This window comes from Taudactylus pleione, unplaced genomic scaffold, assembly GCF_031769625.1.
Source record: "Taudactylus pleione unplaced genomic scaffold, aTauple2 ptg000214l, whole genome shotgun sequence".
Classification (NCBI taxonomy): Eukaryota; Metazoa; Chordata; class Amphibia; order Anura; family Myobatrachidae; genus Taudactylus; species Taudactylus pleione.
This window is the reverse complement of record NW_028284616.1, coordinates 16,545,744-16,834,101: the sequence shown is the minus strand read 5'-3', so window position 1 is coordinate 16,834,101 and position 288,358 is coordinate 16,545,744. Positions and strand designations below refer to the sequence as shown.

General features: G+C 46.3%; 1 protein-coding gene, 1 long non-coding RNA gene and 1 pseudogene across 2 annotated transcripts; 2 read left to right on the top strand and 1 right to left on the bottom strand.

The window, feature by feature from the left end:
- The first annotated feature begins 59,644 nt into the window (after window positions 1-59,644).
- LOC148517642 (uncharacterized) lies at window positions 59,645-90,424 on the top strand. The gene is made up of 3 exons (XR_015879280.1): window positions 59,645-59,742; window positions 62,073-62,169; window positions 90,351-90,424. It is a non-coding gene; the product is annotated as an uncharacterized LOC148517642 (long non-coding RNA).
- Window positions 90,425-92,176: 1,752 nt separating this feature from the next.
- Window positions 92,177-173,297, bottom strand: LOC148517641 (protein kinase C delta type-like). Its single transcript, XM_088478491.1, has 11 exons — window positions 173,022-173,297; window positions 172,787-172,895; window positions 160,040-160,140; window positions 139,415-139,585; window positions 134,816-134,907; window positions 130,952-131,014; window positions 128,240-128,378; window positions 116,375-116,518; window positions 109,917-110,045; window positions 106,284-106,441; window positions 92,177-92,603 (listed from the first exon to the last, which is right to left on the bottom strand). The coding sequence occupies exons 1-11, from the start codon at window positions 173,295-173,297 to the stop codon at window positions 92,177-92,179; spliced, it is 1,809 nt and encodes a 602-aa protein (XP_088334617.1).
- Window positions 149,981-233,065, top strand: LOC148517640 (serine/threonine-protein kinase PLK2-like; annotated as a pseudogene).
- The last annotated feature ends 55,293 nt before the right edge of the window (window positions 233,066-288,358 follow it).

Below are 288,358 nucleotides of genomic sequence, written 5' to 3'. Positions count from 1 at the left end.
CTGGTGGTGACATGCCCCATCACCGCCCACAAATGCCTGAGAGATGTCAATCACACTGCGAGTAACACAACAGTGTGATCGGAGCCACAATACCATTACCGCATATGCGCACTGCGGCACTACGCATGTATACAACAGAAAACATAGGTCATTTGTGACCAAATCGTAACCGTGCCCATCTCTGAATCTTTATCATTTGGGCTACATTATATGACGTTACTGCTGTTTACTCACATTAGTTAAGTGCTATTTCTATTAGGACAGTTGCAGAATAGAAGACTTACGTTTGATTTTTAAAGTGGAAACCTTGTATGTTAGTATTTATCATTTTATTTTTGTTATATATGTGAATTTTATTCATTATTTTTATATTGAAAATGTGACTCATATATATTATTAACACTGTCATGACATTATTCTCTCTTTTGTGTATGATATATAATTGTATTAGTATATTATGTAGACAGGGTAATAGGAGTACAGCAATTACTACTGACACAGTCACACTACTGTCCTACGCTCTCTGTACAACCATGGGATGTAAGTATATACGGCTGTACCCCTAACTAATGACTGAGGCAAGTGTTACTGTGACTGTGCCGGCCACATACTGAGGTGTCCGACTGATCATTTGCACATAAATACACTTTGTTTGTGTGCATCTTGTATACGTTCCATAATACAGCATATTACAATGATATACATACTTAGAATCCGGGACCTCTTCCTCTGGTGGTCTATTATACCTACAGTAGAAAAATAAAATGTGAGAATCAATAATATATATATACATAATATCTGTATAACAGTGTTAATGATTTTCTGTTACATAACGAAGCACTTTTCTCCTTGCTAGGTACTGATTACATGAGGACTACATATAATATATGCTGGCTAACAAATGTATCTTCATTAGCTACAAAGATCGCTACTTCTGAATTATTGCTAGTAAATTATTATTAATCTATATATTAATACTGCCAACATATTACATAGCTCTTTACATACTCATGTTAGTGGAACTTACAGTATTAATTCTCTACCACACTGCATCAGGGGGGGACTACTACTGGGGGCACTGCATCAGGGGGACCACTACTGGGGGCACTGTATAGGGGGGGTTACATAGGCAAACGCAGGGGGGGTTTCCGTCTGCCTGGAAACCCCCCTCCCCAGCACACACCATGACCACAATATAAATAGTAATATAAGAGAATGTTACTAGCGCTGCATGTTCTTCTCAGTATCACAAATGAAATGATTAACACCACCTGTGGATCTTTTAAAATGTGTCAGCCAGTAATAAATAACCTGTGCACCAACTAGGAGATGTGGAAAATATGCACTGTTACGGGTGCATTGCTATAGACCATCAATAGGGTAAATTATTAATACTGTATAATAATACACTATCCAGTACATAAGGAGTCCAATATGTACATATATATGTCCAGGGCAGTGCTAGGCTCTTCTGCTGCTACCCCAGACTTCCGGACTTTCTCCAGTGCTCTGGAATGGTGCCCACATCTGAAGAAAAACATTCTGCTCAGACAGGATGGACCTACTGCCGTATCTAATGGCTTACTGTGATCGATGGTCCTGTATATGCTGGAATTATGCAACACAATATACTTTGTATGCAACATATTAAAGCTGGATGAGTACTAATTCTGCCCTCTTCATGGACTGGCCACACTCGTTCTAAAATCAGGCATTTGGAAACCCCCCCTAGAAATCCTGCGTTTGCCACTGGGTTACTACTGGGGGCACTGTATAAGGGGCACTGCATAGGGGGGACCACTACTGGGGGCACTGAATAGGGAGGATCACTACAGGGGGCAATGTATAAGGAGCACTACTGAGGGCACTGCAGAGGGGGGCAGTTATGAGGCATACTTAAAATTGTAGGAGGGGGCAGTTATGGGTCATAATTGTGTGAGGAGGGGGCAGAGTTTAAATACCGCAGTATAGCATAATGGCCCTCTGCTTTGTTGAATTTTTTTATGTAGCCCACACTGCCTTAAAAGGTTGAAGACGCCTGGTATAGATATATGCTGACAGTTAGGAAAAAAGACACAGACAGGCAGAATTTACACTGCAAATTGGCACTACAATCAACCACCCAGATTCAGGACCTCATTCTGAGTCGGTCGTTGCGTCGTAAGGTAAAAGGGGCCGGATATGCAAATGAAGCGCTCGCAAGTTGTGTCGTTAAGATGGGATCGTTAGCTGGACAAGCGAGGGGAGGATGCGGCCGTAAGACTAATAATACGCCCCCTTCTCGTTCCCATTACATGTCATCTCCGGGCATATAAGGATTAATCGAGACCATCGGGAACCATCGTAGCTGGTCGTAGAGCTTAAGGTTGACCATACCCTCTCTTAAGCACTACGATCAAGTCAGTGTAAAAACCTCCCATGTCACATGTGCCATGACACTACTTAGTTAATTATGCACTCCCATAAAAAGCCGTTTGCATAGTCAGGCACGCCTGCGTTCGGATCTCCACTCCCCCGTTCACAAGCACCTTCCCCTGTTACCACCCACAAACGCCTCTTCCTGTCACTCAAACTAATGACCTGGCCAAGTTGAAGGAGAGAGCAATTTCTGATCGTAATAGCTAGTTTGCGCACGCGCATTGCGAATTTTACGCATGCGCAGTTTAGCGAACATCGGTGGCATACGACCGTGCGGCCGCAAAGACTGACTCTGAATGAAGTCCTCAGTGTCTGGGGATGCTATAGCGCTACATACACTAACCCAAAAGAGAGGTATGCAGGAGGACTGGAACACGCGCTGTCCTGAGAGATCTGCGTCTGTACCACCAAAAAAATGGCCACCGGAGACATCAGAGGTGGCGTGGCTGCAGGAGGAAGCAGCTCAGAGAAGCCAGACTTTAGAGCAGGGATGGGGAACCTCAGGCCCGGGGGCCATATAAGGCCCCTGGAATCATTTGGTCTGGCCATCGGAGCTTTTTTCTGCTAGCCTCATCTGGATAGCAGGGTGCCTAAATGGCACCCTGCAACCAGAATCTATGCAGTAGTGCAGCCTGGAGCGCGTCCTTAGGACACTTAAGATGGTCACACCGCTGCCCTTACAGCTCCCCGGAGCATCTTCAGTATGCTCCAGGCATTGCTGTAATCACTGGCGATTGAGGCCCCGTCCCCATTTGATGTCACATGGAGGAGGCATGGCCTGCACCAGGCCCGTGAATAATGTTATATATATCAAAATGGCCCTCGGCAGAAAAAAGGTTCCCAACCCCTGCTTTAGAGTAAAGGCTCCCTGAGCTGAGGGGAGGAGCCGCTTAAACAGGAAAGCTGTCTCCCCTGGCTGATTGTTCAACCCCTGGGACGCTGGTTCCCACACCAAAATGTCCCTGGTGGTCTAGTGGAGCGTGAGGGCTGGAGCCTGCGTCAACACTCAGCACCTCCGGTCTGTCCCCAGAGACCGGAGGTATGACTGGCAATGTGCCCGTCGAGATCCCCAGATCAGTACAGGTGTCGCGGCGCCAGACAGCAGCACAGACATGCTATGGACAGTCTGCTGCTGCGTGCTCTGAATTTAGTAGAATAAACTAATAAAAATCATAAAAGAAAAGAGCTTTAGGTAGCAGCCCCCTGTGTTAATAGTTGACCCGACTCTGGCCGGGCACCAACGAACACTGAGGTGCTTCTGGCTTAGTGGCGGGGTATAGGGAGGATGGACCAGTGCTTCCGAGGAGCTGAAAGCTTTAACTGCATGGTACCCGGATCCATCACCTACACCCCAAGGTCTCCCTGTGGAGCCTATGGACCCTGAAGAAGAAATATATATTTATGGTACATGAATAAGTTACAGGATCATATATGATCATCTGAAATAAAAAAGTAAAAAATACTATAGGTACATACATGAAGGGTACAACCCGGTTTGACGACATAGCACTGTTAGAAATATAAGAAAATGATGAAAAAAAAAGTTAGTGGTTTTCTTAATCCAATTTGCTTTAACTTACTGGCATACAGCCCTGTATCTATTACTACATTGCTTTGTTTTTCTGCCTTTAGTCTCTACTTTTGAACCAAATCTGTATATCATCTGGCAGAGTTGTTTATTTTGTTGCCCTAGGATACAACACAATGCTGTGATCTGGATACAACTATCTGATCTGTATCTGTAGAAATGTACCTGATGCACAAAGCACAGCAGAGCAGCATTGTATTCTATAAGAGCAAGATGAAACAACACTGCCTGACTATACAGAATAAAAACATGGGGCTTGGGGCCTGATTTAGTTTTTTTTAAGTCAAATCAACCTGATTTTGCCAAAATTGCTACTTTGAGTTACAAAATCAGCCCTATTACACTTCCCTCCCAATGTATCTTAACCATTAAAAAGCATTTATTATTATTGTACATGTGCATATATAGTCTGATGAATTTGAATCAATTGATGGATTCTTAGGGGCATATTCAATTAGGTGCGAAAACTCGAAAACTTTTCGCATGCCGGACTTTTTTCCCATCTTCGCTGGTTTTACTTGTGGAAAAGTATCGCGCGTGTCCCCGCTCTTCGCCTTATTCAATTAGGAATCGCCGAAAACGGCAGCCGGCGAATTCAGGCCTGGCGAAAAGTCTCGTCAGAAATGGGGAAATCTGCCTGGAACCCTGAAAAGATGCACTAACATAGGGGATCACTATAGGGGTGTTTTAGTACCCCTAATAAAGCTATTCTGGGTACTTCAGGTTTTTCAAAAGCTTGCTATTAGCATCTTTGCATAAGTGAAGAATGGCATTAAGCAATAAATTTTCAACAAAATAACTAGTCCCAGCACATTTGGGGTACATGAAAATGGGTGCTAGCATATTTAAAAGTTGCTAATGTTAATCCACCTGCCGCAAGCACCTGCAATCTTAAAAACACCTGGCACATACTTGGGGACCCCCCCTGGAGTCTATTTAGCTAGTTTTTATGTTTGTCCCCGAACTTTGGTCTTTTCCGCCCCCAATTTGAAAATGCTTTATTGGGGTGTTCTTATGTATTTTTTATTTTTTTATTTGACACAGTGTAGCTTTGGGGCGCTGTCCCAAGGGTGCTGTGTGTTTTTTTTCACCTGCTTTCATAGGCAAATCTTTTCCACGAATTCCAATGCATTGACTTTTCGCACCTGCGAAAAAAGTCTCCACAATTGAACACGGGGATAAGTTTTCACCTGGCGAAATGACGTCACCAGTGAAACTTTGTCGCCAAATACGGCTTTTCGCACCTAATTGAATATGTCCCTCAGATGTAATTACTTACTAGCTAGCAGTTGCTGCAAATTTTGAATGTAGCCATCATACAACTTTATTTTTGGATTTATTCCTGCAAAGAAAAAAAACACATATGTTGGTACATACGGCAGGTACTGGTTCTGCACCAATGTCTAAGTTTTGTTTATAGAACAGCATTGTCACAGAAGAAAAGACACTTTTCTGTGTATGACTACTGTGTATGTCTCACATGTATATAGTTGTGTGTGTATGACTACTGTGTATGTGTCTCACATGTATATAGTTGTATGTGTATGACTACTGTGTATGTGTCTCACATGTATATAGTTGTGTGTGTATGACTACTGTGTATATGTCTCACATGTATATAGTTGTATGTGCATGACTACTGTGTATGTGTCTCACATGCAAATAGCTGAGTGTGTATGACTACTGTGTATGTGTCACATGTAAATAGCTGTGTGTGTATGACTACTGTGTATGTGTATCACATGTAAATAGCTGTGTGTGTATATGACTACTGTGTATGTGTCTCACATGTAAATAGCTGTGTGTGTATGACTACTGTGTATGTGTCTCACATGTAAATAGCTGTGTGTGTATGACTACTGTGTATGTGTCTCACATGTAAATAGCTGTGTGTGTATGACTACTGTGTATGTGTCTCACATGTATATAGGTGTGTGTGTATGACTACTGTGTATGTCTCACATATAAATAGTTGTGTGTGTATGGCTACTGTGTATTTGTCTCACATGTATATAGTTGTGCGTGTATGACTACTGTGTATATGTCTCACATGTATATAGTTGTGTGTATGACTACTGTGCATGTGTCACATTTAAATAGATGTGTGTGTATGACTACTGTGTATATGTATCACATATAAATAGTTGTGTGTGTATGACTACTGTGTATGTGTCTCACATGTAAATAGTTGTGTGTGTATGACTATTATGTATGTGTCTCACATGTAAATAGTTGTGTGTGTATGACTATTATGTATGTGTCTCACATGTAAATAGTTGTGTGTGTATGACTATTATGTATGTGTCTCACATGTATATAGTTGTGTGTGTATGACTACCGTGTATGTGTCTCACATATAAATAGTTGTGTGTGTATGACTATTGTGTATGTGTCTCACATGTATATAGTTGTGTGTGTATGACTACTGTGCATGTGTCACATTTAAATAGTTGTGTGTGTATGACTACTGTGTATGTGTCTCACATGTATATAGTTGTGTGTGTATGACTACTGTGTATGTGTCTCACATGTATATAGTTGTGTGTATGACTACTGTGTAAGTGTCTCACATGTATATAGTTGTGTGTGTATGACTGCTGTGTATGTGTCTCACATATAAATAGTTGTGTGTATGACTACTGTGTATGTGTCTCACATGTAAATAGGTGATGGAGTAAAAAAGTGACCCCAGAGGATCTTTGCAGAAACTACTCTTACACTTGATTTAGAATGTAAAGAATCTGAAATAGGAACTTTGTGTTGATCAGAGACAATTGAGAAGTGCAGCCTCACAAGAAACACAATACTCCCGGACATACCTGATGTAAATGCAAATATATGGATACCTGATAGGCACATTGTAATGAAGTTAACTGCTACACATAGGAATTCAGTTAAGCTGTGTACACACTGATAGATATATAGCCTGCTTGTTTTAACGAGCGACATATCTATAGTGCATTGCCGAGTGTGTACAGCAGATGTCTGTGGACGATATCGTTCACAGACATATCTGATCTGCTCACAGCATACAGCCGACATATCTGAAAGATATATCGACCATCTGCTCGTGTGTACGGGCGACCCGCCGATCGCGCATACACATGCTGTGGCACCCGGGGGTGATTGACAGCTCAACTGGGCAGGCAATTTAAATGCCTGCCCATTTGAGCTGTCAAGCCTGGCACATCGGGCAGGAGAATTGGTAAGTGTGTATACAATTAGCAATTGTCAGATAGGTCAGAGGGTTGACCCAGCTTCATGTATCACAGGCGTCAATGAATGACGTCACAACACTGTCAGTGTGCTGAGAATAGGGGAGGGAGCAGGATGAGCTGAAGAAGGCAGAGTATGTGACAGCAGGAACCATGTAATCATTAAGGTCAGTACTGTTGCTGAGCAGAGACAAATTGCAGGTTACTACTAGCTAGTAAGTGGTGATATGTGGGAAAGTCTGAGTGGCATGTGGGGAGTCCTTTGGAGAGATTTGGGTAGCATGTGGGAGACTCTAACTGGCATGTGGTAGTATGTGCAGAGGTCTAAGGCCCTGATTCAGGGCAGCTCGCAAGCGGCCCATAAGCACTGTGCATGCACCGCGTCTGGCATGCACGAGCCCCGCCGAGCGACTGAATTCCAGTCACTATGGGGCTCGCAACAAGATTGGGCGGCTGTCGATGGTAAGTGACAGCTCGCCCCGTCTTGTGTGCGGGTATGGGGGGTGGCTGGACAAAGGCAGGGATTCCCTTAGGAACGGATGGCGTTTGTAGGGAGGTCTTACTGACATCACTACTGATGTCAGTAGTGGACTTCTTGCTCTATTAGAGCAGGAAGTCCACTCGGCCTTGCGGAAGCCTAGACCCTACTGTAGGGTCTCATTGCAAGGTCGATGGTTGCGATAATTGCGATGGTCTCCTGGTCGCTCGCACAAGCTTTGGGTGGTCTCCCACAGCTTTGCGAGCGGCCGTAGAAAAAAAAAAAAAAAACGCCCACAATCCCAGCGTGCGGGCAGCGGCAGCGAGCGCCTCTGAATCAGGGCCTAAGTGTCATGTTGGGAGGACTAAGGCCCTCATTCAGACCCACTCGCGAGCGGCTGTCCGCTCACAAGTGGGTCGATGGTCTGCATTGCGCATGCGCACGACGGAGGGAGCTCCGTCGTGCGCATGCGCGAGACGCGCCGAGCGAAGGACTTTCCTCATCAAAGGGGGCGTGCTGTCGATGTTGACTGACAGCACGCCCCCTTTGGTGGGCGTGCCTGCCAGACAGAGGCATTCCCAAGGGAACGCCTACCGTCTGAAGCCGGCCCCACTGACATCAGGGCCTAAGTGTTATATGAGGGGCATGTGAGAAGATCTGAGTAGCATGTGGGGAACATGTGTTGAGGTCATAATGGCATGTGCCTAAACATGGAATGGAGGAATTAGGAGAGTAAACAATAACAAGTATTGTACACTTGCCACCATTTAGTCAGCCCAGGCACTTTCTTGTTGGGGCTCATTGGGACTATAGCAATTGCTACTGACACACATACACTACTCTTCTATGCTCTCTATGCTCTGTCTGGATGTAAGTATATATAGTTATACACCTGATTAATGCCCAGGTCAAGTGTAACAGTGATTAAGCACATAGTGAGATGCGTCTGTCTGACCATTTGTATATAAATACACTTTTTTTCTATGTTCCATCATAGAACACATTACAATGATATACATACCTCTGGCCCTGGCCATCCACTTCAGTTGTTCTATTACACATACAGGAAAAGAAAAGAAAATGTATTAGACATATTATACCTGCAATATAGCTGTACTATTGTATTCTTCATTATTTTTTATAACATAGAGCCTGATTCAGACCCGCTCGCGAGCGCTGAGCGCTCGCAAGCGGGTCGATGTTGCTGAAATGCGCATGCGCACGAGGGAGCCGGCTTCGTCGTGCGCATGCCCGAGACCCGAATAACGACGGCCAAGCCATCGTTATGGGTCTCGCACCAAAGGGGGCGTGCTGTCGATGGTGATTGACAGCATGCCCCCTTTGGTGGGCGTGCCTGGGGCATGGCTGCCCAGACGGAGGCGTACCCATGGGAATGCCTACCGTCTGGGGCCGGCCCCACTGACATCACTAGTGATGTCAGTGGGAGTGCTTTTGGCTCTGATAGAGCCAAAAGCACTCCTGGGCTTGCGGCAGCGAGACCCTACCGCAAGGGTCTCGTCGCAAGCCCGATGGTCGCGATGGTCTTGACCATCGCGACCATCACTTTGGCCGCTCGCTATAGCTGTAGGTGGTCACCCACAGCTATGCGAGCGGCCAGGAGGCCGCTCCAAAAAGGAGCAGGGACGGCCCTGATTCAGAGCGAGCGCTCTGTCAGAGCGTCCGGCTCTGAATCAGGGCCATAGTCCATTACATCCTCCTATACAGCAGCTCCTGTGCCAGTGGAACTAAGGAACACATTTGCTAAGTGGTGGCTTTTGCTAGTCACTGATTCTGTGTTTTTTTAATGCCAAATTTTAACATGATAATTATGGTCAAAACAGTGTTTTGTGTTAAACATGATGGTCATTTTACATTTTGGGGTTAAACATGATGAAAAGTTGCGGTTTGCAAGCTTAGAACATTTACCCCTAACAGTCTAAGGGATCTATTTACTTAGCAGTGTTAAGCTGGCCACACATTAGACCAACTTACATCCAACCAGCCAACTAGTTGATTGGTTGGAAAGAAAGTCTGGTAATGTATGGGAGTAACTGATGATCAGCAATTTGATCCTAAATGCCAGAAAACAGACGAAAATGGTCGTTCAGAGTTAAGTTTGTTAAATGTTTGATCTAAACTATTTGTTCATTTTCCAGCGTTTAGGAGAAAATTGCTGATTGTATTTCTTACCAGATTTTCATTCCAACCAATCAACTAGTTGGGTGGTTGATGTAAGTTGGTCTAGTGTGTGGCCAGCTTTAGGAGACAAAGTGAAAGGAGATAAGGTACCAGCCAATCAGCTCCCAACTGCCATTTGTGACATGGCAGTTAGGAACTGATTGGCTGGTACCTTATCTCATTTCACTTTGTCTCCTAACACTGCTTAGTACATAGACCCCTAAATTCTTTTCATACAAACTAGTGTTCAGGGCAGGATTAAGGCTTGTGGGGGCCCTGGGGCAACTAAGTTGTGGGGGCCCCCACCAAGCCACATGGAGCCTACCCCTTCCCCCGCCACACGTTAAACACGGACACACACATATAATACATATGTAGCAAACATGTTTTCTATAACATACATACTAACACACACATGTACAGTATATACAAACACATACACACTAACACATATACCTACACAGTGTACACACACTAGCACATACTGTATATACACATTAACACATACACACTAACACATACACACTAACACATACTGTATATACAATAACACATATACACACACTAACATATACAGTACTGTATACAATAACACATATATATACTTAAACACATACATATACACATATAGACTATAGTAAACTTACATTCTATGCAGGCTGCTGCTCACTTCATTAGGCCCCGCCCCCTTGCGCTGTACTGCCGCGAATCTCGGGTCATATGGGAGCGGGGCTTGCCATGTTGGCTCCACCCCCATTTCGGGAAAAGTAGAAGGGGGGACTGGTCGTCAGGGGGGTGGTTTCTAGCTGACCTGCAGCAGCAGGGTGCAGGGAGCTGGCTGGCTGTGCACTCTCCCTCCTCAGCGTGACACTGACACACCCCCCGGATCATGCACTGAGATGAGCAGGCTGTGGTTCAGCCTGTACTATGATCGAAGCCTGTGTAATGCGCTGCCCGCGCATTACACAGGCTCCGTTCACAGCACAGGCTCAGCGCATGATCCGGACTGCGCTAGGGGGGGGGCGATCGCTCCAATCGCCCCCCCCCCCTGGATCCGCCACTGGTGTGGGGGCCCTCTGTGTGTGGGGGCCCAGGGACGAACGCCCCTGTCGCCCCCCCTTAAGCCGGCCCTGCTAGTGTCACTTTGGCCCAAAGCTAATGCTGGGTACACATTATATACAAATATAACTGCAGATGATGGTCGTTCATACACACTGAGCGGCCATCATCTGCTTCTGGCCGCAGGTCCCGGCAGCCGGGGGGTGGGGCGAGGGCATGTCCCTTCCCCCTCCTTGTGGCTACCGCTATATGTGTACGGGCGGTCTGCAGACCACCCATACACACTTGCCGATGGACAGATTTGTCTGCAGACCACACATACACACTTGCCGATGGATAGATATGTCTGCAGACCACCCATACACACTTGCCGATGGACAGATATGTCTGCAGACCACCCGTACACACTTGCCGATGGACAGATATGTCTGCAGACCACACGTACACACTTGCCGATGGACAGATATGTCTGCAGACCACCCTTACACACTTGCCGATGGACAGATATGTCTGCAGACCACCCATACACACTTGCCGATGGACAGATATGTCTGCAGACCACCCATACACACTTGCCGATGGACAGATATGTCTGCAGACCACCCGTACACACTTGCCGATGGACAGATATGTCTGCAGACCACCCGTACACACTTGCCGATGGACAGATGTCTGCAGACATCTGCCCGTCGGCTATGCAGCACAGCCAATGCGATATGTCTGTGAACGATGCCGTTCACAGACATATCGCAGATACACACTGGCCAACGGGCAGCAGATATATTGGCCGATCAATTGATCGGCCAATATACCTGTCAGTGTGTACCCAGCTTAAGTAACCTACCACTATATAATTTGAACTTTTGGGGAAGAAAGAACCTAGAAGAGTCTATATATACAGACTGGGAAATACCACATGTTATTGCATATGAGCCGTAAGTAAAAGCGCATTGTGCACTTCCACGTTGGCATTTTGCACTTACTTTTGCCAGAGCCTTTGCTCTTTTGTGCACATGTGCCATCTTTCTGATTATCACTGGGAAGATGGTGCAAGGGAGGAGGGACCCACTTGACAGCACAAGGTACAATGCTGGGCTAAGGGGGGCACACTGCACAACAGCCCCCTCAGGTGTTAATATGCCCCTTCCGGACCTGTACAATTTGTAAGGTGAACATTGGGACCCTATGTGCATGTCAGAACAAATTGAAGGTGATGGAGTAGAAAGTAATTGGGGTGAAGGTGCTGGGTACAAATTACTTGATTGAGATAAAAAAAACTGAGTGGGAAGGAGCTGGAGTGCAAAGTAATTACCTAGTGAGCATGAATGGATATGAATGGGCTGCATGAATTGTTCTGGGGGAGACATGAATTAGGCTCAGGTCATGCAGTGACTGGGGGTAGCCATGAATTGTTCTGGGGGAGACATGAATTAGGCTCACGGCACGCAGTGACTGGGGGTAGCCATGAATTGTTCTGGGGGAGACATGAATTAAGCTCAGGGCATGCAGGTACTGGGGGTAGCCATGAATTGATCTGGGGGAGACATGAATTAGGCTCAGGGCATGCAGTGACTGGGGGTAGCCATGAATTGATCTGGGGGAGACATGAATTAGGCTCAGGGCATGCAGTGACTGGGGGTAGCCATGAATTGTTCTGGGGGAGACATGAATTAAGCTCAGGGCATGCAGGTACTGGGGGTAGCCATGAATTGATCTGGGGGAGACATGAATTAGGCTCAGGGCATGCAGTGACTGGGGGTAGCCATGAATTGATCTGGGGGAGACATGAATTAGGCTCAGGGCATGCAGTGACCGGGGGTAGTCATGAATTGATCTGGGGGAGACATGAATTAGGCTCAGGGCATGCAGGTACTAGGGGTAGCCATGAATTGATCTGGGGGAGACATGCAGGGCCGGATTAGCAATGGGGCGGATGGAGCTACAGCTCCAGGCCACCCATCAAAATAGGCCCACAGCACCGGATTGGTGTGCTGCTGCAGACAGGAAAATTTACATTTCTGTCTCTTTAGAAGCATGACAATCGGCCTCCGAAGCTCCGCCCATTAGAACCCCCGCCAGCCTTTCACCACACAAACAAATCCCGGCACCCTTCCAGGCTGGGTGTCACACAGATGGCGGCGCAGCGGGAGATTTCAAAAGCCCTCCCTAATGTTTCAGCCTCTCCCCTGCGGCTTGCGCTCAGTGCCCCGGTGACAGACAAGAGTGGGGTGCCGGCCGGTGAGTAACTGCAGGTGGGTCACTCTGCTTATTTAAATTGAAGGGTGATGATTGATGATCAATCATCATCACCCTTCATCGGCGCCGCGGGACACGAACCTCGGCTCTTGTCTTCTGCCTCGGCTCACTGTAACAGCACAGCCGCAGGCTCAGTCAGTCTGTGTGTCTGTGTTGACACACTAACCGCGGTGTGCGCCCTCCTCTGCTGTCTTTATAAAGGCATTAAAGGAAGCCAGGAGGAGGTAGGCAGGAGACGCAGGTGTCCTGTTTAATCAGGCATTCTTTTGGTTAACAGTCTGACTGGAACGAAGGCTCCCTAAATACCAATGGAGTGTGAGGTATGTGAATGGATTTGATTGAATGCTAACAAACTACCTGTTAAATCTGTAAATGTTATTTAATAATGACCTCTATAAATTGAGCACTGATTATCTATCTATCTATCTATCTATCTATCTATCTATCTATCTATCTATCTCATATCTATCTATCTATCTATCTCATATCTATCTATCTATCTATCTATCTATCTATCTATCTATCTATCTATCTATCCAGGGGCGTCTTAAGAGAGGAGGTGGCCTGTGTGTAGCTTCCGTTTGGGCCCCCTCCTCTCTGTCAGCGGCTCAGTACGGCACAGCGCTGTAGATTCTGGCTTCATGCCAGATTCTACAGCGCATGTGCAGGTCTCCGGGAAAATGTCGCCCGCGCCTACTTTCCCGTGGACATCTTTTTTGCGCATGCGCAGATCACTGGGAAAATGGCTGCCGCCAGTTTCCCAGTGAGCGTTTGCTGCTCAGCAACGCCGGTCCGGTAAGTATGATTACCAGTGGGTGCAAGGTGTGCGGTGTGGGTCCACCTGGACCCAGGGGCCCGTGTGCACCGCACACCTTGCACCCATTCTAAAGACGCCCATGTATCTATCTATCTATCTCATATCTATATATCTATCTATCTATCTATCTATATGCATAGGCATGCTACTGTTCCTCCCTCCCACCAGGACATAGAGTATTGAATAATAACTTCAATTTCCATTAATTGAGCACTGATTTTATATATAAATAGAAAATGCAATAAAAAACTAATTTTGGCGTTACCCTGTAGAAGTCTATGGGCATCTACCCCATCGCGCTGGTGTGAGTGATCCGAACGGATCCCTCCCAGCATGCCCCGTGGCCGCCTCGTCACTCTGCAAATACGCAGATGGACTCCCGGGTCATAAACCCAGAAGTCCAGGGCGCAGCGCTGATCGCAAAGGATAGCTCTTATTGGAAGAGCTGTCCTCAGCGGTACTGATCGCATATGTTAGTGCATATACGATCAGTACGAATGCGATGTCTGGTGGTATGTACCGCCCTGTGTTAGTGCATCCCACCCCCTGTATAGACCACACACATACATAACTAGTCACACTCTCGCGGCATTGGACACGCCCCCTGCGGCGGTATACAATAGGCCCTTCACAAATTTCAGCTCCAGGCCCATGTGGACCTTAATCTGGCACTGGAGACATGAATTAGGCTCAGGGCATGCAGTGACCGGGGGTAGCCATGAATTGATCTGGGGGAGACATGAATTAGGCTCAGGGCATGCAGTGACCGGGGGTAGCCATGAATTGATCTGGGGGAGACATGAATTAGGCTCAAGGCATGCAGTGACCGGGGGTAGCCATGAATTGTTCTGGGGGAGACATGAATTAGGCTCAGGGCATGCAGTGACCGGGGATAGCCATGAATTGTTCTGGGGGAGACATGAAAAAGGCTCAGGGCACGCAGTGACCTGGGGTAGCCATGAATTGTTCTGGGGGAGACATGAATTAGGCTCAGGGCATGCAGTGACTGGGGGTAGCCGTGGATTGTTCTGGGGGAGACATGAATTAGGCTCAGGGCACGCAGTGACTGGGGGTAGCCATGAATTGATCTGGGGGAGACATGAATTAGGCTCAGGGCATGCAGTGACTGGGGGTAGCCATGAATTGTTCTGGGGGAGACATGAATTAGGCTCAGGGCATGCAGTGATTGGGGGTAGCCATGAATTGATCTGGCGGAGACATGAATTAGGCTCAGGGCATGCAGTGACTGGGGGTAGCCATAAATTGATCTGGGGGAGACATGAATTAGGCTCAGGGCATGCAGTGACCGGGGGAAGCCATTAATTGATCTGGGGGAGACATGAATTAGGCTCAGGGCATGCAGTGACTGGGGGTAGCCATGAATTGATCTGGGGGAGACATGAATTAGGCTCAGGGCATGCAGGTACTGGGGGTAGCCATGAATTGATCTGGCGGAGACATGAATTAGGCTCAGGGCATGCAGTGACCGGGGGTAGCCATGAATTGATCTGGGGGAGACATGAATTAGGCTCAGGGCATGCAGTGACCGGGGGTAGCCATGAATTAATCTGGGGGAGACATGAATTAGGCTCAGGGCATGCAGGTACTAGGGGTAGCCATGAATTGATCTGGGGGAGACATGAATTAGGCTCAGGGCACACAGTGACTGGGGGTAGCCATGAATTGATCTGGGGGAGACATGAAATAGGCTCAGGGCATGCAGGTACTGGGGGTAGCCATGAATTGATCTGGCGGAGACATGAATTAGGCTCAGGGCATGCAGTGACTGGGGGTAGCCATAAATTGATCTGGGGGAGACATGAATTAGGCTCAGGGCATGCAGTGACCGGGGGAAGCCATTAATTGATCTGGGGGAGACATGAATTAGGCTCAGGGCATGCAGTGACCGGGGGTAGCCATGAATTGTTCTGGGGAGACATGAATTAGGCTCAGGGCATGCAGTGACCGGGGGTAGCCATGAATTGATCTGGGGAGACATGAATTAGGCTCAGGGCATGCAGTGACCGGGGGGTGGCCATGAATTGTTCTGGGGAGACATGAATTAGGCTCAAGGCATGCAGTGACTGGGGGTAGCCATGAATTGATCTGGGGGAGACATGAATTAGGCTCAGGGCATGCAGTGACTGGGGGTAGCCATGAATTGTTCTGGGGGAGACATGAATTAGGCTCAGGGCATGCAGTGATTGGGGTAGCCATGAGTTGATATGGGGGAGACATGAATTAGGCTCAGGTCATGCAGTGACTGGGGGTAGCCATGAATTGATCTGGGGGAGACAGGAATTAGGCTCAGGTTATGCAGTGACTGGGGGTAGCCATGAATTGATCTGGGGGAGACATGAATTAGGCTCAGGGCATTCAGTGATTGGGGGTAGCCATGAATTGATCTGGACTGAGGTGTGTGAATTGTGTGTGTGATACACAAGAACAGATTGTGGCAAGGCATGTATTGTCACTGTGCAGGGGGAATCTGTACTACTGAGGGAGCATCCCACCTACATGATCACTAGGTAACTCATCACAGAGGTGGGCTGCTGTCTCCGCAAGTTATGAGGTTACGGCACTCTGAGATGAATTCGATGATCATTTTGGATTTAGGACCATATTCAATTAGCGTCGAAATTGGCAGATTTTCTCCAAAAAACAGTTGAAAAGTTTTCACCATCTCAAATCCATAAATTTTTATTCAAAAATAGGGATTTTGCATTTTTTTCCACCTGGTCTCTTTCAGAACCCTTTGCACACTCTCCTTGCGCCCATTTTAACGTAACCAGATTTTATGTGGAACAGTAATTTCCTGGGAAAAAATACCTATAATTTAAAAAAAAATAAAAAAATTCATACACGCAAATTATCGCCAATCAGCGGAATTTAAATGCCCTAAATACTTTTATTACAGTTAATAATACACATCTAAATTGATTTCCAATGTATGTCAGCCATTTTTTGGGGTACAGACGCATTTTTCTAAATTTTTTGTCTATTTTCGCACCTCCCATTTTCGCCTGTTTTTTGTGAAAATCGGACGATTTTGCCACTATTTGGATCTGGCCCTTAGTGTGCTGCTGCTGTTAGATTTTGTATGACGGTTGGGAGAAATACCCTGGTTCATGCTTTTATATAATATATATAATTTTTTTTTGTCAAGGTACATAATAGAGTTGTAGGATCATAGGTGACTGATATGTTAAAGAAATATAAAATTAAATAATGTAGATACATACGTGGATGGTAAGGCTGGGTCTGACCAGTCAGCACTGTTAGAGAAATAACAATAATAACAAAGTTAAAGGGGTTTTCTATATCCTATTTGCTGTAAGTTACTGGCATACCTTTCTGTATCTGTTACTTCACTGCTTTGTTTTTTTGTCTTTATATTTTTATATCATCTGGCAGAGTTGTTTATTTTTGTTGCCCTGCAATACCACACATGCAGGGCCGGTGCAAGGTTTCCGGGCGCCCTAGGCAACATTTCACCAATCACCCCTGCTCGCTCCAATTCATAATATGCCACGCATCAGTCTCGCCAGTTTATAATATCCCACATAGCATTGTCCCAAATTCATAATCTACTATATAGAATATTACACACAGCAGAGAGCCAAAATCATAATGTACCTCATAACACTTCCGCAAACTCATATGCCACACAGCCATGAATTATGCTATACATTTTTTTTTTGTGGACTCAGCGGCGCCCTCCAGTGGCTGGTGCCATTAGGCGGCTGCCTAATGGTAGCACAGGCCCTGCACACATGGATACAACTATCTGATCTGTATCTGTACCTGATGCACAAGCACAGCATAGCAGTATTGTATTTTAAGGCAACAAAATGATACAACACTTACTAACTATACAGAATAAAAACATGGGGCTCTATTTACTCAGCAATGTTTTTTGAAACTTGCTAATTCTCAGCAGGTTTGACTCTGAAATTTAAAGTTACACCAATATTAAATGTAAAACCTGCTATGATTTGCATTTAATATTACTGCAAATCCACCGAGAATTAGCATCTTACAAAAGCCGCTGCTTAGTAAATCTAGCCCATGGTCTGACCACTGAACTTGCTGTATAAACAGGTAAGAAGATGCCTGATTCCCATTTTCTTCAGGACTCTGAATGGAGATAGACATCGTTCCATAGGATTTTCTTTCCTATTTTCAAGCCATGAATGATCATGTGTACAAAGAGGATCCAGCTGATCAAAAGAACTTAGGTGACCAATAAATGGATAGACAAAGGTTTTACATGAAGCAGTGTTTAGAGTTTAACATCTGTCTGTTACTGTAGGTGTCTGAATTTTTTCCATTAATTTCTAAACTTTGTTCACTAAAGGTCCAAGTGGGCCCTGAGTACCAGAGCAAGCTGGCACGTGTGGTTCATCATGCTCTGGCAGTCATGGGTATTCTGAAACTTGTAGTGCTACAATTGCCAGCATGTAAAGGTAACCTGGACATGCTGTGACCTGTAGTGCTTTGTAAAATGTCAATATTAACATTTATTTAAACTAAAACAAAAATGATAAGTTATGCGCTCCATATACAGGTGCTACAGTAAGCTAAAAAGGTCACCCAAAGAACCCTTTAGGAGTATACACATAATAGGACAATGGTTTTGCATAACCTGATTCAGGACATGGAAATATTCCACAACAGTAAGTATAAATATACTTTTTCTCTTGGAAATTCACGAAACAGTACCAAAAACACCAATCACAGTTAAGCGTATCTACCGCACATGTTAAAGTTCCTTAGGTTCTTCTGAAATGATGGATCATCAGCAGCCCATTCATTTAACAAAGAACGTCACACTTTTCTCCTTGATATGGGTAGTTTTCTGGTTCTGGTATTTATACTTATTGTTGTGAAATATTTCCATGCCTAGCGTTAGGTTGCACATAACCCATAGGGGTAAATTTACTAAAGTGAGAGTTTTTAGCAGTTTTAAAAGTGATGTTACCAATAGCAACCAAACGGATTCTACTTAACATTTATCTAACACCTTCTAGAAGATAACAGCTAGAATCTGATTGGTTGCTATGGGCAACATCGCTTTTAAAACTCACTTCTAAAGACTCTCACTTTAGTAAATTGACACCCAATAGTGATCTTTAATGAGAGATGCCAGTACAATGCAGAGAGCCATCTAGCCAAAGCGGATAATGGAACAGGGAGAGGGAAAGTAGAGCTTGTTCTGCATCTCCACAGTCATACAATATCTCTATGTCATTATCCATCTCTCCTCATTCACTTGTTACTCCATAGAATGGAGGGAAGACAGATTAGGAGAGTAACCAATAGCAAATATCGCACACTTGTCACTTTTTAAAGAAAAAAAACAGGCAACTTCCTCGTTAGAGAAATAAATGTGTGAATTTTGGGGCTCATTTAGCACTATCTACCGGCTTCCGATTGGCTGATTGAGTTTTAACCTCTTCAGCTAATAACACTTAGGGGGTGATTCAGAACTAACCACAACAGGGATCAGTGCTGCATCTTCAGTAGTAGCGGATCTGAGAAGTTATGCAAATGCTGCAGGTGCCATCTATTGGAATGAGACGCCCACCACCAGCTTCTCAGATCTGCTGCATGCGTACAAAGATGCAGCATCAGATCCACATCAATTATGTTAGTATATTATATAGAAACAGGGTAATGCGACTACAGCAATTACTACTGATCAAATCAACTTAGCCGAATTTGCATACTCTACGAAAGAACGTTCGCATCTAGCGAACGGGTCTGAATCGGGCCCTCTGTACTATCATGGGGTGTAAGTATAATACGGCTGTACCGCTGTCTAATGACTGGGGCAAATGTTACTGTGACTGTGCCGGCCGCATACTGAGGTGTCCAACTGAACATTTGCGCATATATACACATTTTCTTTGCGTGCATCTTGTATACGTTCCATAATACAGCATATTACAATGATATACATACTCATAATCAATGAGATCTTCCTCTGGGATCCTATTACACGTACAGTAAAAGAAAATGTGTAAAAATCAAAAACATACGTACAATATAGCTGTATAACAGTATTATTTTCTGTTTCATTATGAAGTACTTTTTTGTTTGCTAGGAATCTATTACATATAATATATGCTAGCTGAATAATGTATCTCAATTGGCTACAAAGATCACTACTGTATGAATTATTGCTAGTAAATTATTATTAATCTATAAATTAATACTGCCAACATATTGCATAGCTCTTTACATAGTCATGTACAGCACACACTGTGTTAGTGGAACTTACAGTATTAATTCTCTACCACACAAATTAGGGTCACTGTGGCCCAAATCTATTACCCTACCACTATATCTTTCTATGTTTGGGAGGAAACAGGAGAACCAAGAGAGTCCCACAGGAAGACTGTGAGATGGTGCAAACTACACACAGATATTGTCCTGGTTACAATCACACCCATGGCCAAGCACTGTGAGGCAATAACATCAATCACTGTCCCATCCCCTCTTCTATTGGATGCAGATATAAGACTGCAGATACTGCAGCACTTCTTCAGGTTTCTAGTAATGCATCATGACTTAGAGAAAGATATCCGAGGCCTAACACTATAGGCAATTTTGTACTGGGTACAGAGTTTGCGTTGCACACAGTGCCTGGGTTAAGAGGAGCCCTGCATTGCACTCCCTACACCAGGGATGGGGAACCTCCAGTCCGGGGTTCATCTGGCTAGCAGGGTGCCCAATATGGCACCCTGCAGCCAGAATCTATGCAGCAGTGCCACCTATAGCATCCTTAGGATGCTTCTGATGGTCACACCGCTGCACTTACAGCTCCCTGGAGCATCCTGAGGATGCTACGGGCATTGCTGTAGTCACCAGTGATTGTGGCCCCGTCCCTTATGACATCACCGGAGAGGAGGCGTGGTCTGCACCAGGCCCGCAAATAATGTTATATATATCAACATGGCCCTTGGTAAAAAAAAAGGTTCCCACCCCTGCCCCAGAGCAACTTGTGCTGGCAAGCGGGTCCCTCCTCCTTCATAGCAGTGCCTTATAAGTACCACAAGCTGACTGATTGCACCACTGGAGCACATTAGCAGTGCCATCTTCCTAGTGACATCTTTGGGAAGTTGGCACCACACAGTGAAAGCAAAGACTCTGGCACTGTGCCAGCACCTTTGCTCTCTTCTGCACAAGTGCCATCTTTTCAAATATCTCTGGGAAGATGGCACCACAGAGGAGAGACCCACTTTAAGATGCTGGGCTGAGGGTGGCACACTGCACATAGGTCCACTGAGGTATAATATGACCATTCATGACTTGTACAATTTGTAAGGTCAACATTGGGACCCTATCTGTGTGTCAGAACAAATTGAAGGTTATAGAGTAGAAAGTAATTGGGGTGAAGGTGCTGGGTACAAATACATTTAGTGATATAAAAGTATTGAGCAGGAAGGTGCAAAGTAATTACTTAGTGCTCAGGTCATGCAGTGACTGGGGGTAGCCATGAATTGATCTGGGGGAGACATGAATTAGGCTCAAGGGATTCAGTGACTGGGGGTAGCCATGAATTGTTCTGGGGGAGACATGAATTAGGCTCAGGGCATGCAGTGACCGGGGTAGCCATGAATTGTTCTGGGGGAGACAGGAATTAGGCTCAGGTCATGCAGTGACCGGGGGTAGCCATGAATTAATATGGGGGAGACATGAATTAGGCTCAGGGCATGCAGTGATTGGGGGTAGCCATGAATTGATCTGGGGGAGACATGAATTAGGCTCAAGAGATTCAGTGACTGGGGGTAGCCATGAATTGTTCTAGGGGAGACATGAATTAGGCTCAGGGCATGCAGTGACCGGGGTAGCCATGAATTGTTCTGGGGGAGACAGAAATTAGGCTCAGGTCATGCAGTGACCGGGGGTAGCCATGAATTGATATGGGGGAGACATGAATTAGGCTCAGGGCATGCAGTGATTGAGGGTAGTCATGAATTGATCTGGGGGAGACATGAATTAGGCTCAGGGCATGCAGTGACTGGGGGTAGCCATGAATTGATCTGGGGGAGACATGAATTAGGCTCAGGTCATGCAGTGACTGGGGGTAGCCATGAATTGATCTGGGGGAGACATGAATTAGGCTCAGGTCATGCAGTGACTGGGGGTAGCCATGAATTAATCTGGACTGAGGTGTGTGAATTCTGTGTGTGATGCACAAGAACAGATTGTGGCAAGGCATGTATTGTCACTGTGCAGGGGGAATCTGTACTACTGAGGGAGCAGCCCATCCATGTGATCACTAGGTAACTAATCACAGAGGTGAGCTGCTATCTCTGCAAGTTATGAGGTTACTGCAGTCTCAGGGGTGTTGAAGAGGGGGGAGCGATTACTGTTTACTCTGGTCCAGGCTTGTTGAAGGGGCCAGGGTGAGTTGTTAAAGGGGGACATCTGCAGTGGGTGGTGCTGTGAAGTACAGGGAGCTGCTGCCTGCGGAGAGGCAATCACATTGTCTGCCTTTGTAGTGCAGCTCGGCCTCTCCCCAGGGACCAGATTGGCTCCCGGCGATTGGCCATCGATCAAATGACAGAATGAGAGGCACTGGTAGACCGCAGATTATCCAATGGGGACCTCAGAAATAGAGGACATGCTTGGGGCCACCACGCTACAGGTACCCAGCTCCCCCTGCAGTGCTCATGGCCCCTCCCCTCCTGGATTTTGGTCACACTTCCCCAGCACCCGGGCTGTCCTCACTCATGATGGCCCTGTGCATGCAGAGATGCATTCTCTGATCCTGTTGTCAGATATTGCATAGCAATGACAGCAATGACTTTCTCCTGACTACAGGGATAGTTGTCAGAAATACCCTGCATCATGATTTTTTTATTATATATTACATAATAATAGGAGTAACAGGATCATATGTGACTGATCTGTTAGAGAAGTAAAAATGAATGTAGAAACATACATGTTTGGTAGAACTGGTCCTGCCCATGCAACCCTGTTAGAAAAATAATAATAAAGAGAAGTTAAAGTGGTTTTCGATCTCCAATTTGCTTCAATTTACTGGCATACCTTTCTGTACCTTTCTGACAGTCTGACAAATACTACATATCACTGCACATGTATAGTATGTATGGTAGTGTGCACGCAGGCATCTCTGCAATTGTGATCCTTGCAATAATGCAAATGCAGCAGGAGGTGTATGGCGGGAGGTATATGGCAGGAGGTGTATGGCGGGAGGTGTATGGCGGGAGGTGTATGGCAGGAGGTATATGACAGGAGGTGTACGGCAGGAGGTGTTCGGCAGGAGGTGTTCGGCAGGTGCATGGCACCCCCTGCTGCATTTGCGATCCAGGCAATGCGACGGAGGACGCAGGCTGGGATTACTATTGATGGTTGTGATGGTGGACGATGACGGGTGGCCGGCCAGCTGAGTAAGCCACAGCTTACTCAGGCAGGCAAGTCCAGCAGACTGCGTACATCCAGGCCCCAATTCCGGGATCGCCGGCAGCACCCACCCCGCCTCTTAAATGCCTCTGCCTATCAATCGGGAAGAGGCATTTAAGGATTTGCTTGTGTCTTAGCAGGACCCATTCTGCACACTTGCGTGCTATACTGAATCAGGCCCACTGATCCTTATAGAGAGATGCAAGGACAGTGCACAGAGCTATCTAGCCAAAGCGGATGATGGAAGAGATGAGACAGTTATATATGTGATTTTTCCTTTAAATTGCTTTTTCAATTAAAATTCAACTATCACATTGTCATGACTATTCTCTCCTTTGTGTATGATATAATTATCTACAAATGGTGTTGCGCTAATAAATATCTAATAAACTATATAGTCACAGAGCATGGCAGATATAAAGATGAAGACGCTAATTTAATATAATGAATCAATATATCCTTTATATAAACACGTGTCACATTAAATAATGACACCATAATAAAAAGCACTATACAATACTCACTCTAGTGACTATTTTTTGTCTCTTTTGTGGACTCACACAGGCCCATAGGTGTGTGCGGCTGTATTTAGTATACAGTGTATTAGCACCTTGCTCAGTGTTTTTTTCTATGATATAATTATATTAGTATATTATGTAGAAATAGGGTAATGGGACTTTAGCAATTACTGCTGACAGAAGGGCCTATTCATCAACACTAAAATAACGTTTTTAAGGACATTTTCCTTAAATAACGTTATTTTGGTATTCATGAACAGACTAAACACAGGAGATATCACAGATATCTCCTTGCTAAGTTACCCTGCATTAATTTCCACACTCCCCATACATTAGTATGGGGATGTGAAAACTGTGGTATTCATCAAATTCCGAAAATTATGAATTTTCAGAATTTGATGCAGTTACTATTCGCCACTGTGAGGTGGCGAATAGCAGAATTGACTTACCTGTATCCGCATGTGCAGGTCCCCCGACGAGTCCCTCCGGTGCTCTGCTCCGTCCTCAACACAAACTTAACGCATCTGTAGGCAGTGCTGCGCATGCGCTGGTGTTACAGATGTAACAGCGCATGCGCAGCACTGTTTCCAGATGCGATAAGGTAGTGTAGGCAGGGAAAAGTATCTATTTCCCGAAAAGCTGTCATCGCAAAAATGACAGCTTTTCGGAATAGATACTTATGGAGAGGTGGAATGATGAATTACACCTATAATTAGGTAGTACTCCATGCGAGTTCTAAACCTAATTATCTCTAGAGAATTTTTAGGTTTAATGAATAGGCCCCACAGTCACACTACTGTTGTACATTCTCTATGCTGTCACTGTGTGTAAGTATATACAGCTGCACCCCTGACTAATGCCTGGGGCAAGTGATACTGTGACTGTGCTGGCTGTACACTGAGGACCTCATTCAGAGCCGGTCGCACAGAGCGTGCGGTCGGTCTGAATGAGGGGAGGACGTCTTGAATTTTCAAGACGTCCTCCTTTGCGGTGGTAAGGCTGTGGGTTAACACCCACAGCCTTACGACCGCCTAAGGTGATGGTCGCGATGGTCAAGACCATCGCGACCATCGGGGCTTACGACGAGACCCTAGGGTAGGGTCTTCCTTGTCGTAAGCCCCAGAGAGCTTTCGGCTCTGTCTGAGCCGGAAGTTCTCCACTGACATTACTAGTGATGTCAGTGGGGCCGCCCCCAAACGGTAGGCGTTCCCATGGGAATGCCCCCGTTTGGGCTGCCACCCCCGGCCCGCCTTCCAAACGGGGCGAGCTGTCAATCAACATCGACAGCTCGCCCCCTTTGGATGGAGACCCGCTATGACCGGCGCTGTCGGTCATAGCGGGTCTCACGCATGCGCACGACGGCGCCGTCGTGCGCATGCTCTGTGGAGGGCCATCGACCCGGTCCGAGCGCATCGGCGCTAACGACCGGGTCTGAATGACCCCCTGAGATCTTATCTACGTGCCATAATACAGCACAATACAATGATATACATACCGATGTTTGGGGATCTCCTCCTCTGGTGACATACTACACACACAGTAAAAGAAAATATGTGAATATCAAAAACATGCCTTAAGTACAGCCGTATAACAGTATTATTTCCTGTTACATTAGTACATTTCTCCTTGCAAGGTACTAATTACATATAATATGTACTGGCTGACTGTGATGTATTATAATTATTGCTAGTAAATTAGTATTAATCTATAACTAAATAGAGCCAACATATGACATGGCTCTTTACTTACTCATGTACAGCAGACACTGCGTCAGTGGAACTTACAGTATAAATTCTCTACCACACAAATTAGGGTCACTGTGGCCCAAAGCTATTACCTTACCACTATATCTTTCTATCCCTGGGAGGAAACAGGAGAACCAAGAGGAGTCCCACAGAAAGACAATGAGATGGTGCAAACTACACACAGATACTGCCCTGGTTACAACTACACCCATGGCCAAGCACTGTGAAGCATGCTCAGGGGTGCCAAGAGGGGAAGCGGGTGAAAACTTGTTGGAGGGGCACAGGTCAGCTGCTAAGGGGGGACATCTGCAGTGGGTGGTGCTGTGAAGTATAGTGATCTACTGTCTGCTAAGGGGGAATCACATGGTCTACTTTTGCAGCGCAGCTCGGCCTCTCCCCCAAAGACCAGATTGGCTCGGCCTCTCCCCCGAGGACCAGGGTGGCCAATTGCTGGGAGCCATAGATAATGTGATAAAAGAGGCATTTGCAGAGTAGTAGATCATCCATGGGGGTATCAGAAATAGAGGATGCAATTGGGGCCACCACTCCACATATACCCAGCTCCCTCTGCAGTGCGTGTGGTGACCCCTGAGGTGCTCACAACCTACCTCTCCCACATTTTGGCCACACTTCCCTAGTATCTTGGCCCATCCCCACTCATGACAGCCCAGTGCATGCTCAGTTACATTCTCTTACCATTTGGATTTAGTGTGCTGCTATCAATTTTTGTATAGTGGTACAGAAATGACTTTTCCCTTATGTACCATGAAAAAAAATAATATATATATACAGTCAGGTGCATAAATATTGGGACATTGGCAGAACTTTCATATTTTGGCCTCTATTCACCACCACAATGGCTTTGAAATGAAACAAACAAGATGTGCTTTAACTGCAGACTTTCAGATTTAATTTGAGGGTAATTACATCCAAATCAGGTGAACGGTGTAGGAATTACAACGGTTTCTATATGTGCCTCCCACTTTTTAAGGGGCCAAAAGTAATGGGACTATCAACTCAAAAGCTATTTCATGGACAGGTGTGGGCTATTCCATCGTTATTTCATTATCAATTAAGCAGGTAAAAGGTCTGGAGTTGATTCTAGGTGTGACATTTGCATTTGGAATCAGTTGCTGTTGACTCTCAATATGAGATCCAAAGAGCTGTCACTATCAGTGTAGCAAGCCATCATTAGGCTGAAAATCTAAACAAACCCATCAGAGAGATAGCAAAAACATTAGGTGTGGCCAAATCAACTGTTTGGAACATTCTTAAAAAGAAAGAACGCACCAGAGAGCTCAGCAACACCAAAAGATCCAGAAGACCACGGAAAACAACTGTGGTGGATGAGAGAAGAATTATTTCCCTGGTGAAGAAAAACCCCTTCACAACAGTTGACCAAATCAAGAACACTCTCCAGGAGGTAGGTGTATATGTGTCAAAGTCAACAATCAAGAGAAGACTTCACAAGAGTGAATAGAGGGTTCACCACAAGATGTAAACCATTGGTGAGCCTCAAAAACAGGAAGATTAGATTAGATTAGAGTTTGCCAAACAACATCTAAAAAAGCCATTACAGTTCTGGAACAACATCCTATGGACAGATGAGACAAAGATCAACTTGTACCAGAGTGATGGGAAGAAAAGAGTATGGAGAAGGAAAGGAACTGCTCATGATCCAAAACATACCACCTCATTAGTGAAGCATGGTGGTGGTAGTGTCATGGCGTGGGCATGTATGGCTGCCAATGGAACTGGTTCCCTTGTATTTGTTGATGATGTGACTGCTGACAAAAGCCGCAGAAAGAATTCTGAAGTGTTTCGGGCAATATTATATGCTCATATTCAGTCAAATGCTTCAGAACTCATTGGACGGCGCTTCACAGTGCAGATGGAAAATGACCCGAAGCATACTGCAAAAGCAACCAAAGATATTTTTAAGGCTAAAAAGTGGAATGTTATGCAATGGCCAAGTCAATCCCCTGACGTGAATCCGATTGAGCATGCATTTCACTTGATGAAATCAAAACTGAAGGGAAAATGCCCCAAGAACAAGCAGGAACTGAAGACATTTGCAGTAGAGGCCTGGCAGAGCACCACTAGGGATGAAACCCAGCGTCTGGTGATGTCTATGCGTCCCAGACTTCAGGCTGTAATTGCCTGCAAAGGATTTGCAACAAAGTATTAAAAAGTGAAAGTTAGATTTAGGATAGTTTAGTTTGTCCCATTACTTTTGGCCCCTTAAAAAGTGGGAGGCACATATAAAAACCGTTGTAATTCCTACACCGTTCACCTGATTTGGATGCAATTACCCTCAAATTAAATCTGAAAGTCTGCAATTAAAGCACATCTTGTTTGTTTCATTTCAAAGCCATTGTGGTGGTGAATAGAGGCCAAAATATGAAAATTCTGTCAATGTCCCAATATTTATGCACCTGACTGTGTATATATATATATATATATATATATATATATATACATATGTATATATATATATATATATATATATATACACACACACACTGAAAAGTTACTTGGCCCCATTGTCTGCTAAATCTAAGCGCACCTACTACCTACTAAGGTGCACAGTATGTAGAATTGCACTGGGCAGCGGCACTCAGAGGAATAAAATGAGATACAGTAGTTGTCTTAGTGGTTAACTTTTCAATGTATTCACATTTTCATCAGGACAAAGAAAGAAGTTGGCGAGTTGCACTTCTTTCTTTTTGTTCTGACAAAAATATGAATATATATGTATGGTACATAATAGAGTTATAGGATTATATAGGACTGATCTGTTAGAGATACATATGTGAATGGCTCTACCCATGCATTCCTGTTAGAAAAATAAAAAAGTTAAAGTGGTTTTCTATATCCAATTTGCTGTAAATTAAGGGGGGTACACACTAGGTCGACGGGTTGGCCAAGTGTCTGACTCATGTGCCAGGTTTGATAGCTCAAGTGGCTGGGCATTTAAATTGCCTGCCCAGTTGAGTTGTCAATCACCACACCATCAGATAATCGACATATCTTTCAGATATATCGCCCATCTGCTGTGCTGCACAGCAGATCTGATATGTCTCTGAACAATGTAATTCACAAACATATCCGCTGTACACCCCCGGCGATGCACTATAAATATATTGCCCATTAAATGGAATATATCTATCTGTGTACCCAGCTTTACTGGCATACCTTTCTGTATCTTTACTATATTGCTTTATTTTTCTGTCTTTATGATCTACTTTGAACCATATCTTTATATAATCTGGCAGATATTTGTTGGCCTGCAATACAACACAATGCTGTGATCTGGCTACAACTATCTGATCTGTATCTGTACAAATGTACCTGATGCACAAAGCACAGCAGAGCAGTATTGTATTCTAAAGCAACAAAATGATACAACACTGCCTGACTATACAGCCATCTGGCCAAAGCGTATGATGGAACAGGAATGAGACATTTATATATGTACTGTAAATATATCTGTACCCCTGACTGATGCCTGGGGCAAGTGTTACTGTGACTGTGCTGGCTGCATACTGAGATTTGTACATAAATATAGTTTTCTTTGAGTGCATCTTATCTATGTGCCATAATACAGCACATTACAATGATATACATACCGAGGTTTGGGGATTTCCTCTGATGATGAACTACACATACAGTAAAAGAAAATGTGTAAATAACAACATGCCTACAGTATAGCTGTATAACAGTATTATTTTCAGTTACATAATGATCCCACAATCAGTGACGGTAAGAATCATTTTCAGACTTTTTATCTGATTTCCATAGACCTGAAGAAACAAAAAACTGCCTGAAATAGTACAATGTGGGGAACACACTTGAATGACAAATCATTAGATTGATAACCCACTGACCGATCTAAATATTTGGCAAGGTTATGCACAAACGGCCTTGTGCATACACATTTACCAATCGGCCGCCCTATATGTCTGGCCAGAATAGCCAGCTATGATGTTATTATCGCTGGTATCTGTGTCCAGCATATGACTTGGTTGGTCAGGCGTGTGTATACATAAGCTTTCTTATAGATATATTACATCTGCCGTGCAGGATGCCTGATGCAATATGTATGTAACAAACATTGGCCCTCATTCAGACCCACTCGCAAGCGGGCGCACGTACGTTAGGCGTACGTACAAAAATATTTAAATTCAATGGCTCGCTCGTATTTTCGTTCGCATCTAAAATTCCTCCCTAAACTCTGACGACCCCTCCTCTAACTAACGAGCGTACGAAATAGCGAGCGTACATCCCCGAAATGGCTTGAAAGGAACGCACGCACACGTATAAACAGGAAGTGGCCTTGTCAGATGTCGATTACCTGCTCCTTTATTCTGCCTACCTCCATCAATCGTATCATGCCAATCAATGTATCAATTAGCTTAATTGTTTGTTTTTTTTCAACACAATGCAAGAAACTTTACTCTTGTCCGTGTTTGTGTTTACCCGCAGAATACGTACGGATGAAACATTCGCTTTTATTGTTCAAAAAACATGTGAACCACAATTAAACAATTGTACTATTGCTGTGGATCCCCGCATATTTCCCTGGGTTCATTTCTTTATTTAAATTTGCTTACGCATGTCACTGCATCAAGCCTATCCTAACTCTCCAGAGATTTCTGGCCCTGTCGAACACATGACTCATACACTAACCAATAAAATTGCTCCTGTTAATTTCCAAAATACATTAGCCAATCAGAAAATTTTTACACACTTTATCAAAAATGATTTTTAAGAAAAACACCATTGCCATCATGAGAGCCTCCGCATTCACCAGGCGTGAGCTGCTGGTGCTTACGGAGGTCATGGATCGCCGGATCACCAGCCAGCCTCAACCCATGACCAACCGGCAGAAGCGCTCCGCGTATGCGGAGGTACGGTCCCGCCTGCGGTCCTTCGGCTCACGCCGCAACATCGGGCAGCTGGAGCGCAGGTGGTCCGACCTGCAACGGCGAACGCCCCGCTTGCTGGCATGCTTTCGCATGCAGATCCTGGCAAGTAAGTGTTATGTATTGTGGTTTTAATGTTTGTGTTTGTGGGGCAAACTGCGTGTGCATGTTTTCCTGTCTGTTCTATTTATTATTTGTACTCATATCTGCGTCTGCATGTTTTCCTGTCTGTTCTATTTATTATTTGTACTCATATCTGCGTCTGCATGTTTTCCTGTCTGTTCTATTTATTATTTGTACTCATATCTGCGTCTGCATGTTTTCCTGTCTGTTCTATTTATTATTTGTACTCATATCTGCGTCTGCATGTTTTCCTGTCTGTTCTATTTATTATTTGTACTCATATCTGCGTCTGCATGTTTTCCTGTCTGTTCTATTTATTATTGGTACTCATATCTGCGTCTGCATGTTTCCCCTCTATTTCTGATTTTTTAATTCTACTGCTATTTTTTTTTGTTTTATTTTTTATTATTTTTTTTTTTTTTGTTTGGTTGCCCGGATTTGTCCATAAACTAAACGCAATTTCTTTGACATATTTTAGGGGGACAGCCAAGACTCCGCCGTCAACGTCCGTCCAGACGGCGTTCCCGCCCACTCTCCCCAACCCCCAGCCAACACTCCACCCCAAATCTTTCCCCTATTCCCCACTCCTCCCCATCCTTCCCAGACCCTCTCCCGGAAATGTCGGGCCTCCTTCCCCTCCGTCCCACTTCCCCCTCTCCTCCACCCACCCCTCTTCCAATTACCCCCTCCCCGGAGTCCAGCATAACTCCGCCCCATTCTTTGGGGAATGACGGATCCTCCGAGGAGGATCATGGAGGTTTGGCCGGAGCTCCAGATTTGTCTCCCGGTATGTTTTTTTAATTTTTTTTTTAAAGCACAAACTGTTTGTATGTAATCATGTGTCGTGCCTTTCTTCGTGTTTTTGTGGCTTGACTTTTGTTGATTGTGAAGGTTTGCCTTTACCTCTTCCTGGTGATTTAAGCATACACATATCATACCTGTGGGAATTTGTACCTAGGCCTTGTATTTTTGCCAGCCCACACTTTTTATTTATGTTTTTGGGTTTAGGAGTGATTTGGGTTTTTTTTTAAGTTTTTCTGTGGATTCCCTATTGTTGTATTAACCCACACACTTTTCTCACCCACAGAGGAACAGAGGCGTCGGCAAGAGGTGGCGGATGTTGTGGGGCAGATGCGCCAACATGTAATCGGCCTTCTGGTGGCCCTCGACCGGCTGTCTGGCCTCCTTCGGCATTAGATTTTTTTTTTTGGTTCTATTTTCCAAATAAATTTATTAAGACAAATATACGTTGTGGCTCATTTTTAAAAACCAAAACCAAGATAGTTTAGCCTGACATAAGTTCCTGCAAGGATTTCCCTTTTTTAAAAGTTAGATTGTGTTTTGTCTTTGTATGTCAAACAGACACCAGAAACACATAACAGTAACAATGTCATTTCCCTTTTTGGGTGTAGTGTCAATTACAGATTTCTACATTTTCCAGGTTCCTACTTGGTGCGCAAGCTGCTTAGGCCAATCTTACAAATCCCAAGGTTGGGCCAGGCTTCCTTTTGGTGTGGATTGGGAAGCTGAAAACATATTTCAGTTTTGCTCAACTGGCGTCAGTACTGGTTTACCCCTTAGTCAAATGTAACTTGTGTTAACCTGGTTACACTTGCTGTTAACGTCCCAAAAAAGGAAGACCATTTCACTCTTCAAACATTTATTCACAACATAACAGAGAAAACAAAGTGGTCACTCCCAAAAAAAATACACAGTGATAAATTCAAATACAACACATACCAAGAAATAATTAAATAAAAACACAAAATCAAGAACTGGTTGACGAAGGACCATGCCAACATGATTCCACAAACATGGCGTTGCGATATGGGTTCCAGAATATATGCCCAAAAGGACCAGATCCAGGTTTGGTAAGGGTAGCAGGAAGTAGTGAGCGTTGGAGTGCCAAAGATTATGTGAACAAACAGAAGATGGTGAGAAAAATAAAAATAAATTAGATGTTCGCCAAAAAACACAAACACATTAGGTATAAACACTGGAGTTTTGTTCAAACTTACCTAAAAAATCTGGCCACCACATCATCGCGTATGGCCCCCCCACATACTGACCTTCGACCAACCTCGGGGGGGCCATCCTCAGGTAAGGCATCCTCTGGCTGCATTGGGACACCACTCCTTATGGCAATGTTGTGAAATATCCCACACAGGACCACAATTTTCGACACCATATCCGGCACATACATGAGCTCGCCACCAGAGCGGTGGAGGCATCTGAATCGGCCTTTTAAAAGGCCGATACAGCGCTCCACCACTTGCCTGGTGGCTGTAAGTGCGGAATTATACGCACTTTGTGGCCCTGGTGTGGGAGCCAAATAAGGAGTGAGCAGCCAGGACATGCAAGGGTATCCACTGTCTCCTGTGAACAAAAATAGGCCACATCAGGAACACTGTGTATCAAGCTTAACATTGTTATGTACTAAAGGTCTCCACTTACCCAGAAGCCACGCATCACCAGCTTGTAGGTTGGTTAATTTCTGCCATATCCCTGATTGCCGGATGACGAAGGAGTCATGAGCACTTCCGGGTAATTTAGCATTCAGGGACAGGATCTGGAGGGAGGCATCACATACCACCATTACATTCAGGGAGTGATAGTGTTTCCTGTTTCTAAATATTGCCTCCAGCCGTGCTGGAGGCTGAAGTGGTATGTGAGTACCATCCACAACCCCTATGATGTGTGGGAAGCCAGCTATTTGGTAAAAATTGGCCTTGGCCACACTAAGGGCACCCATATCCAAAGGCATTTTAATAAAATGATGGAGGTGCTTGAAAAGTGCCTCCATCACTGCCCTCAGGATCCTGGAAAAGGAGGATTGGGAGATGCCCGCCACTTTTCCCACCGTTGTTTGAAAGATCCTGAGGCACAGAAATGTAACACCGCCATAAATTGCGTCAGTGGTGGTATTGCTGTTGGACTGTCAATTTGCCGCTCAAGATCACTTTCTATTAATGAGAGAGTGTCTATGATGATTTTGGGAGGTAGACGGTAGCGTCTTAAAACCTCATCATCGGGCATTCCAAAAAGGGTGACACGTGTTCGAAATATCTGGGGCCTTGCATGCCTACGATGCCTACGCCTGGGACGAGTTTGAGGTTGGTCGTCTTCCGGGAGCAGGGCCAGAACAATTCGCCCCAGATCTACCTGAAATTCAAAGTTTACAATGTAAGGCTTTTGACCCACCCCAAAAGTAAGAAAAAACAACTTAGCTTTCTGATACCATCCATAGCTGCTTACATGCCGGGGTATTGTCATGATACGTATAAACTGTAAAAAAGCCAACAATGAGACTTCAAAAATTTAGAGGGTGTTTTTTTTGTTTAAAAATTGTTGCAAGCCAACACAGAAAATAGCGGAAAAACACATTTGGCCATCGATGAAAACGACATTGCACACCGTACGTCAAATAGGGTTCAAATGGACCCAAAAAATGGAAAAGGGAAAAGCAAAACTGGATTATATGATGAATAAGCCGTCAAAAATGCGGTAATTAAATCGCAAATGCAAGTCGCTACACCAACAGTCAAAAATGCGGTAATTAATTCGCAAATGCAAGTCACTACACCAACAGTCAAAAATGCGGTAATTAATTCGCAAATGCAAGTCACTACACCAACAGTCAAAAATGCGGTAATTAATTCGCAAATGCAAGACAAAAAATGGACTTACCCAACTCGAATATATAAGATTTCCACAAAAAACTTCTTTGGGTCCGAAAACCAAAAAAAACTAAAAAAGATGAAATGAGTGTTAAACAAATTAACGAACCACAAAACAGAAGAATACACCAATTGGCCACAAATTTGAAGGCACAAAACTTACCAAATCAGGAAAGGATGTGGAAAAAATGAAAAAAATGCGAACGGAAAAACCAAAGAAATGTAGCAAAAACAAACAAAAAACCAACTCTGCCAAATCCTCCAAACGCAAACAACCAAATCCAAACCACTTAACCGACAACACTCCAACAACCCCACCTCGACTCCACACACACCAAGCCATAAATAGTGTTTATTTTCCCGCACAAATTAAGGATGAATCATAGGGACGCACAATCAATGATGCGGCCGCAAACTAAGGACGCATGTATAAATACGTCACGAAATCACATAGAATTTCTGGATGATTTCATGCTGGAAGCAGAGACATGGCTTCAAACCAGGGAAACAATGGTCAAAATTGCGGCGGTAAGGCCTTCATGCATTTTGTGTCAATGATTCTTTTAAAACATAATATTGTGCAAGTTGTGAAGTGGCTAAATCTGCATATTTACCCAAATAGGTGAGGAGGATGACATGGAAGAGACTGCTGGCCCCAGTCAACCCGCCAAAGCTGGCAAAAAAAAAAGGCAGCCACATTTCACAAGCAAGGAGATGGAGGTTTTGATCCAGAAGTGCGTTGACATCCTGCCCCAGGCAGCCAGGAATATGAGCCAAAGCCAGAAGTGGAGAATGTGGGAGGAGGTCGCCGTTGCTGTCAATAGGGTGGGTGATTATGTCCGTCTAGCCCGGGATGTCAAACGGCGGTAAGTAAACACTTTCCCATCCTATAAACAAACCCCATTGTAAAAAAAAGGATAATGGTTCCAAATTCATTCCACAGATGAGCAGACTTCAAATATCGTCTCAAACAAAAACTTGCCGACAGGGCTAGGCATGCAAGGGGGACAGGTGGGGGTCCCACCCCTGTGTCATTGGAGTTGACAGACTTAGAAGAGATGGCACAGGGGTGTGTGCAGGCTGTGGAGGTGTTTGGCGTGTCCAACATGGATACGGACATGCCAGACTTTGCGGCTCCTCATGTTGGCCAAGGTAAGTCTTGTGATGTCACCAACTCAGAAATGCTATTGTGCCAATATGTAGATTCTAATGTGAGTCTTTTCTCCAATTTCCTAACAGAGACAGAGGCGGATGAGTCTGCTCCAGAGGGGAGCCTTGGGCGCAGAATTTCTGCTGGCTCTGCAGGGGAGGAACCAGTACATCCGGCTGAGGACCCTGCAGAAGCCAGTCCAGGGCGTGCCCCCTCGCAGGCAGTGGGCCTCCTCACAGAACTCAATTTTAAATCGGATTGCCATACGGAGATTCTGCAGAGGATGGACGCCAGTCTGATACGGGTGGCTGAGGCCCTGGAGCAAAATGCTGCGGCCAACGTGACCATTGGTCAGGCCCTGGCGGAAAATACCAGGGCCAACATCCGCATCGCCGATGCCCTGGAGCAGCTCGTTCGCCAGCACATGGTGGAGCCGACCTCCCTTCCTGCCGGAACATCCGGATCCTCCACCTCTGGCACAACATCAGCCAATCCTCCAAATGTGCCTAGCCCTGTGCCTAGTCCAGAGGCCACAACATCTGCCTCTGGACAGGCCAGCCCGATGGCATCCCGGACCCGGTCTGGCGCCCACCCTCACCCAGCCAAACGGGCGAGAAAACGGTGACAGCAATGGCGACTTTTCCCACACTCCTTCTGTGCTTGGCTCATATTCCTTTCTGGTCAAAACTTCCCTCTCCTTTCTTGTGAAATGTTTTTAAATTTTGTATTTACGCTTATGTTAGTAGTTATGTTATATTTTTTTTGGGATCAAATATCTTGGCCACAAAAAAAGGCAATACAATATTAGGCCAATTTGTTTGTGTGTAAACAATAAATTAAAAACAAAACACTGACATTGTATTGTGACATTATTGTACAAATGGGTTACATTTAATCCTGGCCTTAAACGCAAAAACTGACCCTCTTTAAAAAAAAAAAAGGCCTCTTTAAGGAACGTTTAAAAAATCACATAGCGATGCAAATTCCACAGTAAACCAAAAAAAAGGGGAGCTAATTAAAAGATGATGACATTATTGTTACAATAGGCCATAACCACCAAATTGTGGCCAAAATAAAACCCCAAAAATGTACGCTAATTGATTGTGTAATCATGACATTAGCAGCTCTGATTTCCACCTGCGTACGCTTTTGTGCTATCCCAATAAACTGCTTTCCAAACACATACCAAGCCGGATTTTAATCCAACACTAATTACTTTACTGACCAGCCGCGATTAATCGCTGCACCATCGTGGAGTCCCGGGACGGAGGAGAAGGCCATCGCCAATGTGGTCGAGTAATCCTGACCCTAAGCTGTGCGAGCATTTTGAAGGGAAAGCGGATGTTTCAGTGACGTATGAGACGGTCCGAACACATTTGACGTTCACATCTGCTAATGTATGTACGCCCCAAAAACGCCTCGCCACGCCTGCGTTTTTTCATCTCCACCCCCGTCAACACCCAAAAACGCCCTGTTCTGTCAATCACATTTGACATGTCACTTCCTGTACGCTATTTTAGGAACGAGAGAAAAAAAGCTCGCAATCTGCCGTACGCACATGCGCAGTGTAACACCGACGCATGCGCGGTTAGTCAACATCGGAACGCAACGAGCGTACTGTTGTTAACGTGCGGCTCTGAATGAGGGCCATTGTTCACAGATATATTGTGTGTATATACTGCCAGATGGACTGAATGATATATCGTTCCTCAGCTGTACAATATCCCCTAGTGTGTACCCAGCACAAGGTGGGTGTCTGGACTTTAGAGGACAATACTTTTAAGAAAAGAGAAGTCACATAACCATTAGCGGATGGGCAATGTTGTGCCCACCATTGTCAAACAGTGATATTCTTGCATACATCCAAAAATGACATAGCAAAAAAGAATTAGGTCATGTCTAGAATCCAATCAGACAATATGCCAATCTACCTATGGCACACCCTTTGCTGTGAGACCATATCCTTTATGCCCACTGTTATGAAGGACAGTGCCATGAAAATCAGGACAGTTGGGGAATATGTTCTTGCCAATTCTTCTCATGTAAATCTGTCCATGAGAACATCATGTGGTTTATAATAACACCCAAAATGCAGTAACATTATCACGGAGGATTCAAAGTTTATTCAAGTGATATAAACACAATTTATGAAAGGTCATCCAACAATATTATCAGCTTGTATAGAATGTGCTTATATTAATGGGGTTTTAGCAGACACTAATTGTAGCAGGTTTAAAATAAAATGTTATAATTACCATTCCTCGGGTGAAACCTCTGCAAAAAAAAAAATATATATATTTTAGAATGTTTTTTTTTTTTAAACTTTTGCATAAAATAAAACTGATGTAGTAGTGTTGGCTGGTATAACTGACCGTAACAGCAGCATAACAGCTCAGGATTTACCGGGTATTGTCTCCAGAATTTCCTACAAAAGTAACAAAAATAATGGTAAGTAGACAATAAATATAAACCTTTAAATTAGAGATATGCGGGTTCAGTTTTACTCTATGTTCGGATCTTAAATACTGCATTTTATTGGCTAATTGCCATCATGTGTTTTGGATAACCAATAAAATAAGTCCGAACTAATCCAAACTTTCAATAATTTTGGCGAAAACAACTGAGTAAATCTGAGAAAAACCGAACCCGCACATCTCTACTTTAAATACGTACATTTCATATATATATTAGAGATGAGCGGGTTCGGATTTATTCGGATCTCAAAACGGCATTTTATTGGCTATCAGCTATCACATGTTTTGGATAGCCAATAAAATAAATCCGAACTTGCGGTAAAGAGGCGAAAAGAACCGATTAAATCCGAACCCACTCATCTCTAATATATATATATATATATAATTTCTTGTTATATAACTTACAAGTTTTTTCCCCTTCCTCCCTCTAATCCTCCTCTTCTTCCTCTTCCGCATTTTACTACAAGCAGAAAATACAGAATGTTCTAATACACAGAAATGTACATCACATATTACATATTATTATCATCATATATTTATATGGCGCCACAAATGTTCCGCAGCGCCTTACAAAGTAACATCACATATATGGGCGCCATAAGGGTTGTGCAGCAGCATTTTGTGTTAAAGCCAAGTTGGATTTGTTACAATTGCAGCACTGTAATCCCCAGGTAAGGAGGAGGCCATATAAAGTAATGGGCATAACAAGCCATCTAATGCTTTATTTGTCTAGGTGAACAACATTGAGCATGCTTATATATAAGATAGACCTGTAATATACAAGTCCAATAAGAATACATTCATATAAAAACAAATGTATCAATAGATGCACAATGTTATAGAACAGACAAGTCTGCAATAAACAGAAGGAAAAGTACATTTAGATTTAGGTAAAAATCTACTCTACATCACTGGAAAACAGACAGAAATGCTCGTTCAGGCAAATTGGTTACATCAAATGGATTTAAGCAATTTGAACAATAGTTTTTGTCCATAGACCATATGGTTGATTGTCATTTGTTCCAATACATTACCAGGTTGTCATTCCAACCAGCCAGATTGGACAGATATCTGGCAGCTAACTGTATAGTGTATGCCCAGCATAAGGCTAAAGATAGATTTCATTTAAGAAAGCCCAAGCAAATCACATGGGAGACCTATGTCAGAAGAAACCATTTGGGAATAAGGGGACCTGGACCTTGAAGGCTACCAGATGGAAATAAGAGGACACGAGTAATAAGAATTATGAGGGTAATAGAGGGTGAGTTAGGGTGGCTCAGGGAAAACTGACATACTACTGCTAGAAGGAATCAGGATGGACAATTATAGAGGCGATGAAGGGGCAATGTATGTAAGCTGGGAACAGGTGCAAACTACTGCTGTGTAACGTATGTGAAATATAAAATATTAAAAACAGTGAGATAAACAAGAACCCTTAGGGCCATATTCAATTAGCGTTGAAAATGGACGTTTTTGCCAAAGAAAACGGCAAACAGGTGAAAATGGAGAAAAAAAACTGGAGAAAAGTTTTCCCCATCCCAGACCAGGAGAAAAAAAAGGCAAAACCCCTTTTTTGGCTAAAATATGGGGATTTCTTTCAGAATTCCTTAGATACCCCCTCATGATAAATTACCCCAAATTTTTTTTGTAAGTTGCGTACTTTGGCAAAAAACGACCGCGCAAATCTTGCACAAAAAAAAAACGTTGAAAATGATAGAAAGCTATTTTTTTTTCCAGGAAATTACTGTTCCACGTAAATTGGGGGTACATTAAAATGGGTGCAATTATATTTTCATGTCGTAAAAACAATTTAAAAAAACGTTAAAAAATACCTGCTGTAAACACGTGCGATGTTTAAAACACTTAACGCATCCATACCGCCCCCCCGAAAAATAAGACCAAATACATAAACAATAAAAAAATTTGGGGGGGTGATATGGATGCGTCAAGTGTTTTAGAAAGCCTAATGGGGATGCCAGTGATGAGGGAATCAAACAATGTGTGATTGCTGGTAAGAGCTGGTCTATAGCTGAGGACATGATCACAGACTGGCTTTTCAGGTTACTGTTATAATAAACCCTTACTAATCTGCATACATATAACACAAGTACAAGGTAAAAACCATCACTCACCTCTTACTCGCTCTGACTTTTTCCACAAACTCCTAAAGATTGAAAGAAAAAAATTAAACTTTTGTTAACTAAAACTATACATATCCATCTGCAAGAGCTGGATCAGTGCAGTTTATTGATAGCAACAGAACAGGACCTATGGTTTCCACTCCTGTGTGCTGCACATATAAAACTGATCACTATGTCCGTGTGTACGAGCACCTATGTACAAGCAGGACAGTAACTAGGGATGTGTGAGCAGTGAAGGCAGAGAATGTGGGACCATCACTGTACCTATATTTGGCCTGTAGGGTGGATTGGCACCCTGCAGCCTGGAAAGCAACCTGAGTCCTAAGGATGCACAGAGCACCCAGATCCCTGGTCCAGACCTCCGTCTTTGTGACATCATTACACCTCTTATATATGTGTGATATATGTGTGTGTGTGTGTGTGTGTGTTTGGGGGGGACCCAAGCAGTATTTCCATGTTTGGGTTTTTTCCCTATTTTTTTTGCTTTGTAGCATCCTGTCCAGGGGCGGATTGGGCCGCCGGGACGCCGGGCTAGTTCCCGCTGGGCCAGTCCCCTTGGTGGCCGCCCTACCCACCCTTCAAGGACCCCGCTCCGGCTCTCCCCCATTGTGCTGCCGCGATCAGTTACGATCGGGCAGCTGAACTAACAGGGCTGCAGCACGGCGGTCGCCGCCCCTTCAACATTCTAGCGCCGGCTCCACCTCCCGCGCGGTCTCCTCTACCCCGGGGCCGGCCGTCTCGCTGCCACGATCGGAACTTAGTTCCGATCGGGCAGCTAAACAGCACACCAGCCGCCCGGCCCTGTCTTACCTCCACCCACCGCGCAGTCAGTTCCCAGTGAGTCCGATCGGGCAGCTGCACTGGGCGAGTGCAGAGGTCTTGAAGCCAGTATGGCTGGCTTTTAAAAAAAAAAAAAAGGCCGACGGGGGAGCTGCTGCGCATGCCCAGCCGCAGCAGCTCCTCCCATAAGCCTTTGCGGACCACGGGGACGTCAGTCGATACTGACGGCCCCGCCTCCAGACCCTCCTCCAGCCTCTTACACAGGGGAGCCAGAGACACAGGCAGCAGACGCATAAAGCATAAAGTAAGTTTGATATAATATATATATATATATCATAAATCTAAAAGATCTGTATATGTATGTATGTATGTATGTATGTGTGTGTGTGTGTGTGTATATATATATATATATATATATATATATATATATATATATATATATTAGGGATGTGCAGGCTCGGATAGGTTCGAGTTTGCACGTGGAGTTCGGATTTTTCCCTCCAAAAAAACGGAACTCAGAAAGAGGCAAAACGTCATCTTACATGGACGAACATCATCATTCCTGGACTTTTTAAAATCTGTATTATATATATCTATATGGGATATCTAAAAACATATATAGTGATATATATATATATATATATATATATATATAAGTCTGAGAGATATATATAATCTCATATACAGCTAATATATATATATATATATATATATATATATATATTACTTTGGTAATTCCGTATCTTTGTGGCCCCTGGTTACACTACTTGCCTATCTTCACTATTCATTGAAGATACGCAAGTAGCATAAACTTCAGGAAATACTATTCGGACCCTTACGTCGAAATACCGACGCCTATCATTATCCTATCCGGGAGGATTAGGTTTAGGGTGCTGGGAGTGCGGGTAGGTTTAAGCACCCCTAAGGTAGGGTTAGGGAGGGAAAGGGGTAGAGATAGCCTACTTACCTCCACTGTTGGGATCTTCACCCATCGGGCTGCCAGCGTTGGGATTTCAACCGCTGGCCTGACAGCCGGCGGTCATTCATACCGATTCCCCCCAGGAGAGAGACACGTAATAATGATACAGACTCCTCTCCCACTCAGGTCACATGGGGTCATTCCTGCTATTATTTTATACTCCTACTTATTACAGATACAGTACATCCGGAAAGTATTCACAGTGCTTCACTTTTTCCACATTTTGTTATGTTACAGCCTTATTCCAAAATGGAATAAATTCATTTTTGTCCTCAAAATTCTACACACAATACCCCATAATGATAATGTGTAAAAAGGTTTTTTGTAAATTTATTTGAAAACAAAAACAAAACAAAAAAAAACCTAAGAAATCCCATGTACATAAGTATTCACAGCCTTTGCTCAATACTTTCTTGATGCACCTTTGGCAGCAATTACAGTCTCAAGTCTTTTTGAATATGATGCCACAAGCTCGGCACACCTATCTTTGCACAGTTTCCCCATTCCTCTTTGCAGCACCTCTCAAGCTCCATCAGGTTGGATGGGAAGTATCGGTGCACAGCCATTTTCAGATATCTCCAGAGATGTTCAATCGAATTCAAGTCTGGGCTCTGGCTGGGCCACTCGAGGACATTCACAGAGAGTTGTCCTAAAGTCACTCCTTTGATAATTTGGCTGTGTGCTTAGGATCGTTGTCCTGCTGAAAGATGAACCCGTCGCCCCAGTCTGAGGTCAAGAGCGCTCTGGAGCAGGTTTTCATCCAGGATGTCTCTGTACATTGCTGCATTCATCTTTCCCTCTATCCCGACTAGTCTCTCAGTTCCTGCCGCTGAAAAACATCCCCACACCATGATGCTGCCACCACCATGCTTCATTGTAGGGATGGTATTGGCATGGTGATGAACGGTGCCTGGTTTCCTCCAAACATAACGCCTGGCATTCACACCAAAGAGTTCAATCTTTGTCTCATCAGACCAGAGTTTCTTTCTCATGGTCTGAGAGTCCTTCAGGGGCATTTTGGCAAACTCCAGGTGGGCTGGACGCTCACCTCACCTACATGCACATTTGTCATGGTTAGCAAGACTGTAAAAACATCGGTACAATCAAGTACCATCGGACCCATACACAACATTAAGGCAGGTCAGACCTCACTCAGGTATTGCTAACTTCAGCACACGCTATGAGGCCTCAGGCTGCGTATGGTATTACACTGGATAATTTATGCACGCCCATGCAACAGCGTTGAAACGCACTGGCATGCCTGTGCTCGCCCGATTACCCCCCCGTCGCCACCCACAAACGGCACTTCCTGTCACTCACTCTGCGATGGGTCTGTGTAGTCACTGTGATCACAGTCCCGGTCACAGTGGAGTGTTTGCGCATGCGCACTGCGATGCATAGGCATGCGCAGAACGCAACAATCTTCCGATTGCGGGCGTATTAGCAACTGCGTTTCCTTCCTGAACCAGGCCCTAAATCTGCACTTCCAAGATATGCTGGGTGTATTATAACAACCAATTACCAATCTTCTTCCATATTTACAAATAGGATTTTAATATAGTATAAATATGACTTAAACATGACTATATTCCCAGCCACAAATGAGAATATAGTTATATTTTTTTTCCCAAAATCTGTTTATTGAACAGCATAAAGAAAATGTACATCATACACCTCAAGAATTAAATAAAATACAACATTTCAATATATATTTAAAGACAATGTCCTGATTGACTCACGGACTCCTCATAATTGGGTGACAAAGCAACATAGGCCAGGTGCTGCGGGACTGTAAGCTCATTGTCTGGGTGGAGGGGCGGCTGCAGTGCTGGGGCTGCAGCACAGTCCAATATTCTAATAGGGGCAGCCACACCAACTGCCAGTGATGTCTGGCAGCAGCTGGGGTGGCAGTTGGTGTGACTCCCCCTATTAGAATATTGGACTGTGCTGCAGCCCCAGCTCTGGAGTCATAATACTGCTAAGGACACAGCACTGGGCTTTTTCCATTGGTGGGATACGTCACTTGCTTTGGATGAGAATGAGCGTCTGAGGGGGCAGAAGGGGAGAACAGGACAGGCGGAGGAATCAGAGAGGGAACGGTGAGGTGATGTAGGAAAAGACAGAGGGAGAGGTTCTATGCCACTGAGGTAGGAGGCATCCTGGATAAGATGCCTTTGTACTAATGTGTTTCTGTTTTTTACTCTAAATGCCAATAAAAATTGTTTGCAAAAAACATATATATCAGTGAAATGTTTAGATTTATATCAAATAATATGTAAGTGCTTAAGAATCTTTTGACAGACCCGTTTCCTATATTGTTTCCTCTAGCAAGTCATCATTTAAGGATCTTTCTATCTGGAATATGGTAAGTAATGGAAAAGCCAATTGTTTAATCAACATATAGGGGCATATTCAATTACCCGCTGTGCTTACTGTACAGGTAAAGCTCCGGCTATAACGCTCAGACCTATTGAATATATTGTCACTTTCCCCACACGGTAAACAAGCAGGAGGCGCGCGCTAACCCACAGATCGTGCACTAAGCGCTGGAAGTTATAGGTTTCCCCGCGCACTAAGCCCCAGAGGGAGCAATGTAACACACATTTCTCCTCACAGCTCTGAGGAAAGATACAAGTTATGGTCACTGGTTCTTACTGAGTCTGCCCCATAGTTTTGCTATTGTTATTCAGGAATGATAGAATGGAAAGGTGATCATGTCATTAGGAAGAGAAAGCAAACGTGTACACCTAATAAGGATGACGTTTGGAGAGAACAGAAAGTAATAATAAAGGACAGGATTAGAGCCTCAAATAAAACATACCTCCATTATGCAACTCGTACTGAGAAGTGAGGATTCCACGGGGGTGATGTCATAATGTGCAGCCTGACTGCCTGTGACATCACCAACAGCCATTATCACCTGCTGCAGAGGTTCATGGGACATTATTACAGTGAGAGGCCTATCAACAGTTAGAGCGGGGAGTAAATAGAGGTCGTGGGACAATAAGGGGTGTTTATTTTTTACTTTTTCTTTTTTTTAAGATAAGCTTTTAAAAACAAAAAGTGATAAAAATTGCTATTTTTCAATGATTTCAAGGTTAATTCCCAAATCTTTGCATCCATTTGTGAAATAGACCTATAAATGAACAGTTTTCCAAACCCATGAAAACAACTTGTCATACACTGAAAAAATGATTCATTCAGTTAATGCAATTTGGGAATTAGTAATAATGTTTTCACTGGTCTTAGACACTCAGGTGTAAATTCACTAAGAATCGAGATAGGGCGAGCTGACCATCTCGGGTGATTTATTTAATTTTTTCCTGCTTGCAAATTTACTAAAGGCAAAAGTCAGGCGAGTTAAGGTGCCCATACACGGGATGATTTTTAGCACGATTTTTTCAGTTTCTACAGGTTCGACAGACCAATCGTTTTAAAATAGTTGTATATTGAGTCTTCTGCGACCCCGATGCGCGTCCCCGCCGTCGTCTAGTTGGATCGCAGATCAGATGGTTTTGCAGAGAGATCTACGATCTTTTGAGTACAACCTGAATCACTTCTATGCATCTTATCCTATGATCGTAATGATCAATCGTACACCATTTGACCACATCTTTTTCAAGGGAAGAATTTCAAGGGATCTCGTACAACTCATCTTACCAACTTTGAATCTCACCGTGTATGGGGGCCTTTAGAGAGAGATTTCTCATATCTCACTCGTAAAACTCGGGTGAGATAGCAATCTCGAATCAAATCACCATCGGGCCAAATCGAAAGTACTTTTCACCTAAAACATACATCTCTCAAATTTACCAAGAATTGGGATGACAAGCTCGGGTGAGATAGGAGCAAACTCTCTGTCAAAATCACTTTTCAATCTCTCAACCCCCTGAGCTGCAAGATGGTCAGAAACATACACAAATCATTGTGACTTGTGTAGGTTTCTTCCTGTAAATGGTTAAAAATGGGTTAATGTTTAAAAAAAAAAATACGTAGGGTCTCTCACCTCCAAAAGACTAACCAGCCCAGGACTTGCCAGCCAGTCCTGGTTTTTAAAATTACAGGGAACAAAATGTGTAGGGTTCCACAGTAATTTAAGAACCGGCAGCAGGGTCAGACCTGGTTTTAAATATAGGGAGAAAAAAATTGGCGTGAGGTTCCCTGTATATATAAAACCAGCTCCGGACCCTTTCTAGCGGGGGACTGATGCCACAGCCAAGGGATGATGCCTTTCACCGGGTCCCCCAGCCGCAGCATCAGCCCTGACCGCTAGTCAGCCCTTAATAAAGGGGTCCCCTCTCCAGGGCACCCCTGGCCTAGGCTGATAGCCCAGGGCTATACCCGCCACCCCTGGGCGGCGGGTTAATAGTGTATGTTTAGTGTTACAAATATAATTATCAACATTGCCTTTACAGTGGAACTACAGGTCACAGCAAGCCTCCCCCGCATACTGGTACTTGGTGAACCACAAGTACCAGCATGCGGGGCATTAAGGGTCCACTGATACGTGTAGTTCACCTGTAAAGAAATGTGTAAAAAACACAAGACACACATACCGTGAAAATAAAGATTTATTACATCTATACACACTCACACATACTCACCTGCTCCCACATGTTCACGTCCCCTTCTCAACGTAAAGTATCCTATGGAAGTACCTGAAAAAAAGATCCAATACTCATCTTTTATCCCACGATGTTCGCCGCTGAAAGCCAATCAGGGCCACGGACACACTGTAACAACACGTTATAGCATTGTTACAGTACGCGAATGACAGCTCATGGAGAATGAGCTGTCATTAGTACTGGGCCGCGAGCCAATTAGCGGCGGCTTAACATTAGCGGTCGCTCAATGGCTGGGACCCACATGGACTTAGCCAATAAGCGGCTCCTCCACGCTACACCTCTGATCAGACCCCTCTACATGCTCCTTATTTGCCATCAGACTCCTCCACATTCTCCTTATATGCCAGCAGAACCCTCCACATGCTCCTTATATACCATCAGACCCCTCCACATGCTCCTTCTATGCCATCAGACCCCTCCACATGCTCCTTATATGCCAGCAGAACCATCCACATGCTCCTTATATGCCAGCAGACCCCTCCACATGCTCCTTATATGTCAGCAGACTCCTGCACATGCTCCTTATACACCAGTAGACCCCTCCACTTGCCCCTTATATGCCAGCAGACCCCTCCACATGCTTTTTATATGCAAGCAGACCCCTGCACATGCTCCTTATATGCCAGAAGAATCCTCCACATGCTTTTTATAGGCCATCAGACCCATTCACATGCTTTTTATAGGCCATCAGACCCCTCCACATGCTCCTTATAGGCCAGCAGACCCCTCCACATGCTACTTTTATGCCAGCAGACGCTTTCACATGATCTTTATATACCAGGAGCTACATGCTCCTTATATGCCAGCAGACCCTTTCACATGATCTTTATATACCAGAAGAAAGACTCCTCCACTTGCCCCTTATATGCCAGCAGACCCCTCCACATGCCACTTATATGCCAGCAGACCCCTTCACAAGCTCTTTATATGACATCAAACCCCTCCACATACTACTTATATGCCAGCAGAACCCTCCACATGCTTTTTATAGGCCATCAGACCACTCCACTTGCACTTTGTATGCCAGCAGACCCCTCCACATGCTCCTTCTATGCCATCAGACCCCTCCACATGCTCCTTCTAAGCCATCAGACCCTTCCATGTGCTCCTTATATGCCAGCAGACCCTTTCACATGGTTTTTATATACCAGAAGACCCCTCCACTTGCCCCTTATATGCCAGCAGACCCCTCCACATGCTCCTTATATGCCAGCAGACCCCTTCACATGCTCTTTATATGCCATCAGACCCCTCCACATGCTCCTTCTAAGCCATCAGACCCTTCCACGTGCTCCTTATATGCCAGCAGACCCTTTCACATGATCTTTATATACCAGCAGACCCCTCCACGTGCTCCTTATATACCAGCAGACTTCTCCACATGCCTTTAACAGCTTAACAGTGAGCATGTATAGGAAGATGCATTTCAGAGTCTTTTATAGAGGTTATTTGTCTCCATCCAGGAGATTTGCTATTGGAATGCACACTACACCTCACTGCACAAAATGTGCCTGTACTAATGCCTCCCTATATCATTGTCTATGGAATTATCCACCGATAAAAAAAGTTCTGACTCCACGGTAGACATTAATCACTGACACACTTGGTTAATTTTGTACCGATCTCACCTGAATGGGCAATATTTAGGGTCTCCTTTTAAATTTTGAAAACTATGCATAGTTGCAAGAAATTACTTTTATCTATATCTGGCGCGGCAACAAATGTGTCCTGCACCAAACCAAACTGTTTTATTCTAAAGCTGCCCTTTTTGAAATTTGGGAGAGTCTCATAGAGATATTCCCATGGGTATGAAACTCCAGCTCCAAACTTGTCATACAACTGATTGGTATGAGACCAAGATATTGCTGCATGGTCGCCCCTATTCAATAAATGCTCCTCCCTTTCATACATGCTGAAGGACCTGTGGTCTTAATTTTCTTTATGTCCCCACCCCCTCCTTCTACCCTCCCTGCTGCTCCCTTGGTTCTAGAGATTATTTGTTTGTACTTTGTACATTATCACTTGTTCAGTTTTTCATGATTAAAAGAAAAAAGGTAAAAAAAAAAAATGTACTTACTGCTTTTTCTTTGTTCTAAGGTTATCTATGTCTCGGGCTTCTATTTACTATGTCCCGGTACTTTGGTTTATGTTAGACACTTATGAATAGTCATTATATAACATGTTAAACATGCCATGTACATGTTTCTCCACATATATGCTCCTATCTCCTTCCTTTTCACTTTATGTTCCTTTTTACTCATTTTTATAGTAAACATATTTGGAATAATAATATTCAAGCACTAAATAAAGTGTATTACTTTAGGGGCTGTGCTATATACTAGGGCAAAATATGGCTCTCCAGTTATTTTGGAAGGAGAAGTCCAAGCTTGCCCTCTGTCAGGGCATATGGTGCGCTGTATAATATCACAACACTGAAGAGCCAGAGACATCAATGAAAGTAGTGTCATAGACTGAGAGCCACCTACCTTCTAGCTTGTATTCAGTCCTCTCCTCCTCATCAACGGAGCAGCGCAGGGTGCGGAGTTCATCCATTTGGGAAGCCAGCATCACTACAAAGGAAATATGCTTGGTTATAACTGACCAATTTTGAACTGGCTCACCGGATTTGGTCTTTAAGTTGTACTAAATTGGATGATAATAATAATAATAATAATAATATAGAAGTCTATAAATACATAAAATTGACTAAAGCAAAATTAAAATGTTAGGAGATCGTTATTCCTAAAAAAAAAAAAAAAAAAAGATCCGTTAATTTAACGAGTGTGAAAAAGACTGGTAGCCTCGGGCTTTAACGTCCGGGGCTATTCAATTAGAGCCCCTTTTTCTTCTGAGACCCTTTTTTAACACTGTTAAAAAGTGTTAAAGGTCACACATGTTAACGACTTTCAATAAGTAGGATCTGCGAAAAGTTCACAGACTTATGCGTTAACAGGGTCTTATCACCCGTTAACAGGCAATTTATCGGGGACTTCTTTTCGGGTCTGATAAGACATGAAAAAAAATCCCCATTAAGTGCAGCCTGTGTAATTACTGTGGCTATTTGAATTCCCCCCTAAACGATATTATTCTGAACAGATATTGTGGCAATGCCAGTAACACCATAATACGTGTGCAATTCATATGGAAAAGCCTACACTGACAAAGGCTGGAGAATATTCCTGACATAAGGCTCTTACCTGCCATCCTCAGGTTCTCCCATGTTGCTTCTGATTGGTGCCCAGCAGGACTCAGGCGACTTCAGCAGCAGAGGAGGAAGAAGGTAAGGGGTGGAAGAGGGCAGAAGGGAAAGATGACAGGGGTGGCTGGGGTGCAGGGAAAGAGGAACACTCTGGAGTGAGGGGCATAGAGGAAAGGGGGGAGGTGTGGGCAAAGAAAGAGGTAGATGGTGTACAGGTGAGAGGGAAATAGACATGGACATAAAGAGAAGACAAATTAGGAGCAGTGGATACAGACAGTAAATGGTGTTTAGGGGCCTATCCACTAGATGATTTAAATGAGCGATTGAACAATAATGATATCGGTATCGTTCAATCATTCATAAATCGTTTGCAAAAGTGTCTAAAACGACCAGTGATGCGCGTTCCCGCTGGTCGTTCAGACATCTATCATCTTGGAAACATGCTGGTCAACCTGACGATAACGTGAGCATGTCTGCAGATGATGGATGAGCCTGCACTGAACGACTGCTAACCCTGGGTGAAGGGTATGCTATAACCTAACGTTCTGGCAGCAGCACCAGAACCGTGGAGCTAGTACACCATGAGGCTATGATACTTAACAGGCTAAGATATCAGGCCAATAGATTAAGCTAGGCGCCCTTTGTTACTGAACGAAGGGGAGCCTGACGGGGTAAAACCAAGCGGCGCTGCAATTGGCAGGACTGTGTCTCGTCAGCACATTGCTTCTAGACGTGATGCATCGGTTGAACCACTGGCCTCTTTCCGAACCGCTTAAAGCGGTGTTATAGTGCAAAAGGGGGATTGGGCTAGCGTCCCTACCGCTAGCAACCAGCTATCCACTGTAGCTAGCATTAATCCCCTGTCATCAAGGACAGGCAACCCTTACCTTTTGTGCTGAAGCACTCACAGCGTGGTTGTGTCTAATAAGTTTGCTACCAAGTGCACCATTGTAAATAATAATAGGTCCCCCGAACGGGCGCCGTAGATATAGAATGACGGGAACCAATCTATAACCCCAGGAGGGTGTAAGCACATATCTTTATATACATGTGTGGTGCAGGTAGTGCACTGAGCTATACTGCCTGTGTTATGAAATACCACGCTGTGTATGCGCGAACTGTTACACACCAGTCGTCAGCACAGCGCTAGTCCCCTTAATAGTGTGGAGTAGTTGAAGGTCCGGTCAGTGGCGGGAATACAGGGAGCATTCAAGGCTCCTGACGCAAAGCCACGCATTAACCAACATCTCTCCTGCAAGACAGGAGAGGGGTTAACTCACGGGAACACTGATGTGCTGCTGTGGCAGCAGCATGACGTCATACAGGCATAGGTATAACGTAAGGCTATTTGCTTTATGCTATAGAGCAGTGATTTTCAACCTTTTTTAACTCGCGGCACACTACACAAGATTTTAAAATTGCCAAGGCACACTATCCGGCGATGCGGTGTGCGCGGACTATGAAAAAACACACTACATTAGTTCCCACAGGAACAAAACACACTACATTGGCCCCCACAAGAATAAAAAATACACTACATTGGCCCCCACAAGAATAAAACAATCCCATTGGCTGGCCTAACAGAAAAAAAAAAACACATTGCTCCCCACAAAAAAAACAACCATACCACATTGCGCCCCACAGAATTGCTCCCCACAGAAAAAGAAACCTATGGCTGACCCCACAGAAACAAAAAACAAAACACATTGTTCCCCACTAAATAGGCAAATATATGGCTGGATAACATATGGCTGGTTCTCACTAAAAAAAATTACATGACTGGTTCCCACGAAAAAATAAACTATGGCTGGTACCCACGAAGAAGAAAAAAATGTCTGGTCCCCACAAAACCCACATTTGTTCCCCCCTTGTCACTCACACTGCAGCAGGATCGCGTGCGGGCGGGCTTCCAGGAAGGCTGCAGAGCCTGCCTGGACAGAGCGCGGGCTGGCTGATTGGCGCAGGGCGTTGGCTGGCAGAGCGGGCTGGAGGGCAGTGGACAACGCGGCGTGCGTGACCTGTGATGTCAAGCCGCCGCATCTTTGCAGGTCACTAACCGGTCGAGTCTCCCAGAGGAGGTCAGCGGCCCGGGATGCTGAAGTACAGTAAAATGTGCCCGGTGGCTCTGACAGCCCCGCGGCACACTTCACAACCGGCCACGGCACACTAGTGTGCCGCGGCACACCGGTTGAAAACCGCTGCTATAGAGTATCTAACAGGGAAGCCTGCCCAGCCCAGCCAGGAGCTACGGGACACGGTGTCTCCTCCTGAGATTTAGATGAGGGGAGTAGCTAATAGCTAAGGCAGAACATACAAACTCCACACATTAAGGGCCGTGGTGGGATCCGAGCCTTGCGCTGGTACTTAAAGGCTATTAGCCTGTTATTATAGGGATGACAGTCACTCAGCACAGCTAGGAGCTACGGAACGCGGCGTCTCCTCCCGTGAGGAGAGCTGCTAACAGCCAAGGCATGTAGTGATACGATGGCAAAACCGCTGCTCTATGTCCAGCCAGTCTGCTCTGGCGGTGGGTGGTGCCTCAGCTGCATATATCTAGCCCGCATGTTATGGTGGGCATAGCCCCGTAGCGCTGATTTTTCCACCTGTCATGGAGGAAATGGCAGGCGTTCGCGCATGGACAATGCATAGCAGGAGTACAGGGTGGGTGCAGAGCAACGCTTAGCGCTGCCATCGCACCACTCCCCATAATCAGTAACCCAGACACTGACCTCTACAAGCTGTGGTGGGTCTTTCTCAACAGCTCCCGCTAATGGTGGGCGTTCAGCGTGCCTACCACAGTGATACACATCCACTTTCCTTGCTGAGTGTAGGGAGGAGGACCCGGACCCAGCCAGTTTCAGCTGCGACGGGCCCCTTAATTGGCAGAAGAGGGAGAGCCCGACTACAGAAGGCGCCGCTTGATATGCAGGACGCGCCGGTAATAAGCTCCACCCCCCGCTAGCCTTGGCGGATTTCAGCTGCGACGGGCCCCTTCGTTGGTTTCTGGCAGCAGCGCCTGAAGAGGGAGAGCCCAACTGCCGATGGTGCCGCTAAATATGCAGGACGCGCCTTTTAATTTCACCCCCGCTACTAGGGATAAGCTAAGAGACCCGGACGCTGCCTGCTGAGGGCCGCGGCGGGTCTAGTCTAATGTTCATGGAGGGAGCTATGCAACAGCCCCTGCAGCATGCCTTTTACCAGATAAGAGACTCGGGTGCGTGCGGGGGGATGGTCGGGTCTCCTAACAGTGACATTCTATGTCACTGAGCCCAGCAATGCTTCCACTGCTCCTGCTATCAGGAGCAGTGGTTATACTTACAACTGCTGCGGCCGGGATGCTGGGCTGAGGGGGCGGCGAGGAACCCGGCACATGCCGGTGTCAGCAGTGGTGGGTCCTTGCAGGGTCTGATGACTCCATGTTTGTGCCCCCTCCTCAGGGTCACCGGACACAGGCTGCAGTAGCCATGGTGGTGCCCTTCCCGGCGGCTCCCATGTAGCAGGCAGACTGCCACAGTAAGCAGCCTGCATGTCCTCAGTGCTTGTTAATAAAAAACACTAAAAATAAAATGAAAAAGGCTGGAGACAGCCTGATGTGCGACCGGCTCTCTCGGGCACATTCTAAAAACTGGGGCTGATGGGGCATAGAGGGGGAGAAGCCAGTAACACTTCTAAATTATTTAAAGTGCCAGGCTCTGTTCTACCACCGTCTATACCCCACTGTCTTGAACTCGTGTCCCCTAGTGGATGAAGGAGAAATTGTAATTAAATGTGGGGTACCTAAACTAACGAAACAGTTGATTTTGGGGGTAATTAGAGGACATTTTTTTTTTACTTCCAAAAATGACATGTAATTATTGGACTACTTAAGCAAATTAGAAACATCCAATTTCCTAATTAGTCATTAGGGGGAGTGTCCATGGGGTTCAGCACAGTGTCCCGACATTTTAACCTTAAAATAAAGATTTTCCTTTCCATCTCTCATTAGGAAGCCTATTCATCAACACTAAGATAACGTTTTTAAGGACATTTTCCTTAATTAAAGTTATTTTCGTATTCGTGTAGAGACTTAACACAGGAGATATCACTGATATCTCCTTGCTAAGTCCCCCTGCGTTAATTTCCACACTCCCCATACATTAGTATGGGGATATGGAAATTATGGTATTCATCAAATTCCGAAAATTATGTATTTTCGGAATTTGATGGTGTTACCATACGCCACTGTGAGGTGGCGTATAGTAGGTAACACTTACCTGCTTTCAGTTGGGCAGGTCCCCCGGCATCTTCCTCCATCGCTCTGGACTCTCCTCTGGCTCCGTCTGCTATGCTGTCATGTGTTCTCCCCAGCAGAGCACAATAAAGTTTAGAAAAAAAAAAAAGTATTTCTTTTTTTATTCTAAACAGTACTGAGTTCTGCTGGGAGAAAACGTGACAGCGTAGCAGACGGAGCCTGAGGCTGCTGCGCGAGCAGGTAAGTCATGGACAGGGGGGAGGTGAGCGGAGGGGGGGCAGGTGAGCGGAGGGGGTAGGGGGGACACAAAATTACCGCCGCTGTGGGCAGTGCTGCGCATGTGCTGGCTTTACGAATGTAATAGCGCATGCGCAGCACGGATTCCAGCTGCGGTAAGTTAGAGCATAGAGTGATAGCTATCTATTTCATGAAAAGCAATCATCGCAAAAATGACAGCTTTTCGAAATATATAGTTATAGGGAGGAGGAATGATGAATTCCTCCGGTAATTAGGTAGAACTCCATGCGAGTTCTAAACCTAATTACCTCCAGAGAAAGTTTAGGTATGATGAATAGGCCCCTATGAGAGTTAGGTGGTAAATATTAACAAACCGAACACACAAATGCCATCACAAATTATTAATGCTTGTAATCGCGTATTCAAATACATAGGTCAAATATGCAGAGTTAAACATGCCACATGTATTAGGTCACACATGCAGTAGGTCACTTATGCAGAGTCACACATACAGAGGATTACAGATGCGGATGATCATAGATGCAGAGTCACACATGCCACATGTATTAGGTCACACATGCAGTAGGTCACTTATGCAGAGTCACACATACAGTGGATTACAGATGCGGATGATCATAGATGCAGAGTCACACATGCAGCAGGTCACATATGCAGAATCACACATACAGCAGATCACAGGTGCAGATGATCATAGATGCAGAGTCACACGTGCTGCAGGTCACTTATGCAGAGTCACACATGCAGCAGGTCACTTATGCAGAGTCACACATACAGCGGATCACAGGTGCAGATGATCATAGATGCAGAGTCACACATGCAGCCAGGGCTGGATTAACGGGGGGGGGGGCAACAGAGGAGTTCGTCCCTGGGCCCCCACACCTGAAGGGCCCCCACACCCGTCGGGGTTAACGTGAACCGGAGAAGACGGAACTAGTTCCGCCTCCTCCGGCCAACCTAACCCCGACGCCGCAGGGAGGCACCATTTGCCAGGCGCCCGCTGATATTGTAACCAGCAGGCGCCAGGCTCCCTCCCCGCAGCGGCTGCCAGAGCCGGAGGCTGTAGCTCATTCGTGAGCTCAGGCTTCCTGTTCACGCAGCGCACTATGGGAGAAACGTCATAACATCTCTCCCATAGTGCAGAGGAGCAGCCGGGCAGAATGGACGTGGAAGGCAGCGGGAGCGGGGCATAAGGTATGTATTTTTTTTTTAGTGCAATTGGCTATTCTACTGGGGGCATTACTCGGGGGGGGGATTACTACAGGGGGCACTACTACTGGGGCCACTACCACAGGGGGAATGACTACAGGGGGCACAAATACAGGGGTATTACTACTGAGGGCATTTATACAGTGGGCATTACTACTAGGGCATTACTATTGGGCACGGGCACAAACAGGGGGCATAACTACTGTGGTGCATTACTATTGGGGACACAACCACAGGGGGCATTACTACTGGGGGCATAACTACTGGGGGCACTACTAATGGGAGTATTGCATAGGGGGCACTTCTACTGGGTTCACTGCATAAAGGGCACCACTACTGTGGGCTCTGCATACGGGGCACTAACACTACTAGGGACCCCATTGCGCATACCCCCAGTGCGTCACATTTAATAGCGGCCCCCACAGACCTTAATCCGGCCCTGCATGCAGCAGATTACTGATGCAGAGTTACACATGAAGCAAATCACACATGCAGCATGTCATATGCACAGTCACACATGCAGAAGTTCATATGCACAGTCACACATGCAGCAGATTACAGGTGCTCAGTCACACATGCAGAGTATCATACATGCACAGTGTGAGATACATATACTTAGGATTATACCTTTTCAGACTGATTTTTCAAGTTGGTACTTGGCAGTGGGACTGCAGCAACTTCTCTCTCCTAATCTCCCATGATGCCAGCAAGACAGAACTGTACAATCATGTGCCATTTAGCCACGCCCTCTTCTTGATACACACCTCCTTCCTCTCCTGCTTTAATGAAATGTACAGGCAGCCCAGGGATGCAGCTGCACGGAGCACCACAGTTCCAATTAAAATTTTGGGGGGACGGGGCCTCCTTTAATCCAGCTCTTAAATGCACTCACTGCATCCCTCCTACCACCTCAATGATGCGATTCCCACAGACCAGCCACCCGCTGCCAGTGTATTAGGCACAGGGCTGCACAGAATAACGTGACCGGCACATGAGGCCTGCCCCCCTATGACAGTGGGCGGAGTTTTAATTCCTTGGGGCCCACCGGGGATTTCTCCGGGCCCCCGTCATGCCAGTCTGAGCCTATACATAGGACATACTGACATCATACACACTGATCATCACTACATACAGGTCATACTGATATCATACACAGATTATAACTGGTGGATCCACACTATTTAACACCTTTTTTTTCTTAATACAAACATCATATCTCCAACTATGTATAAAGTCTTTCATATTCTAGACAGGCTGAGGTGTACAGACCATGTGACAGAGAGGGTGGTGGTACCTGATGGCCAGGCATCCATCCAATATCATGCTGCCTTTGTATTCTGCATCATCCCACCAACTCCACCTGTCCATCATTTCCAAACAGAGTGCATGGCGATGTAACTACTACAGAGTATGAGGGATGGGGTTCCAGTGGAAGGAGACCAAGAAGATCAGGTGGGAATATGAATAGTAACCGCTGGCACCATTCTCTCCTACATACATCTCAGCACCTCTGCACTATGGCCCTCATTCAGAGCCGCTCGCTATTTGCGGTCGTTCGTTCTAAAACAAGGGGTGGCTATTCAAATGAACCGTTCGCTAATTGCGGTCTGTTCACGCCTCTAAGTCTGAACGAGCAAGCAAAACTTGCGGTTGTAATTTTGAAAAATACGCCCCCTTGCCACTCGCACCATACGTCATGTCCGCTATTTATTAGATTAATCGAGTACATCGAACAGCGTATGAACTGCTCGCTATTCTTGTGGCTGGTTTTTTCAACCACTATTTTGCGAGCAGTTCTGAGTAAAAAAAAACAAGTGACGTGGTCAATGACGCTGCTGTATTAATTATGCACTCCCTTAAAACGCCCGTTTTGACCTTTAAGCACGCCTGCGTTCGAATTCCACACCCCCGTTTTCAAGCACCTTCCCCTGTTATCACCCACATACGCCTCCTTCTGTCACTCAAAATAGCAGGCATTCGCTATATAGCGAACAAACGATTTTCGGCCGCACTGACTGGTTCGCGCATGCGTATTAAAATCCGTACGCATGCGCAGATGTGCGAACATCGGTCAGAACGAACGAGCGGCCGCTTACGAGCGGCTCTGAATCAGGGCCTATATCCAGGATGAGGAGCTGGGTGAGAGAAATAGAGCATCGGTGCAGTCAGCAGGCCCCAGTGTGATACTAACAAAGGTCTAAGTATTAGAAGACTATTATCCCTGTGTGGCCATTCCCATTACTTATCATGGTACCAGAATAAGTAATAGGCCACATAAGAAAGTGAAGCTGTGTCCAAGGATGAAGCCACTGGCTTTGGCACATCCAGGAAATGTAGCCGACATGCTCCCGTTTTCTGGAACGCTGCCCGTTGTGCCCCCAAACAACAGCAGCATGTCAATCACTGTGGCACTGCGAGCGAAATCGCTTTCTAGATCTGCACATAAGCAATCTGGCACCTACACACATCCACAACCATCAGCAAAAATAATCAAAATAGCGTCCACCACTGAATCAGCCCTTATGTGTGGTCACCCAATGCCCATACTTGCCGACATTCAGCTCCCTCCTTCCGGGGGGGAGCTGAATGTCTGCTTACAGTGTGGGGCGTGGCCAGGCAATACTGACGTATTGGGGGCGTGGCCGCAAGATTGCATAATCGCTGCCCCTCCCCCTCTTCACAATGCGGAATAAACAGCGTTGTGAAGCAGGGGGCGGGGCCACGATTATGTGATTCAGCTCGAATCGCGTCACCTGGCCTCCCCACTGCCGGGGTTTCTATATATACACTGGGGGGGGTGTCGGGAGGCTTGCCAGCCTTTCCGGGGGGGCGGGAGTGGAACCCGATATTCGGGAGGCTTCCGGTCAAATCGGAGGGTAGGCAAGCCTGCCAATGCCCACAGTAGCAGCATGGCGTGTGACATCAGAGACATCCCTAGGAATTACAGGAGGGACTGTGGATAAATTAATTAGGTGAAGTGTAGAAGAAAGAACTAATTAATTTCCAAGGGATGGTGGTTGGAAAAGGATAACAGGAGAAGAGACTGATAGAGGAGAACTGCATTACAGTAGACGATGGAGGGAGGGGGGGGGATGAGTTACAGGATATATATGTATGTTATGGCTAATGTCAGAAGTAGTATAAAGCTGACATCAGGCTCATATGAAGAGCAGTTGTATTTCTGACATTAGCCATAATGTAACATACAACAGTATCAGGCGCTAGTTGTATATCTATGTTGTAAAAAAGAAAAAATGAATTGAAAAAAATAAAATGGAACAATTTTGGTTTGAAGTCAAAGCGCATCAGAAAAGTAAAATATGAGAAAAGGCGCATAGCTGCCGGCAAGGGGAGTAATTATTACTATACCACCAGGACACCAGTCTGCGTCACCTATAACAGGATACCATAGTCTCATCCATATGCAGTAACATAGGGCACCAGAGCCTGATTTCAATAACACAGCACCAGAGCCTGCTTCATCTGTATTATAAAATGGCACCAGATCCTGCTCCATCTGTATTATAGTAACAAGAGACCAGAACCTTCACCATCTGTATTATAAGATGGCACCAGAGCCTACTTCATCAACATTACAATGTCAGAACATCAGAGCCTGCTCCATCTGTATTATAGTAACAGGACACCAAAGCCTGCTTCATTTGTATTACAGTAACACATGACATCAGAGTCTGCTGCATGTTATAATAACATAACACCAGAGCCCTTTCCATCTGTATTATAACATTGCACCAGTCTGCTTCATCTGTGTTATAATAGCATACTTGAGCCTGTTCCAATTGTATTATAAAATTGCACCAGAGTCCGCTTCATCTGTAACAACAGGACACCCACTTACTCCACCTGCAGTATAATAATAACAGGACACCAGTTACCTCCATCTGTGTTACAATCACAGGACATAGTTACATGGCACCAGAGGTGACTCCATCTGTATTATAATAAATAACACAAAATTCTGCTCTACCTGTGCTATAACAGGGCACTGTAACTTCCACCACTGTTATTAATATACCAGCAATGTCTCCCCTCTGCGTCTTCTTGAGACACTGAAGGGACTACGGGCGGCCATTTTTTTGAAGCCTATACACAAAGTGAAAGTGAAAGTGGAGTTTCCTGCAGAAGTCAGGTGGGAGATACAGGGCAGAAGTCAGGTGATCTGCAGAGAGTCACTCAAGAAGACAGGCTGGGTATCGTCAGGGTGCATGTACTAAAGGGGATCTGTCCACTACCGCTGGGGAATCAGGTGGATGCCGGGTCTCCTATACACCGGGGCCGGGCCGTGTGTCTGTATCTATCTGTATATAGAGAGCAGGGGCTGATTGTGTGTATGGGGGGATGCTATGTATGTATCATATATTGGGAGGTGGGTCTCGTGTGTGGGTGGACTTGTGTGTGTATTGGAAGGTGGGGGGTCTCTTGTGTGTATGGGGGAGGCTATGTATGTATTGTGTGTATCGGGATGTCTCGTGTGCATGGGGAGGTGGGGGGCTATGTATGTATTGTGTGTATGGGGAGGTGGGGTCTCGTGTGTTTATGGGGATGGGGGGGTCTTGTGTGTGTGTGGGGGGAATGTGTGTGTATGGAGGGTTGGGGGACACTCGTATGAGTATGGCGAGGTGGGTTTTTTTTGTGTGTGTTTATGTATGACGAGGTGGGGGGGTCTCGTGTGTATGGGGGGTATGTATGTATCTTTTTGTGTGTTACAGGAGGGGGGGGGAGTTTGTGTATGGGAAGGTAGGGGGAGTTCTCGTGTGTATATGGGGAGGTGTGGGTGGTCTTGTGTATGGGGAGACGGGGGGTGTCTCGTGTGTGTGTGTGTGTGTGTGTATGGGGAGGTGGGGGGGGGTTGTGTGTATGTGGTGGTGAGGGGTCTAGTGTGTGGATGGGGAGGTGGGGGCTATGTATGTATCTGTCGTGTGTGTGTATGGGGAGGTGGGGTGCTAGGCTATGTATGTATCTGTCGTGGGGAGATGGGGTTATGTATGTCTTGTGTATGGGGTGGTAGGGGGGCTATACATGTGTGTGTGTGTGTATGGGGGTATGCTATGTAACTCGTGTGTATCGGGAGGTCTTGTGTGGAGGTATGTATTGTATGTGTATGGGGAGGTGAGGTCTAGTGTGTATGGGGAGGCTATGTATGTATCATGTGTGTATGGGGGGATTCTATGTATGTATCATGTGTGTATGGGGGGAGGCTATGTATGTATCATCTGTGTATTGTGAGGTATCCTTACTCCTGCCTGCTTATAGTTATTACGTGCTGTCTGTGTGGAAGATGGCTTCCTGTGCAGGAGTGAAGAGAGTGCCCTGATCCAGGAATATACAGAGAGTATTTATCTTTATGTTACAGAACTCCATCCAAACATGATTTAGCCACATTTCATTACATGAAATCAGTAAAAAAGAGAAATTTGCCTTCACAGTGTACATCTGGGCTATAATAAATCTCCTAATTTAACAGCTCATAATCCCCACAAGTGGCCAATGACCTGTCACAAAACTGAGTTTGCTTTCAGCTCTTTACCTGGTGCCCACCTGTATTTTGCTTCCAATTGCTTATGGAACAGCCTCCAGTACTGGCGCGGCACCAATATGGGATGTTTCTACAGCTTGTGCTCTTTCCCTTAGGTCATAGTTTATATTTTCCACTAGGGCAAGGCTTTTCTGCAGACTGGTTTAGATGGATGCAGCCTATAGTAGTGTCTAACGCACTGGTCGGGGAACAGGGGTAAATTACCCCAAATGGGGTAGAAATGAAATTCCTGGGGGTAATGGACGGACAGTCGGGCATGTATATTAATCATTGCATGCCCGGCTGTCCGTCCATTACCCTCAGGAATGGACGTCACTGGCGCCGGGTGTGGCGCCAGTGACCTCCAGCTTGGTGCCGTAGGGAGGCTCTAAGCCGGACACCCGCTGAGATGTTATTACCAGCGGGCGCCCGGCTCCTTCCATGCAGCGCCGCGTTAGCCAGAGGCTGGAGTTCTCTTCTGAACTCCAGCTTCCGGCTCTCCCCATGCACACTATGGGAGAGACGTCATGACGTCTCTCCTATAGTTCCGAGGAGCAGCCGGGCGGACAGGATGGCGGGGGATGCAGGAGCGGGGATTAAGGTAAGTGTTTTTTTTTTTGTACAAACGGCACTACAGGGGCACTATGTGGGTAAACTACTAAAGGGACATTATATGGGGGCACTACTACAGGGGCACTACTAAAGTGGCATTATATGGGGGCACTGCTAATTGGGCATTATATGGGGGCTCTAAATATATTTTGGGGTAAAGGGTAAAAAAGTTCCCTGACCCCTGATGTAACGCAAAGGTTTTTTTTTTGTCTGGGATTTTAACCCTCAGAACTCATTGCCCTCTCTTGTGCCACCTACTGACATCAGCAGGTTTGAATTCTACAGGTCACACATCCTAAACAACTGGGTAGGGGGCATATTTTACAAATATGATCCTTTATTGGCATGAACTAGTCTTTATTAATAGTATTTTCATGAAAGCAATGCATTGGGGACTGTAATGTTTGCTTACTCAGGGGTAAAGGATCATTGTTATCTTGTCTCCACAGCCAGAACGTCATCACCGTCTTCAATTTTCAACGATGGGTAAAAACCAAAAAGCAGAAAGAGCCGGAAGGATACATTTTGTCACCTGGTAAGAGACAGGTAAGCCAGATATTTCCTTACTTTAAAGAAACATTATACCAATATTCTGATTATTACATGTTTTTTTCCACTATCACCGATGGCATTTCAGTATCTTCCTGTGATGACTTTTTTATTTGAAATTATGTTTGAAATATATTTTATAATTCTTCACCCTTAATTTTGCCCCGTGGGGTGCAGTTGTCCTAAATATGGTATTTATCTGCACATAAATTAGTCTTTCTGCTTCAGGGTCCATAGGGGGCCCACAGGGTTGACCTTGGGGGTATAGCTGGATCTGCATCCACGGGCACCACGCAGTTAATGCTTTTGCTGCTCCCAGGATGCACTGGGTCCATCCTCCCCTATACCCTTCCCCCGAGCCACAGGCACCTCAGTTTTAGTTGGTGCCCGGCCGGAGTCGGGTCACCCTTAGCACAGGGGGGCTGCTTAGCAGCCCCTAAGCGTATTTTTAGAGTTTTTACATTTTATTTTTTTATTTTATTTTAGTTGACTCTTCAGAGCGGCAGCATCACACTGCCCATTGGACGTCCAAGCTGCCACTCCTACACCCCGCTGGCGCCGCGACGCCAGTACAGATCTGGGGATCGCGGCGGGACCACAGAGTCTGTACTAGCCGGGCTCTGGGGACTCCCACAACTGCTGCCGGAGCGCCGGGGATCAGGTAAGACGCGGGTCACTGCTTGCGGTGACCCGCGTGTATATGCAGTCGCATGCCTCCGGTCTCTGGGGACAGACCGGAGGCGCTAGCAGTGGCGGCAGACTCCCTCTCTCCGGAGGAATGCCCCGCGGGACCACTAGACCACCAGGGAGTAATGCCGGCAGCGGGAGACAGCGTCCCTGGTGTCAATTGCTAGCCAGGGGAGGCAGCCTTCCCTGTCTAGCGGCTCCTCCCCTCAGCTCAGTGCGCTTTTGCAGTCGGGTCTGGCAAGGTTGAGCTGCTTCCTCCTGCAGCCACTCCTCCTCTGAGGTCTCCGGCGACCATCTTCTCTCCAGTGGCAGCGCAGATCTCGCAGGCAGCGTGCGGTCGGTCCCCGTGTGTACCTATCCCCTGCTAAAGGACAGCGTACACAGCACTATAGCCCTCCCAGGCACTGAATCTGGGCAGGTTGATTGTAGTGACAAGGTGCAGTGAGTAGTAACTTTCTGCATTGTATGTGACTTTTGCTAGTGCTGACTATCTGTGCTTTATTTCTACTTACTGTCAGTCTATACCTATCCCTTTCCTTCTACGGCCCTGTAGGTGTGTGGAGGAAGGGCTTTTCTCGGACCTCACTTATATAAATTCACGTATTTGTGAGGTCGGTCACATATAGTTGTGTGCTACACGGTGCCATATCTGTGGGCTTGTGTGCTGCATACTTGTGGATGCGCAGGAGTCAAACACTGACCTTCCCTATCGTGTTTTATATATATATATATATATATATATATATATATATTTGTATAATATATATATTTTGTCATGTCTGATGAGGAAGTTGAGCGCTCCGCGGCTCCTTCGTTGTTCTCCTACAGACGCTGCGTCGCAGGAGTAGATAAGGAGGTTTTTCCCCTATCTGACCAGCTGATTGATCATATGGCGGAGGCCTGGCAGTCGCCTAGTAAGAGGTTCCAGCCGCAGAAACGTTTAGCGTCTAGTTATCCGTTTCCTGCTGGTCATTGCAAAAAGTGGGAAACCCTGCCCGTGGTGGATTCTCATGTTACTCGCTTAATCAAGAGCGCTACCTTGCCTTTGCCATCCATTTCATCCCTAAAGGATGCCACAGACAGGAAAGTGGAGACTTGTTTAAAATTGGTCTATTTCTGTCCATGACCATCTCTTGGATGACTAAGGCCATTGAGAGTTGGGCCAATGTACTGGAAGATACTTTTCCAGAGGATCCTCCGGAAATGCAGAGAGCTTTAGTGGGACAGATGAGGGATGCCGCTTCCTATATTGGAGAAGCGTATTTGGATGCCAGTCTCCTGACTTCCAGAGTATCGGCTGCAGCGGTGTCTGCTCGCCGGACTTTGTCGCTGCGTTTTTGGAGAGCGGATGCAGATTCCAAGAAAGGCCTGGAGGCCTTACCCTTTAACGGGGAAATATTATTTGGCCCAGACCTGGACAAAATTGTGGATACCCTGGCTAAGTCTAAATCAGCTTTTCTACCTTCGGCAGTTGCACCTTCAGAGGCTAGGACATCTGCATTTCGGTCCTTTCGTACTCAGGGAAAGTCCAAGGGACAGTCCTTCCTGAGGCAGTTGGCGACCAAGGCCGCCCCTAAGCCTAAGAAACAAGCGTGGAGTGCTAGACGTCCTTCTTTCAAGCCGGAGGATAAACCTTCTGCCTGATGGGACGGGCCTCACTCTGGGGATCCCAGAGTGGGGGGCCGACTTCTTCAATTTGCACATTGCTGGTACAACACCACCACAGATGCCTGGGTTCGAGAAGTGGTCTCTCAGGGGTACGCCCTCTCCTTTCGTCACAGACCTCCCCATCAGTTCTTCTGCACGAGTCTTTCTCAGGACAAGACCAAGGCCTTGCAGATTCAGGAAGCAATAGAGTCCTTGCTGAAAGCAGGTGTCATTGTTCCCGTTTCGCCTTCTCAACGCGGGACGGGTTACTATTCTACTCTGTTTCTGGTGCAGAAACCCAATGGGTCTCATCGACCTATCCTCAATTTGAAGTTGCTGAACAAGTTCCTCAGAGATCCCAAATTCAGGATGGAAACTTTGCGTTCCAGTATTCTGGCTATGGAACCTGGGGACTACATGGTCTCCCTGGACATCCAGGACGCCTACCTTCATGTTCCTATAGCGCCTTCACACCAACGGTATCTGAGGTTTGCTATACGTCAACACCACTACCAGTTTCGGCCTCTGCCCTTTGGCCTCTCCACGACTCCAAGGGTATTCACCAAAATTATGGCGGCCATGGCCACCCATCTATGGAGCCAGGGTATACAGCTTCTACCGTATCTGGACGACCTCCTATTGTTGGCAAGCTCTCTGGAGGCACTTCTACATCATCTACACCTGATGATCGCTTGTCTGCAAGCGCACGGGTGGCTGATAAATTGGAAGAAGTCCTCCCTGATTCCATCACAAAGGATGGTTCATTTGGGAGCCTTGCTGGATTCTCATCAGCAAAGGATCTTTCTGACTCCGGAAAAGATTTCCTCCTTACAACTGCGGGTGCGCAGTTGCCGAATGTCTGTTCACTCGGTGCTGAGGGTTCTGGGGACCATGGTGTCGGCATTCAACATGGTGGAGTATGCCCAGTTCCGTTCCAGGCCCCTGCAGGGGCTGATGCTACCCAAATGGAACGGGTTGCCACACCGGATCAGGACTCAGATGCTGGTGTTGTCTCCAGAGGTGCGCCTTTCGCTAGCTTGGTGGCTTCAGACATTTCATCTCTCCAAGGGTCGCCCCTTTTGGATCCCGGACTGGGTTCTGCTCACGACAGATGCCAGTCTCCGGGGTTGGGGTGCAGTGACAGGTCCACTTTCACTTCAGGGCCGATGGACTGCGGAAGAATCGTTTCTCACCATCAACATTCAGGAACTTCGGGCCATGTACAGGGCCTTCCAGTTGTCCGGTCACGCTCTTCAAGGAAGGGCCGTGCAAGTTCAATCCGACAACGCCACCACAGTGGCGTACATCAACCATCAAGGGGGGACTCGCAGTCAAGCAGCGATGTCATGCATCCTGGCTTGGGCGGAGTGCCACCTTACGGTCATCTCGGCAGTCTTCATTCCAGGAGTCCTCAATTGGGAGGCGGACTTCCTCAGCCTCATGACGTGCATCCTGGGGAATGGTCGCTTCACCCAGAGGTATTTCAACTATTCGTGGACAGGTGGGGACTGCCGGAGGTGGGCCTCATGGCCTCCCGTCACAATCACAAGCTACCTGTGTATGGATCCAGGACGAGAGACGCCGGTGCAAGCCTGGTGGACGCGCTGTCAGCTGGCGTATCTATTCCCTCCGATATCCCTGCTGCCTCGGGTCCTTCGGAAATTCAAACAGGACGGCGGCACACTTCTGCTGGTGGCTCCGGCTTGGCCCAGACGTCCTTGGTACTCCGATCTTCGGAGCCTTTCCATCGACGCTCCGTTCCTTCTGCCTCAACGTCGGGACCTGTTGTCTCAGGGACCCTGCCTTTACCCGGATCTGAGTCGTCTGTCCTTGACGGCGTGGCTCTTGAGACATCAGTCTTATGGTCCCGGGGTTTTTCCATCTCTGTCATCAGCACGATGCTTCAGGCGCGCAAGCCGGCTTCCGCCAGGATTTACCACAAAGTGTGGCATACATATTTTCAGTGGTGTGAGTCCAGAAACTACGATCCGCAGGTGTTTCGTGTTTGTAGGGTTTTGGCATTCTTTCAGTCTGGTTTGGATTTGGAACTAGGCTTACGCCTAGCTTCTTTGAAAGTTCATGTGTCTGCACTATCTGTGTGGTTCCAGCGTAGGATTGCTACTCTGCCAGATGTCCGCACCTTTTTCCAGGGGGTTCTCAGGATTCAGACTCCCTTTGTTCCTCCTGTGGCTCCTTGGGATTTGGCGGTGGTGCTTCGGGCCCTACAGGGTCCTCCATTTGAACCTCTTGAGTTGGTGGAACTCAAGTGGTTGACGGTTAAAACTGTTTTTCTCCTGGCAATTGCTTCGGGCAGGAGGGTGTCAGAATTGGGAGAACTTTCCTGTCGTCCTCCTTTTCTGATTTTTCACCTGGACAGGGCGGTGCTTCGCACCCATCCGGGTTTTCTACCTAAAGTGGTTTCTAAATTCCACATTAATCAGGAAATTGTTGTGCCTGCTTTTCAGTCACCTGACCTCTCGGCTGGTGAGGCTTCTTTGGATATCGTCCGTGCTCTCAAAGTTTATGTAGACCGGACTAGTTTCATTCGGAAGTCGGATTCCTTGTTCATCCTCTTTGGTTTTCACAAGAGGGGTTGGCCTGCTGGCAAACAAACTTTGGCCCATTGGCTTTGTTGGGTTATTTGTGAGGCTTATGCACTGGAGGGTTTGCCTGTTCCGGCCTCTGTTAAGGCTCATTCTAATCGGTCTGTGGGTCCTTCGTGGGCTGCTAGCTGTGGCGCCTCAGCTGTTCAGCTGTGTAAGGCGGCCACATGGTCTTCTATCCAGACTTTTCTGAAATTCTATGCGTTTGACACCTTCGCCTCTCAGGATGCATCCTTCGGGCACCGGATTCTCCTTTCAGCACAGGAGCATCCCCGCCCTCAGTTGAACTGCTTTGGGACATCCCCAAGGTCAACCCCCTATGGACCCTGAAGTAGAAAACAAGAGATATGGTAAGAACTTACCTTTGTTATCTCCTATTCCTACGAAGTCCACAGGGCGCCCGCCCTGACGCACCTGGCTTCATATGGGGTATGTGGCTGGTCACCGATTTTCCGTGTGCCTATCTGTGAGTATGGCTCTTGTGTGTTCCAGTCTTCCTTCTATCTGTTTTTCCTCCTCCGGCCTTGGCTGCTTACCAGCTGAGGTGCCTGTGGCTCGGGGGCGGGGTATAGAGGAGGATGGACCCAGTGCATCCTGGGAGCAGCAAATCTTTAGCTTCGTGGTGCCCGTGAATCCAGATCCAGCTATACCCCCAAGGTCAACCCTATGGACTTCGTAGAAACAGAGATAACAAAGGTAAGTTCTTACCATATCTCTTGTTATATACATATATACACTACTGGTGAAAAGTTTTCAAGTTTTTATGGAAATGTAAATAATTTAATGTCTCAGAGGGGGGAATTAAATTCTCTGCGCTGGGATGTAGCTCCCGAGTTAGGTGCCCGGAGATATTCAATTGATTGCATCAGGCCCTTCTCTCAAGTCGATGCAGTTTACCACGGCTAATACCCGGTGCATAGTTGCTATAAACTGCATTTTCTGACTTTGGTGCCAGGCGCGATACGGTTACAAAATTCGGCAACACCGTGATTAGCCCTGAGCCACTAGATACAGTAGCGTAGATTTCTGCTTGCACCCTAATGACAGTGTGAGCAGAAATCCGTTAGTCGCTGGTTTGCAGCGCTTGCAATTGTAGTGTTCATTCTACGTCCGACGCCGAACCTAGAAAGAAGAACACCTGTGTGCACCCGAACAGGGGGCGTGGCAATGAGAAAAGGGGCGTGTCTTTAAGACGTGCCCCCTTTTCAACACTCTTGGGGGTGTGCCCGGCACTTACGGACATGCCGAGCTGCCCCAATCGTTCCTATCTCAGTGAATAGAAGCCGAGCGCATGCGTCTGGCATCCATTCACCGGCAGCGATCGCTCCATCACTATTTTCCCCACCCATGGGACGCTGCGGCCCACGGGTGGGACGGTACCCGCAGGCTGTTTTAGCGGGGCTCAGCTATGAGGGCAGGGTGCATTCTGCCCTTTAGAAATCGGGCAGGGCGCGGCAACCCGCTAAAAACATCCTAGCAGGAACACTACAATTGAATAGCTCCGGGCACTTACCTCGGGAGCTACTTCCTTGCGCAGAGAATTAAATACCATCCCATGTGTACTCTGAAATTAAAGCATAGAACAAATAAGCAGTTGAAGATAAAATAAATGATAGAATAGTTTTGTTTGAGAAAATGTAATCTGAATTTGTGACACCTCTAAGTAGCTGCCTTTTGCAGATATAACCACTGAACACCCCTGTGGCATTCTTCCTACAATGGAAATCACATATTGTTTGGAAATTCTTCCTGACACTGTTACAGAAGTTCCTACAAATGATGTTGCACATGTATGTTGCTTTGCTTCCACCCTTCTGTTCAGTCCATCCTAACTCAATGGGGTGTAAGTGTGGAGACTCTACTGGCAATAACATGATTTGAAGCCAACTGTCTTGTTCTATTCCCACTGTAGTTTTGTAAAAAAATTGGTAGCCCTTTCGGTTGTTGGTGGCAGCCAAATATCGCCAACTCAAGATCCATCAAAAGGGCCCCATCACACTTCCTCCTCCATGTGACAGGTGGTGTCACAGGGGATTAAGGGCCTGATTCAGAGCCGCTCGCAAATAGCAAGCGCTCGCTCTGAATCAGGGCGGCCTGTTTTTCTTTCTTTTACCTGGCCTACAGGCCGCTCGCTAAGCTGTGGGTGACCACCCACAGCTTTAGCGGGTGGCCAGGTGATGGTCGCGATTATCACAACCGTCGGGCTTTTGAGGAGACACTTGTGGTAGGGTTTCAGGTCTCGCAAGCTCGAGTGGACTCCCTGCTCTAATAGCGCAGGAAGTCCACTACTGACATGACGAGTGATGTCAGTAGGGCCGCCCACAAATGGCAGGTGTTCCATCGGGAACGCCCCCGTTTGTCCAGCCACCCCACCTACCCGCCTACAAAACAGGGCGAGCTGTCGATCATCATCGACAGCCGCTCCGTCTTGTAGCGAGCCCCGGAGTTCTCACTTGCTACGTGGCTTGCGCAATGGCCCACCATCGACCCACTTGCGAGCGGGTCTGAATCAGGCCCTAAGTGTTGACTTGTAAAAGCAGCCAGTTCTCAATTTATTTAAGCCTGAAATTTTAAAGGGCAACGCTTTTAATAGCAAAACATAGGATGTTTTGCTATTCCAAGCATTGCCCTTTTAAATTTTGAACCACTTAGTAAATCCCACACACTGAGGAACCATCCTTTTGGCTACTCGTCAGCGTGCAAATACCCTGCATGATAAACCAAAGACTTCACATTTTGATGAATTGGTCCATAAGACCTTCTAGTGGTCAGTAGGCCACTGGTGGGGCTTCATGGCTCAGGGAAGCCTCTCTTTTATTGCTGCAAAACAGCTGTAAGGCCTTAGCCCATTACTTCTTCCCTGAAAAAGGCCTTCTTATGACTCTGAAGTGTACCTTATTTTTCAGTGTTTGTTACCATAGGCACCTTATTTTATCCTCTAGCACAGGCGTGGCCAACCAGTCAGAGGGAAAGAGCCAAAATATATCTGTAGTCAAGCTAAAGAGTGGATGGCATGCGCACGCCTTTGGTATGACATTTGCAGTAATTAACATTGTGTCACACCCCCGTTTTTAATCACACTGGGGGCGAGCCCAGCACATTGAAAATACACAGTTTACATAATATTCCCAATATACTTTTTCACTGTTGAAAAACAGTGTTGCCCCACAATGCCCCCAGTATGCCACATAATACCCCAAGTATGAACAGTATGCCCTTAAGTATTAACATTATGCCCCACAGTGCCCTCTAACATTAATATTATGCCCCAGTATTAAAAAGTATGCCCCATCAGAATTAATATGACAGAGTACTTACCTTTTGTGGCGAGCTCCTCTCCTGATGATAGCCCGGCGTCCCGAACATGCTGCCGCTGCTTCTGAGTGCATAGTGCATACAGAGCAGCTTCCGAGTACCTTATGTATCACGGAATGTATGCACTATGCATTCAGAAGCTGAATCCAAGCGCTGGGCTTGTGATGGTGGGGGGGAGGCAGCTCAGGCATAGGAGGCTCAAACTGAGCCTGTGTGGAGGACCATTGCCCCGCCGTTATTCCAGGCCTGCTGCTTGCTAGACCAGCCACCGCTATCCACAATCCCGCGGTGGCCGGCCTTTAAGTCATGATGTCCCCTTTGCAGACCCCGCCCTCCGTCCCATTCTGGACTCGCGGGAGTTGAAGCATACATTGCGGGGCAGCGGGAGGCTAAATTAAACTTCGGGAGCCTCCTGCTAAAATCGGGAGGGTCGGCAACTTTGGATAAATGTTAAGTAGAATCTGATTGTGACTGCGTGCAGCTTTGCTGTTCTGTCTGAAGCTGAATCACCCCCATAGGTCACATATATATTGTGTGTACAGTGCAACTGCTAAAGCATACGCAGATGGGCGATTATTGCGTACTGTGCATGCGTATGCTTCGCAGTGCGTGAAGGCACCACACAAATTGACAGGCAGTGAGAGTTTGGGAGTGATGACGGGGGGGTGGTCGGTAAAACACAGGCGTGTCTGTCCGTTTGAATCCATTGCCTGGGCGTACATACATTAGCCAGTGAGATTGCATACGCAGCTTGAGTACTTACTGCATGCAACTAGGTTAGCAATTTGTAATTGGGGTCAGGGCTGTTGTAATTCTGCGTGAGGGGCCGATGGTACTTGATGTTACCGATGTTTAAGGTTTGCAAGGTATTACAGATGTGTTATAGCGATAGTGGGAGGCAGTGGGCGTCTCTATACTGGCGGTGTGACGGCATTACGATAGCAACCATTAGCATATTAGACCTGCGTGCGATTAAGGAGCTGCAATTGCAAAAGTGATCCTTAATGAATCAGGCCCTTAATACATTATATTATAAAGGAGCAATTGACACAATTGAACAGCTTTACCAGTTCCTGGAAGCTGAAGTCGCTGTCATCAATAGCGGTCTGCTCCTCACATGAAGAGAGTAATATGCAGCGCATGACTGTTTAAATGTGTTGCATATGATGCAGTTGCCATGGATCTTGGTGGAAATAGCATTGGCATGTGAAGATTAATATGTGCTGAAGCTAATCAGTTTCTGGGCAGTAGGAATCCTCCCCCAAAGTGGGCATGTGCCTATCTTGGACTGTTGAATCAAATCTAAAAGAAACTGTAGCACTCTTGGGTCTATTTCTTATAGGGTACCATAGATAGTGCCACTTGTATTTAATCATTATGGATGACCACTAATAATAATAATTCACTCAAGTGTGCTCCTTTGGTGTTATAACATACTGGGTCCTATTCAATTAGAAGCGAAAAGTCCGTTTCCGTGATACTTTTTCGCCGATGACGTAATTTTCGCCGGTTTCTACTTATCCCCGTATTCAATTATTCTGACTTTTCGCCGGTGCGAAATGTCAATGCATCAGACCTGGTGAAATAGCATCACCTATGAATAGGTGGCGAGAAAAAGTGCAGAATTGGGGTTTTGGGGTGCAGACTTCCCAAAACCACCCTGCGCCCTTTGGACAGTTCACTAAAGGTAATCTGTGTAAAAAAAAAATTAAATTACTTTAGGACACCCCAAAAAAGTACTTTCTACTTCAGGGTCCATAGGGTATCCACAGGATACCTTGGGGTATAGGTGTGACGTCAGTCGCAGGGCACCAAAGAGTTAAGCTTTCAGCCTCCCAGGATGCACTAGGTCCCCCTCCTATACCCCGCCCCCGGGCCAAGGCACCTCAGTTTAGTTTGGTGCCCGGCCGGAGTCGGGTGCACCTGTTGGAGTGGGGGCTAGAAGAGCCCCTGAAGCTTTTTCTTCATGCAGCTGTGGCTGCACATCTGGATGAACAGCATGGAAAGTCAGTCCTGACGTCCATGCTGTCTTCCCTACACCCCGCCGGTACCAGAACGCCGGTACTGATCCGGGGATGCTGGTGGGCGTCTGGGGTCACAGCTAGCGGTGACCCCAGATGCTCCGGACCATGGCCGGATTCAAGGGGGACAGAGGTAAGCAGCGGGGTCCCGCGGTGGGTCCCCGCTGATCACATGGTCCTAAGTCCCCAGGCAGGGGGCTCCCTGGGGACTGGCTGCAGCGTGGAGCCAGGCGACCAACCTGCGCTTCCACTACCCCCTGGGACAGCGGACCGCAGCAGAGCGGTAGCGCTGCGGCGTCCCAGGGGTTAAATGCATGCCAGGGGAGCGCGCCTTCCCTGTCTCACAGCCGGCGCCTCCCCCGCTGCACACAGCCCTCTCTGTATGCTGCCGACTGGTCCTGTGGCAGCGCTCCTCCCCCAGGCCAGCCTCCTCTCTGCTCCTCGGCGGCCATCTTCTCCAGAACGCATGGTGAACGCTGCTGGAAGCGCTGGACGGAAGCATCGTGGTCTGGGTCCCCCCGCATACCTCTCCTCCGCTGTGGCTCAGGTCTGTGTATGCAGCGCTGTGTCCTACCAGGCCCTGTGTCTGTGTAGTTGAGTAATCAGCGCTGTTAGTGCAGGAATTGTTATTTCTCTGCATTGTATGTGACTGTGCTAGCGCTGCTGCCTGTAACTTTTCTTCTCTAAACTGTCAGCTTTATTACTGTCCCTGTTCTTCTGCTAAAGCCCTTGCGGTGCGGTGCTGCAGGGTGGTCTCTCGCCTATTTAATACTTAATTGGTGAGAGAGGTCACATACGTGGTGCCATCATGTCTGAAAGTGATTTTCCCCTCCGGCTACAGTGTACCACGTGTAAAGTACCGTTAGCGGAGGGGGAGGGTAGCGCGGAGGGCCTTTGCCGGCAGTGTTTGTCCATGGCGCGGCCTATTACGGTTACAGCACCGGTACAGGAGCCGCCCTGGGCTTGTTTCGCTCAGGCGTTAACAGCTTTAGTGGGCCAGTTAGCTCCGCAGCCCGCGTTTACTCCGAGGGGTTTGTCCCAGCAGTCTGTGGTGTCGTCACCCATGCAGGGGTTCCCACGACAATTGGTGGTACCCCACAGTCTCCCTATTTCCCCGCTCCCGGGTTCTCAGGAGCCAGCGTGGGTTAACTCCCTGACGAGTTCTGTACAGCACTTGTCGGATGTGTTGCAAGGGGAGTCTGTGATGTGGCCTCATAAAAGGCCGGTGGCGTCTCTGTCCGCTCCTTATGAGGATGACGAAGGGACGTCTGATGATGGGGAGATTCTGGATCCTTACGATCAGGAACCTCTCCATACTAAGGACGCTGATGCTAAGTCCAAAGTATATATTCCTGGACTTATTCGGGCGGTCCGCACAGCCTTGGTGATTGAGGACAAAGTTCCCCCAGCGGCTAAATCTAAGTATGCCTTTTTCAAAGATGTGAAGGGCGATGCCACAGTCTTTCCTCTTTCGGGTCAGTTGGTGGACCATTTAGAGGAGGCGTGGAAACAACCTGGCAAAAGATACCAGCCGCAGAGACGCCTGGCGGTGGCTTATCCGTTCGCGGATAATTATTTTGCTAAGTGGGAATCCCCTCCACAGGTGGATTCTCACGTGACCCGTCTTGTCCGTAGTGCCACATTGCCGATGCCATCCATGTCCTCCCTTAAGGATGCTACGGACCGCAAGGTAGAAATCTGCCTGAAGTCCGCTTATTCCCTTGCAGGGGGGGCAGCACGGCCGGCTATGGCCATTTGCTGGGTTGCCAGAGCGATGGAGCGCTGGGCGGATTCATTAGAGGCTTCTTTTGAATCCGACTGTCCGGCCGAACAGGCGGAGTTGATTGGCAATCTCCGTGATTCGGCCACCTACATCAACGAGGCGGCTCTAGACATTAGTACTCTGGTGTCTAGAATTTCTACAGCAGCGGTAGCTGCTCGTCGCACCTTGTGGCTGCGATCCTGGAAGGCGGACGCAGATTCCAAGAAAGGTCTGGAAGCGTTGCCGTTTACCGGAGAAGTTCTCTTCGGTCCGGATCTTGATAAGATTGTGGCCACGCTGGCGGCAGCCAAATCTGCTTGTCTCCCGTCGGCCGCTGCTCCTTCTGGTTCGGGACCATCGTCCTTTCGGTCATCTAGGGCCCAGGGCAGGCCCAAACCACAGTCGTTTCCTCGACAGGCTGGCCCTAAGAAATCGGTCAAGCCCCGGAAGCAGGCATGGAGTACCAGACGTCCGGCCCCCAAGCCAGATGACAAGCCTGCGGCCTGACGGTCCGGGCCTCCCTTTGGGGGATCCCAGGGTGGGAGGCCGCCTGCTACAGTTCGCCCAGTGTTGGTCGACCACTACGACAGACACTTGGGTTCTGGAGGTGGTTTCCCACGGATACGCCCTCTCCTTCCGGCACAGACCCCCGGCTCGCTTCTTCACCACGGGTCTCCCATCAGACCGGAACAAGGCTACGGAGCTGTGGAAGGTATTGCACACTATGCTCCAGGCTGGAGTTATAGTGGCTGTTCCATTCTCCCAGAGGGGCCAGGGTTTCTATTCAAATCTATTTTTGGTACAGAAACCCAATGGGTCATATCGTCCGATTCTCAACCTCAAAGCACTCAACAAGTCTTTGCGGGTCCCGAAGTTTCGGATGGAGACCCTACGGTCCATCATTCTGGCGCTGGAACCTGGGGACTACTTGGTGTCATTGGACATACAGGACGCTTACCTGCATGTCCCTATTCTTTGGCGCCATCAACAGTTCCTCAGGTTTGCAATCCGCAGCGACCACTTCCAGTTTCGGGCGTTACCTTTTGGCCTGGCAACAGCACCACGTGTTTTCACCAAGGTGATGGCGGTCATGGCGGCTTCTCTGCGGCTGCAGGGAGTCCGCATGTTGCCGTATTTGGACGACCTGTTATTGGTGGCAGGATCTCCAGAGCTCCTGTTACGCCACTTGGACCTGACCATTGCACTGCTGCAACGGCACGGCTGGCTAATCAACTGGCAGAAGTCCACTCTAATCCCGTCTCGGAGGATTCTGCATCTTGGAGCCTTATTGGACTCGGGACAGCAAAGGATCTTCGTGACGGAGGACAAGATCTCTGCTTTACAGTCAAGGGTGCGCAGTTGTCTGCACAGCCGCCGGGTGTCCTTACACTCGGCGATGAGGTTACTGGGCTCCATGGTGTCGGTGTTCGACATGGTGGAATACGCCCAGTTTCACTCCAGACCTCTGCAGCACCTGATCCTGTCCAAGTGGAACGGGCTGACTCAGTCTTTGAAGTCCCAGACGATTGTGCTCACCCAGGAGGTTCGCCTGTCCCTTGCGTGGTGGTTACAGACGACCCACCTCAACAAGGGACGTCCGTTCTGGGTTCCAAATTGGGTCCTGTTGACAACGGACGCCAGTCTTCGGGGCTGGGGAGCAGTTTCGGGTCCACACTTGTTCCAGGGCAGGTGGACGCCGACAGAAGTGGAGCTTCCAATAAATATCTTGGAACTCCGTGCGGTCTTCAATGCTCTCCAGCAGGCACAGCGGTTTCTCCAGGGTCGCCCGGTGCAGGTCCAGTCGGACAACGCTACCACCGTGGCCTACATAAACAGGCAAGGAGGAACTCGCAGTCGGGCGGCTCTCGTAGAGGTCTTTGTTATCTCTATTTCTATGAAGTCCATAGGGTTCCGCAGGACTCCCGCCCTGTCGCACCTGTGCTGCAGATGGGCTTTACTCTGGTCACCGGTTTTTCCGTCTCCCTCTGGTGAGAATGTGATTCTTGTGTGTATCCAGATCTTTTTTCTCTCTCTTCCTTATCTTCCTCCGGCCTATGGCTTGGTACGTAACTGAGATGCCTTGGCTCGGGGTGCGGGGTATAGGAGGGGGACCCTAGTGCATCTTGGGAGGCTGAAAACGTAACTCTATGGTGCCCGATGCCTGACGTCATCACCTATACCCCAAGGTATCCTGTGGAACCCTATGTACTTCGTAGAAATAGAGATAACAAAGGTAAGTTCTTACCATATCTCATATTTTTTATCTAGTATTAAACTATTTATTTGTTGTCATTTAGCAGAATTCAAAAGCCCAATCCTGGGATTTCAGTTCCACTGCGTGAGCTGGCTACCTGCACACACATGGGCAAGTCATGCACCCATATGAACCCAGGCCTGTAGAGCGATAGAGTATGTAGTGATGCGGCCGCTGGTCTCAATGCCGACAGCGGAATCCCAGCAAGGGATGTAACATAGGCATCGAAATACCGACGCCTATGTTAATCCCGACGCCGGAACGCAGAGGCCGCCAGCCACCACTAAGGGAGGGATATGGTTACTTACCTACCCCAGTCGGGATCTCTTCATGTCGGGCATCCGCTGTCGGGATTTGAACCGCCGCCGGAATTTCAATCCCATTCCGAGAGATAGTATTGAGGCTGATCTACATTCTTAGATCAGCCTCATTTTTACTAGCCAGCTTTTTAGATTTTTAATAAGCTTAAAACAATTTAAATTGTGAGTAATGCTAAGGGATATTCTTATTAGAGATGTGCGGGTTCGGTTTTATTCGGTTCTTAACGAAAAAAATAATCACAAGTTCGGATTAGTTAGGGTTTATTTTATTGGCTATCCAAAACACGTGACAGGCGGATAGCAAATATGATGTTGTTTTTGAGATCCGAACATATCCGAGTAAATCCAAGTAAAACCGAACCGCACATCTCTAATTCTTCTCAGTCCTAATAAATGGCCATAACAACAAAAGAAAGAAAATAACCTATGGTGCTATGGAAACCAATATGTAACAATAATGAGGTTTAAATTACAAATACAAAATAGAGGGACAGATACACCTAGCTGCTGTGATAAAAGTTGCCAGCAAAAGACCCAAATCCATATCCAAAACACACAGCGCTGGGGAGAATCTCTTAATCCCTTATTAATGGGTGTGTAACTAATCCACTGTACACATCACTACAATAAATTAATACATAAGTCAAATCAGTGAAAATAAATATAAAAATGCATATGTGCCATTAATAAACCAATCAATGCAAAATAATGAATCTAAATGATAAAAAAGATATAAAGATTTATACATAATCATGCATAATATAGGTCCAATACACATTGCACAGTATGCAGAGAATATTTTTCAGAAGCTGTGAACCCAAACACTAAATCAGTCTGACTGAGTGCCGGTGATTATGTATCGTATAAAAGTTATAGCTGGCAGTTCTTTAATATATCCCTGGTTGCAGCCGCAATAATGCTTCAGTTAGTAATTCCTGTCAACATTTGCCCACATTCATGAGAAATAGAAATTAGTCTTCCATGACAATTAGGAGAAATATGAAATAGACATAGAAATGTGATGGATGTGGCACTTGTTATCCACTAAACACTAAAAGGGTGGAATTCTACCTGGTTACTGCCTCTGGCTACAGTTGGTGGAATGGCAGATTGAACTGTGGCTGCAATATTTTACATACGGTTGCTGAATGCCAAAGATGCCAAGAAATGTTGCTGGCCAAATTCTAAACCAGCAAGTTTATTGTGTGTGCAAAACATGGTATGTGTTCAAACCCACCCAGTTGTAATGCTTATATTATGGTACTCACGTTATCAGAAATGACAAATACTGAGGAGAGTCTTAGGGGTATAATTACTAAAGTGTGGGTTTTTAGAAGTGGAAATGTTGCCCATAGCAACCAATCAGAATCTAGCTTTTATCTTCTAGAAGGTGCTAGATAAATGCATACTTGCCTACTTTTGAAAACTAGTTTCAGGGAGATGGTAGGTGGCAGCAGAATGTGCTGCGCGCCGCTCAGGGGACGTGTCATGTTCCACCTAAATGGGCGTGTCTAGTTCCGCCTATGGGTGTGTCTATTGTCACTCAATATTAAATATTATGCCACAGTGCCCCCTACAGAATTAAATTATGTGCCCCAGTATTAAATATTATGCCCGAGTGCCCCTTCAGAATATTTTGCTCCGCAGTGCCCCAACATTAAATATTATCCCTAACAGTGTCCCCTCCAGAATTTTATGCCCAGTAGTAAATGTTATGCCTCACAATGCCCCCAGTATGCCGCATATTACCCAAAGTATGAATAGTATGCCCTTAAGTATTAACATTATACCCCACAGTGCACTCTAACATTAATATTATGCCCCCAGTATTAAAATGTATGCTCCATCAGAATTAATATGACAGAGTACTTACCTTTTGTGGCGGGCTCCTCTCCTGATGATAGCCCGGCGTCCCGAACATGCTGCCGCTACTTCTGAATGCATAGTGCATACAGAGCAGCTTCTGAGCACCTTATGTATCACGGAAGTCATGTGAAACATAAGGGTCTCGGGAGCCGCTCTGTATGCACTATGCATTCAGAAGTAGAATCCAAGCGCTGGGCTTGTGATGTCGGGGGCGGTAACTGCTCTCAGGCATCGGAGGCTGAAACTGAGCTTGTGTGGGGGACCATTGCCCCGCCGTTATTCCAGCCCTGCTGCTTGCTAGACCGGCCACCGCTATCCACAACCCCGCGGTGGCCGGACTTTAAGTCATGATGTGCCCTTCGCAGACCCCGCCCTCCGTCCCATTCTGGACCCGCGGGAGTTGAAGCATACATTGCGGGGCAGCGGGAGGCTAAATTAAAAATCTGGAGCACTATGGATAAATGTTAAGTAGAATCTGATTCTGATTGCGTGCATCTTTGCTGTTCTGTCTGAAGCTGACAAATGCCAGAAGGGCCGATGCGGCTGAGGTCAGGCTTACCGCCGGCACTGCAGTATTCACCCTGTTTTTTTTTACATTCACTGCGGCTGCATCACTGTGTAATGACGTCAATACACGGCCGCGTCATGACGTCATTACGCGGCAGGCGGTCATGTGAACCTGTGCGTCTGGAGGCTATTTAGCCAGCTCCTATGAGCTGGCAACTTGCTACACTGCCCAATGTTATGTGCGGGCGCGTCATTACGCTGCTGCGTCATGACGTAATGAGACGCTGCCGGGTTTGAGGATGCGGGGCTCAGGGCCAGGGGTTATCAACGCCATTAGCTCCCCTCTGTCACTCAATTCGGCGGGTGGAGTTTCAAAAATCTGTGTACCGCACCACAAGGGAAAGGAAGCCATGGGCACACCAGATGAGATCCAGTCTCCCACATCTCAGCAGCAGTGGTTGGAGCTAAAGGGCTGCTCAGGAGGCTGCCGTGTGAGCGCTCAGTGCTGCAGCAAGTGTGCGGGGCCAGGCAGAAATGGAACAGCAGCAGGTTAGTGCTCCCATGCCAGTGTTTACCCTTTCTCCAAACAAGTGTTCCCCACCATAACTGACCCCCCATCCCAGTGTCTCCCACCTTCCCTCCCCAACCATCCCACTGCACCCATCTCACTGCTCCCCACCTAGAACCCCCAAGCCAGTCACAGTGACCCCCTTCATTCAGCCTTGTGTTCCCACCTACCAACCTCATCTCTCTGCCCTTTCCCATCCTGCCCAGTCCCCCTAACCAATGGACACCTCATTGCAGTGACTCCCACCCTGCCAGCTCATTGTCTCTCCCCTTCGCTCCCCAGTCAGCCCACTGTCCCATCTAACTTCCCCTCAGCAAGAATACCCAGACTGTCCAGTCAGTGCCCCCCCCTCATTCAGTCCAGTGTACTGCCTTTTCCAGCCTAGTGTCCCCCTCCTTACCACCACCATCTCACTGCCCCCTTTCCATCTAGCCCAGTGCCCTCCTATATATCACCCACAGCCTCTCCCCATCACCCACTGCCTTTCACCCTCTACCAGGCGTCACCCACTACCTCTCCCTGTCACACACTGCCTTTCACCATCATACTCTGTCATCTACTGCCTCCCCTCTGTCACCCATTTCATGGTGTCGCCCATTGCCTCTCTCCATCACTTATTGCCTCTCACCATTACCTTCTCCCTGTCACCCTTTGCATCTCCCCACATGGACCACTGCCTCTACCTGTTACCTTCTCCCTGTCACTGAACTGCCTCACCACCTCCCACTATCTTTTTCTATCAGCCGCTGCCTCACCCTTTGCCTGTCACCCTCTGCCTCTTCTCGGAGTCACTATCTCCCCGTCACACTCTCCCTGTGACCCTCTACCTTACATCACCCACTGCCTCTCCCTGTCACCCTCTGCCTCTTCTCGGAGTCACTATCTCCCCGTCACACTCTCCCTGTGACCCTCTACATTACATCACCCACTGCCTCTCACTCCGTCACCCACTGCCTCTCTCTGTCATCCTCTGTCATCCACTGCCTTTCCCTGTCATCCGCTATGTCACCCACTGCCTCTCCCTGTCATCCTCTGTCACCCTCTGCCTCTTCTCGGAGTCACTATCTCCCCGTCACACTCTCCCTGTGACCCTCTACCTAACATCACCCACTGCCTCTCTCTCACTCCGTCACCCACTGCCTCTCCCCGTCATCCGCTATGTCACCCACTGCCTCTCCCTGCCATCCGCCATGTCACCCACTGCCTCTCCCCGTCATCCTCTGTCACCCACTGCCTCTCCCCGTCATCCGCTATGTCACCCACTGCCTCTCCCTGTCATCCGCTATCACTCACTGCCTCTCCCTGTCATTCTCTGTCACCCACTGCCTCTCCCTGTCATCCTCTGTCACCCACTGCCTCTCTCTCACTCTGTCACCCACTGCCTCTCCCCGTCATCCGCTATGTCACCCACTGCTTCTCCCTGTCATCTTTTATGTCACCCACTGCCTCTTCCAGTCATCCGCTATGTCACCCACTGCCTCTCCCCGTCATCTTTTTTGTCACCCACTGCCTCTCCCCGTCATCCGCTATTCACCCACTGCCTCTCCCCGTAATCCGCTATGTCACCCACTGCCTCTCCTCATCATCTTTTATGTCACCCACTGCTTCTCCCCGTCATCCGCTATGTCACCCACTGCCTCTCCCCATCATCTTTTATGTCACCCACTGCCTCTCCCTGTCATCCGCTATGTCACCCACTGCCTCTCCCCGTCATCCTCTGTCACCCACTGCCTCTCCCCGTCATCCGTTATGTCACCCACTGCCTCTTCCCGTCATCCTCTGTCACCCACTGCCTCTCCCCGTCATCTTTTATGTCACCCACTGCCTCTCCCCGTCATCCGTTATGTCACCCACTGCCTCTTCCCGTCATCCTCTGTCACCCACTGCCTCTCCCCGTCATCCTCTGTCACCCACTGCCTCTCCCCGTCATCCGCTATGTCACCCACTGCCTCTCCCTGTCATCCTCTGTCACCCACTGCCTCTCCCTGTCATCTGCTATGTCACCCACTGCCTCTCCCCGTCGTCTTTTATGTCACCCACTGCCTCTCCCTGTCATCCTCTGTCACCCACTGCCTCTCCCCGTCATCCGCTATGTCACCCACTGCCTCTCCCTGTCATCCGCTATGTCACCCACTGCCTCTCCCTGTCATCTTTTATGTCACCCACTGCCTCTCCCTGTCATCCGCTATGTCACCCACTGCCTCTCCCCGTCATCCTCTGTCACCCACTGCCTCTCCCCGTCATCTTTTATGTCACCCACTGCCTCTCCCCGTCATCCGTTATGTCACCCACTGCCTCTTCCCGTCATCCTCTGTCACCCACTGCCTCTCCCCGTCATCCTCTGTCACCCACTGCCTCTCCCCGTCATCCGCCATGTCACCCACTGCCTCTCCCTGTCACCCTCTGCCTCTTCTCGGAGTCACTATCTCCCCGTCACACTCTCCCTGTGACCCTCTACCTTACATCACCCACTGCCTCTCTCTCACTCCATCACCCACTGCCTCTCCCTGTCATCTTTTATGTCACCCACTGCCTCTCCCCATCATCCGCTATGTCACCCACTGCCTCTCCCCGTCATCTGCTATGTCACCCACTGCCTCTCCCCGTCATCCGCTATGTCACCCACTGCCTCTCCCCGTCATCCTCTGTCACCCACTGCCTCTCCCCGTCATCCTCTGTCACCCACTGCCTCTCCCCGTCATCTTTTATGTCACCCACTGCCTCTCCCCGTCATCTTTTATGTCACCCACTGCCTCTCCCCGTCATCCGCTATGTCACCCACTGCCTCTCCCCGTCATCCGCTATGTCACCCACTGCATCTCCCCGTCATCCGCTATGTCACCCACTGCTTCTCCCTGTCATCTTTTATGTCACCCACTGCCTCTCCCCGTCATCCTCTGTCACCCACTGCCTCTCCCTGTCATCCTCTGTCACTCACTGCCTCTCCCCGTCATCCGCTATGTCACCCACTGCTTCTCCCTGTCATCTTTTATGTCACCCACTGCCTCTCCCCGTCATCCACTATGTCACCCACTGCCTCTTTCCGTCATCCTCTGTCACCCACTGCCTCTCCCTTTCATCCTCTGTCACTCACTGCCTCTCCCCGTCATCCGCCATGTCACCCACTGCCTCTCCCCATCATCCGCCATGTCACCCACTGCCTCTCCCCATCATCCGCCATGTCACCCACTGCCTCTCCCCATCATCCGCTATGTCACCCACTGCCTCTCCCCGTCATCCGCTATGTCACCCACTGCCTCTCCCCGTCATCCGCTATGTCACCCACTGCCTCTCCCCGTCATCCGCTATGTCACCCACTGCCTCTCCCCGTCATCCTCTTTCACCCACTGCCTCTCCCCGTCATCCTCTTTCACCCACTGCCTCTCCCCGTCATCCTCTGTCACCCACTGCCTCTCCCCGTCATCCGCTATGTCACCCACTGCCTCTCTCCGTCATCTTTTATGTCACCCACTGCCTCTCCCTGTCAGTTCATCACAGACGCCCGGAGGCAAGTTATCATTTGGTGCCCCCCCCATTCTCCATTCTATCATTTGGTGCCTCCCCCCATTCTTGCAAGTGGGTCGATGTTCCCCCACTGCGCATGCGCACGACGGAGGGAGCTCCGTCGTGCGCATGCGCGAGACCCGGCGAGCGACGGGCTCTCCATCGCTCCGGGTATCGCACCAAAGGGAGCGTGCTGTCGATGTTGATTGACAGCACGCCCCCTTTGGTGGGCGTGCCGGGGGCGTGCCTGCCAGATAGAGGCGTTCCCATGGGAACGCCTACCGTCTGAAGCCGGCCCCACTGACATCACCAGGAGGCCGCTCCATTTTCATGGAGGAGGGCACTGATTCAGAGCGAGCGCTCTGGTCAGAGCGTTCGGCTCTGAATCAGGCCCTAATTGTGGTGAATATATTGTGGGTGATTTGAGGTGGAGCCCCTTCAGTGCTGGCGCCCAGCGCCTTCATTGTCTCCCATAGTCCTCCTGCCCCTGTCTTATCACTGTCGTGTAAGGGGGGTGATATATTTAAAGATATATATTTTATCACTCTGTCATGTTAAATAATTTAACATGGCAGAGTGATAAAATATATGCTCTTTAAATAAATCGCGCACACTGGGTGCATGCACCCGGCATCCATTCACAGTGACCCTAGCGCTTGGGGGCTGCCCGGCATGTCCGTAAGTGCCGGCCACGCCCCCCAGGAGTGATGAACAGGGGGCGTGCAATAAAGACACGCCCCCTTTTCTTTGGTCATGCACCCTTTTCAGCCGCGCGTGCCAAAGGAGCGCGCAGAAGTGCCCTGTCTCTTGATCCGGCACCCTGCCTGCTGCCGGACCTAGGGCCTGATTCAGACACGCTCGCGAGCGCTATCGATGGTCGGCCAGTGGAGTGCGCGAGCCCCGGAGCGAGTGAGAACTTCACTCGCTCCGGGGCTCGCTACAAAACGGGGCGGTTGTCGATGTTGATCGACAGCTCGCCCCGTTTGTAGGCGGGAGGGGGGGGGTGGCTGCACAAACTGAGGCGTTCCCGAAGGAACGCCTGCCGTTTGTGGGCAGCAATACTGACATCATTCGTGATGTCACTAGTGGACTTCCTGCTCTATTAGAGCAGGGAGTCCACTCGGGCTTGCGAGACCTGAGACCCTAAGACAAGGGCCTCCTCGCAAGCCCGATGGTCGCCATAAACGCAACCATCGCCAGGCCGCCCGCTAAAGCTGTGGGTGGTCACCCACAGCTTAACGAGTGGCCTGGAGGCCGGGCAAAAGAAAAAGCCGTCCCGCCCTGATTCAGAGCGAGCACTCACAAATAGCGAGCGCCTCTGAATCAGGGCCCTAGAGTGAACACTAGTGATAGCCCACATTTTACTAGCACAGGCATGTTTTTGTGCATAAAGTGCACAGCAGGAGCGCCTGTGTGCTTCAAATGCCAGGGCTGTTCACAGATATATTGGACCTCATTCAGAGTCGGTCGAAGCGGCCGCACGGTCGTACGGGAAAAGGGGCCGGATATTCAAATGATTCCCTCGTAAGTTGCGTCCCTAAGTTCGGATCGGTAGCTGGCCGACCAAGGGGAGGAAGCGGTTGGAGGACAAAAAAATACGGCCCCTTCTCGTACGCATTGCACGTCAATTCCAGGCATATAAGGATTAATCGAGACCATCGGGGACCATCGGAACTGGTCGTAGAGCTTAAGGTTGACCTTACCCTCTCTTAAGCTCTACGATCATGTCAGTGTAAAAACCTCCCATGTCACATGTGCCATGATGCTACTTTGTTAATTATGCACTCCCATAATCCGTATGCACTCCCATAAAAGGCCGTTCGCATAATGAGGCACGCCTGCGTTCGGATCTCCACTCCCCCGTTTTCAAGCACCTTCCCCTGTTACCACCCACAAACGCCTCCATCTGTCACTGAAGCTACCGACCTGGCTGTGTTCAAGGAGAGAGAAATTTCTGATCGTAGCGGCAAGTTTGCACACGCGCATTGCGAACTTTACGCATGCGCAGTATATCGAACATCGTTGGCGTACGATCATGCGGCCGCAACGACCGACTCTGAATGAGGTCCATTGTGTGTACAGTGCAACTGCTAAAGCATATGCAGACGGGCGATGATTGCGTACTGTGCATGCGTATGCTTCGCAGCGCGTGAAGGCACCACACAGTGATTGACAGGCAGTGAGCGTTTGGGGGTGGTGACGGGGGGTGGTCTGTCCGTTTGAATCCATTGCCTGGGCGTGCATACATTAGCCAGTGAGATTGCATACGCAGCTTGAGTACTTACTGCGTGCAACTAGGTTAGCAATTTGTAATTAGGGTCAGGGCTGCTTTAATTTTGCGTGAGGGGCCGATGGTACTTGATGTTACCGATGTTTAAGGTTTGCAAGGTATTACGGATGTGAGATAGCGGTAGTGGGAGGCAGTGGGCGTCTCTATGCTGGCAGTGTGACGGTATTACGATTGCAGTCATTAGCATATTTTCGCAGCAGACCTGCGTGCGATTAAGGAGCTGCAATTGCAATAGTGATCCTTAATGAATCAGGCCCTTAATACATTATATTATAAAGGAGCAATTGGCACAGATGAACAGCTTTACCAGTTCCTGGAAGCTGAAGTCCCTGTCATCAATAGCGGTCTGCTCCTCACATGAAGAGAGTAATATGCAGCGCATGACTGTTTAAATGTGTTGCATATGATGCAGTTGCCATGGATCTTGATGGAAATAGCATTGGTATGGGAAGATTAATATGCGCTGAAGCTAATCAGTTTCCGGTCAGTAGGAATCCTCCCCCAAAGTGGGCATGTGCCTATCTTGGACTGTTGAATCAAATCTAAAAGAAACTGTAGCACTCTTGGGTCTATTTCTTATAGGGTACCATAGATAGTGCCACTTGTATTTAATCATTATGGCTGACCACTAATAATAATAATTCACTCAAGTGTGTTCCTTTGGTGTTATAACATACTGGGTCATATTCAAGAAAAGTCCGTTTCCGTGATACTTTTTCGCCAATGATGTAATTTTCGCCGGTTTGAACTTATCCCCGTATTCAATTATTCCAACTTTTCGCCAGTGCGAAATGTCAATGCATCAGACCTGGCGAAATAGCATCACCTATGAATAGGTGGCGAGAAAAAGTGCAGAATTGGGGTTTTGGGGTGCAGACTTCCCGAAACCACCCAGCACCCTTTGGACAGTTCACTAAAGGTAATCTGTGCCAAATGTTTTTTAAAGTACCTTAGGACACCCCAAAAAAGTACTTTCATTTTAGGGGTGAAAAAAAAAAAAAATCAAAGTTGGGGGACAGACTTGAAAACTAGCGAAATAGACTCGGGGGGGTCCCCAAGTAAGCCCCAGGTGTTTTTTTGATTGCAAGTAGTTGCGTCAGGTGCATTTTTCAAGTTTTTTTAAACTTCATATTAGCAACTTCAAGATATGCTAGTACCCATTTTCATGTACCCCAAATTTGATGGGAGTAGTTATTTTCCCCCAAAAAAACTCCAAAATGCTATTCTTCGCCACATCTGTGAAAACGCTATATACCATTTAAAAACCCCAAATACTTGCAGGCAGGGCTATTCGGGGGTATCCAGAATGATCCCCCCCCCATGTCAGAGCATCTTTTGGGGGGTGTCAGTCTGATTTCCCCAAAAATGACAGAACTTTTAGCTGATTTCAGTTTCGCTGGGTACCGTTTTTGCTGATTTGGAATTGAATACGGGGATAAGCGGGGACGAGCACGATACTTTTTCGCACCCAAAAGCTCAGATGATGGCGAAAATTCAGCCGACTGACTTTTCGCTTCTAATTGAATTAGGCTCATAATTAACAATATATTTTTTATGAGCAAAATGAAAGGACAGCTCAGTGAGTGTAGGGTTTAGCATTACTGCTTCAGCGCTGAGGTCGTAAATCCAATGCCTGACCAAGGCTTTTTCTGTATGGAGTCTTTATGTTCTCCCTGTGTTTGTGTGGGTTTCCTCTGGATGCTGCATTTTCGTACTAACAAACTGGAAATCAGGATAATCATGAACTCCCCTCTCATTTATCACATTACCTGTCAATCACCAACAATCGCTTCCAGTTCCTCCTTCCTAGTAAATGCAGCCTCAAGTCCCTGGCACCTGGAGCAGCTCTGACCACTCATCAGCAGTGTTCTCCATTCCAGTCCTTTTAAGACACCAATTTGCGCCGTTGGGGAGCAAGGACAGGTGGGGTTAGTAGATGCAACTCTAAACAGTAATCGCTGGGTGAGAGAGGAAGCAGGTTAGCGTACTGTCGCTTAGGGGCTGGAGAGAAGAACCACATGGTCAGACTGGGTGAGCCTGAGGAGAGGAAAGAGGAAGAGTGTGATGGAGCCCATTCCAGCAGTGTGTTAGGAGTGAATTGATTGCATCAGAGGTCACATTTAAATTTTCCGGACTCCTGCGCATGCGCGGTCTACTGACCATGTGCAAAAGCCAATGTCATAGATGATGTTTTCCTATCCTATCCCTAGGAGGAGCCATCTTCGCTTATAGGCACATCCAGGCAGCTGCCCAGGGCCCCACAATTCTAGGGGCCTTTAAGCAGGGGCAGGTTGGGCCAGGGGGTATCTTCATGGAGTGTTTGGCCACTCGCTCCGTCCATAGGGCAGCTGGCTGAAAGACAGGCAGAGAAAGATGCTCCCTGGCTGCTGTGCCTGTGATTTGCACACAATCAGATTGGGCAGGCAGTATTCTCTACCTGCCTTCCAGTCTGCAGCCACAGACCTGGATTTGGGGGGAGGGGGACTGATAGCACATCCCCCTGGGCTCCCCTTTCTCCGGGGCCCCCATACTTTAATCACAGTTGCAGTCATGGCTGAACTGGCCATATAGCAGTTCTAGCACATGCCAGAAGGGCTGATGGCCAGATGGGCCAGTCCAGCCGAGCAGCAGCAGTTTTCTTCTGAAGAAACAGCTTAGGAGCCAAGAAACTTGTTTAGCCACGTCCCTTGAGGTATTCCCAAATGGGCCACTGTCTCAGAGCCCCGTCCTTTAATGTGGGGGGGCGGGGCCTATGGCGCTGCTGCTTTCTGCAACGGGAGTACATAGGCAAACGCAGGGAGGGTTTCCGTCTGCCTGGAAACCCCCGTACCCAGCCCACACCATGACCACAGTAGAAATAGTAACATAATAGTTCTTAGTATCACAAATGAAATAATTAGCACCACCTGTGGATCTTTTAACATGTATCAGCCAGTAATAAATAACCTGTGCACCAACTAGGAGATCTGGAAAACATGCACTGCTATAGAGCCCAATATGTACATATATGTCCAGGGCAGTGCTGGGTTCTTCTGCTGCTCCTCCAGGCTCCCAGACTTGCTCCAATGCTCTGGAATGGTGTCCACATCTAAAATAAAAACATTCAACTCAGGCAGGATGGCACTACTGCTGCATCTAATGACTTCCTGTGATCCTGTATATGCTGGAATTATGACACACAATACACTTTGTATGATGCATATTAAAGCTGGATTAGTGCTAATTATGCCCTCTTCATGGACTGGCCACACTCGCTCTAAAATCAAGCATTTGGAAACCCCCTTCTAGAAATCCTGCATTTTCCACTGGAGTCCTCTAACATAAATCATGAGAGGCTGAGGCCACCCACAGCCTGTAATCAATTAATTAATATTTTATTTATTTTTCTTTGCACTTTATTAAACAGTTATATTGACTTGATGAGAGTCCAGGTACTCGGAGGGGGCGGAGCCTTCAATGTGGGGGCGGAGCCTTCTGTCTGGGGGACGGAGCATTCAGTGTCTAATGCAGGGCTGGACCACTGTGCACTGCTGCCTGCTGGGTATTCCGGTTGGTTGATCAGACAGGATGTCACAGGGAGGTGGAGCTCCTGCCAGTGACATCAGCATGGGAAATTCTACATGGACCCGCAGCACAGCTAGGTTTGGACACCCAGAGCTGCTCCCTTTCACAGTGGGGGTCAGCTACATCATACAGTATACCTTATTGTGTACTAGGAGTCATCCCTGGCTGGCTGTGCTGTTTTACTTTTCTCTCCATCTCTTCCCCATTTCCCTGTCTCTCCCCAACTCTCCTTCTCCTCCCTCCTCTCTCTGTCTCTCCCCATTGCCCCTCTCCCTGTATCTCCCCATTGCCTCTCCTCTCTCTGTCTCTCCCCATTGCCCCTCTCCTCTCTCTGTCTCTCCCCATTGCCCCTCTCCCTCTCCCCCCTCCTCTCCCTGTCTCTCCCCATTGCCCCTCTCCCCCCTCCTCTCCCTGTCTCTCCCCATTGCCCCTCTCCCCCCTCCTCTCCCTGTCTCTCCCCATTGCCCCTCTCCCCCCTCCTCTCCCTGTCTATCCATTGCCCCTCTCCCCCTCCTCTCCCTGTCTCTCCATTGCCCTCTCCCTCTCTCTCCCTCTCTCTCTCTCTCCAGCTTGTTTCTCACCAGCTATTTAGCCACTTCAAGCTGTGTTTCCCTGTTATGTGACTGAAGAGGAAATTCTCACACTCTACTACTGTATAACAAAACTAATAAACCAATAAAGGCACATAGGGAGCATGTAAGCGCTCCCTATGTGCCTTTATTGGTTTTTTAGTTTTGTTCAGTACTGAGTATCTCCAGAAATACTCTTGGGAGCTGCTAAGTAGGATACATCTTCAGTTCATGTTTAATATTTTTGCGCCTGGTTTAGATTTTTAGAATCTTTTGGTGAATCAATTTACTGTATAACAAAGCTGTAATGCAGAGTCAGGGGAAAACCTAGGGGTCTATTTACTAAGCAGTGTTAGGACAGAGTGAAAAGTGATAAGGTGCCAGCCAATCAGCTCCCACCTGTCATTTTTCAAACAGCCTGTGAGATGGCATTTAGGAGCAGATTGGCTGGTACCTTATCTCATTTCACTCTGTCTCCTAACATTGCTTAGAAAATAGACCCTAGTTTTGTATTTTAACTCCATTTCTCTTTGACAGTTTCATGTCTAATTTCCACATTGGTACAAGAATGATGCTTTCCAGTGTGGAGTCATTGGGGCAGATGTGCTGTTATACATGTTTGCAGGTGCTTATTAAATGCTGTTTAACAAATACTGTAGAGGTAAAAATGGGTTTTAATACTTAATTGTTGTCTCTTACAGGTCTGCTTTTAACAACAACCTAAGCGCTGCCTATGACTGCCTCAGTGCTGGGGGGAGGAAGATAAAGCCTGGTGCGACTGGAAAGAGTTATTGTGAGTTGCTGACCAGTATTTGCCAGGAAGGTGATATCCCTGGTGACATTTCTTCTCTTCCATAACAGGGTGGTTCTGTTACACCAGATCACTATGTTAGGCTAATACACAGGGTTTTACTTGTCTGGGCTGCTCCTGACCAGTGTGGGTTCAGCACTGCTCTATGCTACTTCATCAGTCTGTATTAGGCAGGCCTTGGTGTTGTCATTGCCCCTCCTCTGTGATATTCCCACTCATGTGGAATGGAAAAGTCGGCAATGCCTATCCCTTGTGACACTACTGCCTGTGTAGCACTGGCCATCACTTAGATACATAGCAGAGAGGTAAGAGATGGTGGCGGTAACCAGTGAGCGCTGCACCCAAGGTAAGTAACTTCTGTACATTAGCTATACATGGTGATCTTCATGTTATGGGAACTTGTCTCTTTCTATGTTAAGGATTCCCAGCTGCTTAGAGGTGATGTCCATCAAAATAAGAATTTTGAGAATAAATCCCCCCCCCTCCCCTCCCCTCCCCTTCTGGGTCAGTGCATTATATCCCTGTCATTCAGGAGAATCTTCCTCCTAGCAGTTAACAGATTGTTCTCCTGCCAGGAGAACAATCAGATTTTAAATTCCACCCTTTCTCCTTCATGCACTAGGGGACACTGGAGGCTTCAGACAGTATGGGGTATAGACGTGTGCCAAGTGGGAGCTGCCACTTTAAATTTTTAAGTGTGACTAGCTCCTCCCCCTCTATACCCGCCTACAAGCCCAGTCTTAGTTATTCACATTTTCAGGGTATTTAAATAGAGGGTTGCTGCGCTGAAGCTAAACAATATCTACATTGAGGAACAGACAGGCAGCAGCTGTGCTGCCTCTCTGCATCGATCGAGCTGCCAGGGGGACCCGCTCGCAACTGCACACAGTTCGCCTGGGGTCCCCGACTACAGAGACTACAGTCTCCATATTGGAGGTCTCGCATGCCGCTGCTCGCAGTGCGCATAGCGGTCCTCCATTAGTCAGCGGAGCAGCGTTGTGAGTATGCCCTGGCTCCCCGTCTAGCGGGGTAGCCAGGTCAACATTAAGAGCGGCATATACAGGAGCAGGCTGCTCCGATTAGCGGGGCAGCCAAACATATCACTAGCACATCCTCCTCGTGCAGCAGACATAGCACGCTTATAACCCAATTTAAGCGCAATAGTGGGGGGGGGGTAGCCTAGCTCAAGAGTCCTGCTCCTTCCTCCCAGTGTCCATCCGCGCTTCCCTCGAGGGTGCTGGCGACCATTACACGGAGGGACATTCTGCTACATACGTTAAATGCTGCTGCATGGACTGTAAGTCTAACCTGGACTGTAAGTAAACAGTGGGTTTAGGCTGGTCAGGAGAGTATTTAAGGTAAAACTACTTAGTGGTTACTTCCTTCTTTGCCTAGCGTTTTCTGGCACTGCTAGGAGCTCTATTAGGGCAAGTGTGGCTCTCTCCTGCCTCTCTGTATCTCAGATTCTTCTTTTGACCTTTTTCACTACACTTTACTGTTGTTTGTGTGGGGTCTGTATGTATCATAACTGAAAGGGATGCTAAGGCGTCCCAAAAGTTATTTACCTGCAAAAAGTGTGCAGAAAAAATGTACAGGGGCAGTCATCTAACTCCCTACTAATGTGTGACCATGCAATCCTGAATAACAATCTTCAGGGATGTCATTTCCGCTGTCTTGAATGGCGCAGGTTACAATGTGCTCCAGTGGTGCAATCGTTCAGCGTGCTGTACTTATAAGATAGTATCGGTTGAGCAATACCGAGGTTGTGAGTTCACTCACCTGGAGCAAATGTAATTTTATGTCCCATCTCTCTGACGAGATGGAGGCTTCTCGGAAAGAAGAAGAGGTCTCCAGGTCAGCGGCTCTAGAAAAACCAGCATGGGCAAGGTCCTTAGCTGAATCCAGGGATGGGATCTCAAAAGCGTGACTATTTCCCGTACACAACTGGATCCTCTCCACAGGTCTCAAAGAGACTGTTGCCCTCAGTCCTCCAATTGGAGGAGGAGAATATGCCAGTTTTCCAAGGGCAAATATGCCCCAAATTCGCCTAAGGAAATCCAGTAGGAGCCTGAGCCGATGTCCGGATAGAGGCTTTACTTTCTGCAATCCGCCAGGTATAGTAATTACACGACAGTCTTTCTTTCTAAAGAAACAAAGACAAGCTTTTGCATTCAGTAGAGTGGGATTCTCTTTTGATGTCAGATTAGGAACATCCATTTAAAAAAAAATTCAGATGTCCCAGCGGTTGTTATCCTTTTATCCTACAGATAGTAGAAAATCTGGTGAGGAGCTCAAGTGGCTCACCTGATAAGGCGATTACACCAGTAACAGAAAGGTCCCAGGATCGAAAGCCAGTCTGGGACAGCATGCCACTTTGTTAGTTTACTCCCCCTACAGTAGTCTGTCTAGGAAGACTATGCTACCAGTTCCTGGGGCAACAGCTTTAAAAGAGAATACTATCAAGTCCCTTTAAACAGCTGCAGGCCTCTGCGTCCTGCGATTGTAAGCTGCTGGAAGCTTATTCTGTTAGCAATATAGGGGAAGCTGCGACTTACCTTGGAGAAATTGGTTGACGTCGTCCAAAGACGTTTGCAATATATTCATCTCTGGCGTTTTCGGCGCATAGGGCGCTGTGGCTTAAACAATGGCAGGCGAATGCAAGATAGAAGAAAGCTGTGAAAGCACTTTCATTCACGGGAAGTGTATTTTTTGGGAACTAGATAAATGGATTTCTCAAGCTACTGGAGGTAAATACACTTTTCTTCTGTCTGCGGCTCCTCCCTCTAGAAGATCTTACTCGGGACCTTAGTTTTGGTCCTTTCGTGCTCCGGGACGTTCACGTGGTCGCTTCAGACGAGGACCATCAACTTCCCGTGGTTCCAGAGGACATGGCAAAGCCACAACAACATTTGATCAATAGGAGGTTAAGTCCACTACCAAGCCTCGGGCAGGATGGTCTTCCCTCTCACCTGGGAATCCACAGAGTGGGAGCGCATCTTTGGGACTTCAAAAAAGTATGGACTAATCACTCGGGGATGCAAGCTCATTTTTCAGCTTCAACCTCCACTTAGGTTTTTTTTACCAGGTTTACCAGTCTCCAATGACAGGAGTGTCGTTTTACAAGAAGCAATAGACAGGCTTCTATCCACAAGAGTGGGGGTCCAGGTTCCCAGAAATCAGACCGGAAAGGGTTTTTACTCCAGTCTCTTTGTGCTTCCGGACGGACAGCTCGATGAGACCTATTCTGAACTTGATGGATCTCAAGCCATACCTAAGGATTTTCAAGTTCAGGATGGAGTTCCTTTAGTCGGTGATTGCGGGCCTAGAGGAAGGTGAATTCATGGTATCTCGAGATATCAAGGACGCCTCCCCTCACATTCCTATCTGGCCGCCTCACCAAGTGTGTCTGAGATTCGCAGTTCGAAATTCACATTTCCAGTTTCCGGCCTTTCCCTTCGGCTTATCATCAGCACCCAGGGTATTCACAAGGGTCATGGCTGTGATGATGAGTCTCCTTCGAAAAACAAGGGATCACTATTATCCTTCACCTGGACAATCTCCTTCTGAAGACCCATTCCAGGGACAAATTACTGCACATCACAGTGACTCACAGCCCTCTCATTCTAGAAGGGTGGATCCTGATCTTTCCCTAGTCCCATCTGCAACTGACGCAGAGGCTACAGTTTCTGGGAATGATCATGGACATTATGTCAACAGATGTTCCTCCCTCAGGAAGAGGCAACTTCTATGCAGGATATGGTGAGGATTGTCCTTCGACATCATCAGGTATCGATGCATATTTGCATTCAACTCCTGGGGAAGATGGTTGCAGCATTCGCGGCCATTCCTTACGGAAGGACCTTTCAGCTTGCCCTCTTCTCAAAGTGGACAGGATCCCATCTTTTCCTTCAACAACAGGTAAGGTTAAGTCCCAGAACTCTGATATCCTTTCTCTGGTGGTTGAACTCGGTACACCTAAATGGAGGAAAAGAGATTCGGAGTGTGGGAGGGGCTGGGGGGCTATCATTTAGGAACTTCACTTCCAAGGCCACCGGACATCACAGGAAGCGAGTCTGCAGATGAACATATTGAAATTAAAGACAGTGTTCTACGCTATTCAGACAGCAGATCACCTGTTGTGGGGCCGAGCAGTCAGGGTCCAGTCAGACAACGCTACAGTGGAATACATAAACAAACCAGAAGTTGGCCGGCTATGAAAGAAGTAAGCCGGATTCTAATCTGGGCGGAAATGTTTGCGATCGGCAGGATGTGCAGCCAGGGGAATGGGTACTACATCTTCAGGTTTTTCACCAGCTTGTCCAACGGTGGGGGTCTTCTGCAGGTCGACCTCATGGCATCCAGATGAAATCATCAACTGCCTCTCTACTGCTCTTCGACGCGGCAGTGGCAGTGGATACACTGTCATCGCTGTGGCAGTTCCAATTTGTCTATCTGTTCCCTCCGTTCCCTCTTCTCCCTGGATTCTACACATCAAAAGGGAGAAGGCCAATGTTTTATTGGTGGTTACGGATTGGCCTCGCAGAGCTTGGTATATTCCATCATTCAACTTGTAGTCTTCTCTTTTCGAATCTTTGGAGTCTATAGAGTTAAGATTTCTTTCGTAGACAGTAACACTTCTTCTCGCGCTGGCCTCAGCCAGGAGGGTGTCAGAACTGGGAGCTCTATCCTGCTATCCTCCATACTTGGTGTTTCATGAGGATAGAGCCGACCTCCGTACAAGAATGGATTTTCTAAGGTGGTTTCGGCTTTCCACATCAACCAACCTAGTGTGGTGCCTGTTTCTTCCACAGGATTCACCTTCGTCAAGATCCTTGGATGTTGTTAGGGTTCTTTGTATGTATGTAGAGAGGACTGTAGCCATAAGTAGAACAAACACTCTATTTGTTTTGTAGGATGCTGCTTGTCCTGGTTGGCCAGCTTCCAAACAGTAGCTGGCCCGCTGGATTTGTCTGACCATCAGATAGGCGTATATGGCCTAATTTAGGGAGCCTCTGCCTTCTCTTACAGCGCATTCCACTCGCTCAATGGGTTCCTCGTGGGTGGCTGCTCGCGGGGTTTCCATGGAGTTACTTTGCTGGGCGGCTACTTGGTCTGGCTGGCATACGTTTATTCGTTATTATAGATTTAACATTGTGGCCTCTGCAGCGCAGTATGGCTGGTCTGTTTTGCAGGGTTCTCAGCGCTCTCCCGCCAATGATGGGAGCTCTGGGATGTCCCCACTGTCTAAAGCCTCCAGTATCCCCTAGTGGATGAAGGAGAAAACAGGATTTTGGTACTTACCGATACATACCTTTCTCTGATTCTGCGCTGTTCCTTCCTGCCAGGGTTGTGGTAATTTTATGTTATGACTGTTAAAGAACTGTTTGACGTCTTTTCTCTTGTTGTGTTACTGTTATTTCAACCTTCTAAAATGTTCTGTGTACTTGCTTCGTCTCCTCGTCTTCCGTTTGTCTTTTTCTCAGCTCCCCTCGGGCACAGTTTCCTAAGACTGGGCTTGTAGGGGGGTATAAAGGGGGAGGAGCTAGTCGCACTTAAAATTGTAAAGTGCCAGCTCCCACTTAGCAAACGTCTATACCCCCTAATGTCTGAAGCCTCCAGTGTCCCCTATGGAATCGGAGAAAGGGATTTATCGATAAGTACCAAAATCCTGTTTTCCATACACTGCGGCTTGTATTGTGTTAGGCGCACTGAAAGTGCACATCAAATAATTATGTAATGTTGCTTTGCTTGGTTAATTACTGGCTGTCAGGGGCGTCAGAACGATTTATGTTGTAGGGTTATGAAATAGGTCCTGAGAATATGGAATCTACGTGATTTTGGCAGATTCGCGGCTAAATTTGTTTTTGCCATATAACTCATTGCCGCTTTATATTTAGCTGTGAAGTCGATGAAATCACGCCTGTTCTGTGATCTAGGAATCTATTACATAAGCCCCCATATGTTGTATAGTGTTACTAAAAATGCACTTGGGCAGTATAACTACTAAAAGATATTAGTGGAACTTATCTTAAATTAACTATCCTATCTATTCAGATGCTGATGTACCTTACGGTTTAATCATAGCTTGTCATATGTAGGGATGACTACCTGCACCTTTCACGAGCGTATGGCTAATCACCGTAGCTCTATTCATCAGGCATTGCTGACGGGTGTGTCCGACAAACCGGTTGCGAAACACTTTCTGGATGCGGGCCACCAGGTCGCTTTGCTTAAATGCAGGATCATAGACTGAATACCGAAACCTTATTGTGGAGGTGATCGGGCATTGCTTCTGAAGAAACTTGAAGCCAAGTGGATATTTAGACTTGGGACCATGTCACTCCACGGATTGAATGAATATAGTACTTGAAATGTGTTTTTGCGCTGATAGGCTTTTCGGCATCATGATTTTGATGCACCTGTGCAGTGTGTGTATGTTTTTTCTTTGCGATACAATTTGTATGCATATTTATTTTTTGGGGTATATTTGTGTGTATATTGTATATTTGTTTTGTGCTTTATGTTATTGGTGTCTTGTGTATGTTAATATTTATGTATATATTTTTTTCTGGGTATTCATTTAAGTATATGGGTGTGTATTTTAATATAATTTTAACATGTCTGTATTTGTTTTCTTTTCTCTATTCACCTGAAACCCTGGTCTTAGTACCCTTTGATGTAATGAGCTTGTGCCTATCGATATTTGCCCCACCTGATTGGACTTAGAAGTTTCTCTTTGCATGTGGAACACAGCCTAACATATCCTTATTCCAGACATATTTGTCTGCTGCACCCGCTACTTCCGGTTCGGTGGAACGCGGAAGTTGGTGTAATCTTGGGGCAGAAGTGAGTTTCTGCTCCCTGGCTGGAACGCACTCTGGGTTGTAGCGTGTGGTACACGCTGCAAGTATGATTATACATGTGATGCGCTCTGAGCCTTTACCGGTGAGATCGCGGTTTTCTGATGTTTCTAGTGCATACTTTTAGCTTATACTCGGCGATGGTGATATGTTATGGTGTGTTCCTTACTTGATTACTTAATTAGTGTTGTTATGCTATAGGTGTTGTATGGGTATTTATATAACCAAGGGGGCTGAATGTCCCTCTCTGTAGGTGTTTTGGGCTTTTTGTTCATGCTGCGCTGTGTTGGCTGTGTTTCCTGATGAAGGGCTCATTGGAGTCCGAAAACGTTTGAGCAGTGTATTACCTCTGCCTATATGTGAGTAATAAATAGCAGCCTTTTTATATGCAAGAAGAATCTGGTGAGGCGCCCCCCCGGGAGAGTTAGGGTCAGGCTAGGGGAAGGGGGGTTAGAGTTAGGCACCCCCAGGGGGAGGTTAGGGTCAGGCACCCTCCCCCCTGGGAGGTTTAGGGTACGGGGAGGGGGGTTAGGTTTAGGCCCTTGCTGGGGGAGGAAAGGGTTAGGCACTAGGGGGGGAGGTTAGGGTTAGGCACCCCGAAAGGAGGGTTAGGGGGGGAGAGAGGGCTAGGTATAGTAAAAAATACTTACCTGTCGGGATCTTGTCATGCCGGTCTACCGGCGTCGGGATTTGAACCGCTGGACTTAAACATACCGATTCCACAGAAGACTAATGTTGCACTACAAGTGTAGTAATATTCAAAATCATTTGTACATTAAACAATCGATAATTAAGCTACATTATATTGTAGAGACTTGCACAGGTTTATATGCTGGACTGTAATAGTAGCCCAGAAATGACAATAGCAGTGGCAGAACTTGTGACTAGTGGGCCCATGTGCTGAAATATGTTTTGGGCCCTCCTCCTCTGCCCCACCCCAAGTTCATAGTGACATGGAGAGGTAGAGGGTGAAAGGGAGAGGCAAGAGGGTTACAAGGAGATGGTGATAGGTACTGGGTGACAGGGAGAAGCAGTAGGTGACAGGGAGAGGGTGGCAGGCAGTGGCTGACGGAGTGGCTGACGGAGTGGCTGACGGGGAGAGGCTGACGGGGAGAGGCTGACGGGGAGAGGCTGACGGGGAGAGGCTGACGGGGAGAGGCTGACGGGGAGAGGCTGACGGGGAGAGGCTGACGGGGAGAGGCTGACGGGGAGAGGCTGACGGGGAGAGGCTGACGGGGAGAGGCTGACGGGGAGAGGCTGACGGGGAGAGGCTGACGGGGAGAGGCTGACGGGGAGAGGCTGACGGGGAGAGGCTGACGGGCAGTGGGTGACGGGCAGTGGGTGAAAGAGAGAGGTGACAGACAGTGGGTGGCAGGGAGAGGGTGACAAATATATTACTGTTTAGTTACGTGGTCCCAGAACTGCAGCTCATTTGATCCTCCTTGGGTTTTAATGTCGGGGACAGTCACAAGATCATGACATCTGTTGGTGGCAGTGGTAAGGACTACCTCAGAGGAAGAGCCAGGCCAGTCGGGGAGAAGCAGGGCGGGATGGGGAGGAGCAGGTAGGAGAGAGGCTATGAGGGGAGGAGAGGAGGGCCCAGCCTCCTCCAGCCGGATTACATCCACAACCACAGCTCATCATTCCATGATGTTACCACTGGGACGGGTTGGCGGCACATGGTGGCGTATATTGAGTCAATCTGACTCATTATAATCCAGCCAGCTGCGGGTCCCTTTATTTCGGCGGGCCGCAGTGCAATTCACCAGCTGCACCACCGGTAGTTCCGCCCCTGGCACAATGGCAGGAGTGACTTTTTGTATCTCAGAGTTAGGATTCTCCATCTTCTTCATAGTCTTTGTAGTTTAGTCATATTCTGTTGTTTCTTAGGAACTTTGAAAACCAAGTATAAATGTACCTTTATTTTGAGAAGAAACATGTATGCAGTATACATGTAGTAGCATGTTTATTGAAAATAATATATGAAAATGACATTGATCCATAGTATACAACCTCTGTGTTGTATATGATTTCCTCTTAAGAATTAAAAGTTCTCAAACTTGACAATTTTTAGGTAGTTTGAAGAGAAAACTTATTGGGAGATTTCTGCTGCTGTCTTTAGCCCCACACTGATAATTGGATAAATTGTATATCTGGTAATGGTTAATGACCAGTTGACACTTCAATTTGGAAAAGTTTAATGCCTTTCAAATCTGGTTTAAGTGCCAGAAGGGAAAACGCCTCCATTACGGGACTGATATATCTATAGCCAGCTAAGATATCCAAGGTTTCCAAAATAAAGTAACAAGTAATATATCTAGGCTGTTATCTGTGTGGAGTTTGTATATTTTCCCTATGCTTCTGTGGGTTTCCTCAAGGGGCTCTGGTTTCCACCCACGATGGAAGGTCCTGGAAGGATAAGCTTGGTAATCATCCCACAGTGCTTCCTATAGAGCAGCACCTCGTGTGGCCATGGTTACTATGATGACCTGTAGAATGCTTCCTATTATTTTCCATGTAATAAATATCTAAATAACACTCAAATAAATGAATCCAGAACATCTGCTTTTTATAAATCATTTTCTTTTATTGAACATATAGTAAAAGGCATACAAGGTACAAGCAGAGGTAGACCATGTAACTCTGATACAGTAACACAGCAAGGTAACGATACAAACAATGGCAATAACAAATGAGAACAGAACTAAGGGCCTCATTCAGAGGCGGTCGGAGGATGCAAGCGATCGCTCAGAAACTGGGCGGCCGCTTGCATCCTGACCGCCCGCCTCTGTTTCGGTCGTTAGGCTGTGGGTTTACACCCACAGCTCTAACGACCGCTAGGGTGATGGTCGCGATGGTCTCTGACGACGAGACCCTAGGGTAGGGTCTCACTTGTCGTAAGCCCCGGAGAGCTTCTGGCTCTGTCAGAGCCGGAAGCTCTCCACTGACATCACTAGTGATGTCAGTGGGGCCTCCCCCAAACGGTAGGCGTTCCCATGGGAACGCCTCCGTTTGGGCTGCCACCCCCCCTGCCCGCCTTCCAAACGGGGCGAGCTGTCAATCAACATCGACAGCTCGCCCCCTTTGGAAAGAGACCCGCTACGACCGGCGCTGTCGGTCGTAGCGGGTCTCACGCATGCGCACGAAGGAGCCGGCTCCCTCGTGCACATGCGCACTTGACAAACATCGAGGCGGCTGTGCGGTCGTAGACCGTACGGCCGCCTCTGAATGAAGGCCTAAATGCTGTCCTAATAAGATATATAACATCAGGTATATATGCAGCGATACCATTATCATATAATGGGCCTGATTCAGATGTGGACACAATGCTGATATTTACGCAGTTGAGCAATTATCGTCCGACGGCGCATGTCTCATGGTCGCACTACGCAAGCACCAAGATACCACAGCAGTGAGGATTACAGGGAGTGGCAGCAAAAATGTGGGCGAGTCTTGAAGACGCTTCCAGCACTGCTTGAGTTTAAGATGACGGCGGCCCCGCCCCTTTATGCGAGACGTCATGACGTCATGTGCAAAAGGGACGAGGCCGGCACGGGGCGCTCAGAGCGCTAGCTACGGCTCTGCTCTTAAGTGTTTTTGTTAGGATACGGTTTTGGATCCCTTAAATATCAATGCAAATCTATAAAAAAAATTCATAAATCATGTAATTTGGACCTGCTTACATGCAGTTCAAAACCCGAGGTCGGTTTTTAAATCTGATTTCCAAACTGACTACAGAACCGAATCGTAACTTGAATTGTCTCGGAACCTACCCCAAAGTGATTTCGAACTAGGGAGCTCATTCAGAGCCGCTCGCTCGAGGGGATCGCTCGTCCCCAGTGTATGCAAATTCGGCTAAGTGACGGCATGGCAGGCGCTCGCTCAGAAAGGCATAAGCACCCCACTTTGTGTTGGCAGATGCCCATTAGCGTATGTAGAGACTCCCATTAGCGCCCATCATCTCCAGGAAGTGTATTAAAATATTGGTACATCGAGGACCATCGGAAGGGCTCGCAGCGCTTGTGGTTGCCTTACCTTACCGCAAGCTCTGTGAGGACTTCAGTGTACAAAACAGGCAGGTGACGTGTACTATGACAATGCCTCTTAATTATGCACGCCGAGGAAACTACGTTGAAAAACATAGGCACGCCTGCGTTCGCACCTCCACTCCCCCGTTTCTAGTGGCCTGCCCCTGTTACCACCCACAAATGGCCTCTTCTGTCACTCAATCAACTGGGCTGTCTATGCTGAGCAAGCGAGTGATTCCCGGTCTATCGCAGTGGTTCCCATACGCGCAATGTGATGCATACGCATACGCAGAATGCAAAAATTGGCCAGCAACGAGCGAGCGCATCCTAGCGAGCAGGTATGAGTCAGGTCCAGAATCTTGTGGGAGACACAGCCAGAACAGAACAACCCACACAGGCCCAAGAGCCAGCACCTGACTAAAACTGCTGGTAACCAATCACAGTCGACCAGGCCAATGCGTAGGCTGACATAATCATAACTGGTAAACAAGTCAGCAACCTATCCAAGGATTCAGTCTAGACTCAACCAGCCGAGTACAGATATAACACCACCTTCCCTTCTAGCTGGCAAATCACACACCTTTCTATTTTGTTGTTATTAAGATTAAACTATTCTAACATACTAAATATTAAAATGTACATGTAGAAAATTAAAAAAATCTAAATAGTATTATAGCTATCCGGCCCCCAACCTGCCCTTCTAGACGGCCAATCACACACCTTTCTATTGTGTTGTTATTGTCTTGTAAAAATTCAACTATACTAACATAGTAAATATTAAAATTTAAATGTAGAAAACTTTAAAATCATAAATAGAATTATTTATATCCGGCCTCCATCTGTTATAATACCTGATGAACTCCTGCACTGTCAAAACCTAAACAAAGTGCCCTTCACCAATAACAACCCCCTTTCCCGGAACACACACTTGTTCGTAGGTACTCGGCTGCCGCCTGGACTTCGCACTTAAAGTAATAACAGTGCAGGAAGCACAGGTATCAAAATATATACATAGAAATGTGACACTCTAAGACTTCATATTGGGAACTACACCTAGATTATCAGGAGGTCTTCCATCTAGGAATAAACCCAAGCTCTTACTCCTTAGCTTCTCACTCTCTATTTCTATTGTGTTATTACTGTCTTCTGAAAATGAAACTATACTAACATACTAAATATTAAATGTAATTGTAGAAAAAGTGAAAAAAAAACATAAATAGCATTATAGCTATCCGGCCTCCAACCTCCCCTTCTAGCCGGCCAATCACACAGCTTTCTATTGTGTTATTACTGTCTTCTGAAAATGAAACTATACTACCATACTAAATATTAAATGTAAATGTAGAAAAAGTGAAAAAAACATAAATAGCATTATAGCTATCCGGCCTCCAACCTCCCCTTCTAGCCGGCCAATCACACAGCTTTCTATTTTGATGTTATTATCTTATTAAAACCAAACTATTCTAACATAGCAAATATTAAAATGTAAATGCAGAAAAAGTAAAAATCATGAATAGACCTATTGCTATCCGGCCTCCACCTGTTATGATACCTGATGAACTCCTGCACTGTCAAAACCTAAACAAAGTGCCCTTCACCAATAACAACCCCCTTTCCCGGAACACACACTTGTTCGTAGGTACTCGGCTGCCGCCTGGACTTCGCACTTAAAGTAATAACAGTGCAGGAAGCACAGGTATCAAAATATATACATAGAAATGTGACACTCTAAGACTTCATATTGGGAACTACACCTAGATTATCAGGAGGTCTTCCATCTAGGAATAAACCCAAGCTCTTACTCCTTAGCTTCTCACTCTCTATTTCTATTGTGTTATTACTGTCTTCTGAAAATGAAACTATACTAACATACTAAATATTAAATGTAATTGTAGAAAAAGTAAAAAAACCATAAATAGCATTATAGCTATCCGGCCTCCAACCTCCCCTTCTAGCCGGCCAATCACACACCTTTCTATTTTGATGTTATTATCTTATTAAAACCAAACTATTCTAACATAGCAAATATTAAAATGTAAATGCAGAAAAAGTAAAAATCATGAATAGACCTATTGCTTTTCGGCCTCCACCTGTTATGATACCTGATGAACTCCTGCACTGTCAAAACCTAAACAAAGTGCCCTTCACCAATAACAACCCCCTTTCCCGGAACACACACTTGTTCGTAGGTACTCGGCTGCCGCCTGGACTTCGCACTTAAAGTAATAACAGTGCAGGAAGCACAGGTATCAAAATATATACATAGAAATGTGACACTCTAAGACTTCATATTGGGAACTACACCTAGATTATTAGGAGGTCTTCCATCTAGGAATAAACCCAAGCTCTTACTCCTTAGCTTCTCACTCTCTATTTCTATTGTGTTATTACTGTCTTCTGAAAATGAAACTATACTACCATACTAAATATTAAATGTAATTGTAGAAAAAGTAAAAAAACCATAAATAGCATTATAGCTATCCGGCCTCCAACCTCCCCTTCTAGCCGGCCAATCACACAGCTTTCTATTGTGTTATTACTGTCTTCTGAAAATGAAACTATACTAACATACTAAATATTAAATGTAAATGTAGAAAAAGTGAAAAAAACATAAATAGCATTATAGCTATCCGGCCTCCAACCTCCCCTTCTAGCCGGCCAATCACTCACCTTTCTATTTTGATGTTATTATCTTATTAAAACCAAACTATTCTAACATAGCAAATATTAAAATGTAAATGCAGAAAAAGTAAAAATCATGAATAGACCTATTGCTTTTCGGCCTCCACCTGTTATGATACCTGATGAACTCCTGCACTGTCAAAACCTAAACAAAGTGCCCTTCACCAATAACAACCCCCTTTCCCGGAACACACACTTGTTCGTAGGTACTCGGCTGCCGCCTGGACTTCGCACCTAAAGTAATAACAGTGCAGGAAGCACAGGTATCAAAATATATACATAGGAATGTGACACTCTAACAACTCATATAGGGAACTAACCTAACCTAGAAAAAGTAAAAACATAAATAGCATTTTAGCTATCCGGCCTCCAACCTCCCCTTCTAGCCGGCCAATCACTCACCTTTCTATTGTGATGTTATTTTCTTATTAAAACTAAATTATTCTAACATAGTAAATATTTAAATGGAATTGCAGAAAATGTAAAAATAGAAATAGCTTTAAAGCTATCCGGCCTCCAACCTCCCCTTCCAGCCGGCCATCACACACCTTTCTATTTTTGATGTTATCTGATTAAAATCAAACTATTCTAACATAGTAAATATAAAAAAAGTAACACTTAAAAAATATATTTTCCTATCTATATCAACATTTATCATAAATTATCAAAATACTACAGGATCTAATGTCCTCTTTCCACACGTCTGATCTTGCACGTGTCTTCCATGTCCTGTATAATTAGAAAACAATATTAGTACATTGTACCGATTACACCATGTGCACTTAGTATCATTTATAACAAAATATATATAACATAATATACATTTTTGTTTCTATGTAGAAAAAATATAGACTTTTTAAAACCTTTGGATTATTTACTAGTGTAACATTATGAGTCCACAGAGCATAAGCTGCTTTGTGACATTTCTTTTTGCACTAATGCGATCATTTATACAGTAAGCACCTGGACCTGTACATCAATGGGGCGACTTCTGTGGTGTGGTGCAACATCTTGGTGGGAGAAGATGGATATAACACAGTGTCTGTAGCTAATTATTGGTTGTTAGCACTTACAGGATAAAATATGTAAATGAGACTGAAGGGGTGGAGACTGAGAATCAGAGGCATTCTCTGGTTAGCGGGTGGTCGCAGAGTCTCTTCCCTGCTATAGGATCTTTTACAGGTTCCCAGAGGATGTCGGTAATTGGGAATTGCTCTATACTTTTAGTAGGACAGCTTTTGTATCACCCAGACACCTTTTATATAAGTGTCTTGCTTGGTGCACAAATACTTTCTGTAATAAAAGCACAATATATAACATGGAAACATACAGTAAAGACAGTCCACAGCCCTCACAGTCTCCTCACCCATGATTAATGTCACGTGATGCTCCTATTAAAAGGGGAATATGGGAAACTAACGAACAGAGTGATCACATTTAATAGTAGGCATATTTACTTTGTCAAACACGTGCACCCACCAAAGGCTGGGCTTAAGGCACACTTGCCTACCCTCCTGATTCGGCCGAGAGCCTCTCGGAAATTGGGTGCCGCTCCCGGCCCCCCGTAAAGGCAGGCAAACTGACTCCTCCTCTCCGTGCGGTTATCAGAGATTCCCCCGCAGCGGGAGTGGTCCATGACGTGATTCATGCTGAATTGCATCATTTTGGCCCTGCCCCCTGCTTCAGAATGCAAAGTATTAGAGATATGAGAAAGCAGTAGTGGGCGTCCCTATGCTGGCTGAGCGGTGGCCGGCATTCGCATATTCTCACTGCAACTTTGCTTACGATTACGCAGCTGAGATTGCGATCCGTGCTAAATCAGGCCCTATGTTTGGTTCTATTGCTTTTTCTGTGCATGCAGCAGGTACAGCTCACTCCTCCTACCCCTCCCTGCCTCCACTGTTCTTCCTCTGCTCACATCCCTGACATGCCCCTTCTCCTCCATTTCCCCCGCTATTATTTTTATATCTCTTAAGCTATATCTGTTTATGTAATAATCCCCAGCCTGCAATTATTTCTGCATTTCATCTTGCAAGAAGCTTATTGTCCAATATGAAAACTGATTATTATTGATCCTCAAATTACTATTATGCCCAGCTCTATCTCCCTTTTTCTTTCTTCATCTTTCCCTGGTTTAAAATTGAAATCTTCAATCAAACATGTTTAAAAAATAATAAATATATAATGTACATACATGCAGAGGTTCCCATTCTGGCACCCAGCAGTGCTGAAGCCTCAGCTCTATGTTCTTACAGGCCGGGTGGCTTTGGCAGGGTTCTCCAGGTGGAGGTGACGAATGAGAACCCTGCAAATCCTTCCTGCTCCTCGGCTGTAAGAGGCAGTTTACGGGCTTCTGCTGCCTCCATTCTTTCCAGATGTTTAGTTTTGGAGGCAGGCGGTGGAACGGTTGGCTAAAGAAAGAAGAAATAACATTTATACCAATGACTATTGCATCTTTTATTTGTAAGGTAGAAAAAGAGGCATTTACAGATTTTGCACAATAGTTTAAATACTAGGTGCTTACAAGGAGGTACATTTACTAAGGTACAGGTTTTTAGAAGTGGAGTTGTTGCCCATAGCAACCAATCAGATTCTAGATATTATCTTCTAGAAGATGCTAGATAAATGATAAGTAGAATCTGATTGGTTGCTATGGGCAACAACTCCACTTCTAAAAACCTGCACTTTAGTAAATATACCCAAAGATGTCTATATAAAGCTGAAGGAAGTGGCATAAATGTTGCACAAAGAACTGTCAGTCAGACCATATATAACAGTATTGCAGTAGATGCAGTGCTCGAAGTGGGGCGGTATGACATATCGCCACTTCCTGCTGCCACTTAATTTTTGATACAGTAGAGAATGTACCAGCGCTGGAACAGCTGTGGCATTGTGTGGAGATGTGTCCATTGTGATGGAGCCGGGAGCATCAGCTCCTGGTTGCACTGCTGTTTACAGCTAGCAGTGGCTGCCAGCCAATCCTGGCTCGCAGACCAGCTACCAGTCAAAAGAAGGGACAGATTTTTTAATCTGGTACCTTCTGCTAGCCAATAGCGGCTTGCAGACCGCCAGCCAATGAGAAGCAGCAAAGTGGCTTTCTCATTGGCTCACGGCCGGTGCTGGATTTAAAAAGACTCTCCTTCTTTTGACTGAGTCACGCGTCCCCGCTGGTAACCGGCATCGCGGATCCCTATTCCCTCTCTGACAGCTGGTTTAGGGGTTGGATTGTGGACATCTGCTGTCGGTTCTTGCTTCCCTTAGAGTAGCCTCAGCCATTCTCAGGACAGACAAGCTACCCATTGAGGAGACCCTGAAGGACAGTCCTCAGGTCACAGGTCTGGCAGGGAAGTGGCTGTAGTGTGCTGCGTGGGTGTGGGGTGTGTGTGTGTGTGGGGGGGAGTAGAGGAGGGGTGGATTACATTTTTCATACCCCCTCCTCTGAATTCCCACTTTGAGCACTGAGTAGATGTGAGATTGCTCTGGTGCGACTAAAGGTGTTGGCATACTCTATGCTCTCAGGAGAAGTCTATGTAACCTAGAAGTGCACCTTGATGTGCATAGAGGAGAATTCATTTCTAGAGGATAACTATGGAAAAGAGTAAACTGAGTATTAAAGTCCAACCTCCAACCACTTTATTTACACCCATTTATTAACATAAATAATTACAGTTTCCTTCCTTAAATACTGTATTATGTATGGTGCCACATGGTAGTAACGCTAGGAATGCCTTTCTCCACTGATGTGCCATATGAAGGCTAAGAGGAGCCCCAATAACAGTGTAGGACAAGACCCAAAGACTATCACCTGGGTGCTGGTGCAATGGTCACATCTTATTATACAGCAGCAATGGCCCCTTAGGTCAGCAAGAAATGTACCATGTCTACCCCTTTACCTCATTGCCAAATTACTGTATCACTCTGAGGGCTCTATTTATTAACATTATTTTTATTAAAAATAAAGTGAAGTAAGGGGCTTTCACACTCTTTTCACATTATTTTAGTTTCACATAAATTTTCTAAAGGACGATTGGAGTAGAATTCGGAAAAATTCTACTCCAAACCCTAATTATCACATATTTTTAGTAAGCAAATCGCCTTTCCCATAATTATAATGGGATAGAACAGCTGACCACCAGAATCCCTGCAGTTAGTATTATGACCACATCCCATATACAGAGGTGGAGGCTAATGCATGCGTCAAGTTATTGCAGTCACAGCGGCAGTACTGTGCAAATGCTAGTTTCAGCTTCCCTCTTGTGTACAAGCGTATGACGGACTCTGCAAGCTCTGAGATGCCCACTTTCCTTGCTTGTGCCAGGGGTTGTATACACTCCACCATTAACGCACCATAACTTGCAATATCGAAATGACAGCCTATGGCAGCACAGTGCTTCCTTCTGAACATCTCCTAAACATGGCCTCTATGGTTGTGGATCTGCTTTTGAGAATGCTGCCTCATTCACTGACATGCCCCTGACTCTCCATAACATGCCTATGACTTTCCATAACACACCTGTGACTCTCCATAACACACCTGTGACTTTCTATAACACGCCTGTGACACCTTGAGACAGCCTTTTTTTGTGTTCACTTTAGGCCATCTCCCGGTAACCGCCCAGGAATACCTATGGCTTTCTGACGCCAGCTCAAATGGATGCGATACCATATGCAACAGAGGTGTCTGCATACACATAGAAGTAACAGCGGTGTCTGTGTACACATAGAAGTAACAGCGGTGTCTGTGTACACATAAAAGTAACAGCGGTGTCTGTGTACACATAGAAGTAACAGCAGTGTCTGCGTACACATAGAAGTAACAGCGGTGTCTGCGTACACATAGATGTAACAGCGGTGTCTGCATACACATAGAAGTAACAGCGGTGTCTGTGTACACATAGAAGTAACAGCGGTGTCTGCGTACACATAGATGTAACAGCGGTGTCTGCATACACATAGAAGTAACAGCGGTGTCTGTGTACACATAGAAGTAACAGCGGTGTCTGCGTACACATAGATGTAACAGCGGTGTCTGTGTACACATAGATGTAACAGAGGTGTCTGCATACACATAGAAGTAACAGCGGTGTCTGTGTACACATAGAAGTAGACAGGACTTAGGGTTTGAGTCAGAGGTGGACGCAGTGTCAATGTTTGCACAGTTGTGATTATTTGGTACTGAGCATGCACAAATAGTCCTAATTATGTGAATGATAACTTTTATCTATATAGTTCTGCATAACTGGTGGCATTATATAAGTAAACAAGGGATGTAGTTACCATGCTGGTGCTCGGGATGTCGGCGTTCAGCAATCGGAATCCCAACACCAGAATAACATCCGCTGGCATCCTGATGGTAAGTATTAGGGTTAGGAGGGGGGGTAAGGGTAAGACACTATGGGGAGGGTTAGGTTACGGGGAGGGAGGGTTAAGGATAAGCTGAGGGGTTAGGCTGCAGGAGGGAAGGTTAGGCTGCAGGGGGCGAGTTAGATTTCGGCTATGGGGAGAAGGTTTAAGCTGCGAGGGGAGGGTTATGGTTAGGCTGTGGGGGGGAGGGTTAGGGTTAAGCTGCAGGGGGAGGGTTATGGTTAGGCTGCGGGAAAGGTGAGATAGGGTTAGAACACTTGTCTAATTGGGTCGAGATTCTGACTGTCTGAATGCCACTGTCGGTATTCTGACCACCGGCATCCCAACTGCTGGGATTCCGTATCCAACCCATAAACAATAATAAATGTCAATAATAGGTTGAGTGGCAGCTATAGCCTGGACCATACATGCACATTTGCACATCTCCTTAGCTCCATGTGTCTGACATGTATGTATTATCTGCTGACCAGCATTTAGTGACAGGTTGTCCAGTAGCTCATGGAACTTCTGTGCTATACTTACTGGTGCAGGTATGTATGGGGGTGCGGTGCTAAGGGCTTCAATGGCGACCCAGTCGATTGGCTGAAAGAAGGGATCACGGCGTATGTTACCATTAACTCCGAGTCGTCTGGCTTGGTCTTTATGGAGGAGCTGAAAAAATTATTTGCATTTAATTTAATGGCTTACATACAGACATACATAATAGTAGCTCAATACAATCATTTTACAAACATTTCTGCTGCCCGGCACAGAGGAATATAAAGTGATTTGTCCATGGCCACAGCATGTTATACTGACATTCTATCTGGGGTATGTAGTATGTCTCCCATTATCATTCTCCATTCAAAGAACATCTACCCACCAAGCCATTTCTTCTCATATTGCTCCTAATTTGGTTATCTGTGTAACAATGGGAGGTCAGTATGGGTGTTTCTATAATGGGTGCAGGGTGTACAGTGAGCACTGGCCCCTGGGTGTAACAATGGGTGGTCAGTACGGGTGTTCCTATAATGGGTGCAGGGTGTACAGCGAGCACTGCCTCTGGGTGTAACAATGGGAGGTCAGTATGGGTGTTTCTATAATGGGTGCAGAGTGTACAGTGAGCACTGGCCCCTGGGTGTAACAATGGGAGGTCAGTATGGGTGTTTCTATAATGGGTGCAGGGTGTACAGTGAGTACTGGCCCCTGGGTGTAACAATGGGTGGTCAGTATAGGTGTTTCTATAATGGGTGCAGAGTGTACAGCGAGCACTGGCCCCTGGGTGTAACAATGGGTGGTCAGTATGGGTGTTTCTATAATGGGTGCAGGGTGTACAGTGAGTACTGGCCCCTGGGTGTAACAATGGGAGGTCAGTATGGGTGTTTCTATAATGGGTGCAGAGTGTACAGTGAGCACTGGCCCCTGGGTGTAACAATGGGAGGTCAGTATGGGTGTTTCTATAATGGGTGCAGGGTGCACAGCGAGCACTGGCCCCTGGGTGTAACAATGGGAGGTCAGTATGGTTATTTCTATAATGGGTGCAGAGTGTACAGTGAGCACTGGCCCCTGGGTGTAACAATGGGAGGTCAGTATGGGTGTTTCTATAATGGGTGCAGGGTGTACAGTGAGTACTGGCCCCTGCGTGTAACAATGGGTGGTCAGTATAGGTGTTTCTATAATGGGTGCAGAGTGTACAGCGAGCACTGGCCCCTGGGTGTAACAATGGGTGGTCAGTATGGGTGTTTCTATAATGGTTGCAGGGTGTACAGCGAGCACTGGTCCCTGGGTGTAACAATGGGAGGTCAGTATGGGTGTTTCTATAATGGGTGCAGGGTGTACAGCGAGTACTGGTCCCTGGGTGTAACAATGGGTGGTCAGTATGGGTGTTTTTTTTATAATGGGTGCAGGGTGTACAGTGAGTACTGGCCCCTGGGTGTAACAATGGGAGGTCAGTATGGGTGTTTCTATAATGGGTGCAGGGTGTACAGTGAGTACTGGCCCCTGGGTGTAACAATGGTAGGTCAGTATGGGTGTTTCTATAATGGGTGCAGGGTGTACAGTGTGCACTGGCCCCTGCATCCAGGGAGCCTCACACCACACACTCTGCACCCATACAGTATTCTGGCATCGGCCTCACAGAAATCACTGGGAAAAAGGTGCTGCTGCATTTTCCCGAAGATCTGCACATGTGCAGTAGAGAAATCACTGGGAATATGGCACCATCGCTGTGTTCCCGGAGTACTGCATTCGCACAGTAGACACTGGCACAGTCCCAGAGGCTACTCTGCAAATTTGACGGAGAGAGAGGGGAGGAGCCATACGGAGTCAGCACATGGGCCCCTCCTCTCTTACACCACTCCTGGTGCTCAGGGTTTTTTGGACATTAGAATATTACTTCTATACTTCTTATTAAACAAAGCATATGAATTATAAGCAGCATGATGGTGTACTATGCCAGGTGGGCACTGCCAGAGCTTTTCTATGACCTCACCTGTGATCACTAGAAGTATATATTTATTGGGCTTTGTAAGAACCATACCTGCAATTATCTGTAATGTTTCCAATTGTCTCACTATACAAAAGTCTTCCATTACTTATGTAATAATTGTATTTCTGATTGCAGAGAAAACAGTTGGATGATGCAGGTAGCTGTGTATGTTTTGCACTGAAATGCACTTTATATTTATTAAGTATATTTATCAAATGAGAAAAGCCATATCTCAATGGAACCGCCCCCATCTCTGCCTTAGCGGAGCCTAACCCTAAAACTCCCAGGGTGGTGCCTAACCCTAAGTTCTCCGGGGGGTGCCTAACTCTAACCTCCCCCCAGTGCCGCATACACCTAACCCCCCCAGGGGGTGCCTAACCCTAATTTTCCCCAGGGTTGCCATAACCTAACCCCCCCCATCCCCAGGTTAAGTAGTATACTTACCCAGCTGTTGATGATAGGGATGGTGGGGGTCGGGCTTCCAGCGTCAGGATTTAGATAGTCATTGGTATTTCGACACCTATCTTAAGTCCCATGCCGGGCTTGTGCAGTCGGGATATAGACCAGCGGCAACTCATCCGCCGGTCTATTGACTGCATCCCGTGTGAGCCAGCTAGCCGCGGAGACTGGCCCAGAGAAGAAGTAAGATAAGCCTTACAGCTCCTGTCCAGTACTGAGAAGCATCTGAGTATCACTGACCAGGTGATATTGCATTAATAAATTGCATCAATACTGTCTTTCTAATGCAACAAAAAGGAGGGATTAAAATATCCCTATCACGGCTTGCTGATAAGTATCACTCTGCGTGCCTGAGATTTCCCAAACATTGTGAGATCTCGTGCACAGCCGGACTTCCACAGAATCCATACCAGCAGGTAATTCTGCCAATAGAAGGAATAATGATAAGCCACAAAAGAGCACTTATTGTTTTTAATAACATCTGAATGATTTTCTGCCTACAGTAAAATCGTTACATATTTGCATATAACCTACAGAAGAGTAATTTTCTCTCTGTTATCTGCTTTCATACATACCGATGTTCATTGTAAGTGTCAAATAGCGCTGGTTATAGTGCATTTAACATTTACCAAATCTTCTTACATCTCCTCCTTAGTTCCACCTTTGGGAAACCAGAGCTGAGCCCTTCATGTATTTATGTCCTGGTGCAGTGTATCCTGTAGTTCTCCTGGGGGACAGTATAAAAGTGTGCCTTTGCTAACCCCATTACACAGCCATAGGACATAGCCATAACTATTACTTTATACATAACCTAGAACATGTAGGAGAGTGGCACAGGGTTGGAGGGCTGTCTAGCATATTTATTAAGGCGCACCATGCAAAGACTGATGTGACTTCTTCTCTGCATTCCACAGGTAAATTACAACTACTGCTCCCATCAGATGCTGTTTTAGTGATTGCCTCAGCACAGTTTTGAAAATTTATACTGGGTAAATTACAACTACTGCTATACTAAGAGCAATTTATCTAAAGGAAGTTAGGAATTTATTGTGAATCTGTGTTGGCCTCCCCCCTTCTCACAAATTGTTTATCTTAGACTTTATTGCATCCCAATTTAGTGTGTGTTAGAGCTTTCGGGGTGGGGTCCCAATCAGTGAGCACAGAGACACATGTTTGTAACTTTAGATATTACTGCTCCCACAGGCTGCATAGCCGGTGTTAAGATTCAAAGTGTTCTGATTATAAGTGTAAATACAATTTGATAACTAAGTCGGAGTTACGCTGGAGATAAACTGGAGGAAAACTGAGGGAAAAGAAACTCAAAACCAGATCACTTTCTGAACAACAAGAAGCAACATACTTATGTGAATGAACAAAATCAACATCTTCTGCTGTATGCATATCCAGGCAACTACTTACTGCACTCACTGCTTGGACACTGCAAGTGCTCCCCTGTCTGTGTACTGCTCTTGTTGATTGATCTTTGTTGATCAGAACACTTTGGACTGGATCAGCTCGGGTACATTGTAATTTTGTCCTCATTCATTTTGTATTGCCTTTTCCAATTGCGCCACATCTATCCACTTTAATCATTTGTTTATAAACTAATTCCTGCACCCACTACTCACATACCTCTCCTTTATATATCACTTTTGGAGCTGCGCTCATACATTAGCAGCACTGTTCTTTACATGTATTTTTGAACATTTAACAACTTTAATCCACACTGACTCTATATCTCACAGCCTCCACTCCAGTTTACATCTCAATTATTACCTTGTCCACAGCATGAACACACTTACTTCACACAACCCCCATATTCTATGTCCACATAATCCTCTACTTTATCCATCCCTCTCTTCCCCCTCCTGTTTCCTCCACTTGCTGTTCTTCCTTTTTTTCTCTCATCAGTCTGCTTCCAACCCTCTGCTTCTTTCCCCCACCTCTCCTATACCTCCACTCTCAACCACCTCCCTCCATGGTCTTGTTACCCCACTACTAAGCCCCATTCCCTCCTCGTTCTGTCTGTCACCTCCAGGGCTGCCAAGAGAAATTCTGGGCCCGGGTACTGCAACATCCTGTGGGACCACATCATGTATGGCTGCACCCATTTGTGAGTGGGTCTAGCATGTGAGATGCACCCACTCACAGGAGCATGGCATAGCACCCAGCAGCTGGAACTAAAGTAGTCACTACTGTATTAGGATGGCGGGACAGTCCCATAATAGCTGCATTTCTTGTCAGGCTGTATATAGATGCTAAAATGTAACACAAATTAAAGTGCTTCTACTTTACTTTGTACATCTCTCATGTAAATAACACAAACAATCTATTTTCTATCATAGAGACAGATGAATGAAGGACTTAATTTTTACATAACATCAGGTCATCTTATACACACACATTCCGCAGCACATATCCTAACCCACTGCTCCATGCTCCTTCTTCACTATCTACCCCATCTGTGTCACCCCTGTCTGTCTGCCCTTCCCCTTTAGAATGTAAGCTCTCACGAGCAGGGCCCTCATCCTCACGTGCTTCTCCTCCCCCTACTTATAGTATAATTTACTCCTAACTCCCCACAATGGCACCTAACACCTGGTTGCTCATGTCCTGCTGCTTGTGTCTTGCAGCTGAGTTTATAACCTTGTCCTTGTCCTGCATTGTTTTGTATTACTATTAACTGTTTTTCTTGTGTGCTCATTTATGTACTGTGTAAGGCGCTGCGGAACCTTTGTGGCGCCATATAAATAAAGGATAATAAAGGATAATAATAATAATAACAACAGCAGGGGTGAAACTAGCAGTGGTGCATAGCACTGGGGCCCACCATAATGAAGGGAGCCCGCTGTTGCCAGACAGCATTATCAGCAGGCCAGCCAGGTGTTATTAATGAGTCAGACTGACTCATTATAGTACATCGGCAGCTGCCGGGATGAGAGCCATAACAAGGAGAGAGGAGGAACCAGTCTGGCCTCCCCTGATCTCATGGACATTTACATTATATTCTATACTAGCTGGGATACCAAGCATTGCTCTGGTTGAAGGCTGGACTGTGAAGTAACCTGCAGCCTTCATTTTGTTACATTGTCCTTACCTATAACCTGGATAACTATGCAAATTAGGAGTAAATGACAGTGCAGGCGGGTGTATTATCATACCTTTTGGAATGGGGTATATCAGAAGCAGACTGACTTACAGAACAGCTATAGCTTCCAAAATCACTTTAGTTACAGAAATCACTGCAGAACAGAGGGGGTGATTCAGCTATGGATGGATATGCTTTTGCAGCTGCTAACATGTTAACAGCTGCGATATCTGTAATATGATAATGCAGCAGGAGGTGTTATGCCTCCTGCATACGTTACTGAACCCAGCTGCATCCAAGGACACAGCATCGAATTATCTACAATAATCAGGACTCTGCTTGATCCCTGTCACTGTGTCTGCAGCTGAATCACCACTTGAAATCACTGTGCAGTCCAACATTGAAGACCATGTCTAGCAGTGCTGCCATCCCTGGAATGCCGGGACTGGAGTCCCATTCCCAGACAGAAGGGGGCTCGCTCGCAGTGGCACTGTATGGCTGCGATCAATCTCCCCTGCTGTTTGTAATCTCTGTATGCTAAGCCTTGCCAGGATCAAAGATTGTGGATTGATTATGCTGTTTGCCACAGTCTAAAAGTGCTGAGCTGCTCATAAGCCTGCCAGGTACTGTGTGTGTATGAAGCCAGCCCATCAGCCCCAGAACCTGTGTAATTAAAGAGTATCTCAGTTTTGTTGGATTCTGTGACAGTGTATGGCTCTGATGATGTTCAAACCTAGGAAAAAACCTATTGCTGGTCAAACTACACCATCATGCCAAGTTTGGTGGAGCTAGGTACAAAACTCTGGCTGTGCATAAAGGAAAAACAGACAGGCACACTGTTTTGCTTATTATATAGATGTGTATCTATCATTTCCCTTTTGCTGTGTACAATATCATACAAAGTTATCTATAGCCATTAATATCACATACTTTACAGTTACAATGTATAAATGTAATCTTATTTACCTGTTCAATGATGTCTTTGACCGCAGTGCCTGATGCAGAAAGTCTTTTGGGATTGTATGTAAGACTTCCAGTAATCATTTGAGTTAAAATAACTCCAAATGAATACCAGTCTGCACTGGCATTATACTCCTCACCAGAACGCACCTACCAGAAGAGAGATATTCATTATCAGGTTGTTACCAATAATTTTTCCATTTTATCTTTTTTTAATTGACCAAGTCCATCGCTCTGTATAATATGTGTTTATGTGGAGACAGAGGGCCTGATTCAGAGCCGGACGCTCTGACCAGAGCTCTCGCTCTGAATCACGGCCCTCCTACATGAAAATGGAGCGGCCTTATGGACGCTCGCATAGCTGTGGGTTACCACCCACAGCTTATGCGAGAGTCCATGATGATGGTCGCGATGGTCAAGACCATCGCGACCATCGGGCTTGCGATGGAGACCCTGCGGTAGGGTCTCGCTGCCGCAAGCCCTGGAGTGATTTTGGCTCTATCAGAGCCACAATCACTCCCACTGACATCACTAGTGATGTCAGTGGGGCCGGCTTCAGACGGTAGGCGTTCCCATGGGAACGCCTCCGTCTGGCATCCACGCCCCCGGCACGCCCACCAAAGGGGGCGTGCTGTCACTCACCATCGACAGCACGCCCCCTTTGGTGCGAGACCCGGAGCGACGGAGAGCCCGTCGCTAGTCGGGTGTCGCGCATGCGCACGACGGAGCTCCCTTAGTCGTGCGCATGCGCAGTGGGGCAACATCGACCCGCTTGCGAGCGTCCTGCACTCGCGAGCGGGTCTGAATAACCCCCCGAACACACAAAAGTAGAATCATAAAACAATGCAGTGATGTGCGGTGAGGTCAATGGCTGGGGAAGCACACATGTATAAAAACTCAGTTTTTATATTAAAACTCTGGAGCATGACAGGGAGTATGATAGGGGAGGGAGTATGACAGGGGAGGCACTGCCTCCCCTGCCTACCCCGACCGCACGTCTTTGATACAATGTAATGTGTCAATTCAGGACACTGATGTGTGGCTTTGTGCCGCCTTGTAATCATATTGGCATATGCTGTGTTTCCTGGGGAAGACTACATGTATATTACCTTAGTGTTACTATAATTATTAAGGACTTTATTTCATTATTATTTGTAAAGCGTGGACATTTCCCTGGCCTGGAATCAGGGCCGGCCCAACCATTACTCAGGGTATGCGGCCGCGAAGAGCGCCACAGTGACGAGGGCGCTGCCATCACGCAGCCCGACAGTGGATGTGACGGGGTGGCCGGCAGGCGCAAAGTTCTAGGGGGCCAGGTCTGCGTATACCTTTCTGTTAGGGAAGGAGCGATAACGGTGCCCTGGCATACTTTACTCACATGAGGCAGCTCCTTCCTGCTGCTTCTCTCTATGGTAAGACACCCCGGGGGTCAGAGGGTTGTGTGGTGAGCCCTGATTGGAGGAGCCATGTACACATGACTCGGGCAGGGGCGGAGCTACACCGTCTTGTTCTTCAACTCCTTATGGTGCGTACACACTGGGCGATTAAAGTGGACGACTGAACGATAACGATATCGTTCAGTCGTCCACTTTATCGTCCATTTTTAACACAAAAAAGATGAACGATGACGACGACGCGCGTTCCCGCGGGTCGTTCGTCATCCTCGTTCATCGGGCTGACATGCAGGCCAACCTGACGACCTCGTCAGGTTGCTGTATGTCAGGGAATGGGTGAGAGAGCCCGGCGCTGAATGATATCGCTAATGATATCGTTCAGCGGCTGTGCTCAATGTCATGAACGACATTGAGCACAGCCTGCCGGGGACACACTAGACGATATCGCTCAGGGAGCATATCGTCTAGTGTGTATGCACCTTTAGTCCAGGGCTTCAGGCAGCCTGGAGGAACTACTAGAAGCTCCACATCAAGGTGAGAGGGGGTGAGACTACAGGGGAACATATTGCTTTTGTCCTCCACTCTCTGTGTGTGACCCTGCCTGGATATGTGTGTGTGTCTCTATGTAACCCTGTATGTCTCTATATGTAACCCTGTGTGTGTGTATGTCTCTATGTAACCCTGTATGTCTCTATATGTAAACCTGTGTGTGTGTGTGAGAGAGAGAATGGGTAACTGCTGTGTATGTGACAATGTCTGGCTGCTGTGTGTGTGACAATGTCTGGCTGCTGTGTGTATGACAATGTCTGGCTGCTGTGTGTGTTACAATGGCTGCTGTGTATGTGACAATGTCTGGGTGCTGTGTGTGACAATGTCTGGGTGCTGTGTGTATGACAATGTCCGGCTGCTGTGTATGTGACAATGGCTGCTGTGTATGTGACAATGTCTGGGTGCTGTGTGTGTGACAATGTCTGGCTGCTGTGTGTGTGACAATGTCTGGGTGCTGTGTGTGTGACAATGTCTGGCTGCTGTGTGTATGACAATGTCTGGGTGCTGTGTGTGTTACAATGGCTGCTGTGTATGTGACAATGTCTGGGTGCTGTGTGTGACAATGTCTGGCTGCTGTGTGTGTGACAATGTCTGGGTGCTGTGTGTATGACAATGTCCGGCTGCTGTGTGTGTGATGATGGCTGCTGTGTGTGTGACAATGTCTGTCACACACACAGCACCCAGACATTGTCACACACACAGCAGCCATCATCACACACACAGCAGGCGGACATTGTCACACACACAGCACCCAGACATTGTCACACACACAGCAGCCAGATATTGTCACATACACAGCAGCCATTGTCACATACACATCAGCCAGACATTGTCACACACACACAGCAGCCATCGTCACACACACAGCTGCCGGACATTGTCACATACACAGCAGCCGGACATTGTCACATACACAGCAGCCTGTCACACACACAGCAGCCAGACATTGTCACACACACAGCAGCCAGACATTGTCACACACACAGCACCCAGACATTGTCACACACACAGCAGCCATCATCACACACACAGCAGCCATCATCACACACACAGCAGCCGGACATTGTCATACACACAGCACCCAGACATTGTCACACACACAGCAGCCAGACATTGTCACACACACAGCAGCCAGACATTGTCACACACACAGCACCCAATGTCTGGCTGCTGTGTGTGTGACAATGTCCGGCTGCTGTGTGTGTGACAATGGCTGCTGTGTGTGTGACAATATCTGGCTGCTGTGTATGTGACAATGTCCGGCTGCTGTGTGTGTGACAATGGCTGCTGTGTATGTGACAATGTCTGGCTGCTGTGTGTATGACAATGTCTGGCTGCTGTGTATGTGACAATGTCTGGCTGCTGTGTATGTGACAATATCTGGGTGCTGTGTGTGTGACAATGTCTGGGTGCTGTGTGTGTGACAATGGCTGCTGTGTGTGTGACAATATCTGGCTGCTATGTGTGTGACAATGTCTGGCTGCTGTGTGTGTGACAATGTCTGGGTGCTGTGTATGTGACAATGGGTGCTGTGTGTGTGACAATGTCCGGCTGCTGTGTGTGTGACAATGTCTGGGTGCTGTGTGTGTGACAATGTCTGGGTGCTGTGTGTGTGACAGGCTGCTGTGTATGTGACAATGTCCGGCTGCTGTGTATGTGACAATATCTGGCTGCTGTGTATGTGACAATGTCCGGCTGCTGTTTGTGTGACAATGGCTGCTGTGTGTTTGACAATGTCTGGGTGCTGTGTGTGTGACAATGTCTGGGTGCTGTGTATGTGACAATATCTGGCTGCTGTGTATGTGACAATGTCTGGGTGCTGTGTGACAATGGCTGCTGTGTATGTGACAATGTCTGGCTGCTGTGTGTGTGACAATGGCTGCTGTGTATGTGACAATGTCTGGCTGCTGTGTGTGTGACAATGTCTGGCTGCTGTGTGTGTGACAATGTCTGGCTGCTGTGTATGTGACAATATCTGGGTGCTGTGTATGTGACAATGTCTGGGTGCTGTGTGTGTGACAATGTCTGGGTGCTGTGTGTGTGACAATGGCTGGCGTGTGTGTGACAATGTCTGGCTGCTGTGTATGTGACAATGGCTGCTGTGTGTGTGACAATATCTGGCTGCTATGTGTGTGACAATGTCTGGGTGCTGTGTATGTGACAATGTCTGGCTGCTGTGTGTGTGACAATGGGTGCTGTGTGTGTGACAATGTCCGGCTGCTGTGTGTGTTACAATGGCTGCTGTGTATGTGACAATATCTGGCTGCTGTGTATGTGACAATGTCCGGCTGCTGTGTGTGTGACAATGGCTGCTGTGTGTTTGACAATGTCTGGGTGCTGTGTATGTGACAATGTGTGGGTGCTGTGTGTGTGACAATGTCTGGGTGCTGTGTATGTGACAATATCTGGCTGCTGTGTATGTGACAATGTCTGGGTGCTGTGTGACAATGGCTGCTGTGTATGTGACAATGTCTGGCTGCTGTGTGTGTGACAATGCCTGCTGTGTGTGTGACAATGTCTGGGTGCTGTGTGTGTGACAATGTCTGGGTGCTGTGTGTGTGACAGGCTGCTGTGTATGTGACAATATCTGGCTGCTGTGTGTGTGACAATATCTGGCTGCTGTGTATGTGACAATGTCCAACTGCTGTGTGTGTGACAATGTCTGGGTGCTGTGTGTGTGACAATGGCTGCTGTGTATGTGACAATGTCCGGCTGTTGTGTGTGTGACAATGGCTGCTGTGTGTGTGACAATGTCTGGGTGCTGTGTGTGTGTGACAATGTCTGGGTGCTGCTGTGTGTGTGACAGGCTGCTGTGTATGTGACAATGTCCGGCTGCTGTGTGTGTGACAATGGCTGCTGTGTATGTGACAATATCTGGCTGCTGTGTGTGTGACAATGTCTGGGTGCTGTGTGTGTGACAATGTCTGGGTGCTGCTGTGTGTGACAGGCTGCTGTGTATGTGACAATGTCCGGCTGCTGTGTATGTGACAATATCTGGCTGCTGTGTATGTGACAATGTCTGGCTGCTGTGTATGTGACAATATCTGGGTGCTGTGTGTGTGACAATGTCTGGGTGCTGTGTGTGTGACAATGGCTGGCGTGTGTGTGACAATGTCTGGTTGCTGTGTATGTGACAATGGCTGCTGTGCGTGTGACAATATCTGGCTGCTATGTGTGTGACAATGTCTGGGTGCTGTGTATGTGACAATGTCTGGCTGCTGTGTGTGTGACAATGTCCGGCTGCTGTGTGTGTTACAATGGCTGCTGTGTGTGTGACAATGTCTGGGTGCTGTGTGTGTGACAATGTCTGGGTGCTGTGTGTGTGACAATGTCTGGGTGATGTGTGTGTGACAGGCTGCTGTGTATGTGACAATGTCCTGCTGCTGTGTATGTGACAATATCTGGCTGCTGTGTATGTGACAATGTCCGGCTGCTGTGTGTGTGACAATGGCTGCTGTGTGTTTGACAATGTCTGGGTGCTGTGTATGTGACAATGTGTGGGTGCTGTGTGTGTGACGATGTCTGGGTGCTGTGTATGTGACAATATCTGGCTGCTGTGTATGTGACAATGTCTGGGTGCTGTGTGACAATGGCTGCTGTGTATGTGACAATGTCTGGCTGCTGTGTGTGTGACAATGTCTGGGTGATGTGTGTGTGACAATGTCTGGGTGCTGTGTGTGTGACAGGCTGCTGTGTATGTGACAATATCTGGCTGCTGTGTGTGTGACAATATCTGGCTGCTGTGTATGTGACAATGTCCAACTGCTGTGTGTGTGACAATGTCCAACTGCTGTGTGTGTGACAATGGCTGCTGTGTATGTGACAATGTCCGGCTGTTGTGTGTGTGACAATGGCTGCTGTGTGTGTGACAATGTCTGGGTGCTGTGTGTGTGACAATGTCTGGGTGCTGCTGTGTGTGTGACAGGCTGCTGTGTATGTGACAATGTCCGGCTGCTGTGTGTGTGACAATGGCTGCTGTGTATATGACAATGGCTGCTATGTGTGTGACAATGTCTGGGCGCTGTGTGTGTGACAATGTCCGGCTGCTGTGTATGTGACAATGTCCGGCTGCTGTGTGTGTGACAATGGCTGCTGTGTATGTGACAATGTCCGGCTGCTGTGTATGTGACAATATCTGGCTGCTGTGTATGTGACAATGTCTGGCTGCTGTGTATGTGACAATGTCTGGCTGCTGTGTGTGTGACAATGGCTGCTGTGTATGTGACAATGGCTGCTGTATGTGAGAGAGAGAATGGGTAACTGCTGTGTGTGTGACAATGGCTGCTGTGTATATGACAATATCTGGCTGCTGTGTGTGTGACAATGTCTGGGTGCTGTGTGACAATGTCTGCTGTGGATGTGGCAATGTCTGGGTGCTGTGTGTGACAATGTCTGGGTGCTGTGTGTGTGACAGGCTGCTGTGTATGTGACAATGTCTGAGTGCTGTGTGTGTGACAATGTCCGGCTGCTGTGTGTGTGACCATGGGTGCTGTGTGTGTGACCATGGGTGCTGTGTGTTTGACAATGTCAGGCAGGTGTGTATGTGACAATGTCTGGGTGCTGTGTGTGTGTCAATGGCTGCTGTGTATGTGACAATATCTGGCTGCTGTGTGTGTGACAATATCTGGCTGCTGTGTATGTCAATGGCTGCTGTGTATGTGACAATATCTGGCTGCTGTGTGTGTGACAATGTCTGGGTGCTGTGTGTGACAATGGCTGCTGTGTATGTGACAATATCTGGCTGCTGTGTGTGTGACAATATCTGGGTGCTGTGTGTGTGACAATGGCTGCTGTGTATGTGACAATATCTGGCTGCTGTGGATGTGACAATGTCTGGGTGCTGTGTGTGTGACAATGTCTGGGTGCTGTGTGTGTGACAGGCTGCTGTGTATGTGACAATGTCTGGGTGCTGTGTGTGTGACAATGTCCGGCTGCTGTGTATGTGACAATGTCTGGGTGCTGTGTGTGACAATGTCTGGGTGCTGTGTGTGTGACAGGCTACTGTGTATGTGACAATGTCCGGCTGCTGTGTGTGTGACAATGTCCGGCTGCTGTGTGTGTGACAATGTCTGGGTGCTGTGTGTGTGACAATGGCTGCTGTGTATGTGACAATATCTGGCTGCTGTGTGTGTGACAATGTCTGGCAGCTGTGTATGTGACAATGTCTGGGTGCTGTGTATGTGACAATGTCTGGGTGCTGTGTGTGTGACAATGGCTGCTGTGTATGTGACAATATCTGGCTGCTGTGTGTGTGTGCGCATGTGAGACAATTGGTGACTGCTGTGGGTATACAAGACAACGTCTGACTGGTGTGTGTGACAATGGGTGACCTCTATACACCTGCATAGTAAAATGAAAAGGCGGGTAGCTGCTTTGAGCAAGCTGTGAATAAATACAGTACACATGCGCGCCGCATCTAATCACTGGAGAGAGGGACTGGGGGCATGTCCAGCAGATCCCGGAGTGCTGGGCATGCATCAAGTGTGACAAAAATGGGGGGTGGCTTGTGGGTATGGCTTTTCCCATGAGACCACAGCCCCTAAATTATTTTGGGTGCGCGCAACAATATGCTTAGGGTTGCCCAAAAATATATTTGCTTACCAAAAAATTTGGGCTAGGGCCGGCCCTGCCTGGAATATTAGGGAATATAATAATAGTTACTGTCTTGGTCTCCTACCTTGCTCGACATTTCTTAATATTTATTTAGTGACATCTTAAGACCTAACATAATAAATCACTTCATGCTGAAAAGCTAAATAGATAACAAATATGTAACCAGCGCCAGTGCTATAGCCAGTGCTTGGTGCTGTTAAAGCAGGGTGACTGGGTATGGAGACTAGCTCTCTCCAGTGCTGGGCAGGCTTACCTACTCTCCGATTTGGTCGTGAGCCTCCCGAATATTGGGTGCCGCTCCGGACCCCCGGAAAGCCAGGCAAGCCTCCCGGCTGCTGTCTGCCCCGCGTCCACTAATAGAAATCCCCGCAGCGGCAGGGGGCAATGACGCGATTCGCGCTGAATCGAGTCATCGCAGCCCAGCCCCCTGCTTCACAATACCTTTAATGTTGGCATTGTGAAGAGGGGGGCGGGGTCATGATGATGCGATCGTGCGGCCCCAACCTTGGCTCCGCCCCAATCTGGCATCAGTGTCTGGCCACGCCCCCCGCAGTGTGCAGGCAAGTATGGTGCTGGGTCACCAGTGGTCTTAAAAAATATAAAACAACGGTACATTTATAAGAAGGTATTACCATGTCTGAACCTGAATCGTAACTAAGAATTCCTGATAACGAGTAATATTTGTCTAATGTGAAGGCTTTGTCTGGGGGAGAAGCAGGGAGAGGAGACGCAGCTGCCCAAAATGCTACAAATCGCGTGTCTGTGGGGAGGGGGTGGAGCTAAAATTACACAATCCTGTCATTTTATCCCAGTCATCTTCCTACAGACCCAGGGCTGCCTAAGGCTGCCTAAGGGCTCCGGCTCCTGAGGGGCGCCGCTGAGGTGACTGAGGTCACTAGCACAAACATGATAGAAGTCTCTAAAAGAGACACCCTTTTGTTACTTAGTACTGACAGCAGAAGCAGATTATATAGACAGCTGCTGCACCCGTACTTTCCCCCTTTTCTTCTATTCATGTATAACATGCCTGGCTGGTTCAGCATTGCAGGCAGGTAGCAGTGTCTATCCTCTTCCCCTCTCCCCCTCTTTGAAAGTACATAGGTGACCTGGGGTATTTATAACCATTTGTGGTATATTCAGCCCAAACTACAGTCAGACACTTTCTGGGGCAGCTCACACATGGGGTTATATTTACTAAAGTAAGAGTTTTTAGAAATGGAGATGTTTCCCATAGCAACTAATCAAATTCTAGCTAGTATCTTCTAGAGGGTGCTAGTTAAATGTTAACTAGAATCTGATTGGTTGCTATGGGTAACATTTCCATTTCTAAAAACTCTCATTTACATACATACATACACAGTGTAAATTCACACAACATATTCTAAACAGGTGCACATTCAACACCGCATCAGCACCATAGTTCATACTGAATATTAGATTGATCATGAAGTTATGATCCATCCAATGTTCAATACAACTTTTGTAATAATACTATTCCACATCATGGGGTATATTTACTAAAGTGAGAGTTTTTAGAAACAATACAAAAAACGTTCAATACAACAAAAGTTGTATTGAACATTGGATGGATCATAACTTCATGATCAATCTAATATTCAGTATGAACTATGGTGCTGATGCGGTGTTGAATGTGCACCTGTTTAGAATATGTTGTGTGAAGTTACACTGTGTATGCTGTGAAAATGAACATGTGTAAAAGTGACTATGCACAGTCATGTGCACTTTGGACCCTTAAGCTTGCGAGCAGGGCCCTCTTACCCTTATGTATATGAATGTATGTCTGTCTTTTACAACCCAGTATAATGTTAATGTTGATTCAAATTGTAAAGTGCAACGGAACTTGCTGCGCTATATAACAAACTGTTAATAAATAAATAAATAATACTGTCAAAGAGGGCCAGGCTAAAGCTTTGCCGAGGGTGCCAAGAAACCTTGCACTGGCCCTGTACAGACCAGTGATTCCCGTTATACTGCCCACTTCACTAGGAAATGGGGGCATGCGGGAGATCCGGCCACTCTTCAGGGGGTGCAGGGTACTACACGAATAATAGGGAGCCTCCCGTACCTTGTGTTAGAGTAGGTAAGTATGGATAATGTTACTAAATCCTCCATTTGTTTAAGGAATGAAAGCTACAACCTGCTAATCCCTTGTATCTGAGTTCTAGAAGGGCTCATCGTCCTTTCCTCTTCTAGTTACTCTTTCGCCTTAATATCTAAAATCTATAAACTTTAATATGTCACATTCCAGGGAATGTATCCTGGCTTATATTTTGGCTCCATGCATTACTTAAATTGTTTATTTTTATTAATATTGGAATTTATTGAAAGTTGGCAAATAAAAAAGTTGCTAAATAATATAAAAATAATACATGAACAATAAAGTTAATTAATTCCGAGTCTGATGAATGTCGGCTATTTCTCTCCATACAAGAATTCAGAATTCATTAATTCAGCTATTGGACTAAAGTTGGACAAACATGTCACAAGCCAATCCAATCATTTCATCTACTTAGTTGTTATAGGATTGTTAAAGATTCAAGAGTGTGGTGAAAATAATAGATTAAATGCATTCTAATGTAGATGGTTACATCGATCAATCTAATTGGATTAGGTAATAATGCTTTATCCAAAAAGATTGTATTATATCTTAATTTTATGTATTGTAATTACACAATTAAAGTCTTACAGATCTCTATGTTCTGTTACACTAAAATTCTGATGTGTATTGTGTGTGCTTAAAGAATATATTGCCAGAATATGTATGGAAATCTATATATGTACTTTGCTTTGTGTCTTTCAGTTAGTAGGTGACACAAAGAAAGCGTACTCTCCTCCCCAGACTGTGTAAGCCTGGGTGGTAATAGCAGCTGAATGACGGCTGCATTCCTAATGATATAACGGAAAGCTAATGCAATTACATGCGTGTCTTCATGCTTATGCATCACGCCACCACACTGTGGGCCTCATTCAGAGCCACGTGGGCCTCATTCAGAGCCACTCGTAAGCGGCCGCTCGTTCGCTCCGAGCGATGTTCGCACATCTGCGCATGCGTATGGGTCGTAATGCGCATGCGCCAACCAGTCAGTGTGGTCGGAAATCGTGTGTTCGCAAAATAGCGAGTGCCTGCTAATTTGAGTGACAGGATGAGGCGTTTGTGGGTGGTAACAGGGGAAGGTGCTTGAAAACGGGGAGTGGAGATCCGAACGCAGGCGTGCCAAATGGTCAAAACGGGCGTTTTAAGGGTGTGCATAATTAACAAAGCAGCGTCATCGGCCACGTCACTTGGTTGTCTCTTAGCCTGAACTGTACGCATGATTGCGGTAGAAAAATCCTACCACAAGCACTGCGAGCAGTTCAGACGCCTTTCGATGTACTCGATTAATCAAATAAATAGCGGAGATGACGTAGGATGCGAGCGGCCAGGGGGCGTCTTTACAAAATAGCGAGCGCATGTTTCGTTCGTTCGCTCAGACATAGAGGCGTCAACAGACCGCAAAGAGCGAGCGCTCAATTTAAATAGCCGGCCCCTTTTTCTGAACGAGCGAGCGCAAATAGCGTCTGGCTCTGAATCAGGCCCTGTGTTCTGTCTGCTTGAGTAGCTGTCATCATCAGTGTTGCCACTTGCACCTACTGTACCCTATGCTTAGAGCAACAGATCGGTGTAAAATAGGTGTCCCTCAGGCATTTGCATGACTCTCCCATGACTCTCCCATAAGCCAGTCCTCTTCTGTGCTTCCACCCAGTTATCACCCAGATACACTCATTCTTGTATGGAGAGAAATGGCCGACATCAATAAGATACAAAATCACCCATAACTACGCAAAGATGTAATTGTGTACTACAGTGCATGCCCAGTTTGCTCAATTTGGCTAGATGCGGCCACATATGGGGTTACATGTAACTTATGCTGGGTACACACTGAGATGACGGGTCAGTGAACAAACCGATCTGCCATCAGAGCTGCCGATTGGTAACCTATACACACTTACCAATTGGCAGCTCAACATATCTGGGCTGCTTTCACAACTGGGTGGGCATTTAAATTTGCCCATCCAGTTGAGATGTCAGTGTTAGCGGTCCTTGCAGCAAGCGAATGGACAGTCAGCTGCAGGTTTGACCTGATATGCCTGTGAATTACATCGTCCACAGACATATCTGGTGTCCAACCTGCCGATGCACTCGCGATATATCGTTCATTGATTGAACACAACGATATATCGAAAAGTGTGTGCCCAGCATTAGAATCAGGCCCAACGTGTGTAGTAACCAGTAGGAAACCCATGTGCACCTCACCTCAGGAGCGATGTAGCCACGTGTCCCAACACAGCCAGTGGCTCTCCGGTCTCCGTGCATGTTCTCAATAGCGAGACCGAAGTCGGCGATCTTGATGTTGCCCGTTTCAGCCACTAAGATGTTCTCTGGCTTGAGGTCTCTGTGAAGAAAATCAAATCTTTGTATGCACTATGCTTTTATATAAACATGATTTACTTTTATATATAGAATTATATTATACTTTATATGTGTATTTTCTAAATATCTGTAATTTTGAATTTATAGTTAGAAGCAGGGACTAGAGTGTCAGCTCCTATTGTATTCAGTGTTAGGTTAGTGTCCTTGTGATCCCACTATTTCATGTACATTGGTATGTGTTCAGCAGCATTCAATGTTATTTAATAAGTAGAGCCCTACTTAGACCATTAACATTTGCAATGCTAATTTGTGTGGGTACTGCATGAATAATTACTGATATTAACAGTTTAATATAAGCAGCCCAAAGAGTACCAAACTATGCTCAGCAGTGATGGGGTTACAGAGCCTTTGTGCCCTGCACAGGATTCCATTTATTGCTGCAAGCAGAGGTGGCAAAAGCTGTTTTTGGCACAAATTTAGTAGCATGCCTCTGCCATGCCCTCAGCAAGCCCAATTTACTATTCCCATCATTATTGTTCCTACTCCTATACATTAACTCAGTAGTGTCCCCACACATTATACCAGAAGTGTTCCCAGTACATTATCCCTAAACAGTGACCCCACATAATATATAACCAGTAGAGCCTGTCCTGTTACTAGTGTACAGGGTTTATTTTCCCATCCTCTTGGCCACATATTCTCATTATCATATCTATAGGCTCTAATCCCATCTGTATAACACATACATGTTTTATGCATTTTAATGGTGTTGGTATGTGTGCCTTAGCACTTATGTGAAAAAATGTGATTATAACAGTGGCCAGCCTGCTGACCTTGTAAATCTTCTGCCCTTGGCCACCTTGCTGGCCAGTGTATACTGTTCTAACTCACAGATGTATTCACTGCATCTTATAGCTGCTATCAGCCTCTGTTTTTTTGGCTCAGAGCATTTTCTTTTCTAATACCTTATAGAGACTTGGTACCAGTTTGGTCTTTAGTTCAGGAAAAGAAATATAGCACTATTAGCTCATTGTATTTAATGGTTAGTTTTCTATCCTATATTGGTATGCCCAAGAGGCCTATTCATCAACACTAAAATAACGTTTTTAAGGACATTTTCCTTAATTAATGTTATTTTAGTATACATGAAGTATCTTAACACAGGAGATATCACTGATATCTTCTTGCTAAGTCCCCCTGCATTAATTTCCACACTATGTGGAAATTATGGTATTCATCAAATTCCGAAAATTATGTATTTTTGGAATTTGATGGAGGTACTGTATCCGCCACTGTGAAGTGGTGAATAGCAGGTGAGACTTACCTGCTTCCAGCTGGAGAGGTCCCCCGGCGTCTTCCTCCGGCGCTCTGTTCCCTCCTCTGGCTCTGGTGGTTGATCGGACAACTGTGGTCTCCCAGCAGAACACAATGAATAAAGTTTAGAAAGAAAAAAAAAGTTTTATTTCTAAACTGTACTGTGGTCTGCTGGGAGACCACGTGTCAGACCAGCAGGACGTAGCCGGAGGCTTCTGCGCGGGCAGGTAAGTGCGGGACGGGGGGGAGGTGGGGTTGGGGGATACACAAAATTAACGTAGCTGTAGGTAGTGCTGCACATGCGCTGGGTTTACGAATGTAACAGCACATGCGCAGCATGGATTCCAGCTACGGTAAGTTAGTGTAGAGAGGGAAAACTATCTATTTCCCAAAAAGCTGTCATCGCAAATATGACAGCTTTTCGGAATAGATAGCTATGGAGAGAGGAATGATGAATTCCTCCAGTAATTAGGTAGAACTCCATGCCAGTTCTATACTTAATTACCTCCATTGAATTTTAAGTTATGATGAATAGGCCCCCAAGTCTAGTTTCATAGAGAAAGCTCTATCAGTCAGTGATCACAGATGCTGGTAGCTCCTCCAGGACCAGGTGGGAGGTTTCTCAGCCCACTTTTCCCACAGTTGTTGGCAGAGAACTGAGCTGCTAGTAGCACAGAAAAGTACAAATTTTTAAAACTCTCCTCACCCAAAAATGATATGAAACTAATAAAACACTGCAGAAGGGAGGGCGTGTGTAAGATATAAGTGGGAATATGTGCCAATGATAAAAGTATAACACATAGACAGGGCCATAGAGAGCGGTGGTGGGCCCTGTTACTGTAGGGGCCTAAATGTGCAGGAGCAGCCATGTCCCCTACAACAAACTATGCAAAATATTATTTGTGGTGTGTCAAAGTGGTGCTGTGTGCCACACAGGGGGGTGCAGTGCGCCCCTCTGCCAGGGGCAGATCAAGGAGAGGGGCATGGTCAGTTTGATTGCTCCTCCCCTACCTCCACATTAGGTGCAGGCCGAGGAGACTACAGCTCAGCGGCAGCGCTGATATGTAAGAGGGGGCTGGGAGGGTGGTGGACCTGGATCCCCACTGGGCTCCTCCAACAGCCTGGGCCTTAGCAATTAGTACCCACTGCCCCCTTCCCTCGGGGCACCCCTGCACATAGAAAGTTGGGAACAGGCATGATAAGTATATTACATTCTGTATATTAGACTCTATACTAATATCACTGTATTATACTGTTGCTAAATTGTAACTATATAATTACCGATGGACTATGCCCTTAGCATGGAGGAATTGCAAACCACATACAATTTCTGCACTGTAGAACCTGGTGGATAGAAAATAAGTAAAGTTACATTGTTGGAACATTTAAATAATGGATGAATGATTTCCAGCCAACAGTCCCCAGAATTTGTGCAAATGTCCCCATTCTTTGTTTCATATTTGCCAACTGCCTAATATGATGTTTCTGTCTCTGGGCCTGATTCAGACCCGCTCACGAGCGCTGAGCGCTCGCAAGTGGGTCGATGTTACCCAAGTGCTCATGCGCACGACGGAGGCGGCTCCGTCGTGCGCATGCGCGAGACCCGAATAACGACGGCCAAGCCGTTGTTATAGGTCTCGCACCAAAAGGGGAGTGCTGTCGATGGTGATTGACAGCATGTCCCCTTTGGTGGGCGTGCCGGGGGCGTGGCTGCCCAGACGGAGGCGTTCCCATGGGAACGCCTACGGTCTGGGGCCGGCCCCACTGACATCACTAGTGATGTCATTGGGAGTGCGTTTGCCTCTGATAGAGCCAAAAGCACTCCAGGGCTTGCGGCAGCGAGACCCTACCGCAAGGGTCTCGTCGCAAGCCCGATGGTCTTGACCATCGCAACCATCATTTTGGCCGCTCGCTATAGCTGTGGGTGGTCACCCACAGCTATGCGAGCGGCCAGGAGGCCGCTCCAAAAAGGAGGAGGGACGGCCCTGATTCAGAGCGAGCGTCCGACTCTGAATCAGGGCCTCTGTGCGTTGTTGCAAATTACTATATATTGAATATAGCTTATAACGGCGGGTACACACAGGAGCGATGTCGGCACGATATGACTATTTTGTGCGAATCGGATTAACATATCGGCCACATCGCTCAGTGTGTATGGCCAATATGTGCGCTCCTGCGCCCACTTGCTACACTGTCCGGTTGGTGTGCTGCATGTCCAACCGGACGATATCGCAAGCAGCTCCGTTGCAGCTAATGAAGGACAGAACTAGGTATTGCTCCGTCCTTCATTACCTCGTTCTGATGTGTACCCATGATCCGATACGTCGGCCCGTCAGACCGACATAGCAGCTGGGTACACATCGCTCAGTGTGTACCCGGAGTTTATTAAGAGGAGTATTATTTATTTATGTTTATTATTTATTAACAGTTTCTTATATGGCGCAGCGTATTCCGTTGCGCTTTACAATTTGAGACAACATTAATAGAAAAAAGACTGGGTTGTAAGAGACAGACATAAAGGTAAGAGGACCCTGCTCGCAAGCTTACAATCTATACTGATGCCAGCAAGATGATGCTCAGAAAGTCATTTTCTTATAACACTCACCTTTATTACAGTCACCTTTATTTATCAGAATGGAAGGCAACGTATGGAATCAATTTCTTTTACCAATCTCTATCACTAATCTAATGGTGTTCATCTCTCAATTAGATAGGTGAGCTTGTATGTGCACAGGAAAACAGCACCTTCATAGAAATTCATCTCCACCGCAGCTCTATCCTAAGTTTCTGGTGTTAAACCCAATATTTCTTCTTCTTAACTCAAATCCAGGGGAAGCAATCGGGAAGCCGACTGCCTAAATACCGGCAGCCGGCTTCCCGACTGTCATATCCCGGCAAGGGTGAAATGCCGGGCAACTAGATGTAGACGCCCGCATTTCCCCGACGCCGGGAGACCGGCGCCCGGCATCCCGATCGTAGTGATGCCGGGCGCCGCGAGCGGACAGCCGCGGGGGGGGAGGGTTAGGTTTAGGGCTCCCGGGGGGGACTTAGGGTTAGGCTAGAGGGAGGGAGGGTTAGGGTTAATCACCCCCGGGGGGGACTTAGGGTTAGGCACCCCCCCGGGGGACTTAGGTTTAGGCAGCGGGGAAGGGGGTGGTTAGGGTTAGGCACTTGGGGGGGAAGTTAGGGTTAGGCACCCCTAAGGAGGGTTAGGTTAGGTTAGTAGATACTCACCTATCCACGATCGGGATTTCCAGCGCTGTCGGGCTTCCGCTGCTCGGAACTCTGCTGATGTCGGCCTGCCGCTGACGGGAATCGAACCCATTCCCCAAACCAGACATCAATCTGCCCAATCTGAAACTATAACCCTAATATTTACAAATAATAACCATATAGATTAGGCTAGTATTAAGCAGCTCAAACCATATAGCCAATCAAGACTAGTCATAAAAAAGAAAGGTGTCTCTGACAGAGGCTAGACCCCAGGCCATTTGTGCTATTTTGTCTGTAGACTGAAAAAAAAAATGGAGAAAAAATGATCAGGCCCCCGCAAGTTAAGAGTACCGTCCTAGGGACAATGGGCTCCACAACATTAGGGGCCAGGAAAATACTATAACATTATGGAAACTCTTGTAGAACTATAAGCAACAGTATGCACAGTTGGTGCTCTACAGATGTCCCCGTAACAAATAAAATAAAAAGTATTACCCTGCACTAAATGAAATAGTTGTGCCCCCATAAAATAAAAAGAGCAGTGCCCTGTAATGAATAAAAAGTAGCACCACTATAGTATATAAACTAAAGAAGAGAGCCCCTATAATAATTAATGAGTAGCACCCCCATAAAAAATAAATTAGTAGAGCAATGCAATAAATAAAATAGAGTAATGCCCCTATTATAAGCAAAAATAAAGAGTAGTGCCACCGTAATTAACAAAATAAAGTGTAGTGCCCCCGTAATTAATAAAGAGTAGTACTCCCGTAATTAATAAAGAGTAGTACTACCGTAATTAATAAAGAGTAGTGCCCCCGTAATTAATAAAGAGTAGTACCCCCGTAATTAATAAAGAGTAGTACCCCATAATTAATAAAGAGTAGTACCCTGTGATAAATAAAGTAAAAAGTAGCGTCTCTAGGGGAAATAAAAGAAATAGTAACACGTTTAAGACCAGTTTTTCAAGTTCCCCCTTAGAGGACAGGGCCCAATCCTGTGTAGGCTGGGCTCTTACAGAATATAAGGACCTAATGCAATTTAAGAGTTTGAAAACCACCACAAATCTGGATGCAAATTGTTTCAAAACACAGATTAGTAAATGGGTTGGATCTAAAAATCACATTTGATGTGTGGCGGTTTCCCAACCACATACAAAACTGCCCCTTTGTAAAAGTCCACCTTCATGTCACTGACCATTATATGTATAGAATACCCAGCTGTGACCGGCGATGTGTTTGCCCACTTTGATGAAAGCAGCTGCACAATTCTGTTACAACTAATGTATGTCACTGCTAATACTATTGATATCCCAATCCTAAGCTACAGTATAAGACTTATACTCAGTGGCAGATGTTACCTAGGGGCTGCGAATCTGCGCCCCCCCAGTAAAATCAGCAACTTCAATGAGCCAGTACACTCCGTGACTGTACTGACTTCACTGCGACTGGAGGTGGCTTCCTATTAGAGGTGCCTCCTGCCAGTCACGCTAAAGACAGGCAGCCCCAGGGGAAGGTGTCTCCTCCCCCTGGGACTGCCGGTCCGTGCTGCGATCAGCAGAGAGCTGCGTGCAGTGGAAGCCGATGCTCTGCCTTTTGGGCAGCCCTACAGGGCTTATTGAGGCTGCCACCAATGCAGCCCCGAGAAACTGGTGATATGCGCATGCGCGACGCCACCACCGCTTATGCGCATGCGCAGGTCCTGATTCAATGAGCAGGCGCCGGGACCCAGGCCAGCAGCAGCGGCAGCCCCCTCAGGCAAGAGAGGAGGAGCTGCTGCTGCATATAGTCCATGCTATTACATACTGTGTTATCTATTTCTATACATCAGGAGAACCCTTTCCACTGAATACAATAGATCATTATAATATATCACCTATCATAAAGTCCTTCCTCTAACCAGTGTCTCTAACAAGATATTCTCCCATATCCTCACCTTGCACTGGGGATGGTAAGGCGGCCTTTCCTCTGCAGGAGACGATGGAAATCTCCGCCACATGCATACTCCATGCCGAGTAGTAAATGCTCCTGTGTATGGTAGAAGCAATAGTATCAGTATACATGTCAGAGAGGCCAGGAGGACATGGGGAATGTCATCTTTAGACCATAAATAAGTAAAGATAAATTATATACATTATTAATTCATAAAAACTGTCCTTCGGTTATTTTCTCTTCATGGGAATATAATGGATGGTCATGGGGAAGACAAAGGGGCCTATTCATCAACACTAAAATAATGTTTTTAAGGACATTTTCCTTAAATACCGTTATTTTAGTATTCATGAAGTATCTTAACACAGGAGACATCACTGATATCTCCTGGTTAAGTCCCCCTGCGTTAATTTCCACACTCCCCGTACAATAGTATGGGGATATAGAAATTATGGTATTCATCAAAGTTGATGGAGTTACTGTCCGCCACTGTGAGGTGGCAAATAGCAGGTAACACTTACCTGTGTCAGCATGGGCAGGTCCCCCGGCATCTTCATCCGGCGCTTTGGTCCCTCCTCTGGCTCCGGTGTCTGCTCGGACACTGTTCTCCCAGCAGAGCACAATAAAGTTTAGAAAAAAACAAAACTTTTTTTTTCTTCTAAACTGTACAGTGCTCTGCCGGGAGAACACGTCTGAACAGCCACCGGAGCCAGAGGCGCTGCAGCGGGCAGGTAAGTGTGGGACAAGGGGAAGGTATGCGGAGGGGGAGGGGGGTTAAGAGGGACACACAAAATTACCGCAGCTGTAGGTAGTGCTGTGCATGCACTGGTTTTACGAATGTAACAGCGCATGTGCAGCACAGATTCCAGATGCGGTAAGTTAGTGTAGAGAGGGAAAACTCTCGCAATTGCAAAAGAAAAGAAATCGCAAAAATGACAGCTTTTCGGAATAGATAATTATGGGGAGGAGGACTAATGAATTTCTCCGGTAATTAGGTAGAACTCCATGCGAGTTCTAAACCTAATTACCTCCAGAGAATTTTAAGTTATGATGAATAGGCCCCTATGAGAGCAGAGAGAGGGCAGGGGACACAAGGGGGAAAAATAAGTATTACAGTTTATAGAACATGTTCTATAATGTTATTACAGTCCAGTTATTATTACATAACACCAGTAACATTTTTATTTTTATACCAGAATATTATAATTGTCCTACATGCAAAGATTAATAGTAATTTTTGCATCTAAAACAAAAATAATGAATAATTGCAAAAGAGCTGCACAACTGTATTATCACTAGAAGCTGTTATCTGTAGCGCTGATCCTCAATCCACGGAGCACATGACACAAGTAATATGTAGGGGAATGTATTACTGTATAGGTGGGGGGATGGGGAAGAAATACTGTACTACAGGTGAGATGGTAAATATATTACAGAGATTAGAGGGGAATATTTTACAGCAGTGATGGTGTTATAATCATATATCAGCAGTGGCGGAAGTTCATCCCAGATGCCTGGAGGCAAGATATCATTTAGTGCCCCCCTTATCCCCCATATTTACAGCCCTAAGTGGGGTGAATATATTATTGGTGATGGAGGAGGTGCCCCTTCAGTCCTGGCGCCCGGGGCAGGCGCCTCCATTGTCTCCTATACTTCTACCCCTGTATATCAGTAACAATATGATAAAAGGAATTATGGCCAGCTAGTTCTTAACAGTATTTCCAGGTTAGGATATCCCATCCTCATGACCTCCTATATACTCCCATGTCCAGTAAATGCCGCCCCTCAGATTACCCCACTATTAAATGACCATCGGCTAAGATCTGTGCTATATTTAAATCAAGTAAACAGCCCAGTTCTAGCAGTGGAGGAGTAGACGGGGCAGGAGATATTGCTGTAATGATATACTGGTAGGTTAATTGGCTCCCCGCAAAATTGACCATAGTGTGTATGTGTGTGAGCATGTGGTAGGGAATATAGATTGTAAGCTCCACTGGGGCAGGGACAGATGTGAATGGTAAGATATTTTCTGTAAAGCGCTGTGGAATATGTGTGCGCTATATAAATAACTGGTAATAAATAAATAAAAATGAATGTAATACAGAAGGCAGCACACAATGGGAGAGATGTTACTGACATACACTCAGGTACAGCATTTATTTCTGTTTCCCTCTCTATCTTCAATAATCCCTTTATCACCAAGTGGCCTATTCATCGTCGCTTAATTATTACAAAAGCAAATGAAAATGAAAATTTTTACCTGTAATTGTAAAAATTAATTTATCAGGCCATTCATCAAGATATCACAAATATCTCCTACTTACCTTCCACTGGCGGAATGGCCCGCTGTCCCCATACACTAGTATGGGGACAGAATTCATCAAGCTCCAAAAATACATTATTTTCGGAGCTTGAGTGCGGGAGCATTCGCCATCTTGTGTATCACAACCTGCTCCTTCCCTATGGAAAGGAGGTCTGGGTTGCGAAGAAGGATCCTTTTGTATCCCTCCGCCCCTGTCCACTCCTTCCGTCAGATGTCGGGGCTCCTGTGCGCATGCGTGACCTATAGGTTACACATGCGCACTAGCAGCACTGCTCCAAAAGGAGTAGTGAAAAGATTCACGGCTCTGATAGGAGCAGTGATGCCGCTCGCCGTAAAGCTGATTTTCAGGTCACCTGTCACCGCACCGGAGCAATACTGAATCGGCAAGTTAGAATGTTAATTATCGGGGGTCCCCAATAATTAACGTCATGAATAGACCCCCAAGTGATGTAGATACCGTTTACAAGCAGTTTTGAAAATGTATTATATATATATATGGTGCCAGCATATTCTGTTGTGCTTTACATCTAGATGAGATTTAATTTTTAAAAAGAAAAGTCACAGCAGAATATTAGCATACAGTCAGGTGCATAAATATTGGGACATAGACAGAATTCTCATATTTTGGCCTCTATTCACCACCACAATGGCATTGAAATGAAACAAACAAGATGTGCTTTAACTGCAGACTTTCAGATTTAATTTGAGGGTAATTACATCCAAATCAGGTGAACGGTGTAGGAATTACAACGGTTTCTATATGTGCCTCCCACTTTTTAAGGGGCCAAAAGTAATGGGGCTATCAACTCAAAAGCTATTTCATGGACAGGTGTGGGCTATTCCCTCGTTATTTCATTATCAATTAAGCAGGTAAAAGGTCTGGAGTTGATTCTAGGTGTGACATTTGCATTTGGAATCAGTTGCTGTCGACTCTCAATATGAGATCCAAAGAGCTGTCACTATCAGTGAAGCAAGCCATCATTAGGCTGAAAAATCAACACAAACCCATCAGAGAGATAGCAAAAACATTAGGTGTGGCCAAATCAACTGTTTGGAACATTCTTAAAAAGAAAGAACGCACCGGAGAGTTCAGCAACACCAAAAGACCCGGAAGACCACGGAAAACAACTGTGGTGGATGACAGAAGAATTATTTCCCTGGTGAAGAAAAACCCCTTCACAACAGTTGGCCAAATCAAGAACACTCTCCAGGAGGTAGGTGTATATGTGTCAAAGTCAACAATCAAGAGAAGACTTCACAAGAGTGAATATAAAGGGTTCACCACAAGATGTAAACCATTGGTGAGCCACAAAAACAAGAAGACCAGATTAGAGTTTGCCAAACAACATCTAAAAAAGCCACTACAGTTCTGGAACATCATCCTATGGACAGATGAGACAAAGATCAACTTGTACCAGAGTGATGGGAAGAAAAGAGTATGGAGAAGGAAAGGAACTGCTCATGATCCAAAACATACCACCTCATCAGTGAAGCATAGTGGTGGTAGTGTCATGGCGTGGGCATGTATGGCTGCCAATGGAACTGGTTTCCTTGTATTTATTGATGATGTGACTGCTGACAAAAGCAGCAGAATGAATTCTGAAGTGTTTCGGGCAATATCATATGCTCATATTCAGTCAAATGCTTCAGAACTCATTGGACGGTGCTTCACAGTGCAGATGGACAATGACCCGAAGCATACTGCAAAAGCAACCAAAGAGTTTTTTAAGGCTAAAAAGTTGAATGTTATGCAATGGCCAAGTCAATCCCCTGACCTGAATCCGATTGAGCATGCATTTCACTTGATGAAGACAAAACTGAAGGGAAAATGCCCCAAGAACAAGCAGGAACTGAAGACATTTGCAGTAGAGGCCTGGCAGAGCATCACCAGGGATGAAACCCAGCGTCTGGTGATGTCTATGTGTTCCAGACTTCAGGCTGTAATTGCCTGCAAAGGATTTGCAACAAAGTATTAAAAAGTGAAAGTTAGATTTAGGATTGTTTAGTTTGCCCCATTACTTTTGGCCCCTTAAAAAGTGGGAGGCACATATAGAAACCGTTATAATTCCTACACCGTTCACCTGATTTGGATGTAATTACCCTCAAATTAAATCTGAAAGTCTGCAGTTAAAGCACATCTTGTTTGTTTCATTTCAAAGACATTGTGGTGGTGAATAGAGGCCAAAATATGAAAATTCTGTCAATGTCCCAATATTTATGCACTTGACTGTATATGGTACGTATGGATATTAAGCAATAAAGAAGCAATCACAGCAGTACCTTGGTCTGCAGAGCAAAGTAGGCATGTGTGAGGAAGGCGCTCCCATGTGCAACTTCTAACACCCTCCGTTCCACAAACGCGAGTTCTTTGCCCTCGGCGAGCAGATCCCTCTTCTTGATGACCTTGACAGCCAACAACTGGCTGCTACGTGAGTCTGCTGCCAACAGGACCTAGAGGAAATATCACAGTGTCAGCCTCATAAACAACACAGGAACATGAAGGCAAATGTGTTGTTGTCCAACAAGCAGTGGCGTAACTAGGGTATATGGAGCCCAGGGCAAATTTTAAAATGGAGCCCCCCCTCCTATGTGGCGCGAAGAGAAGAGAGGCGTGGTCACAAGGGGCATGGCCACGTAAAAATGGGGCATGTCAACATGACACACAGCTCTCTCTCATCACTCTGAACATTCCTTTCCATTCCATATGCACCTTAATGCAGTGCCCCCAGTAGTGATCTTCCTTATGCAGTGCCCCATGTAGTGGTCCGCCCTATGCAGTGCCCCCAGTAGTGGTCCCCCTTATGCAGGCCCCCAGTAGTGCCCCTTATACAGTGCCCCCAGTAGTGGTCTCCCGTATGCATGCAAGTAGTGATCCCCCTTATGCAGTGCCCCATGTAGTGGTCCCCCTTATGCAGGCCCTCAGTAGTGATCCCCCCTATCCAGTGCCCCTTATACAGTACCCCCAGTAGTGTTCCTCCTTCTGCAGTCCCCCAGTAGTGATCCCCCTATCCAGTGCCCCTTATACAGTGCCCCCTGAGGTGTTCCTCCCTATTCAATGCCCCCAATAGTCCCCCCCATGCAGTGCCCACAGTAGTGGTCCCCCTTATGCAGGCCCTCAGTAGTGATCCCCCTATCCAGTGCCCCTTATACAGTACACCCAGTAGTGTTCCCCCTTCTGCAGGCCCCCAGTAGTGATCCCCCTATCCAGTGCCCCTTATACAGTGCCCCCTGTAGTGGTCCTCCCTATTCAATGCCCCCAGTAGTCCCCCCATGCAGTGCCCAAAGGAGTAGCCCCCTCCCCAGTAGTGCCCCCAGTAGTGGGTCCTCCCCCCGATGCAGTGCCCCAGTAGTAGCCCTCTCCCCAGTAGTGGTCCCCCCCCCCACCCCGATGCAACACACGAGTTAAAGAAAGACCACTTACCTTAATCCCGGCTCCTGCTCCCACTGCCGTCCAAACCACCGGGCTTTCGCGCTCTGCATTATGGGAGAGACGTTGTGACGTCTCTCCCGTTAGCCACTGCAGGAGCCGGAAGACCAAGCTCATGAGTGAGCTCCAGCCCGGCTCTTGCAGCGGGCACAGCAGCCAATGAGAGTCTGTCTGACTCTCATTGGCTAGTGATTAACACACACATTGCTGCCGGGCGGCGGCGATGTGTGTGCAGCAGCAGCAGCCAATGAGAGTCTGTCTGACTCATTGGCTGCTGGCTGGTTAACACACACATCGCCGCCGCGCTGGCCAGTGGCGGAACTCCCGGAGACAATGGAGTCAGTTGCCGCCGGGCGCCCAGCCCTGAAGGGGGCATCTGGCTCCATTGTCTCCAGGGACCCGGCCGTTCCACTTCCTTCCACCGCATCTATACCTACCCCTATACCGCTAACGCCGGCTTCACTAGTCTGTAAATAAAAGAAAGCCAGAGAGAGGAGCCGCTGAGCTGAGCGCCAATCAGCATCAGCGGCGCTCCTCCTCCGGCTCCACTACACACTCTGTGCTCTCTGCGGGCCGCGGACGTCACCACGTATCATGTGACCGCCCGCGACCTCATCCTGCGCCTGCCCCGTGCTCCTCTGAAGAGCCGCCCGACACTGCAGAGTGCAGATGGACCGTGGTGGTGGAGACACTGTCTGTGGAGAGTGCGGCTGGGACCCGGGAGACAGGATCTGCGTGGTGGACCACCTCCCGGAGAAATAAAACTGGCTGATCGGGAGCCGGCAGCCCCTGCTGTCTGAGAGCTCAGCCACAGGTAAGAGCTCCCCTCCCTTTGCCCCCCAGAACTATCACCTCCCTCTCCCTTTGGGTTCTGCCATGTTGCCCACTCCTATTACCCTGTACCTCAGCTTTTGCATGTCCTCGAATATTAGCAATGCCCCCCCTCTCTGCTAGTCCATGATAAGTTTCTGAAGCCCCCTCTATTGCCAAGCCCCTGCCTCGCACCCTCTTGCCAGTCACAGTCCTGCATCACCCTCCTGGCAGCTACCAGCAGTCCCCATTGGAATGGTCTTCTCCTCTCTATGCGTCCCCTAAACCTGGGAGGGGGCGGTAGGAGACAGGATGGATGGAGAGGCGGCCCGGAATAGCTGTTTACCTGCACCGGGGACGTGGGACAGCACCTTTCTGCGAGGGAAGGAAAATTGTATCCGTGGCGTAGTGTAAAATCCATCAAAGGCTGGAGAGGAGGAGAAGATGAGAGGGCGGGCAGCAGCAGCAGCAGCAGCACACATAGCTATCTACTGTATGTGCAGGACAGGCTGATGATCTATACTTACTATATATTATATGTGTGGCACGGAGATTATATATATATATACATATCATGGGCAGGGTTATGATTAATCTTTATACTGGAGAACCAAATATAACTGTTCTGGGTGCGCCAGGACGTATTGTGATACATACTATAGGACAGTGACAGATACAAGGGCAGAACTATGGGAGACAATGGAGGCGCCTGCCGCCGGGCTCCAGCTCTAAAGAGGGCACCTCCTCCATTGTCCACAACATATTCACCCCACTTAGGGCTGTAACTATGTACCATCATGGCCCTTCATGGCACCTGATAAGCCACCATACACTAGTGGAGAACTTCGTGTCAGACCATCAGCTGCTGTCTTAGTCTATCTATAGCCTGTCTGCATGAGAATTGCTACATTACAGTGTCAGCGGCTGTCGGGGGGGCACCAAATTATAACTTGCCTCCGGGCGTCTAGGATGAACTTACGCCACTGGCGCTGGCGGCGATATGTGTGTAAATACACCAGCCGGAGCCCGCCTCCCACCCTCCGCCTGGCGCTATTGGGTAGGCGCTTAGGGGGAGGGAAGGGGCTCGGCTGTGTGTGCAGCACAGGACCGGTGCTGGGCGCATGGAAGCCTAGCACCGGTCCTGAGTAAATGTGTAGCAGTGACCGCACTCACTGCGGTCAGCGCTACACTGGCTATCTAGGGCAGGTCGGTACCGTGGTTGGCGGTGCCCCCCTGCGCCATTGGTCCCACGGCATCCAGGGCACGTGCCCGCTCGCCCTGCCCTAGTTACCCCACTGCCAACAAGGATTTTACTATTTTATTAAATAAGACAGAACAATAAGAAGCTTTTGGTCTGCACTGTCATTTTCCCCAACCCATAATACAATTTAGCTAAGGCCGCGGACGTGAGGATGAGGCTCCAAGTGGACCTGGGACAGGTACTTTGTATATGTACCTCCCTCCACCCCCTCTCAGCTTCTCTGTCTGCTGGAGAAAAAGTTTGCAGCCACTGATGTGAGGAGTTGTATGAATGTAAATCAGTCTGCTAAGGCCCTGATTCAGAGCCGGACGCTCTGACAGAGCGCTTTTAGAACGGCCTCCTGGCCGCTCGCATAGCTGTGGGTGACCACCCACAGCTATAGCGAGCGGCCAGGAAGATGGTCGCGATGGTCAAGACCATCACGACCATCGGGCTTGCGACGAGACCCTTGTGGTAGGGTCTCGTTGCCGCAAGCCCCAGAGAGATTTCGGCTCTAACAGAGCCGGAATCTCTCCACTGACATCACTTGTGACGTCAGGGGGGCCCAGCCCCAAACGGTAGGCGTTCACATGGGAACGCCTCTGTTTGGGCAGCCACCCCCCGGCCCGCCCGCCAATGGGGGCGTGCTGTCACTCAACATCGACAGCACGCCCCCTTTGGTACGAGACCCGGAGCGACGGAGTGCCCGTCGCTATCCGGGTCTCGCGCATGCGCATGACTGAGCCGGCCCTGGTCTGCGCATGTGCTTTGGGCCACCATCGACCCGGTTGCGAGCGCTCAGCGCTTGCGACCGGGTCTGAATCAGACCCTAAGTGTGCATTAGATGCAGTATTGTACCTAGTTTTCCCACTTTGCACATATAGGCCCTCATTCAGAGCCGTACGCTCTGAGCAGAGCGCACGCTCTGAATGAGGGCCGGGCTCCATTTTCATGGAGCGTCCTCCTGGACGCTCGTATAGCTGTGGGTCACCACCCACAGGCTATACGAGCGTGCTTTGTGATGGCCGCGATGGTCGAGACCATCGCGACCATCGAAATTGCGAGCCGGAGCCTGCGGTTGAGGTTTTCAACCGCAAGCTCCGGAGTGATTTTGGCTCTATCAGAGCCAAAATCACTCCCACTGACATCACTAGTGATGTCAGTGGGCCGGCTTCTGACGGGAGGCGTTCCCGTGGGAACGCCCCCGTCAGGGAGGCACGCCCCCGGCACGCCCACCAAAGGGGGCGTGCTGTCAATCAACATTGACAGCACGCCCCCTTTGATCGGACACAACGAGCGAAGGACTTTCCTTCGCTCGTCGCGTCTGGCGCATGCGCACGACGGAGCTCCCTCCGTCGTGCGCATGCTCAGTGCATAACATCGACCCACTTGCGAGCGGACAGCCGCTCGCGAGTGGGTCTGAATCAGGCCCATAGACTTGAATTATCTATTATTTATTTTAACAAAGGATTTGCTGCTGCTCTCATACTGTATGTGATTGGCTGAGCAGTGTAAGAGATCGCTCCTGCTTAGCTACCTATTACCTTTCCCTACTCACTGGAGCTTAAATCATTTGGTGTAGGGACAGTCAGGTGCTTCTCGGGAGTGACCCATTCATTCGAAGGGGCAGATTCAATTAGCCGTGAGTCATTAAGTTTGTTTTGTTAGCTAAAGTACCCGGAACTATTCAATTATAGACACTTGAGCAGCTCAGAGCCAGCAGGTAGCAGTGGTGCCAAAAGGGGGAGCGGGTACTGTTTACCGGGGCCTGGGCTTGTGTGAGGGACCCGGTAGGGGCCCAGGGTTGCCCCCTTCCCCTGTAACATTTCTGGAGATCGCACCCACTGAGCAGCACCAGCATCCTCTTTCTGAGTGATGTGTGAGGGGATGTGTATCTTTTCATTTGCCCCCAGGACCCAGGGGCATTTCTAGAGAGGAGGGGGCCCATGTGCAGTCTCCGACACGGGTCCCCTCCTCTCTGTCCGGTGACCGGCAGCGTACTGAGCTGTGTGCAGTCAGCACCGGAGTTATAGACTCTGGGCCCAGACTCTATAGAGTATGCGCTAGTCACCGGGAAAACGGCCGCGGTGGCCATTTTCTCTGTACTGTGCAAACGATTGTAAAATGGCTGCGCCTGCCATTTTCCGGTCGTTTTTACAACGATGAATCCCTGCACCGACGTGGACTCCGGTAGGTAAATAATACTATGGGTGCAGGGTGTGCCCCGCGCACCCTGGACCTATTATGGAGACAGCAAGAGGTCCTGGCAGTTAATGCTAATTTCTCCTGGTACCTCTGGATGCTGGAAGTATAAATAAGCTTTAGCTGCTGTTCCTGGGCTGCTTGTGGGTTTGTAATTGAATAGCTCTGAGCACATTTGTAGGGGGACAGACCGCAAGACTCAATCTGTGGCTAATTTCATCTGGCCCATATGTTTTTTCTCTTTCCCATATGGATTACCATATTCCCCAGCATAAGAAAGAAAGAAGATGCTAGGTAGGTATTTATTATGGGCGCAGCATTGTTTTCTTGAACAACTAATTATTAGTTATGCTTTTTTTTATAATCAGTGACATGATTTATTTCTTTATAATCAGTGACATGATTTATTTCTTTATAATCAGTGACATGATTTATTTCTTTATAATCAGGGACATGATTTATTTCTTTATAATCAGTGACATGATTTATTTCTTTATAATCAGGGACATGATTTATTTCTTTATAATCAGGGACATGATTTATTTCTTTATAATCAGTGACATGATTTATTTCTTTATAATCAGTGACATGATTTATTTCTTTGTAATCAGGGACATGATTTATTTCTTTGTAATCAGTGACATGATTTATTTCTTTATAATCAGTGACATGATTTATTTCTTTATAATCAGGGACATGATTTATTTCTTTATAATCAGTGACATGATTTATTTCTTTATAATCAGGGACATGATTTATTTCTTTATAATCAGTGACATGATTTATTTCTTTGTAATCAGTGACATGATTTATTTCTTTATAATCAGTGACATGATTTATTTCTTTATAATCAGGGACATGATTTATTTCTTTATAATCAGTGACATGATTTATTTCTTTATAATCAGTGACATGATTTATTTCTTTGTAATCAGGGACATGATTTATTTCTTTGTAATCAGTGACATGCTTTATATCTTTAGGCTCAAGAGCATACTTTATTTGTTTAGACCATAGTTATTATTCGTTTATAGATGCAATATTTATTGTAATATATTTTCATAGTACTATCCTGGTATCCAATGGCCAGGGGTAAAAGGAGAGGCCTGGAAGCTTAGATATTAAACCCCTCATCTGATTTCTGTTTGCAAACTGCATTCTAATCCACAGTTTAGTACATTTACTCTTGTAATACCTTTAATGCCACAGATTTGTACCTTGCAGGTTGCATTTCAGTGAAACAGCATTTCTTGTACAGTGTAAAGACAAACATCACACACATACAAAAGTGCCACATGTAATAAAGGCAATATTAATTTAAACCATAACTTATGTTGCGTGGCAAATTTATCGAAACAATGGAAATGTTAAATTTAATAAAAGGTGTAATTCCAGGGTCGGATTAATAAATGGGGCGGGTGGAGCTGCAGGCCCATCGTGAAAATTGTCTCGCCACCCAAAAGATTAGCTGGTAGTGTTGACAAAAAAAAAAAATCCTGTCACAGGCTGCCAGCTGCCTTGTGCTGCCTGTGGGGGGACATTAACTACAGGTGCCCATCCACTAGACGATTAAGTTGAGCGATTGGACGATAACAATCGTTTGCAAATCATTTGCAAAAGTGTCTAATACAACCAGCGAGGTGCGTGCCCACTGGTCGTTTAGACATCTATCATCTTGCAAACATACTGATCAAACTGACGATAACGTCAGGTTGAGCATGTTTGCAGATGATGATTGAGCCTGTACTGAACGACTGCTCGTTCAGTGCAGGCTCATCACATACTGACAAACGACTGCACGATTACAATGTCGTAATTGTGCAGTCGTTTTCATGTCTGCTAGTGGATGGGCACCTTTAAATTGAAGTGCTGCTGCTAGTGCTGTAGGATAAGCAGAGGGAGGGGGTGTGTTCTGAGGACAGGGGGCGTGGCTAAATGGACCATTGTACTGCCTCCTGCCTGCTTATCTGGCTGCTCTGGTATCATGGAGCAGAGGGCTTATCTGTGACAACTAGAACAACCAGTACCTGACCTACAAGATAAGAGAGAGTTTAACTACTGTTTAAGTATGTGTGTGTAAGTGTCTCAAACTATGTGTGACTCGCAAGCGGGTCGTTGGTGAGGACCTGCGCATGTGCAGCGGCCGATGTGCTCGTGCGCAAGCCCCGGAGCGAGTGACAAAATTCACTTGCTCCGGGGCTCACTACAAAAGGGGCGGCTGTCGATGTTGATCGACAGCTCGTCTCATTTTGTAGGTGGGGAGGGGGGTGGCCGGACAAACGGAGGCGTTCCTGAAGGAACGCCTGCCGTTTGTAGGTGGCCCTACTGACATCAACAGTGATGTCAGTAGGTAGCTTCCTGCTCTGTTAGAGCAGGAAGCTACCTGGGGCTTGCGTTAGATGAGACCCTACCCCAAGGGTCTCGTCGCATGTCACGATGGTCTCGACCATCACCTGGTCACTCGCTAAAAGCTTAGCGAGTGGCCAGGAGGCCGGCAAGAAAAAACAAAGCGGCCGCCCTCATTTAGAGCGAGCGCTCGCTTTTTGCGAGCAGCTCTGAATGAGGTCCTATGTGTGCATGTATGATGCTCTGTATGTGTGACCCTGTATGTTTATCTGCATAGAAATGAGATCTGCTGCATGTGTGACTGCATATGTGATCTGCTGCATGTGTGACTGCATATGTGACCTGCTGCATATGTGACTACATATGTGACCTGCTGCATGTGTGACTGCATATGTGACCTGCTGCATGTGTGACTAAATATGTGACCTGCTGCATGTGTGACTGCATATGTGACCTGCTGCATGTGTGAGTGCATATGTGATCTGCTGCATATGTGACCTGCTTTATGTGTGACTGCATATGTTACCTGCTGCATGTGTGACTGCATATGTGACCTGCTGCATGTGTGACTGCATATGTGACCTGCTGCATGTGTGACTGCATATGTGACCTGCTGCATGTGTGACTAAATATGTGACCTGCTGCATGTGTGACTAAATATGTGACCTGCTTCATGTGTGACTACATATGTGACCTGCTGCATGTGTGACTACATATGTGACCTGCTGCATGTGTGACTGCATATGTTACCTGCTGCATGTGTGACTGCATATGTGATCTGCTGCATGTGTGACTGCATAGGTGATCTGCTGCATGTGTGACTGCATAGGTGATCTGCTGCATGTGTGACTGCATATGTGATCTGCTGCATGTGTGACTGCATATGTGATCTGCTGCATGTGTGACTGCATATGTGACCTGCTGCATGTGTGACTAAATATGTGACCTGCTGCATGTCTGACTACATATGTGACCTGCTGCATGTGTGACTGCATATGTTACCTGCTGCATGTGTGACTGCATATGTGATCTGCTGCATGTGTGACTCCCTGTATATGCACACATGTTACATACGTTTTTCTTATGTGATGGAATTGGTGTGAAATGCTCCTTGTATTTACCGCCTACTAGTAACTCCCTGTTACTGTCTCTATCTCATTTATTGGGGGCAATTCCATTCAGCGCAATGTTGAATAGTCCTAGGAAGGAATTCCTAGAGCTATACAATTGACCACGCTGTTAGGTCCAACTAGAATCACTAAATGGCGCACATCCACTACACGATTAAAATGAGCGATTGAACAATAACGATTAATCATTGTCAAATCGTTCATTAAAATGTCTAAAACGACCAGCAATGCGCGCTCCCGCTGGTCATTTTAGACATCTATCGGGCAAACATGCTGAACAACCTGACGATAAGGTCAGGTTGAGCATGTTAGGGGATGATTGATGTGACTACACTGACCGACTGCTCGTTCAGTGTGGGCACAGCACATACTGTCAAACGAGTGCACGATTACAATGTTGCAATCCTGCAGTCGTTTTGAGGTCTGCTAGTGGATGTGTGCCTTAAGTTGAATAATGCGGGTTACGGCGCCATAAGCTTGGTGTTTAGTCGTGGTAACCGGCATTCTCTGACTAAAGTGCCAGCCGCGAGGCTGTTAGCTCCGCGCTAAGCCAGAAAATAGCATTGCAGCCAGCACTGAAGTTGGATTTCTGTTTGCAACTGAGGAGGGTGCGAGCAGATATCCTGTAGTATGACTTAACAACACAGTGAATTGAATAGCTTTGGGAACTCCTTACTGGGGCTATTCAACATCATGCTGAGTTGAATTGCCCCCATTATGACTATGCTATTAATTTTAGACTTTTAATTAATTTTATTATATATGTAGGGCGTGGTCTAAACTGATGTGAGACGTTGAGGTCCTCTGCTATCTCCAGAAGCAGCGCTGACCCGGAGGCTCCTATAGCGGTGGCGACTAAGAGATCTGCCAGCTGAGAAGAGCTGATTAATGGGCTGTGTACAAAGGTGGCGATTCAATCCAATGCAAATTGAATAGCGCCGGGAACGAGCTCCCGGATCTATTCAATTCAGTACGCTGTGTGGTCAGAGAATGACAGTTATTGCGCCTTAACAAGGGTGTTAAGGCGCTTTAACCGGCATTCTCTGACCAAAGTGCCGGGTGCGCGGTTGTTAGCGCCGCGTTAAGCAGAAAAACAGCTACGCGCTCGGCACTTTGGTCGGATTTCTCTCCACATCCCCAGGGGGGTGCGAGAAGAAATCCTTTAGCAGCCCAAACAGTGCGGTGAATTGAATAGCTGTGGGAGCTCCCTCCCGTAACTATTCAACATCACGTTGAATTTAATCGCCCCCATAGTTCTTAGCCTTGATGTATGTGAGCATTATTACAAGTAAAATTATACTTTTTATACTATTCTCATGAGTGCGCTATTCCTACTATCTGCATATATATATATTTTATTTTTTTTTAAAGAATTTTTATATATATATATCACATGGGACAGATCTTGGCGGATCATATATATGTCAATGATGGTGACACTCGGTAATAAAACTATGCTTAACTGCAGACAGTAGGAACCAACGTTTCAATACTTTATTGTATTGTCTTCAAGGTACCGTGAAGACGATGCAATAAAGTATGGAAACATTGGTATATATTTTCTGCAGTTAAGCATCATTTATTAATGAGTGCCGTTGTCATTGGAATCTGTATTGTGGGTTCACTTGATGGACACCTGCAAGTATATATATGTGTGTGTGTACAGGCATAAATGATTGTGTATATATACATATAATTATATATATTATTATTATGTCATCACAGCGTACTGCAGTCATGATAGGATGATGGGCAGCGTTCGGAATCAGACATGGTGTCATAGGATATAAGGTGAGCTTTATTCTTTTAGTTTTGTGCATACTCCTGCTGAGCTGATAGGTGTGATATATTTTGTCAACAGTGAGAATGTCGACAGCATTATGTTCTGAATGACGACATTCAGGATGTTAACAATATAATGCAGGATTACATTATGTAGATGGATGCTCAGGGGTACCAATTATATGTGCTGCAGATTTATTGAGACTTTTTTCTTTTTAGATCTAGTTGATTTGTACATTTTCTATGATTAGGTCTCTAATGCAGTTGTTACATTCTCTTTATTATATATGTGGTTTATTGGCTTATTATGATTAGTGTATCATGCTCACAGTATCATTATGTTTGTATATGTGCTATTACCTACTTGCATGTACTTGGGATTATTTCTATTTATGTATACACTCTGTTTCTATAGTAACCAAGCAAACTCCGAAAAGGATGTGCCGAGGTGGACACAGCCGCCAATTGTAGCCTGCCGGTCCAATGCTAGAAACTCACATTTGAATATATAAGGTTAGTGTTTTATGATGTACATTGGGCCTGATTCAGAGTTGTACACAGTCTCTGGACGCAGCTGCTCTGCGATAATATGTAAAAGTAGCAGGATGCTTTTGTGATCCACAGCTGCATGGCATCACCTGCATGAACATCGGTCATCTAAGTAACCCTCAGGTTACCCAAGATGGCCGTGAGTTTCACGCTTCCGGGGCCAGTGGAGCTGCGTCCAAGGATGCAGCCACTAACCTTGGTACGCCCAGAAAAACGGGGTTGACACGCCACCACTTTCTGTAAAAACCACTTCCCCTTTCCCAAACAACCACAAAGAGCAAAATTTACTAAGCAGCGGGTTCTAAACCCTGGCGGTTTGGTGGCGGTTTGATGGCGGGTTCTAAACGCCGGGAATTTGGTGGCGGTTTTGCGGCGGTTTCTAAATGACAGCCCTGTTCTATTCTATTCTAAAATGTGTTATGACGGTGGTTTTGCAGCGGTTTTGGCCTTAGTAAATCTGCGGATAGCAAAACCGCCACCAAACCGCCGGAGGTTAGAACCCGCCGCTTAGTAAATTTTGCCCAGAATGTCAATCATACTGCGGTTTAGAGAGCACTGTGACCATTGTCACAGACACAGATCTGCACATGCGCAGTACAGATCCTACGCATGTGCAGAATGACAAAGATCGGAGATGTACGTAAACTATCGGGCTTCCGTACATCTCTCAATCAGGCCCACTGTTCCCTGAGGAGATAATTACACTCTGAGAGATTGGAATGCAAGTGCTTACTGCTGACTCATCTGTTTAACAGTTCCCTGAGTGCCGATTGCATCTGGGCAATAGGAGTGATGGACACATAAGTGACAATGGCAAGGTTAGAAATAATGATTTTTATTTGAAATAATTTTGTCCTTCAAACTTTGCTTTCTCCAAAGAATGCTCCTTTTGCAGCAATTACAGCATTGCAGACCTTTGGCATTCTAGCTGTTCATTTGTTGAGGTAATCTGAAGAAATTTCACCCCACACTTCCTGAAGCACCTGCCACAAGTTGGATTGGCTTGATGAACACTTCTTGCGTACCATACGGTCAGTAGAAAAGAGAGGGGGGTTTAACCACCTATTGTTCCTCAGCACACTGAACCATACCAGCAACAATATATGAACACTATATGGTAATAGAATTTCAGAGATATTAGTTGCATGCATTTGCAAATACATGGGAAACTGCTAGGCCTCGTCAAGGCTTCTCTGTCACTAGCAGTTCCTACACTAAACGGTTCACGTCCGGGGGGCAGAGTACCCCAAATTAAGACCAGCCCAGGACCCCCCCAGGGCATCACACGAAAAATGGAAAAAGGGGTGACTCCCAGGTAAGCTGGCTCTCAATTCGGATGCATTTATGTATGTGCCTTTATCGTGAGGCCTTACATTTGCCAAAAAATATATATGTGCCTTTATTATGAGGCTTTAATTGGCATACATTACATTTGGGGTGAGCGTTTGGGGCGTAGGGACCCCGAGGCTGCTCTGGCTGGGCCTCCTGAGGGCATCACCACTTAATACTCATAGTTACTTTTCACATCACCTTTTTATGTTTGTTTATTATTCATGTAATTTTTCACATATATTTTAACCCCTTAACACTTAGTAATTACTCGCACACTTCTATACTTTACACCGCACTGTCATTCTTTTTCCATTTTTCGTGTGATGCCCTGGGGGGTCCTGGGCTGGACTTAATTTGGGGTGCTCTGCGCCCCGGATGTGAACCGTTTAGTGTAGGGACTGCTAGTGACAGAGAAGCCTTGACGAGGCCTAGCAGCATCCCATGTATTTGCAAATGCATGCAACTAATATCTCTGAAATTCTACTACCATATAGTTTTCATATATTGTTGCTGGTATGGTTTAGTGTGCTGAGGATCAATAGGGGGTTAAACCCCCCTCTCTTTTCTACTTGGTATGACCCCTCCCTTTCATGCACCTGTAAAAGTACTACCAGATTGATTGAGCAGCTGACATTTTTTTGTTTGTACCATACGGTCAAGCTGCTCCCACAACAGCTCAATGGGGTTGAGATCTGGTGACTGCTTTGGCCACTCCATTACAGACAGAATACCAGCTGCCTGCTTCTTTCCTAAATAGTTCTTGCATGATTTGGAGGTGTGCTTTGGGTCATTGTCCTGTTGTAGGAGGAAATTGGCTCCAATCAAGTGCTGTCCACAGGGTATGGCATGGCGTTGCAAAATGGAGTGATAGCCTTCCTTATTCAAAATCCCTTTTACCTTGTACAAATCTCCCACTTTACCAGCACCAAAGCAGCCCCAGACCATCACATTACCTCCACCATGCTTGACAGATGGCATCCGGCACTCTTCCAGCATCTTTTCTCTTGTTCTGCATCTCACAAATGTTCTTCTGTGTGATCCAAACACCTCAAACTTCGATTCGTCTGTCCATAACAGTTTTTTCCAATCTTTCTCTGTCCAATGTCTGTTTTCTTTTGCCCATATTAATCTTTCCTTTTATTGGCCAGTCTTAGATATGGCTTTTTCTTTGCCACTCTGCCTAGAAGGCCAGCATCCCGGAGTCGCCTCTTCACTGTGAGCGTTGACACTGGCGTTTTGCGTGTACCATTTAATGAAGCTGCCAGTTGAGGACTTGCGAGGCGTCTATTTCTCAAACTAGAGACTCTAATGTACTTGTCTTCTTGCACAGTTGTGCACCAGGGCCTCCCACTTCTCTTTCTACTCTGGTTAGAGCCTGTATGTGCTGTTCTCTGAAGGGAGTAGTACATACTGTTGTAGGAAATGTTCAGTTTCTACTTCAGGGTCCATAGGGGGTCCACAGGGTTGACCTTGGGGTATAGCTGGATCTGGATCCATGGGCACCACGCAGTTAAAGCTTTGCTGCTCCCAGGATGCACTTGAGTCCGTCCTCCTCTATACCCCGCCCCGGCCACAGGCACCTCAGTTTTAGTTGGTGCCCGGCCGGAGTCGGGTCACCCTGCGCAGTGGGGCTGCATAAGCAGCCCCTAAGCTTTATTCTTTATTTAAAAAAAAAAAAAAAAGAAGATTTTATTATTTTATTTTTACTGTCTTCAGAGCGGCAGCATCAGACTGTCCATCTGGACGTCTATGCTGCCGCTCCAACAGCCCCGCTGGCGCTGCGACGCCGGTACTGATCCGGGGATCGCAGCGGGACCCCGGAGTCAGTGCTAGTGTGGCTCCGGGACCACCCAAGGACTGCTGCCGGACTGAAGGGGCCAGGTAAGCCGCGTGCAGCGCTGTCAGCGCTGCACGCGGGGAAAATGCAGTCTTCATGCCGCCGGTCTCTGGGGACAGACCGGCGGCGCTAGTAGCGGCGGCGGGCTCCCCCTCTTCAGGCATACCCCGCGTGTCCGCTGGCCCCCGGGGTGTAAGTACCGGCGGGTAACCGGCTTCCCCGGGGGTTTAGTACTAGCAGGGGAGGCAGCCTTCCCTGCTTCAGCGCTCCTCCCCTCAGCCCAGCGCGCCTTCTCTCATGTGTGCTGGCGTCGCTGGGCTGTTCTCACTCGGCCACTCCTCCTCAGAGCTCTCCGGCGGCCATCTTCCTCAGGCAGCATAGCAGAGCTCCCAGGCAGGCTTCCAGTGGACCAGTCCCCCTGCGTACCTCTCCCCCTGCAAAGGACAGTGTTCGCAGCGCTATAGCCCTCCCAGACACTGAATCTGGGAGGTTGATTGTAGCGGAAGGTGCAGTGAGTATAACTTCTCTGCATGGTATGTGACTTTTGCTAGTGCTGCTGTCTGTGCTTATTTTCTACTTACTGTCAGCTTTTGGTGGACGTCCTCTCCAGCTCTGTTCAGAGTCTGGCGGCTTCGTCATCGGCTTTTCAACATATGTTGCACAGTGATTTGCCCCCACGGGCGTCCAAGCGTTCCGTTCCGGCTTCACTGGCGGCTCAGTTCACGGACACGGACGTGTCTTCGGATGACGGGGAGATCCATGAAGACTCTGACTCGGATGCCGGGGCCCAGGAGATGGAGGCTAAGTCTTCCATTAATGTGCCGGCATTGGTTAGGGCGGTGCGGGCCATCCTTCACATTGAGGAGGTGTGCCCAGGTCAAAATACCCAAATTTTAAAAAGGCCAAGGTAGCTTCGACGGTTTTTCCCCTGTCCGATCAATTGACGGATCATATGGCAGGGGCCTGGCAGTTGCCCAGCAAGAGGTTCCAACCGCAGAAGCGGTTGGCTTCGAACTATCCGTTTCCGGAGGCTCATTGCAGGAAGTGGGAAACTCCTCCAGCGGTGGATTCCCACGTTACCCGCTTAATTAAAAGCGCTACGCTGCCTTTGCCGTCGATCTCCTCCCTGAAGGATCCCACGGACAGGAAGGTGGAGACTTGTTTGAAGTCTATTTACTCTCTCTCGGGGGCGGTGGCCCGTCCGTCCATGGCCATCTCTTGGGTGGCTAAGGCCATCGAGAGCTGGGCCAATGCTTTGGAGGATACCTTTCCGGAAGATGCTCCGGAGATCCAGAGAGCGTTGATAGGTCAAATGAGGGATGCGGCTTCCTACATTGGGGAAGCATCGTTAGACGCAAGCCTGCTAACCTCTCGGGTGTCGGCTGCAGCTGTGTCGGCGCGTCGGTCCTTGTGGCTGAGGTCTTGGAGAGCTGACGCTGACTCCAAAAAGGGACTGGAGGCCTTACCCTTTAATGGGGAGTTGCTTTTTGGTCCAGACTTGGACAAAATTGTGGACACTCTGGCTAAGTCTAAATCAGCCTTCCTCCCTTCGGCTTCTGCTCCTACCAAGGTACGGAGCTCTGCTTTTCGGTCCTTTCGGGTTCAGGGCAAGGCAAAAGGTCAGTCCTTCCCGAGGCAGTCGACGACCAAGGCCGCTTCTAAGCCCAAGAAGCAGCCCTGGAGTGCCAGGCGCCCTTCTTCCAAGCAGGAAGATAAACCTTCTGCCTGATGGGACGGGCCTCCCTCTGGGGGACCCCAGAGTGGGAGGCCGACTTCTTCTATTTGCCCAGTGCTGGCACAATACCACCACGGATGCCTGGGTTCGAGAAGTGGTCTCCCAGGGGTACGCCCTGTCTTTTCGGCACAGACCGCCCCACCAGTTTTTCTGCACGAGTCCTTCTCAGGATACGACAAAGTCTTTACAGATTCAGGAAGCTATAGAGTCCTTGCTGACAGCAGGGGTCATTGTTCCCGTTCCTCAATTACAACGAGGGACGGGGTTCTATTCTTCTCTGTTTCTGGTGTGGAAACCCAATGGTTCTCATCGCCCTATCCTCAACTTGAAGTCTCTGAACAAATTCCTCAGAGTTCCCAAGTTCAGGATGGAAACGTTACGTTCCATCATTCTGGCGATGGAACCGGGGGATTACATGGTGTCCCTGGATATCCAGGACGCCTACCTCCATGTTCCGATAGCACCTTCGCACCAGCGGTATCTGAGGTTCGCTATCCTTCAACACCATTACCAGTTCCGGGCGCTACCCTTTGGTCTCTCCACGGCACCGAGGATGATCACGAAGATTATGGCGGTCATGGCCGCACATCTTCGGAACCAGAATGTACGGCTACTACCGTATCTGGACGACCTCCTGTTGCTGGCGAGTTCCCCGGAGGTACTGCTTCATCATCTCCACTTGACGGTCGCTTGCCTGCAAGCGCACGGGTGGCTGATAAATTGGAAAAAGTCCTCCCTGATTCCATCTCAGCGGATGGTTCATTTGGGAGCCCTGCTAGATTCTCGGCAGCAAAGGATCTTCCTGACCCCGGAGAAGGTCTCCTCCCTGCAGCTGAGGATACACAGTTGCCTGAGCAGTTGCCGCCTGTCGGTCCATTCGGCTATGAGGGTTTTGGGCTCCATGGTGTCAACATTCGACATGGTGGAATTTGCCCAGTTCCATTCCCGGCCTCTGCAGGGGCTGATTCTATCGGAATGGAACGGGTTACCTCACCGGATCCGCTCTCAGTTGCTGGTGTTGTCCCCGGAGGTTCGGCAGTCTTGGGCTTGGTGGCTTCAGACAGCTCATCTGGTCGAGGGGCGTCCCTTTTGGATCCCGGACTGGGTCCTGCTCACGACGGATGCCAGTCTTCGGGGTTGGGGGGCAGTGACCGGCTCGTTGTCACTTCAGGGTCGTTGGTCTGCGGAAGAAGCTCTTCTTCCCATCAACATTCTGGAACTGCGGGCGGTTTATCGGGCCCTGCAGTCGTCCGGTCCCGCTCTTTACGGACGGCCGGTTCAGGTGCAGTCCGACAACGCCACCACGGTGGCGTATATCAACCACCAAGGAGGAACTCGAAGTCAGGCAGCAATGTCGGAGGTGTCTCGCATCCTTGCTTGGGCGGAGTGTCACATTCCAGCGATCTCGGCAGTCTTCATTCCCGGAGTCCTCAATTGGGAGGCGGACTTCCTCAGCCGTCACGACGTGCATCCCGGGGAATGGTCGCTTCACCCAGAGGTGTTTCAGCTACTCGTGGACAGGTGGGGGCTGCCGGAGCTGGACTTGATGGCCTCCCGTCACAATCACAAGTTGCCCGTTTACGGGTCAAGGACAAGAGACGCAGGCGCCAGTCTGGTAGACGCGCTGTCGGTGAAATGGACGTTTCACCTGGCGTATCTGTTTCCTCCGATATCCTTACTTCCTCAGGTTCTGCGGAAATTCAAGCAGGACGGCGGCACGCTCGTGCTGGTTGCTCCGGCGTGGCCCAGACGCCCTTGGTACTCCGATCTGAGGTGTCTCTCCATCGACGCTCCGTACCTTCTTCCTCAGCGTCAGGACCTGTTGTCTCAAGGGCCCTGCCTTTACCCGGATCTGGGTCGGCTGTCTTTGACGGCGTGGCTCTTGAGACAGCCGTCTTGAGGTCTAGGGGTTTCTCCAGTTCAGTCATTGGTACCATGCTTAGGGCACGCAAGCCTGCCTCCGCACGGATTTACCACAGGGTGTGGCGCACTTACTTTCAGTGGTGTGAATCCAGAAACTATGATCCTCAGGTGTTCCGGGTTTCCAGAATCTTGGAGTTCCTTCAATCAGGTTTGGACCTCGGCTTACGCCTGGCCTCTCTGAAGGTTCATGTGTCTGCATTGTCCATGTGGTTTCAGCGACGGATTGCTACACTACCGGATGTTCACACCTTTTTCCAGGGTGTTCTCAGGATACAGCCTCCCTTCGTGCCTCCTGTGGCTCCTTGGACTTGGCGGTGGTGCTACGGGTCTTGCAGGGTCATCTTTTTGAGCCTCTTGAGGCGGTGGACCTCAAGTGGCTGACGTTCAAGACCGTTTTTCTCCTAGCAATTGCTTCTGCCAGGAGGGTGTCAGAGTTGGGGGCGCTTTCCTGTCGCCCTCCTTTTCTGATTTTTCATCAGGACAGAGCGGTGCTCCGCACTCGTCCTGAGTTTTTGCCCAAAGTGGTCTCGAAGTTCCACATTAATCAGGAACTTGTTGTGCCAGCTTTTCAGTCGCCTGATCTTTCAGCTGGTGAGGCTTCCTTAGATGTAGTCCGGGCACTTAGAATCTATGTGGATCGGACTGCTTCGGTTAGGAAGTCGGATTCTTTGTTTGTCCTCTTCGGTTTTCACAAGAGGGGTTGGCCTGCCAACAAGCAAACGTTAGCCCGTTGGCTTCGTTCCGTTATTTGTGAGGCTTATGCACAGGAGGGTTTACCTGTGCCAGCCTCTGTTAAGGCTCATTCCACTCGTTCTGTGGGTCCCTCTTGGGCTGCTAGACGTGGCACCTCGGCTGTTCAGCTGTGTAAGGCGGCCACTTGGTCTTCAATTCAAACGTTTTTGAGGTTCTATGCGTTTGACACCTTCGCCTCTCAGGATGCATCCTTCGGGCGCCGGGTACTCCTTTCAGCACAGGAGCGTCCCCGCCCTTAGTTGAACTGCTTTGGGACATCCCCAAGGTCAACCTTGTGGACCCCCTATGGACCCTGAAGTAGAAAACAAGAGATATGGTAAGAACTTACCTTTGTTATCTCTGTTTCTACGAAGTCCATAGGGTCCACAGGGCGCCCGCCCTGACGCACCTGGCTTCAAATGGGCTGTGTGGCTGGTCACCGGTTTTCCGTCTCCCATTTCTGTGAGTATGGTTTCTTGTGTGTTCCAGTCTTCCTTCTCTCTGTTTAGTCTCCTCCTCCGGCCTTAGCTGCTTACCAACTGAGGTGCCTGTGGCCGGGGCGGGGTATAGAGGAGGACGGACCCAAGTGCATCCTGGGAGCAGCAAAGCTTTAACTGCGTGGTGCCCATGGATCCAGATCCAGCTATACCCCAAGGTCAACCCTGTGGACCCTATGGACTTCGTAGAAACAGAGATAACAAAGGTAAGTTCTTACCATATCTCTTGTTTTCTTGCCAATTTCTCACATGGAATAGCCTTAATTTCTAAGAACAAGAATAGACTGTCGAGTTTCACATGAAAGTTCTCTTTTTCTGGCCATTTGGAGAGTATAATCGAACCCACAAATGTGATGCTCCAGATACTCAACTAGCTCAAAGGAAGGCCAATTTTATAGCTTCTCTAACAAGCAAACCCATTTTCAGCTGTGCTAACATAATTGTACAAGGGTTTCCTAATCATCCATTAGTCTTCTAACGCGCTTAGCAAACACAATGTACCATTAGAACACTGGAGTGATGGTTGCTGGAAATGGGCCTTTATACACCTATGTAGATATTCCTTTAACAACCAGAAGTTTGCAGCTAGTATAGTCATTTACCACATTAACAATGTATAGAGTGTATTTCTGATTAATTTAATGTTATCTTCATTGAAAAAAACAGTGCTTTTCTTTCAAAAATAAGGAAATTTCTAAGTGACCCCAAACTTTTGAATGGTAGTATATATATATATATATATATATATATATATATATTACCAACTGTGCAATGGTGGGCCAATCAGAACCTGGGGACAGGGCTTCGCAGGTGTAGGGGAGGTGCTGTGCTCCGTGTCCTGGCACCTTGTAAAAAAAATAAATAGTTTATGCTGTGCCATCGATGAAGGGAAACCGTCTGATTCTCCCCCATCGATGGTAAAAGCATTCGACATCAGCCATAAACCATCAATGATTATGAATCATCAATGGTCGATGGCCATCCCTAGGTCACATCCATGACATCACTAGTCAGACCATAGGCCCTTTATATCTTTCAGGATAATTTTAAAGTGGTATGAGGTTAAACTTTACACTTTTGCATTATGTGTCTACAGTATCTTTAGATGCTTTCTATAACCCCAAATGCTGTCTCCTAATAATACACCAACAACACCACAGCGCACAATGAATTGACACTATCACAGACCCAGCACTATAAATTACATGTAATGCAGCAAGTACAGTGTGGAATAACATTAGGTGGAGTGACAAATCAAAACTAACATTGAATGAAATTGTGCTGTAGCTCTGTACATCTGTACTAACATCCAAATTCAGACATACAGTAATTCCCCTGTGACAAATAAAACCTCATTACTTACCTTTCCAAAGCCACCCTGGCCTAGCTGACGGAAGAACGTTAGTCTCTGGATGGTGTGAGAGACTTCATTGCTGAGGCAGGATGACTGAGCACTGCTGGTTCCTAATGGAAAAGTGAGATGAGAACATTTCAATAACTCCCATATATTATAGAACATGAAGGGGCCTAATTATCAAATGTTTTTATTTTCATATAATTATGTAGAAACTGCAGTTTCTACATAATTTTATGAATTGTTGCTATGTATTAATAGCCTAATGCATGGCATTTCATAGAAATCTCCTGCAGAAGGCTAATTAACACTGCAGATCGCAGTCCCCATTATTATCAATGAGGACTATGATCTGACCCCTATGTCCCAAATTCCGAAAGGCAAATCATTTTGGAGTTTGGCCCCATTAGTTTACATCATTTTCAGATGGTGTAAACCGCTTTAAGTCTATGGAGGCTTTACTCTCAGGAGAGAGATCTTCCAATGCAGTGTCAGATTCCCCTGGAGGAGTTTTTCACAAATGTGAAAGACTGCTCCAAAATGCTGGGGAAATAACTCACAGGGACAGCGGTTATCACTACCGCTGTCCTTGCGGGTTCAGTTTAGTACATAGTGGGGCTACTTTCATTTGAAATAAAAAAAATTCTGCCGTGATATGAAGTGTTAATAATCGTGGCAGTGCCTAATTGAGCTCACATATTTATTACAGCAGACAACCAGGGACAGCCAAGTTACATGAATATTTCCATTCATATATCCTACTTCCTACTGTGTGCCAATTGCAGTCAATCTAAGGCCCATATTCAATTAGCGTTGAAAAGCCGAGATTGCCAAAAAGTTTTCACCGATGTGCGGTTTTCGCCACTTTACGAAGTATCGCCCTATTCAATTCCAGGACGCTTTTCGCCGATCATGGCTTTCCGCCTCTAATTGAATCCGGCCATTAGGGGTTTTTGGTCAGCTATATGTTTTGGGACCAGATGGAGCAATTCAATTGTTGCTCCACGTGGGCATTATAGCCGCCAGCATTTCTGCTTGCACCCTCTGGATGATGCGAGCAAAAATGTGCAATAAACCGGTAGTTAGAGTGTCCAAACAGCAGTTTGGGCGCCCTAACCAGGACTGTAGATGGGTTTATCCGTTTTACATGTCTAAACCTGGTCTAATAAGGCCTGATGACCGCAATAAGGCGTCCATTCATTTATTGTGAAAAACATTAAAACCATTTTATGCTAATCTTAACTCTAAAATAATGACACTGACAACAAGTGCTTGGTTCGAATCAAATTAATGTATTTATTAATTGCATGAATTTATTTTAATAAAGGGTGGCAAAAGAAGGCGCTACCACAACCCAGCTCTAGCCAAATACTTCTCACCAAAAACTGGGGATGACTAAGATACCCCCCTTTCAATATGCGTAACCTGCGCTGTGAAAGTCTCACCACCCCTTACTATGGCACAGTCCAGACACTTCCGCAAAGAAAGCGCCCAATTGTCCACCCCGCATAGGTAGGACACACTCCCTGTCCTTCAAAGGGGCAAGTGCCCCACAGCAACCACTTATGCCACATGTGCCCGCTGGTTAGTATCGCCTTCCCGCCTACTGCTTTAAAATTGTTTAGTAAAGGACAAACACACGGTTTTGGGTAGGGAGCGAGGGGCTTCCAACTGAAAAAGAGGCTGAACCTATTCAAATTTAGCCTTAAATAGAAAAACTCATTATGCAAGCCCCTTGAAACTCTAATTGGCTAACTGTCAACTAATGAAAAAAGGGCCTCAAAAAGGAGAAAACTGCCTAGCAAACAAATTCCCTATTACTGACCAATCACAAAAACTGAGGACTCTTATATAGCCTCATGCCTATGCAGCCCTCAGCTAGTCTAATTAATGGGTACCCAAAACCATTAAATTGCAACACTTGGCGCCCACTAATTATCGCCGCCCACAAAACAATTAAATTGCCCCTATAGTATATAATTCTGCTCATAATAACAGTATATACACACACATTTTTCTAATCTCATCAACTATGTTAATCCAATAGCATCAGAAATCTAAAGTATGTGAACTAAATATTTCCTTTTGTGACAAACAGGACTGTCTGCAACATTTGTGTTTGCATTACATTTGCCTATAATGTGTGGTCACATGACAGCACTGCTACTATCTGGGCCGAATTAAGGCTTGTGGGGGCCCCAGGGCAACTAAATTGTGGGGGCCCCTCCAAACCACACAGAGCCCACCCCCCTCCCTGAAAGACCCACCCAGAGCCTACCCCCGCCACATGAAGACAGGGACAAACGTAGGATTTTTTTTGAGGGGGGGGCCCTGAAAATAAATTTATATATATATATATATATATATAGAACCCATTTGAATCCGGCACTCATAATAAAAATTTGTACTTGCCCAGGTGCCCTCTACGCACACAAGTCCAAATCTGTGTCCAAATAGTATCCAAAGTGTAGCCGCACTCACGGGACTTGTTTAGATCAAGAAATTGTAAACTGCTGATAGCAGGCTTGAATTCCAACGTTTCAGATATTTAATCTTTAATCTGAAACGTTGGAACTCAAGCCTGCTATCAGCAGTTTATAATTTCTTGATCTAAACAAGTCCCGTGAGTGCCGCTACACTTTGGATACTATATATATATATATATATATATATATATATCATACACTCACACATAAACAGTATACACACGCTAATACATATATACATATTAACACATGGACACTAGAACATATATACATATACACACTAACACATACACAGTATACACATAACATACTGTATACACCATGACATATATCCATATAGAATAGAATCACATACATACATACATACATACACACAAACCGAAACATTACACAAACATACCTTCACTTAATGCAGCAGCTACTACAGGACCAGTCCTGGTTGCAACAAGGACCGAGCACCTCGATCCATTAGGCCCCGCCCCCTCAATGTAATGCAGTGATTTGCGGGTATATGGGGCGGGGCTTGTCATATTGGCTCCGCCCCCCAATGTTGTGTGTCAGGGAGGGTTTCTATGTACGCAGAAACCCCCCTGCATCCGCAAAATGCGAGCGCTCTCTCTGAATGAGGGCGGTGGTTTCTCTTTAATGAGCCGCCCTCCTGGCTGCTCGCTAAGCTGTGGGTGACCACCCACAGCTTTAGCGAGCGGCCAGGTTGATGATCATGAGTGATGTCAGTGGTGCCGCCCCCAGATGGCAGGCGTTCCTTCGGGAACGCCTCTGTTTGGCCAGCCAGCCACCCCCCACCCTGCCTACAAAACAGTGCGAGCTGTCGATCACCATCGACAGCCGCCACTTTTGTAGTGAGCCCTGGAGCGAGAGAATCGACCCGCTTGAAAGCTAATAGGTGCTTGCGAGCGGGTCTGAATGAGACCCACTGTCTGTATCTGCTCCTGCTGCCTCTCCTCCCCTCCCCTCCTCTCCCCCATGCTGCTTCTACCACTGACTGTCTGTATAGTGCCATGTAGCCCCGTCCCCCTGCTCAGTCCCCCCCTCCCCTCCTCTCCCCCATGCTGCTGCTAGCACTGACTGGTTGTATAGTGCCATGAAGCCCCGTCCCCCTGCTCAGTCCCCCCCTCCCCTCCTTTCCCCCATGCTGCTGCTAGCACTGACTGGCTGTATAGTGCCATGCAGCCCCATCCCCTGCTCAGACCCCCCCCTCCCCTCATCTCCCCCATGCTGCTGCTAGCACTGACTGGCTGTATAGTGCCATGTAACCCCGTCCCCCTACTCAGGCCCCCCCCTCCCCTCCTCTCCCCCATGCTGCTGCTAGCACTGACTGGTTGTATAGTGCAACGTAGCCCCGTCCCCCTGCTCAGTCCCCCCCCTCCCCTCATCTCCCCCATGCTGCTGCTAGCATGGACTGGCTGTATAGTGCCATGTAGCCCCGTCCCCCTGCTCAGTCCCCCCCCTCCCCTCATCTCCCCCATTCTGCTGCTAGCACTGACTGGCTGTATAGTGCCATGTAACCCCGTCCCCCTGCTCAGTCTCCACCCTCTTCTAGTTGTGGTGCTCTTTTGCACTGAAGCTGTAATCAAAGTTGGGGGGCGCCCTGAGACAGGAGGGCAGAGGGAAACTTTAAACTGGATCTGGGGCCAAGATACGATTTGTGGAGCTTGTTAGCTATATCTCCTTCCAGAGCTTCACACTTGTGTATATGACAACTTCATCAATGCTCGGCAGAAACTGACTCGATTAAGGGAGGGGCGACAGGGGTGGTCGTCCAGGGGCCCCCACACAAAGCGACACCTGTTCCCGGGTTGAGGGTCTCATTCAGACCCACTCACAAGCGGAGCGCTCGCAAGCGGGTCGATGTTGAGGCCCTGCGCACGTGCAGCGTCCGCACTGCGAGTGTGCAAGCCCCGGAGCGAGAGAGAAATTCTCTTACTCTGGGGCTCACTACAAAAGGGGCGGCTGTCAATGGTGATCGACAACTTGCACCGTTTTGTAGGCAGGGTGGGGGGTGGCTGGCTGGCCAAACAGAGGCGTTCCCGAAGGAACGCCTGCCATCTGGGGGCGGCACCACTGACATCACTCATGATCATCAACCTGGCCGCTCGCTAAAGCTGTGGGTGGTCACCCACAGCTTAGCGAGCGGCCAGGAGGGCGGCTCATTAAAGAGTTGTCGATCACCATTGACAGCCGCCCCTTTTGTAGTGAGCCCCAGAGTGAGAGAATTTCTCTCTCGCTCCGGGGCTTGCACACTCGCAGCGCGGACGCTGCACGTGCGCAGGGCCTCAACATCGACCCGCTTGCGAGCGCTCCGCTTGTGAGTGGGTCTGAATGAGACCCTCAACCCGGGAACAGGTGTCGCTTTGTGTGGGGGCCCCTGGACGACCACCCCTGTCGCCCCTCCCTTAATCGAGTCAGTTTCTGCCGAGCATTGATGAAGTTGTCATATACACAAGTGTGAAGCTCTGGAAGGAGATATAGCTAACAAGCTCCACAAATCGTATCTTGGCCCCAGATCCAGTTTAAAGTTTCCCTCTGCCCTCCTGTCTCAGGGCGCCCCCCAACTTTGATTACAGCTTCAGTGCAAAAGAGCACCACAACTAGAAGTTGAAAATGAGGAGGGTGGAGACTGAGCAGGGGGACGGGGTTACATGGCACTATACAGCCAGTCAGTGCTAGCAGCAGAATGGGGGAGATGAGGGGAGGGGGGGGACTGAGCAGGGGGACGGGGCTACATGGCACTATACAGCCAGTCCATGCTAGCAGCAGCATGGGGGAGATGAGGGGAGGGGGGGGACTGAGCAGGGGGACGGGGCTATGTTGCACTATACAACCAGTCAGTGCTAGCAGCAGCATGGGGGAGAGGAGGGGAGGGGGGGGCCTGAGTAGGGGGACGGGGTTACATGGCACTATACAGCCAGTCAGTGCTAGCAGCAGCATGGGGGAGATGAGGGGAGGGGGGGGTCTGAGCAGGGGATGGGGCTGCATGGCACTATACAACCAGTCAGTGCTAGCAGCAGCATGGGGGAGAGGAGGGGAGGGGGGGACTGAGCAGGGGGACGGGGCTACATGGCACTATACAGATAGTCAGTGGTAGAAGCAGCATGGGGGAGAGGAGGGGAGGGGAGGAGAGGCAGCAGGAGCAGATACAGACAGTGGGTCTCATTCAGACCCGCTCGCAAGCACCTATTAGCTTTCAAGCGGGTCGATTCTCTCGCTCCAGGGCTCACTACAAAAGTGGCGGCTGTCGATGGTGATCGACAGCTCGCACTGTTTTGTAGGCAGGGTGGGGGGTGGCTGGCCAAATGGAGGCATTCCTGACGGAACGCCTGCCGTTTGGGGGCGGCCCCACTGACATCACTCATGATGTCAGTGGTGAACTTCCGGCTCTATTAGAGCCGAAAGCTCACTGGGGCTTGCAGCAGACGAGACCCTACCACAACGGTCTCGTCACAAGTCACGATGGTCTTGACCATCGCGACCATCAACCTGGCCGCTCGCTAAAGCTATGGGTGGTCACCCACAGAATAGCGAACGGCCAGGAGGCCGGCTTTGAACATAGACGCGGCCGCCCTCATTCAGAGCGAGTGCTCACATTTTGCGAGCGGCTCTGAATGAGGTCCAGTGTGCCAAGTGATGATGTAAGGTAAGAGGGAGGAGGAGGAACACTATCTATATGTATATATGAATAAGGCCAAGATTTACTAAATAGGATAATGCTGTAAAACCCCAGAAAATGCAGTTTTCAGGGTTTTTACCGCATTCTCCATATGTACAAAGCACCGGCAAGCATCAACCCGATGGGTAACGCCACCTTTAGGTGGCATTACCCAATGGAAGCCTATGGGCTTCTTTTCAGGACACTCCTAGTTGGGAGGGATCTGATCGGATCTCTCCCATGAGCCCCCACGGCCGTCTGGGCATGCGTAGAAGGACGCCTGAGGCACTTCTGGGTATTAAACTCGGAAATCCCTCTGCCGGGCAGCATAGCAAAGGACAGCTCTTATCGGGGTAGCTGTCCTTTGCGATATTCTAGGTACATACCACGGTAATGAACTGCAGTGTGTACACGAAGACAGGCGGGATGTACCGCATTGCTAATGCAATGCTTAGTACATCCCGCCCTAAGTGTGTGATTATCTGTATGTGTGTAAATGAATGAATGTATGTATATGACTTTGTGTACCAGTATGATATATATATGTGTGTATAAGTTTCTGGCTACATGTATGTATGTGTGACAGTGTGTATGTATGTGTGTGTGACAGTATGTATGTATGTGTATAAGGGGCAGATGTAGTACTTAGCTTTGGAGAGAGATAAAGGACTTGAGTCACTTGTATGCACTGCAGTGCACGTGCATGAATTAGCATTACGATCGTACTGTGATCACTTATACAGATATAAAGCCATCGCAGACAGAGGGACAGGACATCAGCGTTTGGGGGTGCTGACGGGGGAGTGGTTGGAGAACCACAGACCTGTCTGTCTATTTGAATGCCATTTCCAAGGCGTGCATAAATAAGCCACTCCAGACGGCATACGCAGCTTGAGTACGTGTGATGACATCTAAAATTTCTGAGTAAGGACCGAGTAGCTGTAATTCTGCATGAGGGTCCAATGTTACTTGATGGTACCGATGTATACGCAGGTCTGCAAGGTATTACAAAGGTGAGATAGCGGTAGTAGGTGCCTCTATGTTGGCTTTGCGATTGCAAACATTAGCATATTTTCGCAGCAGATCTGCGTGCAGCTATAGCGATCCATAGTGAATCAGGCCCAAAGTGCCAACCAATCAGCTCTTAACTGTCATTTTTCAAACATTGCCTGTAAAATGACAGGAGCTGATTGGTTGGTATTTTATCTCTCTCCACTTTATCTCTCTCCAAGGCTTAGTAAATCTACCCCTGTACGTGTAACTACATATGTAGGTGTGTGACAGTATATATGTATATGTGTGTGACTGTATGTATGTGTATATGATGTGTGTGACAGTATATCTGTATGTGTATATGTGTGTGACTGTATGTATGTGTATATGATGTGTGTGACAGTATATCTGTATGTGTATATGTGAGTGACTGTATGTATGTGTATATGTGTGTGACAGTATATCTGTAAGTGTATATGTGAGTGACTGTATGTATGTGTATATGATGTGTGTGACAGTATATCTGTAAGTGTATATGTGAGTGACTGTATGTATGTGTATATGATGTGTGTGACAGTATATCTGTATGTGTATATGTGTGTGACTGTATGTATGTGTATATGATGTGTGTGACAGTATATCTGTAAGTGTATATATGTGTGACTGTATGTATGTGTATATGATGTGTGTGACAGTATATCTGTATGTGTATATGTGAGTGACTATGTATGTGTATATGTGTGTGACTGTATGTATGTGTATATGATGTGTGTGACTGTATATCTGTATGTGTATATGTGTGTGACTATATGTATGTGTATATGATGTGTGTGAAAGTATATCTGTAAGTGTATATGTGTGTGACTGTATGTATGTGTATATGATGTGTGTGACAGTATATCTGTAAGTGTATATGTGAGTGACTGTATGTATGTGTATATGATGTGTGTGACAGTATATCTGTATGTGTATATGTGAGTGACTGTATGTATGTGTATATGTGTGTGACAGTATATCTGTAAGTGTATATGTGAGTGACTGTATGTATGTGTATATGATGTGTGTGACAGTATATCTGTAAGTGTATTTGTGAGTGACTGTATGTATGTGTATATGATGTGTGTGACAGTATATCTGTATGTGTATATGTGTGTGACTGTATGTATGTGTATATGATGTGTGTGACAGTATATCTGTAAGTGTATATGTGTGTGACTGTATGTATGTGTATCATACTTGCCTACTTTTGAAAACTAATTTCAGGGAGATTTTAGATAGTGGTTGGACTGCCATTTGTCCTGCAGTCTATACTACCAGGAACTCGGGTGTACTGTATACATAACCAAAGTCAGCAGAATAGATATGAAAAAGGGGTTCTAGAAAATGGAAGCCACCCTAAATCACTGCAAGTGGTAATCTCAAGTCTGAGAAACGCCCCCTCCCCTCCTCATTAAAAATTATTTCACAGATCTGATACACCCTTCCGCCATAGTTTAAAATCAGACCCCACATCAGCCTCTCTCAATTATGATCATATGGTACCCCACACTTGACAAACCCCCTCCCTCAATTGGAAACATACCCCAGTCCTGATTATCTTCCCGGCCTTTCTCAATGTACTCTATAATCAGTCTCAAACATGACAACTCCCTCAATTAAAATCACATCCCAGAACTGCCCCCCAGACCTAACAACCTATCCCCCTTAATTAATAACATATTTTAGAAGTGGCCCCCTTCTTCATACATGACAACCCCCCTCTTCTCCCTCAATTAACAGCATGTTCCAGAAGTGACAACCCCCCTTCTCCCTCAATTAACAGAATGTTCCAGAAGTGACCCCCCCTCATACCTGACAACCCCCCCTTCTCCCTCAATTAATAGCATGTTCCAGAAGTGACAACCCCCCTCATACCTGACAACCCCCCCTTCTCCCTCAATTAACAGAATGTTCCAGAAGTGACCCCCCCTCATACCTGACAACCCCCCATTCTCCCTCAATTAATAGCATGTTCCAGAAGTGACAAACCCCATACCTGACAACCCCCCCCCCTTCTCCCTTAATAGCATGTTCCAGAAGTAACCCCCCTCATACCTGGCAACCCCCCCTCCTCCCTTAATAGCAAGCCCAAAACTGTTCTTCCCTTCCCTGCCCCCCTCCCCCTTCACCTTCAATAAAAATCATTTACTAACTGCCTTAAATCTGATAAAAGAAAATGCATTTTAAAAATAAGACCTCAAATCAATGGGGGAAGTCCAATACTCACCAGTCTCCTGCTGCTGTTGTCCCTCCTATCTCCGGCTCTCTTTCAAAGTCTGCATGGCCGTTTGCAGCCTTCCACCAGCCATCCACCAATCAGCGTTCAGATACTCCAGCCATCCACCAATCAGTGTTCAGATACTCCTATCACTGTGATTGGTGGATGGCCAGCTCCATCCACCAATGAGGCTGCAGACAATGTTACTTGGCTTCTGCCATCGCGGCCGCGGATCCAAATCCTTTACAGTGTACCGGCCGGGCCGGCCCGGGGGAAGATGCCTTCCTGCACAGCTCACCCTCTACTTATATTTTTTTTACTAACGACGTGAGCAGACTTGGGACAGCAGCCGGGGAGGAGGAGAGGACGCTGCAGCCGCCGCCAGTCCCGCTCCCTGCAGTCAGAGATCAGACAGACTCGGGAGGCAGTGACACCTAGGCGGCCAACGTTACTCACAACTCCGTGGTAGCCGGCCTATCATATTACATTACTGTAAATGACGTTGCGTGTCGTGATGTCCTCAAGCCAGGCCCCTCCCCTTTCATATCCGACTCGCGCATGCGTAGTGCGGTGCTTTGACAGGTCAGTGGGAAATACCGGGGGATTCTCTATACTTTCCGGGGTAGCGGGAGCTCCCAGCTTATAGAGGGAGGCCCCCAGCGGAATGCGGGAGGGTAGGCAAGTCTGATGTGTATTTGATGTGTGTGACAGTATATCTGTAAGTGTATATGTGTGTGACTGTATGTATGTGTATATGATGGGTGTGACAGTATATCTGTATGTGTATATGTGTATGACTATATATGTATACATGTCCTCCCAACCATCACAATGTTGCTGGGACCTGCTGTGCACATGAGCATAGGGGGCAGCCCAGCAGCTGTGGAAGCAATGTGTACGCCCCCAGTGTGAAGAAAAATGGGTGTGTGATGTATGGCCATTTCCCTATTTAATTGCATGCAGAAGGCTCACACACTATGAGCCTGATTCAGAGTTGTACACAAACCTGATCATTTGCTTACAGCTTCGATGATGGGTGATCGGCGCATGCAGAGGATCTGTACGGCTCATTTTCTGATAAGTGTCCATGAGATCGCTTGCAGTATCCCCTAAGCTGCAGCATGATTGACATGCTGTGGCCATTTGGGGGTGGGGGTGGTGACAGTGATTGATTTACAAAATGGGGACATGTTGCCCCCATTTTGTAGGCATAACAAGGCCAGGATCTCCATCTTCTGATGCGGATTTCCTGGCCCCAGCAGAGGCGTTCCATAGGCCATTGTTAGTAAACTTAGGCTACTTATACCCCTTTCACACTGCAAGCAATAACCCGGGTTATTGTGCAGTGTGGAAGGACCCAGTTGAAATAACCTGGGTCAAGTGACCCGGCATGTCAACCTGGGTAACGAGCAGGATTGAACACGGGTTCATCCCGGCTCGCAGTGCAGTGTGAACGGATAACCTGGGTCGATGTGACTTGGGACCCGTTAGCAGCATAGGAAGAGCTGGCGCTTGGAGATGATCTCACATGACGCCAGTGACATAATTGACCCTGCAATAAGCCGGGTCATGCTGCCAGTCTGAGATTCCAAAGTGAAAGGGGTATAAGATGGCCCGTGGCTGTTAGATGGTGATTTGATGCTGTGTCTTTGGATGCACCACTCTGAGCTGGGATGCCGGCAGTGAGAGTTTTCAGCCTCCAGACGTACAATTCTGAAACAAGCCCAATGACCAAAACTTTGTATCTCAAATATTGGTCTTTAGTGACCCCCAGCCTTAAGTTCCGGGCCCCTCAAAGCCTCAATCCAGCTCTGCTTGGTCCAGTTGAGTAATTCCATCTTCAGATGGGGAGAAGGTGTAACAGATAATTACTGGCAGAGTACGTTATGTGGTCAGAGGATTTATCATATGGTTGGGTGGAGTCTGAGATCATTAGTAAATCATGGTATTGATTATTGACAAATAATGTAAGAGACATGATTGGTATGGCAGGAAATTGGAACGGAGCTGCACAAATCATTTTTGACCCTAAAGTACAGTGTAATTCTTCTAATTTCCCAGATGTAATGGGCCACATGTTCTGGGGATAGCAAAATGAAGTTAAAAAAGTATTTTTATTTGTTTGTTTAATCTTGCATCAGACGTCTGCTTTATAGGTGAACACAATAAGGATTAAGGTGGCGTCTCTATATCCTGTATTTTACAAATATGTATGTAAATATGTGTATGGGTTTCATACTCACAGATAGTGATCATCACAATTACAATAGATATAATGACTACTAAATGACTGGACACTAATGTTAATATTAAGCTTTATTTACAGATATCAATTTAGCTTTTAGATTTAAAGCGGGAATAATGTCTAATTATTGCTGCTTTAACTCTAGCGGGTAAGTCACCAAAATCTTGCAGCTGCCTGCAACCCACAGGCTATTACACTTAGCCCATAATCTTTACTTCTAATTCACATTAATCAGTACATCCAATTACTACCAGTACCCACACTGCAAGTGACTGAAGCCGCCTTGTCATTGGTAGCTCCCCATTAGCCTCTACACATCCAATTACATCACCCACACACTAAGGGGTCAATCCAAAAGACTGCGAAGGGTGCATGTTGCTCTTGCCATGGCGTTAAAACACCAGCAATGGCACGGCATTTCGCACCCCTCGCGGCCTGATCTGAGCCTGGATTCACATAATTTTGCTTGGAGCCCTACGAGGCTGTGAGCACTTAATGCGAATTCGGGATGCCGTCAAGTGCAGCCGTTGTCATGATGACTCGCACCCTGGAGTACATCGCATTTAATTGCACAGTAATACATGTGGTGTAAATGGTGCTTTACACATTACCAATACTCTTGGGGGAGATGTATCAAACCTTGGAGAGAGATAAAGTGGAGAAAGATAAAGTACCAACCAATCAGCTCCTAACTGTCACTTTACAGACTGTGTTTGAAAAAATAAAGTTAGGAGTTGATTAGTTGGTACTTTATCTCTCTCCCCTTTATCTCTCTCCAAGATTTGTTACATTTCTCCACAATATTTAATAGTTTGGTTGTAGTCCATGGGGTACAATATTTCAGCCCAGATATAGTGCAACCCCCTATTACTGTAATAAGTACAAACATTGTCATATATAAGCATTCTTGGATTTACTATTAAGACAAATACCACTAAATTAGATTTTGATGCAAGAAACAGCATGATGTAAATAAATACATGTAAATGTATTTTCAAATAATGGTATAGATATAGAGGCCTCAGCACTTGTCTACTATAGCACAGCCTACAAAATGTCATTCATGGTGTTTGTATGATAACAGTTTGTATGTATGAGTCTCCCTTACCCTGTCTCTCTGCATCTACGTGATGTTCTTTGCTCTTCTTCTTATCTCCAGGCTTCTCCTCTGGGCAAGATGACAAGTGCCTGCATCTCTTCTGTCTCTTGATGGAGACCTTCACCTCTTCCTCGGAGGGGTTAGAAATAATCCTCCTCTTGCTGTAATGTCCGTTCTTGCTCTCCTCTGCGCTGGACGATAGCTTCCTCCATCTCTTCTTCCCCTTCTTGATGGAGACCTTCACCTCTTCCTCGGAGGAGGAGTCAGATAGGATCCTCCTCTTGCTGTCATGTCCAGTATGGTTCAACTCCTCTGAGCTGGATAATAGTTTCCTCCATCTCTTCTTCCCCTTCTTGATGGAGACCTTCACCTCTTCCTCGGAGGAGGAGATGGAAATGATGCTCCTCTTCATGTCACGTTCGTTGTTGCTTAACTCCTCTGAGCTTGATGATATCTTCCTGCACCTCTTCTTCCCCTTCTTGCTGGAATTGATGCTCCTCTCCATGGTGGCCTTCTTCATCCCTGGCTTCCAACGGTCGCTCTTCCACCAGTGGTTTGAAAGTAAACTGCCCTGACACCAGCTGCAGCTTTGAAAAGTGGCATGTGCCATCAGTGGCAGTTACCTGCCCATATCCCTGTGCTACATACATGGTGTATGCTGGGCGAGCCTATATGCATGTAACATGAATAGGGAGGCATGTGTGAGATTATCACTGGATTAAATAGGGGTTTCCTAAATTATGGGGTGGGAGTCATTTTATCAATGTGGATTGATCTGATTAAAATGTATCTATATTAAGGTGCATATTGAATTATGTTTGTCACTATTTTATTAAAAAAAAATTATAATGTATTATTTATATATTCTGTATTACCAGTTATTTATGTAGTGCACACACATATTAGCCCGTGCTTCCCAGAGAACATTTCAGTTACTGACATTAGTCCCTGGCAGTCCTTGTCTAATAAAAACATGGACATTAATCCCTGCCCCAGTGGATCTTACAACATACATGCCTACCCTCCCGGAAGTCGCAAGAGGCTCCCGATTTTTCAGGTAACCCCCCGCACCCCTGGAAGAGTAGCCACTTCTCCCACATTCTTCCCACTTCATAGTGAAGTGGGCAGAATAAGGAGATTTTTCTTGCAGACCGGCGGGTCAGCAAGTAGGGGGCGTGCCCTAATGACCTTATGATGTGTTCTTTAAATATGCCCCGTTCACGGCAAATTGCAGCGAGGGGGCGGGGCTTAATGATGCGACCCATCCCCAACTCCTCCCACCTGCTTCTCCTCCCCAGGCTTCTCCTGGGTAAGAAAACTCCAATGTCGGCAGGTTTGGCTTACAATCTGTATTCCCTATCACATGGGCTCACAGTTTATAGCAATACAGGTTGAGTCTCCCATATCCAAATATTCTGAAATGCAGATTTTTTTTTGCATGACTGAGATAGTAAAAACTTTGTTTTTTGATGGATCAATGTACACAAACTTTGTTTAAAGCACAACATTGTTAAAAATATTGTATAAAATTACCTTTAGGCTGTGTGTATACGGTGTATATGAAACATATACATTTCATGTATGTACACAAACTTTGTTTGAGCCTCAAAATTATTGAACATATTGTATAAAATGACCTGCAGGCTGTGTGTATACGGTGTATATAAATCATAAATGCTTTCTGTGTATAGATTTGGGTCCCATTCCCAAGATATTTCATTATGGTGTGCAATTATTCCAAAATACGGAATATTCCGATATCCAAAATACCCCTGGTCCCAAGCATTTTGGATATGTGAGACAGCCTGTACCAAATAGTTATTGACAAGATAAACACAAAACACACAGGTGCAGTAGTCAGCCATGGACGTGTCACTTCTCATACATACTATTATTCCTACTGGGATACAATCTGTCACTTTCCTCATTGTCCTACAGTGTGTCTTACAATTTGCATACTGTATCCAGTCTCATGGTCTCTCTATACCTTTTATAAGCCAGGGATATCATGGTCTTAACTTGGGCCTGTATTCAATTTGAGGCGAAAAGTCCGGATCCGCGATATTTTTTCGCCGATGACGTAATTTTTGCCTGTTTGGCTTTTACCCCGTATTCAATTTGAAAGACTTTCCACCTAGGTGGAAAGTCAATGCAATGTAATAGGCAGAAAAGTTTCGCCTATGAATGGGAGGCGGAAAAAGGTGCAGAATTGGGGTTTTGGGGTGCAATATTGCGGGAACCCCCGTGCAGTCTTCAGACAGTCCCCCAAAGGTAATCTGTGTCAACATTTTTTTTAAAAACACTTAAGGACACCTAAAAAAAAAATCACTTTCATTTTGGGGGCAAAAAATAAAAATGTTGGGGGACAAAGTTGAAAACTAGCGAACTTGACTCTGGGGGGACCCCAAGTATGCCCCAAGTGTTTTTTTGATTGCATGCTCTTGCGGCAGGTGGTTTTTTCATGATTTTTTCAACTTCACTTTAGCAACTTATAAATATGCTAACCCCCATTTTCAAGTACCCCAAATTTGATGGGATAACTTATTTTCTGGAAAAAATATTCCTGAATACTCTTCTGCATCACGTATAGAAAAATACAATTTAGCAGCTATTAAGCCCGTTTAAAAACACCAAATACCTTCAGCAAGCCAAATCGGGGGGTACCATAGGGAACCCCTATGTCAGTGCATCTTTTGGGGGGTGTCAGGCTGATTTCCCCAAATCTGACAGCACTTTCCACCTGTTTAAGTTTCGCCGGGTCCCGTTTTCGCGTGCTTTCAAATTGAATACGGGGTAAAGCAGGCACGCGCGCGATACTTTTCCGCCTACAAAACAGGCAGAGTAGGCGGAAAGTCTGGGCCGCGAAAAAGTATTGCGGCTCGGCTCAAATTGAATACAGCCCTTAGCTGGATGTAATATTACTAGTACAACTGATATATTCCTACTAGAGATGAGCTAAGCTATTGCAATTTAGGTCCTTAAGAGTTTTGTTTCAATAAAAAAAAAATTGCCATAAAATACTGAAAAATGACTTTTTCAGGTGATAATTACACAGAAGCAGGGGCGGGGGCAGGAGGCCAGGTGCCCCCCAGGCCGCACCATCACCTAGAGTCCTGGGCTGCCTTCTCTGCAGTAAGCGCCCTGGTGGTCAAGTGGTTGATATAGCCGTGATCCACCTGTCGGATCTTACTACATCTTTCTGTTACTGCAGAGTGACAGAAGCCATGTAGACTATAAGTTAGTTACAGAACAGGCTGTGATACTGGCGGCCGTATTACAGGGGAGACTGCTTGTGTGTAGCTGTGGCTGTGCTCCGTGAGTCACAGATGACAGCCTGAGACACAACAAGCAGGGCCAGCAATGTGACCATATTAGTGACATGGTTGTACTGCAGCTAGCGGCTGTGTCACCCAGGACCCTCCTCAGACTTCAGGTGCCCCCACACCCAGATAACATAATAAATATATAATAAATGGAAGCGTCATTCTTAGTAGGAGGCTCCCATAATTATTAATATTAAAATATATTCAACTGACTCATATGAATATATAACCCTATATAGTACCCTCTGCTAGTAAGAGACTCCCATATAGGCAGGCGGGCCTGGCAAAAGAAATCTTGGGGCCCAGAACACTCATGTTTTTGGGGCCCCCCATCCCTTAATAGCAAAAAATGCTCATTTCATTATTTCCATTTCAGGATGGGGATAACAAGAGACAGTGAATGAAGAAATGATTTACTTAAATAAAGCTTTTTTTCTATATGTAATTTTATTAAGATATTTTAAATCCAAATATTTAAATATTGAAGTTTTTTTTTATTTTTTTTATGTAATCTGTCTTTATTGCAAACGAAAACAGCACGGTACAGATATGGCCGCAATGGCCTACAGAAACATCAAATAAATTCAAATAACAATATGAATTCAATGGACAAATATAATCATGAGGCATGAAATGAAAGAACAAGAAAGAGTAAGTCTCAGATCGCATGGTTCTGTACGTGCTTTCAGATATTACTAAGTAAAATAAAATAAAAGTAAATATAATATTAGAAATCAAAATAACTAAGAAAATAAAATACATAAAAATTAAGAAAGAAAATATTATATAAAGATAGCAAAAGAATGGGGAAAATTAAAAGAGGATGTCGCTATATCCTAAGAGGCATTTAAGTATTGTACTTTGTACTCAGTAGTCTCTTTAAAACTCAGCCAGCAATGCCAAGTGTCTGCAAATCTCAGGGGAGCTGGTTTAGATAATGAGAGGTCTTCCATATACATATACTGGTCTATTCTTTGGAACCATCGAGATATGGGAGGACAAGTCGAAGACCTCCAATAACATGGTACAGTAGCCCTCGCAGCATTCATCAGATGACGCAACATGGATTTTTTATATATAGATAATGGAAGGTCAGACAAATTTAGCAACCAAAATTCAGGTTTATCAGATAAAGAAAGACCAGTGATCAATTCCGATAAGTGTCGAACCTTCCTCCAGAAGTCAGCTAACACTGGGCATTGCCACCAAATATGAAAAGGGGTGCCCACAGCCTGTTGACAACGCCAGCATAAATCAGATAAATTTGGAAACATCCGATGAATGTGAACAGGGCACCTATACCATCTAGCCAAAATCTTATATTGGGTTTCTAGAACTTGGAGTGATGAGGAACTAGCAAAAGTAAAATCAAATATTTGTGACCACTGATCCTCAGTTAGTTCCCTTCCTAGTTCACTATGCCAAGCAGAGACATAAGACGGTAAGGATGGGTTAGAGTACTCAAGACACATTCGATATAAGGAAGAAATAAGGTGTCTTGGTGGATCTACTGCCATACATAAAACTTCAAACTTAGTTGGAGTCCAGCGAGGATCACTAGCCTTAAGAGAGTTAACATAGTGTCTTAATTGGAGATATACCCAGAATGACCGGGATGGGAGATTATATATTTGCCGGAGATCTGTAAAAGATCGCAATCCACTAGGTGCAACTAGGTGGGATATACATGTAATACCCTTTGTGGACCAATCAGATAAATTAGACGCCATGAGACCTGGGGGGAAATCTGGGTTATCCACCAGTGGAGTAGGTAATGAAGCGCCTGGGCTAAACGAGGGGGAGCTTCTAAATTTGTTCCAACAGTGGAGGGTGCGGCCTAGTGTCGGGTGAGATAAAGACGGACATTTAACAATCCAAGGAAGGACATGGGGTGGTTTACCTACTGTGTGACCTACTATACATGTCCATTGTTTGACTGCAGATAGTCTAGACATTTCAACAATCCTAGACAAGTGGACTGCATAGTAATAAGTAAGAAAGTGGGGTAATTGCAGACCACCTTTCAAACGACTTTGCGTTAATACAGCCTGTGAAAGTCTGGATCTACCTGAGCCCCAAACAAAATGGTCCACTAAGCTTTGTAATTCCCTAAAAACGGAAACTGGTATGGTAATAGGCAACACTTGCATCAGATATAAGACTTTAGGTAAAATAGACATCTTGACCGTGTTGATTTTACCCAACTTGGATAGCTTCAGTAGAGACCATCTCTGGAAATCTGTCTTAAATTGTTGAATAAGAGGGGGGAAATTTAATTGGTACAAATTTTTATTTGAAGGGGATAGAAGAACACCCAAATATTTAAGACTAGAAGAAGTCCAAACAAAGGGAAAAGCACTTCTAAGGCTTGTCACAGTACTGTCAGAGGCTGATACATTCATGGCAACAGATTTGGAAAAATTGATTTTAAAATTAGAGATCCCACTGAACCTATCAAACTCATGCATGAGGGCAGGGAGAGAGGTCACCGGCAAAGAGATGGTAGCAAGGAGATCGTCATCAAATAGTGCCAATTTATACTCATGGTCTCCAATCTGCACACCTTTAATATCCCCGTTACACCGGATAGCCCTCGCCAATGCCTCCATGCAGAGTACAACTATAAGAGGAGACAGTGGGCATCCTTGACGTGTACCATTATTAATCGCAAAAGGCTCTGAAAAGGCCCCATTAACCCGTACTCTGGCCATGGGAAATTTATAAAGGGCTAAAATACGATGAAGACAGTGAGAGCCTAACCCCATATATCTGAGAAGACCTTCCATGAACCGCCAATCAATCCTGTCGAAGGCCTTATCTTCATCCGTTGAGAGAAGGACAACAGGGGACTTAGTTCCTTTAACAAAATGAATTATATCAATAATTTTAGAAGTATTGTCCTTAGCCTCTCTACCTCGAACAAATCCCACTTGGTCCTCGTGTATCAAGCCAGGGAGAAGAGAACTCAACCTATTTGCCAGCATTTTAGCATACAATTTGAAATCATTATTTAATAAAGAAATAGGTCTATAGCTTGCACATTGGGCAGGATCCTTCCCCTCTTTGGGGATTATTGAAATATGTGCTTCAAGTGTCTGAGGGGAGAAACCCAGCCCATCTGAAACTTCATTACAGGCCTTCAAAAAAAGTGGTAACAACATAGATCTAAACGACTTATAATAACTTACAGGAAAACCATCAGGGCCAGGGCTTTTCCCAAGTGGAGTATTTGACAAAGCAAGATCTAGTTCCTCGTAAGTAAAGGGGCGATCGAGAGAGGTCAGATCACTCTCATCGAGTTGTGGGAAATCAACCGAGGAGAGGTAATTTCTGATCACTTCCTGATGCGTTAATGAATGGGTAGGTGATTGTTCCTTACGTAAATTATAAAGTTTCATGTAGTAATTTTGAAAGGCAGCTGCAATCTGAGGAAAGGTGTTTACAACATTCCCCCCTGAATCCCGAACATTAGAAACGTAAGATTTTAGCCTCTGAGTTTTTAAAGCTCTAGCAAGCATTTTGCCAGGCTTGTTACCCCATTGATAAAATTTGTGCCTGCATTTCTGTAAATCCAATTTAGTTTTATCGTGAAGAAGCTTATTAAGAGCCTGTCTTGCTTCAGTAAGTTCTCTCAATGTATTTTCATCTAAAGAAGATTTATGGGATGTCTCCAGGGATTTAATACGGGCTAGAAGTTGTTGCCTTTGAGCCATCCTCTCCCTTTTTAATCTAGAGCCTAACTGGATATAGTGTCCTCTAATCACACATTTGTGTGCCTCCCACACCGTTATCTTAGACACATCTGGAGCGTCATTAATATCGATATACTCAGTAATGGCTTTGAGAAGGTAATTTTTAGTACGAGGATCACTAAGCAAAATCTCATTAAAGCGCCATGTCCACGGTCTGGGCATCGAGTTGGGATAACATATATTTGCAAAGATTGGGGCATGGTCAGACCAAGTAATATGACCTATTTGACTATGGGGGAAATATTGAAGGTTTCTATGGTCTACAAGAAAGTAATCAATACGTGAATATACATAGTGCGGGTTCGAGTAAAACGTATAATCCCTAACCGTTGGATGTTGAGTCCTCCATAAATCTATCAATTGGTACTCAGAAAAGAGTTGACCTACTCTACGATGGTCCCGCAAGGAGACTCGGGGCGATCCCAAAGAACAGTCTAACACAGGATCTAAGGACCAGTTAAAATCTCCACCTATTATTACACACCCCTCTCTCAATGGTTCCAAAAGTTTTAAGACCTTATTAAAAAATTGCCTCTGTTTCTGACTCGGAGAATAAACATTTACAATAGTGTATACTTGATTATATATCTTACATTTCAATATCTGACATCTGCCTTCCACGAGGATATGATGAGATATATCTGTAACGGCGAGCTTACGAGAAAGGAGTATAGCCACTCCCAGGGACTTACTCTGAGAGTTATTACTGCAAAACACATGAGGGTAATAATAATTCCCAAGCTTAGGAGCAACCAGCTGCTTAAAGTGGGTTTCTTGCACAAAAGCCACATCTACCCTCTCTAGGTGAAGTTCTCGTAGTAATGTGGAACGTTTCTCAGGAATATTAAGACCTTTAACATTAAAGGAACATAATATTATATTTTCTGGCTTAAGAGGGGCCATGGCAGTGACTGTGGGAAAGGGTAATCATATATAGAGAGTAAGGCATTATATGAATCTTATAAAGGTGTACATGGGCAGCAGAGGTATAGCGACTAGAAAGGGAAAAAATAAAAACAAAAAATAAAAACAAAAATAATAAAGAAAAAATAAATAAAATAATAAGAAAAAACTGAAAATAGTCTTATTAGAATAAACAGGAAAATATATCCATGAGAAAAAATTTCCGCTATTGGAGCAGGCAGGAGACGATAGTCGGCCCATGCTCCAAGGTCAAAAAATGCGGAACAACCCAACTGGGGTAAGGCAGCTAGAAACCACCCCCCCGGGAATAAAGAACTAACATATATCCTGTAAACGATAATATCAACAAATCATCTACATAATAATAATAACAGTACCATCTACATTAGTATCGTAAATGTATGAGGCATAACTATATAGCAATTCTAGAAGAATTTCGTAAAAAAAAAAAAGAAGGAAACTTGCTAGAACAAACACAACCTTACAAAATCTGCTGTATAGTGAGAACAAAAAGCATAAATAAATTATTTCCTTTCGTATAAACGACAAGTATAAAGCATTAAACTGTCAGGCAAGAGCTAAGACAATTATAAAAATCTATAATCATCAAATGATCAGTGAGCGAGCTGATCCCCAACAATATCAAAAGGATACAATTCCGGACATGCATCCTATCTAAGCTCAACAAAGAAGCAAAAAGATCATCACATTTAAATATCTTAGACGATCAGGTGCCAGAGGCCGTCCTCTCAAATCGTGGAGAAGTCGAATTATGTCTCTGTCCCCTCACCGTTGCCCAAGGAACTTTTGCAACAGGTGAGACGGGTGGATCTAGACGTGAGAACAGGTGGAACCAATCTTGGAGAGGAGGTATTGAAATAGAGAGAGCGTCACAAAAATTATCCAGGTCTTCTGGTGTCTGCAAGACAAGTTGGCGACCATCATGCATGACTTGAATACTCAGAGGAAATCCCCAATGAAAACGGACACCTTTCTGTTTAAGAATGTCAGTAAGAGGCTTAAGAAGGCGCCTTTGATGGAGTGTATTCCAGGAGAGGTCAGGGAAGATTTGAATTTTACTGCCGTTAAACTCAATACCATCCAGTTTGCGTGCTTTGCTGAGAATCTCTTCCTTAATATGATGGTAGTGAAGTCGACAAATAATGTCTCCGGGAGGCTCAGACTGGAGACCCTTTGGTCGTAGGGTCCGGTGAGCACGATCAAAAAGAATTATATTATCTGGTTCTGCATCCGTGAGTTCATTGAACATTTTGGTTAGTGCATCAACGATACCGGGACCTTGGACGTCCTCTGGGATTCCTCGGATACGTAAATTATTGCGACGCCCTCTGTTATCGAGATCATCCAATCTCCGCTGCATAATTCTCATCTCTTGTGCATGCGTAGAGACAATGTCCCGAACTTTTTGTTGAAAAGAACTAACTTCCTCCATGTGTGTCTCCATGTCAGACACCCGGTGGGCAACCTGAGAAATTTCTTTCTGAAGAGTAGCAATTTCCGCCTTGACTGTGGCCCCAATTTTCTTATCAAGATCTAGAAAGTCTTGTTTTGTAGGGAGAGAACGTAAGTGCGTTAGAACCTCAGCCATAGCGGTATCCGATATATCTCCGGAACCAGTATGAATTGGTGACGCCATAAGTCCAGTATTATCAGACGACGTAGATGGGTTAGAATCAGTACGTGCGTTATCAGAATAAGTTGGGTTGCAATGATGTGTCCACAGTCCTCTTTGCACTAGGTGTCCGCACTGTCCTCTTAGTTTTTCCCATCAGAGAGATAGAGACAAGAGAGACAAGAAAGAAAACAAACACATGGAGAAAGGGAAAAGAACAAACACAGCAGATATGTAGGACAAAAATATTAATACATGTATAGCCTCAGCAGGTATATTCCCAGGGTGCGGTCACCACGCACTCCTCCCCATAGTATACGGGTGAATCAGGGGGTCATGGCCATCTCGCAGCGTACTTGTCAGCCCATGGAAATCAACATCTACCTCCACAACGAAATATAGGAGATGTAATAGTAATATTAGGCAATACAATATGTTATAGACACCCGCTCTGAGATCATACAGAAGGACTTTTATAAATAGGTAGATGTAAAGTTACAAGCGTGGACACATGGGGGAGCTCCAAGCCCAAATATGTTATAATATCAGTACACACTCATAGGAATGAAAGGATATATTGGAGGAAAAGAAAAACACATAAGAGTTTGCTTGCAGAAGAACTATATCTGTTATCCGACAAAGTGGCACGATTCTTTTTAATGGGCACTGTCCACTGGTTCACTTTCTTTATGGTGGGCAATCACAGTCCCCGCAATATAGCAGCAAAGATGTTAATATCCCCTCACAGCAAGATGACACAGTCAGTAGTCTCAGTGACCGAGCATAGGACCAGTAAACTCCTGCAGAAGCTTCAGTGGTCAGAGTCAGGGAACATATGTGTAAGGAGGATGTCACAGAGGGCTGTCTCACATATGGAAGCAATGCAGTACTTCCCAGGATAGCAGCCTCACCTTCCGGCAATAGATTGGGAGAAATAGGAGATGGAGCCAGAGAACCAGTAACAGGGGTGTATAAGGGCAGCCTCCGCTTGGTCACCGCTGTGCCCCGCGTCGTCCCGCGATACAACCACAGGGATCTGGAGCGCCCGCAGCAAGTGTGCCGCCAGGAGCTTCCGGAGCACCGCCTGTCTCCAACCAGGGCACGAGAGGAGTCAGTAAGTGTTTGGGGTCTTCCAGGGGCTATTAGGTAGAGGGGAGGCGGGCGGTTCACCAACTCTAGGTCCCGGCTTCTTGGCGTGAACCAGGCCTCAAACCAGCGGGGGTCTGCTGACTGCCTCCGGGAACAGCAACTACCTCACGGGCAGCACAGCAGGGTCCTGAGAGCAGGAATAGGTGTCCAATGGAGAAATGGAGCCCAATAGTACCTCCAGTGAGGGCTTTTAGGGCTGATTTTGCAGGAGCTCTCTGCAGATGCGACTGCTCAGCTTTAAGTCCAGGCCGCGCCCCCCCAAATATTGAAGTTTTAGTAAGATTTTGGGGTACGTAAATCATGAAGGTGGACTACACATAGTGTCTGGTTTTTAATCTACTATAACAAGTTTAAGGCATAAAAACACTGTATAAACATTTGCTACATTTTATTTCAAAATAGACATTTTAAACAATGACCATAAAATGTATGATACATAGTATATATAGTATGATATAGGATTTCATACTTGTGATGAGCAGTGTTGTTCTCAGTGGCATAACAATGGTCCCGCAGACATTGCAGTGGCTTGGGGGTGCCGGAGGCCAAATTAGGGGCCGGTCGCAGGGGCAGGGTGTTGATATGAGAGTTGCACTCACAGCCAGCATCCCGCAGCAACCATTGAGACCATAGACACAGCGCCGCCATTTTCTAATGTGGCACCGGTCAAAAAATCAGAGCTCGCGGACCGGCAGCCAATTAGCAGCTCTGATTTGCATCTGGCACCAGAATGATTGCGGCGTTGTGTATCTAGTCTCAAGGGTTGCTGCCACTGCGAATCCAAATCAACCCTGCCACTTTCTGTGATCCACTGTTACATGAGGACGCAGCAATGGATCACTCTGCGTGACCATCGGCCATTTGAGGAACCCTCCGGTTACTCAGTATGGCCGGTGTTTTCACGCAGCAGAAACCAGTGGTTTAAACACGCCCAGATAATGGGGCCGACCACTCCCCCATCTGTTCTCTTAGAAGCTGCCTGACACTTCGCCTGCTCTGCTCCCAATCAGGTTGCGGTGCCCGGACACTGAGGGCCTGATTGAGATCCGCATGCAAATGACATCGCAGCTGCCATATCTCACGGATCACAACTGCGAAAATGTGCTAATGTCTCCACAACTTACCCCAGCATGTGGATGCCCACTGCTACCTTCTCATACCCATCCGACAACGTGCAACAGCGCGTGACCATCGGTAACATCGATGCAGATCTGGCAGCCACGCAGCTTCTCAGTATGTCTAGGCTGCTGCAGACACAGCGGGTCTCCAGACACACAGAGGGCTCTCCTGCTGTGAGCAAGAACGCAGTGGCTAATTTATGTACGCCCAGAAAACAGTTATTAAATGGACCTAACATGCCTACATTTCTCTAGCCACCCCTGTTACCTCCCACAATCACTGATAACCTGTCTCTCACTTTCCATATGAATCCTCTGTGTGAGTGTAATCACAATATGATCACTGCACATGCCCAGTGCGGCTTACACACATGGGTAATGGCTAGCAATCGCTCAATCTACAGTATATGAACATCGACATTTGCATGCAAATTAGAATCAGGATGAGAGCAATGTCGTAGAAGGAGACCCACACAATACATAACTACATGTGCGCAGATCTGCAGACATCTGAGTTGTACATAAACCATTGGGTAAATCAGCCCCATGAAATAATTATTATGTATTTATTGGTCACACAGCTGAAACAGCATAGCGCTCACAGCCACCTCTATTGTGGTGTTTTATTCTGGTAGTATTTCAGGCCGATTCCAAACCCACTGCTGGATGAATGTGGTGGCTAGTCTCTATGGGGTGTATAAACACACTGCTGGATAAATGTGATGGCTAGTCTCTATGGGGTGTATAAAACCCACTGCTGGATAAATGTGGTGGCTAGTCTCTATGGGGTGTATAAACCCACTGCTGGATACATGTGGTGGCTAGTCTCTATGGGGTGTATAAACCCACTGCTGGATAAATGTGATGGCTAGTCTCTATGGGGTGTATAAAACCCACTGCTGCATAAATGTGGTGGCTAGACTCTATGGGGTGTATAAACCCACTGCTGGATACATGTGGTGGCTAGTCTCTATGGGGTGTATAAACCCACTGCTGGATAAATGTGGTGGCTAGTCTCTATGGGGTGTATAAACCCACTGCTGGATACATGTGATGGCTAGTCTCTATGGGGTGTATAAAACCCACTGCTGGATAAATGTGGTGGCTAGTCTCTATGGGGTGTATAAACCCACTGCTGGATACATGTGGTGGCTAGTCTCTATGGGGTGTATAAACCCACTGCTGGATAAATGTGATGGCTAGTCTCTATGGGGTGTATAAACCCACTGCTGGATAAATGTGATGGCTAGTCTCTATGGGGTGTATAAACCCAATGCTGGATAAATGTGATGGCTAATCTCTATGAGGTGTATAAACCCACTGCTGGATAAATGTGATGGCTAGTCTCTATGGGGTGTATAAACCCAATGCTGGATAAATGTGGTGGCTAGTCTCTATGGGGTGTATAAACCCACTGCTGGATAAATGTGATGGCTAGTCTCTATGCGGTGTATAAACCCACTGCTGGTTAAATGTGGTGGCTAGTCTCTATGGGGTGTATAAACCCACTGCTGGATAAATGTGGTGGCTAGTCTCTATGAGGTGTATAAACCCACTGCTGGATAAATGTGATGGCTAGTCTCTATGGGGTGTATAAACCCAATGCTGGATAAATGTGATGGCTAGTCTCTATGGGGTGTATAAACCCACTGCTGGATAAATGTGATGGCTAGTCTCTATGGGGTGTATAAACCCAATGCTGGATAAATGTGATGGCTAGTCTCTATGGGGTGTATAAACCCAATGCTGGATAAATGTGGTGGCTAGTCTCTATGGGGTGTATAAACCCACTGCTGGATAAATGTGGTGGCTAGTCTCTATAGGGTGCATAAATCCACTGCTGGATATATATGATGGCTAGTCTCTATGGGGTGTATAAAACCCACTGCTGGATAAATGTGGTGGCTAGTCTCTATGGGGTGTATAAACCCACTGCTGGATACATGTGGTGTCTAGTCTCTATGGGGTGTATAAACCCACTGCTGGATAAATGTGATGGCTAGTCTCTATGGGGTGTATAAACCCACTGCTGGATAAATGTGGTGGCTAGTCTCTATGGGGTGTATAAACCCACTGCTGGATACATGTGGTGGCTAGTCTCTATGGGGTGTATAAACCCACTGCTGGATAAATGTGATGGCTAGTCTCTATGGGGTGTATAAAACCCACTGCTGGATAAATGTGGTGGCTAGTCTCTATGGGGTGTATAAACCCACTGCTGGATACATGTGGTGGCTAGTCTCTATGGGGTGTATAAACCCACTGCTGGATAAATGTGGTGGCTAGTCTCTATGGGGTGTATAAACCCACTGCTGGATACATGTGATGGCTAGTCTCTATGGGGTGTATAAAACCCACTGCTGGATAAATGTGGTGGCTAGTCTCTATGGGATGTATAAACCCACTGCTGGATACATGTGGTGGCTAGTCTCTATGGGGTGTATAAACCCACTGCTGGATAAATGTGATGGCTAGTCTCTATGGGGTGTATAAACCCACTGCTGGATAAATGTGATGGCTAGTCTCTATGGGGTGTATAAACCCAATGCTGGATAAATGTGATGGCTAATCTCTATGAGGTGTATAAACCCACTGCTGGATAAATGTGATGGCTAATCTCTATGAGGTGTATAAACCCACTGCTGGATAAATGTGATGGCTAGTCTCTATGGGGTGTATAAAACCCACTGCTGGATAAATTTGGTGGCTAGTCTCTATGGGGTGTATAAACCCACTGCTGGATACATGTGGTGTCTAGTCTCTATGGGGTGTATAAACCCACTGCTGGATAAATGTGGTGGCTAGTCTCTATGGGGTGTATAAACCCACTGCTGGATAAATGTGATGGCTAGTCTCTATGGGGTGTATAAACCCACTGCTGGATACATGTGATGGCTAGTCTCTATGGGGTGTATAAAACCCACTGCTGGATAAATGTGGTGGCTAGTCTCTATGGGGTGTATAAACCCACTGCTGGATACATGTGGTGGCTAGTCTCTATGGGGTGTATAAACCCACTGCTGGATAAATGTGATGGCTAGTCTCTATGGGGTGTATAAACCCACTGCTGGATAAATGTGATGGCTAGTCTCTATGGGGTGTATAAACCCAATGCTGGATAAATGTGATGGCTAATCTCTATGAGGTGTATAAACCCACTGCTCGATAAATGTGATGGCTAGTCTCTATAGGGTGTATAAACCCAATGCTGGATAAATGTGGTGGCTAGTCTCTATGGGGTGTATAAACCCAATGCTGGATAAATGTGATGGCTAGTCTCTATGCGGTGTATAAACCCACTGCTGGTTAAATGTGGTGGCTAGTCTCTATGGGGTGTATAAACCCACTGCTGGATAAATGTGGTGGCTAGTCTCTATGAGGTGTATAAACCCACTGCTGGATAAATGTGATGGCTAGTCTCTATGGGGTGTATAAACCCAATGCTGGATAAATGTGATGGCTAGTCTCTATGGGGTGTATAAACCCACTGCTGGATAAATGTGATGGCTAGTCTCTATGGGGTGTATAAACCCAATGCTGGATAAATGTGATGGCTAGTCTCTATGGGGTGTATAAACCCAATGCTGGATAAATGTGGTGGCTAGTCTCTATGGGGTGTATAAACCCACTGCTGGATAAATGTGGTGGCTAGTCTCTATAGGGTGCATAAATCCACTGCTGGATAAATATGATGGCTAGTCTCTATGGGGTGTATAAAACCCACTGCTGGATAAATGTGGTGGCTAGTCTCTATGGGGTGTATAAACCCACTGCTGGATACATGTGGTGTCTAGTCTCTATGGGGTGTATAAACCCACTGCTGGATAAATGTGATGGCTAGTCTCTATGGGGTGTATAAACCCACTGCTGGATAAATGTGGTGGCTAGTCTCTATGGGGTGTATAAACCCACTGCTGGATACATGTGGTGGCTAGTCTCTATGGGGTGTATAAACCCACTGCTGGATAAATGTGATGGCTAGTCTCTATGGGGTGTATAAAACCCACTGCTGGATAAATGTGGTGGCTAGTCTCTATGGGGTGTATAAACCCACTGCTGGATACATGTGGTGGCTAGTCTCTATGGGGTGTATAAACCCACTGCTGGATAAATGTGGTGGCTAGTCTCTATGGGGTGTATAAACCCACTGCTGGATAAATGTGGTGGCTAGTCTCTATGGGGTGTATAAACCCACTGCTGGATACATGTGATGGCTAGTCTCTATGGGGTGTATAAAACCCACTGCTGGATAAATGTGGTGGCTAGTCTCTATGGGGTGTATAAACCCACTGCTGGATACATGTGGTGGCTAGTCTCTATGGGGTGTATAAACCCACTGCTGGATAAATGTGATGGCTAGTCTCTATGGGGTGTATAAACCCACTGCTGGATAAATGTGATGGCTAGTCTCTATGGGGTGTATAAACCCAATGCTGGATAAATGTGATGGCTAATCTCTATGAGGTGTATAAACCCACTGCTGGATACATGTGATGGCTAGTCTCTATGGGGTGTATAAACCCAATGCTGGATAAATGTGGTGGCTAGTCTCTATGGGGTGTATAAACCCAATGCTGGATAAATGTGATGGCTAGTCTCTATGCGGTGTATAAACCCACTGCTGGTTAAATGTGGTGGCTAGTCTCTATGGGGTGTATAAACCCACTGCTGGATAAATGTGGTGGCTAGTCTCTATGAGGTGTATAAACCCAATGCTGGATAAATGTGATGGCTAGTCTCTATGCAGTGTATAAACCCACTGCTGGTTAAATGTGGTGGCTAGTCTCTATGGGGTGTATAAACCCACTGCTGGATAAATGTGATGGCTAGTCTCTATGGGGTGTATAAACCAACTGCTGGATAAATGTGGTGGCTAGTCTCTATGGGGTGTATAAACCCAATGCTGGATAAATGTGATCGCTAGTCTCTATGGGGTGTATAAAACCCACTGCTGGATAAATGTGATGGCTAGTCTCTATGGGGTGTATAAACCCACTGCTGGATAAATGTGATGGCTAGTCTCTATGGGGTGTATAAACCACTGCTGGATAAATATGGTGGCTAGTATCTATGGGGTGTATAAACCCACTGCTGGATAAATGTGATGGCTAGTCTCTTTGGGGTGTTTAAAACCCACTGCTGGATAAATGTGGTGGCTAGTCTCTATGGGGTATATAAACCCACTGCTGGATAAATGTGATGGCTAGTCTCTATGGGGTGTATAAACCCAATGCTGGATAAATGTGATGGCTAGTCTCTATGGGGTGTATAAACCCAATGCTGGATAAATGTGGTGGCTAGACTCTATGGGGTGTATAAACACAATGCTGGATAAATGTGATGGCTAGTCTCTATGCAGTGTATAAACCCACTGCTGGTTAAATGTGGTGGCTAGTCTCTATGGGGTGTATAAACCCACTGCTGGATAAATGTGATGGCTAGTCTTTATGGGGTGTATAAACACACTGCTGGATAAATGTGGTGGCTAGTCTCTATGGGGTGTATAAACCCAATGCTGGATAAATGTGATGGCTAGTCTCTATGGGGTGTATAAACCCAATGCTGGATAAATGTGATCGCTAGTCTCTATGGGGTGTATAAAACCCACTGCTGGATAAATGTGGTGGCTAGTCTCTATGAGGTGTATAAACCCACTGCTGGATAAATGTGATGGCTAGTCTCTATGGGGTGTATAAACCACTGCTGGATAAATGTGGTGGCTAGTATCTACGGGGAGTATAAACCCACTGCTGGATAAATGTGATGGCTAGTCTCTTTGGGGTGTATAAAACCCACTGCTGGATAAATGTGGTGGCTAGTCTCTATGGGGTGTATAAAACCCACTGCTGGATAAATGTGATGGCTAGTCTCTATGGTGTGTATAAACCCACTGCTGGATAAATGTGATGGCTAGTCTCTATGGTGTGTATAAACCCACTGCTGGATAAATGTGATGGCTAGTCTCTATGGGGTATTTAAACCCACTGCTGGATAACTGTGATGGCTAGTCTCTATGGGGTGTATAAACCCACTGCTGGATAAATGTGATGGCTAGTCTCTATGGTGTGTATAACTCCACTGCAGGATAAATGTGATGGCTAGTCTCTATGGGGTGTATAAACCCACTGCTGGATAACTGTGATGGCTAGTCTCTATGGGGTGTATAAACCCACTGCTGGATAAATGTGGTGGCTAGTCTCTATGGGGTGTATAAAACCCACTGCTGGATCAATGTGATGGCTAGTCTCTATGGGGTATATAAACCCACTGCTGGATAAATGTGTTGGCTAGTCTCTATGGGATGTATAAACACACTGCTGGATAAATGTGGTGGCTAGTCTCTATGAGGTGTATAAACCCACTGCTGAATAAATGTGGTGGCTAGTCTCTATGGGGTGTATAAACCACTGCTGGATAAATGTGGTGGCTAGTCTCTATGGGGTGTATAAAACCCACTGCTGGATCAATGTGATGGCTAGTCTCTATGGGGTATATAAACCCACTGCTGGATAAATGTGTTGGCTAGTCTCTATGGGATGTATAAACCCACTGCTGGATAAATATGGTGGCTAGTCTCTATGCGGTGTATAAACCCACTGCTGGATAAATGTGATGACTAGTCTCTTTGGGGTGTATAAAACCCACTACTGGATAAATGTGGTGGCTAGTCTCTATGGGGTGTATAAAACCCACTGCTGGATAAATGTGGTGACTAATCTCTATGGGGTGTATAAACCCACTGCTGGATAACTGTGATGGCTATTCTCTATGGGGTGTATAAACCCACTGCTGGATAAATGTGGTGGCTTGTCTCTATGGGGTGTATAAAACCCACTGTTGGATAAATGTGGTGGCTAGTCTTTATGGGGTGTATAAAACCCACTGCTGGATAAATGTGGTGGCTAGTCTCTATGGGGTGTATAAACCCACTGCTGGATAAATGTGATGGCTAGTCTCTATGGGGTGTATAAACACACTGCTGGATAAATGTGGTGGCTAGTCTCTATGAGGTGTATAAACCCACTGCTGGATAAATGTGGTGGCTAGTCTCTATGGGCTGCAATAAAATGTAACTTAATTAAACATGTTACATTCAATTTACTAATGGTAGTAGAAATCTCTTTTGCAGGTATGCCATACCTCTTAACATTGTTCTAAAGCAGGGGTGGGGAACCTTTTTTCTGCCGAGGGCCATTTTGATATAACATTATTCGCAGGCCTGGTGCAGGTTATGCCCCCTCCGTGTGATGTCACACAGGGGCAGGGCCACAATTGCCGATGATTACAACAGTGCCCGGAGCATCCTGAGGATGCTCCGGGAGCTGTAAGGGCAGCGGTGTGACAGTCTGAGGCGGCACTGCTACATAGAGTTTGGCTGCAGGGCGCTATTCTAAGAACCCTGCTAGCCAGATGAGACTAGCAGAAAGAAGCTCAGAGGGCCAAACCAAATGAATCTGGGGGCCTTATACGGCCCCCGGGGCTGAGGTTCCCTATCCCTGTTCTACAGCCTTTCACAAAAAAAGAAGAAAGTGGGGTGTTGTGTGTGGAGGCACAATGAGAATCCCTGATTGTAATATTATTTTAAATAAAAAATGAATACATCTTTATTGGTATTCCTTAAAATATATTGTTCAGGACATTTAGGGCAAAATATTTGTTAAAATTATAGAATTATTTTGTGCAAAAAGATATGAAAAGTGTATTAAAAAGAAAGTTCCATATACCACTGATCTGTTATATGTATTATTATTCTCTTCAAATGTGTCAATTTGTTAATGCTCCCAACATTTCAAATAATAGTGATTTAGTTACAAGTATATCTATCTTATTATTACTGTATCATGAATATCCTGTCACTAAACCCAGATGAATCCCAGGTGGCCACCTAACCTGTGCACTGCTTAATATAGTGAATAAGTCAGTGTTGTTCAAGCCTGATGCAGTTTCAATATATAAATGTTACCAAATACACAGTAGCTTTCAATAGATTTGTATCAGTGTCTCAACCTGATGTATTGTAGATTACACAAATATCCACACGTATTCTCCAATATGATTATTCAATAATGGGATATAATGACAGATGTTCTCCCAGTTAATATTTTCTTATTATTGCTACTAGTTGTTCTAGTTTAGATACATATTCATGTCAGTTTATTTAATAATTAAATGATTTTATTCCTGCACGTTAGATAATACCTGTATTTTGTTAATTACAGCTGTGACTTTGTCTATAGCTGTGTCAGAAATTGTTATAATAACTTGTAACAAATGCAATATATCTTGCTACATCACAGGTTACACTTTGGCTGTAATCTTATACATTAGATAACTTTCCATGCTGTTATCTTATGCACCGCTCTCCCCTCTAATAACATTGTCAGCGCCAGCATGGAGAGCCGTGTTATCAGTCATTGTATTAGTGCTGCTGTGCGCGGCTTCACGTATAAGCTAAACCACTATTACTTTCATTATAATTGTCGGTGCATTGTAATGTACATAGGCCCTCATTCAGACCCACTCGCAAGCGGGCGCACGTACGTTAGGCGTACGTACAAAATTATTTAAATTCAATGGCTCGCTCGTATTTTCGTTCGCATCTAAAATTCCTCCCTAAACTCAGGCGACCCCTCCTCTAACTAACGAGCGTGCGAAATAGCGAGCGTACATCCCCGAAATGGCTTGAAGGGAACGCACGCACAAGTGAAACCGGAAGTGGCCTTGTCAGATGTCGATTACCTGCTCCTTTATTCTGCCTACCTCCCTCAATCGTATCATGCCAATCAATGTATCAATTAGCTTAATTGTTTGTTTTTTTTCAACACAATGCAAGAAACTTTACTCTTGTCCGTGTTTGTGTTTACCCGCAGAATACGTACGGATGGAACATTCGCTTTTATTGTTCAAAAAACATGTGAACCACAATTAAACAATTGTTCTATTGCTGTGGATCCCCGCATATTTTCCGGGGTTCATTTCTTTATTTAAATTTGCAAACGCATGTCACTGCATCAAGCCTATCATAACTCTCCAGAGATTTCTGGCCCTGTTGAACACATGACTCATACACTAACCAATAAAATTGCTCCTGTTAATTTCCAAAATACATTAGCCAATCAGAAATTTTTTGCACACTTTATCAAAAATGTTTTGTATGAAAAACTCCATTGCCATCATGAGAGCCTCCGCATTCACCAGGCGCGAGCTGCTGGTGCTTACGGAGTGATGGATCGCCGGATCACCAGCCAGCCTCCACCCATCACCAACCGGCAGAAGCGCTCCGCGTATGCGGAGGCACGGTCCCGCCTGCGGTCGTTGGGTTCACGCCGCAACATCGGGCAGCTGGAGCGCAGGTGGTCAGACCTGCAACGGCGAGCGCCCCGCTTGCTGGCATGCTTTCGCATGCAGATCCTTGAAAGTAAGTGTTATGTATTGTGGTTTTCATGTTTGTGTTTGTGGGGCAAACTGCGTGTGCATGTTTTCCTGTCTGTCCTATTTATTATTTGTCCTCATATCTGCGTGTGCATGTTTTCCTGTCTGTCCTATTAATTATTTGTCCTCATATCTGCGTGTGCATGTTTTCCTGTCTGTCCCATTAATTATTTGTCCTCATATCTGCGTGTGCATGTTTTCCTGTCTGTCCTATTAATTATTTGTCCTCATATCTGCGTGTGCATGTTTTCCTGTCTGTCCTATTAATTATTTGTCCTCATATCTGCGTGTGCATGTTTTCCTGTCTGTCCTATTAATTATTTGTCCTCATATCAGCGTGTGCTTGTTTTCCCTCTATTTCTGTTTTTTTCATTCTACTCCTATTTGCATGTTTTTTGTTGCTGGTTTTTTTTTTTTTATTTGGGCCCCGGATTTGCCCAGAAACTAACCTCAATTTGTTTGACATATTTTAGGAGGACAGCCAAGACTACGCCGTCACCGTCCGGCCAGACGGCGTTCCCGGCCACTATCCCCAACCCCCAGCCAACACTCCACCCCAAATATTTCCCCTATACCCCACTCCTCCCCAGCCTTCCCAGACCCTCTCCCGGAACTGTCGGGCCTCCTTCCCCTCCGTCCCACTTCCCCCTCTCCTCCACCCACCCCTCTTCCAATTACCCCCTCCCCGGAGTCCATCATTACCCCTCCCCGTTCTTTGGGGAATGAAGGCTCCTCCGAGGAGGAACATGGAGGGACTTCCGGAGCTCCCGTTTTGGCTCCCGGTATGTTTTTCTTTCTCATTTTTTTTAACCACAAACTGTTTGTATGTAATCATGTGTCGTGCCTTTATTCGTGCTTGTTTGGTTTACTTTTGGTGATTTAGCAGTTTGCCTTTACCTCTTCCTGCTGATTTCAACATACACATATCACACCTGTGTGAATTTGTACATAGGCCTTGTATTTTTGGCAGCACCCCCTTTTTGTTTTGGGTTTTTTTTTTTCGGTTTAGGAGTGATTTCGTTGTGTTTTTGTTTTTTTAATGTGGATTCCCTATTGTTTTATTAATCCACACACTTTTCTCACCCACAGAGGAACAGAGGCGTCGACAAGAGGTGGACGATTGTGTTGGCCAGATGCGCCAACATGTCATTGGCATTCTTGTGGGCCTTGACCGGCTGTCTGGCATCCTTCGCCAGTAGTTTTTTTTGTTTATTTTCGTTTTGTAAATAAATTTTGTAGTTCTAATATACGTTCTGGCTCATTCTTTTTTTCAAAAACAAAAATAGTTTTCCCTGACATAAGTAGACTGTTCCTGCAAGGATTTCCCTTTTTTAAAAGTTAGATTGTATTTTGTATTTGTATGTTAAACAGCCACAAGAAACACATAACAGTAACAATGTCATTTCCCTTTTTGGGTGTAGTGTCAATTAGATATTTCGACATTTTACAGGTTCCTAGTTGGTGTGCAAGCTGCTTAGGCCAATCTTCAAAATCCAAAGGTTTGGACAGGCTTCCTTTTGGTGTGGGTTGGGAACCTGCAAACATATTTCAGTTTACATCAACTGGTGTCAGTACTGGATTACCCCTTAGTCAAATGTAAGGTGTGTTAACCTGGTTACACTTGCTGTTAACGTCCAAAAACAGGAAGACCATTTCACTCTCCAAACATTTATTCACAACATAAATGAGAAATCAAAGTGGTCAGTCCCAAAAAAAAAAACCAGTGATAATCTCAAATACAACACATACAAATAAAATATTTAATTAAAAAAAACAATCAAGAACTGGTTGACGAAGGACCATGCCAACATGATTCCACAAACATGGCGTTGCGATATGGGTTCCAGAATATATGGCCAAAATCACAAGATCCAGGTTTGGTAAGGGTAGCAGGAAGTAGTGAGCGTTGGAGTGGCAAAGATTATGTGAACAAACAGAAGATGGTGAAAAAAAAAAAAAAAAATTAGATGTTCGCAAACAAACACAAACACATTAGGTATAAACACTGTAGTTTGGGTCAAACTTACCTAAAAAATCTGGCCACCACATCATTGCGTATGGCCCCCCCACATACTGACCTCCGACCAACCTCGGGGGGGCCATCCTCAGGTAAGGCATCCTCTGGCTGCATTGGGACACCACTCCTTATGGCGATGTTGTGAAATATCCCACACAGGACCACAATTTTCGACACCATATCCGGCAAATACATGAGCTCGCCACCAGAGCGGTGGAGGCATCTGAATCGGCCTTTTAAAAGGCCGATACAACGCTCCACCACTTGCCTGGTGGCTGTAAGTGCTGAATTATACTCACTTTGTGGGCCTGGTGTGGGAGCCAAATAAGGAGTGAGCAGCCAGGACATGCAAGGGTATCCACTGTCTCCTGTGAAAAATAAGAGACAACATCAGGAACACTGTGTATCAAGCTTAACATTGTTATGTACTAAAGGTCTCCACTTACCCAGAAGCCACGCATCACCAGCTTGTAGGTTGGTTAATTTCTGCCATATCCCTGATTGCCGGATGACGAAGGAGTCATGTGCACTTCCTGGTAACTTAGCATTCAGGGACAGGATCTGGAGGGAGGCATCACATTCCACCATTACATTCAGGGAGTGATAGTGTTTCCTGTTTCTAAATATTGCCTCCAGCCGTGCTGGAGGCTGAAGTGGTATGTGAGTACCATCCACAACCCCTATGATGTGTGGGAAGCCAGCTATTTGGTAAAAATTGGCCTTGGCCACACTAAGGGCACCCATATCCAAAGGCATTGGAATAAAATGATGGAGGTGCTTGAAAAGTGCCTCCATCACTGCCCTCAGGATCCGGGAAAAGGAGGATTGGGAGATGCCCGCCACTATTCCCACCGTTGTTTGAAACGATCCTGAGGCACAGAAATGTAACACCGCCATAAATTGCGTCAGTGGTGGTATTGCTGTTGGACTGTCAATTTGCCGCTCAAGATCACTTTCTATTAATGAGAGAGTGTCTATGATGATTTTGGGAGGTAGACGGTAGCGTCTTAAAACCTCATCATCGGGCATTCCAAATAGGGTAACACGTGTTCGAAATATCTGGGGCCTTGCATGCCTACGATGCCTACGCCTGGGATGAGATTGAGGTTGGTCGGCTTCCGGGAGCATGGCCAGAACAATCCGCCCCAGATCAACCTGAAATTCAAAAATTTCAAAGTAAGGCTTTTGACCCACCCCAAAACTATATTAAAACAACTTAGCTTGATGATACCATCCATTGCTGCTTACATGCCGGGGTATTGTCATGATACGTCCAAACTGAAAATAAACAACAAAATTACTTGACACATTTCACTCTGTGCATTTTTGTTGATACATTTTGTGCTAGACCAAAGTTCAAATATGCCAAACACCCATTTAGCAAAACCGCAAAGCGACATTTAACACAGTACATCAAAACGGGTCGAAATGTTGGCTCAAAAAGCGAAAGCTAAACCACCAAAAAGTTAGAATGATTATTAAGCTGTTTAAAATGCGCTAATTAGTTCGCTAATACAAGTCACAAGAGTAACTACTAAAAATGCGCTAATTAGTTCGCTAATACAAGTCACAAGAGTAACTACTAAAAATGCACTAATTAGTTCGCTAATACAAGTCACAAGAGTAACTACTAAAAATGCGCTAATTAGTTCGCTAATACAAGTCACAAGAGTAACTACTAAAAATGCGCTAATTAGTTCGCTAATACAAGTCACAAGAGTAACTACTAAAAATGCGCTAATTAGTTCGCTAATACAAGTCACAAGAGTAACTACTAAAAATGCGCTAATTAGTTCGCTAATACAAGTCACAAGAGTAACTACTAAAAATGCGCTAATTAGTTCGCTAATACAAGATAAAAAATGGACTTACCAAGAGCAAATATCTAAGATGCAAAATCAAAAGGTCTTTGGGGTCGAAAATAAACAAAATCTAAAATAGAAGAAATTAGGGATCCAAAAATTACAAAATATACGAAACACAATGAAACAACAATTGAACAAAAGTTAGACTTCACAAAACTTACCAAATCAACAAACGAGGTCCCAAAAATATAAACCAACAAAGATAACGGAAAAAAAAACGCAAATCTAACCAACAAACGAATCTCCAACCTCCAACTCCTTTCTACGCAATCAATAAACTCCAGCCAAGATAACCTCCAACAATCCAAAAACGCCACCTCGACTTGAGACACACCAAGCCATAAATAGGGTTTCGTGTCCCGCACAAATTAAGGAGGGATCATAGGGCCGCACAATCAATGATGCGGCCGCAAAATAAGGACGCATGTATAAATACGTCACGAAAACACATTCAAATTCTGGTGTATTTCTTGTTTGGACCTCAGACATGGCGACAGACCAGGGAAAAAATGCACAAGAGTCAGGCGGTAAGTCTTTCATGCATTTTCTATCAACGATTAATTTGAAACATAAGATTAGGCAAGTTGTGATTTTGTGAATTCTGTAAATTTACACAAATAGGTGAGGAGGATGACATGGAAGAGGCTGCTGGGCCCAGTATTCCGGCCAAAGCGGGCAAAAAAAAAAGGCAGCCACATTTCACAAGAAAGGAGATGGAGGTTTTGATCCAGAAGTGTGTGGACATCCTGCCACAGCCAGACAGGAATATGAGTCTAAGCCAGAAGTGGAGAATGTGGGAAGAGGTAGCCGTTGCTGTCAATAGAGTGGGTGATTATGTCCGTCTAGCCCGGGATGTCAAACGGCGGTAAGTAAACCCTTGCCCCCCCTAAAAACAAACCCCATTTTAAACCAAAGGATAATGGCTTCCATTTTTCCCCACAGATGGGGCGACTTCAAATATCGCCTAAAGCAAAAACTCGCGGACAGGGCTAGGCATGCAAGGGGGACAGGTGGGGGTCCCACCCCTGTGTCATTGGAGTTGACGGATTTAGAAGAGCTGGCACAGGGGTGTGTGCAGCCTGTGGAGGTGTTTGGCGTGTCCAACATGGATACGGACATGCCAGACTTTGCGGCTCCTCATGTTGGCCCAGGTAAGTATTGTGATGTCACCAACTCTGAAATGCTATTGTGCCAATATGTAGATTCTAATGTGACTCTTTTCTCATTTTTCAAACAGAGACACAGGCGGATGAGTCTGCTCCAGAGGGAAGCCTTGGCCGCAGAATTTCTGCTGGCTCTGCAGGGGAGGAACCAGTACATCCGGCTGAGGACCCTGCAGAAGCCAGTCCAGGGCGTGCCCCCTCGCAGGCAGTGGGCCTCCTCACAGAACTCAATTTCAAATCGGATTTCCATACGGAGATTCTGCAGAGGATGGACGCCAGTCTGATATGGGTGGCTGAGGCCCTGGAGCAAAATGCTGCGGCCAACGTGACCATTGGTCAGGCCCTGGCGGAAAATACCAGGGCCAACATCCGCATCGCCGATGCCCTGGAGCAGCTCGTTCGCCAGCACATGGTGGAGCCGACCTCCCTTCCTGCCGGAACATCAGGATCCTCCACCTCTGGCACAACATCAGCCAATCCTCCAAATGTGCCTAGCCCTGTGCCTAGTCCAGAGGCCACAACATCTGCCTCTGGACAGGCCAGCCCGATGGCATCCCGGACCCGGTCTGGCGCCCACCCTCCCCCATCCAAACGGGCGAAAAAACGGTGACAGCAATGGCGACTTTTCCCACACTCCTTCTGTGCTTGGCTCATATTCCTTTCTGGTCAAAACTTCCCTCTCCTTTCTTGTGAAATGTTTTTAAGTTATTTTTGTACGTTTATGTTATCAGTTATTGATTATTTATTTTTGATAAAAAGTATCTTTGGCAGAAAAAAAAAAATATATATATTATGCCAATTGGTTTGTGTTTAAACAATAAATTTATGAAAAAAATCTGACATTGTATTGTGACATTATTGTACAAATGGGTTACATTTAATCCTGGCCCTAAAGGCAAAAAAGGACACAAAAAACCATTTCATTTGTATAAAAAAAAGGCCTCTTGAAGGAACGTTTAAAAAATCACATAACGATGCAAATTCCACATAAAAAAAAAAAAGGGGAGCTAATTAAAACATGATGACATTATTGTCACAATAGGCCATAAACAACAAATTGAGGCCAAAAAAACCCCCAAAAAATGTACGCCAATTGATTGTGTAATCCTGACATTAGCAGGTATGATTTCCACCTGCGTACGGTTTTGTGCTATCCCAATAAACTGCTTTCCAAACACATACCAAGCCGGTTTTCAATACAACACTAATTGCTTTTGTGACCACCCGCGATTAATCGCTGCAACATCATGGAGTCCCGGGACGGAGGAGAAGGCCATCGCCAATGTGGTCGAGTAATCCAGACCCTAAACTGTGCGAGCATTTTGAAGGGAAAGAGGATGTTCCAGTGACGTATGTGACGATCCGAACACATTTGACGTTCGCATCTGCTAATGTATGTACGCCCCAAAAACGCCTCGCCACGCCTGCGTTTTTCCATCTCCACCCCCGTCAACACCCAAAAACGCCCTGTTCTGTCAATCACATTTGACATGTCACTTCCTGTACGCTATTTTAGGAACGAGAGAAAAAAAGCTCGCAATCTGCCGTACGCACATGCGCAGTGTAACACCGACGCATGCGCGGTTAGTCAACATCGGAACGCAACGAGCGTACTGCTGTTTGCGAGTGGCTCTGAATGAGGGCCATAGTCCTGTTAAGTCCGTTATAGTTTTAGACACATTGAGGCGGGTAGTATGATCGTGATCAGCGGTACTATTGGAAACGCCAATGTGCGTTTCGCCTGCAGCTTTTTTAAGGCTATCCATCTATTGTTCTAAAGCCCCATGGGAACAGATGTGTATGGCTACATGCAATAGGAGCCATGCCCCTCCACTGCATCACATTTCTCCGCACTCACTTCTCCCTTACTTACTCCCCCCAACTGTAGTAACACATTTGTCCTTTGCACCTGCAGTAACAATTCAAAGGCCAGAACCTCTGTAGTAATAAATCCCCCCCATCCCCAGCACCCCTACATTTTATATTTGCAGTAACACATTGTCCCTACCTCTCACCCCTTCTTGGTGACCTATTCTCCTCACCTCCACCTCTTTATTAACTCATTACCCTCAATCAGCTCTGCATTTGCACATACCTGTTAAAAATGATGTGTGTGCAGGTGGTGATATTACAGAGTTATATAGGCACACACCAGTGGATGACTCAGATTATGAACAGCCCAGTTACTTAACCAGTGGTGATGGTTTATTTGGCTATAGCAGGAACAGCTGTACTCACTGTGGTATACACACTGGTGATAGAGTAAAGCTTGAGCAATGCGGCATTTCATACAGCTCACCAGCCATATGATGCTTTCGGGTAGCAGTGCAGGATGCTGGAACAGCATAATAGCAGGTAATAACCAGGTCTCTTGTTAGGAGCTAAGTAGGAGACATCTCTCTCCCACCATGTCATTCTACACATTGGCAAGATGGTATGCGCAGCATGAAGTCTGGCAGCCATCTTGGTACAGGTAATGAAGCCTCCCTGGAGGGACAGTAAGATAGAGTCTGTCGAGTGGCGCACTACACTTTCAACAATTTCCCTTCATCAGCTGTGCAGTAACACATTCTCCTCCATTCTCCATGAGTTAAACTGCCGGTAAGCTCGCAATGCCACTTTCATTACATGATGCAAGTTATACAGAAGCCTTCACAGATCAATGAGACCCGTGAAGGCTTCTGTGTGAAAAAACCCCTGAAAAGTGTAAAAAAAAAAGACGTGGGGTCCCCCCTGAAAGCACAACCAGCACCAGTCCTTTCTGACCAAGTCCTTGTAAAATACAGGGGAAAAAATGTAGGGTTCCCCCGTATTTTCATCAACCAGCACCAGGCTCAGTGAGCCAGTCCTGGTTGTGGAAATATTGGAGACAAAAGGAGTAGGGGGTCCCACATATTATCCACAACTGGCACTAGACTCTAGCAGGGGGGGGGGTGAGTACGGGTCCCCCATATTATCCACAACTTGCACCGGACTATTTCTAGCGGGGTCTCCCGGCAAAAGTATTCATCACCCCATGCTAGTCAGCCTAGGGCAGGGATCTCTGGGGAGGTAGGGACCGGCTAAATGGGGTCCCCCTTTCCAGGGTACCCCAGGCCCAGGATGACAGCCAGTAGCTATTACCTACACCCCTGGTGATAAATAAATGCTTTGATAAATAGTTTGACTATTGTCTTTAACATGGGGACTACAAATCCCAAGGCTGCCCCGTTTGCTTACACTTGTAGAACCACAAGTACCAGCACACCCAGGCATTATGGGTCTGCTGTTACTTGTAGTCCTTTTAAATAAATAGTCCAAAATAACCCACACGACACACACGGTGATAGTATTAACTTTATTAAGCATGGATTATAGATTTTAATTCCATGTATGGATTTGTTATTTTCACTAAACTATATTACTATTACACTCAAAATAATATATATATATATATAGAGAGAGAGAGTATCGGCGCCAACTTAGATACCAAAGAATCTTAAAAATATACTCTCCCTAAATATTACAGAGTGTCAGCTAGACCAAATGTATAGGTGCAATGGGTGTGCTCCTTAGTGAAGGTATGTGTAAGTGTATAGAGGCCCTGATTCAGAGCCGCTCATAAGCGGCCGCTCGTTCGCTCCGAGCGATGTTCACACATCTGCGCATGCGTATGGGTCGTAATGCGCATGGGCCAACCAGTCAGTGCGGTCAGAAATCGAATGCCTGCTAATTTGAGTGACAGGATGAGGCGTTTGTGGGTGGTAACAGGGGAAGGTGCTTGAAAACGGGGAGAGGAGATCCGAACGCAGGCGTGCCAAACGGTCAAAACGGGCATTTAATGGGAGTGCATAATTAACAAAGCAGCGTCATCGACCACGTCACTTGGTTGTCTTTTAGCCTGAACTGCTGGCATGATTGCAGTAGGAAAATGCTACCACAAGAATAGCGAGCAGTTCATTCGCCTTTCGATGTAATCGATTGATCTAATAAATAGCGGAGATGACGTATGATGCGAACGGCCAAGGGGCGTCTTTACAAAATAGCGAGCGCATGTTTCGGACGCTCGCTCAGACATAGAGGCGTCAACAGACCGCAAAGAGCGAGCGCTCAATTTAAATAGCCAGCCCCTTTTTCTGGACGAGCGAGCGCAAATAGCGTCCGGCTCTGAATCAGGCCCAGAGTCTTTTAGCGACTGGCGTATTAACACTGTGAAAAATGTAATATATACAATAAAGTGTCTAGTGCAGAGAGTTACCATAAACATAAAAACCGTAGTAATTTTCTCTTATTTAATTAAATTGAAAAGTTGACAAAAGAAACATAAAATATAAAATACAAGTATTGAACTTTCAAATGCTCAAACAGACTCTGTTAATGACCCACAGGTCTCACTGGTCCCTTGTGCAAAATATGCGTGTAATAAAGTGCAAAATTCATAAACAATGCAGTATGCCCCTTATACATATGATAAAATGTGGGGTATTGACAAAGGGATATAAAAATAAATAGAGAATAAAAAAATTAATATCAATTAAATAAGACAATGGGCCTGATTCAGACCCACTCGCGAGCGGCTGTCCGCTCGCAAGTGGGTCGATGTTATGCACTGAGCATGCGCACGACGGAGGGAGCTCCGTCGTGCGCATGCGCCAGACGCGACGAGCGAAGGAAAGTCCTTCGCTCGTTGTGTCCGATCAAAGGGGGCGTGCTGTCAATGTTGATTGACAGCACGCCCCCTTTGGTGGGCGTGCCGGGGGCGTGCCTCCCTGATGGGGGCGTTCCCACGGGAACGCCTCCCGTCAGAAGCCGGCCCACTGACATCACTAGTGATGTCAGTGGGAGTGATTTTGGCTCTGATAGAGCCAAAATCACTCCGGAGCTTGCGGTTGAAAACCTCAACCGCAGGCTCCGGCTCGCAATTTCGATGGTCGCGATGGTCTCGACCATCGCGGCCATCAAAAAGCACGCTCGTATAGCCTGTGGGTGGTGACCCACAGCTATACGAGCGTCCAGGAGGACGCTCCATGAAAATGGAGCCCGGCCCTCATTCAGAGCGTGCGCTCTGCTCAGAGCGTACGGCTCTGAATGAGGGCCAATGTCTGGTAAAAAGTAGGCACAGGAGAAACAATACTTTTTAAAAATGTATAAATAACATGTAAAAAGTAAAAGCAAGAGTCTAAAAGCGATATGTTGTTATCAGGTGCTTATCTTAATAGTTCATTGAGGCAAGAGGCAGCTTCCCAACGCGTTTCATCCACAGGGGACTTCTTCAAGGGCGCACCACTGTATAATTATTTATTACTGTGCAAATAGACACTGATTGACTCCGTACACGGAGCCGCCAAGCTAGTGCAGTGCGGGGTGTTTGCAAGTCTGCGGGAGACCAGATATATTTTGTATGTGTATCCTGTTAGATGCGAGAGCTGTTTATTAGACATGTTAAACAGAGACAATCTCCCTAAGACCACCTCAGTCTATATCTACACTGTAATACCCATATCTAGTGATACACTGATCCTGCTGGATGTCAGGTCCCTGACGGCAGTAATTATAGGAGCCGTGTAACATAATCTTCACTGACATATACATAGGATTGCCTGACCATATAAGAGTTGTTCAATCCATATGTATGACCATCCAACAATGATGGTATAAGGGTAATATTATCTGTGGGATAAGTGTATAATATCATTTTGTTAGGTGGTTATACCAAGAGCAACAGAACGTTGCTGTAACATCAGCTTCTGGATACAATGAACATCCAGTAATACACTTGGCAACTAAAGTGACAGTTGTAACATAATAGTGTTACAATCAAAGGAGGAATTTCTGTAAGAGTTATATCACTGGTCTATTATAAAACAGCTGCACGCAATATATTAAGAACAGCACTACCTCAACTTGAATTAACTATTATTTCATGGTGAAAGCACAGAAATATCTTGAATGCTAGTTTATTTAAACATCAGCGGAATCACATTTTAAACACTTGTTTATTTCTCTTCACATTCTTTTCTATGTCTGTTTTTATTTCGCTAGCTTCACATGTGCTAATTGCAATCAAAAAATTTTTTTTATTATATGATCAAATAAAAGTTATATTTTAACATTCGATACATTGCCAGAGTGCACCTAGCTTTAAGATTCTTTTTCCACTTTCCCCATTCCCTGGTTAGGTTTATGCATCTATATGTAATCTTTGGTAACACCCCTCTCTATTGGACTCTATAAATAGTATTATTCACCATCATATTATGACGTGTCTGATGGGAGGTAAAGCAATGAATCAAAATATCTAGACTCCAGTGCAGTGGAAATATCTATGGTTTCTATGTGAATGTTGATCTTGTGTGCTCAGGTCATATTTGTCCTTTTGTGGGTTGTTAAAAGTCATTAAACCCCCAGAAAAATTACTGTATATTTACACATCCTTGGTGGTGGTGGAAAATTGGTCTATGCTTTCAGTGGTACTCCTTTTCCACCATCAAGAGCTATTTATATTTGGAATACAAAAATTAAATAAATATATTCAATAAATAAGACACCAGTGAGAAGTGTTTTGTGGAGGTGAGGGGGAATAGAAAGTTATATTGAAATAGGTTGGTGGGCACAGTGGTCAATTGGGCAAAAGAAGCACCATGCACATCTGCATTTTGGCAACATTATAATATAACTCAGTAAGGGGTAATTTTTACTAAGAATCGTGTTTGATCGAGATTACAATCTCGGGTGAGTTTAGGCATTTTTTTCAACTCGCAAATTTACTAAAGACAAACTTGGGTGAGTTTGGGAGAGTTTTCTCTATTTCCACTGAAAAACTTGGGTGAGATTGCAAACACGATTAAACTCTAAAGTACTTTCAATGAAAAAGATACAACTTGGGAATTTAAGAATTGTGATTAAAATCATGGGTATAATTGTAGCAAACTCGGAGCTAAAAATAGACCACCTCCTGAGCTGCGAGTTTGGCAGAAACATACACAGATCTGTGTGATTTGTGTATGTTTCTGCATGTTAACTACCTACTGTAAAGTGTTTTTTTTGTTTTTCTTTAAATGACGTAGGGTCCCCCCCAAAACAGCAAGACCAGCCTCGGACACCTCAGCCAGTCCTGGTTCCTAAAAATATGGGGAAAAAACGTGTAGGGTTTCCCCGTATTTTAGGAACCAGCACTGGGCTGCTAAGCCTGTCCTGGTTTAAAAAATATGGGGAAAAAATTGCGTAGGGATCCCCCTATTTTTAAAACCAGGACAGGCTCAGCAGCCCAGCGCTGGTTCTTAAAATATGGGGGAACCCTACATGTTTTTCCCCCGTATTTTTAGTTAATTTACTTCACTTTACTACTTCACTAAATTTTTTCTGAATTTCTAACAAACTTTTGGCTTAGGGGTGCCGTTAAACAATTGTGATGCACTAGGGTGTCGCGATGCAAAAAGTTTGGGAACCACTGTACTAGATAAATGATAAGTAGAATCTGATTGATTGCTAACCCGCACTTTAGTAAATATACTCCTAGGTCATTAAGATTTGGGAAGTTACAACACTATGCCAACCATAGTTGTGACTACACTGCATCTCCAGCAGAATTCATAAGGTTTGAATAAAGGAATCTGATTTTAAATTTGACCCTGCAGGATAGTGACTCTCCCCGCTGTAAACTCAGAGATGAGACACAGAAGACTTTGTACATAGTGCAGCACTTGTAGGTACCTAAAGAATTCTGTAGACAAAAAGATTCTCTAAACTGTAAGTATCTCGGGATCGAAAACAGCTCTGATCGCAGCAATGTCTCTATCTCTCCAAGGGGTCTATTTATTGTCACTTAACATTTTCACCTGCTTTTGTAGAAATTAAGTTTTGGGGCCATTCATTAAAAAGGCAAAGCGGGAGATATTACAGATATCTCCTGCTTACCTTTCTCTCCCGATGTGGCCCGCTGTCCCCATACACTAGTATGGAGACAGAAATTCATAAACTCCACAATATTTTCTGAGCTTGACTGCGGTGCGATACTGATGGGTATCGGGGACTGTATGCCATCTCAGAATGGCGGTACAGTATCACTCACAAGTTCCAAAAAAATATTTTTTTTGGAACTTGATGAATAACTAAAGTATGGGGACTGTGAAAACTTTCGGGGGAGAATTGTAACCAGGAGATATCAGCAGGCTTGCGACACCCATGGCCAATAAAGCTCCACCCACTCGCAGGTGCCCGAAGCTCCGCCCTCTCACAGGTGCACTAAGCTCCGCCCACTCGCGGGTTCACGAAGCTCCTACCGTTTACTTCCCACAGTAATCCATCTTCAAATGAGCTGACAGTTTGAGACTGCAGTGGACACTAAAATTATGAAAAAATTGGAGCAGCTGAGGTCAGTGGGGCCGGCTTCAGACGGTAGGCGTTCCCATGGGAACGCTTCCGTCTGGCCGGCACGCCCACCAAAGGGGGCGTGCTGTCAATCAACATCGACAGCACGCCCCCTATGGTGCGAGACCCGGAGCGATGGAAAGCCCGTCGCTCCCCGGGTCTCGCGCATGCGCACAACGGAGCTCCCTCCGTCGTGCGCATGCGCAGTGGGGAACATCGACCCACTTGCGAGCGTACTGCCGCTCGCGAGTGGGTCTGAATGACCCCCAAAGTTTGTCTACATACATGAAAATCATTTATGTTTCATATACACATTATACACAAAGCCTGAAGGTATTTTTATGCAATATATATAATAAGTTTGTGCTTTAAACAAAGTTTGTGTACATTAAACCATCAGAAAGCAAAGGATTTACTATCTCAGTCATGCTAAAAAACTTCTGTATTTTGGAATATTCTGTATTTTGGCATATTTGGATATGGGAGACTCAACCTGTATTGGGTTTTAGACCTGATAATTGAAATTTATTATCATTGATAGTTGCGGTAATAAGAAATTATTTAATGCCTGAATGTATAAAAAAAAACACAGGCAGGGACAGGTATTCCGAAAGGAGCCCATACCTGGGTCAGGAGGTAATTATGAGATCGGCGGCTGCAATGCCGCCGGTCTCAATACCGACAGCTGAAGCCTGACAGGGGACTTAAGATAGGCATTGAAATAAAGACGCCTATCTTCAGCCCGACGCCGGAACATACATATTAATGCCACGCATTTCTATACACTGGGTACACCCACTTTGGCAGACGGTTACACCCCTTCAGTGGGCCCCTACTATTGCAATCCCCTGGTGGGCCCTTCATGCCCCAGTCCGACCCTGGATATCAGTGTTATCTCCTGGGTTACAGTAATGATGAAGGAGCCTATAACTTAATTTCTACACAATAAGGTGGAAATGTTAATTTTCCCCTACCTTTGTAGAAATGAAGGGATGATGAATAGGCCCTAGGTGTAGAAATGAAGGGATGATGAATAGGCCCTAGGTGTAGAAATGAAGGGATGATAAATAGGCCCTAGGTGTAGAAATGAAGGGATGATGAATAGGCCCTAGGTGTAGAAATGAAGGGATGATGAATAGGCCCTAGGTGTAGAAATGTAAATTCACTCAAATGTTTTGCTCATATCTACATGCTAATTAGAGACTGGCTGTGTATAGAGAGTTATGTATTCTTTAAAGACTGAAAATATGGGTCTGTTCTGAGCTGTATGTAGCTGCGATGTTGAACACAGTGTTTTTTGTATGCACATGTGTCTGAGTTGCACTGCACATGTGTGCCGTAGGTGTTTGTACAGAGGACGCAACAGTCCGGGCTCATTTATGTATCTGCCTGACAGGTTACCACAGTTCCGGGATTTGCGTTCCACACTGTGGAATGCAAACCGGAAGTTCTCATCGGCTCCTGGCTAGCCGGCACATCCGGGTGCCGTTAGCCGGGAGCAGCAGCATAGCGTTAGCGCTGCTGCTCCTTTGCCTTCATAGTGGCAGCGTCTCATCCTGCACATAGCATCCAGCACCAGGGACCCCTGTTCAACCTGCTGACAAGCCGGCGTCAGCAGCTTCCGGAAGCAGTGCCTCTCCCCTCTGGTACTTGGCAGTGGCAGTGGACACTATAAGGCAGCAGAGTCGAGCCAGCTGTGCCCAGCATTTAGCCGCTTCGTACTCACCGCCTCAGGATGCCTGCTAGTTAGACCAGGTATATAGTTTCTGGTCCTTGTTACTAGAGACGATTTTGTGAGACTTCTGGGGGTTAACAACTTGCAGCAGTGCAGTCACTCTAAACTGCAGGAAGCAAACAAGGGAAGAGTATGCACTGTGATTCTCTTGTTACAGTAGACAAATGTCAATCTCTCTATTAAGACTGTCCTTGGTCCTCTTTTGAGTAAAGCTAGTGTGCAGGCAGAGGCAAAGCATTGTACACTAAACACCCTCCATCCCATGACATACTCCCCACCTTACCTCTCAGCTCCTAGACATAGGGACATACACCGAGGGACATACACTATACACTAAACCCCCCCCCTCCCGATACTCTTATGTCCCCAGGGACATACACTCCCCACCCTACCTCCTGGCCACCAAACCACAAACCCCCCGATCAGGGACATACATTATACACCCTACCACCACCAGCCCCCTCCCTGGTCCTAGAGACAATACACTGTCCGCTATATCTTCCCCCCTCCTGGTCTACTCTACACCTCAGTCCTGGGAACAAACACTACTGCTCTGCCTCCCCTAATGTCCATAGGGACATATACTCCCTGTATCCCAGTGCTAATGCTTGTTTTTTTTTTTTCCTGTGGGGTCCGATGTGTTTTCGTTTTTTCCGTGGAGGCCATTGTGTTTTATTTTCTCCTATTGAGACCAATGTGTTTGCTTGTGCTATGTTTCTCGTGCTTGCGTCTGAGTTTCTCCACGCATGCGTTCCATACAGAGTTGCAGTACAGATTCAGATGCGCACAGCAAGAAGTAGATTAGAAATGTTTTGGGTTCTCACAGGGGGATGACTAATCAGACTCTGATGTAATGTAGTATGGGTGTGTTGCTGAAAGTGGTTGCGTATAGAGACACTGAATCACTGATACTGGAGGCCATACTCAGACGGATGATCTGCACCTAGCATAGGGCTTGTGAAAGTTTCAATGATGTGACTGATGGTGGCGCCTAAAGACGCACGGAGCATGATCTGTAGACACTGAAAGTGGGCCGATGTACACCAGGGAAGGGCATTGTAGCAGCATTAGTTTAAAGTCGCAGATAGAACTGTTGCAAATGACACAAAGAAGGTCGCAACTATGTCATACTCATAAACACACTGAGGACAGTCCCGCCTCCTTGACAAACCCCGCCCCCATTTGGGCTGCTTTCATAAATTTCCCGGGCTGGTTTTCCATCCCAATCCGCCCCTGCTGACATATGTTGGGTGTTCCTGGGCAGCATCTGGGAGGCAACAGTGGTGTGTGACTAAACGGATGCACAGAGATTTTGCGTATTATGGGAGTGTCACAGGCATGTCGTGGCCAAGTTGCTGATAGTGGGTGTCTCATACCTTGCACAGTTATACATACGGATGTACACCAGGGAAGGGCATTGTAGCAGCATTAGCATAAAGTCACAGACCTGACTGCGGCAAAAGATGAAAGGACTCAGAAGCAGCCTATATGTGTCTTTATTAATATTAAAGAAAAAGCATATTTTATATCTACATTGTCAATTGTATTAAAAAAATTGCAGTAGCTGCTTATTTTCCTGCCATAAAGAGCAAATTATCACCAATAGACAGAAAAATAGTTGGCATGATTAGAAAAGACCGTTTTCTGCTGAGTAGATCATGTATGTAAGTCTGTCATGCTGTCTAGTCAGATTCTAGCGTACTGCAACTCCCTTCATAAACCTCCCCATCATAAACTACAGTATGAACTGAACAAAGCACTTATTACTTTTTATGAATGTTTATTCACTGATGTGTATATGCTGCACCTGACATGAATTTATGACATGTAAATATAAAATGCATACCCATTTGCATTCGTACTTGTGTCTACATGCGTTTACAATGGGGCTCGTTTTTTTGGATCCTGCTTGGTCCACTTTAGTGTGATCAAAGTATGTCATCGGCTTTGTTTTATTTAAAAAACTTACAACAATACGTCATAAACACATAAAAAAACATAAAATCATTGCAAATTTAATAACACACATCACCTTGTCCACCCCAACCTTCCCCATTCTGCCCCCTATGCTCAGCTTGACTCCCCACCTACCCTGCACACTCTCGACTAACACCATAAATCCTAAACTCTTAAGTACCGGAATGATAAGAAAACCGTTTTAGTAGTTTGCAAACCATTCAGATCATCAAAATTTCCAACACCCAAGAATGTGATAGAAGAAAACCATAAGATCAATAAAGGAAAGGACTTCCGCCACCCACTCAAGGGGGCTTCAGGTGGCACCACAACCGGGTCAAATTAAGTGGTTCAATCAAAATCGTGCTGTATTTTTATGTTCATGTCAGTGGTTATTTATTCATATGGCCCATTCATTTCAATACAGTTGTTTCCTAAATGAACAAGCTCCATTTATATAAATGAGCAATATAAATGAATGTGCTATTAATATGAATGAATCTGCACAGCATTGGTAAAAAAAAACAACCTCAACAGAAATTCAGTTAATCTTTATTGATGGATCCTGCACAGTCTACCCTTCAACACCACCCTTTCCCAATTGATAGACTTCAGCCCTGCACTGATAAGAATAGGTTGGCTATGACAAGGAGACCCTACGCTTTGTCTCTAGCGGTGGGACAACACTCTCGGTGTCCCTCTCCTTTAGAGGCAGGAGGCCATTGCTATCTAGCACTGGGCCTGGTTCAGGAATGTTTGGGGAGACAAACAGCATAATTTTATATATAGTTTATTGAGATTCTCCAGTTCATATAAATTCATATCAATGGGACCATTCAACTGAAGGGGAAAGTTATTGAAATTACCTATTTGTGTAGAACCTGCGTCATTACAATTGGAACCAGCAGAATGTGAAAAGGAGATTAGTCCATACCATGAGTCCTTGAATAGGTTTGCAGGTTTATTGGTAACAACAAGTTTTTTATATGTCAGAAACTCTTAAAATCCTGATCCTTCCCTCTCACAAGAGGATTGGGTATGCAATCCCAGCACACACAATGCAGGTGGTCAGAATCCAGGCACCGGAATCCTGATGGTGAAAATCCTGACTCCTGCAGGTAGGTAATCTAACCTTTCCCCTAAACCCTACCAACAGATATACAAGTGTCACATATCAAATTAATCAGTGCAATCTCGTGAAGCGGCTTTGTCACACCATGTTGTGACTAAGGGCACATCAGTGTGAAAAAGATGCTTGGTGCATGCCAAGTCGCACAGAACCTGGCATGCTGACAATAGTGGAAGGAAAAATGGAATAGCTTTTCAATGCCCGTGCTGTTTGTATATAGCTTTTTTTCTTAGCATCTAGAGCCTTCATTCTATGTTTGGTTATTTTATGTTACTCATCTGAGCTTAATATCTGTTAATGGAGACATGCCTTTATGGATACATATTTATGTTTTGAATAAATTAGCCCCTTGCATTCTATTGTTTTATGGAGTTCAGATTCATTTACTCAAAATGTATTTGGAAATGACCAGACTAGACACATACTGTATCTTCCTCATGTAAGGTCATATTGGCATGTCGGTTACTGCTGTGTTAAACATTATAAATGATACACAATGTTGATGATGTTGCTCTAAATAACAAAAAGTGATGGGATGTGCTAGAAATAAACCCCTTTTCTGCAGTCCTGTCACCCTGCCAGTGACCCTCCACCCCTTTGTGCTCACACCAGACAGGTCACAGATTATACTAGTTACAAATGTAATGTACTTAGCATGGCCGTTCCTGGCAGGAGCCTCAGAGGAACACATGGCATCTATTCTAGTGATGTCCAATTCCTCTGTCTGCAAATCAAGTTCAAGGAGCAGCTTCTGTTTTGCAATCTGTTTGCAAACACGTAATGTACAGACATGCAAGCACCAATACCATGCTTTAGTGACATATTTAACACAGATATTGGACACATACACAAGAAAATTCACATATCTACACAAACAGTGACAATGAAATACATTCGCACGCATTTGGAATTTTTCCCATTTTGTTACATGATGGAATGATGAAAAGTGACACAACAAGTACCCATTCTTCCATTCTCCATTAACATTCGGGCTCTTGGCTGTACAATTTAATTGACATTTTACTTTTACAGAACAAAGAGTATTAACCTCTGCTGGGCACCTGTTGCCAGCACACACAGGGGGTCTCATTTATAAAACGCACTAGAAGGTTTTAGGAGAGCTTTTGAAAGATTAAGGCTGCATGTGAGTCTGGTCAGGCGGGGTAGGAAGTTCCATAAGTAGGGAGCAGCATGGGAGAAGTTTTGGAGGTGGGAGTGAGAGAAATGGCTGTCTCAGAGAGGATGTGAAACATAGGGGTATATTTACTAAAGTGCAGTTTTTAGAAGTGGAGTTGTTGCCCATACCAACCAATCAGATTCTAGCTAATATCTTCTAGAACAGCCATGTGAAACTCGCGGCCCAAATGTACATTTTATGCTGCCCCGACATCGAGGGCTCAAATATACATATTTTGCGGTCCAGCCTGCTCCTACTGCCCGCCCACTATTACGCTCCCTGGCCCATGGTGGCAGACTGTGACAACATGCCAGTGACAGACCCTCCCAGGGCCTACTCCTGCCGATGTGCTGCAGCTGCCAGCAGCCACTACTTTTACCCCACCCGGCGCAATCGCCTCCACCGCATAATAGTGAGTCAAGTGACTTGCTCCACATCCCACCTTACCTATGCCGCATTGTCTGGCGTGCCCACAATAAAGTTTTTCATGTGAGCACTGAATCCGGCGCGGCGTTACGTCATAACATCAGTGCTCTTAAAAAAAACTTTATTGCGGGTACGCACGCTGAATGAGAGGAGCCGCCGCCGTTGGTGTCAGAACTCTGAGCATATGCTGGAGCAGACAGACAGAAGAAGGAGCGAGTGAGGTAACTAAGGCAGTGCTGCAACTATGGGGGGGGGCTGGAGGTGCACGCTGCACCCAGCGCCAGTGTCCTCCAGCCTGGCGCCGCAGGGAGGCTCCAAGCCAGATGCCCACTGCTATTTTATCACCAGCGGGCACCTGGATCCTTCCCTGCAGCACTGCGGTAGCCGGAGGCTGGAGTTCTCTCCTGAACTCCAGCTTCCGGCTCTACCCACGGGCACTATGGGAGAGACGTCATGACATCTCTCCCATAGTTCCAAGGAGCAACCGGGTGGACCGGGCGGCGGCGGACGCAGGAGCGGGGTTTAAGGTAAGTATTGTTTTTTTGGTTTTGTGTAAGCAGCACTACAGGGGCATTACTATGGTGGCATTGTTACAGGGGTATTACCATTTGGGCACTACGACAGGGGCATTATTATGGGGTCATTACCATATGGGAACTACTACAGGGGCATTACTTTATGGGCACTACTACAGGGGCATTACTATGGGGACATTACCATATGGGAACTACTACAGGGGCATTACTTTATGGGCACTACTACAGGGGCATTACTATATGGGCACTAATACAGGAGCATTACTATAGGGGCACTACTATTGCACTTCTTCACCATTATCCCCCTCAACTCATATCATATTATGTCATGGGCCATATCCTTATTGCTACTAGGGTGGCGTAGACACAATTCTGGAAACTCCCTCCCTTTTCTAAGATTATTGCTAATACTCATAGAAATAATGAAAAGGAATCTTTAGGCTTGAAATATTCAACATCTACCGTCTCACCTTTAGTTAAATGGAGCCCATTGTTTGAATATTATACCGAACATTTTAACCCATCCCATTCCTCCTCCAATCCATAATTAGGTTCTGTCTCTCTTGTTGTATGCAGATTACCTTTATAGGCCTGATTAGAGAAAGAACAAGTAACTGTGGGCCTGATTCAGAGTTGGGAATAGAGAGAGACATAGCACTTAACTGTGAACCTAAACAAACCATATTGCAATGAAAGGGGTGTAAATACATACATTTGTTTGCATGTGGGGTAAATACTGGCTACTTTTACATGTAGCCCACAAATACTGCACAGCTTTATTATTACTCTACAATTCAGATGTCAGTTTGGACACCTCCATCCCAAATCTAAATCTCTGCACATTTTAAATCTGCCCCACCTGCAGTGCAGCATGGTTTCACCAAGATGATCAGTTGAGAGAGATATCGCTCTCTGGGTCTGATTCAGAGCCGGACGCTATTTGCGCTCGCTCGTCCAGAAAAAGGGGCTGGCTATTTAAATTGACCGTTCGCTCTTTGCGGTCTGTTGACGCCTCTAGGTCTGAACGAGCGAACAAAACATGCAGACTTTTTTTGTAAAACACGCCCCCTGGCCGCTCGCATCGTACGTCATCTCCGCTATTTATTAGATTAATAGAGTACATCGAAAGGCGAATGAACTGCTCGCTATTCTTGTGGTTGCATTTTCCTACCGCAATCATGCGAGCAGTTCTGGCTAAAAGACACCCAACTGACGTGGTCGATGACGCTGCTTTGTTAATTATGCACTCCCATTAAACGCCTGTTTTGACTGTTTGGCACGCCTGCGTTCGGATCTCCTCTCCCCGTTTTCAAGCACCTTCCCCTGTTACCACCCACAAACGCCTCACCCTGTCACTCAAATTAGCAGGCTTTCGCTATATTGCGAGCACACGATTTCTGACCACACTGACTGGTTCGCGCATGCGTACTAAAACCCATACGCATGCGCAGATGTGCGAACATTGCTCGGAACGAACGAGCGGCAGCTTACGAGCGGCTCTGAATCAGACCCTCTATTCCCAAGTCTGAATCAGGCCCTGTGTATCTTAGTAAAACCACTGCAGGTGGAGAAGATGTAAAATGTGTAGATAAATTTAGATTTGGGAGTGCTGTGTCCAAACTGACATTTAAATTGCAGTGTAAAAATACATCTTTCCAGCATGTGTGGGCTACATGCAAAAGCAGCCAGTATTTACCCCACATGCAAAAAAATATGTATGTATTTGCACCACTTGCATTGTAACATGGTTTGATCAGGTGCACAGTTACTTGCTCTATCTTAAGCTGGGTACACACTATGCGATGTGTGCCCTTACGATATGTCGAGCCGACGAGCAGCGTGTACACATTGAGCGATGTAATGAACGACGGAACGATCCCTCGTTCCGTACTTCATTACCTGCAACGACGCCGCATGCGGTATTGTCTGGTTACCCGTGAAGCACAGCCGACCGGACAACATGGCATGTGATCGCGGGTGTGCGCAGATAGTCCGTACACACTTCGCGATCCGCACGATCCATCATTCGGATCCACGACAAAATGATAGAACGTTCAATGGATTGCATAGTGTGTACCCGGCTTTACTCTATTCCCAAATCTGAATCAGGCCCGTAGTTGTATGTCTGCAAGCTATATTGGCCTACTCTCATGTTTTTGTTTTACTACTTTAATACTGTTGTCTTGTACTCCCTTCCCTCCCTCCTCCCTTTCTTTCCCTGGTTGTTTGTTCCCCTTTCAGTACTTTCTGGTCTATGATAACTACCTTGTATTGCACGTGGTTTCAGTGATTTCAGCTGCTGCATTGAAAAATGTTTTAAATAAAAATATATTGTTTAAAAAATAAATAAATCTCATGCACATATAGGGATTATGACATATTACTGCATGCATTATCCACAACTGAGGTACCCAATTCTGGTATTCAGGGTTTACAGTTCATTATCTCGTTGTAGGTAATTTTTTCATTGCCAAGAACATGGTTGTAAAATTGGGGACCTGGGATTGGCTGTGGAGCAGTGTGAAAAGATCCCAGGGTAAGGATACCGTCCATGTTATCCAACTGCTGAAGCATGCTTGTGATTTCCGCATCCTCAGACAGATGTGTTTTTCACCCCAGCATCATATGTGGCACCCCAAACTACCTATCTCCTGAAGTTCTGGCCAAGGATAGTCACTCTTTCAAATCAGACATCTGGGCTCTTGGATGCATAATGTAAGAGATGTATGATAAAGTACTGAGATTTCTGTTTCCTTTCCCTGTACTACAAATGTCAAGGAAGCAACATAGCATTAAATTACATGACATAGTCAGCATGATAATACCATTAGAATAGTAGGTTCTGCTCACACCAGGCCCACAATCCAAGTATTTATATCATTCTATAATTCTCTGGCAGCTCTACAAACCTTGAGAGCGCCATCCTATTTATGTATACAGAACTGAAAAACGGCAGCATATAGTCTATCATGTGCCATCATAAGCCATCCAGGGACGAGCAATTCAGTTTTTGTAATAAATACTGTTTGTTGATTAAGTCATATGAATGTGACCTTGCAGGGTCAAGAATCTTCATTCCCAATGTACATATCTGAGATTCAGAGGATTAATTGCTGTAAATATGCACCCAAGGGCAAGAACGAGGCCAGACCTCTTTTGGGACATAAAGGGAGATGCATCAAACTTTCTAATCAGGACAGGTGAGAAGTTACCCATAGCAACCAACCAGATTTCATAGAATATAATAGATAAAATGATATATAGATCTGATTGATTGCTATTGGCAACTTCACCACTTTTCTCTCTTAGAACGTTTGATACATCTCATAACATCAGATATAAGGGGGAATTCAATTAGACTTGTTATTTTAACAGGTGTGAAAAAGGGTGGTAGCCTCTGGCTTTAATGTCCCAGGGCGAGATGTAGTTATAATTCCAACAGTCAGGTCGTCGGCACTAGCTAGCACCTTCTAGAAGATAATATGTAGAATCTGATTGGTTGCTATGGGCAACATCTCCACTTCTAAAAACTCTCACTCTAAATTTACCCCTAAGAATGTGTTAAAAGCATAACAATCAAATCATAACACCTTTGTGTCTAAAGTTTGTTTTGCAGTACCAAAATGCTATTTATTGTACAGAAAGTAGCCTTAGCCTTTGATGGGAAACAGGATCAGCACTCCTTAAAGCATGAAGAGTAAACAAATAAAATAGAATGGTTTAATGAGTTGCAAACATCCACTTCTGCACTTTGGGGCTGATACAGGGGGTGTAGTAAGTATTACCGTGGGCCACATGGCCAGCGGTTCAAATCCAATCACTGGCAGCCTGGCAAGGGTGAAGATCCCAATCGTCCCTAAGGTAAGTATCGCTAACCTAATTCTACCCCCTAACCCTGCCTTAGGGGTGCCTAACCCTAACCTCCCCCCCAAGTGCTTAAACCTAACCCCTCTTCCCTGCTGCCTAACCCTTAATCCCCCCGGGAGGCCTTAACCTAACCCCCCTCCCCCACGGCTGTCCGCGCCTTTATTCGGTATGCCGGGCGTCGGTCTTCCGGCGTATGGTTAATGACAGGCATCGAGTTTTCGACGCCTGTCATTAGTACCATGCCAGGATTAGAGAGTCTGGAAGCCAGCGGTCGGTATTTAGACAGTCGGCTTCCAGACTACATCCCGATACAGGGGTGTACACAGCCGAAACTGTCTATTGGCGGCCACCTATCTGCAACTTTATGCAAATACCACCACAAAGCCCTTTCCTGGTGTACATGAGTATGAAGGTGCAAGGACTGAGACACCTACTGTCAGATTCTGTAAATTCTTTAATTAGTTAATGAATTCTACTGTGCTCCTTTGGATAAAATCACTATACTTCACAAATGTCAACCAATGCGTTTCTTCTTCCTGCACTAACAACATAATGTTTGCTAATGTCCTTTGTCTGCTTGTAGCGCCAGGTAGCCAGCACTTATTATTAAGCACTTACTATGGTGCATCTTTCACCATGGAAACTTGCACATGTGGTATGGCAGGTTCTCCGTCTGTGTATGGCCGTCTATTTGAACGCCTATGTGAGCAACCACTTTCACAACACACCCACAACACTCTCATAACACGTCCATAAGATGGTGCCCCAAAACATTTCTGATACCATGCATCTCCATAGCTATTAGCAACAGCGCCTTTGTGTGAACACTGGGCCTGATTCAGAGCAGAGGAGTAGCATGGATCCATGGCGCCCAGAGAAAGTGCATGTCATACCGCCTCCCCCTTCCCTGTGCTGAAATGTGCCAGCTGGGCATGGCCAGCCTGTAGGGGAATACTGAAGTGAAGAGAAAAAGAGCAAACAGTGGCAGTTTGACACTTTGCAGTGAGGTACCATTGGGGGAATGGAATGCTTTGGTGAGGCACTGTCGGACATTAAGGAGTAGCTCCTTTGGCACTGCTTTATTTATGTATAGAACCTAGGCTCTGACTTTTATCTCCTTTGAATCATTGTTATTAGTCAATAGAGGAGATTGTATTATATATTCTGATCATTTAACTTAAATTGATAAAATATATGTGCAAGAGTGAAATGTCACAGGGTGCAAAGCTTATTACTGCAATTACTGCCCCAAGCAGCTATCACTGATGTGGGAACACCTATGGGAAGCTCCCTTCTCAGCTATGCTACTACTTAGCAAATATACATTGCACCTATATTAATGTGAGTACTACTATTCATGTTCTGCCTGCCACCATTATTATTATATCAGGTCTCCTAATATTTTTTAAAAGACCTTTCAAATAACACTTTGTGGTCATGCCTGGGAACATCTAATTACTTTAAATAGCAAAGCAGTGCCTTTGTTTAATCTAATACCTTATAATTGAAGTTTAGGACTTTACCTCAGATGCGTCACTTTTAAGTCCATTGAAGCACAATGAATGAATGAGGAGAGGATGGAGGGGATCAAAGAAGAGAGAGGAAAGTGCCGATCTGAGAGGGGAGGTGACAGAAGCCAATAAGAAAAAGAGAGGGTTGGTGACAGAAGCCAATAAGAAAGGAGTGGACAGGGGCAAAGAGCCAATCACATGGTAGAGAAGGGAGGGAATTAAAGAGGTGAGAAGTGAATGTAATTAATCTGACAGGAAAGGGGAGGTGACAGATGATAATCACAGAGAAGGGAGGGCCGGATGGGAGGCAATCTGGGCAGCTTGAGAGAGCATGAAATGTAGAAACGGATCTCAGATCCGTAACTTATTTAGCATATAGAGCAAACAAACCGAGATAAAACTAACAAGGCGGCCGTCATACTGAGTAGCACCCATGACATCCGGAACCCCGGATGGCACCCTCTGTCCATTTTTGCACCTGGAGCTCATGCTCCGCCAGAACCACCCTCGCTAGTCCCGATTCAGAGATGGACACTAATGTGATTGCAACAGCGTTCTTGTACGATTGCAGCTGCAAAAATATGTTAATGTCTGCAAAGATCTCCTGAACATAGACGCCCACTGCTGCCTTCTTACCTGCGTGCAACGACGCAAACCTGTGTAAATATCGGTAACATCAACGCACATTGAGTAGCCATCTTGGCCTTGCGGCAGGTCTGACCAGCCGCTGCCTTGGGAGCTCTTCAGACATGTAGAGCTGCGTATACACTCGCAGTGGATAATTTATGCACGCCCATGTAATAGTGTTTACACGTACAGATGGCTGTGTTTCTCAGACCACCCCCCGTCACCAACCCCAAATGCTGACAGCCTGTCACTCACAGTGCGGCTTATACGCATGCGCGATGGTAAACAATCACTCGATCTGCATGAAAATCGCATTAGCGTCCATCTCTGAATCAGGCCATGGTGTGTAACACAAGTGCCATAGGAGATATCAGGGATATTCGCACACGCGCAGCATCAAAAGTTGCTCAGGTATGTGACCTTCAGCATTGCGTGTAGCTCTGAATCAGGACCTTTGTGATATATGAAATAAAGCATTCGGCATTCCCACTTATAGCTATATTTATGGACATACAGTAGTAGCATCATATTTCATTCTCGTGGTGGCCTCACACTTGTGTGTTAGAAGTTGTGTACTTGTGCTGCTTACAAACCTCTTTAGCAGCATTGTCATGTGTTTGTGTGTGTTGGATCAGCTAGGGGACACATTGTTACTTCACACCGTACTTTAGTCATTTTTAACAGCTTTTTCTTTTACAGCTTGTGTTTGATAGGCTGCAGCATTTATAATTCATTTCAGTGGTCCTGGACCTTCAGCAGTTTTATCTGTTAGGGGAAAACACAACATATAGCCTTAGTAAGCTATAGAAGCTTTGGAAACATTAGAGGTCCAGCAAATAGCATATGCCATAGACTGTAGTGATAGGGATGATCAATAGATATTTGCTGCTTTTACTGACACTGCTGGTTACAAAACACAGATCTGACACCAACCCAATATGGGATTTGGTACACAGGTGGCTTATGTTGTTTCTGTATAGAGTGCAGACTCTGCGAGGGGGTATGTGCTGTTGTACTTACACAATACTAAGCTATGGGAAGTTACAGCTCTACTCTGTCACATTCAGGTACACAATGCTGTGTGAATATTCCCCTTTAAGAGCCCAGTCACAGAAAGAGATGTATTACTTCATCCGAGAAGGATTCTTTCCTGTACTGTCTTACATATCATCTAATGGCAGAAGACTAATCATCTCTTTACTTGTGAGCTGCCCCACCAATAGGCCATGTATAGAGGAAATCCTGGCCCATGATTTCTTCACCCAGGTATAGAACGGCCTCACTGGTGTACTGAGATAGGGGTATACTCACTATCCTAAGTGGGGATTTATACAAGTTTAGGTGTTGCCCATAGCAACCAATCAGATTCTAGCTATTATCTTCTAGAAGGTGCTAGATAAATGATAAATAGAATTTAATTGGTTGCTATGTGCAGCATCTCCTCTTGTATAAATCCGTACTTTAGTAAATATACCCCTTACAGTACATATTTGGAGGGCTGTCATAAGCAGCTACATGTAAATGCTGCACCCGTGCAATGGGATGTATTTACTAAGTTGTATGTAACCTAATAGAAAGCCATAGGACAAGCATAAAATGAGTCTTTTATCATCACTGAGTCTTTTCTTGTATTCAGGAAATCACACCCGAGAAGCTCTCATCTACCACCTGCCACACAGCTCCCACCCTGTCGCTTTCCATCCACCTCACCAGATTCTTCAGAAAGGCAGCTAAAGTTTTATATAGAGGAGTATTATACAGATCCTTATGCACAGGTATATAACTTGTCAGCTTCCAGCTATAGATAGCTAAGCATACTAACTTCATCTTGTACAAATGCTTGTGCTATGCTAGAAATGTTAGTGCAACTGGCATTCTTTTTATAGCATACAGTGTTTATATTAATAGTACCTTTGCCCTCTCTGTATAATGAATAATAATGATCATTTCTAATATTTCCTCTTAATTCACTTGGAGCATTATATAACAAACTTGCTCTTTTTTGATGGAGGGGGCAGCACTCCAAGAGGTGGGGGAAATAGTACAACAACCTGCAGTTGTCTGGTAATTAACCAATCAGATAAATAAACTACTGTAGTTCTTAGCCTATGTATGTGTTTGTCCTAAGCACAATTATATAGTAAAAAATTCAGATCCGTTATAAGTAGGGGTGAGCGGGTTCGGATTTCTGAAATCCGAACCCCCCCGAGCCCCCCCGATCCGAGTCCGATCCGAATCAGGCTCGACTTTTCCCGCCTGACTCGGATCTGAAATCGAGGCAAAACGTCATCATCCCGCCTTCCGAGTCTCGCAGGTTTTGGATCCTATATAAGGTACCCGCGTCGGCGCCATTTTCTCACTCGGCTGTGGACAGTGAAGAGGGAGGGTGGGAGTTAGGGCTGTGTAGTGTAGTGTAGTGTAGTGCTGCTGTTGTCCACTACTTCAAAGTCCATAGGGGCTGGCTGTGTTGTGCTGTGCTGCTGTTGTTAATAGGGGCTGTGTCCACTACTTCAAAGTCCATAGGGGCTGGCTGGACTGTGTTGTGCAGTCAGTTCTCCATAGGGGCTGTGTCCACTCCAAAGTCCTGTGCAGTGTCCCAGTCCTAAAGGGGTGCTGTAGTGTTGTCCAGGGGGTGCTCTGTCCATCAGGGGTGCTCCCCCCAAGTGCTAAAAAAATAATATATTTTCTGTGTTTGTGAATTGTGTGCGCAGTAGCCGCACGTGCATCAACAAAGTAGTGCCAAGCGTGCGCCTGTGTCATAAGTAAAGGGCCGGCTGGCTTGACCGTTAAGGGTGCTGTAACCCCCGAAAGTACACTCCAGTCCAAACCAAAAAAAAAATTATTTTCTGTGTTTGTGAATTGAGTGCGCAGTAGCCGCACGTGCATCAACAAAGTAGTGCCAAGCGTGCGCCTGTGTCATAAGTAAAGGGCCGGCTGGCTTGACCGTTAAGGGTGCTGTAACCCCCGAAAGTACACTCCAGTCCAAACCAAAAAAAAAATTATTTTCTGTGTTTAGCCGCACGTATATATCAAATCGATATAACATAAATGGAGGACCAAACTTTCTCCGATAAAAATAAAATAGAGAAAGATCAAGAACCACTTCCTCCTAGTGCTGAAGCTGCTGCCACTAGTCATGACATAGACGATAACATGCCATCAACGTCGTCTGCCAAGGCCGATGCCCAATGTCATAGTAGAGGGCACATACAATCCCAAATGGCAAAGTTCAGGAAAATGACCTTGAAAAAGACATTTAAATCAGCTGAAGAGAAACGTAAACTTGCCAATATGCCATTTACGACACGGAGTGGCAAGGAACGGCTAAGGTCGATCCCTAGTATGTTCATGACTAGTGGTTCAGCTTCACATGACGATGGAAGCCCTCCTCCCACTAAAAAAATCAAAAGAGTTAAGCTGGCAAAAGCACAGCGAAGAACTGTGCTTTCTAAGAAGATATCACAAATCCCCAAGGAGAGTCCAAGTGTGGTGGTGGTTGCGATGCCTGACCGTCCCAGCACTGGACGGGAAGAGGTGGCTCTTTCCACCATTTGCACGCCCCCTGCAAGTGCTGAAAGGAGCACCCACAGTCCACTTGCTGATATGCAAATTGAAGATGTCACTGTTGAAGTACAACAGGATGAGGATACTGGTGTAGCTGGCGCTGAGGAGGAAGTTGGCGAGGAGGATTCTGATGGTGATGTGGTTTGTTTAAATCAGGCTCCGGGGGAGACAGTTGTTGTCCGTGGGATGAAAAAGCCCATCACGGTCATGCCTGGGCAGAAGACCAAACATTCCACCTCTTTGGTCTGGCAATATTTCTATCCAAATCCGGACAACAACTGTCTTGCCATATGTACCATATGTAAAGGTGAAATAAGTAGGGGTAGGGACGTCAACCACCTAGGAACATCCTCCCTTATACGGCACCTGCAGCGCGTTCATAAAAAGTTACTGTCAAGTTCAGAAACTTTGGCTAAGACCGTAAGCAGTCCAGGGACACCTAAATCCCGTTGTCCTGTTGTATCCAAGCGCCTGCAAACCACACCGTCAACTCCCTCCTCGTCAATTTCCTCCTTAGTCAGGATCGGAAGTAGTCCTGCAGGCCATGTCACTGGCATGACTGACTCTCCTATCCAGGATTCCTCTGGAGGATCCAGCATTGCTACGCCTACTGCTGCCGCTGTTGCTGCTGCTGGGAGTCGTTCATCATCCCAGAGAGGAAGTAGGAACACCACTACTTTTACTAAACAATTGACCCTCCAACAGTCCTTAGCGAGGAGGATGAAGTACGACAGCAGTCATCCTGAAGCAAAACGTATAACTGAGGCCTTGACTGCTATGTTGGTGTTAGACGTGCGTCCGGTATCCGCCATTAGTGCAGTGGGATTTAGACAATTGATGGAGGTAGTGTGTCCCCGGTTCCAAATCCCGTCTAGATTCCACTTCACTAGGCAGGCGATACCGAGACTGTACAGAAACGTCAGAAAAAGTGTCCTCAGTGTCCTGAAAAATGCCGTTGTACACAATGTCCACTTAACCACGGACATGTGGACAAGTGGAACAGGGCAGACTAAGGACTATATGACTGTGACAGCCCACTGGGTAGATGTATCACCTTATGCAGCAACAGCAGCAGCGTCACCAGTAGCAGCATCTCAGAAACGCCAGCTCGTTACAAGGCAGGCTACGCTGTGTATCACCGGTTTCAGTAAGAGGCACACCGCCGACAACCTCTTAGAGAAACTGAGGGAAATCATCGCCCAGTGGCTTACCCCACTTAGACTCTCCTGGGGATTTGTGATATCTGACAACGCCACCAATATTGTGCGGGCATTACATCTGGGCAAATTCCAGCACGTCCCATGTTTTGCTCACACAATAAACTTGGTGGTGCAGAATTTTCTGAAAAGCGACAGGGGCGTGCAGGAGACGCTTTGGGTGGCCCGAAAAATTTCTGGCCACTTTCGCCATTCAGCGACTGCGTGCCGAAGACTGGAGCGCCAGCAAACACTCCTGAACCTGCCCCGCCATCACCTGAAGCAAGAGGTTGTGACGCGGTGGAACTCAACCCTCTATATGCTTCAGAGGATGGAGGAGCAGCAAAAGGCCATACAAGCCTATACATCCACCTATGACATAGGCAAAGGAGGGGGTATGCACCTGACTCAAGCGCAGTGGAGAATGATTTCCGTGTTGTGCAAGGTTCTCCAGCCCTTCGAACTTGCCACACGTGAAGTCAGTTCAGACACAGCTAAGACGGAGCGATTCCGCTCGGCATGTGGGACTTGTGGATGAAGCCCTTCATTCGCTTTGCCAGGATTCCAGGGTGGTCAATCTGTTGAAATCAGACCACTACATTTTGGCCACCGTGCTTGATCCTAGGTTTAAAGCCTATGTGGTGTCTCTCTTTCCGGCCGACACAAGCCTGCAGAGGTGCAAAGACCTGCTGGTGAACACACTGTCAGCTGAAGCGGAACGTGACACGTCAACGGCTCCTTCTTCATTTTCTCCCGCAACTGGGGCTGCCAGGAAAAAACTTAGGTATCCTAAGCAACCCGCTGGCGGTGATGCAGGGCAGGCAGGACCAAGTTTGGACATCTGGTCCGGACTGAAGGACCTGGCAACAATTTCTGACATGTCTACTGTCACTGCATATGATACTGTCACCATTGACAGAATGGTGGAGGATTACATCGGTGACAGCATCCAAGTAGGCATGTCAGACAGTCCATACCTGTACTGGCAGGAAAAAGAGGCAATTTGGAGGCCCCTGTACAAGCTGGCTCTATTTTACCTGAGTTGCCCCCCCTCCAGTGTGTACTCCGAAAGAGTGTTTAGTGCAGCCGGGAACCTTGTCAGCGAAAGGCGTAGGAGGTTGCTTCCACAGAATGTGGAGAAGATGATGTTCATCAAAATGAATTATCAGCTCTTCCAGGGAGACCAGCCTCCAGAAGGTACAGAGGGACCTGTGGTGGTGGATTCAAGTGGGGACGAGTTAATACTTTGTGAGGATGAGGATGTACACACTGAAGAGGGTGAGGAATCGGTGGATGAGGAGGATGAGGATGACATCTTGCCTCCGTAGAGCCAGTTTGTGCAGGGACACATTAATTGCCAGCTTGTTTTGTGGGGGCCCAAACGAACCAATCATTTCAGCCACAGTTGTGTGGCAGACCCTGGCGCTGAAATGATTGATTTGTTAAAGTGTGCATGTCCTGTTTATACAACATAAGGGTGGGTGGGAGGGCCCAAGGACAATTCCATCTTGCATTTCTTTTTTTTCTTTGCATTATGTACAGTTTGGGGCCTAGTTTTTCTAACTGCCATCCTGTCTGCCACTGCAGTGTCACTCCTAGATGGGTCACGTGTTTGTGCCGCCCACTCGTGTCGCTTAGCATAGTCATCCAGCTACCTCGGTGCAACCTTTTGGACATAAAAACACTATTGTGAGGTGTGAGGTGTTCAGAATAGACTGGAAATGAGTGGAAATTAAGGTTATTGAGGTTAATAATAGCATAGGAGCAGAACCCAAAACACGGAAGGGTGGTTTTGGCAAAACCAATCCAGATCCAAAACACGAAGAAGGATCCAGATCCAAAACCAAAACACAAAACACGAAAAGTGGCCGGTGCACACCCCTAGTTATAAGGTTGACTTAAAAAATACATATATTGTATAGTTATTCAGCTGTTAACATTTATGCACTACTGAAAAGTTATTAAAATGTATTAGACTTTTATTGTATAGTTCAGGTCTCATTATCAAATGATAACAATGGATACAGTAATATGTGCAGGTCATTAAATATATTATAGTAAGAAGGGAGCAAATATAATCAAACTAATGCATTCCCTGCTAATTAACAACATTGCTAAATATATCATAATAACATTATACAACGTCAAAATATCACATTTGGATAAAACCATCCTTTGTGTTTGCCCTCATTAATCTCTATGTATCTGTATGCTTTCTCAGAGTTTCCAGAAGCAGGGGGACATAATAGCTCCATGATTGTCCCAACGCAGAGTCTGATGTCTCTCAATACAGATAAGATGTGTGAGGTATGAAGAAGAGGGTAGCTGGAGATGCCATGTGTTACAGGCATAGTTTTCCACATTTGGAGAGACCTCTTGTCTGTCTTTTGTCAGGGAGAAAAAAAAGGAGATGTTACAACAAGACCTGGTCATGAATCTTTGTACATTCTCATGAAAGGAAGAATGAGCCACAGGAGCAGATCGGCCTCCCAGAGTGAGCGCCAGTTTTACAAGTGGGATAATGCTAATAGTGCCTTGTATGACACCATGCTGGCTATATATACTTCATTATACAGACTCACAGTTATATCTCATCTCCTACTGTGCAAGTTACTGTGAGCAATGTGTAAGGTATCAGGTTTGGTTACAGAGAGAAATGTGCATATGTTTGTTCATTTTTAATAGAAAATTACTTTATTTACATAAAATGTATGAACAACAGGTATAAAAATAGGCCAGTCAGAAATGTAATGCACCCACATATATAATCCAGACATTAGAACACAATACACAACATACCATTTATGGTGTAAATACACATTACATCATATATTGCATTTTTCTGACAACACTGAAATCAAGAATGTTTCCTACTAAGCTGATTGTAAAGCTGAAATGGTATGTATCAAGTACCTAGATATCCAATCCTGGATACCATCAATTATTCTCCTCATGTATTTCTAAGTGTCATGTTTTAAACCTTTCCCTACTATATTTTTGATAATCTTAGATTACAGCTGTTTGTCACTGCATTGCTTTCGCCACCTTGCTTCTACCTATCATTTTATAGAATGTTCTTGATAACGCTACCTCACATCTCATTGTGTGCATAGGGTGGTTTTGGTGAGAAGTGAAATAGATATAATGATGTAGGTTGGGCAGGCGAAAGCTAAGAGGAATATCAGTTTTCTTACCTTCCTTGGCTTGTCCTTTGCTATAGTCTCCTATGTTATCAGTGTGAATAAGTCATCCTCTCAGCAGTACCCTTCTTAATCCATTAGGTGCCATCTCTGTAGATGTGTCTGGCCAATCCACAGAGATTGCAGGGCATCTACCTTGGACAGTCCCCATTCTTATTATGACCATCCTCTTGGCAACTCCTTTATGGTGCTATGCTAATGTCCAGAGAGAAGCTCTGTGGCAAGTGCTGGAGGCCATTGGCTGCTACCTGACAATGACAGATTATTTATAATCAATTATTATTAGTACATGGATACAATCCTCATTTTCCATTATATGCATTCGTCATTCTGGTATGACTTAGGTGTGTACCAAATAAATAGTTCCTGAGCAGACTAAGATACAGTATCACGTGATGGCTTTGAGATATGCTGCCTGCACCTTCAATAACACCTGCAATAAGTTTTGGTACAATCAACACTAGGAATAAGAATTGATCATGAACAATTAAGATTTTTTTATTAAAGATCAATTGGAAAACTGATTACTTCCACCATGTCCACATTCAGTTACAGTTCCCACTTTGATAACTTTGTAGCATGCTATGTTTTAACACTTTGCTCTGTCAGAAGCTCAGGCTTTGCTCTATGTGCTATTCTTTTCTTGCAGTGCAGACAGAGACCGTCACGGAGAGAGTGGTGGAAGGTGTCACACTTATATTAGAGAACTGTCTCTGCAACATCATACCAGGTGAAAGCAATAGAAATAGTATGAAAGCCCTTAGCGCTAAAACAGGGGAGTGAGGAAAGAGTACATATACTTCTCTTGTGGCATAATTTCTCTCAATAATAAAGAGGCGTTTCCAAACATAAAAGAGAAGACAATAATAATATAGTGTGATACTGTACGTAATAAATAGCTAATTCTAAAATCTAACAAATAAAGCAAATATTTTCAGAGATAAATCTGAGTAAGTTTTATCCCAGAATAATTTGCTCAAAAGAGAATATCATAAAAACTGATCAATTACTAATAAAACATTTTACAGACATATTCTGCATATTCAATACTAAAAACGTGATAAAAGCTCAGACATAGAGCAGTAGTAGTACAAATAAAGTTCTAAATGGCCAAATAGGCCTTTGTACCAGATAGAGGATATAAGTTCAGCGTTGTGTCACAGCCTTGAGGAAGAGATATCGCTCACAATGCACCAGTGCTGATGCCAGATACAGAATACTTCTCTCCTGATGGGCCTTTGCCATTTACACATAGTAAGTGAAGTCCGGCATCACTTCTAGTGCAAAACAATGCTGAACTTACATCACCCATCTGGTTGGAAGGCCTATTAGGCCATTTGCTTGTGTGTATTGTAATGTAACACTATCACTTTGGACCAGGGCGCTGTTTTATCACATTAGCGAAAAGTCTTTTGAACATTTTCAGTGGCCAATATATGCGCAATGGAGCCATGTGTGGCTATTTCTGTCACAATGCCTGCTCATAAGATCAAACGCCAACACATCTTTGGGCATCAGGCAATGAGATTTCATAGAAAAGAAATTCATCCCTTGCACTATGCAAATGGGATTTTGTAAAGGGCTATAATAGGACATATTCCAACAAAGATTTGCTGCTTGAGCTGAGGTGGTGGTCTCATCCTCTGACCTGTAAAATAATATTAAATAATCAATATATTTATCTTCTTCTGCTAGTTTTGATTTCTCATTTTCCATCAAGCAGGTGAATTGGATCCCAGAGACCAGGTAACTTGCCCCATCCTGTGGGTGACCAAGTGGGTGGATTACTGTAATAAATATGGCTTTGGTTACCAGCTGTCAGACAACTGTACCGGAGTGCTTCTGAGTGACGGAACACACACTATTCTCTCCCCCCATTTGCAGTAAGTATAACAATATACTGCCATTTTTAATGACTTGGTTTTAGCGTGGCTAAGATGTATCCTTTCACTCTCTTCTTTCTTTCAGAAAAGTTTGTTATTCTACTAGCTTATACGAGCACATTACATTCCCTGAATGGAGTCCGCCCTGCAAGTTGGATGTAAAGATGAAGATATTGAGGTTCTTCTCTGAGTACATGCAGGAAAATATCTTGGAGGTGAGGACTTAGCAGCCATAGGAGAAGCATGTTGTTTGTGTAACATTTTTATTTTATTCCACATTGTATGAGAAGTTTGAGTAAAGGTGCGTACACACGCAGCAATTTTTTGGACGATTGAATGATAACGATGTCGTTATCGTTCAGTTGTCAAAAAATCGTTCAGCTTCTGCCCTAAAACGATGAACGATAACTACCAATGTGCGCTCCCACTTGTAGTTGGTAGTTATTGTTCATCGCCCGAACCTCTCCAACCTGACGAAAATGTCAAGTTGAACATGTTCGGGGATGAGAAAGGTATCCCAGGACTGAACGATAATCGTTCTTGACTTCATTCAGTGTTTCTGCTCAGTGTCATTATCGACACTGATCACACCCCTGCCGGGGACACACGGGATGGTATTGTTCATGGAGCAAATCGTCCCGTGTGTATGCACCTTAACAAGTATATGTCAGTGATTATGTGAGAAGATCCAATACAATAGGTTTGTTAAACTGATGGCACGACACACCTAAACAACTTACCTCTATTTTCTACTCTGAAGTATAATTCTATTCTGCATGTCCATTTGGAACCAGCAGAGGCTAGATACTTAATTAGAGTAAATATTAAGCTATTCACTATATCAATGCTGTCACCCTTTACATAACACGATAAATGGGGATGCCGTTTATAGACCGGCGGACTAAATGCCGCCGGTCTATATCCCGACACGACAAGCCCGACGGGGGACTTCACAGGCATCAAAATACCGACTCCTATCTGAATCCCGACGGCGGAACGCCGAAGGATGACAACCCGAATGAGGTGAGTCCGGGGCGTCTTTAGCGTTAGCTGCGGGGGTGGGGTTAGGTTTTGGGGGGGAAGGTTAGGGTTAGGCATTCCCCCGGTGAGAGTTAGGTTAGGGTGCGGGAAGGGGGGGTTAGGTTTAGGCATTCCCCCGGGGGGGACTTAGGGTTAGGCACCCTCAGGAGTTTTAGGGTTAGGCGCCTCTAAGGGGGGGAGAGGAGTACTCACCAGATGGCGTCGGGATCTCCTGTGTCGAGATTTGAACCAGCGGCTAAACAGACTGATTCCGATAAATGAATGGCTACATGTCATGTCTACAGTCCCTTCCATAATACATATTAAACTGGAAACTCTGCTTACAGGGTGGAGATCTCCGTGCAGCACCAAGCCCCAACGTCAGGACTTTGTGCCTCCTGCACTTCCTGAAGACAGACCAGGCTCATGTTGTTCAGTAACAGGACATTACAGGTAAGTAGGTCTAGTCAATGCAGTTCATGAATATTTACACTGTTGCCTGGATGCCACTAGAGTATAGGTATGAAATATAGGTCATTATTTTCCTTAGCGGAAACAAGTTCTTTATGCAATTCACATACTATAGAAACAGAGTTTGACGGCAGATAAGAACCACTTGGCCCATCTAGTCTGCCCACTATATACATCATCTCTGATGATTTTGATAGAATATTTAGATATGGGAAAATCAATCTAGTTTTACAAAGTAGTCTACATAGATTGATTTTATGCCATTTTTTAAAAAACATATTGCATGTGGCTTTCTGGGAACCATATCAGATTCACAAGTAATAGCATCACTGGGATGTAGCGGTAGTACACAGGGCATTCAGTTATTATTTGCATATGACCCCTAATATTAATGTGCTATATAATTTATCTTCATTGGTAGGTGAATTTTTACCATGACCGCACAACAAAGATCATCTTAAGCAGAGGACAGCAGTGTTATCTACTGAGTTTCATTGACCAAGACAGACAGAGCTGTACAGTGCCCCTGTCAGCACTGCAAACCAGTTGTCCTCCACTCATAATTCAGAGACTGGAATATGCCCTGAAAATGCTGCAAAGCCTGAAATGGGATTAGCCAATCCACAAAGACACATTTCTGACAGGTTTTATGGGACTGCCAAGTGTACACTGTAGTTACAACTTACAATAATACGGTAACCACTGAAAAGGAACAAGGCGTGTTATGAATTGTGGGCACATGTATGTGAATGTAGCACCTGTAAAGATTGTTGTCTGGTGGGGAAGTCATGATAAAGCATTTCATTAAAGTTGTATACTTGGTTAGCCGGGAGCGAGGCAGTAAGCCAGGTCAGGTTCTGTGCCAGATACAGTAGCTGTCAGGGTACAGAAATATCAATATGGTAGTAGTGAGAAAAGATGCAGCACAGTCTGGTAATATGGAGGTCTAAATTTGCATCAAATGAGAAAAACAAGAGTTCTGGAGTACATTGTAGCAACTCAGATTTCATACTGGATCATCTTCTACTTTATACCAAAGAGATATTTTGTAATCAATAAAGGTCATTAATGAAAGTGCAAAACATTTGTCAATGCATAGTTTCTCATTGTGTGCAAATGTACCTGTTCGTTCATATTCTGTAAGCCTCAGCTTACTCTGCCTGGTCAGCATGCGAGCCCCGAAGACTGCGTACGTCCATGCAGTTCCCGGGCTGGCCACTCCCAGAAAACGGGGCGGACACATCCTGTTTCCGGGAATGGCCGAATACCCCATACCTCCACCCCACAAAAATCAGTGATCACAAGGATTTGCTCGAACCCCTAAATGGAGCCCATGGTGCTTAGTGCTGCTCTTGATTACATGACATAATTTAATAAATATCCTTTTCTATGATTTTAAACAGGAAGGGGTGATGCCATATAGGTTTGTAACTTAAATAAAAGAAATACACATCAAAACAATGAAATAAATAAGAATAAACAAGAAAACCAAGTCTCTCGTCCAGCCCCCCGGAAGAACCCCACACACTCCGTCTTTAAACAGAGTTTGAATAGAAATCAATGGGCGGATCATTGTCGATTATTCGCAATAAATACCAAGAAGTGGTACGTAAGCCAAGTGTACAAATATACTTTCCCACATGTTAAAAAACATTCTACTTTATGCTCCTTATCCATAGCTACTTATGTAACAGACCCTAGCTGTGCCATGTTCTCCCGTTACAAAGCCAACAATAAAGCAATTTTTTTCAAATTGATCTTATATGTTTTCACTCGGTTCAAGATGTTTTCACTCGGTTCAAGATGTTATCACACTGTTCAAGATGTTATCACGCGGTTCAAGATGTTTTCACTAGGTTCAAGATGTTTTCACTCGGTTCAAGATGTTTTCACTCGGTTCAAGATGTTATCACACTGTTCAAGATGTTTGTTATCACACGGTTCAAGATATTATCACACTGTTCAAGATGTTTTCACTCGGTTCAAGATGTTTTCACTCGGTTCAAGATGTTTTCACTCAATTTCAAGATGTTTTCACTCGGTTCAAGATGTTATCACACTGTTCAAGATGTTTGTTATCACACGGTTCAAGATATTATCACACTGTTCAAGATGTTTTCACTCGGTTCAAGATGTTATCACACTGTTCAAGATGTTTTCACTCAGTTCAAGATGTTTTCACTCGGTTCAAGATGTTATCACACTGTTCAAGATGTTTGTTATCACACGGTTCAAGATGTTATCACACTGTTCAAGATGTTTTCACTCGGTTCAAGATGTTTTCACTCGGTTCAAGATGTTTTCACTCGGTTCAAGATGTTACCAATCACTGTGCACTTGTCATCATGCAGTAACGGCTGATAGATAAATGTAGCCTGTAGAAAAAGACAAGTGTGAGTTACCCATGTAATGCCACTTTCAGAAGAGGAAATGATTGTTCTTAATTATGTCTCGTATAGAGATTATAGGCATGTTATGGCATTGTAGAGTAGAACATATCTTCCATTAATAACGATTCAACTATTGCTCAAATGATAACTGTATATAGGAACTGTTTTTTGTCAATGTAAGATCATAGATGGCAGGTAATTTCAGCACCGTAACTACATTTACTGGTGCCTGGTGCAGGCAACGCCCCCTCCACATGACATGAGGGGCGCCCTGCTAGGCAATTGCAGGAACCATGGGTGAGCAGCGGTGCCGCCCACAGAGCTCTGCGCTGGTGCACTGCACGCACACCCCTAGTTATGGCCCTGGGTAGTCTGCCTGCTGTTTGAATGCCCCTTCCCCCTCCCCCCCCCATTTTAGGAGACAGCTAGGTATTCTTACGTCATCTATATGCAGACACATGGGGCCCAAACATCAGAAATAAGAATGATTCACTGATTCTGCCAAATTAACACTAGAAAATCCCTGTGGTAGTAGCTGAGAATAAAAATGGTGCAGGATGCAGGCACCAAAAGGTGCATAATAATATGTTGCTGGTTCGGTCAACTTTTCCTGCAATGAGCTCCAAGAACCAGTTTGCATAACAGACAATTCCAATATCCATACATTTTGAAAATTAATCCCACTCCCCTCCACCTGAATAGTGGGTGGAGGAAGAAATAAGGTAACCAGTGACGACAGGAAGGAAGAGGGGGGTGGACCAGTGACGACAGGAAAGAAGAGGGGGGTGGACCAGTGAATGCAGGAAGAAAGAGGTGGGGATCCAGCGAATGCAGGAAGAATGGAAGGGGGATCCAGCGAATGCAGGAAGATTGGAAGGGGGGGATCCAGTGAATGTAAAAAGAGAGGAAGGGGGGAACCAGTGAATGCAAAAAGAGAGGAAGGGGGGAATCCAGTGAATGCAAAAAGAGAGGAAGGGGGGAACCAGTGAACACAAAAAGAGAGGAAGGGGGGAACCAGCGAACGCAGGGAAGAAAAGGGGGAACCAGTGAACACAGGGAAGAAAAGGGGGAACCAGTGAACACAGGGAAGAAAAGGGGGAACCAGTGAACACAGGGAAGAAAAGGAGGAACCAGTGAACACAGGGAGGAAGGAGGGAACCAGTGAACACAGGGAGGAAGGGGGGAACCAATGAACACAGGGAGGAAGGTGGGGACTAGTGAATGCGGGGAGGAAGGGGGGAATCAGTGAACACAGGGAGGAAGGTGGGGACTAGTGAATTGGGGAGGAAAGTGGGGAAACAGTGAACTCAGGGAGGAAAGTGGGAACCAGTGAATGCAGGGAGGAAGGTGGGGACTAGTGAATGCAGGAAGGAAGGGGGGAGACTAGTGAACGCAGGGAGGAAAGGGGGGAACCAGTGAATGCAGGGAGGAAGAGGGGGACCAGTGAACACAGGGAGGAAGAAGGGGGACCAGTGAACAAAGGGAGGAAGGGGGGAACAAGTGAACACAGGGAGGAAGGGGGGAACCAGTGAACGCATGGAGGAAAGTGGGAAACAGTGAATGCAGGGAGGAAGGTGGGGACTAGTGAATGCAGGAAGGAAGGGGGGAGACTAGTGAACGCAGGGAGGAAAGGGGGGAACCAGTGAATGCAGGGAGGAAAGGGGGGAACCAGTGAATGCAGGGAGGAAAAGGGGGACCAGTGAACACAGGGAGGAAGAAGGGGGACCATTGAACACAGGGAGGAAGGTGGGGACCAGTGAACGCAGGGAGGAAGAAGGGGGACCAGTGAACGCAGGGAGGAAGGGGAGAACCAGTGAACGCAGGGAGGAAAGTGGGAACCAGTGAATGCAGGGAGGAAGAGGGGGACCAGTGAACACAGGGAGGAAGGGGGGAACCAGTGAATGCAGGGAGGAAAGTGGAAATCAGTGAATGCAGGGAGGAAGGGGGGAGACTAGTGAATGCAGGAAGGAAGGGGGGAGACTAGTGAATGCAGGGAGGAAAGAGGGGAACAAGTGAATGCAGGGAGGAAGGGGGGAACCAGTGAAAGCAGGGAGGAAAGTGGGAACCAGTGAATGCAGGGAGGAAGGGGGGAACCAGTGAACACAGGGAGGAAAGTGGGAACCAGTGAACGCAGGGAGGAAAGTGGGAACCAGTGAATGCAGGGAGGAAGGTGGGGACTAGTGATTTGAGGAGGAAAGTGGGGAACAAGTGAATGCAGGGAGGATAGTGGGAACCAGTGAATGCAGGGAGGAAGGTGGGGACTAGTGAATGCAGGGAGGAAGGGGGGAGACTAGTGAATGCAGGGAGGAAGAAGGGGGACCAGTGAACACAGGGAGGAAGGGGGGAACCAGTGAATGCAGAGAGGAAGAAGGGGGACCAGTGAACACAGGGAGGAAAGTGGGAAACAGTGAATGCGGGGAGGAAGGGGGGAACCAGTGAACGCAGGGAGGAAGGGGGGAACCAGTGAATGCAGGGAGGAACCAGTGAACAGAGGGAGGAAGGGGGGAACCAGTGAACGCAGGGAGGAAAGTGGGAACCAGTGAACGCAGGGAGGAAGAAGGGGGACCAGTGAACACAGGGAGGAAGAGGGGGACCAGTGAACACAGGGAGGAAGAGGGGGACCAGTGAATGCAGGGAAGAAGGTGGGGACTAGTGAATGCAGGAAGGAAGGGGGGAGACTAGTGAACGCAGGGAGGAAAGTGGGGAACCAGTGAATGCAGGGAGGAAGGGGGGAACCAGTGAAGACAGGGAGGAAGGGGGGAACCAGTGAACGCAGGGAGGAAGAGGGGGACCAGTGAACACAGGGAGGAAGAGGGGGAACCAGTGAACGCAGGGAGGGAGTTGGGGACTAGTGAATGCAGGGAGGAAGGGGGGAACCAGTGAACACAGGGAGGAAGGTGGGGACTAGTGAATGTGGGGAGGAAAGTGGGGAACCAGTGAATGCAGGGAGGAAGGTGGGGACTAGTGAATGGGGGGAGGAAGAGGGGAACCACTGACCATAGGGAGGAAGGGGGACCAGTGAACGCAGGAAGAAGGTTGGGACCAGTGAACACAGGAAGGAAGGGGAGGCCAATATATGTGTGACAGGGGGTGCAGTGGAAGAAGGAAGGATGGGAGGAGCAATGGATGAAGAAAAATGGAAGACAGGGGGGGCAGTGAATAAAGGATGAGGGGATTAGTGGATGTAGAAAGGAAGGGGTAGTGGATACTAGAGACTCGCTGTCAGCTCTAAGGGCCTGATTCAGACCCGGTCGCTAAGCTGCGTTCGCACGCAGCCGTCAGGGGCCGGGTATGCAAATCCCACGATCGCATGGGATGGCTTAAGGGCACCCTCTATGTCATAGCATGCGGCGGCTGTGCGATCACAAGCCAGTCTAATGCCGCCCCCTTTCCCTTCTCAGCACGTCATCTCCAGGAAGTGTATTAAACCATCTGTAACATCGAGAACCATCGGAGGCATACGCAGTGCTTGTGGCAGAGCCTACCCTTCCGCAAGCACTGCGAGTGCTGCAGTAAAAAAAACAGCCAGGTGATGTGTACAATGACACTTCACTTTAATTATGCATGCCCAAAGAACGCTGTTTTGACGCTCAGAAATACCTGCGTTCGCACACCCACTCCGCATTTTTCCAGGTCCTTCCCCTGTTACCACCCACAAATGGCACATTATGTCACTCAACCTAGCAGGCCATCTATGTGTTCTGAGCGATCGCTTCCCGATCGCTATGAGAGGCTCACGCACGCGCACAGCGATGCATAAGCATGCGCAGACGGTGACAATCGACCAGCAGCGTTCGAACGTAGCCTTGCGATCGGGTCTGAATCGGGCCTTAAAGTTAAGAGCTGACGGCCAGTGTCTAGTATCCACTTCCCCTTCCTTCCTACATCCACTAACTTTCCTTCCTTAGACTAAGCCAGTGACTGTCAGCAATGGCTGCTGCAATAGGTGGCACTGTTATAGGGTTCCCTCATTTTCCTGCACCCAGGGCAGTAGAGTGCCTCAGTGTAACCTGCTGTACTAGGCTAATGCCGCAGTCTGTCTCCTCCTATGACCGGCAGCACTAGCAGCTATCCTGGCAGCAGGGGGAGAGGAGCTGTGTCAGCTTAGTACCAGAGTCCAGAGATTAAGTCCTGCACTGATCCCTGTGCCTTGCTCTGACCCCAGCCATACATGATGTCATCCTGCTACCTCTGCATCATACGAGCAGCAGCTGGAGTAAGGGGGTGGAGGGGGTAAGCATGGAGACAATGCAGGTGGGCATCCCGGATATTGCGCCGAATGACTTTAGTGCCATCACGGAATTCGGACAATGCGGCTCCGCTGGGTGCCGCGATGCGCTTCCTGATCTCCTGATAAGAGCCATTGCTGCCCCCGCCGTCATGTTTCTTGGCTTCTTACGTCACTGGCACCACCACAGTGTCCATGCGCCAAGGGCTCTGAGGCTGGTGTGCACACATACATGAAGTCCCCTCTGCTCTGGTGGCCATTTTGTTGTAAATAGAGAAGAGAACAAAGTAGCGCTTGGCCATTGAGGCTGCGCTGTCTGTGGACATGTTAACAAAAGTCAGTCATGGCTCATTATGTAAACACATGCCATAACGCCCACAGACAGACTTTGCTCTTGATGGACATCGGAATCCCGGCATCAAATGGTTGCTGGGCTAACTACATCAAATCCAGCGATGCGATGGCAACTAGCCGGTATGTACCTAGAAAATCGGTAAGTGCTGTTCTTTGTGATAGAGGGATTTCTGGGTTTATGACGTGCATGCCTCTCAGGGGCATCCCAAAAAGAGGCCCATAGCCTTCTATTAGGGTAACAACCCATTGAGTCGAAGCACCGTAATACATACAATATATGAGAAATGCAGTAAAATGCCCAAAACCTACAGAATTTTTCAGTTTAGTACATCCCATCCTGTGAATGGTGAGGTTTCCTCCTGGGTTGCTGGGCATTGGAATTCAGACAAGGGATGCCCATCAGTGGGCTGGCCGTTAGTGGTTATCATCGAGCATTTCATCTGTGATTTCCCCACAGATGGTTTTGCTCCATCAATGTTACTGTTGATAGTTTGCAATGCCACCGGAAGGCATGGCGTGTCGCAAGCCAATCAGAATTGGGGGTGGGCCTTAGCAGACCACTGGGAGGCTAAATTCCAGCCATCTGAGATAGAAAGAACTCATCAGGTCCTAGTCAGCTATAGATGGCAGGGAACCACTGGATCTCTGCCATCATTGACAAAACCATCGACCATCGGAAGTTAACCATTGATGGTAGTTAACTATCAATGGTCGATGGCCATCCCTAATTTAGACTCAACTTTAATAAGAATGATTACGGAGTTTATTATCATCATTTAACATTTTCACTTTTGTAGAGGGGTGACACCAAAATGCCAGCTCCTCTGCAGTGACAGGGAGCACACCACATGATGCTCCTTTTAGTTATTGGTGGGCTGTTAATGTAAACAGTGCAGTGATTACATCACCAGGGCTCCCTGCTGAAAGCAAACCAGTGATGCCAATAGCCATGATGGTGTGTGATACATGGATTCCCATCCTTGGTCAAAATGAGTATTTTGCAGCAGTGGCGTAAATAGGGTATTTGGAGCCCAGGGCAAGTTAAGTTTGTGCGTGAGAAAAGGGGTGTGGCCACTGAAAAATGGGGGCGTGTCAACGTGACTCCCCACCGTTTCCTGACACTCTAGGAACATTCCTTTCCATTCCATGTGCACCTTAATGCCTCAGTAGTAATGCCCCTTACAATACCCACTGTAGTAGTGCCCCTTATGCAATGCAATGTCCCCAGTAGCATTGCCCCTTATGCAGTACCCCCTGTAGTGCCACTTATACAGTGCCCCCAGTAGTGGTCCCCCCTATGTAGTGCCTTTTATACAGTCCCCCAGTAGTGGTCCCCCCTATGCAGCACCCTCAGTAGTAGTACCCCTATGCATTGCCCCCTATACAAGTACCCCAGTAGTGGTCCCCTCTATGCAGTGTCCCCAGTAGTGGTCCCCCCTATGCAGTGCCCCAGTAGTGGTCCCCCCTATGCAGTTCCCCTAGTATTGCCTCTTATACAGTGCCCCCAGTAGTGGTCCCCCAACATGCAGTGCCTCTAGTAGTAGTCCATTCATGCAGTGCCGCCAGTAGTGGGCCTTCTATGCAGTGCTGCCAGTAGTGGGCCTCCTATGCAGTGCTGCCAGTAGTGGGCCTCCTATGCAGTGCCCCCAGTAGTTCCCCCCTTTACAGTGCCCCCAGTAGTAGTCCCCCTATGCAGTGCTCCCAGTAGTGCCCCCTATACAGTGCCCCAGTAGTAGCCCCCCTATGCAGTGCCCCCAGTAGTGGTCCCCCCTATATAGTGCTCCCAGTAGTCTCCCCTATACAGTGTCCATTATATAATAAAGACACGCACACACAAAAAAACAACGCTTACCTGAATCCCCGCTCCTCCGTCCTCCCACTCAGCACTATGGGAGAGACGTCATGACATCTCTCCCATCACTCACTGTGGGAGCCGGAAGGTGGAGCACATGACTGAGCTCCAGTAGTGGGTGCAGCAGCCAATGAGAGTCTGTGTGACTCTCATTGGCTGCCAAAACAAACACACCGCCGCCAGACAGTACGAGTGTAGTACCCAGTGCCGGCGTGTTTGTTACTGTGTACTCTGTCTGATCCACACTACACTGACTTAAAATCACTGTCCTGGACTGCGGCCAGTCCGATGGAGCCCAGGGCACGTGCCATGCTCGACCCTCCGTTTTGCCCCTGCTTTTCAGAGAGGGCATATACCAACAAGCTGTTGTGTAGTTGTTCCTGGATCCAGCACTAGCACCCGCTATACCCCAAGGGTAATGAAGTGTCATAAAGTAGCACAACTGCAAAATCAGGCCCTATTACATTTCCCTCAATATGTCTTCACCACTGTAAATCATTTATTATTATTGTACATGTGCATATAATAGTCTGGTGAATTGTAATCAATTGATGGAGTCTAAGACATAGTTACTTACTATTTAGATGTTCTTTGAAATTTTGAGCGCAGCCAGCTTAGGAATTTATTCTTGTTTTGTTTTCTGCAAAAAAAAGCACATATGTTGGTACATGCGGCAGGTTCTGGTTCTGCACCAATGTGTATGTTTTGTTTATCGGCCAGCATTGTCACAGAAGAAAAGACACTTGGGGGTAAATTTACTAAAGTGAGAGTTTTTAGTAGTGAGTTTTAAAAGTAATGTTGCCCATAGCAACCAATCAGATTCTAGCTATTATCTTCTAGAAGGTGTTAGTTACTGTAAATGTTAAGTAGAATCTGATTGGTTGCTATGGGCAACATCACTTTTAAAACTCACTTCTAAAAACACTCACTTTCGTAAATTTACCCATTGATGTGTATGACTACTGTGTATGTGTCTCACATGTACATAGTTGTGTGTATATGACTACTGTGTATGTGTCTCACATGTACATAGTTGTGTGTATATGACTACTGTGTATGTGTCTCACATGTATATAGTTGTGTGTATGACTACTGTGTATGTGTCTCACATGTAAATAGTTGTGTGTGTATGGCTACTGTGTATGTGTGTATGACTACTGTGTATGTATCTCACATATAAATAGCTATGTGTGTAAGACTACTGTGTATGACTACATGTGAGACACATACACAGTAGTCATACACACACACAACTATTTACATGTTAGAGAGATGAATGTGTGTATTTTGGGGCTAATTGGTGTGAGGTTCTGGTTTTGTTGTGGACCCAGGGTGGTATTAGGAGCAGACACTGAAGTAGATTTAAAAGAGAACGTGGAACTTTTAATGAGTGGTTTAGTAGACATGGAAATGGCAACATAAAAGTCTGGGTAGTAATAAGGTGCACTTGAAACTGTAGTGAGGCAATGGGAAAAAGTCCAGGTAGTGACAGACAGGAGACAGTCCAGTATCCCAGGTTTGTGAGGCTGAAGTGAAGTGCAGGCTGAAGAAAACAAGATCCAGTGGAATGCAAGTGGAGGCAAGGTGCAGGGTACAGGAGACTCAGGTACTTAGACAAGGGAGAGGTAATTGGAGGAGGCAGAGGAATCCAGCAGAGTTAGAGCAGGCAAGGTGAAGCAGGCTAGACAGGGATTCCAACGACTGGTGTATGAGCACGGGAACTCTCTCTCAGCTTCCGCTGAGAAACACGTTGCACTGGCAATGAAAGGGAGCTCTGAACTCCCTTAAATACCCAGTGCTCTGCCATGACAGGCCAGAGAGAGAGCACGTGACACACCAGTATAGGGCGACTAGGTCACATGGCCAGAGGCAAGATAGCAGTGCCCATGCTGGAGCGGAACAGAAACACCGCCAGGCCTAACCAGCCCAGAATGACAACATGCCAGCACAGGACCAAGCACAGCCAATGCTCCCCGCCAGACAACAGCACCACCGCCAGACGCCCCTCGCCATAGCATCCTCACAGGTATCACCCGCTGACTGCCATGCCGAGAAACCCTGGTCGTGACAATTGGGACTTTAGTAATACACACTCACATTACTTCTCTATGCTATCATTGGATAGAAGTATATACAGTTGTCAGATGTAAATTAAGAGAGGAGAGGACCTGTGTGCAGCCTCCTTGCTAGCCCCTTCCTGTCTCTGGGACAATGGTGGCTGTGCTATATTCCTGATGATATCTGTACTGTGCATACGCAAATCTCCGGAAAAATGGTGGCCGCACCATTTTTACTATGACTGGCACAATGCTGACAAGTGACTCCAGAGAGGTAAGTATACTAAATGGGTGCAAGGTGTGTGGTGTGGGCCCCCCTGGTCACAGGGGCACCTGCACCCATTATAGATGCACCACTGACAGTTGTACACCTGACTAATGACTGGGGCAAGTGTGTCTCTCTGACTATTTACACATACAGTAAATACTCTTTTTTTTCTATGTCCCATAATACAACACTTTACCATGATATACATACTGAATAAACCAACGCGTTTCGTCGTGTGTGACTTTTTCAACCTTGAAAAAGTCACACACGTGACGAAAAGCATTGGTTTATTTACTTTCATCCAATACTGACGTCACAGACGTGTGACCAGAGAACTCTGGAAGCACAGACACCGGGAAGAACATACGCGGCTAACGTGATAGGGGCATCACTAAACAGGAATAGTGAAAAAGAGAGTTCCCGTCTCCGAGTGACCCGGCTTGCTGCTCCACTGTATAGCAGAGAGGAGATCCTGAAGTCGCTGCAAACAGGGACAGGTAGGGAGAGGGACGAGTTTAAAAATTTCTACCACTGCTGCTATAACCAGCAAGTATTTTATCAGTATTGGTTTATTATTACTACTTTATGTCTCAATACTGTGACTTTATTTTATTATACATAAGCTGTCATATTTACTTAGTAATTTTTAAACTATTTGGTATCCTAAAGGGGGGTATCCACTACAAGATCTGAAAACGACTGCAAGATTACGACATTGTAATCGTGCAGTCGTTTGTCAGTTGTGTGATGAGCCTGCACTGAACGAGCAGACGTTCAGTGCAGGGTCATCAACCATCTGGTAACATGCTGAACCTGACGATATCGTCAGGTTGACCAGCATGTTGGAGAGATCATAGATGTCTAAAAGACCAGCGGGCACGCGCATCGCTGGTCGTTTTAGACACTTTTGCAAATGATTTTCCAGCGATCTGCAAACGATTGAACGATCAAACGATTGTGATCGTTCAATCGTTCCACTTAATCGTGTATTGGATACCCCCCCTTAAGGGTCACCAATGGGAGAGCTGCTAAAAACATTGGGCCTGATTCAGACCCACTCGCGAGCGGCTGTCCGCTCGCAAGTGGGTCGATGTTATGCACTGAGCATGCGCACGACGGAGGGAGCTCCGTCGTGCGCATGCGCCAGACGCGACGAGCGAAGGAAAGTCCTTCGCTCGTTGTGTCCGATCAAAGGGGGCGTGCTGTCAATGTTGATTGACAGCACACCCCCTTTGGTGGGCGTGCCGGGGGCGTGCCTCCCTGACGGGGGCGTTCCCACGGGAACGCCTCCCGTCAGAAGCCGGCCCACTGACATCACTCGTGTTGTCAGTGGGAGTGATTTTGGCTCTGATAGAGCCAAAATCACTCCGGAGCTTGCAGTTGAAAACCTCAACCGCAGGCTCCGGCTCGCAATTTCGATGGTCGCGATGGTCTCGACCATCGCGGCCATCACAAAGCACGCTCGTATAGCCTGTGGGTGGTGACCCACAGCTATACGAGCGTCCAGGAGGACGCTCCATGAAAATGGAGCCCGGCCCTCATTCAGAGCGTGCGCTCTGCTCAGAGCGTACGGCTCTGAATGAGGGCCATAGTTATTTATAGGGAGCACTGGATGATTGTTCCATTAGGATACTTACCGACAGGTGTCAGTATCCTAACCATGTGCCGGCATCCCGTACCCAAAACATTTATTACTTAAATGTTATTTCTATTATTACAGTTAGCAAGAAGATGATTGCCATTTGATGTTTAGAGGGGAAAACTTCAGATGTTAGTATTTATGTCATTTTGTTGGCATTTCTATTATATATGCAATTTTTATTTTAATTTCTTTTAATATTGAAACTGTGACTCTCACATATATTATTAACACTGTCATGACTATTATTTTGTATATGATATAATTATATTAGTATATTATATAGAAACAAGGGAATGTGAGTACAGCAATTACTACTGACACAGTCGCACTACTGTTCTATACTCTATGCTATCATGGGATGTAAGTATAATACGGCTACTCCTGACTAATGCCTGAGGCAAGTGTTACTGTGACTGTGCCGGCCGCATACTGAGATGTGTCTGACTGAACATTTGCGCATATATACACATTTTCTTGCGTGCATCTTATATGCGTTCCATAATACAGAATATTATAATGATATACATACTCAGAATTGGGGACCTTCTAGAAGATAATAGCTAGAATCTGATTGGTTGCTAAAGGTAAAATACTTCAAAAGACTCTTACTTTAGTAAATATACCCCTGAGGTGGTGATTCAGAGCTAAACACAAAAGGGATAGCTTCTGCCTCTTCAGTAGTAGCAGAACTGAGAACTTCTGCAAATGCTGCAGGTGGCATCTGAGAAACTGGCCCACTGCTAGATACTCAGATCTGCTGCATGTGTCCAAAGATGCAGCATTGGATCAACATTGGGAACATTGCGTGGACTATCAGATATCTGAGCAGGGCTGCCATCAGGCAGGACTGACGAGACTACTATACCGGGCTTGGACACTCCGACAGAAAAAGGGGCCCGGTCTGCTCCTACCACCCGTCCGCCGCTGTTGGGAGTGCAAATGAATGGGGACAGCACCACTACTTACCAGTGCAAGTGAAAGGGGTCCCCGTCTTAATACCCACCCGCCACTGCTACTGTAAGTGCAAATGAATGGGGCCCCTGGACGGTCTCCCCCAAACCCACCACTATTACCTCATCCCCAAGGTGAAAGGAGCCCATCGCCTGCCATGAATGAGATGCCCGTCCGCCCCTTCTGCTGTTGTACAATAAAGTTTATTTCCGGCGCATGTGATGTCATGGCGCCACTGAAGAGAGAAGCCACAGCACCAGCCTGGTAAGGTAAGATTTATATACTGCCTGGCTGAGGGAGAAGGGGGCTGGAAGAACACTTTGTGCAGGGCTGGGGAGACAGAGGATAACTCACAAACATAGATAGAGATTATATATATATATATATATACACACACACACACATCTATATATCTATGATGTATATATATATATATATATATATATACACACACACACATTTATTTGTGTATGTATGAATGAATGTATGAGAGATATGGTAAAAACTTACCTTTGTTATCTCTCTTTCTACTAAGTCCATAGGGTCCACAGGGAGACCTTGGGGTATAGGTGATGATCGGAGTCATCCGGGCACCACGCTGTTAATTTCTCTTCCCAGGGTGCACTGGGTACCTCTCTTATACCCCACCCCCGGGTCAGAGGTGACTAAGTTTCGTAACAAGCCAAAAGCCGGAGGAGGGTAAAAGAGAGAGAGGAAAGTCTGGAACACACCAGTCAGTCTCACACAGAAGGAGACAGAAAACCGGTGACCAGAGCGAAGCCCATCTGAAGCACAGGTGCTTCAGGGTGGGTGCCTTGTGGACCCTATGGACTTCATAGAAAGAGAGATAACAAAGGTAAGTTCTTACCATATCTATAATTTTCTACTTCAGTGTCCATAGGCTCCATAGGGAGACCTTGGGGATGTCCCTAAGCAGTACCCTCAAGGGTGCGGACGCTCCTGGGCAGAGAGGAGAACCCGCCGCCCGAAGGATGCATCCTGGAAGGCAAAGGTATCAAAAGCATAATACCTCAGAAAGGTCTGGACAGAAGACCACGTGGCCGACTTACAAAGCTGAACAGCTGAGGACCCATGGCGAGCTGCCCACGAAGGATCCACAGACCGAGTAGTATGAGCAGTAACAGAGGGCTGCACTGGAAGGCCCTCATGAGTGTAAGCCTCAGAGATCACCTAGCCAAAATTTGTTTATTGGCTGGCTAACCCTTCTTGTGAAAGCAGTAGAGGACAAACAAGGAGTCTGACTTCCGAAGGGTACTGTGGAACTGTACGGTCCACATAAATCCTGAGGGCACGTACCACATCCAATGAGGCCTCACCAGCCGAGAGGCCTGGGGAATTAAAGGCCGGCACAATAATTTCCTTACTAATGTGGAAACTAGAGACCACCTTTGGAAGGAAACCAGGGCGAGTCCGAACCCTGTTCTGGTGAAAAACCAGAAATGGGGAACGGCAAGAGAGAGCCCCCAAATCAGACACTCTTCTGACAAAAGCAATAGCCTGAAGAAAAACTGTCTTAGCAGTGAACCATTTGAGATCCACTGAGTCCAGGGATTCAAATGGAGGGAGCTAAGGACAACAGTCAAATCCCAAGATGCCACAGGAGGGACAAAGGGAGGCTGAATGTGAAGGACCCCTTGAAGGAAAGCGTGGATATCAGAGAGAGGAGCAATCCTTCACTGGAACCACACTGAAAGGGCAGAGACATGCACCTTCAGTGAAGCAGGGTGGAGACCAAGGTCTAAACCCACCCGCAGGAAAGCCAAAACTTTGGATACCCTGAACACTTGGGGGTTGTAACCTCTGGGACAACACCATTCAAAGTAGGTATGCCACACCCTGTGGTAAATCTGGCAGAGGCAGGTTTCTGTGCTCAGAGTATAGTGTTAATGCACACTAGTAATGGACACAATTTTAGGTAAGTCCTACAAATTATATACTGTACTGCAACTTTGGGTTGATTTTTGGGGCGTGGGTCCCCTGGATTGCCTTGGTTGGTCTGCTTCAGGGCATTGCATTATAACACTTTCATTTTTTGCACATTTTATACACTTTTACTGTTTGTTTTTTATTATATTTGTATTTTCACTTTTCTATCCTACACATGCAGCAGCAGCAGCTGCTCTTATCTTTCTTACTTTACACTTCACTTTTCTCATTAGAGCGATGCCCTGGGGTGGCTCGGCTGAGCTGGTTTGGGTGTATCCTGCGCTCTAGATTTGAACCCTAGTATGTTAGGGACCTACCCTACAGAGGTTACCTGGATATGATGGGTAGGCCCATAACCTTGGCCATGATTATGCTAAAAACCTCTATTCATTGCAACATTTTATTGCATAATGTATTTATATATAATCAGTAATTTGGAGTTGAGCACCTGTGATCTGTCCGTTTCTGTGCTTGCAATAATAGTCTCAACAAGTAGCACCTCCCATTATATATATTCAGGGTGTGCAGTCCAGGACCCTTTCTTATATACTATGCTGTATTGCCTCTGCCACTACTGTGAATTACATCTACGAACTTAGTGCGGCTAATAACCTTTTATAGTTATAGTCAGTGTGTCGACATATGATTCAAGTTTAGTACACAAGTACAGCAGCCACAGGGACGCCAACTTACGTTTCACCTGCGGCTGCTTTTTCAAGGCATCCTGAGGAACTTGTTCAGGGACTTGAGATTGAGGATAGGTCGGTGGGATCCGTTTGGTTTTTGAACCAGAAAAAGGCTGGAATAATAACCCGTTCCCATCTGGGATAACGGGACCGGTACAATGACCGCTGCCTGCAGCATGGATTGTACTGCCCTTTGAACAGCCAAGGCCTTGTCCTTGTTTGACAGGATATCTGTGCAGAAAAACTGATGGGGAGGCCGTCTGCAGAAGGAGAGGGCGTACCGCCGAGACCACTTCTCTCACCCAGGTGTCTGTAGTAGTGAAACACCACCGCTGGGTGATTTGAAGAAGTCGGCCTCCCACCCTGGGATAACGCCCCGTCAGACTGAGGGCTTGGCAGCTGGACGTCTCGCACTCTAGGCTTGTTTCTTAGGCTTGGTAATTTTCTTGGTGGTAGACAGCCTAGGAAAGGACTGGGTTCTAGCCTTACCTGGGGCCCGATAGGTCCGAAAGGATGAACTCCGTGACTCCAGGGGAGCAGGAGCAGATGGCAGACAAGCCGACTTAGCTGTAACAGTGTATGCACTATTTTGTCCAAATCCGGGTCGAACAGGACCTTACCATTATAGGGGAAACACTCCAAGCCCTTCTTGGAGTCCGCAGCTGCCCTCCAAGAGTGAAGCCACAGGGAGCGGCGAACGCAATTTCCGCCGTAGAAATCCTGGAATTCAATAAGCTGACATCTAAGGCCGCTTCATTTATATAGGTAGCTGAATTTCGCAAGTTGTCCACCAGATTCAACTCCTCCCTGATCGCATCTGAAGACAAGGACCCCTCAAGGTTGTTTGCACAGTATTCCATAGCCCGAGCCACCCAGCCGATAGCAATAGCTGGTCTGCATGCGGCACCTGAAAGGGAATAAATGGACTTTAGGCAAACCTCCACCTTCCTATCAGTGTCATCTTCAGTGATAATGTGGAAGGTATAGGGAGAGTGGCGCTTTTAACCAAGCGCGTGACGTGAGAATCCACTACCGGTGATGTTTCCCATTTTGAAAAAGTCCTCAGCGAAGGGATAAGCATGGGCCAGACGCTTCTGCGGCTGGTAACGCTTCCCAGGATTTTTCCATGCCACCTCCAGATGGTCCACCAGCTGGTCGGACAACGGAAATATGGCTTAAAAAGGGCATGTTTGGACTTAGGTACTGGAGGATCGTCCTTCTCTATGACCAAGGCCGCACGGACAGCTTGTATGAGACCCAGAATATATATATCTTGGACTTGGACTCCCTCTCCCGTGTAGAGGAGTTGTAGTCAGTCATCCCGGAGCGCCCCATCTTCAGATGAGACCTCGTCATCATCACAGAGTAGATTGGGACGACGGCAAAAACCTTTTAGACGGTTTGCCCTGAGGGGCCTCCAGCTGTCGCATTTCTGCAACATTTTGCAATGCAGTGGGAACTGTATTAACCTACTAGGGAGATAGCACCTGCATGGGTGAAGCAAGCTCTGAGAGGGCATAAGCTGCTGCTGCTGCTGCGTGAACTCCAGGGGGAAAAACACAGGAGGGGCAGCTAAACGTACCACAATGGCCGTAAGTGCTTGTGCAAAGCACGCCCACAGAGGCTCCTGCGGATTGGCAGGGACCGTAGAGGGACCTGGGGGAGCATAGCACCTCAAACATAATCCCTCCAGTACCATGTCTCCCACCCCTAAAGTCGCTGTACATTTTTTACAGAACAGCTGGGCAGGAGCCACATTAGGCATATCACTCTCACTGCCAGACATAGTGAAGAGGATAGAAATATAATGTATGTGACCCCCTACACAGAAAGAACAGACTGTGAGAGGATGTACCCCGACAACACCTGTTTATAAGAGCTCAGAGAGGACAGGCACAGGGAAAGCAAAATGGCGTACAGGTCAGAAAGTGAAACTCAGACAGACAGCGCTAGCACACAGTCACATACAAAGCAGAATAAAAATAATACCTGCACTAAATCACACTTACTAGTCAACTATGCAGACTTAGCGTCTGGTAGGACAAAAGTGCTACATACGCTGACCACCGACCAGGAGAAGAGGTATGTAGGGGGACCTGGACTCCGCACTGCCTGTCTGCGATGAGCGACACTCAGCCAGGAGAAGATGGCTGCCAGAGATCACTGAGGGGGCGGATCCAGAGGAGGGAAGTTGTCACAGCCCAGCCAGACTGCGGCGGCAAGGAGCACTGTGCAGCGAGGAGGAGCCGGCTGTTATACAGGGAAGGCTGCCTTCCCTGATCAGCGTTTAACCCCTGGGATGCTGGAGCGTTCCGCCAAACTCCAGCCCAATGTCCCAGGTGGCTCAGTGAGGACACAGGACTCAGTACCTGGCCCCACTTGCTGTCATCCCCAGGGAGTCCACCGCCCCCGGGGGAAAAGACTAACTGGGCGCACACCACTGCAGAGACATGCCACTTACCTTGTGTCCCCATAGTGTCCAGCCACATTCCAGGGATCCGGTGTCCCTGCAAACCAAAACCCCAGAGGACTGCCGAGATCCCTGAATCAGTACCGGCGTCTTGCGCCGGCGGGGTGATGGAGTGACAGTGCGGACATCCCCTGGACTGTCCTTGTTGTCACAATGTAGAAGGAAACTTCTTTAAAACAAAGAAATCTTCAGGGTCTGTGTTAACAGCCCCCCCTGCGCGTCAGTAACCCGACTCCGGCCGGGCACCCAACAAAACTGAGGCACATATGCTGCATGTGCAGATGTAGTTGTATACCGCAAGGAGGGGTTTGTGGCCGCACAGGGCGGGATTGCCTGGGGTGGCATTCGCTGTACCTACCGTCGGCTCACAGTGTCTATACTGTGGGGTGGGGGGGCTGGCTGCCTATTTTGTCAGTCCCAGGCCCCACAATTTCTGATGGCAGCCCTGCATCTGAGCAACCCTAAGGTTGTGACAATATCCTCCGCTAGTAAACTGCAGAGACCAGAGAATCTACATCAGAAGATGCAGTTGCAGGATTCGGCATGCCCATAAACTGGTGGTGACATGCCCCATCACCGCCCACAAATGCCTGAGAGATGTCAATCACACTGCGAGTAACACAACAGTGTGATCGGAGCCACAATACCATTACCGCATATGCGCACTGCGGCACTACGCATGTATACAACAGAAAACATAGGTCATTTGTGACCGAATCATAACTGCGTCCATCTCTGAATCACCCCTTTAGTTCTTTATCATTAGGGCTACATTATATGACGTTACTGCTGTTTACTCACATTAGTTAAGTGCCATTTCTATTAGGACAGTTGCAGAATAGAAGACTTCCGTTTGATTTTTAAAGTGGAAACCTTGTATGTTAGTATTTATCATTTTATTTTTGTTATATATGTGAATTTTATTCATTATTTTTATATTGAAAATGTGACTCATATATATTATTAACACTGTCATGACATTATTCTCTCTTTTGTGTATGATATATAATTGTATCAGTATATTATGTAGAACAGGGTAATAGGAGTACAGCAATTACTACTGACACAGTCATACTACTGTCCTACGCTCTCTGTACTACCATGGGATGTAAGTATAATACGGCTACTCCTGACTAATGACTGAGGCAAGTGTTACTGTGACTGTGCCGGCCGCATACTGAGGTGTCCGACTGAACATTTGCACATAAATACACTTTGTTTGTGTGCATCTTGTATACGTTCCATAATACAGCATAGTACAATGATATACATACTTAGAATCCGGGACCTCTTCCTCTGGTGGTCTATTATAAATACAGTGAAAAAAAAAAGTGAGAATCAATAATATATATAAATAATATCTGTATAACGAAGCCCTTTTCTCCTTGCTAGGTACTGATTACATGATGATTACATATAATATATATGCTGGCTGACAAATGTATCCTCATTAGCTACAAAGATCGCTACTTCTGAATTATTGCTAGTAAATTATTATTAATCTATATATTAATACTGCTAACATATTACATAGCTCTTTACATACTCATGTACAGCAGCCACTGTGTTAGTAGAACTTACAGTATTAATTCTCTACCACACTGCATCAGGGGGGGACTACTACTGGGGGCACTGCATCAGGGGGACCACTACTGGGGGCACTGTATAGGGGGGGGTTACTACTGGGGGCACTGTATAAGGGGCACTGTATAGGGGGGACCACTACTGGGGGCACTGAATAGGGAGGACCACTACAGGGGGCAATGTATAAGGAGCACTACTGAGGGCACTGCAGAGGGGGGCAGTTATGAGGCATACTTAAAATTGTAGGAGGGGGCAGTTATGGGTCATAATTGTGTGAGGAGGGGGCAGAGTTTAAATACCGCAGTATAGCATAATGGCCCTCTGCTTTGTTGAATTTTTTTTTTTTAAAACATATTTTTATTGTAAAACCGCAATAAACAATATAACATATTGATCAGAAAATGACAAGACATCAACAGGACCACAACAGTGATGTGCAATACAATGTATCCATGAGGAACGCAACAATACAGGAATTAAAATGGTGGTTCACCTGAAGACAAGGTTTCTTCATTATACCAGGCTGTAAGTTGAACTGCAGCTCGAAGCGTGTCTTTAACCTGAGGTGTTAATGTGTGAACATATGGGAGCCAAATATTAAAGAACTTCTCTGCTTCCTTGTCTTTATTAAGGGATAGTTCTAACCAATCCATATTAAATAGGTGCGTAATTCTAGGTTGTAAAAGACTGAGTGTTAAAGTGTCAGTGGATATCCATTGAGATAATATTGTTTTTTTCGCAGCTGCTGCAATCTTTGCTAGTAATAGACGGGCACCTCCAGGGGCACAGGATGATCCAGATGATGGTACAATATCCCACATAGCCCACTCGGGTGTTAGTTCAAAGGCAATTCCCAACTTGGTGGAAATATAGGTGTGTACCAAGGACCAGAACCTCTGTACCTCCGCACAGTGCCACATACAATGCATTAGATCCGCATCAGGTTGACCACATTTAAAACAATTTGAGTCTGTGGAAGTACCTGTGATGAGTCTTAATTTGGGGGTGAAATAGGCACGATGCAATAATTTATACTGCATTTCCGCGTATGAAGCCGAAATTAATTGCTTATTGAGTCTAACAAAAGATTTCAAAATGGTGGATAGGGGTATGTTAGGGAATGTGGAATGCCACTTGGCAAATCCCACCGTCTCCACTTCCAAATTTATTTCCCGGCGTATATAGGTGTATAGCATAGAAGTGGAAAATGACATAGAGAGGCAGCGAGACAGCACATCATCCAAACCATTTTTCCCAGGTATAATGGGAATTTTAGGGAGTAAAGTATTGACATAACTACGTATTTGGAAATATATAAATAAAGGGATTTGGATACAGGGAAATTTTTCCTGTATTTGGTTATGAGAGTAAATAGTCATTGTGGAGAGATCCAATAATTGATATATGTAACTCAATCCCTGTGTGTTCCAGGTTTTGAAAGTCTGTGTTAGAAAACCAGCATCAAACCCTGGGTTATGGCCGATAGGAAGGAACAAGGAGACATTGGGAGGGACTCTCATTTGAGTTCTGGCTCGGCGCCAAGCCAAGCATGTAGTATGTAGTAGTAGATTTTGTGCTACGTGAGGTGGAAAGGACAAGGGTCGTGTGTGTAGCAAACTAGCTAATGGCATTTCAACACTAAAAGATTGCTCTATTAGCGTGTCAGCAAATCCATTTGTTCCTCTAATCCAGTCAATTGCGTATCGGTAATTTGACGCAATAGCATAAGATTTTAAGCAAGGGAGATTAATTCCGCCTAAAGCAGGTGGTTGTCTGAGTTTGAATAATGAAATCCTGGGTTTTTTGTTCGCCCAAATGAACTTGCTGATCGCTTTGTTAATCAATTTTAAATCAGATTCTAAAGGAAGCAAGGGGAGCATCTGAAAAAGATATAAAATCCTAGGAAAAGATATCATTTTAATTAATTGACATCTACCGAGATATGAGAGTGGGAGATGTTTCCATTTTTTAAAATCTAAAAGTGTACGTTGTATTAAAGCAGGGAAATTGACTGAGTATAGGGCGGAGGGATGTGCCGGGATATTAAGGCCTAGGTATTTTAGAGTTGTTTTGGCCCATTTAAATGGGAAAGAATTTTTCCAGTTTTTTGTGACGTCCGAGTGTAGGGCCAAGGCCTCTGTTTTGTTATAATTTATCAAAAAACCAGAGATAATATGGAAGTCTTTCAGGATATGAAGAAGTTTAGGTATGGCAGAATGTGGGTTCTCAAAATACAGTAATAAGTCATCCGCATACGCGGAGACTTTCAAAGTATTATTTCCGATATTTATTCCCTGCCATTGTTGACATAGCAAAAAGGTGCGGATAAGAGGATCTATAGCCAAGTTAAATAATAAAGGAGATAGGGGACAACCCTGTCGGGTTCCCCTATGTAGTCTAAGGGATGGAGTATTCAGGCCGTTAACTGTTAGGAATGCTATAGGGGTGTGGTATATTGTTTTGAATAATGTAATAAATTCGGGACCAAAATTTTGTAGCTGGAAGATGCGCAGTAGGTGGTTCCACGACACCCTATCAAAGGCCTTGTCAGCGTCGCAGCTGACAAGGAGCGTTTGGTTATTTCTCATTTGGTGAGATTTAGTTAATCCTGCAATCAAATGTCGGACGTTGATCACTGAGTGTCGTCCTTTCATAAACCCAGTTTGTGCGGTGTGTATGAGATGTGGCAATACTAATTGTAAACGTTGAGCGATAATACCAGTGAGGATTTTGAAATCCTGGTTGAGCAGAGATATTGGCCTATATGATTGGGTCAGCGTAGGGTCTTTCTCAGGTTTCAAGAGAAGGATAATTCGGGCCTGGTTAAAGTCTGGTGGTGTTGAGGTTCCCTTCAATATTGAATTAAATAAGGAAACTAAATGAGGGGTTACAAGTGGATTTAATATTTTGTAGTACTCGGCACTAAGGCCATCTGGGCCGGGTGTCTTTCCGTTGGCCAGGGACTTGATAGTTAGAGCAACCTCCAACTCCGAAACAGGAGTTGTTAGGGAGTCGCGGGCCTCTTCAGAGAGGGAAGGTAGATTAGCCTCTTTCAAAAAGTTCATCCCCAGAACAGGGTTATCATCCTGTGCGGAGTATAAGTCTGTGTAATATTGTAAGAAAGAGGCCGCAATGTCCTCGTTGGTATGTAATGATCCTAGGGGACCTTTAAGAGAAAGAATGGGAGAGGATGTTTTCTGACTTCTCACTATATTAGCTAGCAGTTTGCCCGCTTTATTTCCCCAACGGAAATAGCGATGTTTCTGGAAATCTAGATAATATTGGGCTCTTTCAGTGCACAATGTGTCATATAAATTTTTGTTATTCAAATAATTCCGCCGTGTCTCTGTGTTGTTATTTTGCAGCATAATGGCATACGATTGTGATAGGGCGTTACTCAATTCCGTGAAACGTGTGTTAAGTTTACGGCGTTTATGGGAAACATATCCCATAATATGCCCTCTCACTACTGGTTTAGATGCGGCCCAGAACAATGATATGTCGCCAATATGAGAAGCATTATCATTATTATAATTAAGAAATTGTTGTTCTAAGTATTTTTTAAAGTCTGGAGAAGTGAATAAGTATGAGGAGAATCTCCAATTGAAGGAAGATGTTTTGGGGGTAGATAGTTGTAACGTGAACCATGTAGGCGCATGATCGGAGATGACTATGTTTTCTATATGAGATGTTTGAATCCTATTAATTAATGAGCTTGAGACCAGCCAGAAGTCCAATCTAGCTGAGGAGTGATGGGGGTGGGAGTAAAACGTGTAATCACGTGCTAAGGGGTGGAGGTGTCTCCATGGGTCTACTAGGGCGAGGGATTCAATTAGTAGTTGTAGCGTTGGAGATGTGCTGCCCCGCCACTCACCGGATGCTCCCGTTCTGTCCAGACTAGGAGAAAGAGTAGTGTTGAAGTCTCCTCCTATGACGAGGGCGCCTTCTGCCCAATTCTGGAGTCGGGCGTAGAGATCGGAGAAGAATGCATTGTTGTGACCTGTGGGAGCGTACAAAGTGACAAGCGTGATTAATTCACCTTCTAAATTCAGTTTAAGAAAAAGAAATCTGCCCTCGGTGTCCAGGATCGAGTCTACAACTGTGTATTTTAAAGATTTATGGAAAATCACCAGCACCCCTCTTTTTTTAGATGTGAAAGATGCAGCTGTATAATCTTTTATCCATGAGTCTCTAAGAGTATTAGGGTCACCCTGTCTCCAATGGGTCTCCTGTAGCACTGCTATGTCAGGTTTAAATTTTTTAAGTTGTTGTAGTATTTTACGCCGTTTAATCGGGGTGTTTAAACCCTCTACGTTCCAAGTTAAAAATCTTATGTTTTTTTGTGTTTTAGTGAGATCAGCAATAGAGTGAGACATTGTGTTATCCTATACCTGTTCTGTAGATCAAAAAAATGAACCATCGTAAAGAGACCATCACGCTCTCAGTCCCAGCATGCAGAGAGCGCCTGCAGTAAAACCTTGAAAGTGCCATTACAAAAATACACATAACACAAAAACAAAAACATGATCTGCCATAATGTATGGAATATAACAAACATAATGCAGTCTTACAATTTTTGAAAATTTTAAGAACCAAAAAATAAGGCTCTACGGGCCTATTTAAACCCAGTGAGGTATAAAAGTATCGATAATTGAAAAAAAGAAATAAAAGAAAATAAAAAAGGGGATATGAAAGAGGAGGAATGGTAAATGTGTAAAAGGAAGGGGAGAAAACAACAAACCAGAGATTATCTTGACAATTCTGCCGTTGACGTTTAGCAGTTGTTAAAATAACCAGAAATCTTGAAAACAAGCATAAGATATATATTTCCAATAACAAACTCTCCATGTTTGCGATAGGAGACGGATTTGTACAATTAAATGTATCTTCTTAAGTCACGATATCATTTTGAGGAGTGATTTGGTCAGTTAGAGAGTCCAGGAAAGTCTTTGCAGACGATGGAGAATCGAAAAAGTGTTGTTTGCCGTTATGTAGGACTTTCAGCTTCGCAGGGTACATTAATGCAAATCTCAGTCCCAGATCAAATAATGCTTTACAAATAGTAGAGTATTCCCTTCTTTTCATTGCTACTTGATACGAGAAGTCCTGAAACAACAACAATTTGTGTCCCTGATAGGTGAGGCCTTCTGATTTGCGGTAGGCGTCCAGTATGCGAGTTTTGTCTAGGTAGTTCAACATTTTCATTATGACAGGCCTAGGTCTTCTCTGGTCAGAAGCACGGTCAGGGCCTATGCGGTGAACTCGTTCTATGATGAGGGTATTGGAAGAAGCCGAGCAATTGAGCTCAGAGGGTAACCATTTAGAGACGAAATCCATGAGATCTCTTTGCTTAACAGATTCCGGTAGGCCTATTAACCTTAAATTGTTGCGGCGATTCCTATTCTCTAAGTCTTCCAATTTTTCCTGCATAGCAGAGATCGCTGATTCCTGTGTACGTATTACGCTTTGTGCCTCTGTTAGCTCATCTTCAACATTGGAGATACGTTGTTCTGCTTCCGTAAAGCGTCGACCATGTTCCTTAAGTTGCGAAACTGCTGATTCTATAGCTTCTTTGAGGCCGGACAGTTTTTTGTCAAGCAAGGGAGAAAGAAGCTCAGATATTTCTTGGGCTTTAGCTATTGAGGCGGTACTAAATTGAGTCGATTTAGAGGTTCCGTCCAGAATATTGTCAGCTGGAGGTGAAGTAGGAGAGTCAGGAGATGATGATGGAGCTACATTTTTGTCTTTCCCTTTAGTAGTTTGACCTTTAGGTGCACGCTGTGGTCTGGCCACAAACTTCTCCATGGTATAGGGATGTGATGTGCGATTTAATCAGGAGCCACTAGGGGGAGCCCCAGGTGTTCAGGATATATATGACACTGGGTCTGTAAATTAAAACTTATAGTATGGCTTGTGAGCACTATCTTTGGACCAGACAAGACAAGATCACAGTATGAGGACCCAGCAACACCACCCTGCTCCCTGGTGTGAGCAGCAAACAGAGAGGATTGTGAAAGGAGGTAAGCGCTTGCTGCAGCAGCTTAATCAGGTCTCAAAAAATGGCGGCCGCAGGTGATGTGTGGCCAGCGGGGAGCTTGTAACTGAGGGACGTCCCTGAAACGGTGTCCAGGCGTCCCGCTTGTTCCTATGGGTCTAATAATAGCTCCGGTGGCTGTTGCTGAAAGTGGGGAGGGGAGAAATTATGCCCGGCCGCGATCCAAGATGGCGGCCGCGGGCAGTGCCGCTTTTCCAATGCGGCTGTACTCCGGTGTTGTGGGGCAGTGCGGGGGGCCGGGGCATGCGCCGCTCTTACCCGCGTTATCCTAGAGACCTCAGGGTGGCTTTAGGTGAGGCAGTGAGTCTCTCCGGCGGCGCTATGTCTCGGCTATATGGAGCCGGCTTGGGAGCCCATTAAAAGTGCGGCCAGGTCGTTTGGTCCGCCCACCGGAAGTCAAATTTCCCGTATTCTTGATGAATCCATGGTGTATCTACTACAGCTCACAATATTTATTTAACGCACTTGCACCATAGTAACCACAACCAATATAGTACTACTGATACCGTACAGAAACGGAAGGAGATCTATCTCATTCCGTAATGGATGAGCTGAGCATGGTCCAGTAGCGTACAGGAACACAGGAACTCAGGATGATAATCTGCTTTGTTGAATTTTTTTATGTAGCCCACACTGCCTTAAAAGGTTGAAGACGCCTGGTATAGATATATGCTGACAGTTAGGAAAAAAGACACAGACAGGCAGAATTTACACTGCAAATTGGCACTACAATCAACCACCCAGATTCAGGACCTCATTCTGAGTCGGTCGTTGCGTCGTAAGGTAAAAGGGGCCGGATATGCAAATGAAGCGCTCGCAAGTTGTGTCGTTAAGATGGGATCGTTAGCTGGACAAGCGAGGGGAGGATGTGGCCGTAAGACTAATAATATACGCCCCCTTCTCGTTCCCATTACATGTCATCTCCGGGCATATAAGGATTAATCGAGACCATCGGGAACCATCGTAGCTGGTCGTAGAGCTTAAGGTTGACCATACCCTCTCTTAAGCACTACGATCAAGTCAGTGTAAAAACCTCCCATGTCACATGTGCCATGACACTACTTAGTTAATTATGCACTCCCATAAAATGCCGTTTGCATAGTCAGGCACGCCTGCGTTCGGATCTCCACTCCCCCGTTCACAAGCACCTTCCCCTGTTACCACCCACAAACGCCTCTTCCTGTCACTCAAACTAACGACCTGGCCAAGTTGAAGGAGAGAGCAATTTCTGATCGTAATAGCTAGTTTGCGCACGCGCATTGCGAATTTTACGCATGCGCAGTTTAGCGAACATCGGTGGCTTACGACCATGCGGCTGCAAAGACCGACTCTGAATGAAGTCCTCAGTGTCTGGGGATGCTATAGCGCTACATACACTAACCCAAAAGAGAGGTATGCAGGATGACTGGACCACGCGCTGTCCTGAGAGATCTGCGTCTGTACCACCAAAAAAGTGGCCACCGGAGACATCAGAGGTGGCGTGGCTGCAGGAGGAAGCAGCTCAGAGAAGCCAGACTTTAGAGCAGGGATGGGGAACCTCAGGCCCGGGGGCCTTGAATCATTTGGTCTGGCCATCGGAGCTTTTTTCTGCTAGCCTCATCTGGATAGCAGGGTGCCTAAATGGCACCCTGCAACCAGAATCTATGCAGTAGTGCAGCCTGGAGCGCGTCCTTAGGAAACTTCAGATGGTCACACCGCTGCCCTTACAGCTCCCCGGAGCATCCTCAGCATGCTCCAGGCATTGCTGTAATCACTGGCGATTGAGGCCCCGCCCCCATTTGATGTCACATGGAGGAGGCATGGCCTGCACCGGGCCCGTGAATAATGTTATATATATCAAAATGGCCCTCGGCAGAAAAAAGGTTCCCAACCCCTGCTTTAGAGGAAAGGCTCCCTGAGCTGAGGGGAGGAGCCGCTTAAACAGGAAAGCTGTCTCCCCTGGCTGATTGTTCAACCCCTGGGACGCTGGTTCCCACACCAAAATGTCCCTGGTGGTCTAGTGGAGTGTGAGGGCTGGAGTCTGCGTCAACACTCATCACCTCCGGGCTGTCCCCAGAGACCGGAGGTATGACTGGCAATGTGCCCGTCGAGATCCCCAGATCAGTACAGGCGTCGCGGCACCAGACGGCAGCACAGACGTGCTATGGACAGTCTGCTGCTGCGCGCTCTGAATTTAGTAGAATAAACTAACAAAAATCATAAAAGAAAATAGCTTTAGGGCTGCCCCCTGTGTTAATAGTTGACCCGACTCTGGCCGGGCACCAACGAACACTGAGGTGCTTCTGAGTCAGTGGGAGGATAGACCAGTGCTTCCGGGGAGCTGAAAGCTTTAACTGCGTGGTGCCCGGATCCATCACCTACACCCCAAGGTCTCCCTGTGGAGCCTATGGAGCCTGAAGAAGAAATATATATTTATGGTACATGAATAAGTTACAGGATCATATATGACTCATCTGAAATAAAAAAGTAAAAAATACTATAGGTACATACATGAAGGGTACAACCCGGTTTGACGACTTAGCACTGTTATGGAGCGTACACACGGTCAGATTTGTCAGACTTGTCAGATGAACGACTGAACGATGTGAACGATGTGAACGATTTTACCAAAGTTTTGAACGATTTGAACGATTGAACGATTTTTGACTGCATTAAAATGAATGGAATCGTCCAAGTCTGACTGCAAACACATCAGATGTCAGATATCGTTATCTGACAAACGGGAACGCGCATCGTTGATCGTCCATCGTTCAGGCATGTCAGATATGAACGATTTCCCTTCAGATATGAACGACTGAACGATTTTTAAATCGTTATCGTTCATATCTGAAGGAAAAATCTGATCGTGTGTATAGTTAGAAATATAAAAAATTATGAAAAAAAAAGTTAGTAGTTTTCTTAATCCAATTTGCTTTAAGTTACTGGCATACAGCTCTGTATCTATTACTACATTGCTTTGTTTTTCTGCCTTTAATCTCTACTTTTGAACCAAATCTTTATATCATCTGGCAGAGTTGTTTATTTTGTTGCCCTAGGATACAACACAATGCTGTGATCTGGATACAACTATCTGATCTGTATCTGTAGAAATGTACCTGATGCATAAAGCACAGCAGAGCAGCATTGTATTCTATAACAGCAAGATGAAACAACACTGCCTGACTATACAGAATAAAAACATGGGGCTTGGGGCCTGATTTCGTTTTTTTTAAGTCAAATCAACCTGATTTTGCCAAAATTGCTACTTTGAATTACAAAATCAGCCCTATTACACTTCCCTCCCAATGTATCTTAACCATTAAAAAGCATTTATTATTATTGTACATGTGCATATAATAGTCTGATGAATTTGAAGCAATTGATGGATTCTTAGGGGCATATTCAGTTAGGTGCGAAAAGTCAAAAACTTTTCGCATGCCGGACTTTTTTCCCATCTTCGCTGGTTTTATTTGCGGAAAAGTATCGCGCGCATCCCTGCTTTTCGCCATATTCAATTAGGAATCGCCGAAAACGGCAGCCGACGAATTCAGGCCTGGCGAAAAGTCTCGTCAGAAATGGGGAAATCTGCCTGGAACCCTGAAAAAGATGCACTAACATAGGGGATCACTATAGGGGTGTTTTTAGTACCCCTAATAAAGCTATTCTGGGTACTTCAGTTTTTTCAAAAGCTTGCTATTAGCATCTTTGCATAAGTGAAGAATGGCATTAAGCAATATTTTTTCAACAAAATAACTAGTCCCAGCACATTTGGGGTACATGAAAATGGGTGCTAGCATATTTAAAAGTTGCTAATGTTAATCCACCTGCCGCAAGCACCTGCAATCTTAAAAACACCTGGCACATACTTGGGGACCCCCCCTGGAGTCTATTTAGCTAGTTTTTATGTTTGTCCCCGAAATTTGGTCTTTTCCGCCCCCAATTTAAAAGTGCTTTATTGGGGTGTTCTTATGTATTTTTTATTTTTTTATTTGACACAGTTTAGCTGTGGGGCGCTGTCCCAAGGGTGCTGTGTGGTTTCCGCAAGTTTGCACCCCTAAACCCCAATTCTGCACTTTTTTTGGCCTGCTTTCATAGGCAAATCTTTTCCACGAATTCCAATGCATTGACTTTTCGCACCTGCGAAAAAAGTTTCCACAATTGAACACGGGGATAAGTTTTCACCTGGCGAAATGACGTCACCAGTGAAACTTTGTCGCCAAATACGGCTTTTCGCACCTAATTGAATATGTCCCTCAGATGTAATTACTTACTAGCTAGCAGTTGCTGCAAATTTTGAATGTAGCCATCATACAACTTTATTTTTGGATTTATTCCTGCAAAGAAAAAAAACACATATGTTGGTACATGTAGCAGGTACTGGTTCTGCACCAATGTGTAAGTTTTGTTTATAGAACAGCATTGTCACAGAAGAAAAGACACTTTTCTGTGTATGACTACTGTGTATGTCTCACATGTATATAGTTGTATGTGTATGACTACTGTGTATATGTCTCACATGTACATAGTTGTATGTGTATGACTACTGTGTATATGTCTCACATGTATATAGTTGTATGTGTATGACTACTGTGTATGTGTCTCACATGTATATAGTTGTGTGTGTATGACTACTGTGTATGTGTATCACATGTAAATAGTTGTGTGTGTATGGCTACTGTGTATGTGTCTCACATGTATATAGTTGTGCGTGTATGACTACTGTGTATGTGTATCACATGTAAATAGTTGTGTGTGTATGGCTACTGTGTATGTCTCACATATATATAGCTGTGTGTGTATGACTACTGTGTATGTGTCACATGTATATAGTTGTGTGTGTATGACTACTGTGTATGTATCACATGCAAATAGCTGTTTGTGTATGACTACTGTGTATGTGTCACATGTAAATAGCTGTGTGTGTATGACTACTGTGTATGTGTATCACATGTAAATAGCTGTGTGTGTATATGACTACTGTGTATGTGTCTCACATGTATATAGTTGTGTGTGTATGACTACTGTGTATGTGTATCACATGTAAATAGCTGTTTGTGTATGACTACTGTGTATGTGTATCACATGTAAATAGCTGTGTGTGTATGACTACTGTGTATGTGTCACATGTATATAGTTGTATGTGTATGACTACTGTGTATGTGTATCCCATGTATATAGTTGTGTGTGTATGACTACTGTGTATGTATCACATGCAAATAGCTGTTTGTGTATGACTACTGTGTATGTGTCACATGTAAATAGCTGTGTGTGTATGACTACTGTGTATGCGTATCACATGTAAATAGCTGTGTGTGTATGACTACTGTGTATGTGTCTCACATGTATATAGGTGTGTGTGTATGACTACTGTGTATGTGTATCACATGTAAATAGTTGTGTGTGTATGACTACTGTGTATGTGTATCACATGTAAATAGTTGTGTGTGTATGGCTACTGTGTATGTGTCTCACATGTATATAGTTGTGCATGTATGACTACTGTGTATGTGTATCACATGTAAATAGTTGTGCGTGTATGGCTACTGTGTATGTCTCACATATAAATAGCTGTGTGTGTATGACTACTGTGTATGTGTCTCACATGTAAATAGCTGTTTGTGTATGACTACTGTGTATGTGTCACATGTAAATAGCTGTGTGTGTATGACTACGGTGTATGTGTCACATGTAAATAGCTGTGTGTGTATGACTACTGTGTATGTGTCTCACATGTATATAGTTGTATGTGTATGACTACTGTATATGTGTCTCACATGTATATAGTTGTGTGTGTATGACTACTGTGTATGTGTCTCACATGTATATAGTTGTGTGTGTATGACTACTGTGTATGTGTATCACATGTAAATAGTTGTGTGTGTATGACTACTGAGTATGTCTCACATATAAATAGTTGTGTGTGTATGGCTACTGTGTATGTGTCTCACATGTATATAGTTGTGCGTGTATGACTACTGTGTATATGTCTCTCACATGTATATAGTTGTGTGTATGACTACTGTGCATGTGTCACATTTAAATAGGTGTGTGTGTATGACTACTGTGTATGTGTCTCACATGTATATAGTTGTGTGTGTATGACTACTGTGCATGTGTCACATGTATATAGTTGTGTGTGTATGACTACTGTGTATGTGTCACATTTAAATAGGTGTGTGTGTATGACTACTGTGTATGTGTCTCACATGTATATAGTTGTGTGTGTATGACTACTGTGCATGTGTCACATGTATATAGTTGTGTGTGTATGACTACTGTGTATGTGTCTCACATGTATATAGTTGTGTGTGTATGACTACTGTGTATGTGTCTCACATGTATATAGTTGTGTGTATGACTACTGTGTATGTGTCTCACATGTAAATAGTTGTGTGTATGACTACTGTGTATGTGTCTCACATATAAATAGTTGTGTGTATGACTACTGTGTATGTGTCTCACATGTATACAGTTGTGTGTGTATGACTACTGTGTATGTGTCACATGTATATAGTTGTGTGTGTATGACTACTGTGACTGTGTCTGACATGTATATAGTTGTGTGTGTGTGTATGACTACTGTGTATGTGTCTCACATGTACATAGTTGTGTGTGTATGACTACTGTGTATGTGTCTCACATGTACATAGTTGTGTGTGTATGACTACTGTGTATGTGTCTCACATGTAAATAGGTGATGGAGTAAAAAAGTGACCCCAGAGGATCTTTGCAGAAACTACTCTTACACCTAATTTAGAATGTAAAGAATCTGAAATAGGAACTTTGGGCCTGATTCAGAGCCGTTTGCTATTTGCGGTCGTTCGTTCAAAAACAAGGGGTGGCTATTCAAATGATCCGTTCGCAAATTGCAGTCTGTTCACACCTCTATGTCTGAACGAGCGAGCAAAACATACGCTCGTTTATTTGATAAAAACGCCCCCTGGCCGGACGCACCATACGTCATGTCCGCTATTTATTAGATTAATCAAGTACATCGTACAGCGTATGAACTGCTCGCTATTCTTGTGGTTGGTGTTTTCAACCGCTATTTTGCGAGCAGTTCCGAGTTAAAAAAAAACAAATGACGTGGTCAATGACGCTGCTGTATTAATTATGCACTCCCTTAAAACGCCCGTTTTGACCTTTAAGCACGCCTGCGTTCGGATCTCCACTCCCCGTTTTCAAGCACCTTCCCCTGTTACCACCCACATACGCCTCATTCTGTCACTCAAAATAGCAGGCCCTCGCTATATTGCGTACCAACGATTTTCAGCCGCACTGACTGGTTCGCGCATGCGTACTAAAAACCGTACGCATGCGCAGATGTGCGAACATCGCTCGGAACGAGCGTACTGCCGCTAGCGAGTGGCTCTGAATGAGGGCCTTTGTGTTGATCAGAGACAATTGAGAAGTGCAGCCTCACAAGAAACACAATACTCCTGGACATACCTGATGTAAATGCAAATATATGGATACCTGATAGGCACATTGTAATGAAGTTAACTGCTACACATAGGAATTCAGTTAAGCTGTGTACACACTGATAGATATATAGCCTGCTTGTTTTAACGAGCGATATATCTATAGTGCATTGCCGAGTGTGTACAGCAGATGTCTGTGGACGATATCGTTCACAGACATATCTGATCTGCTCACAGCATACGGCCGACATATCTGAAAGATATATCGACCATCTGCTCGTGTGTACGGGCGACCCGCCGATCGCGCATACACATGCTGTGGCACCCGGGGGTGATTGACAGCTCAACTGGGCAGGCAATTTAAATGCCTGCCCATTTGAGCTGTCAAGCCTGGCACATCGGGCAGGAGAATTGGTAAGTGTGTATACAATTAGCAATTGTCAGATAGGTCAGAGGGTTGACCCAGCTTCATGTATCACAGGCGTCAATGAATGACGTCACAACACTGTCAGTGTGCTGAGAATAGGGGAGGGAGCAGGATGAGCTGAAGAAGGCAGAGTATGTGACAGCAGGAACCATGTAATCATTAAGGTCAGTACTGTTGCTGAGCAGAGACAAATTGCAGGTTACTACTAGCTAGTAAGTGGTGATATGTGGGAAAGTCTGAGTGGCATGTGGGGAGGCCTTTGGAGAGATTTGGGTAGCATGTGGGAGACTCTAACTGGCATGTGGTAGTATGTGCAGAGGTCTAAGGCCCTGATTCAGGGCAGCTCGCAAGCGGCCCATAAGCACTGTGCATGCACCGCGTCTGGCATGCACGAGCCCCGCCGAGCGACTGAAGTTCGGTCACTATGGGGCTCGCAACAAGATTGGGCGGCTGTCGATGGTAAGTGACAGCTCGCCCTGTCTTGTGTGCGGGTAGGGGGGGTGGCTGGACAAAGGCAGGGGTTCCCTTAGGAACGGATGGCGTTTGTAGGGAGGTCTTACTGACATCAGGAGGAGCAGAGACGGCCCTGATTCAGAGCGAGAGCTCTGTCAGAGCATTCGGCTCTGAATCAGGGCCATAGTCCATTACATCCTCCTATACAGCAGCCCCTGTGTCAGTGGAAGTAAGGAATACATTTGCTAAGTGGTGGCTTTTGCTAGTCACTGCTTCTGTGTTTTTTTAATGCCAAATTGTAACATGATAATTATGGTCAAAACTGTGTTTTGTGTTAAACATGATGGTCATTTTACATTTTGGGGTTAAACATGATGAAAAGTTGCGGTTTGCAAGCTTAGAACATTTACCCCTAACCAGGGCCGGATTGAGGGCCACATGGGCCTGGAGCTGAAAATGATTGAGGGCCTATTTTGAAAAGCAGATGAGGTGTGACCAGAGCTGTATGGTGTGGCCAGAGCCACATGGGCGTATGCACCCACTATAATGTCAACACCAATGTCTCCGTAAATATGTAAAAGAAAAAAAAATCTATTTTGTGAGGTGATACAAATTTACTACTTATGATTTATGGCTGACCATGTGGACAGCAGATGGTCAGTCAACATCATGCTGTCATGACAATGGGCCTATTTTTATTTGGAGGCCTGGAGCTGTAGCTCCATCCGCCCCATTGTTAATCTGGCCCCACCCCTAACAGTCTAAGGGATCTATTTACTTAGCAGTGTTAAGCTGGCCACACACTAGACCAATTTACATCCAACCAGCCAACTAGTTGATTGGTTGGAATGAAAATCTGGTAATGTATGGGAGTAACTGATGATCAGCAATTTGATCCTAAATGCCAGAAAACAGACGAAAATGGTCGTTCAGAGTTAAGTTTGTTAAATGTTTGATCTAAACTATTTGTTCATTTCCCAGCGTTTAGGAGCAAATTGCTGATTGTATTTCTTACCAGATTTTCATTCCAACCAATCAACTAGTTGGGTGGTTGATGTAAGTTGGTCTAGTGTGTGGCCAGCATTAGGAGACAAAGTGAAAGGAGATAAGGTACCAGCCAATCAGCTCCCAACTGCCATTTGTGACATGCCAGTTAGGAACTGATTGGCTGGTACCTTATCTCATTTCACTTTGTCTCCTAACACTGCTTAGTACATAGACCCCTAAATTATTTTCATACAAACTAGTGTCCAGGGCAGGATTAAGGCTTGTGGGGGCCCTGGGGCAACTAAGTTGTGGGGGCCCCCACCAAGCCACATGGAGCCTACCCCTTCCCCCGCCACACGTTAAACACGGACACACACATATAATACATATGTAGCAAACATGTTTTCTATAACATACATACTAACACACACATGTACAGTATATACAAACACATACACACTAACACTACACAGTGTATACACACTAGCACATACTGTATATACACATTAACACATACATACACACTAACACATACACACTAACACATACTATATATACAATAACACATACACATATACACACACTAACATATACAGTACTGTATACAGTATACAATAACACATATATACACTTAAACACATACATATACACATATAGACTATAGTAAACTTACATTCTATGCAGGCTGCTGCTCACTTCATTAGGCCCCGCCCCCTCACGCTGTACTGCAGTGAATCTCGGGTCATATGGGGACGGGGCTTGCCATGTTGGCTCCGCCCCCATTTCGGGAAAAGTAGAAGGGGGGACTGGTCGCCAGGGGGGTGGTTTCTAGCTGACCTGCAGCAGCAGCAGCAGCAGGGTGCAGGGAGCTGGCTGGATGGGCACTCTCCCTCCTCAGCGTGACACTGACACACCCCCCGGATCATGCACTGAGATGAGCAGGCTGTGGTTCAGCCTATGCTATGGTCGGAGCCTGTGTAATGCGCTGCTCGTGCATTATACAGGCTCCGATCACAGCACAGGCTCAGCGCATGATCCGGACTGCGCTAGGGGGGGCGATCGCTCCAATCGCCCCCCCCTGGATCCGCCACTGGTGTGCGGGCCCTCTGTGTGTGGGGGCCCAGGGACGACCGCCCCTGTCGCCCCCCCCTTAATCCGGCCCTGCTAGTGTCACTTTGGCCCAAAGCTAATGCTGGGTACACATTATATACAAATATAACTGCAGATGATGGTCGTTCATACACACTGAGCGGCCATCATCTGCTTCTGGCCGCAGGTTCCGGCAGCCGGGGGGTGGGGCGAGGGCATGTCCCTACCCCCTCCTTGTGGCTACCGCTATATGTGTACGGGCGGTCTGCAGACCACCCATACACACTTGCCGATGGACAGATATGTCTGCAGACCACCCGTACACACTTGCCGATGGACAGATATGTCTGCAGACCACACGTACACACTTGCCGATGGACAGATATGTCTGCAGACCACCCATACACACTTGCCGATGGACAGATATGTCTGCAGACCACCCGTACACACTTGCCGATGGACAGATATGTCTGCAGACCAGCCATACACACTTGCCGATGGACAGATATGTCTGCAGACCAGCCATACACACTTGACGATGGACAGATATGTCTGCAGACCACCCGTACACACTTGCCGATGGACAGATATGTCTGCAGACATCTGCCAGTCGGCTATGCAGCACAGCCAATGCGATATGTCTGTGAACGATGCCGTTCACAGACATATCGCGGATACACACTGGCCAACGGGCAGCAGATATATTGCCAGATCAATTGATCGGCCAATATACCTGTCAGTGTGTTCCCAGCTTAAGTAACCTAGCACTATATAATTTGAACTTTTGGGGAAGAAAGAACCTAGAAGAGTCCCACTGTATACAGACTGGGAAATACCATGTTACTGCATATGAGCCGTAAGTAAAAGCGCATTGTGCACTTCCACGTTGGCATTTTGCACTTACTTTTGCCAGAGCTTTTGCTCTTTTGTGCACATGTGCCATCTTTCTGATTATCACTGGGAAGATGGTGCAAGGGAGGAGGGACCCACTTAACAGCACAAGGTACGATGCTGGGCTAAGGGGGGTACACTGCACAACAGCCCCCTCAGGTGTTAATATGCCCCTTCCGGACCTGTACAATTTGTAAGGTAAACATTGGGACCCTATGTGCATGTCAGAACAAATTGAAGGTGATGGAGTAGAAAGTAATTGGGGTGAAGGTGCTGGGTACAAATTACTTGAGTGAGATAATATAACTGAGTGGGAAGGAGCTGGAGTGCAAAGTAATTACCTAGTGAGCATTAATGGATATGAATGGGCTGCATGAATTGATCTGGGGGAGACATGAATTGATCTGGGGGAGATAAGAATTAGGCTCAGGGCATGCAGTGACCGGGGGTAGCCATAAATTGTTCAGGGGGAGACATGAATTAGGCTCAGGGCACGCAGTGACTGGGGGTAGCCATGAATTGTTCTGGGTGAGACATGAATTAGGCTCAGGGCATGCAGTGACCGGGGGTAGCCATGAATTGATCTGGGGCAGACATGAATTAGGCTCAGGGCATGCAGTGACCGGGGGTAGCCATGAATTGATCTGGGGCAGACATGAATTAGGCTCAGGGCATGCAGTGACTGGGGGTAGCCATGAATTGATCTGTGGGAGATATGAATTAGGCTCAGGGCATGCAGTGACCGGAGGTAGCCATGAATTGTTCTGGGGGAGACATGAATTAGGCTCAGGGAATGAAGTGACCGGGGGTAGCCATGAATTGATCTGGGGGAGATATGAATTAGGCTCAGGGCATGCAGTGACCGGGAGTAGCCATGAATTGTTCTGGGGGAGACATGAATTAGGCTCAGGGCATGCAGTGACTGGGGGTAGCCATGAAGTGATCTGGGGGAGACATGAATTAGGCTCAGGGCATGCAGTGACTGGGGGTAGCCATGAATTGATCTGGGGGAGACATGAATTAGGCTCAGGGCATGCAGTGACTGGTGGTAGCCATGAATTGTTCTGGGGGAGACATGAATTAGGCTCAGGGCATGCAGTGACTGGGGGTAGCCATGAATTGTTCTGGGGGAGACATGACTTAGGCTCAGGGCATGCAGTGACCGGGGGTAGCCATGAATTGATCTGGGGGAGACATGAATTAGGCTCAGGGCATGCAGTGACTGGTGGTAGCCATGAATTGATCTGGGGGAGATATGAATTAGGCTCAGGGCATGCAGTGATTGGGGGTAGCCATGAATTGTTCTGGGGGAGACATGAATTAGGCTCAGGGCATGCAGTGACCGGGGGTAGCCATGAATTGTTGTGGGGAGACATGAATTAGGCTCAGGGCATGCAGTGACCGGGGGTAGCCATGAATTGATCTGGGGGAGACATGAATTAGGCTCAGGGCATGCAGTGACCGGGAGTAGCCATGAATTGTTCTGGGGGAGACATGAATTAGGCTCAGGGCATGCAGTGACTGGGGGTAGCCGGGAGACATGAATAAGGCTCAGGGCATGCAGTAACCGGGGGTAGCCATGAATTGTTCTGGGGGAGACATGAATTAGGCTCAGGGAATGCAGTGACCGGGGGTAGCCATGAATTGATCTGGGGGAGACATGAATTAGGCTCAGGGCATGCAGTGACCGGGGGTAGCCATGAATTGTTCTGGGGGAGACATGAATTAGGCTCAGGGAATGCAGTGACCGGGGGTAGCCATGAATTGATCTGGGGGAGACATGAATTAGGCTCAGTGCATGCAGTGACTGGGGGTAGCCATGAATTGATCTGGGGGAGACATGAATTAGGCTCAGGGCATGCAGTGACCGGGGGTAGCCATGAAGTGATCTTGGGGACATGAATTAGGCTCAGGGCATGCAGTGACCGGGGGTAGCCATGAAGTGATCTGGTGGAGACATGAATTTGGCTCAGGGCATGCAGTGACCGGGGGGTAGCCATGAATTGTTCTGAGGGAGACATGAATTAGGCTCAGGGCATGCAGTGACTGGTGGTAGCCATGAATTGTTCTGGGGGAGACATGAATTAGGCTCAGGGCATGCAGTGACCGAGGGTAGCCATGAATTTTTCTGGGGGAGACATGAATTAGGCTCAGGGCATGCAGTGACTGTGGGTAGCCATGAATTGTTCTGGGGGAGACATGAATTAGGCTCAGGGCATGCAGTGACTAGTGGTAGCCATGAATTGTTCTGAGGGACACATGAATTAGGCTCAGGGCATGCAGTGACTGGGGGTAGCCATGAATTGTTCTGGGGGAGATATGAATTAGGCTCAGGGCATGCAGTGACTGGTGGTAGCCATGAATTGTTCTGGGGGAGACATGAATTAGGCTCAGGGTATGCAGTGACTGGGGGTAGCCATGAATTAGGCTAAGGGCATGCAGTGACCGGGGGTAGCCATGAATTGATCTGGGGGAGACATGAATTCGGCTCAGGGCATGCAGTGACTGGGGTAGCCATGAATTGATCTGGGGGAGATATGAATTAGGCTCAGGGCATGCAGTGACCGGGAGTAGCCATGAATTGTTCTGGGGGAGACATGAATTAGGCTCAGGGCATGCAGTTACCGGGGGTAGCCATGAATTGTTCTGGGGAGACATGAATTAGGCTCAGGGCATGCAGTGACCGGGGGTAGCCATGAATTGTTCTGGGGGAGACATGAATTAGGCTCAGGGCATGCAGTGACTGGGGGTAGCCATGAATTGTTCTGGGGGAGACATGAATTAGGCTCAGGGCATGCAGTGACTGAGGGTAGCCATGAATTGATCTGGGGGAGACATGAATTAGGCTCAGGGCATGCAGTGACCGGGAGTAGCCATGAATTGTTCTGGGGAAGACATGAATTAGGCTCAGGGCATGCAGTGACTGGGGGTAGCCATGAATTGATCTGGGGGAGACATGAATTAGGCTCAGGGTATGCAGTTTCCGGGGGTAGCCAAGAAGTGATCTGGGGGATATGAATTAGGCTCAGGGCATGCAGTGACCGGGGGTAGCCATGAAATGTTCTGGGGGAGACATGAATTAGGCTCAGGGCATGCAGTGACTGGGGGTAGCCATGAAGTAATCTGGGGGAGACATGAATTAGGCTCAGGGCATGCAGTGACTGGGGGTAGCCATGAATTGATCTGGGGAGACATGAATTAGGCTCAGGGCATGCAGTGACTAGGGGTAGATATGAATTGATCTGGGGGAGACATGAATCAGTGCTCAGGTTATGCAGTGACTGGGGGTAGCAATGAAGTGATCTGGGGGAGACATGAATTAGGACCAGGGCATGCAGTGACAGGGGGTACCAATGAATTGTTCTGGGGGAGACATGAATTAGGCTCAGGGCATGCAGTGACTGGGGTAGCCATGAATTGATCTGGGGGAGATATGAATTAGGCTCAGGGCATGCAGTGACAGGGGGTAGCCATGAATTGATCTGGGGGAGACATGAATTTGGCTCAGGGCATGCAGTGACTGGGGTAGCCATGAATTGATCAGGGGGAGATATGAATTAGGCTCAGGGCATGCAGTGACCGGGGGTAGCCATGAACTGTTCTGGGGGAGACATGAATTAGGCTCAGGGCATTGCAGTGACCGGGGGTAGCCATGAATTGTTCTGGGGAGACATGAATTAGTGCTCAGGTTATGCAGTGACCGGGGGTAGCCATGAATTGATCTGGGGGAGACATGAATTAGGCTCAGGGCATGCAGTGACCGGGAGTAGCCATGAATTGTTCTGGGGGAGACATGAATTAGGCTCAGGGCATGCAGTGACTGGGGGTAGCCATGAAGTGATCTGGGGGAGACATGAATTAGGCTCAGGGCATGCAGTGACTTGGGTAGCCATGAATTGATCTGGGGGAGATATGAATTAGGCTCAGGGTATGCAGTGACCGGGGGTAGCAATGAAGTGATCTGGGGGACATGAATTAGGCTCAGGGCATGCAGTGACCGGGGGTAGCCATGAATTGTTCTGGGGGAGACATGAATTAGGCTCAGGGCATGCAGTGACTGGGGGTAGCCATGAAGTAATCTGGGGGAGACATGAATTAGGCTCAGGGCATGCAGTGACTGGGGTAGCCATGAATTGATCTGGGGAGACATGAATTAGGCTCAGGGCATGCAGTGACTGGGTGTAGCCATGAAGTGATCTGGGGGAGACATGAATTAGGCTCAGGGCATGCAGTGACCGAGGGTAGCCATGAATTGTTCTGGGGGAGACATGAATTAGGCTCAGGGCATGCAGTGACCGGGAGTAGCCATGAATTGTTCTGGGGGAGACATGAATTAGGCTCAGGGCATGCAGTGACTGGGGTAGCCATGAATTGATCTGGGGGAGACATGAATTAGGCTCAGGGCATGCAGTGACCGGGGGTAGCCTTGAATTGTTCTGGGGGAGACATGAATTAGGCTCAGGGCATGCAGTGACCGGGGGTAGCCATGAATTGTTCTGGGGGAGACATGAATTAGGCTCAGGGCATGCAGTGACCGGGGGTAGCCATGAATTGTTCTGGGGGAGACATGAATTAGGCTCAGGGCATGCAGTGACTGGGGGTAGCCATGAATTGTTCTGGGGGAGACATGAATTAGGCTCAGGGCATGCAGTGACCGGGGGTAGCCATGAATTGTTATGGGGGAGACATGAATTAGGCTCAGGGCACGCAGTGACTGGGGGTAGCCATGAATTGTTCTGGGTGAGACATGAATTAGGCTCAGGGCATGCAGTGACTGGTGGTAGCCATGAATTGTTCTGGGGGAGACATGAATTAGGCTCAGGGCATGCAGCGACCGGGGGTAGCCATGAATTGATCTGGGGGAGACATGAATTAGGCTCAGGGCATGCAGCGACCGGGGGTAGCCATGAATTGATCTGGGGGAGACATGAATTAGGCTCAGGGCATGCAGTGACCGGGGGTAGCCATGAATTGATCTGGGGGAGACATGAATTAAGCTCAGGGCATGCAGTGACCGGGAGTAGCCATGAATTGTTCTGGGGGAGACATGAATTAGGCTCAGGGCATGCAGTGACTGGGGGTAGCCGGGAGACATGAATAAGGCTCAGGGCATGCAGTAACCGGGGGTAGCCATGAATTGTTCTGGGGGAGACATGAATTAGGCTCAGGGAATGCAGTGACCGGGGGTAGCCATGAATTGATCTGGGGGAGACATGAATTAGGCTCAGGGCATGCAGTGACCGGGGGTAGCCATGAATTGTTCTGGGGGAGACATGAATTAGGCTCAGGGAATGCAGTGACCGGGGGTAGCCATGAATTGATCTGGGGGAGACATGAATTAGGCTCAGTGGATGCAGTGACTGGGGGTAGCCATGAATTGATCTGGGGGAGACATGAATTAGGCTCAGGGCATGCAGTGACCGGGGGGTAGCCATGAAGTGATCTTGGGGACATGAATTAGGCTCAGGGCATGCAGTGACCGGGGGTAGCCATGAAGTGATCTGGTGGAGACATGAATTTGGCTCAGGGCATGCAGTGACCGGGGGTAGCCATGAATTGTTCTGAGGGAGACATGAATTAGGCTCAGGGCATGCAGTGACTGGTGGTAGCCATGAATTGTTCTGGGGGAGACATGAATTAGGCTCAGGGCATGCAGTGACCGAGGGTAGCCATGAATTTTTCTGGGGGAGACATGAATTAGGCTCAGGGCATGCAGTGACTGTGGGTAGCCATGAATTGTTCTGGGGGAGACATGAATTAGGCTCAGGGCATGCAGTGACTAGTGGTAGCCATGAATTGTTCTGAGGGACACATGAATTAGGCTCAGGGCATGCAGTGACTGGGGGTAGCCATGAATTGTTCTGGGGGAGATATGAATTAGGCTCAGGGCATGCAGTGACTGGTGGTAGCCATGAATTGTTCTGGGGGAGACATGAATTAGGCTCAGGGTATGCAGTGACTGGGGGTAGCCATGAATTAGGCTAAGGGCATGCAGTGACCGGGGGTAGCCATGAATTGATCTGGGGGAGACATGAATTCGGCTCAGGGCATGCAGTGACTGGGGTAGCCATGAATTGATCTGGGGGAGATATGAATTAGGCTCAGGGCATGCAGTGACCGGGAGTAGCCATGAATTGTTCTGGGGGAGACATGAATTAGGCTCAGGGCATGCAGTTACCGGGGGTAGCCATGAATTGTTCTGGGGAGACATGAATTAGGCTCAGGGCATGCAGTGACCGGGGGTAGCCATGAATTGTTCTGGGGGAGACATGAATTAGGCTCAGGGCATGCAGTGACTGGGGGTAGCCATGAATTGTTCTGGGGGAGACATGAATTAGGCTCAGGGCATGCAGTGACTGGGGGTAGCCATGAATTGATCTGGGGGAGACATGAATTAGGCTCAGGGCATGCAGTGACCGGGAGTAGCCATGAATTGTTCTGGGGAAGACATGAATTAGGCTCAGGGCATGCAGTGACTGGGGGTAGCCATGAATTGATCTGGGGGAGACATGAATTAGGCTCAGGGTATGCAGTTTCCGGGGGTAGCCAAGAAGTGATCTGGGGGATATGAATTAGGCTCAGGGCATGCAGTGACCGGGGGTAGCCATGAAATGTTCTGGGGGAGACATGAATTATGCTCAGGGCATGCAGTGACTGGGGGTAGCCATGAAGTAATCTGGGGGAGACATGAATTAGGCTCAGGGCATGCAGTGACTGGGGGTAGCCATGAATTGATCTGGGGAGACATGAATTAGGCTCAGGGCATGCAGTGACTGGGGGTAGATATGAATTGATCTGGGGGAGACATGAATCAGTGCTCAGGTTATGCAGTGACTGGGGGTAGCCATGAAGTGATCTGGGGGAGACATGAATTAGGACCAGGGCATGCAGTGACAGGGGGTACCAATGAATTGTTCTGGGGGAGACATGAATTAGGCTCAGGGCATGCAGTGACTGGGGGTAGCCATGAATTGTTCTGCGGGAGACATGAATTAAGCTCAGGGCATGCAGTGACTGGGGGTAGCCATGAATTAGGCTCAGGGCTTGCAGTGACAGGGGGTAGCCATGAATTGATCTGGGGGAGACATGAATTTGGCTCAGGGCATGCAGTGACTGGGGTAGCCATGAATTGATCTGGGGGAGATATGAATTAGGCTCAGGGCATGCAGTGACCGGGGGTAGCCATGAACTGTTCTGGGGGAGACATGAATTAGGCTCAGGGCATTGCAGTGACCGGGGGTAGCCATGAATTGTTCTGGGGAGACATGAATTAGTGCTCAGGTTATGCAGTGACCGGGGGTAGCCATGAATTGATCTGGGGGAGACATGAATTAGGCTCAGGGCATGCAGTGACCGGGAGTAGCCATGAATTGTTCTGGGGGAGACATGAATTAGGCTCAGGGCATGCAGTGACTGGGGGTAGCCATGAAGTGATCTGGGGGAGACATGAATTAGGCTCAGGGCATGCAGTGACTTGGGTAGCCATGAATTGATCTGGGGGAGATATGAATTAGGCTCAGGGTATGCAGTGACCGGGGGTAGCAATGAAGTGATCTGGGGGACATGAATTAGGCTCAGGGCATGCAGTGACCGGGGGTAGCCATGAATTGTTCTGGGGGAGACATGAATTAGGCTCAGGGCATGCAGTGACTGGGGGTAGCCATGAAGTAATCTGGGGGAGACATGAATTAGGCTCAGGGCATGCAGTGACTGGGGTAGCCATGAATTGATCTGGGGAGACATGAATTAGGCTCAGGGCATGCAGTGACTGGGTGTAGCCATGAAGTGATCTGGGGGAGACATGAATTAGGCTCAGGGCATGCAGTGACCGAGGGTAGCCATGAATTGTTCTGGGGGAGACATGAATTAGGCTCAGGGCATGCAGTGACCGGGAGTAGCCATGAATTGTTCTGGGGGAGACATGAATTAGGCTCAGGGCATGCAGTGACTGGGGTAGCCATGAATTGATCTGGGGGAGACATGAATTAGGCTCAGGGCATGCAGTGACCGGGGGTAGCCATGAATTGATCTGGGGGAGACATGAATTAGGCTCAGGGCATGCAGTGACTGGGGTAGCCATGAATTAATCTGGGGGAGATATGAATTAGGCTCAGGGCATGCAGTGACCGGGGGTAGCCTTGAATTGTTCTGGGGGAGACATGAATTAGGCTCAGGGCATGCAGTGACCGGGGGTAGCCATGAATTGTTCTGAGGGAGACATGAATTAGGCTCAGGGCATGCAGTGACCGGGGGTAGCCATGAATTGATCTGGGGGAGACATGAATTAGGCTCAGGGCATGCAGTGACCGGGGGTAGCCATGAATTGTTCTGGGGGAGACATGAATTAGGCTCAGGGCATGCAGTGACTGGGGGTAGCCATGAATTGATCTGGGGGAGACATGAATTAAGCTCAGGGCATGCAGTGACCGGGGGTAGCCATGAAGTGATCTTGGGGACATGAATTAGGCTCAGGGCATGCAGTGACCGGGGGTAGCCATGAAGTGATCTGGGGGAGACATGAATTAGGCTCAGGGCATGCAGTGACCGGGGGTAGCCATGAAGTGATCTGGGGGAGACATGAATTAGGCTCAGGGCATGCAGTGACCGGGGGTAGCAATGAATTGATCTGGGGGAGACATGAATTAGGCTCAGGGCATGCAGTGACTGGTGGTAGCCATGAATTGTTCTGGGGGATACATGAATTAGGCTCAGGGCATGCAGTGACTGGTGGTAGCCATGAATTGTTCTGGGGGACATGAATTAGGCTCAGGGCATGCAGTGACCGGGGGTAGCCATGAATTGATCTGGGGGAGACATGAATTAGGCTCAGGGCATGCAGTGACCGGGAGTAGCCATGAATTGTTCTGGGGGAGACATGAATTAGGCTCAGGGCATGCAGTGACTGGGGGTAGCCATGAAGTGATCTGGGGGAGAGATGAATTAGGCTCAGGGTATGCAGTGACTGGGGTAGCCATGAATTGATCTGGGGGAGACATGAATTAGGCTCAGGGTATGCAGTGACCGGGGGTAGCCATGAAGTGATCTGGGGGACATGAATTAGGCTCAGGGCATGCAGTGACCGCGGGTAGCCATGAAGTGATCTGGGGGAGACATGAATTAGGCTCAGGGCATGCAGTGACCGGGGGTAGCCATGAATTGTTCTGGGGGAGACATGAATTAGGCTCAGGGCATGCAGTGACTGGGGGTAGCCATGAATTGATCTGGGGAGACATGAATTAGGCTCAGGGCATGCAGTGACTGGGGGTAGCCATGAAGTGATCTGGGGGAGATATGAATTAGGCTCAGGGCATGCAGTGACTGGGGGTAGATATGAATTGATCTGGGGGAGACATGAATTAGTGATCAGGGTATGCAGTGACTGGGGGTAGCCATGAAGTGATCTGGGGGAGACATGAATTAGGATCAGGGCATGCAGTGACTGGGGGTAGCCATGAATTCTTCTGGGGGAGACATGAATTAGGCTCAGGGCATGCAGTGACTGGGGGTAGCCATGAATTGTTCTGGGGGAGACATGAATTAGGATCAGGGCATGCAGTGACTCGGGGTAGCCATGAATTGATCTAGACTGAGGTGTGTGAATTCTGTGTGTGATACACAAGAACAGATTGTGGCAAGGCATGAATTGTCACTGTGCAGGGGGAATCTGTACTACTGAGGGAGCAGCCCACCTACGTGATCACTAGGTAACTCATCACAGAGGTGGGCTGCTGTCTCCGCAAGTTATGAAGTTACGGCACTCTGAGATGAATTCGATGATCATTTTGGATTTAGGGCCATATTCAATTAGCGTCGAAATTGGCTGATTTTCTCAAAAAAACAGGCGAAAAGTTTTCACCATCTCAGACCAGGTGGAAAAAATGCAAAATCCCTATTTTTGACTAAAGATTTAGGAATTTCTCTCAGAACCCTTCGGACAAACCGCCCTGCCCCCCCCTCTCCTAATGATAAATGACCCTAACTGTTTTTTGAAAGATGCGTCATTTTGCAAAAAAATGACCGGTCAAATTTTTGGAAAAATAAAGTTGAAAATGGGTTGGGTATTGGGTCTGGAATTTCAGGGGGCGATATGGATGCGTCAAGTGTTTTAAACATTGCACGTGGTTACAGCAGGCAATTTTTTAATGTTTTTAAAAAGTGCGCTTTGATGACATGAAAATATACTTGCAGCCATTTTAACTAACCCCGATTTTATGTGGAACAGTAATTTTCTGGAAAAACAATAGCTTTCTATCATTTTTAAAAGAAAATTTCAGGCTCGCAAATTATCGCCAATCAACAGAATTTAAATGCCCTAAATAGTTTTATTACAGCTAATAATACACTTCTAAATTGATTTCCAATGTACGTTAGCCATTTTTGGGGTACAGACGCAATTTCCTAACTTTTTTGCACCTCCCGTTTTCGCCTGTTTTTTTGTGAAAATCGGACGATTTTGCCACTAATTGAAGGTACATAATAGAGTTGTAGGATCATATGTGACTGATCTGTCAAAGAAATATAAAAGTAAAGAAAAGAATGTAGATACAAAGAAAAGAATGTAGATACATACGTGGATGGTAAGGCTGGGTATGGCCAGTCAGCACTGTTAGAGAAATAACAATAATAACAAAGTTAAAGGGGTTTTCTATATCCTATTTGCTGTAAGTTACTGGCATACCTTTCTGTATCTGTTACTTCACTGCTTTGTTTTTTTGTCTTTATATTTTTATATCATTTTTATATCATCTGGCAGAGTTTATTTTTGTTGCTAAAAAGGTCACCCAAAGAACCCTTTAGGAGTATACACATAATAGGACAATGGTTTTGCATAACCTGATTCAGGACATGGACATATTCCACAACAGTAAGTATAAATATACCTTTTCTCTTTTAAATTCGCAAAACAGTCCAAAAAAAAACAATCACAGTTTAGCGTATCTACCGCACATGTTAAAGTTCCTTAGGTTCTTCTGAAATGATGGATCATCAGCAGCCCATTCATTAACAAAGAACGTCACACTTTTCTCCTTGATATGGGTAGTACTCTGGTTCTGGCATATATACTTACTGTTGTGAAATATTTCCATACCTAGCGTTAGGTTGCACAAAACCCATAGGGGTAAACTTACTAAAGTGAGGGTTTTTAGCAGTGAGTTTTAAAAGTGATGGTGCCAATAGCAACCAATCAGAATCTACTTAACATTTATCTAGCACATGCTAGAAGATAATAGCTAGAATCTCATTGGTTGCTATGGGCAACATCAGTTTTAAAACTCACTTCTAAAGACTCTCACTTTAGTAAATTTACCACCAATAGTGATCTTTAATGATAGATGCTAGTACAATGCAGTGCTACATCTTCAGTAGTAGCGGTTCTAAGAAGTTATGCAAATGCTGCAGGTGCCATCTACTGGAATGAGACGCCCACCACCAGCTTCTCAGATCTGCTGCATGCGTACGAAGATGCAGCATCAGATCAACATCGGGAACAATGCATGGACTATTGGACATTTCATTAACCCTAAGGTTGCTGACAATGGGCCTTATTCAGCAATGCATGCTAGTGCACTGCTGAACGCAGATTCCCGATGATCGAGAATCTGCACATGTGCAAAACGGGTATGTGATCCCGCATGTAGACTGGCAACAGGCTGTCAGTGACAGTCTGCTGTAATTTGTGGGTGGGGAGGGGGTGGCGATGGCCTCAGTTTCCCGAAAGGGAAGTGTGTCGCCACTGTTGGGGGGGAGGGAAGAAGCCATAATCTCTGACGACTGATGGAGAATTCCTGGCTCCTTCCTCTCATCTGCGGCGGCTGGCTGTGTGACCTCTTGGGTCACCTTAGCCGGCCGATGTTCCGCAGAGTCTCCGATGCTGCGTTGGACAACGCAGCTCGGATACATAATGCGGCAGGAGGCGTGATGGCTCCTGCTGCATTACCATATCTGCTTGCGAGCAGCTTTGCAATTCCATCCGTAGCTGAATAAGGCTCAATATCCATTGCAAGTGAGCTACACAGACCAGTGACCTGCATCCGCTGGGGTCGGCATGCCCCTAAATTGGTGGTAACACGTCTTAGTTTTCTACAACACTCCTCATCACCGCCCCCAAACGCCTGAGAGATGTCAATCACACTGAGAGTAACACAACAGTGTGACCGGAGCCACAATACCATTACTGCACATACGCACTGTGGCATTACGCATGCACACAACAGAAAACATAGGTAATTTGTGCCCAAATCGTAACCGCGTCCATCTCTGAATCACCCCTTTAGTTCATTATCATTATCTATTAGGATAGTTGCAGAATAGAAGTATATCCTGTCATTTTATTTCTGTTACATATGTGAGTTTTATATAATTACTTTTTATATTGAAAATTTACTTTCAAACGGTCATGATGTTATTCTCTTCTTTTGTGTATGATATATATAATTATATTAGTATATTATATAATAACAGGGTAATGCGACCACAGCAATTACTACTGACACAGTCACACTACTGTCCTACGCTCTCTGGGCCCGACTCAGACACGTTCACTAGGCTGCGTTCGCTCATTCGTAGTTGCCCGACTTTTGCATGTATATAATTTACAGTGCGCGTGCGCGAGCCAGTCATAGCGATGGGGAAGCGATCGCTCGAAGTACACAGACTGGCCGCTTATTTGAGTGACAGAAAGTGCCGTTTGTGGGTGGTGACAAGGGCTGGTCTTTGAAAACGGGGGAGTGGATGTGCAAACGCAGGCGTGTCAGTGTGCTCTAACCACGTTTAATAGGCGTGCATAATTAACATGGAAACCTCATAGTACACGTCACCTGGTTGTATATCAGCCTGCAGTGATCGCAGTGCTTGCGGCAGGGTAGGGTCTATCTCAAGGGCTGTGTTCAGCTCCGATGGCTCCCGATGTTACTGATAAAGCACACACTTCCTGGAGATGACATGTGCTGTGAAGGGAAAGGTGGCGTCTTTAGACTGGCGTGCGATCACTCTGCCATCGCTCTCTAAGACATAGAGAGCGTGCTTATGCCTTGCCGTTCGATCGTCTGCCATGCCGTCACTTAGCCGAATTTGCATACTCTACGAAAGAACGTTCGCATCTAGAGAACGGGTCTGAATCGGGCCCTCTGTACTATCATGGGATGGAAGTATAAAGTATAATACGGCTGTACCACTGACTAATGACTGGGGCAAATGTTACTGTGACTGTGCCGGCCGCATACTGAGGTGTCCAACTGAACATTTGCGCATATATACACATTTTCTTTGCGTGCATCTTGTATACGTTCCATAATACAGCATATTACAATGATATACATACTCATAATCCATGAGATCTTCCTCTGGGATCCTATTACATACACATACAGTAAAAGAAAATGTGTAAAAATCAAAAACATACCTACGATATAGCTGTATAACAGAATTATTTTCTGTTTCATTATGAAGTACTTTTTGTTTGCTAGGAATCTATTACATATAATATACAGGGCCAGATTAAGGGCAGGGCGACAGGGGCGGTCGTACTGGGGCCCCCACACATAGGGGGCCTCCACACACTGCCCCCATCCCCATAATAAACAATTTTTTAAACTCTTTTAATGGTGCCGAGGCCCGCAATTAGGCCCCACCCCTCCCGCGATTTGGCTCCGCCCCCTTTTCAAACTGACCGGGCTACCTCCTTTATCGGCTCCTCTGCTCCTGTCCTTTCTTCTCCGCGAACACACATGGTGGCCGGGGCCCGGGATCTGCTTCCTCTGCTCTGTCAGTGGACGCAGTGAGCACCATGGAGGGAGCACAAGCAGTACCCTGCAGCTGGAAGGTAGGGGGGTGCCTGGGTGCTGGTAGTGTAGGAGGGGTGTGTTTTTAGTGTAGTTAGGGGGGTGTCTGTGTTTTTAGTGCAGTAGGGGGGTGTCTGTGCGTTTTTAGTGTAATTGGGGGGTGTCTACTTTTAGTGTAGTGGGGGGGTGTCTGTGTTTTTAGTGTAGGAGGTGGTGTCTGAGTGCTGGTAGTGTACTAGGGGGGTGACTGGGTGCTGGTAGTGTAGTAGGGGGGTGTCTGTGTTTTTAGTGTAGGAGGGGGTGTCTGAGTGCTGGTAGTGTAGTAGGGGGGTGTCTGTGTTTTTAGTGTAGGAGGGGGTGTCTGAGTGCTGGTAGAGTAGTAGGGGGGTGTCTGTGTTTTTAGTGTAGGAGGGGGTGTCTGAGTGCTGGTAGTGTACTAGGGGGTGACTGGGTGCTGGTAGTGTAGTAGGGGGGGTGTCTGTGTGTATTTAGTGTAGGAGGGGGTGTCTGTGTGTATTTAGTGTACTAGGGGGTGACTGGGTGCTGGTAGTGTAGTAGGGGGGGTTGTCTGTGTGTTTTTAGTGTAGGAGTGTTTTTATGTGTGTTAAAATATATATATGCGTGTGTGTGCATTATATACATATATATATATATATATATATAGTAGGGGTGAGCGGGTTCGGATTTCTGAAATCCGAACCCCCCCCGATCCGAGTCAGGCTCGACTTTTCCCGCCTGACTCGGATCTGAAATCGAGGCAAAACGTCATCATCCCGCCTTCCGGGTCTTGCAGGTTTTGGATCCTATATAAGGTACCCGCGTCGGCGCCATTTTCTCACTCGGCTGTGGACAGTGAAGAGGGAGGGTGGGAGTTAGGGCTGTGTAGTGTAGTGTAGTGTAGTGCTGCTGTTGTCCACTACTTCAAAGTCCATAGGGGCTGGCTGTGTTGTGCTGTGCTGCTGTTGTTAATAGGGGCTGTGTCCACTACTTCAAAGTCCATAGGGGCTGGCTGGACTGTGTTGTGCAGTCAGTTCTCCATAGGGGCTGTGTCCACTCCAAAGTCCTGTGCAGTGTCCCAGTCCTAAAGGAGTGCTGTAGTGTTGTCCAGGGGGTGCTCTGTCCATCAGGGGTGCTCCCCCCAAGTGCTAAAAAAATAATATATTTTCTGTGTTTGTGAATTGTGTGCGCAGTAGCCGCACGTGCATCAACAAAGTAGTGCCAAGCGTGCGCCTGTGTCATAAGTAAAGGGCCGGCTGGCTTGACCGTTAAAGGGTGCTGTAACCCCCGAAAGTACACTCCAGTCCAAACCAAAAAAAAATTATTTTCTGTGTTTGTGAATTGTGTGCGCAGTAGCCGCACGTGCATCAACAAAGTAGTGCCAAGCGTGCGCCTGTGTCATAAGTAAAGGGCCGGCTGGCTTGACCGGTAAGGGTGCTGTAACCCCCGAAAGTACACTCCAGTCCAAACCAAAAAAAAAATTATTTTCTGTGTTTGTGAATTGTGTGCGCAGTAGCCGCACGTGCATCAACAAAGTAGTGCCAAGCGTGCGCCTGTGTCATAAGTAAAGGGCCGGCTGGCTTGACCGTTAAGGGTGCTGTAACCCCCGAAAGTACACTCCAGTCCAAACCAAAAAAAATATTATTTTCTGTGTTTGTGAATTGTGTGCGCAGTAGCCGCACGTGCATCAACAAAGTAGTGCCAAGCGTGCACCTGTGTCATAAGTAAAGGGCCGGCTGGCTTGACCGTTAAGGGTGCTGTAACCCCCGAAAGTACACTCCAGTCCAAACCAAAAAAAAAATTATTTTCTGTGTTTGTGAATTGTGTGCGCAGTAGCCGCACGTGCATCAACAAAGTAGTGCCAAGCGTGCGCCTGTGTCATAAGTAAAGGGCCGGCTGGCTTGACCGTTAAAGGGTGCTGTAACCCCCAAAGTACACTCCAGTCCAAACCAAAAAAAAAATTATTTTCTGTGTTTGTGAATTGTGTGCGCAGTAGCCGCACGTGCATCAACAAAGTAGTGCCAAGCGTGCGCCTGTGTCATAAGTAAAGGGCCGGCTGGCTTGACCGTTAAAGGGTGCTGTAACCCCCGAAAGTACACTCCAGTCCAAACCAAAAAAAAATTATTTTCTGTGTTTGTGAATTGTGTGCGCAGTAGCCGCACGTGCATCAACAAAGTAGTGCCAAGCGTGCGCCTGTGTCATAAGTAAAGGGCCGGCTGGCTTGACCGTTAAAGGGTGCTGTAACCCCCAAAGTACACTCAAGTCCAAACCAAAAAAAAAATTATTTTCTGTGTTTGTGAATTGTGTGCGCAGTAGCCGCACGTGCATCAACAAAGTAGTGCCAAGCGTGCGCCTGTGTCATAAGTAAAGGGCCGGCTGGCTTGACCGTTAAAGGGTGCTGTAACCCCCAAAGTACACTCCAGTCCAAACCAAAAAAAAATTATTTTCTGTGTTTGTGAATTGTGTGCGCAGTAGCCGCACGTGCATCAACAAAGTAGTGCCAAGCGTGCGCCTGTGTCATAAGTAAAGGGCCGGCTGGCTTGACCGTTAAAGGGTGCTGTAACCCCCAAAGTACACTCCAGTCCAAACCAAAAAAAAAATTATTTTCTGTGTTTGTGAATTGTGTGCGCAGTAGCCGCACGTGCATCAACAAAGTAGTGCCAAGCGTGCGCCTGTGTCATAAGTAAAGGGCCGGCTGGCTTGACCGTTAAAGGGTGCTGTAACCCCCAAAGTACACTCCAGTCCAAACCAAAAAAAAAATTATTTTCTGTGTTTGTGAATTGTGTGCGCAGTAGCCGCACGTGCATCAACAAAGTAGTGCCAAGCGTGCGCCTGTGTCATAAGTAAAGGGCCGGCTGGCTTGACCGTTAAAGGGTGCTGTAACCCCCGAAAGTACACTCCAGTCCAAACCAAAAAAAAATTATTTTCTGTGTTTGTGAATTGTGTGCGCAGTAGCCGCACGTGCATCAACAAAGTAGTGCCAAGCGTGCGCCTGTGTCATAAGTAAAGGGCCGGCTGGCTTGACCGTTAAAGGGTGCTGTAACCCCCAAAGTACACTCAAGTCCAAACCAAAAAAAATATTATTTTCTGTGTTTGTGAATTGTGTGCGCAGTAGCCGCACGTGCATCAACAAAGTAGTGCCAAGCGTGCGCCTGTGTCATAAGTAAAGGGCCGGCTGGCTTGACCGTTAAAGGGTGCTGTAACCCCCAAAGTACACTCCAGTCCAAACCAAAAAAAAAATTATTTTCTGTGTTTGTGAATTGTGTGCGCAGTAGCCGCACGTGCATCAACAAAGTAGTGCCAAGCGTGCGCCTGTGTCATAAGTAAAGGCCCGGCTGGCTTGACCGTTAAAGGGTGCTGTAACCCCCGAAAGTACACTCCAGTCCAAACCAAAAAAAAATTATTTTCTGTGTTTGTGAATTGTGTGCGCAGTAGCCGCACGTGCATCAACAAAGTAGTGCCAAGCGTGCGCCTGTGTCATAAGTAAAGGGCCGGCTGGCTTGACCGTTAAAGGGTGCTGTAACCCCCAAAGTACACTCCAGTCCAAACCAAAAAAAAATAATTTTCTGTGTTTGTGAATTGTGTGCGCAGTAGCCGCACGTGCATCAACAAAGTAGTGCCAAGCGTGCGCCTGTGTCATAAGTAAAGGGCCGGCTGGCTTGACCGTTAAAGGGTGCTGTAACCCCCAAAGTACACTCAAGTCCAAACCAAAAAAAAAATTATTTTCTGTGTTTGTGAATTGTGTGCGCAGTAGCCGCACGTGCATCAACAAAGTAGTGCCAAGCGTGCGCCTGTGTCATAAGTAAAGGGCCGGCTGGCTTGACCGTTAAAGGGTGCTGTAACCCCCAAAGTACACTCCAGTCCAAACCAAAAAAAAAATTATTTTCTGTGTTTGTGAATTGTGTGCGCAGTAGCCGCACGTGCATCAACAAAGTAGTGCCAAGCGTGCGCCTGTGTCAGAAGTAAAGGGCCGGCTGGCTTGACCGTTAAAGGGTGCTGTAACCCCCAAAGTACACTCCAGTCCAAACCAAAAAAAAAATTATTTTCTGTGTTTGTGAATTGTGTGCGCAGTAGCCGCACGTGCATCAACAAAGTAGTGCCAAGCGTGCGCCTGTGTCATAAGTAAAGGGCCGGCTGGCTTGACCGTTAAAGGGTGCTGTAACCCCCGAAAGTACACTCCAGTCCAAACCAAAAAAAAATTATTTTCTGTGTTTGTGAATTGTGTGCGCAGTAGCCGCACGTGCATCAACAAAGTAGTGCCAAGCGTGCGCCTGTGTCATAAGTAAAGGGCCGGCTGGCTTGACCGTTAAAGGGTGCTGTAACCCCCAAAGTACACTCAAGTCCAAACCAAAAAAAAAATTATTTTCTGTGTTTGTGAATTGTGTGCGCAGTAGCCGCACGTGCATCAACAAAGTAGTGCCAAGCGTGCGCCTGTGTCATAAGTAAAGGGCCGGCTGGCTTGACCGTTAAAGGGTGCTGTAACCCCCAAAGTACACTCCAGTCCAAACCAAAAAAAAAATTATTTTCTGTGTTTGTGAATTGTGTGCGCAGTAGCCGCACGTGCATCAACAAAGTAGTGCCAAGCGTGCGCCTGTGTCATAAGTAAAGGGCCGGCTGGCTTGACCGTTTAAAGGGTGCTGTAACCCCCAAAGTACACTCCAGTCCAAACCAAAAAAAATATTATTTTCTGTGTTTGTGAATTGTGTGCGCAGTAGCCGCACGTGCATCAACAAAGTAGTGCCAAGCGTGCGCCTGTGTCAGAAGTAAAGGGCCGGCTGGCTTGACCGTTAAAGGGTGCTGTAACCCCCGAAAGTACACTCCAGTCCAAACCAAAAAAAAATTATTTTCTGTGTTTGTGAATTGTGTGCGCAGTAGCCGCACGTGCATCAACAAAGTAGTGCCAAGCGTGCGCCTGTGTCATAAGTAAAGGGCCGGCTGGCTTGACCGTTAAAGGGTGCTGTAACCCCCAAAGTACACTCCAGTCCAAACCAAAAAAAAAATTATTTTCTGTGTTTGTGAATTGTGTGCGCAGTAGCCGCACGTGCATCA

Bases quoted from the DNA above. Each gene is read 5' to 3' on its own strand.
- LOC148517641 (XM_088478491.1), bottom strand. From the start codon at position 173,297: ATGAAGAAGGCCACCATGGAGAGGAGCATCAATTCCAGCAAGAAGGGG. The intron at 160,141-172,786 runs GTAAGGGAGACT...CTTTTCCATTAG, and splicing joins CGTAGATGCAGAGAGACAGG to GAACCAGCAGTGCTCAGTCA. The intron at 116,519-128,239 runs GTGAGGTGCACA...CTCTTCTGGTAG, and splicing joins GTGGCTACATCGCTCCTGAG to GTGCGTTCTGGTGAGGAGTA.